General features: G+C 38.6%; 2 protein-coding genes across 2 annotated transcripts; both read left to right on the top strand.

Moving 5' to 3' along the window:
* Window positions 1–27444: 27444 nt before the first annotated feature.
* LOC145773799 (uncharacterized) lies at window positions 27445–27987 on the top strand. Its single transcript, XM_082584928.1, has one exon. The coding sequence runs from the start codon at window positions 27445–27447 to the stop codon at window positions 27985–27987; it is 543 nt and encodes a 180-aa protein (XP_082441054.1).
* A 42079-nt stretch (window positions 27988–70066) lies between these two features.
* On the top strand, window positions 70067–278479 carry LOC145774883 (1-phosphatidylinositol 4,5-bisphosphate phosphodiesterase beta-1-like). The gene is made up of 32 exons (XM_082586214.1): window positions 70067–70177; window positions 77573–77650; window positions 104631–104699; window positions 120370–120510; window positions 120683–120762; window positions 120937–120990; window positions 129469–129547; window positions 135639–135641; window positions 139941–140038; window positions 144025–144194; window positions 154546–154692; window positions 155497–155728; window positions 159009–159093; window positions 183291–183378; window positions 187054–187179; window positions 188317–188442; window positions 190717–190864; window positions 191588–191823; window positions 195471–195622; window positions 203065–203229; window positions 207126–207232; window positions 213262–213359; window positions 219630–219829; window positions 220169–220313; window positions 222313–222425; window positions 222657–222750; window positions 223418–223539; window positions 226095–226171; window positions 230852–231002; window positions 237033–237119; window positions 241761–241896; window positions 277453–278479. Exons 1-32 carry the CDS (start codon window positions 70067–70069, stop codon window positions 277482–277484), a joined length of 3750 nt encoding a protein of 1249 aa, XP_082442340.1. The 3' UTR covers window positions 277485–278479.
* The last annotated feature ends 9879 nt before the right edge of the window (window positions 278480–288358 follow it).

The following is a 288358-nucleotide window of genomic DNA, read 5'->3' as shown; positions in this document are numbered from 1 at the left end:
ATGCCGACACACGCCCTTTCGGCCATACATTACAAAGACAGAAGTGGGTGCGCCTCAACCGTCTTCGCACGGGCGTCGGACTTTTTTGCTCAACCATGCAACAACGAGGAACGGCCTCTTCCTCCTCCTGTGAATGTGGTGCCAAGGAATAGACCACATTATCAACAATTGTAGGCCTACCCATCCTCAAGCCACCTAACGGAGTGGATTGCTTATTCTAATTTTTGTAAATTTTGTTAATAAAAATAAAAAGGATAGTTTAAAAGAATATTGAGAGACTCTAAGTCTCTAATTAAAAAAGGATAATTTAGGCTTCTGGCTGTCTAGTCTAGTCTAGGGGTATGACTTCCTACATAAAAGGCAAAACGAATTAAATAGAATTAATCATTTTTTATTAAATCAAAGTTACAAATTTGGGAAATTGAAAAATATGTCTAACTAATTTAAATTATTGCAACCGGTGTCAGAATAGCGACATTTTCCAGTCGTGAATTTAACATTTTTAGTTCTGCCGTTGTTCAGTCTGTTCGCTTTACAAGTCCATTTTTGAATGCCTGTCTTTTTCAATTCCCCGCTTACTTCATAATATACCGGTAGAGCCTTTTCATCAGTAATAGCTATCGTAAGAATCAAGGGAAAAGCTATACCGGTTTCATAGTTATGTCGCATTAGAAATACAGATGTGTTGAGCTAGATTCTGTGTGAGTGGCGTTTGTTAACAAGAAGCTTGACTTATGTTCTGTGAGAACGTTAGGTTTTGAATTTGCAGCATTGAAATGCATTTTGCAATAATGATAAATTTCGGTCAAGTGTTAAAACATAAATTTGTTAGTTAGAACATGGTACATGTTACATGGATGTCTTGGATGATAAAACCAAAGACTGGCTGCTCTCTAGCAGCCTTCCAGTGTAGTCCGGGATCATCAAGAATGTTGTTGGTATTAGGATAGACCCTCGGCCCAGGAGGCTCACACGACAAAAAAGAAAAATTCAAAGAAAACCAGAACCGATAAATCATAAAGTCTTTAAAAACGCGGTAGAATTTCTTCATTGACAGTAATTACAAAAAAGTGCACGAAAATGTATCACACTTGTTTGTCCTACGAGGCTATAGATTAATTTGATGCTTACTTGTAAGTCGATATCTTTCGCATCCACATCCGTCATTACAAATATAACTGATCCTCTCCTACTGTTTTCAACAGCCAATAGTATCCCTCTTAAGGCCAATTCTGCAGCATCACCCCCTCCGTGAGCATATAAACTAAAACATAATGATTAGTCAGTTTCGCTTGCTTTCGAGTTTCACACAACGCTTCTATCATTGAAAAAGTATTAAAGGTGAATAATGAACTAACTAACCAGGTTGAACAAGCGACATGCACAACTTTCAATATAACAAGTAGGATGCACTGACAGTCAATATGTTTGCAAGAATAAAATAATCCGAATTGAAAATAACATCTTAAAAAGTCTTAGCTTGACTTCGCTTACTGTAATGAGAGTAAACTTTTGGTGCACTCATCTTACTCTGTATTCTCAGTCAAGTAATTCTACCCTATAACTAAACAAAATCATTGTGATTTGAGTGCCATAACTTTTTCATTGGATTTTATTAAGCATTACGACATTAGTGCCAATAATAAAATTACTTGGTCTCCACTCAGACCATGGCTCTCAAATTCTTATTGTTCTATCAGAGTCATATTCAAACTCAAACAAACAAAAAAATTGATTAACTTTGCAATAGCTTGCTTGAAAACTGCTGGATTATTCGTTGCTGTTAGAGGTCCAATTGTTGGATCATTGAAGGGGACAAGAACAAAGCTTCGAGGTTGATCCAAAGACCCTTGACGTTCGTCGATAATTTTCTGGGAATCGATAACAGAGAGAACATCTAACTTTTCAATGCGCAATATTTAAGTTTCAACACTGCTGCAATCATAAATATTTTTAAATGCAACAACAAGAAACAAACAAAAATAAAATATAAACTTAGTTTTAGCATGGTAGACTACAAACTATTTTCAGACTTCACAATAATAACAGAAAATGTTTTTCAATGTCACATAGTGCAAGTTATATTTTTTGTCCGAGTTTTGAACCGAAGTTTATCACCTGCAGTAAGTATGTGGTGAGTAAACAATGGTCGTAGAACACTGATGTTATAGTACATAACTATATAAAATAACTTACGTTTGCTCTTTGCTTGGCAGCTTCAATCTCACTAGCCATGCTCCCTGTGTCGTCTATGACGAATGCTAATGTTGTTCCCGATCCTAATTCCAGAAAGGATCCAAATTTGAATTCACCAATCTCGGTACGAAGCCTGCAAGTAGATGATTAGTTGATTACACTCTGTGTGATAGCCAGTATTGTCGGCTGCATAGCAGAGTAGTGAATTCCATGGTTCAACTTTCGAAAAGCCGCCGGTTCAACACCGCTCAAGAGCATGTGGTTATGTCTTTGGCAAGACAGTTAAAAGGCATGCCCGTCGAGTGCAGAGTGGTGCCCGTTCGACTATAGCTCTTGATTTTTTGGGGCTATGGTCTACTGAATTGAATTGTGTGAGAGCCTATATTCATCTAAAAGTGCTCCGGGCCCCCCATCAGCTAAATCCGGCCCTGTTCGTGCCACGTGTTTTCGATGGGATTCCAACGGAAATTCATTGGAATCTCAAACTGTTCAACACTTTCGTTAAAGTTAAAGCCTTCCCCGCGTGTGAGACTGTGATAGGCTGATAGCCTACTCACTGAAGGTTGATGGCGTTTTGACTACCGGTTGGCCTACATGTAGCCTAAGTTACTTTATATATCTTCAAAACGATAGTTATGAAAAACCAGACCAAAAATAGGCTCAGTGCTTTTTTTTGGTCAGTGCAAAAATAAGGCTCAGTGCAAAAATAGGCTAATTCACTAGAAAACTTTGGTTTTAACTTTCATGAAATATATAAAATATATTTCACAGACTATGTTCGTCAACTACAACTCAAGACCAGCGGCTATAACTAGTCAGCCTTCAAATGCAAACTTTGCACGATATATTAAGGCCTGTAGCTTATTAAACGCCACCGATTCACGTATAGCCACGATTCAAACTTTGAAATGTTTGGAGCGATGATCAATTAAATTATTTGTTTCAACAGCGCCATATAGCCTATTGGCTAATTGGCGCTGTTGTTGCATACAACGAGTCAATAAAACACTCATAACACTACGTTGTTAATCGTAGGTTGCATTGCATCATAGCACAATCAGGATGACAGCAAAAGACTATAGGCTAAGTGGTCATCTAGTCAATCACCTCCCCATGCAAATTTATTTGCCAACACAGGTAAGGCACGGACACAACCGCAAATGATAATACAAACAAATCAGGTTAAAATGATAGCCTACGTAAATTGTTAGGTTACAAATTAAAATTTCATTCCAATACAGCAACAATTTCTGGTACAAAACTCATCTTTTAATTTTCATCTTATTTTCGCTGCATTCTCAATTACGTTTCTGCTGTAAACCATGTTGTTAAGATGCAATGGTGGATAAGTCTTCGAGTTCAACATGTTTCCAATGTTGAAATCATTTATACAAATCTGCTGCAAGCGTCAAATCTGACAATCCTGTTCTAGTAACTTCTGGACTGGCAGTAACTTTCAGACCGCGCATACGCGGTCCAGAAGTTACGGTAACTTTCAGACCGCAGTAACTCCTGGACCGTTACACCGGTGCGCGATTAGTTTGACAATAACTTTTTGAGTATTGTTTTGTGACAATCTTGGCTCATATTTCGTAGTTTCTTATGCTGTTAAAGCATTAATTTTTCAATTCGCAAATCGTAGTCGTATAGACACGTGGCCATAGATGGACAATAGCTCGCTACTTTTGGTACCAATAGGGGCGCTACATTTTTATTAGAGTTTTGGCTGCAGTAGCGACGCTACTTTATCCCCCATGTAGTGGCGTTACTTTTTTTCAGTTGTACTTTTCTACCCGCTACTTTCCGATTTAAAGTGGAAAACAATGAATCGTTTTTAAAGAATTTTGGCTGAATCGCTGCAGCACATGAATAAACTTTCACTTAGAACTTGTTTTCTATAATGACCTTGAAATGGCAGTGCAAACGAATGTGGTGCAGAAAGATTCTATTCGTTTTCAAGGTCATTTGACTTCACAAGGTACTTGAATACAGCTTTTTACTGTCAGTTCAGAACAAAAGTAGCGCGTGGAAGTAGTGGTACGCTACTTTTTGTCTGTGTAGCGGTAGCGCTCGCTACTTTTCATCGACTGGTAGCGAGTAGCGGTAGCGGCGCTTTTTATGCATACTGTAGCAGTAGCGATAGTGTGCTATTTTCCAAGTAGCGGATGTCAACCTTTGCATGTGGCCTACATAAATAAGACTATCATTTAAAGTTTTAAATTATAATCATTTGTTTGGCAATCGAATAAACTGTAAATTCGATTGCCAATCATGTACAAACCACAAACCATCCTTGGAGTCTTTTAGGATCGGATACACCAAACGTAGTTAACTGCTGGTTAAGTTACCCAATGGGTTAACTTTCACTTAACCAAAATGTGATATGCACCAACGCTGACAATGAGTTAACCGTAGGTTAACTTGGCTGACTTAACGGAAAAGTTAACCCAACAGACGATGTGGGTTAACCATAGGTTAACTTGATGAAAGCGTTTGTTTCTTAGCTGTTTTGATAACATAGGGAAGGCAGTACTTGGCAAGCTTATCTTAACCACTTTTCACTTTGTCAAATAGCCTATGTACATTGTACAGTACTGATGGTTAAAGTAAAGTTCACCAAAAATAACAACTTAACAAGTCGGGTGTGCCATCACTTGTCTTTCTTTGAAATTGCAAGCTTTTGTCGTAGCGCAACAATAAGAAATCAGGCAATCCTATGTTATTTTGCTATTCGAAGTGGTGTGTTAGATTAATAACGTAAAACTTTAGTACAGTAGTTAGGATCTACGGTACTGAGTTTGTGAGCAGGAACATTGACAGGATTTTCCAGGCCGTGCCAATTCATTTTCTGGCCCCCTTTATAAACAATGCTATATATTTATAAAACAATTATAAACAATGCTAATATGAAGGTTTTGCATATTATAGACAAGATCTTGGCTTGCCCTACCTCCCTGTTTGTGACTGTTTAAAGACATGTATTTTGCATTGCTGTAGTACTATAATGTTGTTGCATTACAGCTTCATACAAAATTAAGACTACCGGTACGCTCTGAAGTTAATCATGAATGCTCTTCATGTTCTTGATGTTGCTGACATAGCAGAAGTTAATGACGTTACAACCATCATTCGACGTGTTATACGGGATCGGTCAAATCCCATGGAAGAATTTGATGCAACTGAGTTTTTTGAACGATTTAGATTCAGCAAGGAATGTACACTGAGTATTTTTCACCTTATTGAATGCGATTTAAAGTTTACATCCAAACGAAACAAGTTTGTTCCTCCTATTCTGCAATTAATCACTACGTTCCGCTTTTACGCAACTGGTAATTTTCAAAAGACAGATGGCGACTTAGTGGGGGTTGAACAGTCAACTGCATGTCGGATTGTTCACAGAGTGTCTAGAGCAATTGCCAAACGTAAATCAAGCTTCATGATATTTCCGAGTGGTGAACAGCTGATGGGTGTAAAGCAAGATTTTTTTCAAGTTGCAGGCTTTCCCAATGTGGTCGGATGCATTGATGGAACTCATGTTCCAATTTTTTCTCCTGGTGTAGAGCAAGCCGAACTATTCAGAAACAGAAAAGGCTATTTTTCTGTCAACGTACAAGCTGTATGCAATTATCAATTAGACTATTGTGAAGCTGTAGACAAGAGAAGTGAACGTCTCAAGTCTGCTGTGCAAATGAATTAGCCTATTGTTAAAGCAAGCTACTACATCATGTTAAATGTAAGAACATAGCCTACGGTATCAAACGGAACGACTCGCTGCCATGCTTTCTTGTATTTGATAAAAGTGACTGTGTAGCCTAACCTTTAAAATGATATTAACAAAACACGTAATGCCTCTAAGAACGCAATAACAAACTGTTTTCTGTTTGACTGCTGTTGATGACTCAGCAAATTCCGACTGTTCGCGCGGTTACCTAACCAGCGGTTGGTGCATTCGGTGGTAACTTTAACCGGCGGTTAAGTTAACCGGTGGTCAGCTAACCACCGGTTAAAGTTAACCGCCGGTTAATTTAACCACGTTTGGTGCATCCGACCCTTAGGCATTTACATGGAAAGACAGGAAACCAGCCAAATGGATACGACAACAAACACAAATCAAAGATATCATTCAAACAATAAAAAGTTTAAAGTGGAATTGGGCAGGACATATCATGCGAACACCTGACAACAGATGGACAAGAAGAGCTACTGACTGGATACCGCTTGACAATAAACGCAAAAAAGGGAAACAGAAAACAGGATGGCGAGACGAACTCTACCAATTCGACAAACACTGGACACAAACGTGCAAAGACAGACAAAATTATAAAGATATGGGGAAGGCCTTCATCCTGCAGTGGAACAACAATGGCTGACAATGATGATGATGATGATGATATACAAAATAACAGATACTTGGCACTTTGATAAATCACTGACAACAGACTCTACATCCGGGTTACTTTCCGGTGGTCATCAATTGCTGCAGTTTGATCAAAGTGAAGGTTTTGAATAATACGTTGATCTTTAGGCTACAGTCAATTTTCATGTTATATGTCATCTTTAGTAGTTCGGTTTGTTTCTCTCGGTCGAATGTTTTCTTATAATTAACGAAAGCGATTTACAGATCTTTCTTCATTTCAACTGACCTTTATGCAATATTTTTTTTAAAAAGACAGCATTTCTTTTACCGCGGTCTGGCATTAATCCGTACTGTTTTTCGGCATTTCATCGTTGATTTTGTTTTTGATTCGGTTCATGATAATGTGTAGTAAAATTTTTGTAATGTAATGTCAAGCGGATTGTGTTTTCACATTACTTTGTTCCCATTTTTTAGGTAATGCTATCAAAACTGATTTGCTCATATCGGTAGGCATCTCTCTGGAATTATATAGGTTACTAAAAAGTTCATGCAATGCATCCACATCTACACTACGATTTGCAGAAAAAATTAAAAAAAAACGCTAAAAAACAGACATTTCTTCTATTTTGTTTATCTTGCATATCAAACGTTCAAAGTTGGCCGATATTCCGAGATGAAATCGAATTATCAGCCTATGTGCTCCTGAACGAAGAGCTGAAGTGCACATTATTTAACAATTTTTTGTTATCAGTAACTAAATCAATTAAGAAAAGCTAATCTTATAGCCAGAATGTGAATATTTATGGTTAGGTTAGGTTGGGTTAAAATAAAAGAACTTCTTCTTCTATGGAAAAGGTAGCATTTGAATATCTTCTGATTTTTCTTGATTGTAAAGAATGTTTTGTAATTTTGGTTTAGTCTTTAAAATTGTAATGATTTGATACTGATGCATAACCGCTTGACGAGAGCTTGGTTTGACGTTGGAAAGGCATGTGGCTGTGTTCGAGAGAGCATATGGCTGTGTCTTTGGCAGTGCACCTAAAAGCATGCCTCAAAGTGGACACGAATATTAGCTTCCTGTCCACTTAGTCTAAATCTTTCTTCAACTATACCGAGTGTAAGCTTGAATATCATTTTTTTTCTTGTACTGATTTACTGTAGCCTACAAGTAGGCTACGTTTCCTGTCACTTAGCAGGCTTTAAAAGACTACGCAACACAAAAATTATTTCTAGAAATAACGGAAATAGTAACAATCGTTGCCGACCCACCACTTTACTTTGATTAGCTTTTGAAATCAATAACTTATCTTTGCTGTTAAATAATATGAGATGTTCTACGGGTGCAAATTAAGCTAAACTATCACAAGATGCATACAGTGACAATCTGCTTTTATTCCGACGTTTCGTCAATCAGACACGACTGACTTCTTCAGGGGGCTAGACCAGGTAGTGACTACCTGTCCAGCCCCCTGAAGAAGTCAGTCGTGTCTGATTGACGAAACGTCGGAATAAAAGCAGATTGTCACTGTATACATCTTGTTATAGTTTAGCTTAATTTGCACCAGTAGAACATCTCATATTATTTAATTTAATGCCTGGTGAACAGCCTCATTCAATTATCTTTGCTGTTATAAAATAAAGCTTCAAGCAAAACAAAACTTTGCAATAGACGCCGGTTGACGTTTCAAAAGGATACATTTTTATTAAGCTTGGTAATAGAATACATGCAAAGTTGCCGCGTAAGAGTAAAACTAAGCATTGTGGAACACTCGACATGAGAAAAAATGCTAAACATCTCACTGAATGTAGGGGTAGAGACAGGGTGGTACTTCTGTAACCTTATTTTTGATACATCAACAGACGCTCAGACAGCTGCTTGCAAACTCTCTTTCTCCTGGTATTACGACAGTTTATCGAACGACAGTTTATCGAAAGAATATTGATCGAACGACAGTTTATCGAAACGACAATTTATCGAGCGACTGTTTATCGAACGACAGTTTATCGAAACGACAGTTTCTCGAAACGACTGTTCACCGAACGACAATTTATCGAACGACAGTCAATCGAAAACCTAACCCCTAACTCCTAACCCTAATCGTAACCCCTAACCCCTAACCCTAACTCCTAACCCCTAACCCTAACTCCCAGCCCCTAAACCCTAACCTTAACCCCTAACCTTAACCACTAACCCTTAACCCGTAACCCCTAACCCTAGCCCTAACCCTAACCCTAACCCTAACCCCCTAACCTTAACCCTAACCCCTAACCCTAACCCCTACCCCTAAACCCTAACCCCTAACTCTAACCCCTAACCCCTAACCCCTAACCCCTAACCCTAACCACTAACCCTAACCTTAACCCCTAACCCTAAACCTAATTCTAACCCCAAACCCTTAACCCTAACCCCTAACCCCTAACCCTAACCCTTAACCCTAACCCTAACCCTAACCTGTAACCCTAACCCCTTACCCTAACCCCTAACCCTAACCCCTAACCCCTAACCCTAACCCCTAACCCTAACCCCTAACCCTAACCCCTAACCCTACTTCCTAACCCTAACCCCTAACCCTAACCCCTAACCCTAACCCCTAACTCTAACCCCTAACTCTAACCCCTAACCCTAACCCTAACCTTAACCCCTAGCCCTAACCCCTAAATCTAACCTCTAACCCTAGCCCCTAACCCTTAACCCCTAACCCCTAACCCTTAACCCCTAACCCTTGAGTATTCCATTGCATATGTGCTTCGTCGTTCGATAAACTGTCGTTTTGATAAACAGTCGGTCGATGAACTGTCGTTTCGATGAATTGTCGTTAGATAAACTGTCTTTCGATAAACTGTCGCTCGATTAACTGTCGTTCGATAAATTGTCTTTCGATGAATTGTCGCGACGTCACGCTTTCTCCTGTATACAGTATACAGAATGCTTTTTAGACTTTCAGAGTTGCTTGAACATAATTACAGAAAAATATTTCTCACCTTTCCAACTCGGAATTAATAACATCTTGGACATCGAGTCGAAGTTTGTTTCCACGAAGACATCTTCGGTTCAACCAATCTCGAGAGTCTTGAGCAAAATCAGTAGCTCCCAAATACAACAACAAGCCAAACTTCTCTCTGGCGAGCTCATAGCTACCAGCCTTTGCATAAATGTAGATGTTATGCCGAAGTACAATCCTATCCAAGTCTTCGAAAGATGGCCCATCAGGTCCAAGATCTGAATAATACAATTCCAATATAGCTTCTAAGAAATGTTTCGGGGTCGCATTGTTTCCGTAGAACACCCTGAAAAGTTTAGCTGGCGTCAAAGGATCAATTTGATTTGGATCTAGGTGCGTATCATTCAATCTTGGGTTGTCAACAAAGTATGTTGCTCCGAATTGCACAAGAGTCCTCGTCAATAAACTTCTGTAACCCTCACAATCTTCATCAATTTGTTCCGAAGGAATTACTCTCCCTAATGAGCCAATGATCAATACAGATATCCACAAGCAAATTGAATACCACTCAACCTGCATCATTCTGTAAAACACTTAGCATTAAAAATAGTGCATTTAATTTCTCGTAACTGATTTTATTGCAATTTGAAACAAAGTCTTATCAACAACAACTATGCGATTTAAATGTGTAGCGGACGTAGTGAGTAACAACCCGCTCGTGTTGAGAATACTTTCGAACAGCAACTTGCTACACTCTCCTGCCGAGAAATGCAACCCACTCATACGTTGCTATAATCAAGACAACGACATCCTGAGCACAGTAGTGGTAGGGATGACCTAACAACAAGGTCTATATTCTTATGTAGCAGTTTATTGCAATAGAAAGGAACAAATCGTCAGCATCAGAACGTAAAAACAGGCTGACCAGTCTGACATCAAAAACTAAGCTATAAACAGAACGCAGAACAAAAATGCAGAGCAATGGCGTCCACACCAGGAACCAAACTTAAGACTAACAGTAATAAAAAGTTATATCCACATAGGTCTGTAAGTAATAAGCAAAGATTAAACAATTGCTTTAGTGACTTAAGCAATTCAAGCAATAAAAAATCTGAAATTTATCCAAGCATAAACATTGTTACTGCAGAAAAAGTATGCGTGATGACATCAATATCAACGCAATTCTATTTTAATTGAAACAAGCGCTAACAAATAACACAAAAAATGCAGACAGTTACAAATTACAAGGCAATAAAAAAAATAATATATTTTCGAGAGTAGCCGACAATAGCACATGTGAGTGCCAAAACAAATAGTCCCAAGCTATGATCAAGCAGGCCCAACCCACCCAAATACTACAAATAACTGAGCTAAAAAAACAACAACCCAAGCTAGCTCAGGCTAGGCTAGCTCAGAAGAAAAAAAGAGGGAAAAATGGCAACTCCAATCCAGAGGGTCATGTGCCACCAGATTATTTGCAACCCAATGTTCAGCAGTGCAATTGTCGAACAGGTTATTTTTGTAAGTCTGAAGTCTGTAAAGTCTGATCTTTAATCATTAAGGTTAAGTGCTGTAAAATAAAATCATAGTTAGCGCAAATCTTTTATAGAAAGAAGTCACGCCGTGGAGGAGAACTAGCCATGCAGCAAATTAGAGCACACCCTTACACTAGAGTAGCTCGCAAGAAAAGAGATTCAACAATCTGCACGCCAGGAATTGTTATGGTTCAGTGGCGGTAACAGGGAGCAATACAACGTGTTGAAGAAAGGGGAAAATCCCCAAGAGGATTCTACACCCACCCCAATATAACTGTACCAAACAGATTGTATTCAATAAATACGAGTGACACAGCACAATGGCCCACCCCAGCAGTGACATGACATGTGGGACTGAGAATATCTGTCGATGCGCGCCTAAAAAAAAGGTATAAAAACGATAAAAATTAAAATGTGAAGGCTATACTCCCTCAACATGAGTATACACTATTGCATCAATAAAACCTGATGCTGCAAGTGACAAAAAAGTAACGCACAAAAAACATAAACAGAAGGCAAGGAATTTCGAAAGTTCTGATGCTCGACAGAGCATAGAGAGATGTCTCGTTGATTCTGTCGCCTGCCAAATGTTTGAATGATAGAGAGTACACACAATAAACAACTACAAACAAACGTCCTGTGCATTCCTTTGTCATCGAAAGTTCAAATCACTCCGGAAGAAAGAGTACACAAGGCGTAAAGGCCCACTATAACGCAAACGAAAGTCATGTGCATTCCGTTGTTGTCGAAAGGTCAAACCCATAAATGTCCATACGAAAGGCACAACTAAAAATACTGTAAATGTCCTGTTCAATCTGCTGCCTCTAATACGCAACGTTTGCGAATGTCCTTATTGTCTTCTTCTTCTAAAACTGTAGACTTGGCTCTTGAAAAGCCTTCCACATTGAGCTGCAACAAAGTTATTCCTTCCCTTACGACATTCGTTGATGTCCGCCCTAATAAGAGCGCTTGATCGGGGTCGGAATTAATCGGAGACTGCAACTCCATTTGCATGTTGTTTGCTTCAGATAAGCTTTGCTTTCTCTTTGCTACTTGTCGGTTTGTTGTCATCAGTCGAATCCAGGGCTCACCACGTGGAGGTTGACAACTTGAGCTCCTATTGTATGACAATGCCGCGGTCTTTACACGAACTATCCGAACATGGCGTCTGACTAGGAAAACACCTCCTCTACCCTGGCATTAAGCCACATACTCTTTATTACTCATTTGTCTTTTACAAGTACAATGTCCCCGATCTTTAAGTTGCACTCGGGTTGCAATCACCATTGTCGAACTTGAAGAGTAGACAAATAGTCTTTCACCCACCTACTCCAAAACTGGTCGGCTAACCAATTTGCCAGACGCCAGGAACGACGGTAGCCGTCTGCCTTGTGTTCCCAACAAATATTCACCAAATCAAACGTCATATAAAACCGTTATGGTCTACTTAACCTAGCTGGCATCTTACGTCATGGAAATTGCTAGAAAATGTCCAAATATTGCACCATCGGTCGTAAGACTGATAATATATTGCATCAGTCGCTTTGAACACCTGTTTGAATGACTTCATAATTGTCTTTCATTATTGCGTCACAGTACTGCGTACGTGAGTTTGAGATATTGCAAATCATTCTGGTTATTCGTAAAATTGATTGTTGGAAGTCAGTCGCATATTTAACTGTTTGCTTGGTGCTTGCTAGCTGGACAAATTTTCCGTCTTTTATCTAAGTAATCTGTTCTGTAGTGACAAGTTTTAGTGGTGTACGGCGTTGCATCCAATTTCGACAGCCAGGTGGCTAATTTTACAGAAATACAAATTTGAATAGACGTTTCGAAGGAGTGTTTGTTTTTCGGTCATTACATACAGACGAACGGATTCGGGAATCTTATGTTACAATTTTCCCACGAAGAGATTATGGTTTACTGCTGTGACCACCTTGAGAACTACGTCAGTGGGCAAGGATGCCGCCAATCGTCCGGTCAGCAACGAACTTGGAGTCAATGCTTTCAGGTCGTCAGAATCAGAAATAACCGAGGTCAAGGGACGATCGTTCATAATGAGCTCGATCATAAATGTGACAAGGCTCTCGTCATCGAGTGAATGTTTTTCTGTCAGCAAGAGCATAATCTAGCGACGGTTCGTATCATACGCTCCCAGACACCTCCTTGGGGACTAACCACCGGGCAGATTAATACTCCACAGCGTACTGTGTTGACTGAACTTTTTTGTGGGTGACGCTGTTATTCCATCGTTGTATTTCTTTCTTGAGTTCTCTGGCGGCACCGACAAGTTTATACCGTTATCCGACACAAGCTTTTCTGGTGTTCTTTGTCGGTTGATGAATCGTTGATATGCCAACAAGAAAGAAAGGGTAGAAAAGAAACGGAAAATTTCTATATGTATGGCTCGGGTGGCCATGCACGAAAAAATATAGCTATAACGTTTTACCCAGCTACGACTTTATAGATTAACTACAATGGCACCCATGTAATCGACACCGACAAATTCAAATGCCGGCTTTCCTGGAGTAACACCAAGCGCAAGCAATGGAGCCATAATTTGCTCCCCACCAACAATGCTTCGAGGACGGCTCTTTCTACAAGAGCGCAAAACACGTCGAAAAACAGAGTGACCACGAACAATCCAAAACAACTCTCTGTGGTCACAGCGGTAAACCATAATCTCTTCGTGGGAAAATTTTAACATAAAGTTCCCGAATCCGTTCGTCTGTATATAATGACCGAAGAAACACACACTTGAACTTCTTTTCAAACAGTGTATTTCTGTAAAATTAGCCCGCGGCTATCGAAATCGAGGGGGTGCAACGCCGTACACCTCTAAAACTGTCACTACAATACAAATTACTTGGATAAAAGACGGAGAATTTGTCCAGCTAGCAAGCACCAAATAAACCAGTTAAATGTGCGACCGACTTCCAACAAACAACTTCGAGAATGAATCAGAAAAATTTGTGATAACTCAAAGGCACGAGAGCAGTTCGTGACGCAATATTTCATGTCCAAACAGGTCTCAAACTGAAACAGGTTTAAACCGGTCTGACACGAGTCTTACGGACGATGGTGCAATTTTGGCTCATGTTTTAGGAATTTCCATGACGTAATATTCAGTAGACCCTAACGGTTTCTACATGACGTTTGACCAGGCGAACAACCGTCTGTAACATAGCGGCCCCTAGTTATGACAGTCTGACATGGCATAACTAAAAAAGAATTGACGACAATTGTGAGTCAATGAATAAAAACACATGATACACAAATTGTTTGAATCACTCACGTTTAAGTTAATACGCAAATACAAAGGGCATGCAAAGAATGAACAGCAATAAGAATAAACACGACGATACATGAAATTGGTACCATAGGTAGTAGGTACACGCAAAAAATGACGCTATATACCATGGTTGCGATAATAACCGACTGTTCTGGGCTCAGACAAGTGTCGGCCACCGCAGACAAAACCAGGCTCAAACCCTAACACTTAGGTGTTTTGTACGGGGGCGAGGCACGAAATATCCCTCAACACATAGTCTACTTTCACTTTCCCCGTACTCTCAGCATAGTTGCAGACGGCAACTTTAGCTCTACGAACCACAGGCTTCCCTTTCCTAATTTGTGGAACTACCTCATGCACCCTCCCAAGTTGATACTTCCCACGTTTACCAATGTATTGGAGAGAACCTACCACTACAAGTTGACCAGGCTCCAAATTCTCGGCCATTTTTAGCCATTTTTTCCGGCCCTGAAGACCTGGCAAGTAAAAATCGATCCATTTACTCCAAAACTGATGAGAAAGTGACAAATTGAACCGATAATCCCTTCTTAGTTGGTCACGATCATGTGGTTGCCCAACAGCACAGTATGGGTCTAAGTATGGGGTCAAAAGTGAGGCAGGGGTGATGACAGTAAAATCCCTAGGGTCGTCACTCAAAGGTACCTAAGGGCGTTCGTTCACGATCCGAACGGCACTGCCTGTGTACGTAAGCAGTTCAATAAATTTGGGCTTACGAATTGAAGAGTCCAAAATGTGAAAAAATGCAATTTTAAATTGTTTAACCATTGCCTCCCAGGCGCCACCTTGCGCCGGAGCATACGGAGGTATAAATTCCCAGTTTATCTCTCTCTGTCTCAGGGCGTTGTGAAATTCAGCTGATCCTATCAACTCGGGTAACTTCTTAGATGCTGCCTGAAAAGTACTTCCATTGTCGGAATAGATAGCATTAACCTGCCCACGTAAATCTGTAAACCTTGTAAAGGCAAGTAAAAAATCACTCAGCGACAATGACGTAACCAGCTCAACATGAATAGCGCGAGATGCCATACATGTGAACAAGAGTCCCCAAGCTTTTTTGTGACTTCTACCTTCAACGAAAGTTAAAGGTCCAAGATAGTCTAAGCCGCAATCAAAAAAGGGTTTCCTATGCGCAGTTGTGCGAGACAAAGGTAAATCAGACATGAGCTGCCTTATAGGCCGAGCTTTCTCAATCGCACATACACCACAATCATTAAGATACCTCTTCACGAAAGCATTACCATTAGCGATCCAAAACTTCTGTCGCGTAGACAACAAAGTGTGCTGTACTCCACAGTGCGCATTTCCATTATGATGCGACAGTACAACAAGCCTAGTGAAGGGGTGCTTCGAAGGCAAAACAATCGGATGCTTTGCTTCTCAAGAGAGATCTTGGGAGAATTACTTAAGCGCCCTTCAATGCGGATTACACCAGCGTCATCTACACAAGGTCTGTACTTTTTAAGTGAACGTAATTCTTTCAACCGTTCCTTCTCACGTTGCGAAGCGCCAACACTACCTCGCTTTATCACTTCCTCAAGGGCATCCGGCGATCGTTTGGTCATTAAATGTACCACATCGCCATACACGCTCTTCTGAACAAACTTCACAGCCAACTCTGAAGCACTGTTAAGATAAGATGCATCCAGTTTTGGCTTCACAAAGCTACGCTTTCTCGTTTTACAGCACAAAAATTCAACAAAAGCAACCAAATAAGCGATTCTCTTTTTCATAACATACAAAGAAGGTGCGGCCTCGATCAATCTGTGAAGACCACCCTGTCCAACGTCAAGCGACTCCTCTTCGTCACGAAGATATAGGCTATGGACAGGTACTGGAGTGGCATTTTCTACAGATGGAATTTCCTCACACTGGTAAAGAAGACTAGAACCATTTAACCACAACTCTCGAAATTCTTTCTATGTAATAAGATTTGGCCTTGTGCCAACATCAGCTGGGTTCATATCGGTAGGGCAAAAACGCCAATCCTGGGCTCCAGACAACAATAAAATATGCTCAACTCGACGCGTAATAAACTTATTCAAACGTAAATCAGGGTTTTTAACCCACTGCAACACAGTACGAAAATCACACCAAAAATACTTAAGGCAGTCGGGCATCTTCAATGCCTCGTAGGCCTGCTTCACGAGTCTTGCTGTATTCAAAGCGGCAACAAGCTCTTTCTTAGCTATCGGCCAAGAAAAGTGATTTTTTACAACAATGGTAGATTTACCCAGAACGAAAGACACACTCGGAACTCCGTTAACCAGTCTACGTAAGTAAACAACAGAAGAGAAAGCTTGATTCGAAGCATCACTAAACCCATGCAATTGATATGAAACAATATCATCCGGACTGCACACACCAGAGTTTGCAAAATACCATCTCGGTAACGAAAAATCCTTAAGCAGGTCCAAAGAGCGAAGCCACGACTCCCACTCTTTAACAAAGCTATCAGGGACCTCGGTGTCCCAATCAAACTTGTCTATCGGCAATTGCTAAAGTATAAGGCGTGCTTTTAGAAAAAATGGCGCTCCAAAGCCTAGCGGATCAAAATTTTGTCCAAGCTGACTGAGCATACTTCGGCGCGTGTGTTTAGCTAAGGGCTTTAAGGAACATGCGATACGCATCTCGTCAGACTCGGTTTGCCACACACAACCCAATGTCTTCGCTGATGGCAAAGTCATATTTTCAGTCTGAAAGTCAATGTCACGAATCAAAGGTGAAAGCATCTCATTATCCAAATTTGACAAGACAATCATAGCCTCCTTGTTAGCACTCCACTTACCAAGTTTAAACCCACGGCTATCAAACAAAGCAATTGATTCATGAGTGATTTGCTGAGCTTCCTCTAAGCTATCAGCCGAAAATATAAAATCATCCATGTACATATTATTTGCAATATTGCAGAGAGTCAATTCACCAGCACTGCTGGGATTCTGCTCGATCATTTTCTTTATAGCCAAGCAAGCGATATACGGGCTACTCTTTATTCCCCAAGGGTGTACACAAAAACGAAATGGTAACATCCTACCATTTTCAAGGTCATCATCTTCAAACCACAATATACGAAACAAATCCCTTTGCGACTCAGGTAATTTTATTTGAAAGAAGCATTTAGTCACATCAGCCATGAGACCAAATCTACCAAGCCGAAATCTAGCCAAGACATCTACCAGAGGGTTTAACAAGTCAGGACCCGAAAACATTACATCATTAACACAAGTTCCTCGAAATTCAGATTTGCCATCGTAAACAATGCGCTTTTTTAATTGTGACGTAACAAAGTATGGTAAATACCATTCAAATCCCTTGGCATTTCCTGCTTCACCAGTACGCTCAATATAGCCATTTGATTTAAGATCTTTCATGGTGTCAGTAAGGAAATCACGAAGTTCAGGTTGTTTTAAAGCTTTCTTTCTTAAAGCAGCAGCTCTATCTGACGCCAACACAAAATTGTTAGGTAGATCAATATCTTCCTTCAACGGAACAGGTATCTCAAATTGACCATCTTTCAACTCAATATTCGGTTCGACAAGTTCTCTAGCCAAATTATCATTGCGAGACAATTCACAGGTTTCATTTTGCAACGTCAAATCCTGAATGACTTTATTCAGGTCTGCTATTTCCTTATCACGAGACTCAATTTTACGCTGAAAGCCAGAGATGACATCCGACTCTGAAGACGTCTGCACTCTGCACACTTTAGCAACGCTTTCATCTAAGGGTGACTTACCACCACAAGCCAACCAACCGAGAGGAGTGAGCAAAGCATGTGGTTCACTACGATTTTCACCAACACGCTCTTTTTTTGCACACATCAAATAAGCGTTGTCGTTGCCAATCAGTACATCTACAGTACTACAATCATTCAAATGAAACATATTCACGTCATGAAAATGACGGAAACCATTTAAATCTTGTTTATGCGGTAAAGTTTTAACATCATCAGCCCAAGCTGGGTTAACCACCGAGGTTATATCACAAAACAGTTCATCTGTCTCTAACGACTGGATGTTGAGTTTGACAAGGTCAGCACAAGTAGCTTTCTGACCAGCCAGGGTATCCATTTTAAACGACGTTTTATCGTACGGTGTACGGTTTAAGATCAAGTTCACACACCAAATCACTCGAAACAAACGTCAACTGCGAACCAGGATCATGCTGACAATACACCAACTTCGATTTGCCAGTCATTGGATTCAAAACACGAGCAGCAGTAACGCGGTTAAAAGCTGCTTTAACATTTCCAATTTTAACATTACGCACAGGAACTCTGGCACGAGCATCATCTTTCCCAACCGAATCCAGAGAATCACGTGACGTCACATAAAAATCATGCAGAAGAAAATAGTGTTTCCTATCGTTGTTAGGCCCACACTTACGACAGTTATTTGCATGAACGCAATCCCTAACCATATGCTGGCGCAAACAATTCAAGCATTTGCCAGCTTTCACAATGACATCTCTCCGATCTTTAGGTGTCAAGCGCAAAAATTCTTTACAATTAGACAAAAAATGATATTCAACTTGACCACGTGACGAACAACAAATGCATGCCGGTAGGTTTTTACGTCTGGCTTCACCACCGCGCGGTGCGCCAACAACAGTCGAGTACTGCGAACTCCCTGACATCACATCATCATGGGGTTTTACGGACGTCTGCCTAACCGGACATGAAGGCAATTTTCCTTTGCCAAACTTTTTAAAATGCTGAGACTCACCAGAATCGCCCATTAGCATAATGCTAAAATCAGTCGACTTACGCGTTTCCTCCCGTACTACAAATTCAAACAAACTCTGAAAGGTAGGCTCATCAGTGCCACCATACTGATCACCTAAAAAGTCAAGATAACGCTGTTTTGCGTCAAACGGGAGTCGCTTAGCCAAATCCAAAACAAAACGTCCTTCCAATTTGTCACGCTGACCATAAGCTTGCGCGTAAAGCAAACACTGCGATAATTCATCTTTAAACTCTTTCAGATCACTGGAAGAGGTCGAAGTCAATTTGCTACCATAGCGATACTTTCTAATTTCCGGTTCTGCAAAAAGACCTCCACGAACCCCAAAACGCTGGGACAAGCGAGCTAACGACATTTCTATCCTGTCTTCCTCTGACAAGCCAGGGGTGTCAGAAACCAAATTAGCAATCGTTTGCGCAGCTGTCCTAACACAAGCTGCTTGTAACAAAGTCAAACGAGTCCCCTTAAAGGGCGAAGCTGCCATTAAGGCCGTAACACGATTTTTAAAGAAGATAAATGGCATATTATTACCATCGTAACCAATCAAGGCCGCCTTATCGAAAAACGTCCTACTATTTTGGTATTCAAAAAAGCAATCCTGCTGTTGAGAACTCGATTTAGCGGGAGAAGACAAGCTATATCCCTTAAGGGGCTGAGTGGGCTCAGTCACGTGCACAGCCCGATCACGATCCTCACACACGTTAAAATCAGGAGACGCGATACGCCTCTCACAACCACCCAAATTACGTGTAGCTGGGCGATCAAAACCTAGCGGCGCAGAAAACTGTGAAGGGGGCAAAGCATTACTACTAATGGCGGCCCCGTGACCTGTACGCTCTGGGGGAGCAGTTCGGTTGTAATTCGCAGACCTTGGCTCTACAGCATTCGGAAGACCCTTAGCCGCGGCCCCGAGACCCGAGCGGCTCCTGAAACAGCTGGAAAACGTGTGGATTGCCCTGGTCCACTCACAGGTTGAACAGGCGTTTGGAAAAATTATGTAAATTAAACTGCGATTGATGTTCATTTCTGGAATGGCTAGAAGAGCCCTTCTTAGAGCTACGCCGAGAGCCCACCTCTGATCGATATTCAGCTAAAACTACCTCTTTACGTTGTTCAGCCCTCAACTGAGCGTCTTTGAGTGCGAACTCAGCAGCTCTCGCGGCGGCCTCAGCTGCTCTCGCTTCGGCCTCAGCTCTCGCGGCAGCCTCAGCTCGAATGGCCTCAGCTCTCGCGGCAGCCTCAGTTCGTATGGCCTCAGCTCGCGCGGCAGCCTCAGCAGCTCTCGCTTCGGCCTCAGCTCTCGCGGCAGCCTCAGCTCGAATGGCCTCAGCTCTCGCAGCAGCCTCAGCAGCTCTCGCTTCGGCCTCAGCTCTCGCGGCAGCCTCAGCTCGAATGGCCTCAGCTCTCGCGGCAGCCTCAGCAGCTCTCGCTTCGGCCTCAGCTTGTATCTGGAGCTCCTCTCGTCTTAGCTGCAGGTTAATTTGTGCCACTATCCGAGACGAAGTCCTAGACATCCTAGTGCTTACATTTGAGGCGCTATCCTCAGGATGTATGTCAGCATCCAACATATCTGAGAACTCACTTTCTTTTTGTTCAAAGTTATTTTTTAACGAGTTAAATTCGGGATCTACCCTATCACGAAGTTCTGCCAAGATTGCAGAGTTAACAATTTTACTCAAAAGAGCATGGAAATGCCGTAATTCCTCTTCTAAAGTAGATAACTTAGATCTAAAAATTAACAGTTCCTGCTTATCAAAGAACCTAGGGCTACAGAAAGTTCCCCAATTTGAGTCAAAATATCCCGTCTAAGATGCCGGGCCTCTCGAACTGACTTAGCCTCATCGTTATTGGGTCCCTTCCCAGAATGGCCTGCCCGACCGCAAAGAACATCATCAGGCTTAAACTCAGTCGAGTCTACGGCGGTCGAGTCCTTGTCGCCACCGAGTGTAGACATATTAAATGTTGGGGCTAAATTAATAATTAAAAAAAATTAAGTTACACAAACACACAAAATTATTAGGCTACAGTAGTTATAAAAAACTTAACTGCCAAGACCGTAAAAATACAAAAAAGAATTTAAATGCACGATACCGTAGCTGTACGGGTATGAAGTCCTAAAGTCCACAAAACTTGCTTGGATTCTTCCACTTGAATCTACAAGCACAGATGGATTGTCTTTAATCTTCTTTCTTGCCAATGAATGTCAAAGTTATTTTTTTTCTGTACCAAACTGAGAAGAATTGTCTTTACTTTTCTTTGCTTCTGTAAGAGTGTAGACTACCAACCAACAAATCTTCTTTTATTATTTCTTGTACTCTAAGTAGTTCTTCTGCACTAGCTGACAACAAACACGTCGTTTATTTTTATGCCTTCAAGTGCTTCTTGGCCTACCAGCTAACAAAATCGTTTTTTATTTTTCTTGCTTTAATTTCTTCTTGACCTATACCAACTGACAAGAACTCGTCTTTTATTTTTTATGGTCACAGCGGTAAACCATAATCTCTTCGTGGGAAAATTTTAACATAAAGTTCCCGAATCCGTTCGTCTGTATATAATGACCGAAGAAACACACACTTGAACTTCTTTTCAAACAGTGTATTTCTGTAAAATTAGCCCGCGGCTATCGAAATCGAGGGGGTGCAACGCCGTACACCTCTAAAACTGTCACTACAATACAAATTACTTGGATAAAAGACGGAGAATTTGTCCAGCTAGCAAGCACCAAATAAACCAGTTAAATGTGCGACCGACTTCCAACAAACAACTTCGAGAATGAATCAGAAAAATTTGTGATAACTCAAAGGCACGAGAGCAGTTCGTGACGCAATATTTCATGTCCAAACAGGTCTCAAACTGAAACAGGTTTAAACCGGTCTGACACGAGTCTTACGGACGATGGTGCAATTTTGGCTCATTTTTTAGGAATTTCCATGACGTAATATTCAGTAGACCCTAACGGTTTCTACATGACGTTTGACCAGGCGAACAACCGTCTGTAACACTCTGATAGCAGCAAGTGTGTGCAGGGCACTCATGTGACCATCGCGTTGGTGATAAAACTCAACAATTAAATAAGTGACATGGTGCTTATTTGTTAAAATCGTAAGGGTGTTTAACATCCTGAGAAGCAGGAGACTTCTGCAGTGCCAGTCTACCACCAATTCTGACCACACCTTGATTTATGATAGGGGAAAGCCTTTTAACGAAGGAAGCTTTCAACGCTGCTTGGGATCCACCCATTCCAAAATCATTACATCTTTGAAGAAAACTCATCTCCAAAGGAAATGTTTTTTTTTTTGCACTGACTTAACAATTTCCATTGTGGCAGCTTCTACAGTAGTTCAGATACCGACAAGTTGCCTTTGAGCTTAAGAGATTTACCTGATTGAGTAGGGAGCTCACACTTCGACCTAAGGTATTGCTGAAACCGTAGTATCCAAGCAACTGCTCTCTCGCACAAACGAAGAGAAATGGTTCAACAAGGGATTGAGAGCAGACCCTCCATTAGGTTCCTCAGTTTCAGTTGCAGTCACTTGATGCATATTTGTAATCTTGGGGTAATTTTCAGGTAAATGGACAAAAGTTGCAGGAGCTGCAGGCCAAAACTCTTCATTAAGTTGCAAGAAGTCTGGCTTTGCACAGATCAGCTTTGCACAGCTTGCCTGGACCCAGACCACGAGACGCAATATCTGTTGGTCCCAACAAAATGCCACTGCAAAGGTTCGACTCAACATGAATTGGTGCAACCATGTTTGCAACAAAAAGTTTAAACCTACTAGCAGTGTTTCTAACGTACCGTACTGTCTAATATAGATGTAGAGTCAGTTCATAACAAAATATTGTCTACCTTTTTTACGCTCATTTTTTACTGAGCGAAACAAATTTACACTAATCACCGCAGCTAACAGCTCTAACCTAGGAGCAGTCACAGGCTTCACAAGAGTCACTTATGAGTTGTGACTTCCCCACGACAAAGGCACAATGCACATTTCCACTCTTGTCCAGCATCATCAAGTACATAATGCGCCATAACCAATATTACTTGCAACACAGAAACAATGCAATTCTGTCACAATGGGTTTAAACTATGTTGGACAAAAACAACGAATTTCAAGGCTTGCAGTGCTGGTAAGCATCTCACCCAGTCCTGCCATGCTACAGCTTTAACTTTAGGTATTGGATCATCCCTACCCAGACCATTAAAGCATAAATCTTGCATGATACGCTTTGGGGGCAGCAAGAACGTCAGCACAAATCTCAAAGGATTATAAACTTGGCTCACCATAGCCTCGGCGTGTCACTGGCATTTTCTACACTTTGACCACTTCAAAACTGTTATGCAGTGTGTTCCACTGCTCCCCTAAGTTACGCTCAACGGGACACAAGTTTGTAAATTGTAAGTAGCTGGACACAAAATCGAGAGAATTTCACCAAAAAGAATAAATAGCCTAACATTTTTAAAGAGCAAATTTTCTTCTCTCCCTTTCTCTTGTATGTCACGTACATTCCTCTCCTTTTATTGTCGCACTTGATTCCAAGCATTGACTGCCTCTTGCACAGGGTTGCATTCCTGGGGGGGCTCGGGGGGCTCAGCCCCCCGAAAAACGAAAAGGCTTAATGTAGGGGGGGGCTCAGGGGGGGCTCGTTCAAGCTTCCATTTTTCAGCTTTTCTTGCTGAACAACAACTTCTCGACTGAACAAGTAACACTTTAACAGCTTTCTCATAACAGAACTGCAAAAAAACACGAACATAAGTTGATAGCAATCGCCAATTATCACTTTTGTCAGAAACTCTCCAGACTGGGAATATCAACTTCGTAGTAGCTAATCGTCATGTCAAATGGACTGTTAATTCTCTACTTCAAATAAAAAAAAGCTATTCAAAAAGGAAAGTATTCGTTGGATGAAGTTGTTAACTTGAGTCCCGGAAGTACAAAAAACTACTCCTTTAAAGGCACAACATTGGACCAGTTCAAAGCTCGACGTAGAGACTAACTGTTCCCGACAATTTTCACCAAATCAAACGTCATATAAAAACCGTTATGGTCTACTTAACCTAGCTGGCATCTTACGTCATGGAAATTGCTAGAAAATGTCCAAATATTGCACCATCGGTCGTAAGATCTGATGAAATATTGCATCACTACCTTTGAACACCGGTTTGAATTGCGTGACAATGTCTTTCATTATTGCGTCACAGTTACTGTCTACGTGCATTTGAGATATCGCAAATTATTCTGGTCATTCGTAAAATTGTTTGTTGGAAGTCAGTCTCATATTTAACTGTTTGCTTGGTGCTTGCTAGCTGGACAAATTTTCCGTCTTTTATCTAAGTAGTTTGTATTGTAGTGACAGTTTTTAGAGGCGTACGGTGTTGCATCCCATTTTCGATAGCCGCAGCTAATTTTACAGGAATACACTTTTTGAAAAGTCGTTTCAAAAGAGTGTTTGTTTTTCGGTCATTACATACAGACGAACGGATCCGGGAACTTTATGTTACAATTTTCCCACGAAGAGATTATGGTTTACCGCTGTGACCACTAGCTAGGCCACTAGCCTACCCTTCTTTTGATCGTAATCAGTTTATTCAAGCTTTGGTTGACAACATTGGAAGCAGGATGGTGGACACCAACAATGAAAATTCTGTGAAGAGCTTGGAAATTATTGTACCAGAGTTATGGCCTGCTGCAGTCGAAGTTCCATGGCAAGAAGGGGAGCAGAGATTACGAAAAATAGAGATTTCATGTCATCACTCCTATTTTCGATTGTATGTTGATAATCCTTGTCATATACCAGATACGATAAAGTTGCTCAAGAACGTAGTACTAAACATGATTGCTATAAGTTCTGCTGAAGCCGAACGTGGATTTTCACAAATGAACTTGGTCATCACACAGCTACGATCTCGGCTGACCATACCACTTGTTTCAGCATTGTTGTTCATCAGCATCAATGGACCACCTCCTCATTTATGGAATGGCACTGCGGCAACTCAGAAGTGGTTGCAGACTGATCGGTCGGCTGTGGATGTTCAAGTTAAGCATTCTAAGCTGCCCACATTGAATGAACTCAGATCTCCGCAAAAACTGTTTGCTGGCTAAAATCAAGGACTGTCGTGGTGCTTTAAACTTAGCCCATAAAACCAAAGACCTGGCAGACAGGCTGTTTGTTTTGTGTAATCTCGTTTGCACCAACTTGGAATATGCTTTTGCTGTAATTGGAGTTTTTTAAACTGTTCGTTAATAACTAAATGAGATTTTAGTGTAACTGTCACATTGGCAGCTTATTGGTTCTTATATAGCAAATCTGCAACCACAAGCGCTCATTTCAAGAATTGCATTTCCTTACTTTCCTATTGCAGTCAATGTTTTTGCAAGTGTGCTTAGGATTGGCTCATACAAATAAGTTTACAATTGAGTTAAGAGATTGGAATTAGCTCATGCAAATCGAGTTTCAAGTGTAGGCCTACGCAGTAAAAAAAAAGCAAAGGAGATTGCAGTGTAGCAACCAAGCCTAATTTCAAACTTATAATTTTATATCGGATTTAACCACGCTTTCACGTTTTGTTGCTTCTACCTTTTTCTGTACTTCAAGCTATGTTTCAGCATGGGTTGTTTTTCGACATGATGTTCAGAAGTAAAAACATACTGAACAGTGTTTCCTTTTAATAAAGGTAAACATTGTTGGCTAACCTACACCGATTACTTATACATACTTTGTCTATAACAACACAGCTAAGTGTTAGAGCCCCCCCAAAAAAATTTTTAGGAATGCACCCCTGCTCTTGCATGAAAAGTTTCCAAGATTCTCTGTTGTCTGCTGAGTGTATTAGGTGTATGTTGGTGTTGGTTGCGTCGGTTTGTTGGTTTAAGTAGGTTAATCTTTGTCTGACTTGGGCACGCTTCCCTTCAATTTTGCCTGTGATAGGGGGGGGACTTAGAACGCTTTTTGGCGTAAAACGGTTCTCTAATGGGCTAAAAATATGGACAGAGATATAAAAACTCCAACAAGCCCAAATTTATGCCTCTGGAAGATCGTTTATCCTCTTGAACATACCCCTTGAAGATGACCACTTTGAGATTTTGGATATTTTCTTGCAGTGTTGCCATATAAAACAATAGATCAAGTCTTAACACATTTTATCTCGCAAAACTTGTTCCTTTGTAGTTTTAACCAGTTTTTGATAATTTACCAGTATGTAGAAAGATATTTTAGTTGTTTAGTGACATACTTTATTGAATTTAAGTTAAAAAATAGTATTGTTTCGTTGTGAATGGCAACATGTGTTATGCTTTGGAGACTATGTAATAAAAGCGTGTGCCTTTTGATTGTTTGTACACGTTAGTATGAGTGATAGTGCAAAGCAACTAGGCTACTTTATATTGAAATATTGCCTGATCAATGAGTATAAAGCCTTTCCGATTGAGAAGAGAGTACTGATTTAGATACAATTCAAAGTTGTAGTAGGCCATATTAGGCTAATGCCTGACAGTTCTTAGTCTACAATCTTGTAGAAGACTAGGCTATAGCTTGTGGCGAAACCAACCTAGCCATTGGTGACTATCAGTACAATAGTTGCAATGAAATGATTATTTTGGTTCAGTTTTAAATCTACAGAGTTTTACTATGGTGTAGAGAGGGATGGAGCAGGGGCCACTGCCCCTTAACCTTATTTGGATTTTTTGATTTATTTTGAGGATAAGTTTTAATTTGCTCTTTGAAACAACTTTTGTTTGGCCAACACCTTGATGGTGTGTTGTAATATTGCAGTCAAGTATACCATAACCAAAACAGACCCAGAGCAAGCATTGATTTTTATTGTTTTTCAGATGTACTATAAACCTATATCATATTGAAGATACAGAAATCTGAAAGTGTACTATTATAGCCTACCCTTTTGCCAGCTAGCAGTCTATTTACACCTAATAATGTCTGATTTTGAAACTCTGTCCGAAGCAAAAAAAAATTAGGTGATGTTGTTTACACTGAAGCAGCTGGCTTTCCAGCAGGAACCCTTCCTGTAGAAAAGGCAGTCCTTGAAAATATGTTGTACTTGTTACAGCCTAAGAGAGCAGGTACAAATGAGAAAAGTAAATTGGATGCTGCTGGTATGATAGCAATGATGTTGCAAGAACATTGGTTGTTCTGCAAATTGTATACAGTTTCCACTGTTGCAATTAAAAATCGTGTTGTTACGATTTATGATGAATTTATGTATCTTTTGAGAATAAGAAAATCTCGTCAAAACAATCGGCATCAGAAACGAGTGAATGACTTCAATGACAGGTCCAGTGGTGTTTTTGATAAATTTTGTGAAAATAACGTACAAAGAAAAAAACTTGAAGCTCTCCATGGAGTAACGATGACCAGTATGGAATGGGACTTTCTGAAAGATCAACGCTCAGAACGAAAAATGTATTGTGAAGATTACATTGACAAACAGTGGTGTAAAACAATGGAAAGGCAAAAGCAAGATCTTCATGCTCTTGAACGATTGAGGTGCTCCGAAAAAAGAATCACGGAAGAATATAATGAAAGTTTAACTGAATTAAATGAGATGCTTTCAGACTCTGAACAATCTAGTGCTGTTGAGGTCACTTCAGACGACACTCCAACTGATGATGAAGAGCCTAAGCCAAAGAGGAGGAAAGTAGCTATTAATCATGTGGTTGATGACACTATGGCAAAGCAATACCAGCATGTTCGACTTATTTTGCGAAAAATTTGCAGTGAATTTTATGAAACCTTGGACAAACTAAAAAGTGTTTATCATATGTCTCAGCTCCAAGCAGAGGCAGCTATCGTGGAAACAGCAAACCAGATGTTTGGAAGAACTTGGAAGTTTCATGGTAGTGACCCGGATGAACTCGATTTGGACACTTTGCCGGACAGACATATATTATAAGGAAAACCGGCAAAAGCATCGAAACAATGGCTCTTGATTCCATTGTTCAAGAAATTATGTTTTCTGAGAATAATGCAGCCATTACATATGCTAATGACGGATCAAAAAAACAAGGAGCTGGTTCTTTCATTGTACAGGGAATAATAATAAATGGAAAATATAGAGCACTGCCTACCTTGTCCATTGTTTCAGAAAGCAGAGCTAATTTGGCAGACTTGAAAATGAATACACTACGGATCCTCTCTGTGGCTAGTGATGTGGAGGCTAAACATATATATGAAAAGATTGACTTTGTGTTGACTGATCAAACTTCACATAATTTTCAAGTGGACCACACAGTGGCTGAAAAGTTTCAAACAAAAAAACTACCAGATCATGTCTTCTGCAATGTTCATCCAAGCTTGATGTTCAATCGTGAAATAAGTAAGCACTGGGCAAGTTTGGAAAACGCAATTGGAAGAAACAAAATTTATGCAAACTTTCTTGTTAATGCAACCTCATCAGCAAGAAGTGTCACTGAACAAGCTCTTAATTGCATAACAAGGCTAATTAATCATGATTTTGATCACAAACCATGGAATAAAGCCAGAGACTTTGACCTTCACATTGCCCCAAGAAAAAATCTATGAGTAAGCCTCAAAGATGAAAGATTTAATCGTTTAACTTTGTCCTGCGCCATTGTATTGTATCATATGGAAGACGTAGCTGATTTTTTGCGTAAATTTTGTCATGTTTCAAATCAGCTAGCATGCATTGTTAGGTCTTTCCTTGACATCGAATTTTTAGAGGTTATGTTTTGTATTAGAGCTCTTCTGGGTTTACATCTGGTTGTACCTTTTTTCTCACTCACTCTGTCCCAAACTACCACATACTCTAAACTAACACCTGCATTCCATCAACTTTATGAGGATCTGAACAACACAAATCCTGAAAAGCTATTCGATCTTGATAACTCTGCATTCCAATTCGTGGCCTCCGATCGTTTTCTTGCCACAAAATACAGCCTAGAAATATGTGCAAGCATTGCACAAGTGACATCCACATACAAAGCACAACTTAAAAGCATGTTACAAGTTCTTCTTCCAGCTATCGCTGAAGCATTCCAGAGACAAAAAGGAAACATTTTTGGATTCGGAGATCATAACCCAAAGGCAAATATATCCTTAGCCCACATGGATGAGGAAAAACTGGAAAAAGTGCCTATCCACAACATTGACTCTGAGAGAAGTGTTGGCTTCATTAACTATGAACTATCTCGCAGAGGGGCCAGAGAACTACCAGCAGCCTCTTTATCACAAGTAAAAAATAAATCCCAAGATCTAATTGAAAGTAGGCTATGCCTTCTGGATCTTTCAAAAGTTATACCAAAAAAAAACATCCTTATTCCCGAATTGCGGCTAGAGTGGAGAAAACTTCAAGATAACTTGCAGAAAACGATATCAGAAAACAAAATGTCCGCTAATATTGCACTAGACTAGACCAAAGACGCCACAAAGATCTTGCAGCTCTCAAATCCTTAGGTGGACCGTTTACTTCACCAATGGAACTTGACAATTACGCAAATTCAATTCAAGCAGAAAGAACCAAGACAGACAGATTGTACAGGGAAAAAGGTTACGCCAGGGACACATCGTTATCCATTCCCAAAACTAGCGATATTTTTAAGCTGAAAAAAGGACACAAGAAGCTTCCACTTCACACATACATAACAAACTTGAAACTATACCTTGAAAATATTGTATCAAAGACTGATGTGACAATGGAAGACTTCAGTGAAGCAATCACAACAATTGTGACTGAATCAAAAAAGTAGTGTTTACGTACCACAAACAGTAAAATTTTTAAAAAATTCCAAAACTTTCAACCATTATGTTCAAGGGGGTAAACGTTATTTTTAAGCGTTAAAAGTAAAATGGTTGGTGTTTTTACATGTTTCTCCATATTTTCAGGGGGTTAGAGCAGAACTTTTGGTCTAAGTCCCCCCCCTGTGAGAGAGAGGTGTTCTAATTATTTCAAGAGTATTTCAAATACCCTTTTGCTACCTAGATGCAATCTTGTCGTAACTTACATGAAAAATCTCTTCAAACTCTGTATGAGACCGGCCAATTTCCGCTTGCAATATTTGTGGACAGTGAATTGCACTGCCGACTTAACCAACAAATTTACAGTCTTTTAACTAAAAAACGTAGCCCATACAGTAGGTGTAAGTGAACCTCAGCTTAATAGGCCGTCCTGTATAGCTTTCATAATGAGCACAATTAGGCTACATGCCTACGTTTTGTGACCTGTCACAGGCCTTATTTTGTTTCTTCTGTGAAATAAATGCAATTTATCTGGATCTCCTGCATTTTTTTCAAATCTCCAATGAAAATTTCTGCGTAGGCCTATAGACCGGGAGCCCGCGACGTCTACCCTAGGTGAAAAAGTTACCAATTTCTATTCATACAGCGATGTCCGGTGGCATGTGGGTACTCATAATCTGGAAGTCTGCCGGGCCGCCGGTGGTGGGTATGGGAATGGGGGGCATATTTCATGGCCCAAAAAATGCGCTACGTCAGCTGAAAAAGACCGCCTGAAACTTAGTTGGTTGTAAAGTAAATTGTTTCTAGATGATTGTCTGGTATGTGACAGACATTTTTTGTGGTGGGGGGGCTCTGACAGACAAGTTTTATACCCCCCAAAATTTGCGCTAAGTCAGCTGAAAAAGTTACCGGATAAAACCAACTGGTTATTAATCTGTGAGTGTTAAGCTTCACAAAAATATATGTGACAGACAAATTTGGTGGTGGGTGTCCCCTGACAGACGACCTAAAGTAAGTGGCCCCCCTAACTGAGCTAGGTCAGCTGAAATAGTTACCGGATAAAACCAATTTAAAATTAATGTGTGAGTGTTAAGCTTCACAAAAATATATGTGACAGACAAATTTGGTGGTGGGTGTCCCCTGACAGACGACCTAAAGTAGGTGACCCCCCTAACTTGAGCTAAGTCAGCTGAAATAGTTACCGGATAAAATCAATTGAAAATTAATGTGTGAGTGTTAAGCTTCACAAAAATATATGTGACAGACAAATTTGGTGGTGGGTGTCCCCTGACAGACGACCTAAAGTAGGTGACCCCCCTAACTTGAGCTAAGTCAGCTGAAATAGTTACCGGATAAAACCAATTGAAAATTAATGTGTGAGTGTTAAGCTTCACAAAAATGTATGTGACAGACAAATTTGGTGGTGGGTGTCCCCTGACAGACGACTTGAAATAGGTCTAGGTAGCCTAACCCCTTCCCTTTTTGCACTAAATCAATGACAAGAGTTACCGCTAAAAAAAAACTTGAAGAAGTGTTTTGTTTTATGTGTGCATAACAGAAAATAAATATTAGTATTAGGTATAACAGGCCATTTAACTACTAATGGAATACCGGAATAAAAATGATGCAAATTGATCAATCACCCAATTTGGGTTAGGGTTAGTTAGATCTATAATAACAATCACTGTTAAGGATAGCCTGTTAATACTTGAAAAGTTTTTGTCTGAATTTTTCGTCAACACTGAACAGTCTAGCCTATATAAAAAAAATGTTTGGCAATGGTGGTGAGTCATTGACTAAAAAAATAATTCCAAGTCAGAATCATCTTCCGAATAGGAATCCCCGCTCTAGTGTTCATCACGACTTTCAATGTCATCCTCATCACTTCTTTCCTCCGATTTACTAAATAAAGCTCAGATGGTATAGCTGCGCCTTCAAACCAGCCTGGAATGATAACTTCATTTGTTTTCGACCAGCCATAATAGTGACATTAGCTTTTTTTTTAACAATTCTGTGATTGCGTAATTGTTTCGCGGCATGCCGGGATTTTCGGCTTGTTCTAAGCCTGCAAGATATCTTAACTCTGTTACAGAAGCAGGTCTCTGTGTAACTGTAACACAACATCTTTTTATGGCACTTTTTGAGTTCCGAAAGCCAATTATTCCTTTTACCTGCGATGCAGCGTCCCTATTCGCAGTTTGCTCTAAAGACAGATCGACTGCCGTCCTAGAGTAATCCTTTTTGGTACGCCTAACTGATAAAGCAGCATTATCCAGTATAGCCCTCAGTTTCGGATCAGCCTTTTTTAGTTTGTTGTAAAACAACGATCCCCATCTTGCATAATTTAGACAATTCAGAGCGAAATATATTTCTAGAAGTATTGGTACAATAACCATGTTACCACTTACGTCGTTCATCCTGACGCATTTCTGCACTTCTCGATAGAGTCGGTTTATTAAGAACACGTATAGTGTTCAGAACTGATAGGTTTCACGAAACACTCCATGCATGGACTTGAAGGCATTTTTCATACTTTTCCCGATGTTCGGTGACGACTGGATTGGCCAAGCATGCATCTACTTTATCAGGGTCAGTTGGAATAGTGGACATGACTTGCTGGACGTTGTCAATTTCATCTGCATCCAAAGTTGTCAAGAATCGATCGTATAGCTTTCTTTCCATGATCTTGGCTGTAATTTCGTGCACACGAGTACAGTACACCTGTTGTAAAATTTCTTATAATGAACCCTTGTAATGATCCCTCGGCAAGGATCTTTGACTCCGACAATATGGACTCTATCCCGCAATCATTTATGAAGGTTCCTTCTGCTCCGAAAAATGCAAGATCCATGTGGAAATTCCCAAGCATAATGAGGAGATTGTCAAAAAGAGGGGCTTCAATGGCTTGAATGGAGTAGGCTTTTTGTGTAACCAGGGGTGTGCAAGAGCTACGTCATACGTCACCACGGCATATTTTTGGTGAGTTTCAGTTGCAACCTTCATCGTTCTAACCAGTAACCAGTGTTTCTTTAACAACGTTATTGTTGGTTGGTAATCTTGTTATTGGGTCCATGTAACATATTCGCTGTAGCCGTAGACAATCCACTCTATTATTGCTCATGAAACCAGCATAGAGTGGAGTTGCAACATCTCTACTTTTGCTGAACCAATACATATCTAGCAGCTTCATTTTGCATGTCAAGATGGACTCTTTCTCCATTATTTCCTGAATATGATCAGAGGCTTCTCCCACGGAAGGTGATTCTTACTTTCTTCCTGTGCTAAAGCGAAGTATGCAAATTCCGGCTCTAAACTTTTCACATCATTGTAGTTAATTGTGTGGCCTTCCCTGTTAGGTATCTGCAAAGTTAACTTGGAACCTGTCATTGCTCCTAAACCAAGTATTGTGTGCTTCCATGGCTTTACATGACCTCGACTGACGTTATACACAGCATCTGACTACATTGATTCTACTTTTCTTTCCATTGTGTCTGTGTGAGAATCACTGAATTTGGATTTCAACCCACATAATAGTGTGGTATAGAAGAGTTGCAATCATTCAGGAAGTTTTGGGGCCATATCCTTCAAGCTCTCTACGATGTTGGATTTGGAGTTTTGGTTTTGAGTAGCTCGTACAAAAAATCTTGCCAATCTTTTGAGTAACTCCTACAATTAAATATATCAAGCTAACTTAGCCGGTTACTTTCGGTTTATGTCGTCAGCAGTGATGATAATGTTGGAGTTGTCGCCAGCATTTCTGTTCACCCAATAACTCCATTTTAGCTTTGGGCGGCTGGTATACATTGTATACACTATACATATTAGGGTAAATAAAACCTTGGTGTTATAGGCGAAATATTGCTGGCTTGAAAATAATAAAGTAGCCAAGCCACCTGACAACTCTTGTAAAGTTAAGAGTACGTATTGCAGACATTACCAGACATAAATCAAAACTATACAAATAGTTGCAATACTTGTATTGGCTAATAACGTACACTAATTACTCCTAGACAGCAAATCAACCTTTTTTTTATTGATTCAACGTCTGCAGACGTTGAATTGATGTAAAAAACGGTTGATTTGCTGTCAATGTTTTTTCGAAAGGTTGCTTTTTACACTGTTTTTATATCATATTCTTCAACTTAGCCTACTAATATTTATCCATACTCGTTAGGTCGCTGATTTGTTGCGTATTGAATTGCCACTGACTGCCTCTTTGGAAAGTCTTGTTCATTGAATAGCGGTTTGGAGGAATAATAAACGTAGAGTACATGATTATTTATCATTGTGATGTCATATAGTAGCTTATTGTAGGGAGTTTCGAAAAAGTGTTATCACATAGCTAAATGGTTAGGGTATAGAACTATAGTCAGATGATCAAGCGCTTTTAAGGAGTGAATTGTTAGTAATGTGTCGTTGCCCACTGTAACACCAAAGCAAATGATCCCTTTCAAACTAATTTAACAGCTTGCACTAGGGCTGTAAAATTCCAATCACCAAACTTGCTAAAAGTAAGACAACCGGATTTCTCACAAGATTTAAAAGTAAGACAACCGCAAATCAACTCTTTTTTAAATTGATTCAACGTCTGCAGACGTTAAACCAATGTAGAAAACACTTGATTTACTGAATGAGATTGTAGTGGGCCAAGCAGATGCAAAAACGCTTTAAGATATATTTCCTTGCACTGAAACTATTTTTATTTGTGTAGACAAATGAAGTAGATAAATCACGTTCTGTTACTTAGTATACCGTACTTCAAAAGCACAGCTAACAAATCCCTCCTATCAATTGACTTAGTGCAAACCTGGGGGTTACCTAAGCCTATTTCAGGTCGTCTGTCAGGGGACACCCACCACCAAATTTGTCTGTCACATACATTTTCGTGAAGCTTAACACTCACACATTAATCTTCAATTAGTTTTATCCGGTAACTATTTCAGCTGACTTAGCTCAAGTTAGGGGGGTCACCTACTTTAGGTCGTCTGTCAGGGGACACCCACCACCAAATTTGTCTGTCACATATATTTTTGTGAAGCTTAACACTCACACATTAATTTTCAATTGATTTTATCCGGTAACTATTTCAGCTGACCTAGCTCAGTGAGGGGGGTCACTTACTTTAGGTCGTCTGTCAGGGGACACCCACCACCAAATTTGTCTGTCACATATATAAATGTGAAGCTTAACACTCACAGATTAATAACCAGTTGGTTTTATCCGGTAACTTTTTCAGCTGACCTAGCGCAAATTTTGGGGGGTATAAAACTTGTCTGTCAGAGCCCCCCCACCACAAAAAATGTCTGTCACATACCAAACAATCATCTAAAAACAATTTATTTTACAGCCTACTAAGTTTCAGGCGGTAACTATTTCAGCTGACCTAGCGCATTTTTTGGGCCATGAAATATGCCCCCCATTCCCATACCCACCACCGGCGGCCCGGAAGACTTCCAGATTATGAGTACCCACATACCACCGGTCATCGCTGTATGAATAGAAATTGGTAACTTTTTCACCTAGGGTGAACGTCGCGGGCTCCCGGTCTACTACGTCATTAAACTCCACTATAATTTTTGGTGGCTCTGCAGCATGCATGGTGTTCATGTAGATGAGCAGGATGATGCTTGCATTAACAGGATAACAATCTACTTGAAATAAGAACAAAACTACTATAAGTGACAAAAGAAAAATTATTTTGCATCTAGCGACTGAACGAACTGTAATTTTATACGATACTGTGAAATTTATTTTGTTAAACAACATCATAGGCCTATCCTTGACTTTTCTAATTGCTTCTAATATTGTCATGTTGATTGTTGTAGCCTACTGTACAAAAACTTGTGCACAATACAATATTTTTTCAGTCTAAAGTTGTAAACAAAAACGCAAACATTATGGACTTAAAAAATAAGTTTCGTATCAAGCGACATTTTAGCATGCTTACCTCTATTCTGACATAGCTTAACATAGGGGTGTCCAAACTCCGGCCCGCATGTCAAATTCGACCCGCAATTTGTTTTTGTATGGCCCGCGCCAGTTGTTGTAGCCTACAATGTGTTATATTGGGTCGCAGACACAAAGAAATCATACAAATTCCAGTTGCGTTTTTTTTTATTAAATTAGTGAAGACAATATTTTCTTACAGACAAAAGCTAAGCGAGAAAAAATAATAACAATTGCTAAATCAACTATTATTGCCTGGAGAGTATAATAAGGAGTGATACAGTCGAGCATTTATTTATTTCTTTAAAAAAATTGCAATTGAAAAAGATTTATGACTATACACTTCCTTCTGCTTGAACTCTGATGAGGCTCCAGTTGCTCACCTGCAGCTAATTGAGATTCTCCAAGACAGCAATATCTTTCTCTCGTGTCTATTTACCAGCAGCTGGATAAAAAACAATTTTCCATAAACGAGAAAGTTTGCAAAGAAAATGTTGAGCTTGTTCGGTTCAACATATTTGTGTCAGCAGACGTTTTCCGTTATAAACCGCTTAAGATCAAAACTGAGCAAAACCAGCTTATCCTTCACATTAACACAGCTGCATTTTACAAAGTTTCTGGATGCGTTATTTTCTGATAAAAAAGCACATAACTTATCATATCCCGCGATATATCAGCAAAATATCTGCATACCGGTAATGCTTTGTTGTATAAAAACGACATTAAATAATTCAATTTTTCATGTTGATTTACCGTCTGATGAAATTCTCTCTGCCTGATGAATATTCTAGCTAATTTGATTATCTGACTCCATTAAACTCTTTCCACATAATTGTTATTCGAATTATAATTTTAATGTTATCAGAAGGTGTTCGCATAATTTTGTAGGTCTAATGAAAATCAAATTAAACATTACAGAATTAGGAAAAAAATTTATAGTTTCCAAGTTGTTACGTAAAAACTGTATAATTTATAATTTCCAATAACTCTACTGTTTTTTCTCTCGCTCTAGCCTCTTGAGGCCAAATGCAAACTGTTTTTATTGTCTGTTTCTTTTTTTCTATTTAACGCGGAAGTAGCTTAGATATAAAAATACAAAGTCTTTAGAAAATGACCTAATAATGGATTGCTACAGAGGCCTCCCTAAATTTGAGCTAAATGGGGACCTTAAAGGTACCAACTTTTGTTCAAATTTAAGGAAATAAAAACGGTAAGAACAAAAATCGAAGCAACACATGTACTGTAGTATAAAATCGGTTTACTGAGTGTTTGAAATCATAATGTAGTGTTGTGTTTGTGATATCATGGCGAAAATGATGTAATAATGGATTGCTACAATATTACTATAAAATATTAAATAATAATAATAACACTTGTTGTTATATGGCGCTGTGTCCATTGCAGAATGCGTTGCTCTTCAGCGCTTTACAAAGCAGACAGACTATGAATGTATCTTTCTTTACACAAAACAGGATGGTCAGAGGCTGTTGGCCTGCAGTATTTCCGCATTATCAAATATGTCGGTCAGGGAAGAAGTTTGGACGCCCCAGGCTTTAACAAAACAAAAGAAAATTTTCGAATCAAGGTAAAATTAAACTCCAACATAATCCAGTAAAGCAAAACTTAGTAACAACACAACAACAACTCGATGGAAATCTAAGTTATTTCACAGAAAATATATAGCTTTCTGGCTATATAGTTTTCTGGGTTTTTTTATGAGGATAAAAATTTTCCCTTTCACAGATAACATTGCTGCTCGCAAAAACAGAGTGAAACTGTTTACCAGGCATTTAAACGTAAGTTACTTTAATCATTGCTGTTCGCCTTGACAACTTTCTTGTTACATTAACTTACTGCTATTTCAAGGGGAAAGCATTTGTTGAAGTTTGGATAAATTTATTACAATTGTCAAGAACGTAAAGGAAAATTAAATTTAAAATATTATAAAAACTAATTTCAATGTAACCGACTTGAAATATCGCCTACCCTAAGTGGTGATGTCTGTCTTTTGTTTGATCGCATTTCGGTTATAATTGTATCGCTTCTGCATGAAGTAGCGATGATGGAGAAATCACTCAGGGAAGTGCGAAGTGCTGTATACTTCATCTGATTGTACCTGGCGTAGCCTACAAGTTGCTATTGGCCAACTAAAAACTTTGCTTCATTCAGTCATAATAAACATTTTGTTTTGCGTCGGTTGTGATGACGTACAGTGCAATTGCATATCGACGCTATACTAGTCTAGTCTAGGCTGCAAATTGGCAGCGAAGGATGCAGCTCAAAAGATAGTAGAAAGTAAAGTAGGATTATAAAATGAGTCAGTTTCTCTAATTTAGGTGTGTCATTGAGAGTCACACCAAGACGTAAGTACACGTGCTTTTGATATTGAATTAAACACTCAAAGTGTCGGCCAAATGCCTTCATCACTCTGCCACACAACCGGTTTTGAATTATTACCTTAGCTCTTATAGAGATAATAACCAGTTCAACTAAAACGTTTTTCTTAGATCCTAACAGAAGGATAAATATGCTTAGTCAACCAACCCTTTTCATTGTGACAGCTCATTTGCTCAAACAACTCCACTTTACATATTTTACAGTAGGCCTGTCATCATTCTTTTTCTTATGTTACTTTGCGCAGGTCAAACTGTGGCAGGTTACTTGACTACAGTTTGCAGAGAAACTTTGAACAAACATTCATTTGGTAAATCGGCAAGTTTGCCTGAAGCGAGGTTTATAAAATGAAACATCGAACGTATCAAAAAGCTTATGTCTTTAAACACGGCAGTGTGATTCAATCAAAATACAAAAAAGCATTAAACGTAAGAAGATTTGGAGGGGTTGTTTAAAAATATAGAGTCCTCATCAGAAACGTGTATAGATCTCTATGAAATAGAGCGTGTTTTCAGCATGAAATATTTTTGTCAGAAATTAATGCAGATAAAAAAGTGATTTTTATATAAACAATGCTGATTAGTCAAAATTGCGATGACGTAATTGGTTGGCAACGCTGGATTAAGATAATACTATAATTTTTCACCAGTTAGGTGCGAAATAGCCTCAATAAAAAGTCTCCATAATTTGCGATTTTCAGCCAACTGTCACAGTTTTCCGGGCTTTGTCAGAGATCGAACTCTTCGAGTAACTGTTTCTGCTAGTCTTTCTTGATTTCGTTTGCCTTTGATCAGTTTTGTTAATAAGAAAGTTTCATTACAAACTGAGTTTATTGGATGTTGTATTCTATGTTCCAACCAGAGAAGTTGACGTTTGCTAACTTGTTGCAGCAGGGGAGCTTCTCCTATAGCACCATATAACAAGTCATTATGCATATGTTGAATTCGTGAAATTTTGAAAATTCTTCTTAATGATTGTGTGTGGAATTTGGTAATGGTGTTTTGAAGTTTTAATTCAGCTACTCCAATTTAAATACAAATATAGGCCTACTATATAAAAAAAAAGTAGACACCGGTTTATAAACAAGCATTTGAAAAGAATAAAAAGATGTTAACCTCCAACAGACTTCCAATCAAACTAAAATCAAAAATTTTCAACACTTACGTTTTACCAGTCGTGCTATACACTTATAGCCTACATACAGTCTAGAGTCTAGACTCTGGAATGTGTAGATTGGATGTCCGTAACAATGAAAAAACTCACACCTTTCCAAAATCACATCATGAAAAGCATGACCAACAAAAAGCTACTTGACCACATAAAAATAGAAGCTATTGACTATAACGAAGCTACACCCAATTACAACAACAATAAAATCAAAAATTGTAAAACTTTCTGCCATACTAAAAGATCAAAACACTGAGTCAGCAAACGATGCACAATCTGCTGCAAGCGGAGATGGCGATTGAATATGAACAAGCAGAAAATATAATTTAATAGTTTAAGAGTTTGTACACTATTTAGAACAGGGGTCGGCAACCTTTTAACAATTGCGAGCCACAAAAATTTCGACAAGGATTTGAAGGGCCCGAGGCCATAAACTTGCTAAAAATAAATCTATTGTGGGAATTTTTATCCTCGGACTGAGAACTGTCTTTAGAAATTAATATTCTGGTAGTTTTTCATACTTGTACACTAGTAGGATGATGTAAAAACAACATTCATTCAAAACGCTTTCGAAATACCATCTCAAATGATTATTTTTGACATAAAATCATCGTACAAAATTTTTTGATTAAAGAAAATAGTATTTAGCAGTTTGCTCCTTCAAACGGAACCAGACTTGCCCTCTCTCATATTTCCTTTGATTACCAGAAGCACAGTAACGCCATACACTTGGCTTTTCTTAACTATTTCTAAAATTGCAAGGCGGATCTGATAATTTTAAAATTGATAGTAAGAGTTGTACAGTTTTCTTGTAAATTCAAGATTTTGGTGAAGCTTTGCTGTTTCTAGCTAACTTCCAGCAAAGAGTGAAATGGATTGCATTGCGCTTAGCCTACAAGCCATAAGCTCATAATTGCTTCGTGCATCAATATACGCAAGGAGAGAGGCACATCGTCTAGTTTTCCATTGTTTGGTTTGACCTCAATAACACAAAGCGCATTATTTCTTGTGCTACAATATAAAAGCCAGCGAGGCAGTGAACACAAGGTACTTAATTGGAAGTAGCCTAATAATAGCAAAGTTTTTTGGGTTATCAGTAGGGCGATTTTGACGTGTTTGATGTGATTTTTTGTACTAGTTCAAATGCAAGTGATTGGAGATGTTTCCTTGTGACCCTAAAGAATCTTCGCTCAAGTTCAAGCAGATTCAACTAAACTAACTTCAACGTTCAACTAACTCCTTTTCCTTGGCTTTCGAAAATGTTGAATGAAACCTTCCAAGTCCCTTTTTGCTTCCAGTGGCATTAATATTATTTCCTTTAACTCTTCTTCTGAGTGTGGTCTTAAGAACTACATAATCTTTGCTTGTTTTGAGGCAGGCTAACCCATTTTCTTTTCATTTACTGCCTGAATAGCCATAGCCTCTTCGGTCCAAGATTGTTGGGTGGATGTCCTTTGGTCGTCGTCGTCGTCGTGTGAGCGTCTGGGGCCGAGGGTCTATCCTTTTGCCACCCCAGATTCACGATGTTCCCGGACTACACTGGAAGGCTACTAGAGAGCAGCCAGTCTTTGGTTTCATCATCCAAGACACGCAGAAGTGGCTTGAAGATGGAGCAGTCATTGATGATGTGGTCTGCAGTCTGTTCCTCGGCACCACATTTACAGGAGGAGGAAGAGGCCATTTCTCATTTGTGCATGGTTGAGCGAAAAAACCCGACGCCCGTACAGAGATGGTTGAGGTGCACCCATGCCTGTCTTGGTAGTGTTAGACCGATGGGGCGTGTGTCGTCGTCGGGGATGAACGAATAGAGTCTAGAGGCGGTTGACTTCCATTCAGAACTCCATTTATGGTCCGCCCAAGCAGCCGCAGAGATGTCTTGACATCAGCTTTGTTGATAAAAAGTTGAGCGGCTGGCACGAATGGGTGTCTTGATTTCAGTCGACGGGGGTGCTCGTTTGGGAGAGCAGAGACCTTGTGGTGGAGAAGGTGGTTAGGCTCCAGTGCCCGTCGACCGAGGGACACAGTGGCTTCTTCACGACGAAGCTCAGCGGGTTGGATGCCAGCGAGAATGGGGAGATTGTCCAATGGTGTGGGACGCAGGCATCCGGTCACTGTGCGCAGGGCGCTGTTTGTGGCAGTGTCGATATTATGGCAGTGAGCACTGCGGCACCAAACAGGTGCACAGTACTCTGCTGAAGAGTAGATAAGGGCTAAGGCTGCTATGCGCAAAGTGTCAGCCCTCGCCCCCCAGCTAGAGCCTGCCAGAGGTGATGAAGCATTATGAAAAACAAGCATATAACTTAGTTAAAAACCAACTCGTCTACTCGATCATGATTGTTGGGATATCAGAACAACTATCCACTTGAGTGCTAATTAGGCCTACACAGCTGTTGTGTAAAATAAGCTACAAAATTATAAGTAACACAGCACCTAATTCGATCCAGAAATCATAAAAAAAAATTATGACGGAGTAAAGTGGACCACCACTGGTCCACTTTACCCCACATTCACATTACTACTAATTTAACTGTTGGCCAAATTGAGGCTGGTCAATAACAAGAGTGAATCTACGTAATGCGTAGGCTACGTGATATAGTGAGGCTCATTTTTACCATTCAAAAAAACTTCTATCTTGTGTAGCCTTCATAAGATACAATTTAAGTTACCATACATGCCTTTCAATAGATCAGAGGGTGCAAAAAGTAAGTTCCGTGCTTTTTTGTGTCTTCTAAACCAGGGGTCACCAACTGGCGGCCCGCGGGCCACATGCGGCCCACCACGCTGTGATGTGCGGCCCGCGAAAGGCATCAGCGTACAAGTATAACCAAAATACTTTTCTTGAGCAGTTAAAGAGCATGAAGGCAAAATATACTTTCCGGGAAGCATATTTTCGCTTTGCATACGATTCCACCGACCGACCAATCAGATTGTAGTTCTAGGTGAGGGTCGCTTAAAGTTATTCCAATGCGATGTCCAGCCACACTGTCCCAGTGGTTGATTAAAACGTCTGTTTTCGAATTTGTTTGTGAGCACAGGGTTGCTTATTTTAAGTTTGTAAATGTCATAACACTATTGTGCGTTTCACCGTTATTGTGTTTCATTAGCAGTGTTTTCTTTATGCAAGTTTTTGTTGGCAAAATAGTCGGTGTGCCAACTCAATCTATAATAAATTGGCTAAATATTATATATAAATTTAAAGACTTTTTCTGGTTGTAATACGAAAATATTAAGCTTTGTACTGCAAAATGTTGTTAATCAACAATTCTTGCCATGTTGATAAGCACCGCAAGTGACAGTTGTCTAATAATAATCAAAGAAAGATGGTTTTAGAGACTCTCACAAAAAGGATGAAAAACCAATTCATTGCTTTTTTAAAGGTAACACTGTTCATGAGTTAACGATAGAAACGTTTTTTCGGTGATTTCCACAAGCGTTTGTTTCATGGTGCCTGGTTTCTTTCCATATAGTTTAGATATTTTGTAACAAAGCATCATGCCCATGCTTTGTAGAATCAATGCAGCAACTTGCAAATCTAGTGATGCCTTGGTTTGATGTTTCAGACACAAAAATTCAAAACCAGTTTTTGACAAACTTGTTCAGTCTTAATCTAATAATTTATTTGCTATTAATGTCCATTCTGTAAACACTTAAAATCTTTTTTGACCACTAAAAATTCCAGGTGGACCACCAGTGGTCTACCTGGATCACGTTGAGAATCACTGCTATAAAAACTCAAAATCTTTTTTGGACCACTAAAAATTCCAGGTAGACCACCAGTGATCCACCTGGACCACATTGAGAACCACTGCTTCACAATAAAGTCAACTCATGAGATATCTGTGTCGCAGTTCCACACATGGCGGGACCCAGTAGTCTTATTAGTCCGTATAATTGGAAAATAAAAGGATTAGCTAGTAGCAAGCTAAAATATCAGAGTTTCTCTAGCAAACTTTGGGTTTCTTTAGCACCGAACGATCAGCGAGACTCACCACAGCAATAAGGAGATATACGGTAGGTATTGAATTTTTTCTACAGTTTTTAGCATACGAAAATGTCGGACGAAAAATGGAGCATGTTTGTTTCCTTTTGTAGGTTTGTTGTGAATCTTGCGTTGTGGGAATAGACTATATGTTGCGTAGGGTAGGCTACATTTTCGAGATATGCTGGGAGTTCTTTCGTGATGTACAAGTCGAGCTACACATCTCTGGAACAGAAATTGCATACTGAACAAGGTGCATGTAAAGCATTAAGGTAGCCTAATATGTTGCGGAAGGTAGCCTACTTTCATTTGAGATATATCGAAGGAGTGCCAATCAATGAAAATCGTACTTTTTATTTTGTTTAAATATTCTTTCTATTTTTAAAACCAATCTGCAGGGAATTCGTTCGCGATGTGCAAATCGATTTACACACCCCTGGAATAGAAATTGCTTTATCGAAAAGGAATCAACTAATGAAAATCGTTTTTTTTTCTTAAATGTTTTCCTATTTTTAAAGCTTTCTGCTGGGATTTCTTTCGTGATGTAGGCTACATGTCGAGCTACACACATCTCGAAGGGAAATTTCACACTGAACAGGATGCATGCAAAAATTTAAATAAGCTTAGGCCTAAACATGTTTTTAATGATTGTTTTATTTGAGATATATGGAAAGTAGCCTACCGTAGACTATGTCAATTGTGCAAAATCTTCATAATTCAGTGATTTTGCTGTTTTTTTTTAGCTTGTTGCTTTATATCAGGGGTGACAAACCTTTTTGCGGTCGCGGGCCACTTTGTCAATTAGGCTACACATGAGTTATCGAGCCACACAACTTTTTAATCGTAAGGTAGGCTAGGCCTATTATGAAATTATGCAATCCTGATTCGACTCCCGGCTTACGCTGGTAGTTGACAAACACCGCTCACCTCTACCCAGAGTATAATAAATTGGGTGGGCGTGCGGGGGAGGGTCGCTAGTCCTCACACCCGTTGGTCGACGTTGCCTTACATGCGAGAGTGGAAGCTCCCGATGTTGGGTTGCTCAGCGGAGGCAAATCGACTCTTGTGTTCTATCAGAAACAACTTAGGTTTGTGGTAGGCTATAACGAAGTAAAGCAAAATCCTGAAAACGGATTTAGCTGCTTCGTGCCAAAGGCGTTAGTGGCTGAAGTAAAGGCGGCCGAGAAAAACTGGAACTGACCACCTTACTGTCGTAAGTGCCGAAGGCTTAGAATAATGCGAACCTTATCTTCCCATCTCCCAATGCTTGAATTCAAGTATGGGACTCACCTTTACCTTTTACCTACTATGAAATCTTTTAAAAGCGACCATTCAAGATATTATTCATGAAAAGTAGAAAACAGCAGATGAAAGTAATAAAATCCACACATATGAAATTATCTTACGCAGAATCGAAACATACAGCAGTAAAAATAAAAGCAAACCAACTTGAGCAAAAGGGATAGAGCAACAGTAGCCTACTTGCACTGATAATTAAGACAGTTTAATTTTCGAAGCGTTTGCTTTCATATGAGTAGCCTATGATTTCTTCTTTTTTTGGCTCTATCCTTTTTGCTCAAGTTGACTAAATGTTTCGACCATTATGCTCTGAAACAACAAATCAGTTAATGAAATTTCTTTTTCAAACAACAAACAAAAGCCCATGGGAATCATACAGCTGAAGCTATTTAATGCAGCATTGAAGCATAAGATATTAAAAAATAACATTGAAGCATTGAATTTTTTAGTTAGTGGGATTTTTGGAAAGTTTTTTGCTTGACTAAGCGTTTAATATTAGGTCGAACAGACAGTGGCGTAGCTAGGAAATGTGCCGGAATGTGCCGCCCCGGGCGGATTCAGATTTTGCCGCCCCTTCAAGAAAAAGCATGTGAAAATGAAATGAGCTTTGTTATCTGATTACTGTATAATCAAAATCAAAAATTGTAGTCTGAAAGTGCCGCCCCCAGACGTGCCCCCCGGGGCGGTCCGCCCCCTCCGCTCCTAGCTCAGGGGCGGATCCAGGTATTACCGTTAGGAGGGGCGATGTCATTGACATTCAGGCAAGTGATCAGCCCGGCATAAACAACGACGGAGGTCTCCCCTAGAAAATTTAGGTTGAGTTTGTTGCGTTCTGAGAGCATTTCGAACACAAATTATGAGAAATTTTATAACTTAAAAGACCCTCAACAATGCTGTTGTATAACAAAGAGAGGGGTAAAGAGCTGATATGCCCTTGCCATGTCAAGTTGAAGCCTGAACAAACTAGCCGCATTTATAATTGAGACTGAAGGTTTCACTCTTGATTGTTTCACGGCAATTTAAAAATTGACCTCGGAAATATTGATACAAACATTGAGGTTGTTATAGACTTACTGTATAACTTCGAGGTTTTATTCCTCTGACAAGTTTTGAATTGTTACACTGTAAAGAGCAATGAGGAAAGGTTATGCATAGATTCAACATGATGAGCAACAAAAGTGGGGGCCAGATCAAAATACTGGGTCATGCTCCACCCCCAGTAGAATCGCCACCATAGGCTATAGCTTTCGATTGTAAATTTATATTTTGGAGCACCGAAACACTACAATTTGTAAATTAAAACTACAGAATGGCAGTTAAACATAGTTAAATGACAACCAAAGGATATAGTCCTCCTTAAAACGTGTCATGCACGGTCGCTGCACCAGACAAATAAAAAAAACTAACAATAACAGAAACAACTATTTCTGTGGACTTCACAAATAAAACGAAAATAAAAAGCTACTTTGCCGGTACAGGTAGGCCTAATACTAACAGGCGTCGTACCTTTGACTACAACACAAAGTCAAGTTTGCGGTTTCTACTGTTGGCAAATCGATTTATCATGGAGTCTGTGTCAATTAAAATGTCCCGATGCTGATATATGGTCACAGCGGTAAACCATAATCTCTTCGTGGGAAAATTGTAACGTAAGATTCCCAAATCCGTTCGTCTGCATGCAATGACCCAAAAATAAACACACTTTCGAAACGTCTATTCAAACAGTGTATTCCAGTAAAATTAGCCCGAGGCTATCGAAAATAGGTGTAACGCCTACACCTCTAAAAAAAACTGTCACTACAATACAGATTAATTGGATAAAAGACGGAACCTTTGTCCAGCTAGCAAGCACTAAGCCAACAGTTAAATGTGCGGCCAACTTTCAAACAATCATTTTACGAATGACCAGAATAGATATCAATATCTCAAATTCACGTATGCAGTACTGTGACGCAATAAATGAAAGACAATTATGAAGTCATTCCAACAGGTGTTTAAAGCTGATGTAATATTCCTGTTTAAACAGGCCCAAACAAGTCCAAACAAGTTTGACACAAGTCTATGAACGATGGTGCAATTTTGGCACATTTTCTAGCAACTTCCATGACGTAATATTCAGTAGACTTGAACGATTTTATATGACGTTTGATTTGTACAGAGATTGGCCGTAACATAGCGGCCCCTAGTTATGACAGTCTAACATGGCATAACTAAAAAAGAATTGAAGGACAATCGTGAGCCAATGAATAAAAACACATGATACACAAATTGTTTGAATCACTCACGTTTAAGTTAATACGTAAATACAAAGGGCATGCAAAGAATGAACAGCAATAAGAATAAACACGATGATACATGAAATTGGTACCATAGGTATTAGGTACACGCAAAAAATGACGCTATATACCATGGTTGCGATAATAACCGACTGTTCTGGGCTCAGACAAAGGTCGGCCACCGCAGAAAAAACCAGGCTCAAACTATAACACTTAGGTGTTCTTTACGGGGGCGAGGCACGAAATATCCCTCAACACGTAGTCTACTTTCACTTTCCCCGTACTCTCATCATAGTTGCAGACGGCAACTTTGGCCCTACGAACCACAGGCTTCCCTTTCCTAATTTGTGGAACTACCTCATGCACCCTCCCAAGTTGATACTTCCCACGTTTACCAATGTCTTGGAGAGAACCTACCACTACAAGTTGACCAGGCTCCAAATTCTCGGCCATTTTTAGCCATTTTTTCCGGCCCTGAAGACCTGGCAAGTAAAAATCGATCCATTTACTCCAAAACTGCTGAGAAAGTGACAAATTGAACCGATAATCCCTTCTTAATTGGTCACGATCATGTGGTTGCCCAACAGCACAGTATGGGTCTAAGTATGGGGTCAAAAGTGAGGCAGGGGTGATGACAGTAAAATCCCTAGGATCGTCACTCAAAGGTACCAAAGGGCGTTCGTTCACGATCCGAACGGCACTACTGGTGTACGTAAGCAGTTCAATAAATTTGGGCTTACGAATTGAAGAGTCCAAATTGTGAAAGAAGTATTTGGTCATATCGGCCACGAAACCAAATCTTTCAAGCCGAAATCTAGCCAAGACATCTGCCAGAGGGTTTAACAAGTCAAACAAGTCAAGACAAGAAGACATTAAATCATTAACACAAGTTCCTCGAAATTCAGACTTGCCATAGTAAACAATGCGCTTTTTTAATTGTGACGTCACAAAGTATGGTAAATACCATTCAAATCCTTTGACATTTCCTGCTTCACCCGCACGCTCAATATAGCCATTAGATTTAAGATCTTTCATGGTGTCAGTAAGGAAATCACGAAGTTCAGGTTGTTTTAAAGCCTTCTTTCTTAAAGCAGCAGCTCTATCTGACGCCAACACAAAATTGTTAGGTAGATCAATATCTTCCTTCAACGGAACAGGTATCTCAAATCGACCATCTTTCAACTCAATATTCGGTTCGACAAGTTCTCTAGCCAAATTATCATTGCGAGACAATTCACAGGTTTCATTTTGCAAAGTCAAATCCTGAATGACTTTATTCAGGTCTGCTATTTCCATATCACGAGACTCAATTTTACGCTGAAAGCCAGAGATGACATCCGACTCTGAAGACGTCTGCACTCTGCACACTTTAGCAACGCTTTTAACTAAGGGTGACTTACCACCACAAGCCAACCAACCGAGAGGAGTGAGTAAAGCATGCGGTTCACTGCGATTTTCACCAACACGTTCTTCTTTTGCCCACATCAAATAAGCGTTGTCGTTTCCAATCAGTACATCTACAGTACTACAATCATTCAAATGAAACATATTCACGTCATGAAAATGACGGAAACTACTTAAATTCTGCTTATGTGGTAAAGTCTTAACATCGTCAGCCCAAGCTGGGTTAACCACCGAAGTTATATCACAAAACAGTTCATTCGTCTCTAACGACTGAATGTTGAGTTTAACAAGTTCAGCACAAGTAGGTTTCTGACCAGCCAGAGTATCCATTTTAAACGACGCTTTATCATACGGTTTAAGACCAAGTTCGCACACCAAGTCACTCGAAACAAAGGTCAACTGCGAACCAGGATCATGCTGACAATACACCAACTTCGATTTGCCAGTCATTGGATTCAAAACACGAGCAGCAGTAACGCGGTTAAAGGCTGCTTTAACATTTCCAATCTTAACATTACGCACAGGAACTCTGGCACCAGCATCATCTTTCCCAACCGAATCCAGAGAATCACGTGACGTCACATAAAAATCATGCAGAAGAAAATAGTGTTTCCTATCGTTGTTAGGCCCACACTGACGACAGTTGTTTGCATGATTACAGTCCTTAACCATATGCTGGCGCAAACAGTTCAAGCATTTTCCAGCTTTCACAATGACATCTCTCCGACCTTTAGGTGTCAAGCGCAAAAATTCTTTACAATTAGACAAAAAATGATATTCAACTTGACCACGTGACGAACAACAAAAACACGCCGGTATGTCACTATGTCTGGCCACACCGCCGCGCGGTGCGCCAACAGCAGTCGAGTACTGCGAACTCCCTGAAATCACATTATCATGGGGTTTTACCGACGTCTGCCTAACCGGACATGAAGGCAATTTTCCTTTGCCAAACTTTTTAAAATGCTGCGACTCACCAGAATCGCCCATTAGCATAATGCTAAAATCAGTCGACTTGCGCGTTTCCTCCCGTACTACAAAATCAAACAAACTCTGAAAAGTAGGTTCCTCAGTGCTACCATACTGATCACCTAAAAAGTCAAGATAACGCTGCTTAGCGTCAAACGGGAGTCGTTTAGCCAAATCCAAAACAAAACGTCCTTCTAATTTATCACGCTGACCATAAGCTTGCGCGTAAAGCAAACACTGCGATAATTCATCTTTAAACTCTTTCAAATCACTTGAAGAGATAGAAGTCAATTTGCTACCATAGCGATACTTTCTAATTTCTGGTTCTGCGAAAAGACCTCCACGAACTCCAAAACGTTGGGACAAGCGAGCTAACGACATTTCTATCCTGTCTTCCTCTGACAAGCCAGGAGTGTCCGAAACCAAATTAGCAATCGTTTGTGCAGCTGTTCTAACACAAGCTGCTTGCAACAAAGTCAAACGAGTTCCCTTAAAGGGCGAAGCTGCCATCAAGGCCATAACACGATTTTTAAAGAAGACAAATGGCATATTATTACCATCGTAACCAATCAAGGCCGCCTTATCGAAGAACGTCCTACTATTTTGGTATTCAAAAAAGCAATCCTGCTGTTGAGAACTCGATTTAGCGGGAGAAGACAAGCTATATCCCTTAAGGGGCTGAGTGGGCTCAGTCACATGCACAGCCTGATCACGATCCTCAAACACGTTAAAATCAGGAGACACGATACGCCTCTCACAACCACCTAAATTACGTGTAGCTGGGCGATCAGCAACTAGCGGCGCAGAAAACTTTGAAGGGGGCAAAGCATTACTGCTAATGGCGGCCCCGTGACCTGTACGCTCTGGGGGAGGAGTTCGGTTGTAATTTACAGACCTTGGCTCTACAGCCTTCGGAAGACCCTTAGCCGCGGCCCCGAGACCTCCTGAAACAGCTGGAAAACATGTGGATTGTACAGGTCCACTTACAGATTGAACAGGCGTCTGGAAAAGGTTAGGTAAATTAAACTGCGATTGATGTTCACTTCTGGAATGCCTAGAAGAGCCCTTCTTAGAGCTACGCCGGGAGCCCAACTCAGAACGATATTCAGCTAAAGCTACCTCCTTACGTTGTTCAGCCCTCAACTGTGCGTCTTTGAGTGCGAACTCAGCAGCTCTCGCTTCGGCTTTCGCGGCGGCCTCAGCAGCTCTCGCTTCGGCCTCAACTCGTATGGTCTCAGCTCTCGCTATGGCCTCAGCAGCTCTTGCTTCGGCCTCGGCTTGGATCTGGAGCTCCTCTCGTCTTAGCTGTAGGTTAATTTGTGCAACTATCCGTGACGAGCTCTCAGACATCCTAGTGCTTACATTTGAGGCGCTATCCTCAGGATGTATGTCAGCATCTAACCTATCTGAGAACTCACTTTCTTTTTGTTCGAAGTTATTTTTTAACGAGTTAAATTCGGGATCTACCCTATCACGAAGTTCTGCCAAGATTGCAGAGTTAACAATTTTACTCAAAAGAGCATGGAAATGCCTTAATTCCTCTTCTAAAGTAGATAACTTAGATCTAAAAATTAACAGTTCCTGCTTATCAAAGAACCTAGGGCCACAGAAAGTTTCCCAATTTGAGTCAAAATATCCCGTCTAAGATGCCGGGCCTCTCGAACTGACTTAGCCTCATCGTTAATGGGTCCCTCCCCAGAATGGCCTGCCCGACCGCAAAGAACATCATCAGGCTTAAACTCAGTCGAGTCGACGGCGGTCGAGTCCCTGTCACCACCGAGTGTAGACATATTAAATGTTAGGGCTAAATTTAACAATTAAAAAATTAAGTTACACAAACACACAAAATTACAGTAGTTATAAAAAACTTAACTGCAAAGACCGTAAAAATACAAAAAAGAATTTAAATGCACGATACCGTAGCTGTACGAGTATGTGAAGTCCAAACGTCCACAAAACTTGCTTGGATTCTTCCACTTGAATCTTCAAGCACAGATGGATTGCCTTTAATCTTCTTTCTTGCCAATGAATGTCAAAGTTATTTTTCTTCTGTACCAAACTGAGAAGAAATGTCTTTACTTTTTTGCTTAAAGTTCTTCAGTTGCCTACCGAGAAGAAATGTCTTTAATTTTCTTTGCTTCTTTAGACTACCAACCAATAAGATCTTCTTTTATTATTTTTTTGCTTCTAAGTGCTTCTTGGCCTACCAACTAACTAACTTCGTCTTTTATTTTTTTTGCTTCTAAGTGCTTCTGTGCCAAACACTAGACAGAGAATCGTCTTTTATTTTTTTTTTGTGCCTTCAAGTGCTTCTTGGCCTACCAGCTAACAAATTCGTCTTTTATTTTTTATGGTCACAGCGGTAAACCATAATCTCTTCGTGGGAAAATTGTAACGTAAGATTCCCAAATCCGTTCGTCTGCATGCAATGACCCAAAAATAAACACACTTTCGAAACGTCTATTCAAACAGTGTATTCCAGTAAAATTAGCCCGAGGCTATCGAAAATAGGTGTAACGCCTACACCTCTAAAAAAAAACTGTCACTACAATACAGATTAATTGGATAAAAGACGGAACCTTTGTCCAGCTAGCAAGCACTAAGCCAACAGTTAAATGTGCGGCCAACTTTCAAACAATCATTTTACGAATGACCAGAATAGATATCAATATCTCAAATTCACGTATGCAGTACTGTGACGCAATAAATGAAAGACAATTATGAAGTCATTCCAACAGGTGTTTAAAGCTGATGTAATATTCCTGTTTAAACAGGCCCAAACAAGTCCAAACAAGTTTGACACAAGTCTATGAACGATGGTGCAATTTTGGCACATTTTCTAGCAACTTCCATGACGTAATATTCAGTAGACTTGAACGGTTTTATATGACGTTTGATTTGTACAGAGATTGGCCGTAACAATATAGTAAGGCCAATCCATTAAGTTTTTCCTCGCCGATGTTGTTCCTCAGCCAGGTTTTGAACGACCGAAGAGATGAAAAGCTTCTTTCGGCTGATGCTACGCTGACTGGCAAGGTTAATAGTAGTTTTAGAAGAGAGTGTACGATTGTTTACACATCTTCATCACACTGTTGTAAAGTTTCTTCCGCAGATATTTGAACATAGAGCAGATTCCATACTATATATATGACGTAACAAGCCGTTGTAGGCATTGCAAATGACTTTTGTCAATGTTATCGGGTCGATACTTCAGTAATTTCGTGGTAGCAATGATGTTAGGCGACAAGATGCTAAAGTCTCATTGAAAAAATTGAACTTTGCTGTTTCTTGATGCAATTTCAAGATAGAATTCCAATGGTTTTAGTTTCACGTCTGACCGCCAAAGTTGCCAATAACCTACTCTGTCAACCAACTTATCTCGGCTTAGGGATTTATCGCTGTGCTCTAGAGTCCAGGGGTCCGCAAATACTTTTTGGTGCGACCCAAAAAGCAATCGTTCGAAGTCTTCGCGACCCAAACGTTTCGGAAGCATATAATTTTGCGCAAAACACTTTGCAAATTAATATCAATTCCAATACGGTCGTCCCCACTTATTAAGGCCACATCGGGACCGGACGATTTTGGCTGCGGGAGACAATTTTCTACCACTCCTATACCTTCAGTAATTCCGGAATGGACCAAATTGGGCTTAATAAGCGGGTGGACCTATTAACCGTGCGCTTCGTCGTCGTGCAAGCCTCTGGGGCCAAGGGTCTACTCTATCCTTTTACCAGCCCAGACTCAAGATGTTCCCGGACTACACTGGAAGGCTATTAGAGAGCAGCCAGTATTTAGTTTCATCATCCATGACACGCAGACCTTCCACTCCGTTAGGTGGCTTGAAGATAGTACACTTATTGATGATGTGGTCTGCAGTCTGTTCCTCGGCACCACATTCACAGGAGGAGGAAGAGGCCAATTCTCCAATGGCGCATGGTTGACCGGAAAAGCCCGACGTCCGTACGAAGACGGTTGAGGCGCACCCATGCTTGTCTTTGTAGTGTCAGGCCGATGGGGCATGTGTCGGCGTTGGGGATGAACGAATGAAGTCCGGTGGTACTTGACTTCCTTTCAGAATTCCATTTATAGTCCGCCCAAGTAGCCGCAGAGATGAAGTTCATCTGCTGTGTTGATCAGAAGTTGAGCGGCTGGCACGAATGGTTGTCTTGACTTCAGTCGACTGGGGTGTTGGTTTTGGGAAGCAGAGATCTTGTGGTGGAGAAGATGATTAGGCTTTGGTGCCCGTCGGCTAAGAAACAGAATGGCTTCTTCGTGACGAAGCTCAGAAAGTTGGATGCCAGCAAGAATGGCAAAATTATCCAATGATGTGGGACGCATGCATCCGGTAACTGTGCGCAGGGCGCTGTTTATGGCAGTGCCGATGTTATGGCAGTGTGCACTGTAGCACCAAACAGGTGCACAGTACTCTGCTGAAGAGTAGACAAGGACTAAGGCTGCTATACGCAAAGTGTCAGCCCTCGCCCTCCAGCTGTGGCCTGCCAGGCGCTTGAGTAGTGCAGCGTGGGATGTCATTTTCTTGCACAGTGACACCAAATGGTGGCGGTATGTGTACGATCTGTCTAGTGTCACCCCAAGATATTCTGGTTCGGGGCAGAAGGTCAGAGGTTTTCCATTGTTCTGAACATGTAGGGGAGAGTGGGGTTAGTTGGAAGGCGGGGTTAGTTGAAAAATGATAATTTTTTTAACTCTGGATAACTTTTTTAAATATTTACTGCCAACATGTGAAGTAGTTTATAAAAACACATAATCCATGTTAGTTTCGATTTGTTGAGTCAAGGTATACCTGTTTGGCTGACAATTTTCTATTTTCTTATTTTCGAAGTAAAATTTTTGGCGTATTAAAAAACATCCTATGCGTCGATATCGTTAAAGATAGGCAGAAGTTTTTTGATGTGTGTCATCTGTAGGTGTTCAGCAACACTAAGACATAAACAAATTTTAGTCCAATGCACTATGCTTGAATATTTTAGGAAAATAGTTTGTCATATGCTAATGGGGCTAGTTGGAAAATATTGGGTGGGGTTAGTTGGAAAGTGGTTTGATAACGGTATGACTATGTAGTACGATACGAGTATATAGTCGTGGTATGATAATAAGTAGTATAAGCTCCAATGTATTTGTTTTAAGCAGACATACATTGTAAAATTTTAATTTGAATAACTTGGAAAGTGTTATATATACGGCATCACAAGTTTTAACAATACGTTTATTAAAAAATGGTTTTACGATGATTAGATGTAGAAGCAAGGTAGAAGTCATTGCATTTTGATTTTAAAGCAGGTAAACATATTTGCTTACAACCCCATGTAAATGTTTGTTGGTTGAAAAAAGAGTATCCATTCATTAGTAGGCATTAAACTGACGTTTTTCAACTAACCCCAGGCATGGGGTTAGTTGAAAAATCAATTGTATGTTTGTTTATTTTAAATTTTCATTAAAAGCTGAATTGACTCAATACTTATTTTTGGTTGTATGATAGAGGACACCACAGATGATAATTTAAGCCACTTCACGTTGTCAGGTTATGCACCAATTGTTTTAAATTTCAATTTAAAAAAAAATCTTTTCGACTAGCCCCACTCTCCCCTAGCTCACGATCAACTTCCCGACTGTAGGCTATAGGTGGAAAGCTGCCGCCAAAGTTTTGTTTTGGCTAAGTTTCAGTCGCCAGTTCTGGAGATAGCCTAAGCTGAGAGAGTTTTCATGCCCTGGCTCAAGGTGTCTTCCAGGCTATATATATAACCGTGGGCTTAACTACTGCCTACTACAATCGAAAGTATAAATTTTCTTGTAGCCTACCAAATTGTACGAAACTCAGCACATCAAAGACTATGATTGTATTTATTTTTGCCATACAAGTTATATTTATGGTAATTTTAAACCGTTTTGCGACCCACTGTGAATGGTCTCGCGACCCAAATTTGGGTCGCGACCCAGTATTTGCGGACCCCTGTAGTCTAGAGTACTGGCAAAATGTTTAGAAACTTTTAAAATTTTAGTAATTTCTTTCGGTGATTAGACTCTGTGAGGAAATAATAGCCTTATAGGCCTACTATGTTATTATTATATCATAGGCTACCTTAGCCTAATCTAATCTTTGAACAATGAACATGGCGAAAGACTTATGCAGCATTGCTTTCGATATATTGTTTTCCAAATCGTATGCATATAAATAAAGGATAAAGCTACTTTCTTAGCTTTTAGGGGGGGCGATCGCCCCAATCGCCCCCCTCTGGATCCGCCCCTGTCCTAGCTACGCCACTGCGAACAGACGATGTGGCAGCTCTCAACTGCATACAGTACTAAGATTTTCATCTGTCAGCCTCGACCTGCAACGACTTAGAAATAGAGAAAATATTAGAAAAAGAAAATAGCACGGAAAGGTGTAGCCTACCAGTGAAGGCATAAAACAGCTTTGAGATGTCTTTTGTCTTTAATGCATGAGCGATTTGTCAAAATGTTTTACGGGCGCACAAAATTCTTTGACGGGCCGCAGGTTCGTCACCTCTGCTTTATATCAATGGTTTTAAACTTTCAGATGATTATATTGTGTGTTGTTTAGTTTCTTTAATCTCAGTTGATTTTATTTTCAAAATTTAGGCTAAGTTCATTTAAATGTTTCTTAAAAAAGCAAAGCAAAAGCAATGCAATGTGGTAGGCCTACATTACATGGCATTTGATGCCTCGTATTTATTTACTGATCACTTTTTTGTCAGATACGGTAGCGGAAAAATTATTCTGGCAGAATGATAGTGGTTGTGTTTGTGTTGACTTGTCTGTTGACTCCTGTTCGACTCCAGCCACCCGCATTTGCTGTTGTTTCTCTGGGCAAGAAACTTTACGATAATTGCCTCTACCCAGTGATCGATTTCGAGTAATAGGTACCAAATTTAGGTCATAAGTAGAGTAGACAACCGGAAACAGACATTGTCGTTGGCTGCAGCGTGGGTTAGGTGTACGTCGAAAGGCGTACACCGATGCATAGCGCTCAAGTCCGCTTTCCAGCATTGCAGGATAAAAACAAACAAATCCACTTGGTTATTTTTAAAAAATAACCTGGCATCACTGGTAAGTGCGTAGGTTGGTGACTGGAAGTTAGGGTAGGCACTTTAACCATAGATATCTTATATATAGATATGCAACTCAGCAATCGTGGAATTATCGTCACGCTCGACTGACTTTATGGACACAATCAACAATCAAGGTTGCCAGCTTGGCTAGCGTATCTATGGTAGGCTATTATTGTACGGTTTGGGCTTGGCGAGTGGCGGCTTTTGAGCTCCTTTGGAATATTTTGTTTGGCGTATATTTCAAGTTTTCACAGAATAGCCTACTATGAAAAATCAAGACAATAATCTTTCTTCACGTAGGTTATGCAACTTCTGTTTCATGATCGTTGGAACTACCATTTAAGCTTATTTCCAGTGACTCATTAAAGCTTGTTGTAGGCAGTTTACAAACCTGAGATAGAGGGGCGCCGGAACGATTTTAGGGTGAGATATACGGTAGCGATAATGCTGGGCAACTCGTTCGTTTTCCCGCTATTAGCCATGAAAGTCGAAATGTGAGACAGATGAATAATTGCAATAACTTGAACAAGAAACGAAAGGTAAATTTCACATTCATAGCATCACAATCTGCTGCAAAGTATAAAATGTGTCCACGGGTTAATTTGTGTGGGCCAACTGTAGGCTATAGGCCCTATAATTTGGCTAAAAGCGAATAGCAGAAGTTGTTAGCCTATATTGCAAAATGTGCAGTAGCTTACATGACCTTAAAAGGGCACCATTGCCCCCCATCCAGAGAAAATTTGAGGGCAGGGGGCATCCTCTCCCCTGCTGAGACAGCTTCATTAGCATCACGGATCCAACCGCCAAACCAAGACAATTTTAATGTTTGGTACACACCATAACTAGGCTACCAAATGCTATAGCACAACTTTCGGTAGCCAGCAGTAACTTTCATTTTGGTAACACTCAGTAGATTAATTGAATAAAACTTCAGCTTGTCCTGGAACTACAGCTCCAAAAAAAGTCTTTACCTAGGCTACTTATCAATGGTTGACAGGCTTGTTGTTAGGCAATGTCGGAAATTTTCAAGCATTTTCAGGGGTTGTCAGGCATTGTAGAGTAGCTACTTTTAGCCATTGTCTAGGATTTCAAGGCATTGTCGATCATTATCAGTGGTTGACGGGTTTGTTAGGCATTATAGAACATTTTCAGGCATTGCCAAACATTTTCAAGGGTTGTCGAGGATTTTCAGGAGTTGTCAGGCATTGTAGAGTAGCTACTTTCAGGCATTGTCGGGAATTTCCAGGCATTGTCAAGGATTTCCAGGCATTGTTGATCAATATCAGTGGTTGACAGGTTTGGTAGTCATTATGGAACATTTTCAGGCATTGTCGAACATTTTCAGGGATTGTCGAACATTTTCAGGGGTTGTCGAGCATTTTCAGAGGTTGTCAGGCATTGTAGAGTAGCTACTTTCAGGCATTGTCGGTAATTTCAAGGCATTGTCTAGGATTTAGGGGGCGGGGGCAGAGGGTGCAGGTACTCCGGACCCCCGACTTTTAAAGGGCCCCCTACGTGAAAAAATGTGATTTTGTGTTATTTTTTTTCTTTTAGCTTTGGTGGTTTCTGCAAAATGCTGTGCAGTGCTGGATTGATGCTACTGTAGGCGTCGAGGGGGTGTTTCGCGCCATAGGCAAATTTTTTTTCACGGGGGGCCCCTGATCTAAATGTGCCCCGGGCCCCCCATCAGTTAAATCCGGTCCTGTGTGAAAATGAAATGCGTTTTTTATCAGATTATAATCAAAATCAAATATCGTAGTCTGAAAGTGCCGCCCCCAGACGTGCCGCTCGGGGCGGTCCGCTCCTCCTTCCCCCCCTAGCTACGCCACTGATTGTCGGACATCTTCAGGCATTGTCTAGGATTTCCAGGCATTGTCGAACATATTCAGTGGTAGATAGGTTTGTTAGGCATTGTCGAACGTTTTCTTGGGTTGTCGATCATTACCAGGTTTTGACAGGTTTGTCAGGCGTTGTCGATACTTATGATAGCCAGGTCATTTAAACGCTGCTGTGTTTGTGTATACCGTAAATACGTTTACAACCTACGCAAAATAGAAAGGGATCATTCTGCTGCGCATGCAGAGCTGGGAATAAAAATGCATGAAAATGTTCGAAAATGCCTTACAAACGTGTCAAAAACCAATAATGATCGACAATGCCTGGAAATCCTAGACATGCTAGGAAATGCCCAACAATGCCTGAAAGTAGCTTAATCTAGAATGCCTGACTACCCCTGAAAATGCTAGACAACCCCTGAAAATGTTCGACAATGCCTGACAAACCCATCAACCACTAATAATGATCAACAATGCCTGGAAATCCTAGACAATGCCTGGAAATTCCCAACAATGCCTGAAAGAAGCTACTCTACAATGCCTGACAACCCCTGAAAATGCTCGACAATCCCTGAATACGTTCCATAATGACTACCAAACCTGTCAAACACTGATATTGATCGACAATACCTGGAAATCCTAGACAATGCCTGGAAATTCGCAACAAATGTCTGAAAGTAGCTACTCTACAATGCCTGACAACCCCTGAAAATGCTCGACAATCCCTGAAAATGTTCGGCAATGCCTGAAAATGTTCCATAATGACTGCCAAACCTGTCAAACACTGATATTGATCGACAATGCCTGGAAATCCTAGACAATGCTTGGAAATTCCCAACAATGCCTGAAAGTAGCTACTCTACAATGCCTGACAACCCCTGAAAATGCTCGACAACCCCTGAATATGTTCGATAATGCCTGAAAATGTTCGACAATGCCTCACAAGCTTGTCAACCACTGATAATGATCGACAATGTCTGTAAATCCTACACAATGCCTAGAAATTCCCAACAATGCCTGAAAGTAGTTAGCCTACTCTACAATATCTGAAACCCCTGAAAATGTTCGACAACCCCTGAAAATGCTCCACAACCCCCCAAAAAGCCGACAATGCCTGACAATGCCCGACAATGCCTACAATGCCAGACAATGGGTATTTAGAGGTACCCTCTGTGACTGTGATTTGTTTTCAATCGCCAGAATCTCCATAAAGCAGTCCATGCGGAACGAGAATGTGACGTCATCACAAGCAATCCATACGTCAACTTGAAAACGAAGATAGTTTTATTTAAACAAAAACCAAAAAAATATATTAAAAATAAAGTTGTTTTGCTGTGCCAAGTTTGAAGTCAATGCATACAGCCATAGCTACGCTGTTAGCCTTCAAACATCGTTACGCACCACTGAGTTGCATATCTATTTATAAGATATCTATGCTTTAACCATAGATATCTTACATATAGATATGCAACTCAGCAATCGTTGAATTATCGTCACGCTCGACTGACTTTATGGACATAATCAACAATCAAGGTTGCCAGCTTGGCTATCGTATCTATGATGGGCTATTATTGTACGGTTTGGGCTTGGCGAGTGGAGGCTTTTGAGCTCTTTTGGAATATTTTGTTTGGCGTATATTTCAAGTTTTCACAGAATAGCCTACTATGAAACATCAAGACAATAATCTTTCTTCACGTAGGTTATGCAACTTCTGTTTCATGATCGTTGGAACTATCATTTAAGCTTATTTCCAGTGACTCATTAAAGCTTGTTGTAGGCAGTTTACAAAACCTGAGATAGAGGGGCGCCGGAACGATTTTAGGGTGAGATATACGGTAGCGATAATTGCCAAACATTTTCAGGGGTTGTCGAGGATTTCCAGGGGTTGTCAGGCATTGTAGAGTGGCTACTTTCAGGCATTGTTGGGAATTTCCAGGCATTGTCTAGGATTTCCAGGCATTGTCAATCAATATCAGTGGTTGACAGGTTTGGTAGTCATTAATGACTCATTATGGAACATTTTCAGGCATTGTCAAACATTTTCAGGGATTGTCGAACATTTTCAGGGGTTGTCGAGCATTTTCAAGGGTTGTCGAGCATTTTCAAGGGTTGTCAGGCATTGTAGAGTATAGCTACTTTCAGGCATTGTCGGTAATTTCAAGGCATTGTCTAGGATTTCCAGGCATTGTCGATCATTATCAATGGTTGACAGGCTTGTCAACCATTATCAGTCATTGTCGGAAATTTTTAAGCATTGTCGAACATTTTTAGGTGTCAGGGGCTCTCAGGCATTGTAAAGTACTTTAGATTCTTTGGTGCTGGTTTAGCATCGGCCGCCTTGGTCAGTGACGTCATTAAAATGTGTGACGTCATGCAAAAAAACGCAACTACTTTTAAAAAGGGTGCAAAAACGCGGAACAGAAGTAAAAGCGGAAAGGCTATTGATTTTTTAATATTTGTAGTGAATAGTAGAGATGCAGCGAACCCAAAATTTTTATCCGCACACCGCACCGCAACTGACTCATCTATCCGCGCACCGCACCGCACACCGCAATTTATCTGGAACTTTGACACTGCACCGCACCGCACACCGCAAATTACAAAATTAAAAAAAAATATTTTAACGAGTTATTGTTTAGAAAGTCAATTGTAGGAAAAAGCATCCATGGCATATAACTGGTAACCTAGTACCAATACAGTTGTGCACTAATTGGCCAGGCTAACCAGATCATATTCTCTTATCAGCAATGCATCTAAGTTCTAAGACATAATACAAACTAAGACAAATAGAATGTTCCTGGATCCAGTATCAGGACTTTTGAACACTTTTTGTAAGCAATAATGCAATTATAATGCCAGTGGCTATATGAACTACACACACAAGAGTAAAACTTATAGCCTGAACTCACTGGGCTAACTGATATAGTAAATAATGCGGTAGTTGCGCTAGGCCTATAGCCTGGTAACTGAGCTTATCAGCTAGGCTACTAACCAAAAACATTCGTACAGCTTCCCTGACAAGCAAGCCCTAAAACCCTGTCAACTGCAAGCCATTTGCAATTTGCATTTGCATAGCTTTCCATCTTAGGGTTTCCGAAGGGAAAAATAACTGATCCGTGTTTCCAATTTAAATTTGAAGTTTCATAGCTGATTCTTGAAAAGTTGAAAGTTTACGTTTACGAAAGTTTAATTTCTTGAAAGTTTACGTTTACGAAAAATTAATTTCTTGAAAGTTTACGCGGCAAGCGGCGCGGCTTTGTCATTTCAACCTTCCACGCGGCGCGGCGCGGCACGCGGCGAAAAAGTCAAAAGCGGCCACGTACGCGGCGCGGCGCGGCTTGCATCACTAGTGAATAGTGCCTCCTAGCTTTCTCATTTCTGCTCGGACTTTAACAATTTTCCTATCGTTGGAAAGCATAATGCCTCATCTACCCGAATGGATTAATTGTCAGTCTAAAGTAGGCATTACATTTATGTAGCGCTAACTTAAACTTTACTATTTTGTACCAATTCTCCGCAATTCATTTTTTACAATAAAAATACCAAACCAACACAAATTAAAAGATTATGTCTTGGTTTATTCATATGTTAACTTTCACATTTATATCTAATCCACAAAACGAGCAATCGTTGTTCAAACGTAACCGCTCGACGAAGCTTTTTTCCAATGCATTTTTCAAGGCGATTCGATCGTGGTTCAGTAGCCTATAAGCCGCCCACTGTTTGCAGTGATCGATGAATACTGCCTCCACCAAATGTGTTGTAGCTTTCTCATTTCTGCTCGGACTTTAACAGTTTTACTATCGTTGGAAAGCACGATACTGCATCTATCCGATTAAATTGGTTGCAAGTTTAAAGTATCCATTACATTGACCTAGCGCTAACTTAAACTTTACTATTTTGTACCAATTCTTAGCAATTCATTTTTTACAATAAAAGTACCAAACCAACACAAATTAAAAGATTATGTCTTGGTTTATTCATATGTTAACTTTCACATTTATATCTAATCAACAAAACGAGCAATCGTTGTTCAAACGTAACCGCTCGACGAAGCTTTTTTCCAATGCATTTTTCAAATCGATTCGATCGTGGTTCAGTATGAGCCGCCCACAGTTTGCTGTGATCGATGAATACTGCCTCCACCAAATATGCTGTAGCTTTCTCATTTCTGCTCGGATTCTAACAATTTTACTATCGTTGGATGGTATTATGCTTCATCTACCCGAATGGATTAATTGCCAATCCAAAGTAAGCATTATATGTATGTAGCGTTAACTTAAACTTTACTATTTTGTACCAACTCTCCGCAATTCATTTTTTACAATAAAAATACCAATTCAATTTTTTCAATTCAATTTATTTTTCTTTGTCAGAACGCAAAAAGAAACGATATTGTAAAAAAGAAATACAGTAACAAAACCAACAAAAGGAAAAGGTGGCAAAACCTTAATGGTTTAAGACGTGCATAAAAAGATCTAATATTGCGGTATTTGCATCGATAAGTATAGTTAAGCACGGCCACCAAACCTGATACTGTAAAACAAGTAGCCTAGATGAATTAGTTAAGAATCAGTCGCCTCCCCGTTGCTGAAACAATTGAAGCGCCAATTCTTAAAGCAATGAGAACACGACTGAACCTAACAACATCACAAAAACAAACTAACACACACATATTGTAATTAGGTAATGGACTATCAAAACATGGATTATTTACAGATTTTATACAGAAATAAAGTGTTCGCAGCAACGATATTAAGTAGCCTATAGATTGCAGAACAAATACATAATATGGCAGCTCATTATCAAGATAAAATAGTTAAAAAAGCTTTGTTTTTTTAAATTAATTTCTTGCACATTTCTTGCACTTGCACAAACCAACACAAATTAAAAGAGTATGTCTTGGTTTATTCATATGTTAACTTTCACATTTATATCTAATCCACAAAACGAGCAATCGTTGTTCAAACGTAACCGCTCGACGAAGCTTTTTTCCAATGCATTTTTCAAATCGATTCGATCGTGGTTCAGTATGAGCCGCCCACAGTTTGCTGTGATCGATGAATACTGCCTCCACCAAATATGCTGTAGCTTTCTCATTTCTGCTCGGACTTTAACAGTTTTACCATCGTTGGAAAGCACGATACTGCATCTATCCGAATTAATTGGTTGCAAGTTTAAAGTAGGCATTATATTGATCTAGCGCTAACTTAAACTTTACTATTTTGTACCAATTCTAAGCAGTTCGATTTTTTACAATAAAAATACCAAACCAACACAAATTAAAAGAGTATGTCTTGGTTTATTCATATGTTAACTTTCACATTTATATCTAATCAACAAAACGAGCAATCGTTGTTCAAACGTAACCGCTCGACGAAGCTTCTTTCCAATTCATTTTTCAAGGCGATTCGATTGTGGTTCAATATAAGCCGCCCACAGTTTGCTGTGATCGATGAATACTGCCTCCACCAAATATGCTGTAGCTTTCTTATTTCTGCTCGGATTTTAATAATTTTACTATCGTTGGATGGCATTATGCTTCATCTACCCGAATGGATTAATTGCCAGTCTAAAGTAGGCATTACATTTATGTAGCGTTAACTTAAACTTTACTATTTTGTACCAATTCTTAGCAATTCATTTTTTACAATAAAAGTACCAAACCAACACAAATTAAAAGAGTATGTCTTGGTTTATTCATATGTTAACTTTCACATTTATATCTAATCCACAAAACGAGCAATCGTTGTTCAAACGTAACCGCTCGACGAAGCTTTTTTCCAATGCATTTTTCAAGGCGATTCGATCGTGGTTCAGTAGCCTATAAGCCGCCCACTGTTTGCAGTGATCGATGAATACTGCCTCCACCAAATGTGTTGTAGCTTTCTCATTTCTGCTCGGACTTTAACAGTTTTACTATCGTTGGAAAGCACGATACTGCATCTATCCGATTAAATTGGTTGCAAGTTTAAAGTATGCATTCCATTGACCTAGCGCTAACTTAAACTTTACTATTTTGTACCAATTCTTAGCAATTCATTTTTTACAATAAAAGTACCAAACCAACACAAATTAAAAGAGTATGTCTTGGTTTATTCATATGTTAACTTTCACATTTATATCTAATCAACAAAACGAGCAATCGTTGTTCAAACGTAACCGCTCGACGAAGCTTTTTTCCAATGCATTTTTCAAATCGATTCAATCGTGGTTCAGTATGAGCCGCCCACAGTTTGCTGTGATCGATGAATACTGCCTCCACCAAATATGCTGTAGCTTTCTCATTTCTGCTCGGATTCTAACAATTTTACTATCGTTGGATGGTATTATGCTTCATCTACCCGAATGGATTAATTGCCAATCCAAAGTAGGCATTATATGTATGTAGCGTTAACTTAAACTTTACTATTTTGTACCAACTCTCCGCAATTCATTTTTTACAATAAAAATACCAAACCAACACAAATTAAAAGAGTATGTCTTGGTTTATTAACCTAACAACTTTCACGTTTATATTATATCTAAAAAACGAGAAATCGTTGTTCAAACGTAGCCGCTCGACGAAGCTTTTTTGACAATTTTACCATCGTTGAAAAGCACGATACTGCATCTACCCGAATCAATTGATTGCATGTCCAAGGTATATAGTAGCCTACATTTATCTAACGCTAATTTAAACTTTACTATTAAAACACCAATTACTCCAAAAGTGATAGGCCTATGACATTTGGACAACACCATGAACTCCAAACAGACTTAAGCTATGATATCCATAAGCAGACAATAGGCAAAAAGTGTTTACTAATTCCCTTTAATTGAATCTTGCTTGAACATTTTTAATTATTCCAGACATGTTGGATGAATGTGCTTGGCCTACGCAGTTTTTGAAGTCAAGATTCAGTTGGTCAAGCAAAAATAGTAGGCTACACATTTAGCCAAACGCAGCAGCACCACTTTTCAAGATTGAACAATAGAAACCCTTTAATGATGCAGAAATCAGTAGTCTTAACAGCATCAAATTTTACGTCTTGAAGCAGTTTAACATCGCCTATCTTAATACGAGAAGTAGAATGGGGTGACTTTGGTCCAGTTATGAGACACCGCTTACTTTAATTTTACAATGGTTCTGGGAGAAAACTTTAGTTTACCCATATTGAGGGCTATCAAGAGCCCTTACATGTTACCAAGTTTGAAGTCATTTGGTCCATGCGTAGAGTTTAAAAAAAAAAAAAAACTATAAGTGGTTTTCACTCCAGTTTTTTAAAAAAACTATAAGCAGTAATCTTTTTTCAAGACATGCTCATTGCCAACCCCAAAAAGGGGTGTCACTGGCCTCTTTCAGAGTTTTTAAAATACTTTGGTTTGGTATTTTTATTGTAAAAAATGAATTGCGGAGAATTGGTACAAAATAGTAAAGTTTAAGTTAACGCTACATACATATAATGCCTACTTTGGATTGGCAATTAATCCATTCGGGTAGATGAAGCATAATACCATCCAACGATAGTAAAATTGTTAGAATCCGAGCAGAAATGAGAAAGCTACAGCATATTTGGTGGAGGCACTATTCACCGATCGCGTGAAACTGTGGGCGGCTTGTAATGAACACTCGAAACTGATCGCTTTGTGTTTGCATTGTTTTGGTAAAAAGCTTCGTCGAGCGGTTACGTTTGAACAACGATTGCTCGTTTTGTGGATTAGATATAAATGTGAAAGTTAACATATGAATAAACCAAGACATACTCTTTTAATTTGTGTTGGTTTGGTATTTTTATTGTAAAAAATGAATTGCTGAGAATTGGTACAAAATAGTAAAGTTTAAGTTAGCGCTACATAAATGTAATGCCTACTTTAGACTGGCAATTAATCCATTCGAGTAGATGATCCGCTTTTACTTCTGTTCCGCGTTTTTGCACCCTTCCTACAAGTAGTTGCGTTTTTTTGCATGACGTCACAGATTTTTGTGACGTCACTAACCAAGGCGGCCGATCCTAAACCAGCACCGATTCTTTCTGGCAGGCATTGTCGGCAGTGGCGTAGCTAGGGAATGTGCCGCCCGGGGTGGATTTAGATTTTGCTGCCCCTTCAAGAAAAAGCATGTGAAAACAGACCCGGATTTAGGGGGGCAGAGGTTGCAGGTACCCCGGACCCTCCGACTTTTAAAGGGCCCCCCTATGTTGAAAAAAATGTGATTTTTTTTCTTTTAGCTTTTGTGGTTTCTGCAAAATACTGTGCAGTGCTGGATTGATGCTACTGTAGACGTCGAGGGGGTGTTTCGCGCCGTAGGCGAATTTTTTTGCACGGGGGCCCCTGATCTAAAAGTGCCCCGGGCCCCCCATTAGCTAAATTCGGCCCTGTGTGAAAATGAAATGCGTTTTTATCAGATTATAATCAAAATCAAAAATCGTAGTCTGAAAGTGCCGCCCCCAGACGTGCCGCCCCCAGACGTGCCGCCCCCAGACGTGCCGCCCGGGGCGGTCCGCCCGGGGCGGTCCGCCCCTCCCTCCCCCCCTAGCTACGCCACTGATTGTCGGACATCTTCAGGCATTGTCTAGGATTTCCAGGCATTGTCGAACATATTCAGTGGTTGATAGGTTTGTTAGGCATTGTCGAACGTTTTCTTGGGTTGTCGATCATTAAAAGGTTTTGACAGGTTTGTCAGGCATTGTCGATACTTATGATAGCCAGGTCATTTAAACGCTGCTGTGTTTGTGTATACCGTAAATACGTTTACAACCTACGCAAAATAGAAAGGGATCATTCTGCTACGCATGCAAAGCTGGGAATAAAAATGCATGAAAATGTTCGACAATGCCTGACAAACGTGTCAAAAACCAATAATGATCAACAATGCCTGGAAATCCTAGACAATGCTAGAAAATGCCCAACAATGCCTGAAAGTAGCTTAATCTAGAATGCCTGACTACCCCTGAAAATGTTCGACAATGCCTGACAAACCCGTCAACCACTAATAATGATCAACAATGCCTGGAAATCCTAGACAATGCCTGGAAATTCCCAACAATGCCTGAAAGTAGCTATACTCTACAATGCCTGACAACCCCTGAAAATGCTCGACAATCCCTGAAAATGTTCCATAATGACTACCAAACCTGTCGAACACTGATATTGATCGACAATGCCTGGAAATCCTAGACAATGCCTGGAAGTTCTAAACAAATGTCTGAAAGTAGCTACTCTACAATGCCTGACAACCCCTGAAAATGCTCGACAATCCCTGAAAATGTTCGACAATGCCTGAAAATGTTCCATAATGACTATCAAACCTGTCAAACACTGATATTGATCGACAATGCCAGGAAATCCTAGATAATGCCTGGAAATTCCCAACAATGCCTGAAAGTAGCTACTCTACAATGCCTGACAACCCCTGAAAATGCTCGACAACCCCTGAATATGTTCGACAATGCCTGAAAATGTTCCATAATGACTACCAAACCTGTCAAACACTGATATTGATCGACAATGCCTGGAAATCCTAGACAATGCCTGGAAATTCCCAACAATGCCTGAAAGTAGCTACTCTACAATGCCTGACAACCCCTGAAAATGCTCGACAACCCCTGAATATGTTCGATAATGCCTGAAAATGTTCGACAATGCCTCACAAGCCTGTCAACCACTGATAATAATCGACAATGCCTGGAAATCCTATACAATGCCTAGAAATTCCCAACAATGCCTGAAAGTAGTTAGCCTACTCTACAATAGCTGAAACCCCTGAAAGTGTTCGACAACCCCTGAAAGTGTTCCACAACTCCCCAAAAAGCCGACAATGCCCGAGAATGCCTGACAATGGGTATTTAGAGGTACCCTCTGTGACTGTGATTTGTTTTCAATCGCCAGAATCTCCATAAAGCAGTCCATGCGGAACGAGAATGTGACGTCATCACAAGCAATCTATACGTCAACTTGAAAACGAAGAAAGTTTTATTTAAACAAAAACCAAAAAAATATATTAAAAATAAAGTTGTTTTGCTGTGCCAAGTTTGAAGTCAATGCATACAGCCATAGCTACGCTGTTAGCCTTCAAACATCATTACGCACCACTGAGTTGCATATCTATATGTAAGATATCTATGCTTTAACATTACCCACTCGTCGTAGAGTGCCTGCTTTTCAATGTGAAATTGCTTTGTGTTTTAGTCACAATTTTCCTTATAAACTCCATTGATTGCAGTCATTAAGATCCTTCTTGCACTCAGTTCAGTTGCAGAAGAAAAAATAGTATTAGCAGAGGGTGGGAATCGAACCCACGAAATCGAAATTACTACTCCTTTGCCCTAACCATAAGGCAACGCTGGTTGTAGCGAAGCATTCAGTTAAATTTCTTTATATCAAAATTTTTCGATCAGAATATCACGTGTCGAGTCACATGACTGAAATCAGCTGAATCGCGAGTACGCTTTTCGACGAGTGGGTAATGTTAAAGTGCTTACCGGAAGTTACCTACCCTCTAAGGCTCTAACTTGTGGACCGCAGTAACTCCTGGAACGTCACACCTGGCTTGCGTCAGTGGCTCAAAAACTCTACAAGTATTGCCAGGGTTAAACTCCCAACGATGCTTTCCCAGACCGAGGATAAAGTTTCAATCTTCCGCACCAATTGCCCTCACTGGGTAAGAATTGTGGAATAAAACGCCCACTCAGACCGGACCCACAATACTTATGCCCACGCTTTTAGGGCACGGCAAGGTGATCCGCAAGGCTGATCGGAGTTTCCAAAACAGTTGACCACGCTGAGTCTCTTGAAATAATAGTTGATAAACCAAACCTTACTTTCGGGTTAGGGTTAGTCACACTTATTTTATGGTGGCCGATAAAAGTTCATTGATTAATTCAAGAGGAAAATTTTTAATTGTTTGCAGAAACTCCGATTAGCGACATCAACTTTGTTCTATTTTTTGTCGATCTTTTCAGGGGACGAAACCAGTAAGTGTGCAAGGTTGAAGGTACGGTACGTAGCACACTTGACGTGGTTGTCGACTCTTGCTAGCTTGGAGATACCATGTCATCTGGAGGGGGTGTGAACTTCCAACCATAATGTGCAACTTTCTGCTGCAATCAGATGTCAAGTTTACTTTGACAACTGGTATGTGAGGAGTGTCATGCTCTATACCTCCAAAACGTAGCCAACACTAGCTAGCATGCACCGTCAAGCTCTTACAACGTAATGACATGGAGGTTGAGAAGATAAACTTGCTTGGTCAAGGTTGATGGCAACATCCAGTTTGAGACTTTGTTTTATCCAGGCTTAAAATAAAAGACATAGGCTAGCTGACTTCCTCCAATTGGGTAGAATGAGATGGCTTGGGCACGGTGAGTGCAGCACTAGCTGGAAGTCTTCGGTGGAAGTCTTCGGTCACGTGTGTCAGCATTGCAGTACAGCTGGGTCAAGGTGAACCAAAATTTTGTTTGGAAGAAATTGTTAAGCGTAACCTTTTGTTCCCAAACATATCCTCTTCCAACTTAACAGACCCTGTGGTGTGGAGAGGAAGACATTTTCTCTGAACAGACAGGTTGCACCCTCCTCAACATGAAGCTTCATTGTACCGGTAGGCTATTGTATATATACAATTATAATCAAAATTGGTTAATGATGATGATATTTCACGGAGCTGGTATACAAGTCCCCCCTCCATTGCCAACTCATGACAAAGAGAAATTGACCAAAACATGTAGATTGAAGTGTGTGAACAGTAAAGCAAAGGTAAAGTACCGTAGTTTCACCTTATACATTTGGTTAAGTCCTGTCTTTTGTCATGCTTTACCGAGGGGGGGGGTGACTTGTATACCAGCTCCTATTTCACTTATTAAACATATAATTTTTATGCTCAGTTAGGTTTTATCTTTACATGTTGTCTATATGAAGTGTAACTCATACAAGGATTAGCATGGCTGGTGCTGAAGCTGCTGTGCATATACTATCAGTAGAAAAACCTGTAGTGCCAGGGCGCCTTCTTCGAGGAAGCAAATTCTTAAAGTGGCCAAAATCTGATGGAGATGTAAGTGGGATTTAAATGTATTCCAGCTAAAAGTTTTTTTGAAGTTTATTTTGCTTTTGGTAGGCTTAGTGAGTTCTTTCCACTGGCACAAACCGTAGTCCTATATATTTACTTATGATAATCATAACCGATTTGGCTTTTGGGGAGTTAATGGGACAGAGCCTCCACGTGTGTGATTGATTTTAAATCATTGGTGCTCTTGAATAGAGAGGAGATGTTGCTGCTGCTATACGTATGCTTTTAAACCAATACCCTCATCTGGGTAAAATATATACATATAGGCCGTGTGCCCCAGTATTCAGCCTAGTTACCGTAACTATCAAGCAACAACTGGGCCAGGTGAAATCTGAGTGGAAATGCTGAAAGCCCTGGACGAAAAAGAAATGTATATCATATGGAAGCTCTGAGACAGAATATATGAAAGTGGTGTGATTCTTGAGGACATGTTGATTGTTGAAATCAGTTTGTATTCATCGCACTACCAATATATACCCAAAATTTCAGGAACACTTGGTTGTGACAAACATTGCACTAGCCTATTAGTCTGACTTCACATACCGTAAAACTGCAGAGATCATCCTCCAACATTTGAGAAGGCAATTGCTGCCAGAAATAGTCAATCAAATTGGTTTTATGAAAGACAGAGGAACAACGAACACATTCTTTACCATGAGAATGCTTTGTGAAGGAGCAATTAGTCCAGCTAGACATCTACTTAGCATTCACACACTTCAAAAAAACCTTTGATAACGTTTGTCATGAGTAGCTATATGAGATGCTGAACAAGATTAGCGTTGATCACAAGGACCTGATCATAATTAAAAACTTGTATCACCAACAAGCTGCAGTTTGTCTATCGGATGGTCTGTCTAGATATTTCAGAATTCAACGTGGGGTCAGACAAGACTGTGTGATGTCACCAGATCTGCTTAACCTGTATAGTGAGATCATTCCCAGAGAAATAGAAGGCATTGAGAGTTTTAGAGAACTGCGTCTCATTCAACAATATCCGCTATGCTGACGACACTGTACTTATAGCGACATCCCTGGATGGCCTACAAGCACTAGTTAACAAGACTTCAGACATTAATGCAAAATATGGAATTCAAATTAATGACAAAAAACTAAATGTGTGGCTATCTCCAAACACAGTTCTGAACCCCACTTTGCACTTCATCAGGGAGACAGTACAATTGTACAGGTGTCTTCTGATTACTGTCTTGGTTCCTTCATAACAGCAGATGCACGATGTAAGAAAGAGATGCGAAGAAGAATAGTCCTAACGAAAGACGCTTTTAATAGACATTGACCTATTCTGTTGGATTTGTAAGCTTTCCATTTGAACTGTGAAGGTGCGACTTCTTGAAGTGTTAGTGTGCTCTATTCTCCAGTATGGTTATGAAACATTAACCTTTACTGCAGAGTGCAGAAACTAACCTTAATATTGAAGCAGCTGAAGTGTGGTTTTACAGAATAATGCTGTGGATTTCATATATTTATACTGATTATATCACAAATGTAGAAGTTTTAAACAAGGTACATCAAGATAAGGAAGTATTGAACAGCATGACCCAAAGGCAACTCAAATTTCTCGGTCACATCATCAGAAAGCAAGAGTTCAAAAATGTTTGTTTAAACCAGTGTTTCCCAAACTTTTTGTAAAGTGCCCCCCTGGATACCCAACATAGAATCAAAGCCCCTTCGCCAAAAAAAGTAAAACCTAAGTTATTTTCCATCACAACTTAAAGTTCAACTAATGAGATGGATGAGGGGTCAAATCATTATATTTCAACAAGGAAATTGCAATTTGTAACCCAATGTCTCAAAAACTCATGAATTTTTGATATAAGGTGAACTTGATTGAGCTAAATCTGATAAAAGAAATTTCAGTGAAATCCATCGAGAAATGGTGGAGCCACACTGATTTGATTGTACCACTAGAGGCGCTGTGCGCGATAAAGTAAAAATACAAATATTGAGGGTGTAGAATTCAAAAATGAGGTCAAATTAAGCAAAATGACTTGCAAATGGGTCAAAACTGGGATTTTATTTTCAAAAGTGACCCATTTCAAGCACATGCCCTCCGAAAAGGGGACGATGTTTCAAAAATATAAAAACAAGAAAATGACCTTCGGGAATCAAGGAATCATGTCCAATAATCAAAATAGGTGCCCCAATGCGTTTTATAGACAAATTTCAAATTTTAAAACTGCAATAAAAAAAACTCTGAAATAGCACAAAATACTGTAATTTAGTGATCAAATTTAAACATGAAATGTTTTTACAATTTTTCATACAGTTTTTACAAGTTTTTCACAACGCATTGGGGCACCTATTTTGAATATTGAACGTGATTCCTTGATTCTCGAAGGTCATTTTCCTATTTTTATTTTTTCGAAATATTGTCCCCTTTTCGGAGGGCACACGCTTGAAATGGGTCACTTTTGAAAATAAAATCCCAGTTTTGACCCATTTGCAAGTCTTTTTTGCTTAATTTGACCTCATTTTTGAATTCTACACCCCCAAAAATGGTACATTACCAGTTTTCGCCACATTCCTAGCATAAGAACTGCGAATTTTATCAATATTTGTATTTTTACCTTATCGCGCACAGCGCCTCTAGTGGTACAATCAAATCAGTATAGCTCTGCCATTTCTCGATGGATTTCACTGAAAATTCTTTTATCAGATTTAGCTCATTCAAGTGCACCTTATATCAAAAATTTATGAGTTTTTGAGACATTGGGTTACACCCCATGTTGAATTATAATGCTTTGACCCTGAGGCTAGTGCAATGTTATCAGCCTCTTGATATCGGGTTTCAGTTTGGATAGGAACAATCTTAAGTCTCCCCAACTAACTATGTCAAGACGGTTTCTTATTGTTATCCAGAAGTGTGGCCACGGTACTGAAAGCACGCTCTACCAGGTACTAAACTTTGAAAGGCAATGAGAACAATTTTGACCGGATTCCACATGTGAAGGTATTTTTCTTTGATTTAGTTCTGCAGCCAAAATGATTTGTACCAGATATTGAACTTCGATTTGAGTTTAACATTGCTTTGCCATGTTATCAGTTCTTCTCAGTCTTTAAGAATTCCATGTTTGGAAATACAATAGAATGGGTCGGTCATTCAGTCCTTAGTTTCTAACTGAAATACATTCTGGAATCAAGCTCCCAAAGATGTCTTTGTGTAGTTTTTGAAGATGTTTGCTGTATGTCTCTACAGTCTACATCAATATCAGATGTGCCTTGTTGCCTCTGTCACTGGTATCAAGGTATTGCAAGCTTGAGAATTGGAGAAATGTTTATACTAGCTAAAGTTTGCTGATAAAACACGATCTTATTACTGAATCCAGTCCAGAGTGCCCATTTCAACTTGATTAGATTTACTTTGTTACCCCAAAAGGATAAATTACATTTGGAAAATATGTCTTGATAAGTGGGTGATATCATTTCTCACAACCAGGATCATTCGCAAGGCCAAGATCACAACTCTGTAGAAATTCCATGACAGTTTTAAACAGCAAATAAAATCGTGCAAGGCAAGTTTCTTTGGAAGTCAGTAGTACTTCGAAACGAAAGCAAGTAGTAAGCGCTCAAAAGCTTCATCATTCTCATTGCACAGTTGTTTGAATAAGCATGTGTTCACTTCAGAGCATGCACTTTCATTTTATTCACGGAAACGGGCTCCACTAACGTAAATATCTGGTGTCTATTTAAATAATGGTTAACCGCAATATGTTCTTTACAGTTTACAGCTTTAAACAAACAATCTGAAAATCTTAAAATTCTATCTTTCCCGGCTTGCAATCAGTTTACGTTAGTGGAGCCCCAAGGAGCTTATTTATCCATATGACTGTTCGTCATATATATAACTGGGAAACAAGCTAAATGATCAAAGCTTTGATTTTCGTGCATTTATATTACAAAAATCATTTGAAAACAACGTTTTTTACCGATAAACATTCAATTGAAGTTTATTTTCTCTTGTCTTTGTAATAATACTTTAAATATCAGGCCAAGTTGCAGTTTTTTTTCCAAACCTGAAAAAACCTGGGTCCACGTCTTTTAGGCGCAGACAGTTAAGCGCCGGTCAAACAGGCGCACACACTGGGGCGTCTGGATATTTAGGTGCGGAGCACTGTGGCGCCCGTTCATTTAGATGCTATTTCTAATAAAGTCTGCAGATTGTATCAGCTTGGTAGGTAGGGCATTTAGGGCAATGCTTTTCACACAAAATGTTATATTGAACAGAAAAATATGTTGTTTTTTTAATGCGCTTGTTCGGCATTTATTTGTTGTTTGTCCAGGTTTGCGTCGGCGGATAAAGCAGCCCACGCCAAATTACCTGGTTATATAGTTGTAGTATCCGTGTGAATTCGAATTTATTGATAAAGCTTTGGCCGATGCAAACCTGAACTAACAACAAATAAATGCCGAACACGCGCATTAAAAAAATAATATATATATTTTGTGTCAAAAGCATTACAGGTTTAAGCAGCTTCACTCACGGAAGCCATGACATATTTTTCTGTTCAATATAATATTTTGTGTGAAAAACATTGCCCTACTAGCCAAGTTGATACATTCTGCAGACTTTACTAGGAATAGCACCTAAATGAACGGGCGCCACATTGCTCCGCGCCTAAATATCCTGACGCCACAGTGTGCGCGCCTATTAGACCGGCGCCTAATTGTCTGCGCCTAAAAGACTTGCTCCCAAAAACCTTTCCATTTTTCAAAACACTTTAAACCCAGGTTTTAAAATTTTGTTCTAAATTGAAAACACTAGTGTCCGCTTGCACAGTGTATTTGTTGTGCTGCCATGCACAGCCCACATGTGAACAATAACACATTCTTCAAAATTAGCATATTTTTACTTCGGCAAAAACGTTGCTGAGGCCAAATGGCAAAAGTTGAAATTGCGTTGGCAATTGCTGTGAACATTTAGTATGAAAAGATTGTACCAAAACATGTAAAACGAGAAGCAAAAAAGATCAGGGTTGATCGGTTTAAACCGGGGTGGTTTAAACCGCCCGGTTAAAACCTGGTTGAAACCGGACAGTTTTGACCACCTATTACTGGTCAAAACCCCTTTAGTGTATAAATCAAGTTGCTTTTCAATTGAATTAAAAATATTACCCTCCATGTTTAGTAATTATGTTCAACTATATTTTGTTTTGATCAACAATAACCTAAATGCTGGATTTGGAACAAAAAATATTAAATTTCTCTGTTTATTTTTGATATTTCAATCAGTTTGTTATTTTAATTATTGAGAAAATTCAAATTCTAAAAATAAGTTCCTGATGAACCAAAAAATGCTTGGTAGAACGATGAACCATTTGCACAGCAACTGAAGTACAAGGATTTATTCCAACAATTTTTTTTTTATGAAAAGCATTTGCCATAAAATTTGCGCAACATTTGCCCTCCCGTTGCGTAGCACATAAGACATAGCACGACATGTAATTAAGGTAGTAGTCTTAACGCTGTTTGATGTCTTGTTTTTGGCGGCGCTGAAACAAGAGAAAAATCCAAGATAAATATAATCTTTCGTACGAATTTTACAGGCAGCCATCTGTGGTTGCCTGACAGGTCGGTATTGGCGACCATTAATGAAAGTTCGGGCAGCCATGGTCGCCAGCTATTTGGAGGCCTGCATATCAAAATGCTTTTATATTTCCTAAATAGCCCATGGCCCAGGTAGCCGACCATTCACTACATAAAAATATTTTTCTGGGTTTTGACCGGTTTAAACCTAGTTTTCACCGGTTAAAACCAGGTTTAAACCGCTTACTGGTCAAAACTAGTTTTGGCCACTTAGAGATTAACCCTGAAAAATATACCTTACTAGAGTAGTCTATCATGATCGCATTGTTTGATTTGTTGTAATGTAATAATACCAAAAGTACGGTAGTGATAAAGCGAGCAATGCGATATGCACGCTGTTACGGTAATTCACGTTGAATAACTCCTGGGGGGGAAAGTAAGTTAATTTTGGGTTGATTCAACAATCGAGTCAGCACAAATCGATTTAATTTTCCTGGTAGGTTATATTGTGTAACAACAATGCCCAAAAAAAATTTACGTTTGTTTCACATTAATTCGACATCTAGCGACGTTGATTTGTCATAAAATAGTGTTAATGTTTCCACCAGGTACCTCGGTAACAAATTAATAGCTCCCTGCTAGAAGATTGCCTTGATGTACATATAAGCTAACATAATTTCGGCACAATTGGGACACTGCGAGCAACACAAATCTGTTTGATAAAGAACTAGTCAGAATCGGTATCATCAGATGCTGTATCAGCTGGACGAGATAAAGGAAAGCAAGGCCTAATAAGGAGTAGGCCTAGATGCTTACAATAATTTGACTTCTACTGGCATTAAATCGATGCAAATTGGGTGATATTTCTATAAAAGATTCAACTCTCCTAGCTGGACACGTGTCTAAGCGCAGGCGAAGTAGGAAGTAACCCAAATAACACATCCAGCAATAGTAAGATTGAATCAACATCCTAGTCTGGTGAAGTCTAAGAAAATTAGTTTTTTTTGTAATCTTGTGGTGCTTACAAGCACTCGTGTGGCTTCAGCATTTTTATTGGCAATGCTAATACGCCATTCATGCATCGGCAAATGCCAATTGCAGACGCTAATTTCAAAGACTGATAACATATATAAATCTGATGAGAAAAAACATATATATTATAAAAAATGACTTATCAACTGAACCAATTTTTTAAATTTGAATCGATTCAGGTTTGGTGTTTGTCAATTCCTATCCTGGCACAATATAATATAAATCACATTTACCTTACTGTAAAAAATTACTAAACAAACTGTTTCATTACCATGGGTATAGGACTTCAGTTCAGGTTAAACATGTAAACCACCTACCTAAATGATCCCTACAATTTCTCTAAAACTGAAAACAGACTTTCCAGAACGTTTGCATTGAACCAGTTGTCTTAGAAAAAGGCTATCTCCAAATCGGCGAATCGACTCCAATGAGTTGTTTCGGACGGCATCAAATGGTCATATAGGCTACAGTACATAAGGTCAATCTATACTCGAATATATGAGTAGATTATTTCTGTTGTGCTGATTACATTCCTCTTTATTCTGTGTATTACTTTTATGTGATGTACTGTTGTTAACAGTTTATTTGAATAGGAAAATCATCATAATGTAAACAATGAACATGCCAGGATAAAAACTACTTTATAGCACCATTGTCTTTGATCATTTTTGTGGTTACAATGCATGTATTGCAGTTACAATGCATAATAAATGTAACTATTTTTGAAGTTATAACAATTTGATGTGTCTGATACTTTCAAACCTTTGTGCTTAATGTCAATTTACTCAATGCAATTCAATTTAATAGGACTCTAGCAGTGCTGTTCCAATCACTTTGAGAGTTGATCCAAAAGGATACTTGATATACTGGCAAGAACCGAACAAGGTATATTTAACTAAATTCTTAATGTTTACTTTCAATGGAATGTTATATCGAATCAACTATGTGATTTACACTAGTATGACAAGGAAAATGATTTGATCCCATCATGTACAAAGTTCTCATAACTGTGCAATGTGCATGGTATCAAGCTTACAGGGTAAAGCTGTTTTTAAAAAGCCATTTTAAATACAGCAGTTAGCAGCATGTGTGTATCTTAAATATATATGGATAGTGCACTTGGAGATGATTGAGTAATGTATGCAATATGCATTATAACAAGATAAACATAAACTAGGTAATGCAAATAAAAATGTTACACCCCACAACAAAATGTTGTGACCAAGAATGCTTTACAGCAGGCCTGCACATTTCAAAACAAGTACAGAGGCCACAACTAAAGAAAAAAACTATGGTATTATTTATTGTGGGCATATGCACATGCGGCTGTTGTAATGTTCATGTTATGTGTACGACTGTACGTGGAATAAGAGATAGCAGAACTTGAAACCTAGAGCACGTTTTACAAATGCTGACAACTGAATTAAACTAATTCCCTCAGTAGCCTATATCTTTCAGTACCACGTTTCTTCTAAGCAACTTTCAGGTTATATGATACTAAATTAAACAAATTGAATGAGCGAGCGAGTAAATTTAACCATTGGGTCATTATTGTTTGGAGCAGAGCACAACTTTTAGACTAAAATACATTGGCATAAATTGCCAAGTGAGAATTAGAGATGCTTACAGGATGACTAAAAATTTAGCAAGATCAGTTTTGGATCTTAATTTTCACGGAAAAGCAGTATCAGGACAGAATTCAAAATTTTTTGCAGCAGATCAAAGACAAAGGTTAGAAACAGTGTACTGTACATATAAAATTATTCACAAACTGATCAGCTTTTGTTGTTTACATACATGAATATCAATATCATGAAGTGAGCCGCAGTTTCGTTGTGCATGATACACCCTAGTTTTAAATTACAGTGCCATGGGTTGTAAATCACATTGATGTGTCATTTGAAAGTCATGGAGATGTTTTGTCAGGAAGAAGTGTTAAAGTTGTGGATATGCTGTATAGATGTAGAGTGGATGTAGCAAAATTGCAAGAAGTGAGCCTTTTTGTACCATGATTTTATACTGTATTATACCATATATACAAAGCTGTCACTTTTATATATGTGTACCATATTTTACGGACCATAAAGCACACCCAATTATAAGGCGCACTGTCAATAAATTGCTTTGATTAGTTTTTTGTTCATACATAAAGCACACTGGGCTATAGAACGCAACGTACAGTAGAATTTGCCTATAGTGACACCTCAAAGGACCGCGGAAAAAGTGTCACCATAACCGAAGTGTCACTATAGACGAATTCTACTCAACTGTTGTGTATGCAAACGGGACTTTGCAAGTTGCAACAGGTGTCACTATAGCCAAAGTCACTATAGGCGAATTCTACTGTATTTTAAGGAGTATGGGTTACCGTATAAAGCTCATTAAACAAAAATGCTCAATATTTTTTATGGTTATTGTATTTTATTCAAAGAAACGATCAAACGAACAAAACTTAAAAACTCAAAACAAGAACAGTTTATTTTTCCTCCAGAAATCCATCAAATTCTTCATCTTCTGTGTCGGAATTCAGCAAAAATGGGCCTAGTGAATATCACAGTTACTAGTTGCTTTTACCGTAGTTTATTGTGTAAGACAGTGGTTTATTTATATTATAATAGTATCGGTACTGGTTTTGAGTGTAGGCAAGAAAGCACTACTTGATCCATACATTAAGCGCACCGGCTTATAAGGCGCACAATCAATTTATGAGGAAAAAAAGGATTTAAATTGCGCCTTATGGTTCGTAAAATACGGTATGCTCCCCAACAAGGTTGTAGCACTGAAGAAAAGAACTCTTTGTATGATAGTTTATATATGGAAATATTGAAAGCACAAAAAAAATGTGTACTACTTTGTGATTTTGACGGCTATGTAGAGAAAGATAGTGAAGGTTACAAAGATGTTCATGGAGGGTTTGGTGATGGCATCAGGAATGAGTACTTAGTCTGATTATTCATTTGAGGCTGTCGAGTGTCGATTCCTGGATCTGGCAAGGCAATTAATTTAGATTGAAGATTGCCAACACATGGTTCAAGAAAGACATGGAAAAGTTGATCACTTTTGAATCTGGTGTCATGAAACAGGTATCTGGAGTATCAAAGGGTATTGGTTAAATAGAAACTTGATGATGGAACTATAATGCGGTCAAAAAGGTCTGAAAGAAAAGAAAGCAAAGTACTGTCAATGGAGAAAAGAGAGAAGTGACAAAGCAAAAACAGAGTACCGGTAAGGCGGTAAGTAGTAGGGTGGAGTGAAAACTCTTTTTATAAAATTTTTTATTAGCTTGGGGTTGGAAAACTTGCCAATTACTACCAAAAACAGTTGTGCAACACTAGAATGTAATCTGACGACATCTTAATCTGCCACCAGCTACTTGAAAATTTACTATTTCCTTCTACATTAGGGTGGATTAATTTAGGGGGGTGTAAAACTTTTTCCTCATTTTGCTTAGCTTGGGTAGCCAAAACTTGCCATTGGGCATATAGAACACTGTGCTAAAACTATATTTCAATCAAACAAGTTTCATATAAAAAGTGCACAACCAAATAGTGTCCCACCGAACTTTGACTTCACCGACAACGCAGAAACATAGTTAATGGAAAGACAAGCAACTAGAAAATTTTCTAGTTTCGGCTTCAAAACGAAATTAGGTCGGACACTACAACCAAATATAAGGTAGAAATTACTGCTCGAATTGACGCAGACCGAATTTTTTTCCTAAAAAAAATTGCCAAAGATAAAAATAAGCCAAAAAAAGCCAAAATTATGTTGGCTTTTTATTAATTTGACAAAAAAATGATGAAGCATGAAAAAAAAAAGAAAAAGCCTAACTTTTCTGGCTTTTTTTATTTAAAAAAAAAGTAAGCCAAGCGAGTTGAAAAACAGGCAGATTCTCAAAATCTGGCTTCAAAAAGCCAAATTGGCAACTCTGGCGACCTGGCGTGCTCATTACTACCACGTGTCGTGTCTAGCGAAAATGCGAGAAAAAAGTAGTCACGTGCTCAGTTGACCGACTTTGCAGCCTACTTTGTGCAATTTCGCCTCTAGCAAGCAAATTTCTGCAGTATTTCAGAGTGAGGGTGACCTCAGTGGACGTCGCCAATCGCCATTTTGTAAATCAAAACTTTTCACCAGCGAATATTTTCATTAGCCAATCGGACTAGTACTGCAACATTTCTACTAGTCCGCGCAAATTTTCACTAGCCATTGGCTAGCGGACTACCGCTAAGATCAAACCCTGAGCATAGAGATTTATTGCAATGCAGTGGAAATGATAATATGCACCAAACTTCCTCGTTTTAGATGAAACAGTCACGTTTCGATTCGAACTTGTGCATTTCTTGTCGTGATTCAATACGTGAGCGTAGAAATCCATCTTGCGAATTAACCCCTCACACCGCCGCTGAAGCTTCTGTCACCAACTTGACGCACCTTTCCACCACTTGCGTGTGACACGGAAATCGAGAAAATAAAAGCTCTGGAGTGTCCTTAGCTGCAATCATGTCTCGCAGTTCTTTGTTCCCCATGTTTCTTGTTACAGGAGCCTCCGTAAGATTGAGAGCCAGACAGTCAACTATATCGTAGGATTTGTTGGCCTCAAACTTTATGGGCGGAATGCAGAATCATCGCACTGTTCTTTCTTCGCGATGGCTTGATCGAGCATTTTGAATTCGCTTAAGTCCAAGCACATGGATTATCACTACCAATGGCAAATGTAAAGTGGCAAATAAGAAGCACGCCCTTGCAGTGAAGCAGGAATGCAGCTGGCTCTGGAACTCCCCAAGCTCAGATGGCCATTTGTCAGAACCCTTCAGCACCAGAGAACTTGCATCTGTCATTAAACAAGTTAAAAGTGGGAAAGCACAAGGGCCCGATAATATCCCTCCAGAATTCTTAAGCCACTGTGGTCCCAAATGTTTGGCATGGTTGAAAAGCTTCTGTTCTGCTTGCCTAACCCTCCAGGCCATACCTAAAATCTGTCGAAAAGCAACTGCTGTGGCACTACTTAAACCAAACAAGCCATCTGATGATTCAAGAGCTATCGTCCAATATCACTACTCTGCGTCCCATATAAGATCCTGGTACGGCTCCTGCTAACTAGACTCGAGCCAGTTGTCGATCTGCAACTACCAAAAGAACAAGTTGGATTTCGGCACGTACGCTGTACAACTCATCAAGCAGTCAAGCTGACCGAGGATATAGAGAAAAGTTTCGAGAAGGGCAACAAAGCAGGAATAATCTTGGTATACCTCACTGCTGCCTATGATGCTGTGTGTCACCATGAGCTAACCCTGAAACTCTTCCCCATGATCCCAGGCAAAAAGATAGTGCGATTTCTTGCCAACATTCTGGCAAATCAGACCTTTTTGTCAAAGACGAGTGATGGGCAGTGCAGCCGGCCCAGCCGCTTAAGGGGACACTTCTAATGAAATCCCAATATTCGCTGATGGCTGAGAAGCTTGCCTCAGATAATTGTGGGAACCCCCACATACCATATCATATTTCTGAAAAGGGCATGAAAAGACACATCTGAATATGCAAGTCTCATGAAATAAAAGTTTAATTTGATGCAATGAGCTTCCTTTAAACACAGACAATATTTCAATAATTATTTTTTGACATGCTAAATTGCTAATACAAAATACTGTTTCTCACTACCAGCACCATATAGCAACAAGAAATGTTATGAAATGCTAGATCTACCTTATATGCAAATATCTATGAGAGCTTTTTTCTCTAAAATGTCACTTTCCAAAAAAAACAAATTTTTTGAAAGTTACTTGTGTGCGAAAATATTTATACACATTTTTTTTAATAAAATGGTCAAGAAATAAAATTAAAAAAAAGCTCACATAGGTTGATGCAATACCATTGTACCAGCATGCATTCCAATTTTTAGCCAATTCGGACAAGAAATAAACAAGTGAGTTAACATTTACTGCAAAAAAATGTCATTTTGAGTAAAACCCGTTTAAAGTTATAGTTTGCAAATACAAGGCAAATCGTGCATTTTCAGCTAGACTATTGTTACTGTCACTACTGGCTTTGAAATGCTAGGATACAGGAAATTTGTAACTGCTGAAGCATGAACAAAACAACAGCTACAAATACCACAAATATATAAAACCAGAAAGGGCTTTTCTGTTGCTACTATTAGTATATTTTCAGCATATCATATCATCGTTCTGGCATATTTTAGACTTTTGGGTCGCGTGGTAGCTCCACTAGTTCTAAAATTTAACAGGGAATGAATTGAAATTGTGGAGAAACTTCCATATATTCAGAATCCTGATGAAATTCTCTATCTTTTCAGTCCAAAATATAATTTTGTTCAAAAATTTTTTTTTCATTAGAGGTATCCCCTTAAGAAACGGTGTTCCGCAAGGATCATGGTTATCCCCTCTACTATATTTAACATCTACATCAGTGACATGCCAGAGACTACGTCACGCCAGTACAGCTATGCTGATGATCTGGCACTACTCCATTCTGACAAGTACTGGCATGTGGTAAAGGAAGCACTTACAGATGACATGGCCCAAATCGCAGACTACCTGAAGCTTTGGATGCTGAAACTGAGCCTGTCAAAGATCACTGTCACACCTTTTCACCTTTGCAACATGGAATCTACGTGCCCATTGTTAGTCTCAGCGGAAACCCACTCCCATACAACCCGTGCCCCACCTTCCTAGGAGTGAATCTCGATCGACAATTAATATACAAACACCATGCTGAAGCCCTACATGCTATGCTATCAGCACGCAACAACTTGCTGAGATGCTTAGCTGGAACATCCTAGGGTTCTAGTACATGCACTCCGTACAAGTGCTCTTGCACTTGTTTACAGCACCTCCGAATATGTTTCCCCCACTTGGTGCCGCAGCGCACAACATAGCAAAATTGACACTGCCCTCAACACTACCATGAGAATAATCACTGGTTGCCTGCTTCCAACTCCCACCGACTTTTTGCCTGTGCTATCCGGCATAGCCCCAGGTAGGCTGCTTAGGGAAAATCACGTACGCAGTCTAGTTTTAGAAGTTATGTCAAGGGATGACCACCTCCTCAACCAGATTGTCCTAAATTCGCACCCTCAAAAGCCCCAGTGCTTGAAATCTCGATGCCCCTTTTCCGGACATGCTGCAGATATCTGCAAGTCCAACTTCCACATTACCGAAGTTTGGAACAGTGAATGGAGAGAAGTTGCGAGACCAACCCAATTCACAGTTCTTCCCAATACCAACACTCCAGCCGGAGCAAAACTATCTCGGAAGGAATGGGTGAAGCTCAATCGCTTGCTGACTGGGGTGGGCCATTTCAACAGCAACATGTTTCAATGGGGCCTCATCGACTCACCATCTTGTGCATGTGCTTCAGAATGCATAACACATCATCTACCAATGTCCTGCATATCAACCTCAGGACAGATATATCGCCGCTTTAATTCAAGACTGACTTAAGTCCACTTTTCATGATTTTGACTTTTTTGTATTTTTTTGCTAATTGGACATAAGCCCATATTATGAGCAATCTGCTAAGCTGTACCTGCCTTAAAAACGGAGATACTGCAGGCTTATGTCCACATATTTTTCAAAGTTTTACATCTATATAGACTTATGTCCACGCATGGACATAAGATAATTTTTTTTGTAAAACATTTGGACTTAAGACGTTTTTTTGGACTTATGTCCAATGACTATCCATGTAATTTTAGTTGTAAGTCCATTACCGATTACTGGCAACTAGTTAAGTTTGCATTGTATCAACATCATAATAATAAAAATCACTTTGCCTTGCAACAAAACTATAGCAGTTGGCCTGCACTTCAACTGGCAGCATGGCTAGTGCGGTTTAATTGAACAGTTGTATGCACATTGTATCTATGCGTTCGGGGCTTTAAGTAACTTTCAGATTACTGCAATATGTCATGTACAGTTGTACAGTGTACACCAGTCCTGTATGTAACATACGAACAGAAACCACACAGTCTTGCCATGATGATCTCTTAGGTAATATATATTTTATACCAATACAACATCAGAAAGGATTGTTGGCTATTCACAAGAACCTACTCCTTGATTCAGCCCAACAACTCAGGCACAAGTACATCAGTACCAGTATGCTAAAGTTTCTTAATACACTTGATATTTCAGAAAAAATGGTGAGAACAGTTATCCAGAAAACATCAAAGAGTGGAGCTGCTATTGAAGGAGACTTGCGTGGCCAAACATCGGATCACAACAAGATAGAAGAAAGCAGAATATTCAGATGTTCAAAACTGTTGAATCCCACTACATCAGAAAAGAATCAAATTGTGAATACTTGCCAGAACACTTAAATATTGCAGAGATGCATAGAATGTATATTGAATGGTGCAGTGAACGTAAGTTTCAACCAGATAATTATTCCACATATTACCAAGTATTAACCCAACAATTCAATCTGAAATTTCACAAACCGAAGAAGGATCAATGTGATAGCTGTGTTGCTTTTGCTATACTCCAGAACATCTTGTTACCGATCAAATGAAGGCTGATCAACAAAAACACCTTGCTGAAAAGCAACTTGCAAGAGAGCGTAAAGAAAAAATGAAGAAAGAAGCTTCTAACGATGCATTTGTTCTTACTGCAGGATTCGATTTCCAGAAAACATTGGTTTCACCTCATGGAAAAGCATCTTCATTTTATTACAGTTTAAGGTTGAAAAATTACAACTTTACTGTGACTAATTTGAACTCGATGCAAACTACTTGCTTTTTATGGAACGAATGTCATGCAAGAAAAAGTTCTTGTGAAGTAGCATCATGCCTTCTTAGTTTTTTATCAAAAGCAAACACCAATGGTGTAAAGAAAATTCACTTGTTTTGTGATCGATGCTGTGGCCAGAACAGTAACCGTATGGTTTATATCATGCTGGCTATTGCTCTCGATATTTATGGCTTCGATGAAATCACCTTGAACTTTTTGGTGTCTGGGCATAGCCAAAACGAAAATGGCACAACCCATTCAATCATAGAACGTGCTGCAAGCAAAATGACCATTTACACTACTGCACAATGGGAAACTTTGATTATAACTGCCTTCAAAAAGCATCAACCCAATGTTGAATGTCTGCAACATAGTGATGTGATTGATTTTAAAAGCAAGGATTTTACTCAATTTTACCCAGTCACTCCCAACAAAGACAGTACTAGGCTCAGAATTAAATGACAGCGCTTTTTTGCAGACACTTTTGATTTAAAGTTATGCATATTGATGAATAAAGTTATGTCCAGTGAACTTGTTAAAGGGTCATTCTATTATAATACAGTCACACTGTGTAACCCATTCTCTCAGAATTTCTTCATTTTTTAATATGTTAGAGCTACTGGGAAAAGATGAAGATTGGCATTAACGCTGTCAAAATCCATCAAGCGGTTTTCAAGATATCGACAGTTACATTTTTGCCACTAGAGGCGCTGTTTTCGCATCACAAAAACAAAAATGGCTTATAATTCTTATTTTATAAGATACAGAAATAATGAAAATATGTATTCTTATAGTTTTTGGGGCAAGGAATTTAAATATGTTATTACATTTGTGAAAAAAGCAAAGGGAAACACTTTATTTTATTGAACAAAAGTTTTGGGGTGCTTCATTTCAGTGCCCCATATCTCAAATCTGCAAAAAGATTTTTTCCCCCAACCAATGCTAAACTGTTAAGAAAAGCTACCTGCTTCATATGCAAAAGTATGATAAATACGTTTTGTTTCAAACTTCTGCAATTGACAAAAATGTTTCATTGCTATATTCACAATGTTTTCAATCAATAGACTTGAAGTGTAATACATGATCACATTTTATTCTATTTGAATAAGGCACTAATGATGCTCTACAGTAGCAGAGCGAAATGCATATGCCATAAATAGGGCTCTGCTGATTCTCCATGCACTTTTAATAAAAAACACATGATCACACAGCATATGCAATATGCATTATGATGTCAATCATAGTAAATGCTCTGGAGTAACAAGATATCCAGGCTATCTGTTTTATGTGTAAAAGTAAGATAAATGTAGTTTGTTGCAAAATTTTGCAATTGTCATGAAAAAAAAAACAATATTAGACAAACAAGATTTTATGGGTACTTCAAAATACACTTCTACACAGTACACACTAGTTAGTGATGCTATCTATGATTTGATATGTAGATTGAATGTAGAGCATATACAAAACTGCAATATATCAGGATTAAAAAGTGCCAGTAATAAGTCAAGGAGAAACCGAAATAATGATTTTGCAGGGTTGATCGGTTTAAACTGGGGCGGTTTAAACCGCCCGGTTAAAACCTGGTTTAAACCAGGCAGTTTTGACCACCTATTGCTGGTCAAAACCCCTTTAGTGTATGAATCAAGTTGCTTTTCAATTGAATTAAAAATATTACCCTCCAGGCCTCCATGTTTAGTAATGATGTTCAACTATATTTTGTTTTGATCAACAATAACCTAAATGCTGGATTTGGAACAAAAAATATTAAATTTCTCTGTTTATTTTTGATATTTCAATCAGTGGTTACAAGAGTAGGTGCTCACTGCCTACCTACAATCCCTCCTCGGTCTGCCTCAATCATACTTGCAGGCCTCGAAATTTGTACTTTTTTCCGGCGGTCAGGCATGTCCTACCGGACTGGCCCTTTCAGCGGACATTTAATATCTCAACCGGACATATTTTTTGCTTGCAAATAAATCAGTGCGTTAATGACAGTCGTGTAATGACGCAATAAACACAATTGAAAACAACAATCCAAATTTCCTTATTACAAAAGCAACTCCGATCATTTATTCGGTGGTTTTCGCGTTATAGAATCGTTGTGCCAAGCGATTACTGCCGGCGCGGAGTCGTAAATCTCCATGTCAGGACTGTCCAGACAAATGCGCATTAGTGACGCAATAGTGTTAGCCCTCAATAGTGTTAGTGTTAACTAACTAACACAATAGTGTTAGTCTAACACCCTCCCTTATGTGCAGAAATTCTATTTCTATCAGTATCAGCGTGAATAAGGTCGCCACATTCGCCTTAGCACGTGCGGAACCCAGCTGAGACTTGCTTCTCTGTGACGTTTCTTTTTAACAAACGATCAATGTAACGCAATAATCCTCATTGTTAAAATTAGAATACATATCCTGCCGAAAAGTTCAGACAACTGTATTTCAAGGCAACATTGCAAGGCGTTGAAATGATTTAAAAATGGCTACTTTTGCCATCAGCTCGTTAACCACGCCACTCTAATGTGATCTTTATAGCAATTGCCTGTACGATTATTGTTTCAGCTCCGTATTTGTTCGCATTAAACAAAGAATTGTAACAATTCAAATTTAAAATATATATATTTTTGCTGCATTATCTCTATTTTTGTCAAGAATTTTGCGGCGGTCATTTATGACCGACCAATGAGTCGTCTTCGACAGACATTCGAGGTCATTCCGGAGGTCATGTCCGCCATGACCGCCGGAATTTCGAGGCCTGTACTTGCAATTGTTTCTTGTTGTTTTTTGATTTATTGAGTTAGCGAGTTGGGATAAAAACCTGATTTTGTATAAACTTATAATGGTTTTAACAACGATAACTTAAATCCAAAATCCGTGGTACACATTGGCATTTCTCTAGCTTGGTATTTCAAAAATGAAAAGAAACTCAACACAAAAGCAAAATTGTGACCAGAAACAACGGCTCCCGGCACGCAGCAAAAAGCGACAATCAGTTGTGAATTCTCTTTGCAGCCAGGCAAGCCACATCACGCAGAACACAAAAAACAACGCAAATTCAATGTCAACAAATTTTCATCACAATTTCAATTCTAAACAAGTTTTCATCACAATTTCAATTCTAAACAAGAGGGCAATTGACTCGCCGGAACAATCAGTTGGTATTTTACTTATTGATATCTCAATTGCGTGGCTCTTTTAATTATCGAGAAAATTCAAATTCTAAAATTAAGTTTCTGATGAACCAAAAAATGCTTGGTAGAACGTTGAACCATTTGCACAGCCAACTGAAGTACAAGAATTTATTCCAACATTGTTTTTTTTTTATGAAAAACATTTGCCATAAAATTTGCGCAACATTTGCCCTCCCGTTGCGTAGCACATAAGACGTAGCACGACATGTAATTAAGGTAGTAGTCTTAACGCTGTTTGATGTCTTGTTTTTGATGGTGCTGAAACAAGAGAAAAATCCAAGATAAATATAATCTTTCGTACGAATTTTACAGGCAGCCATCTGTGACTGCCTGACAGGTCGGTATTGGCGGCCATTAATGAAAGTTCGGGCGGCCATGGCCGCAGCTATTTCGAGGCCTGCATATCAAAATAGTCACAACTGCTTTTATATTTCCTAAATAGCCCATAGTCCAGGTAGCCGACCATTCACTACATAAAAATATTATTCTGGGTTTTGACCGGTTTAAACCTAGTTTTCACCGGTTAAAACCAGGGTTAAACCGCTTAGTGGTCAAAACCAGTTTTGACCACTTAGAGATCTACACTGATTCGATAGTTTAACAAAGATTTCTCGCTAATTAGTACAGTGGCAGCCAACCCTCAAATAAAGAGAGGGCACTCAATGATGATGAATAGAAAATTACAGCTTCCACTAAGATAAAAACGCAAACTCTGCATCAGTAATTTGATAAACACGTCCAGTTCTGCTGATGCTCGGTGCAGCAACTTTTGATATAACTTTTGTCTTAGGAACATATAAAATATCATCATTGAAACGTTTGACGTGGCCCACTGGGATGCATGAACTTGACTAAAAGTTCTTCATAAGCTGCTGTATCATTCAAGATAATACCAATCCACCATGCCTGGTCGTATTTCACTGCAACATACTCCTCAACATTGAAGTTTTCAGTTTGCTGATGGCTATCAAAAATTTGAAACAACCTGCAAACAAATGATCCTCTGCTGTGAATTTAAACCTGATGCTTGCAATACATTATGAGGAAAACAAATGATAGCTTCTGGTGCCTGGTATTGTGTGGCCTTGAATGTATCTTTTATTTGAAGCCAGTCGAATATCAATGAGCTTTTCTTTGGATAAAAAATAAAAACTGATTGAATGTGCATAGCTGATTTGCAATAACTGTAAGCATCTTTCGCTGTCAGAATTTGATTTTGGCATGGCTGAGCTAAACTTTTGTGGAAAAGTTTTCGCTTAATTGCCCCACCAAGTCCATCACAAGAAGTCTTGTCATGACTTGTAACGAAGAAATTTCAATTTGCAGAAAATCCAAAGACCTGTTGATGATAGGTCAGACTTGAAAAAGTTTTGAAGTTTTTTGTATTGCCCAGCACACCCATCTGAAAAGTACATACTCGATGGGTTGAATGAATGGATAGTTTTGTTTCAAATAGTGAGTCAATTCTTCTTACATTGCAAACACAAAACTTGTATTATGATTCAGGTCATCAGAAAAGAAGGCCATGCTCTGTTGAATATAAGATGAAGTAGATACTGTAGAGCAGCATTTCTTAAACTGGGGTAAATTTACCCCTGGGGGTAAATTTCCTCGTTTTGGGGGGTATATGAGCTATCAATCAAAATATCCACATCAGTTGATGGGACAGAAAAATTGTGCCAGCTGTAGGTATTGGTATTGTAGATATCATTTCACCTCTTGACAAAGATAACTGGAGATGATCTCAAAACTTGAAGGATGACATTATCATTTATCAGCTATCTTCAAAACTTGCAGGAGGAGTTTGAACGATATTTTTCCGAGATAAAAACTGGCAGCATTTTGATGAAACTAGCGAGAAATAATCTTTTTGTATCTAAAGTGAAAGATGTACCTAAAGCAATCCAAGAAAAATTTATAGAATTAACAAACAATTCTTTTGCGAAAGATGAGTTTCACTCTTGCAACTTGGAAAAGTTTTGGGTTAAAATATAAAATTGCTATCCAAGGATAGGTACTCAAGCTCTAAATATTTTCCTTACGTTTTCTTAAGCTTACCTATGCGATTGCGAATGCGGCTTCTCTGCATTGCTTACTATCAAATCTAAAGCACGAAACTAACTTCACGTTGAATCTGATATTCGTTGTGCATTATCTACTAGTACCGTACTTTACCAGACATTGAACAACTCGTTGCCAAAAAGCAAGCGCATCCGTCGCATTGAATATAATATAACTGATGTAATTTGTTACTTTTGTTTTTTAGTAAATGAGCACCAGTTTATATATTAGGGGTAAATCTGATGTTCATCTTTGTTAAAAGGGTAAAACATACAAAAAAGATTAAGAACCACTGCTGTAGAGCATCATTAGTGCCTTAATTCGAATAGAATAAAATGTGATCATGTATTACACTTCAAGTCTATTGATTGAAAACACTGTGAATATAGCAATGAAACATTTTTGTCAATTGCAGAAGTTTGAAACAAAACGTATTTATCATACTTTTGCACATGAAGCAGGTAGCTTTTCTTGACAGTTTAGCATTGGTTGGGGGAAAAAATCTTTTTGCAGATTTGAGATATGGGGCATTGAAATGAAGCACCCCAAAACTTTTGTTCAATAAAATAAAGTGTTTCCCTTTGCTTTTTTCACAAATGTAATAACATATTTGAATTCCTTGCCCCAAAAACTATAAGAATACATATTTTCATTATTTCTGTATCTTATAAAATAAGAATTATAAGCCATTTTTGATTTTGTGATTGCGAAAACAGCACCTCTAGTGGCAAAAATGTAACTGTCGATATCTTGAAAACCGCTTGATGGATTTTGACAGCGTAAATGCCAATCTTCATCTTTTCCCAGTAGCTCTAACATATTAAAAAATGAAGAAATTCTCAGAGGGTGGGTTACAAAATTTCAAAATTTTGACTGTATTATAATAGAATGACCCTAATGCATTATGGTGGTATACAGTATATAAGTTGTGCCAGTTAATAAGTGAAGTGAATGAAAGTGCATTGAATTTAGCAAATATGATTAAAATTGAGAAAATTTAATAAGGGGATTGCGCTGGTGAATTCTAACCGAGTTGGCAATAGTGGTAATTAATGAAGTGCATTGGATTTAATAAACAAATTAAATGCAGTAGTTACTATGTGCTATAGTTGAGTTAACAGTGGTAGTTGTTTAAGTACATTTCATTTAATTGCAGATACTAAAGGTTGAATTGCACTAACTGTATGATACGGCAACATGTCAATTGAACAGAGAAAGATAATTCAGCACAACTACACAGCAGTTTTACTCTCTTTTGGGAAAATGTTGCAAGTTCACAGTTAGTGTGAGAGTTTGTTAAGAAGAAGAAGAGTTTTTTGGAAGAGTTTGTGTCAGTGTCATTGAATAATTAAATTTATGATAAAGCAATTCTGAACATGAAAGTTTGAGTAAAAATTACGTTATTTTGCTGTTTGCTATGATACTTTACCTCTAAAAGTGATTCATCAAATGAAATTGAATGATGCTGCACTGGTATTAAACAATTCATTAATATTTTTCAGCATGTACGTACTTTAACCCTCAGGATAAATTAGACTTATGTCCATTTACATAAAAATAAATCAAAAATATTTCGGAGCAAGAAAGACTTAAGTCCAACAACATACAAAAAAAAATTAATGGCACCACCTAGTGGCAAAGTCTTCAGTGATTTTTGTGGACCAACATATTGCCTATCACTGGTAAATAGTAAGTCTCTGTGTGCACATCCATGTCAAAAAAATTGGTTCAGTTGTACAGGCAAGTGCAGTTATTTGCAATTATATCTCAAAACACTAAAAATGGACTTAAGTCAGTTTTGAATTCAAGCGGCGATATGGAGTGTGGACCTCACAACGCTCGATGAACACACAATCCATTGGCTGCTGTGCCTGGATGTAACAACGTGATCTGCGGCGGTCTCAAACGCAAGAAGAAGAATATTCTCGAACTTTTTGGGAAGATGCTCTATACACAAAGCAAGAGCTTATCCAAGAAGACAGGAAAATTGACGTGGTCCAGCTGTTGGTCCATCGAGAATCTTCCAGATGTGCAAATGCATGTTTAATACAAATACACGATACTGTTCTCCAGAGAAATGGATACTTTGCACACTCAGAAAACATTACGTTGGCCATGATCACAGATGAGAGGCAGATAATCCGTGAGCTTGGACTTAAGTGAATTCAGAAAGCTCGATCAAGACATCGTGAACATAGAACAATGCGACGATTCTGCATTCCGCCCATAAAGTTTGACGCCAACAAATACTACGATATTGTTGACCTTCAGGTTCTCGATCTCACCGAGCCTCCTGTGACAAGAAATATGAGAAACCAAAAACTAGGAGACATGATTGCAGCTGACACTCCAGAACTTTTATTTCCTCGATTTCCGTGTCACACGCAGGTAGTGGAAAAGTGCGTCAAGTTGGTGACGGAAGCTTCAGCGGCGGTGTGAGGGGTTAATTTGCGAGATGGATTTATACGCTCACGCATTGAATCACGACAGAAAATGTCCAAGTTCGAATCGAAACGTGACTATTTCATCTAAAGCAGTGGTTCTCAACCTTTTTTCTTTCGTGGCCCATTTTCGTTGCACAAAAATTCTTATGGCCGATTAATTGTTTATGCAAGAAAAAAAAACTGCAAAATAGATTTAAAAACAAAAAAACAGCAGAAAATGTTCCACAACAGATTATACAGTGCATCAATGAGATGCGTGCTCCTGAACGCTATTGATCAACTTGTAGTTACAGTGGTTCTCAATATTTATGCCGTATTCCTTCTTTGAAAGACACAACTAGCCTATTGTCAATTTCTCCCCACAATAATTCACAAAAAAATATTAAAAACAGATCTGCACAAATTTCAGTAGGCTACCGCTTTCAGTTAGGCTATGACTTGATGGTAATCACATAGTTGTCTATTACATCATAAAGTGTTGTAAAAACTCGATGTTGATCTAAAACTAGGCTATGTGCTCAGTTATAAATAAATTAACCATTTCAATAGATTATTTAGATAAATTTACATTTGATTTACATTTCTTCCAAATTCCTTTCAACACGATTATTCCTCCCTTTAAGTTAAAAATTTCCCCTTACGGAGCCAAGTGGCCCCCTATAAGTACCAAATTGTTGTACCTAGTTGCTTAAAATTAATGTTTGTATTAGAGATGTACCGATATATCGGCATCGGTAATATCGGCCATTTTTTGAGTATCGGTATCGGCATCGGTATCGGCAAAATTTGGCCGATACTGTGACCGATACTAAACATGTAAAAAAGGCGTTTGCTGCGGATTTTCTGCAGAAGCAAAGATATAGATTTTTTAAAGTAGTAACTGACGTCACATTGAAGTAGAAAAATAACAACCTGTTCAAATTTTTGATACCTCACACTCCCATGACTTCATGCGCGCACCTTTTGGCATTGTTTGCTTACAGTGATTCTTTCACTCAAACAAAACGTTTTGTTTCAGCAGTTTTGCGTTGTTCGATTCTTAAGTTGTGAAGGAGACTCAATTTCTCCAATATTGATCATTTGCGTTTCTTTTTTACTCTCAGCAGAGGATTAAACCAGGCCAAGACTACCCAGGTGGCGGGAATGTGTAGTTTTGCATCATTTTTGCGTTACTGGACGTTTGAGAGACCCGTGTGGCTTGGTTGTTTTTGGTGGGCTGGTTCTGTCAGTTTGTGATTTGGTTTCCGCCTTTCGTTGTGGTGGACTCACCAAGCTTGAACAATGTCGTGGAGGAGTGGGTGAGCTTGGGGTGGAGGCGGTAGGACTGCGAATCTTCACTGAACTAATCAATAAGTGGTCTTGTTGCGCCTGGGATGGCGGCGTCATTGTGGGAGGGGGGAGTGTCCTTCCCTACTGTCGACACGGGGCTGGGCGCTCACTGGTGCGGCGAGGTGTTGCGATTCACTGGCCATAACTGTGTAGCTTCCATGCTAGCCATTTAGACAATCTAATCAACTATATGTTTCTCGGCAGCCGTTTTGTAGCAAGAATTGACATCGACAAGAATTGAAATGGCTAGTGTGGAAGCTACACCATTGTGGTTGGCGGGTTGCGGCAGCTCGCTGGGCTGGTGAGTGTTCAACCTTGTGCTGGTGGCCGGGAGGGGAACGCTCCTTTCTTCGCAATGAGGTTGTCATGTTGGGCGCAACAAGACCATTTCGATTGGTTTGGTGAAGATTCGTGATGCCATTGGTTTCTTTTTGAGCCTACTTATTCTGCCGTGACATTATTTGGGCTTGATGAGTTTGTTGCGGCTAAGGGTGGAAGTTGAATTGCCGACTGGTGGAGCCGGTTTGCTGGGGGCAGCCGAGTTGCACGGGGTTTTTAGGCATTTGGCGGGGTAGGAGCGATGCAGAATTGTGCATTTTTGCTACCTGGGTAGTCCTGGCCTGGCAAAAGCTTTTCAACCAAACGACAAGCGTCCTTGGGTTGCACATTACTTGTCGAATAGTTTTGTACGACTATACAAATCACTTGGTTTACATTTTACATCTTATTATCAATTATTTGCGCAAACACTTTTTTTCAGAAACCCAATTATGATGTAATGTTTCTTACCTTATACCCCAATCAGGGCCGGATTTAGACCATGAGAGGCCCTAGGCTATTCCATTTGTGAGGCCCCTTTCTATTTTTGAGTTCAGAATTTTTCTCTAAACAACATCACATGTCATTGCTTAATAATGTTAAATATATGAGGACATAAGAAACAGCTACAGCCATCAAATAGAGTAAGACTAGCCTACCAATTTTTTTTCTAGCTGTCGTCAAAGCAAAATCATGCAAAAGTTCATCAAAATTTATCTGTTTAAATTTGTCACTTTCAATGCACAGAATGCTCAGTGCGGACAAGCTTTCTTGAGACATTGTCGATCTCAGTTTATTTTTGATGCTTTTGAGCATTGAGAAAGATCTCTCTCCTGAGCAGTTAGTGACCATTAATAGCTTAGAAATAGTCTTAATATTGCTTCAACATTAGGAAAGGCAGTGTTAATTTTTTCCTTGCACATAATTTCATAAATGTCTTTATGAGACAAGCAAATAGATTGCTCTTCTGTACCGGCAAGCCCTTGGTTTTGTGTTTGTCTCACGTACAAATGAAAATGCAGAAGTTCATCAGTAAGTTTCGGGTCAACATCTTCCGGATACGCTTCCTTTAAAAGTTCTACGCCTCGTACAATTTCTATCTTATAGTTGCTTTCAGATTAGCAAGAAAGAGGAACATTTCTGCAATGTCACTGTACACATCAGCTCTTCTTAAATTGGCTTCAAGTGCGTCGAGCATAGGGATGAAGGAATTTATTTTAAACCTTTCCTTTGAAGAGACTTCACTTAAAGCGTCAAGTGCATTTCTTTGTCTCCTAGTGACAGCTCTGTAGTTAATATTCGGCCAGGTTGCCTTTGTTTGCTGATCAAACTCATCTCTAATTTCACTTAGAAAGTCTGTCAAATCAGTTGTGTATAGAATTTTCTACTCTGAAAAGCTTGATATACTTTAGGTAGGGTTTGAACTTGTCAAGTTTTCAAAAGAAGTACAAACTTCGAAATCGAATTTCGAGGCCCCTGGACGTTGAGGCCCTAGGCTTCAGCCTGCCTAGCCTATTGGTAAATCCGGCCCTGACTATAGCCTACTCAGTTGATAGCGGAGTATGTTGAAATTTTTCATGGCTTGGGTTGCAAGTTTACATTCCATAAAAATTGACTCGACAATCCCTCCGGTTGTCCATACAAGCAGAAAGGTACCGTTTGCAGTAAGAGATAAACTGAAAGCAGAACTGGGTCGTGTTAAAGGGATACTAAAGCAAAAACGGGACTTGGCAATTTTCCACGTTCTTTGTGTTTAACACGCTACCATAAAACGATTTTCAATAAAATTTTGGCCCATTGGGGTCTGATCAGCTTTCCGCGCGTGCTTTTGTCAGAGCTTTTAAAATGGGAATGGGCTTGAGCAGCGAAGCGTGCGACTGTACACTACAGTCTATGTCACTATAGATTGGCAATTAGCTGATCGCGCAATAGTTGTTACTGCGGGCGATTTAACTGTAGGCTATGTATCTATGTACGGTACATCAAAACATCAGATTTCAACATCAAAACATCACACAGTTTACTCAAAACATCAGATCTGATGTGAAAACATCAGATGTAGTAACGTGGCTTTTGTTAATGCTGTCGATAGTGACGTATTCTCGAGCAGTTTTCCACTTTTTGATCATTTTGAAAAAATGAAAAATAAATGAAACATTGGATTTGGGCCTTGCCAGTGCCATTGAAAACAAGTTTTCTTCGGTAGTTTTTTTGAAATGTAGCCTATTCTTGAATGTTCAGTTTACGCATTTTAATGCTTAATTCCAGTTTAAAAATTTCATTTAGTAGGCCTTTAAAGAACTCAATGTTGCTGAAAAGGTTAATGAACCGACCGATTGTGTAAATTCTTTGGTGATTGTAAATAAAAAGAATGACAGCTTTTGTCTTGACCTTCGAGATTTAAATAAAGCAGTTAGGCTATGTAAAGGTAAAGGTCCCATACTCAGATACTGAGTTTTGGGGAAAGAGAAGATAAGGTTCTCATTATACTAAGCCTTTGGCACTAAGGAGAGTAGGGTGGCCAGTTCCTTTCTCTCGGCCACCTTTACTTCAGCAACTACGCCCACCCAAATTATTACACCCTGGGTAGAGGTGAGCGGTGTGTTTTTTCAAAACCAGCTGAAGCCGGGAGTAGAACCAGGTTTGCATAATTGGAAAGCCAACGCTTTCACAGCTAGGCAACGCAAAATATTTGTTCAAAACTCGATGCCCTCTCTGGTTTTTGGCAGATTATGTTGGATGATCCTTGTGCTAAACTTTGCATATTCAACACTCCGTTTTAGTGCAGGCCCTTAGGGGCAAAAACGAGCATTTTTAGGCTAAACTTATTACACGTTGTTTTTTGCATTTCTTTGTAGTTGATGAATCTAACTTCAATTTTAGTGGGTGCCGCAACTTTTTGGGTCATGTGATCACCCCCAAATCGGGGATTCCCTCCAAATCAATTTTGAGCTCTTTTCTCAGCATTTTTATGCAATTAGATACGTTATTTTTTTACATTTGGACTGACTGCCACTACAAAATACACGAGATAAAAATCACACAAAATTATGTTATTAATGACGTCATTGTGACGTCATATATTAATTTTTTGCTTGTTTTTTTTCTTATTGTAGTTGCTTGTTTGTTGTTGGTGTTACTTTTTTGGTTAGAATAAGTTACCAATGCTAAAATAATTACTTCTTCAAATATGACGTCAGTATTGCATCATGAATGACGTCATAATTTTGTTATGTGATTTTTTTCCAGATGTTTTTCTTACAGGTTAGTATGGTAGGTAGGCAATAACTATAGGTCGGGGCATATATGGTTTGTCTGCAAAAAATTGCAACAAAAAGTTTTTCAACTGATTTGATTAGTATTGGGTGTCAGTACTAACATATTCAAAGTCTTAAGGAATCCAACTTCCGGAAAGTGGTTATTTTCAAGATAGCTTCCAAGATGGCCGCCAAACCATGGAACAAAACAATAAACTGGCCATAACTCAGTCATTATATGACCAAAACATGTAGTTTTGGTGTCTATATATAGGTTTTTATACCCTGTGAAGTCAATGAGACTATTTTCAGAATTGTTGAATCATCTGATAGCCTATAAATTCAATATGACCATCCAAGATAGCTGCCAAACCATTAAAATTACAGTAAATTGACCATAACTCGGTCATCATATGACCAAAACATGTAGTTTTGGTGTCTATATCAAGGTTTTTATACCCTGTAAAGTCAACGAGACCATTCTCGGAATTGTTAAATTATCTGATAGCCTATAAATTCAATATGGCAATCCAAGATGGCTGCCAAACCATTAAAATAACTTAATAAATTGACCATAACTCGGTCATCATATGACCTACCTACTATTATGACAAAACAATATGGTTGAGATTGGATTCTTGAATCTTTAATAAATTGAAAGCTTTTTTTAATTTTAGTTTTATGCAAATAAGGTAAACTTAGCATTTGCTATAATTCCTTGCAAATACCAAACTTGCTTCTTTTTGTAACACCAAAGTATCGGCCAAAATATCGGTATCAGTATCGGTATCGGCCTAAAAAAGTGATATCGGTATCGGCCAAAATATTGGTATCGGTACATCTCTAGTTTGTATGTTATGCAACAGACGGCATTGATTACATCACGCCACCAAAATTATTATTTCAATAATTAGAATGAAAATTACCATTTTGCAGCAAATTACAGCAGCACCATTCATTGTTGCTACAACCAAAACAACTAAACAAAACAAACAAGTGTAAAATTAACTATAGTAACAGGAATGAAACTAAATTTTTTACTAACTCTGACAAATTTTTAGATAGGTCTGTGGCCCACCTCAAACTCTTTCCATGGCCCACTAGTGAGCCATGGCCCACCGGTTGAGAACCGCTGATCTAAAGCGAGGAAGTTTGATGCATATTATCATTTGCATTGCAATAAATCTCTATGCTAACATCAGATTCAAATACATTTGCATGTATTTTTGTATTTTTGCGATTTTAGTCAATGAGTCGTCGTGTGAGCGTCTGGGGCCGAGGGTCTATCCTTTTACCACCCCAGATTCACGATGTTTCCGGACTACACTGGAAGGCTACTAGAGAGCAGCCAGTATTTGGTTTCATCATCCATGACACGCAGACCTTCCACTACGTTAGGTGGCTTGAAGATGGACCAGTCATTGATGATGTGGTCTGCGGTCTGTTCCTCGGCACCACATTCACAGGAGGAGGAAGAGGCCGTTCCCCATTGGTGCATGGTTGAGCAGAAAAGCCTGACGCCCGTACGGAGACGGTTAAGGCGCACCCATGCCTGTCTTGGTAGTGTTAGACCGATGGGGCGTGTGTCGTCGTCGGGGATGAACGAATAGAGTCTGGCGGCGGTTGACTTCCATTCAGAACTCCATTTATGGTCTGCCCAAGCAGCCGCAGAGGTGTCTTGTACATCAGCTTCGTTGATAAGAAGTTGAGCGGCTGGCACGAATGGGTGTCTTGATTTCAGTCGACGGGGGTGCTCGTTTGGGAGAGCAGAGATCTTGTGGTGGAGAAGTTGGTTAGGCTCCAGTGCCCGTCGATCGAGGGACAGAGTGGCTTCTTCGCGACGAAGCTCAGCGGGTTGGATGCCAGCGAGAATGGGGAGATTGTCCAATGGTGTGGGACGCAGGCATCCGGTCACTGTGCGCAGGGCGCTGTTTATGGCAGTGTTGATGTTATGGCAGTGAGCACTGTGGCACCAAACAGGTGCACAGTACTCTGCTGAAGAGAAGACAAGGGCTAAGGCTGCTATGCGCAAAGTGTCAGACCTTTCCCCCCAGCTAGAGCCTGCCAGGCGCTTGAGTAGCGCAGCGCGGGATGTGAGTTTTTTGCGCAGTGACACCAAATGGTGGTGGTATGTAAGCGATCTGTCCAGTGTCACCCCAAGATATCTTGGTTCGGGGCAGAAGGACAGAGATTTTCCGTTGTTCTGGACGTGTAGCTCACGATCAGCTTCCTGATTATGGAGGTGGAAAGTTGCTGCCACAGTTTTGGTTTCGCTGAGTTTCAGTCACCAGTTCTGGAGATAGGCTGAGAGAGTTTTCATGTCCTGGCTCAAGGTGTCTTCTAAATGTTCCCACAACTTTGCGGAGTGGAGAATTGCCAGGTCGTCCGCATAAGCATATTTTGCGGAGACCGTAGTTGGCAGGTCATGGGTGTAGATGTTGAAAAGAAGTGGAGCCAGGACCGATCCCTGTGGGACGCCGTTTTTCAGGCGTCTCAGTCTGCTTCGCCGTGAGCTACCGGTGGTGAGGGTAAAGCTTCGATTCCTGACAAGTTCCATTATCATATGAACCATATGTCGGTCAGGAAGCAGGCGAAGCAGCTTGCAAGTAAGGCCGTGATGCCATACGGTGTCATAGGCAGCTGTAAGATCTAGAAAAACAGCGCCGGCCTTCTTTTTTGCCTCAAAGCAATCCTCGATGTCTTGGGTTAAGAGTGTGACCTGATATACGGTTGATTTTTTGCGCCGAAACCCAGCTTGCTCTTTTGGAAGGAGCGGGTCGATGATTGGGTTGACGCGGGCATAGATCAGCCTTTCGAGGATTTTGAAAGGAACACAGAAGAGGGATATTGGACGATAACTCCTTGGGTCCTCTGGTGGCTTGAGAGGCTTAGGGATCGCAACTACTAAAGCTCTTCTCCAGATTTTTGGGATTGTGAAGTGGTGCAGGCAGGAAGAGAGGAATCTACGTAACCAGGACTTTAGGGCATGGCCAGCATGAAGCACAAGCTCAGGGCAGATCTTATCGGGCCCTGGAGACTTGTGTGGTTTCACTAGGCGGAGGGAGGTGGCGAATTCCTCTGGGGTGAAGTCTCCAGAGATTGCTTCCTCTTGTGGTGTTTCCACTCGCCAAAGGGCAGATACTTCCTTTGCAACAAGACGGGATGCCTTGCGGTCCTTTGTCTTGTAGACCCGTTCTGCACTAGCTGGGAAGCGATGGCATTAGCACAAACGGGGCACTGACGAGGGGAGTTTGCTGAGCGCCCAGTGAGGTTGTTGACGATGCTCCATGCTTTGCGGCTTGAGTGTGAGAAGTCGATGGTTAGGACAGCTTCGTTCCATCGCTCAAGGTTCTTTGTGTCCAGCCTCTCAAGTAGTCTGGTGGCGGCAGTGTTAGAAGCAGCACCACTTGTGGCGCTTAAGTAGGAGCGATAGAGAGCTTCACACTCAGAGTCCCAGCATGGTGTATAGCTGGTTCGATGGCCACGTGGTATTGTGGCCTTTGCCGCAGTTATTATGGCATTGCAGAAGTCCTGGTATGCCTCGTCTGCGTTGCATGTTTCAGGTGATGGTAACTTTGCAGCAGACTCATTGGTCAGGAGGCTGTATTGATTCCAATCGGCTTTTTTGAAGTTCCATTGCTTCACCGGTGAACTTGGGACAGGAGCCACAAGTTTTGGGGCGATGATGAGGGACAGCCGGTGTTGGGACCGCGGGAACTTCTCAAGCACACGTCTGTCTGGATGAGAACTGTCGACACTCGCAAAGACCAAGTCAGGGTTAAGTGGTTTGAAGTGAGAGTTTGTGCTCATCATTGTTCAGTTCTCAGTCCATTGCTATTTGTCATAGTTAATGGGTGCTTTAACAGATGAACTGGTAAAGACAATGAAAAGTTCTTTCCACGCTGACGATTTAGTGCTTATAGGTGACAGAACTTTGGAAAGAGGTGGAAGAAAAGTATGTTAGACAGAAAAATGAATTGGAGCAAAGGTGAATATGAACATAAGGCGTCGAAATAGGGTGACCCGTGAAACGAGGGTGGGCAAAATATGTTTCGTCCACCCTGTTTTCATGACACTTTTGAAGTGTTCGTTACAATTATTTCCGTTTCTGTTAAACGCTGAATTATCCAACCAACTGCAGCGCAACTTCTTGTTTTCCGCCTTGTCTCTCGCATAGGTATCCGGTAGAACAAAGCAATTCCGCAACAACGCTGCGTTGAAAAAAGGCGTTTGGGCACGATTTGATATTAAGCCAATACGCTGTAAAGCCGCCGAACTCATCTCTCTCTTTTGGGACGTCGCATGTTGAAAACCTGTCTAGAGCAGAAAGCCAAGACAATTTGAATCCGCGTGGCCTAGCTTTTTTGAAATTGCGCTGACAAGTGTGTCTGTACTTGAAACGCTAAATCGGATACGCGCATTTACCGTACTCCTCTCTTCTAAAAGGACATGTCGTACGTTTCCCCTATTTACATATTGAATATCGTCGCGGTTGGAAACAAAAATCAGCATCCGCAAATCATTTTCGGTACTCACTGTATTGTTGTTGCTATGGCAACTGCCACACGCTGGCAATTCCTGGTGAGAGAAAGCCTCGTTTAATCTTTTCCCCAAATGGTCTTACTTTGGTTACGTCACAATCAAACGTCATTTCCTGGTCAGCATAAGGGAATATGAATATGACATCATAATGAACATGACTATAAAATAACCGATACAAACTAAAGACGTACTGAAACAATTGCTTTTTACAAATACAAATCTTTCCTCACAAACTTGTTGCTGGGTATAAATTGGGGCACTGCGTGATGTTGTCATTTCATTATTGAAAAGTTAAACATGCAGCAAAGTCAAACATCTATTCGTGCATTCTTAAAACCAGCTTCCAAAAGGCGTCGAGATGATAATGCTGAAGAAGCCACATCCAGCACCAATGAACGTAGAAATGACATTGATGAAGAAAGCAGTGCTTCAAGGATGGACAGTGGTGAAGTCAATGTCTGCAGATTGATTTACCTTCAGTTCCACGGGTCCATCGCACTTCTACTGAAGGAGAAACTGAGAATTTCTACGTGAATCTGTTCAAAAGATTTTTTGAAACCGCAGCAAGCTCTCTTCTTCGTTGTTATCAGTCACGTCTGCTGCAGGTTTGGAATGCATTGCGACGCCTTCTGGAAGATCCAGACGACCCATGCAGAAATGGAAGACGTAAGCTTGTTTTAAGGCGACTGGAATATGGCAGACGTTGTATGAGAGCGCCAGCTTTTGTTTGCTCGATGCAAAAAGCTTGACCGACCAATCTTAGTGCAAGAAGTTTGTGAACAAATGTGCGAAAATTCTGCTTAAGCCAGCGTGTCATCAAATTACATCTCAGCATTAAAAACTTACATTGTTTTACCAAGTTCTGCGTGCGAAGCGGAGCATTCTTTTTCAACTCTCTGCAGATTGAAAACATATCTGCGTTTCACACAAACGCAGCAGCGCTTGAAAGACTTGGAAATTTTGAACACCCATCGTGAACATGCTGAGGCACTTGATCTCGCCGAAGCAGTTAATGAGTTTGTTTCGCGAAGCCGAAGCCAGACGCGTCGCAAAAAGTTTGGATGGACTACATTTGTTTAGTTTAGCAGTGCTCATAAGACCGCAAGGCGCAAGAAAGAAAACATCAACAAACCTATTGAAGCTTAATTGCTGCACCGACGCTAAACGCAGTCTTTGTGAGAAAGACTGCCCATTGCGAATTTGCCCACCCAGAATTCCTCTCTTCTAAGAAAAAATCGACGCCTATGAATATGAATAAAACAAAAGCAATGACAACAAGAATAAAATGCCCAAATGAGATATTACAGTTGATGTATTGTATTACAGAATATATGTAAAAATCCCCTCCATGTCAAAATCCCTCTTGGTAAATGCATCTGTGTTAGGCCTAGCAGCTTAGCTTTTTTCCCAAAATACAAATAGGCTACTTTCAAACCATAAATGTTTTCAGCTAGGCGACGTAAGATTTTCCATGGGAGATTTTAACATGGGAGATTTTAAAAAACAACAGCTTAATTGTCTCATTTTGTGTGTTGTATTATTTAAATACCTTTTATACCATGTAAAAGTGTAATGCCAAGGTCCGTTGTAGGACATGCCCAGGAGTAGGCCTATTGTTTGTAAATTAGTACACCAATAACGTTCACCTACTTGTAATTATAGAAAAAGTCATATTTCGTAATTATGGATAATAGGGTCAAACTGCAGTATAAAAACAAGTAAGCAGTAGTGTATTTTCCTATTTGTTTAGTACACAATAACATTGACAGGATTGTTACACATTCAACACAAGCACACAAATGAGGACCTGAACAGTGAACACTGTTCATCACGATTTGCATACACTTGACAAGCAAAGAATTTCGATCTCTGCCTTTAATAAGAAACTTGTAAGTTTTGGTGACAACAAATGCAAACGGAATTGATTGAAAGAAGCAGCTTAGTGAATTCTGTCAATTTGTTATTTTTTTGTCAAAGGATACAGAATGCTTGGAAATATCAAATATTCGAGACACCCGTCATGGAAAGTATGCAAGAGAACCCAAGGTATAACTTGCAGTGACAGAATGCATCTTGTCTTTGTTAAACCAGGGGTCACCAAACTACGGCCCGCAAACTGATTTCATCCTGTTCGCCACATGCTGCGGAAATAACAGCTGCACTACAACTGTTAAGGAAAAAGTTACCAAACTTTTTGTAAAGGACTGACATTGCTGTTTATGATTAGGCCTCCGCAAATGGGGACAGCCTATTAGGTCAAATTTGGAAAGATGTAATGTTTTTTCAAGAGCACGATGCCCTGTAGTGTATCACGGCAAGGGATAATTTTTCCAGCAACCTTTCGATTTTCATCACAACTTTGCTATTCCACCGCTGATTTTGGTATTTATTGTGCTCAATTCAAGTCAATGGAGTTTCTAAATAATTGTATATTTTTTCGCAATTTGCATTCGGCCCGCAGCTGTTAATCTCGCAGCAATCCGGCCCTCAGAGAAAAAAGTTTTGTGACCCCTGTGTTAAACAATAAACAGACATCCTGCAGGCTGCATTACAGCCCACTGCTTATTTTAATTTTATCATTTGAATGTTGCCTTTGTTTCTCATTGTAGAAGACTTGCTGTTGGTGTCACACTGCAAGGGCTTGGTTGTGTTTATTTCAAAACATCCACACAACCCATGCCACTGTTATGTTTACAGGATCATCAATAATTAACGTTACAACTAAGGATGTGCCGATTAATCGGCATCGAAAAAAATTGCCGATTCTTTATCAAAGTTTCCTAATCAAAAGTAGCGTGAGCGCGTGGAAATACCGATGAAAGAACGGCTTCTTTGAACAACCGCATCAGCGTCAACGAGCATTCGGAGAGCGGTAGTCTAAATTATGACGATTGTTCGCCATTTTGTAAACTTTTGTTTTGTAGGCACCAGATCAAAATACTGGAACAGACTTACTCCAGTAACTGGAGAAAAGTTGATGTTATTGCATTTTAATTTACGTGCCTTTAATTTTGAATAGCCTATTAAAAAGCGGAAATGTTTTTTGTAATTATTGTTTAATCGTTGTAAAATTTGTAATCACTGAAAGTTGCTGAATGTTATACTGAGCAGAGAGAAGTATAGGCCTATTATGCTTAATGCGTTCAACAAACGATCATGTGATTGCGCAAACATAATCAAACCAGCTACCCGGTAATCTTTTTTCACGTGTTTGCTAAGCAGCAAGATTGGCTGCAATTCTGCGTTCGAAAACAATACTAATTTCTTCATAAGATGTTTTTCTTTTTTTGCCTATTGATGCACTTTGAATGCAAGGCTGGTGTGTTACTTTTTTAAAGGTTGTTGTATATTCAATACCGCTGCGTTCATTTTCTTTTACACTCTAGTCTTTTTCTCTTCTTGTTTCTGGCACCTGGTTGAATTCTGTGAGAAAAATACTGAAAACTGCACAAGATAATATTTTGCACACTGCATTAAGTTACGTTGATTTTGCACTCTGTGAGCGATGGCGATTCTTTTGTTCTAACTGATTTCCCTGACAAATAAAACGCGTGTACTTTGTAGTGCGCAAGAAGTGAAGAACTACCGGTACCATAAAAAATCATGCTGTCTAGAGCAGGCGACAAAGTGAACGCTTTTAGACATTTCAAAGGCAGCAACTTGTAACAAAATCGCAACCGCTTGTAGAGCGCCAACTAAAAGCAGCTTTAATCATTTAACCAAAGAATCGGAATCGGCAAATATTTAAGAATCGGCATCGGAATCGGCACATCCCTAGTTACAACTTCAAACAACTGTATTCAACAAATGGTAGACAATTTTTGAGTAATAAACATACAATATTATTGTCAAATAAATAAATATTTAGGAAATAAAGTTTTACTTAATGTGTCCACCATTTGTGTCGATAACAAGTCGGAGGCGCTTCGAAAAGGACCTGCAAGAGTCATAAATAACTCTTTGAATTATTTTGGTCCATTCTTTTATCAGATTAGCTTTCAGCGAGCTTCCAAACTTTGGTGGTGCTTAGTCGAAACCTTGCTCTCCAGGTAAGACCTGATGCTAAAATTTAGGGGGTTCAGGTCTGTGGATGAAGGAGGCCATTCTCCCTTGGAAATGAAGAACGGTGCATTAGCTGAAAGCCAGTTTTGCGTTCTCTTAGCTCCATGTAAAGGGCAAAATCTTGTTGGAATGACCAATTACGTTTTTTGAAGTGTTTTTTTGCCCAAAGCAACAATGAACTCTCAAGAATATCATTTAGGTAGTTTTCTTGGGTCTGCTACTATTCGGCGAGTCCGATTCGGCGAGTCCGATTCGGCTAATCCGATTCGGCGAGTTCCCTATTCGGCGAGAGCCTTTTTCGGCGAGTGCCCTATTCGGCGAGTTTTTGAAATTTTATTTTTGAAAGGGAATTATCGAGTAGCCTACCGTAGCCTAATTATAATTGCCGTTTTTACATGATTAAACGTTGAAATCCTGCAGAAAGGAATAAAAATAAAATGTTTGAACTATTAAATTAAAATTCGTTATGTCAGTTCAGTTGAGTTGTTTTTATTTCTGACCATCATATGAAAAACAATACACGTCAACATAGCAAAGGTAGAAGCGACAAAACGCGAACGTTAAAACGTGCTTGAATTCGTCATGTCAGTTTAGTTGTTTTTATTTTTGATCATGATATCAAAAACAATTCACGTCAACATAGCAAAGGTGTAGAAAAAGGTAGAAGCGACAAAACCCGAACGTTAAAACGTGCTTGTGACCGAAGTAAGTTATTGAGTTGAGAGAAATTTGGCACGGTCGCAACACCTTCAGAAAAATTTAAGAAATGAAGGGAAAATAAAAAAAAGATAATGTTACAAAAAAAAATCATGTTTAAAGTCTATTATATAAGTTAGTACTTTTGAATAGTTAAAATGATTAGTTTGGATCAACAAATGTGTGGCCTACAGCTTGGATTGAAAGTAAATTATCGGGTAACAGCCTAGTTATTCCGACCAGCAGAAATTACCGTATTCATAGGCGCCGACTTTTATTTTTGCATGGGGTGGCGGATAGCACAATATGGCAACCTAAACACTTTCAAACTGCATGTTTTTGTTTGATTTTTACTAAGCGTGTTTCGTAGATGCAATTGTCTTTTCACACCTGATTTGTAGCTCGATAATTTACAAAGCAACTTTAAAACAAAGCACAAGAGGTATGTCGTGAATTTTATTGTTGCGTTGCTGCTCTGACAATTAACATTTGGCAAAAGTATTTTTGCGAACAGCAGCTCTGTCAATCCAACTGTTAATCAACTGGTCAAGTTGTCATGGTAGATCGCAAGTAGGTTTTTATGCGCCTGAGTGCACTAAACGATCGCCTCGCAGGTGGTGGAAGGCAACGATAAGTATATTTTCACAATGCAGACCACGTTTGGAAGCATTAATGAAATTGTTTCATTGCTTTCAAATAGATCAAGCAGTTGCAAATCAGACAGAATGCTCTACCTTTGCATCTATCGTAATGTAGCCACGGGAATTCGCTCCCCACGATTTTTGATAGCTTCTCCCTTCAACAGCGATTACCCTGATCGTGCTAACGCCTTTTGGCAGAGGCACACTTTCGTTTCGTTCAGGCGTTTGATCACTTTCATGCTGGCTGAAATCCTGACTAGACGCAACAAAAAATGACTCAATGGAGGGCTGCAACTTTGAACGCTTTTTCGGTGGCATCTTTAAGCAGAATAAAACTGGAATGTCGGCGAAAACTTTTACTGGACGACTTTTCGTAATTTTTTTTATGATGTAACAAGCAACTCCTATGTCAGACCAATAAATTCCCGCCTCAGACTTTTACAGGACGACTTTTCGTAATTTTTTCTATGATGTAACAAGCAACTCCTATGTCAGACCAATAAATTCCCGCCTCACAGTTTGTCACGCATTGACACGTAATATTACTGCATGAAGTAGATAACAAAGTAGAAATTAAAGCATGAAGTAGATGACAGTACACTCCAATAATAATTGAAATCGGAAAATAATTCAAAATGCAAAATCTTGAGCAATTGAAAAAGGTTGCTTTTATTATTGGGAATTGGCAGGGGGTGTAGCTTTCCTCCAATAGAATCATGTAAACGTGTAAATTTGCAGAACGTTAAAACTGCTACTTTACTAGGTGCACTTTTTAAATAAAACTTAAAAAGTTTCGAAAATTGCACTTTTTTAATGAAATTTGAAATAGATATTCATTTAGGGGGTGAAGCTATCAATCATCGAGATAATTTTATTTCCAAGTATTTTATAGCTGGCATAATTTATAGCGATATTATGAGCAGTTTAAAAATTTTCAAAAAATATTTTTGAAGGACGCAATGGAAAGATCGTATTTTATTGATTAATAAATCCCATTGTAAACCTAACAAATTTAACAATGACTTATGACAAGTAACAAATAAAACGATCGCAACAACAAGGAAAAAACTCGTAGCCACGTGTTGCGTAATCTTCACGTAGCTTGCTTGATGTTACGCGAGTATCATGCTTGTGACAAAAACAATCATTTTCTTCGCAATACTATACTGCAGTAGTTCTCAAACTGTGCGTCGCGACGCCCTGGTGCGTCGTTTCAATTTTCCAAGGGCGTCGCAGAAGAGTTTCGTTTCGCAGCTGAATTCAATTTATCTTATAAAGATGAGGATAATCCTTTGATTAGCAGTTTCAGTTGTCATCAAAGTTGTTAACTTCATTGAAACACGCCCACTGAAGTCAAGAGTTTTCAAAAAACTTTGTGGAGAAATGAATGCAGCGCATCGGAGTTTGCTCTTTTAATTTTCATCCAAGTAGCTTTTGCTTAAAAAATTCTTTGAACGCTTCTACGAATTGGTGGATGAACTTCAGGCATTTTTGCAGCAAGAAAATAATCCACTTGCAGATTGTTTAGCTCAGAACAATTTCTTATTGAAACTGGTTTACTTTACTTGTGTGATATCTTCGCCAAACTGAACATTTCTATGCAGGGCCGAATAAAAATGACATTTCAGATAAAATTGCAGCATTCGTTAAAAAGCTGCTATTGTGGAAGATATAGCAAACCTGTCTGGAAGCTCTCGATACTTCACTTTCTCGTCCAATTTGCTTGAAAAGAAAAGTATGACGCTGCCTTCAAATTTGTGAAGCATAGGCCTATTTGGGCAACATTTGTTCAAGTTCGAGTCGAAATTTGCAAAATACTTCCCGAAAAATTTATTAAACTACGAATGGATTCGTGATTTTTTCGTCCAACCTACTCCACTGTCTTTTACTGCACAAGAAAAAGAAGCCTACATTGACCTTTCTTGTGACAATGCCCTGAGAAGGATGTTTAATTTAGGAAATCCAGCAAATTTCTGGATTTCGATGAATGGCGATTATCCAGCTTTGGTGAAGAAAGCACTACGAATTATTATCCCATATGTCACGTCATATTTATGTGAAGCAAGATTTTCTGCCTTGGCGGTGATAAAAAGCAAATTTCGATCACCAATAAACACTGAAAGAAAAATGCGGGTGGCAATTTCAAAAATTCTCCCAAGATTTAATGAACTTTGTAAAAACAAACAAGCCCACACGTCACATTAAATAATATGCATTGCTTTTTGTTGTTGTATCAACAAACAAAACTTAAATAATAAGTTTCCTCATTAACTTTTATTTGCGGGTGCGTCGCAAGTCCAGAAAACTTTTCCAGAGGCGTCGCAACAAAAAAAAGTTTGAGAACCTCTGCTATACTGTATTGGTTCACCTCTTGCTTTACGTTGACTTGAAGCGAAAACCAATGATCAAAAAAAGATTTAAACGTCCGTTTAAATTACATTTATTTGCAGCAAGTAATGTAACCTAAACGGGGTGGCTGCCACCCCGTAAGTCGGCGCCAGTGACCGTATTTACATTGTTTTAACGTCGCTAAACGTTGAAATCGTGTAGAAAAGAGAACTTTGCTGACTAGGATACGTTGAAACTGGGAAACATTCACAGAAGCCCTTCGATTTGTTCCAAGAACCCATTTAGCCTAACAGTTCATTTGTACATTGATTCAACGTCTGAATACATTATCTTAAAAATGCAACGTATCGAAGGGCTTCTGTGAATGTTTCTCAGTTTCAACGCAGGCCTTAAAACTCGTGTTTTTTTCCGGCAGCCATCGTGGCCTACCGAGAGCTCCTTCTCGGCGGCCAAATCTGCGTGCTTGGAGGCCAAAATACAATAACGATAGCACAAGTAAATAGCATTAAACTTGCAACAATGTTAAAATGATCACCTAGCGTTGTTGAAGTCTGGGCGACGTCCTGCAATAGAATCGTTGTACCACGCATTAGATGCTTTAATATCGGGATTGTAATCCGGTATTGCGGGACCATCTAACGACGCTAAATTGTTTTAACTGCTCGCAACTCAGTAAATTGTTTCAACTGCATACCGCCCTTCATAAAACCTGACCATTTATTCCGTTGTGATGTCACCATTGAGGGTGTGAAGTCACCAACCCACAGCGTTCTCAACTATGAAGACACGTGTTTTACCCACGGAGTCAACTAACCTAGTTCTCCTTTTTTACAACAATTCAATGTCCGACAACATTGAATCGATATAAAAACGACAATATTGCCAGCCGATGTAAATTAGCACTTCGGATTAACACTTCGTTAAAATAAACATCGGGAATTGCAAACAAGACTTACAGCGCTGGTGATCGCAGCTGGATATATTCAATACAACAGTAGTGACTATGACGCGCTGACCTAATTCTGCGTCACTCTTTGATACTACATATTTTCGACATTTAATCCACGATCATTCTATTGCGAAATTAAATAATTGGCTAGAAGAAACCGGCGGCCAAACTTGGCCGACGGAGGAGGTAGCACAGGCGGTCATTCAAGCACTACTTAGCGGCCATGGCCGCGATGGCCGCCGGCTGCTTTAAGGCTTGCAACGTATCCTAGTCATCAAACTTCTCTTTTCTACACGATTTCAACGTTCAGCGACGTTAAAACGATAGGCCACACATTTGGTTAGCCTTTTCATTCTGTTACTACAATGTAAAAATGAACTGTTAGGCTAACTGGGTTCTTGGAACAAATTTTTGCTGGTAGGGATAACTAGGCTACAGTACCCGATAGTTTACTTTCAATCCAAGCTGTAGGCCACACATTTGTTGATCCAAACTAATCATTTTAACTATTCAAAAGTACTAATTTATAGATATAATATATAAACATGATTTTTTTTGTAACATTTTATTTTTTTTATTTTCCCTTCACATCTTAAATTTTTCTGAAGGTGTTGCGACCGTGCCAAATTTCTTTCAACTCAATAACTTACTTCGGTCACAAGCACGTTTTAACGTTCGCGTTTTGTCGCTTCTACCTTAAAAACAACTGAACGGGCATGACGAATTCAAGCACGTTTTAGCGTTCGCGTTTTGTCGCTTCTACCTTTGCTATGTTGACGTGTATTGTTTTTGATATGATGGTCAGAAATAAAAACAACTGAACTGACATGACGAATTTTAATAGTTCAAACATTTTATTTTTATTCCTTTCTGCACGTTCAGCGACGTTAAAACGATGTGAAAACAGTTAGGCTCCGGTACTCGATAATTCCCTTTCAAAAATAAAATTTCAAAAACTCGCCGAATAGGGCACTCGCCGAAAAAGGCTCTCGCCGAATAGGGAACTCGCCGAATCGGACTAGCCGAATCGGATTAGCCGAATCGGACTCGCCGAAACGGGCCATTCCGAGTTTTCTTGGTTCAATTTCACTCCTTGGTCCACAAAAATCAGTGAACTCCTTCCTGATTCGTTGACTGTAGCCCACACCATCACTGATGCCGCCCCTTGTCTCTGAGTGACTAACCGGGACAAGAACTCCCAGAACCAATAAGCATTCCAGAAATCATCTTCCTACCGGAAAGCCTGCGGCACTTCAATAGCCTGCAGCTCCCCGTCATCGACTTCCCTTGGAGATGTCAACTTCGACGCCAGGCCAAAATGTTTCAATCGGCGGTGTTGGATTGTAGAAGATGCAACATTCATGGGCATTGTTTAATTGATTTCTATCTTTTTCTTTTTTTCTACTCATATACCACTAGCATTTGCTTCCTTTGTTATGTGGTGGCTACATAAGGGGCAAACTTGATGTCCATTAGTTTGTAGCCGCCATTGCAAATTTGATATCCTACGGAAAATAGAGCTTGGTAATTTGCCTCCATTTTTTTTAACAGTCATAATAATTAAAGAATGCCACAAGTGCGTTTCTGTAGTCTTTTAGCTGAGGAAAACTTAAACTTGAAATAGCTTAACAAATTAAGCCTAAGCAATGTAGCGACACAGTCAAAACATGAACTAACAAAAAAGGATGTTGTGAACAACCAGGGCTGCGATTTTTTTTTGTCGAACGACCAAAAATTCTGCGTTTGTTTGTCAAATAGTAATATGACGTCACAAGAGTCTGTTAAGCGTTTGGTCGTGAATTACCGCACAAGTTGTGTACATCAGAGTCAATTAGTTAAGTTTTTAATCGCACGCTGCTTGAGTGATTGCAAAGGAGTATCAAAGGCTAAGTTGTGTACCTACCGGACATGCATATTTGTTTTGCTCCAGGAAGAGAACTGTTGTAAACGCGAAACTGAGGATTGCGGAAGAAAAAAGCCCTTAGGCTATAGCGCTAGCGTAACCTACTGCGTGATGGAGATTTTTTTCCTTTGGCACCTCTTTAGTCTCACAGTCTCGCTATGTACGCAAATGGTTCTGCGTGATACGAAGGCTTTTATTACGTCTGACAATAGAAGGGCTTTTGTTAATCGTAAATAATCTGTGTTTATCGTAAAATAACAATTGGCACCGATAATAGTTTAAAAAATCTTGTTATGATAACTTGCATTGATAACTTATCATTTTAGTAAGATAGCAGAATTATTTTTAACCCCTTGATTGATTGAAAGGCTTTGCTTTGCAAGTGTTTAATCATTTTTATTATCATATTGTAGGCTAGCCTGTCTATTGCACATATTTTTAAGTATTTTTAAGTATTTTAAGTAGGTTTTTAAGTAGGTTTTTAATTTTTAAGTATTTTTAAGTAGGTGTGATATGTTGCTTTATACTAAATCATAATGTGCATATCGAGATTGAGGTACGTCTCAGACTGTCATCTCACTACACTAAGATCTTTCCTTACGTTTGAGCACACATTACTTTGCTTTTTTGCTCAACTGATGCATAGCCTACAACCAGACTTTTTGCAAAGAAAGTTTAACTGTGTAATATAATTATGTTACCGACGTACCATACCAAAACAATAAAAGTTCAGATAACACAAAATTGCAGTTTATTTTGCATTGAGAAGTTTGTACATAAATACAACCTTGACAGCTTTTGCAGTGCCCAATCGATTTCGATCTTCTGATTGAACCAGACCAAAAGTGGAAAAAACTCGCTCAAAAACTATGTTTAGTGAACAACACTGTTTGTGAACTGCCAAGTAAACTAAGTTGCCTTTCAGAACATGCATAGCCTATAGCCTTAAGTATTTAAATATAACTTTTGTATTACAGAGAAGCAGAGAAACGTTTGTTGATGTATTTATTTTTATTTTAGCAAATAAAAAATCATTTGATTTTTTTAATTGATTTTTTTGATTTTTATTGCTTGATTTAAATCATGATTTAAATCAATGATTTAAATCATTTGATTTAAATCAACCAACCCTGCCATTAAGCAAGCATAACTCTAACTAAACAGCAAACGAATCAAATTATCAAACAACGGTTATTTCAACTGCATATTATACAACGACTAGTTTGTTGATTGTTCAAAGACAATAAAACATTGTGACGTACAATGGACCAGGTTGCAGGGAAACTCCACAACGTGACCGACGGATATTCACAAAATAGCTTTAAACATCAAACTTTGACTTGGATGTTGACCCCCTCAACTAACTCCGATTGACAAAATATTTCACATCCTGTGTTTTTTCATTATTTGGAACAAAATTACCAAGGGCCGATCAAAAATTCCAACATTGGGGCAACTGATGCACTCTAACCCTGGTAGTGTCATGAGAATAAGGCAATCGCTGTGAGCGTTCATATTTCCTTCTCTAGATATCCCTGACCCTCGCGCAAACACAGTTAGAAGCGAAATATGTAAGACGGAAACTTTTGCCATCCGTTTTGGCGGAGGATTCTTTTGTTTTTTGGTCATAATAAGATACTGACTAACTGAAGACTATCCTATCTGTAGTCGGGCAGGGTTATGCTGTTCTTACAACTTGCCTATTACCTTGCCCTGTTGTCCAGTGTCCACGCCCAGTGACTTCCTACTGTTTTTCTGGAAGCGAACTCATATATATATGCTGTATTTTAATACTGTATTACTGCTTTTCTCATCTGTATTTCTGATTCTGAACATCTGATCTGAAACTCAGCTATTTTCTAGATGTAAAAAAACTTGTGTAATAAGTATCTCACAGAGTCAATTGTTAATTGATAATACAAACTGGCATAGACGATTAGACGTTGACAACTAAAAGTAGCCTACTTCGGTTATTTTATCTATAAAAGAAACCCGTTGTGTCGAAATGTTTGATGCCAGGCGTTGGAACCTCAACCAAAGCATTTTCCGCATTGTTTAAAATGGTGGGGTGGACGTTTTGGGAATTTCTCGCTTGAAGCCTCGCTTTTAGGCCTTGCCTTGATTTGAAGTAGGCTACCTGTCGCAAGGAAATTTAAGCAAATCGGCACTCTTATGATTGCATCACGTGATGCTCTCTCCCCCGATTGTTCGACTTGACATCCTCTCTTATTTTTTTTTTATAAAGCACTACGTTTACGAATAGTGACGGCGCGTGTCGAGCGGCATTGCTGCCAAAAAAGGCAAAAATTGCTGCCCTGTGAACAACATAACCACAACAAAACAGAAAAAAATCCTTTCATGGCTATTAAAGTCAGTAGCAATGGCTTATTCAGTTGGAAATGTGATGCTGTTTGTTGCAAGATAACATCTCAGCATTTGGTGACAATTTTTATGATGCTAGCAGCAGTAGCCTACGTCATTTATTATAAGTGTTCGTTTGTCAGTTTTGTTCTTGTACTTTGTTCTAGTACTAGTTAGCTAACTATTTCGTCTGTATCAGCTTGGAGTCTGCTACTATTCGGCTAGTCCAATTCGGCTATTTCCCTATTCGGCTACAGTCCGATTCGGCTAGTTTCTTATTCGGCTACAGTTTTCAATTGTATTTTGTATTTTATTCCACAATCATAGGCGCCAACTTTTCAAAAAACTTTAGGGGGCGAGAAAGGTGATGACGTCATAACCATAATGCTATTTTACTCAATTAAAGTAGTCTTTGATTAAGCTTGGTGTCTTGTTTATATTGACATCTAGGTCGCAAACCGAATTTATTAGAACCGCTGCTTGAAACGATTAGTTTTACGCATGCAGTACACCTAGTCGTAAAAATTTTGATATTGTTAGCTCATAATTGGAACAGTTGGAAAACAAGATGATTCATTTCTTTTTCGTGTGAGTGAAAAACAACGATTAAGACAGTGAAGTGATTGAAATAAAACGCAAAAAATCATGATTTCAAGCAGCTAGGAAACCCGCTATCGGTTTTATTTACCTCGTATCGCTCGTTTTGCTAATTACTTACCTTCAAAGCGTTAACAACAGCGAAGTGTTTTCTCTTCTGTTTTTTATCGAAAGTCTTTACAGTCTTTTATCGAATACCGAATATACTCGAGTATAAGTCGAGATGTTCGCAAGTGAAATTCACCTAAAAAAGACAGGTTCAACCTGCACACGGGATAAGCTATTGTCTCCAGCTTGGCAGTTTTCAAAATGAATGCATTTTTACTGCCGCAAAATCATTGTTGGCGTAGATTACGGAGTTTGAAACGGCGTCGAAAAGTAAAAGTTTTGAATACGTTTATTTCCAGTGATTCTAACTTAAATTTCAAATTTAATAATTTCTCGTCGATTCTAAACTTTATGCACTTGTTGAGCAATATGCAAAGCTCACGAAACAAAACAGAAAGAGCTGTTTTAATAAATCGATTTTTTATTTTTGCGTGTAGGATATAATCATTCTTACTGCGTAACATTCCATGATCGTTGAAGTCGATGTCAAACCTAAGCGGTCGCATAAAACAATGATGTTAGGTTAGCTAGGTGATAATAGCGGCAAGAGACTTCGTTATTGCAGGCAATATCTGCGACCAAGACCATTAAACACCTTTTCTTTCATTGGTTTTCAATTTAATTCTCACACATTGCGAACAAAACAATGCGTTCTGTTGAATCATAATTGATCTCACAGCGGGAAGACCTTGTTGAAAATAGCGCGTCTTATTTAGCTGGTTTTCTTAATATTGCAGTGAATAGTTATGTGACTATTCCAGCAGCGTAAGTTACTCTATCATCTACTTTGAAATTTCCATGCCGTATTAGAAAGCCATGTGATCAACAGCTGTTTTGCGGGCAAGAGCAGGCTATTTTTCACTTTCGGCACTCTTTAAGTCCGTTTAAAAATGATCTAAATCTCTTTTGCAAAGTGTTTTATCTTTGAAACACACTCTTGTAATAACCATTTTTGTTGCTCCTGGTTAGTGGTTAGGTCTAAACCCCACTCATCTAAAGCTTTGATAATTTCAACGATAAAAGAAACAATATTGTGGAATAAAATACAACATTTTCTAAATAAACAGAAGGCGTCGTTGGATTTGGAGTTTTGTAATAGTTGAGGATTCTAATATATTCTAAGTTTGCATACAGACGGTGACGTAGGATACATGTCGATTTTATGTGAGCAAACATTTCAATTTAATAGTTCAAATATTTTGCGCTGAATTTCATTTCAATTTATTTTTCTTTGTCGGAATGTGAAAGAAACGATATTGTGGATTAAAATACAATTCAAAACTGCAGCCGAATAGGAATTTAGCTGAATCGGACTGTAGCTGAATAGGGAAATACCCGAATTGGACTAGCCGAAACAGACCATTCTGATCAGCTAGGTACATCACGTTTGTACAACAGAGACATCGCTAAGCTATTGTGCAATGTGCATCCTAGGCAAGGTTTAATTTTTTCGTCCCCACTAGCTCAACATGTTGCTGTATGAAGTGAACGTAACAGTTATGAACTTTTTCGGTTTCTGTAACTCAAATTGTTGTTGGTTAATTTATTATTTGATAGTTTACTAAATAGCAGTCCAAAATTAAATGTTAATGTAAATTTACACAATGCTGTACACCAATACAGCTTAGACAACGCCAAAATGTCACTTTTCAAGTTTTTTTGGCCAATTTAACCATGATGACCACAAAAGAATTGCCTGGCTCGATGTATATCGTAGCCTCTAGCGTTGACGTGGATGGTCAAGTGAGTGCTTTTTAGCCAAGGCCGGGATAATTTTAAGTACCCAGAAACTTGTTAAAAAGCCCGAGATATTGTTATTAATGTCCTTGTTTTTGTACTTTAACCTTATAAAAACAAACACCTAACCTTTCATTGGAAAATTTTTAGAGGCCTTAGTTTTTTCAGAAAAAGTCTCCAGGATTATGCTTGGTACCGAGACTGACCTGTTTTCTCAGTGACCCTCATCATAGCTAATTTTTGTCCTGTAAGCTTCTGTGGTCGTGGATTCTCCCTTTTGTCACCCCAGATTTACGATGTTCCTGGACTGCATTGGAAGGATGCTAGCGAGCAACCAGTCTTTCGTTTCATTGTCCAAGACATACAAGCCTTCCACAGTGTCAGGTGGCTGAAATATGGCACAACCATTGATGTTGTTTACAGTCTGTTTCTCAACACCAATGCACCATATTCACAAAAAGATGAAGAGGCCATTCACCATTGTGTTTTTGTGAACTTAAATTCAAAGTAATTAGTACTTTTAAAACTTCAATATTCTTAAACTGGGCAGAAAATCTTATTACATAAAGGCCATTATATAAAAAGTGACATATTACATGCCTATGTTGGGACCAATTAAGATTTTTTCTAGAGTTTTCCTTGGCAAAATTTCCCGATTTTACCGATTTTGGAAACCGAATGAAATCGGATGTTGTCCAGGCTTTGGAAGGTTACTATATATAAAATTGTTCCTATAGGATCCCTCTAAGTATTTTTATAAAAAAATTCCACTCAGTATTTCAGTATAGGTCAACCTTACCAGCCATTGAACTTTAGGAAAAAACTATGGATCTGGTTTACAGTTAAAAAGTACTTGTGTAATGAAATTGTGATTTGGAAATTTGCAAAGCAGCTGTGGGAAAATTTATTTTCTGATATTTATCAACACTGTCTTTTCGATTTATTGTAGAGTGGTTTAAGGACTTTAGAATGACATGTGCAGGAATTTTTAGCTGTTGTTAACATGTTGGCTGCTCCTTTGTTTAAAGAAGTTTTTAATGTTTGAGCAATGTAATCGAGATATTCTTTTGCCACTCAAGATAGTTATTTTTTTCTGTCGTTGAGTTAATTGCTACGTAGGAGAATTCACAATCGCTGATTTCTTCAAAGTCATCCTTGTGCACTCTACTTAAAATGTTTTCTCTTTTTGATGTATTCAATAGAAATCAACATTTTACTCCTTTCACGTGTGTTATAGATATTAAACCACGGTGCAAGACATTTCTTACCACTTTTTGTTTGTCAATATAATTTTAAGTTTCACCAGTGTATGCACAATTGCACAGAAAGGCCTCGAAATTCGTTTTTGTTGATGGCGGACTAACGTGTCCGGTCTGAGCAGCTATTTCGGCGGACAAATTAAGTCTCACGGCGGACACACCAGTTTTAGCTTCGATCGTCAATCGTGATGCTTAATCACTTTGTCTTGATAATTCTTCACCATTTGAGAATCATAGCTACGATTTAGAAGGTTTTTTATTATTTCAGCAAAGTCACTCTGAAAGGCTGTTCACTCTAAAAAGTGAGCTTGAAGAGTCAAAGTGCCATGTAGCAGTTGTAGCTGCTTAATACGCCGCATAACTGATTAACTTTCGTCGAACGAAGTTGTGTGGCTTCTTGCGTCACAATGCTCTGGGCACGAGTCGGAAAACTTCTGCACTAACGCTACTATTTTCTGCTGTGCAAATTTTCACTAGGAGTTTTCTTTCGATTTATTTTTGCGTGTCATGTTCCGAGCGGAAGTGAATTTTTTCTGGGCTTTTTCTTTCTAACTGTATGCCAAAACTTAACAAATTTTGTAACCAACCTTGCCTTATCAATATTACTCGGAGATCAAAGCCAGGCCAGACATTGTGACGTAAGACTTGAACTAAGTTGCGCGTGATTAGTGTAGAAGTACCTGTACTCCCATTAATTCTTAGCGAGCCGAAGAATTCACCTTTGTTACGCTGATTCAATGTCAGCAATCGTTGAAGCAACGTAAAAATCGTAAGTTTTCCTGCTTAAATGGACGCTAAGGGATACAGTATTCACATTTTCAAGATGCGCGCTAGAATCCGCGGGAAGTTATATTCTCGCAACAATTGTTCACGCTATGCAATGACGATTTGTATCGCTAGGTTAAAATGTGTTATCATCGGCGGACAAACATGACCGATGTAGATGGTACTTCTCGTGGACATCACATGCTGTGACGGCAGACATGTCCGCTGTGAATTTCGAGGCCTGCACATATGTGTTTTGCTTCATTATCATGAAATCATGTTGCTTTAGGATCCCAACATAGGTAAGATAGTGAGCTCATCGGTGCCTCTTGTCCAACGCTGCTTCACTATCGTCTCTGGAGTAAACCTGGTGGACCTCACCTTTCTCAATTTTGTTGCAGTTGAAAGCAATCCACAGCGTGTTGTAAAAGTAACTTTTATTATAATAATTGTTTGACTATTTTGTATCAGTTGCTACATGGCGTTTGATCATTTAATCACATTTGTAGTTCCGTGTTATTTGGGCTAGCTGTGTGTTCAAACTAAGTTAATTTTGACTCCTAGTAAGATGTGTCAACTGCAAATGAATTATTTTTTTGCAGGAATGGGCTGATTTTTTATTGAAACTAGCTTATCATCCTACAACAAGACATATATCTGTACAAACATCCATTGAAAAGGCGTAAGTTCGTACTCACCTCACATCACTTGGAAATTTATTTTAGTATTATTTTGTTTGTGCATTTGATAAGGGTAAAGTGTAATTTGTTGAGTTAAGTTGGTTGTGTTGCTTGCAATGCTGTTATTGCTAGGATGGAACAGTAGTAATTTTCAAAAGATGGCGCCATACTTTTAGGTTCACTAAGCTCAGAATTGAAACCAATCAGTTTGGAGAGATCCCGGTGAAGAAGTAAGTTTCGCTTATTAATTTTTTGTGGAACTTTGTATGCCTGCTTTGTAAATCTTAGCCTCAGTCAATTGTACTTGACTTTGATAAAGCTAAATTAAGAAAACCTATAAGAATTTTGATTGCTACTGAAGGCAACCTTTCATTCTACACCATATTGTTGAACTTGGTTTCCTGTTGTGGAGTAATTTAGGTTGTCTTAATCGTTTAACATCTGTGATTGCACGTCTAAACGTTTTATTTGGCTGTTAAAACAACGAAGCTGTATTTAATACACGGAAACTAGCTATGATTTGTAAATCAGGAAACTGCTCAGTGTTAGTCCTAAAGTGGAAATCGCCCTGCGATTTATTTTTTTTATTGAGTAGTGATGTATGTAACTTTGAGAATTACGCTTCTTTCTTCACAAAAACGACAATCTTTTGAGCACTATAGGATATTCTTTAGTTGTTTCATAACACGGAATGGTCCGTTTCGGAGAATCCGATTCGGAGAGTCCTATTCGGAGAAATCCCGATTCGGAGACAGCCTTTTTCGGAGAAAGTCTTTTTTGGAGATATTTTGAAAATCCAACAACACTTTGTGTTTATTTAGAGAATCTTGTATTTTATTCCACAATATCGTTTTTTTTACATTCCGACAAAGAAAAATAAATTGAATTGAAATTTAGCAAAAAATAAAAAGCGAATTAAATTTTTTTTGAGCTATTAAATTAAAATGTTTGCTCACATAAAATTGACATATATCCTGCTTCGCCGTCTGTATGCAAACTTAGAATATATTCGAATCCTCAACTATTAGAAAATTCCAATCCCTAGTTTAACAAGTCAATACAAAAACGCCGGAGATATTCAATTGATGTCAAAGAACAAAACAAACAAAAAATAACAGTTCATGCGTCCATTTGTAAATTATGGCTGATAGCACAATAGCACATAGGAAGTCCCACATGGACTGAGGTGGAACATTGCTATGTCCATCGAAGCGAACAACAAGTTTCTTGATGCGGACGTCAGCATCTCTATAATTTTTCAACTTTCGTGGCGGACTATGGCCGGCTATCACCGTATCGTATGCTATTATCAGGTAGGCTATAAAAACACCTTAATCTTAATGTTAAGCAACAGAAAGCAAGATTGTTAAAACTAACTTTTAAATTGGGTGATCATTCATTTTTCTATTGTAAGCTTAATTTTTTTCTATATGCATATTTCGCTGTGATTTTACAATTCTCCGAAAAAGGCTTTTACCGATAAAGGCTACCTCCGAATAAGGTTGTCTCCGAATGGGGATTTCTCCGAATCGGATTCCCCAATAGTAGCAGACCCTCATAACATGCCATTTTATTTTCGATTGGGGTAAGATATTTTCCTAATGGGATTAGTAAATATCATAATAATAAATGTTTTATTTTGCGCCAATTGCGATAACACGCAGTACACTGCAGTCACAGATACGATATGACAGACAATATGAAGCAGTGAAGGGACATATTAGTCTTTGAGTCAGCTGCTCTCCTTGTTTTGGCATGCCATTAATTGTTTTTGCCGAGACACAGCCGTGTGCTATGGAGCGGTGTTGAACCCACGTCCTTTCGAACGTCGCACAGACGTTCTCACCACTCAGTTACTCGGCTCGGCCGAGTTTCTGTGAATAGAGTGGCATGTTTCTTGGAGAAAACAGATGACTCTTTTCACACTGATTTACAAAACATCGAATACAGCATTTGAAGGCTTGGCGTGGTTTTTCCTTCAAACCTCTTTAAATCTCATGTTGCATTTTGTGAAGTTAAAGGTTACCAGTTTGCATGCGTTATAACTAGGCATGGGCAAAATAGAATACCGAATATAGAATAACCGGTTGTGAGGCCTAACCGGTTTCAAAATGCACATGAATTCGGATAATTGAAACCGCTTTAACGATCGATTGCGTACCGCTCCGTCTGGTCGCAACAAATTTGCTGCAGCAAAAGTAGAAATTTTGTTTATTGATTTAGTGCAATCCGGCATAGGAAAAACGTACGAGTTTCGTTGTTCGCATTAAAGAGATCTTTCTTGTCAAGCGCAATATTTTTGTGTAACTGCCACATCTGCTTCTTCAGAGAGATGTTTTTCAAGTGCAGGTTTCACTGCCACTAGTGTTGGGCGATATTGAAAAAAACAGAACGATACGATATTTGAAAAAATACTTGATATTTCGATACTTTTCGATATTTTTGTTCTAATTAAGAAAAGAGTTACTCAGTCTTTGAAATTAGCCACACGAGCGCTTGTAAGGTTAGGGTTAGACTTTCCTGCCAGTCGTTATGGCACAGCTATAGATTCTTTCCTTAGTCAACACTCTGATGGAGCTCTGTAAAAAAGGCGTGTGGATGGGTATCAAAGCACGAAAGCTGCAAAACGTGGACGCTTCATTACGAACGGCGAAGACAGCCGAGCGATGAGCTTCTTGATGTGTCTGATTCCAGTAATGACGCGACAACCTCATCCTCCGATACAGCATATGATGAATTCCGATTCTGAAAGCTAGTTCTTTATCAAATAGACTTTGTGTTGCTTGCAGTATCCCAATTGTGCCGAAACTATGTTAGTGCATACGTAAATCGAGGCAATCTTCTCGCAGGGACCTTTTAATTTGTTACCGGTACCTGGTAGAGCAATTAACGTTATTTTATGATAATTCAACGTCGCTAGATGTCGAATTAATGTAAAACAAACATAAATTTCTTTTTGGGCATTGTTGTTACGCAATATAATCCGCCGGGAAAATTAAATTGATTTGTGCTGACTCGAACGTTGAATCAACCCAAAATTACTTACTTTTCCCCCGGTGAGTTATTCAACGTGAATTACCGTAACAGCGTGCGTATCGCATTGATCGTTTTATCGCTACTTTTGACATTATTACATCACAACAAATCAAACAGTGTGATCGTGATGGACTACTCTAGTATATTTTTCGTTTTACATGTTTTAGTACAATTTTTTTCGTAATAAACGTTCAAAGCAATCGCCGAGGCAATTTCAACTTTTGCCGTTTGGCCTCGGCAACGTTTTTGTAAGGGTTTGCAGTTACGAGTTAGGGCTGTGATAGTTAAAACATCGAACGAAATTGAAATAAATATAAATATTGAAAAGATATCGTATCGAAAATTTTAATTCGATATATCGCTCAACATTAACTGTCACCAAGATGAGATCCCGTTTGACAGGTGAACATTTAAAAAGCCTAAATTTGTTACACTGCAATAAGCAATTTTGTGATGTTCATTGTTTTTGTAAAATCATTAAAATGTGTTGGTGTTACAAACGGTCAATTATTCTAGAATAGATGTCTGTATTCTATATTCGGTTTCAGTATTCTAGAATAGCTAATTATTCTATTTTTCCCATCCCTAGTTATAACGTTATTATGCTAAGGAATGTAACTCTTATAGCGCAATTGAAGTACTCATGTTTTTATGTTATATACATCCATTGCCACTGGAGATGATCGTCTCCCAATGAACTGCGGTGACATTGGGTTCCGGTAGCAAGACCCGTGTCTGAGCTGGCCTATCTAGTATTTCCCGCAGCCCACCCCACATGGGGAAGCCCCTAGAAAAGGTGGGGTAAACATCGAACACCGCAAATCTCATCTGGCCGGCTTGCCGCGGCTGGCAGATTACCCAAATAGCGGTCGACCTACACATATTATACCTATAAATACTAAGCTACCCTTCTTATTGGGTGCTTGAAACGTCCGTACACTACAAGACAAAAGCAACACTGACCGACCAGAACGTCACACAGCTTTGGTATGTAAAGATTTTGCATGCTTCAACATCGATGTGGCAGCTCTCAGCGAGACCAGATTTGCTGGAGAGTGCAGGATAAGAGAAAATGGATCTGGCTATACCATCTTTTGGAAAGGAAAGAGCACTGACGAGCCGCGCATTCATGGTGTAGGATTTGCTATCCGTTCCCAGCTTGTAAACCAACACAATCGTGTCCCAAGTATAATCAATGAACGAATGATGACGATAAGAATTCCACTCACCAAGAAACGCTACCTCACCCTGATCTCAGTCTATGCTCCAACACTCACATCTGAAGGGGAAGACAAGATCTTCTTTTATAACCAGCTCACACATGCTATCCAAAAAGTTCCTTATCTAGACAAACTTGTTGTGCTAGGTGACTTCAATGCCAGATTTGGCAGGAACCATCACATGTGGAAGGGTGTCATAGGCCATCATGGTATTGGAAAATGCAATGCAAATGGAGAACTTCTGCTGGGTCTTTGTGCTGAACAAAATCTAATCGTAACAAACACTCTTTTCCAATTACCTCACTGTCGTAAGACTACATGGAGACACCCTCGCTCCAAGAAATGGCACACCCTTGACTATGTACTCTCAAGAACAAAAGACCGAGAAGATGTGAAAATCACACGCTCTATGCCAGGAGCAGATGATTGCTGGACAGATCATCGCCTTTTGATGTGCCGCCTGAACATTGAGATCCGTAAACCAACTAGACACATCTCGGCAAGCATTCCCCATCGTCGTTTTGACTGTAGTAAGCTGCATGATCCCAACACCTTGCAATCCTTCTAAGAAGCTATTAATAAAAACCTGCATGATCTAAGTCTTCCAGATAACGCCACAGTTGAAGACCAATGGACTACACTCCGAGGCGCAATGTCCGCTGCAGCTGAAGCAACAATTGGTTACAAACACAAGAAAAAGCAGGACTGGTTTGATGAAAACGACGAAGAAATCACCAACCTTATTGAAAGTAAACGATGTGCACGACTCACTTTTGAAAATAATCCTTCTCCAAGCAACAAACTAAAACATCGACAAGCTGCCACAGCATGCCAAAAAGGAATTCGTAAGGCCCAAAACAAGTGGTGGCAACAAAAAGCTGAAGATCTGCAAAAATATGCCGACCAACGAGATATGCGCAGCTTTTACGCTGCGACGAAAGAAATCTTTGGACCGACTAAGTCATCGGTGGGAGGTCTAAAAGACGCAGCTGGCTCAAACATTATCACTGACACCGAAGGAATCATTGATCGTTGGAAGTCGCATTTTGAAACACTGTTAAATAACCACTCATCCCCTCACGGTGACCTTCTTCGCAATACTCCACAATATCCCACCCGCGATTGGATGTCCACTCCACCTACACTGAATGAACTCAATAAGGCTATCAAATACATGAAGAAAAACAAAGCTCCGGGACCAGACAACATTCCACTAGAGTTTCTTCTTTACGGAGGACCCCAGGTAAAGGACCGCCTTATGCAGCTTATTCTTATGATATGGGAAACAAAAACACTCCCAAGCGACTTTAGAGATGCGAATATAGTTACAGTGTTTAAGAAAGGAGATAGAGAAGATTGTAACAATTACCTTGGTATCTCACTCCTCAGCATCACTAGCAAGATCTTTGCTCGCATTCTCCTTGATCGTCTTATCACGCTAGCTGAGGACGTACTCCCAGAGTCCCAATGTGGCTTTAGACCAGTGTTTCCCAAACTTTTTTTTAATAGCGCCCCCCTGGACAACGAACAGAGTATCAAACGCCCCCTTCGACAAAAAAAGTAAAATCAAAGTTTTTTCCATTCATCACAGTCCAACTCCAATGAGACCGATGAGGTTGGTGCAATGCCATCAGCCTCTTGAGATCGGGTTTCAATTAGGATGGGAACAATCTTAAGTCTCCCCATCTAACTATATCAAGACGGTTTCTTTTGTTATCCAGAAGCGTTGTCACGGCACTGAAAGCACGTTCCACCAAGCATGAGCTGGGAAAGGCAATGATAAAAACTTTGACCCGATTCCACACGTGAGGGTATTTCTCTTTGATTTAGTTCTGTAGCCAGAACGATTGATACGAGATATTGAACTTCGTTTTGAGTGCAAAATCGCTTTACAATGTTATCAGTTCTTTCTCAAAAATTCCATGTTCGGAAATATCACAGAAGAGGTCGATTATCCAGTCATGGATTTCTAACTGGAATACATCCTGGAATCGAACTCCCATGCCTTTGTGTACTTCTTGAAGATGATTGCTGTACGTCTACATCAACAACAGATATGCCTTTGTCACTGGTATCAAGTTGATGCAAGCTTGAGAATTGGAAAAATTCTCGTCTAGCTAAATTTCGCTGATACAACACGAGCTTATTTCGCTACCCTGATAGGATAATTTCAGTTCATTAAATTTGGAAAATATGTCTGACAAGTAGGCAATATCATTTCTCACAACCAGGACGTCATTTGCAAGGCCAGGGTCACAACTATTTAGAAATTCCACGATAGTTTCAAACAGGGAATAAAATCGTGCAAGGCAATTTCTCTTGGAAAGCGATCGTACTTCGGTGTGGAGTAGTAAGCGCTCAAAAGCTTCATCATTCTCATTGCACAATCGTTTGGATGAGCGTGTATTCAGAGCGTGCGCTTTAATTTTATTCACTGCTTTGATGACAGTCTTCATAGACAAATTAAGACGAATGCTAGATCAAAATATTGTCGGATTGTAAAATCGGATTTGCGTAATCGCAGTGCTTCAAATTGTCATGCGTTACGTTACGATCTCAACTAACTTGTGAGGCACTGCGGAACGAAGTTGCCAACATAATTGCCACAATATCTGCGACAGAGCTCTTATAGTCACCGTCTTCTTTTGCACTTCTTTGAAGCGAAACATGACAAAAATGCTTTGCAATCCTCTTCTTGTAACTACCCCGATTTACTCTCAGCGCCCCCCAAACGCCCACTTTGTAACCAGCGCCCCCTTCATGAGCGCAAACGCCCCCAGGGGGGCGCTGGCGCCCACTTTGGGAACCACTGCTTTAGACCTTCTCGCGGCACTATAGATATGATCTTTTGTGCTCGACAACTCCAAGAAAAGTGTCAAGAACAACAACAACCTCTTTCATTTATCTTTTGGGACCTGAAAAAGGCATTTGATAAAGTTCCTTGACCTGCTATGTGGTCTGTTCTTGCTCGATTTGGATGCCCTGACGACTTTATTACTCTGATCCGTGCTCTCCATGATGGCATGCTTGGCAGAGTCTATTACCAAAACACCCTCTCCGACCCATTTTCCGTTACAGGTGGACTCAAACAAGGATGCGTTCTTGCACCTTCATGTCTTTCACTGTATGGGGCTGCAATGCTTAATGAGGTCCCACAAATCTCTCCTGGTATCAACATGCGCTGTCGCATGGACGGAGGGCTCTTCAGTCTTGCTCGCTTCCGTACTAAGTCGAAAACCCCTGCTCATACAATTCATGAGTTACAGTTTGCCGATGACAATGCCATACCTGTTTGGACTCCTGATGATCTCCAAACGATAGCCACCATCTACAACAACTCTTATGAGCATTTTGGAATGGAAGTTAACACTGATAAAACTAGGATACTCAACCAAACGCCACCTGACCACACCTCCCCAGAGATCAATATCAACGAAAGACCTTTAGGTAAAGTAGACTACTTCTCTTACCTTGGTAGCATACTTTCAACAGCACCAACATGTGCAAAGGATATTGAACAACGTATAAAAGCAGCTCACTGTGCCTATGGAAGACTTAACCATCATGTTTTCCACAACCATGCCATATCAATCCATACAAAAACTATGGTCTTCCGGGCAGTCGTTCTATCTACTCTTCTCTATGCTTGTGAAACCTGGACATTATACCGCCGTGACATCAAACCTCTTGAAAATTTCAAGCAGAGGAAACTGAGGCAAATGCTAGGTTGGGAAGATTGTCTTACCAACGATGCAATCCTTGATTGCGCTAGGCTGCCCAGTTTGGAAGCCACCATATTGCAACACTGCCTTTGCTGGACAGGGCATGTCATACGAATGGACCCAACGAGGCTTCCACGAATAATGCTTTATGGTGAACTAGAGACAGGGAAGAGACCCTCCGGAAGACCAAAAATGAGATACAAAGATCAGCTGAAAGTCTCCCTCAATCATGTAAAAATTGATTTGGATTCATGGGAACTACTTGCTAGTGACAGACCACTTTGGAGAAAAAGAATTAGGGAAGGCACGGAACAGGATACAAAAAGCCCAAGAAAAACGAAACACTAGAAAAGAAAAGTTAAAATTACCACGTCCCCCACCCTCCATACAATGTGACTTTTGCCTACGTCTTTTCCATGATAAACTGGGCCTCCAAAGCCACATACGATATCACCATCCAAAACCAAATTCAATTTGAAGACGAAACCAATGCTCGGACACGAGCTGGAGCCGACGATTCTAGAATAGATATGTGTATTCTATATTCGGTTTCAGTATTTTAGAATAGCTAATTATTCTATTTTGCCCATCCCTAGTTAAAACGTTATCAAGAAATTGCTTGTACCTTGAATCCGCCCCTAGACATGACCAATCCACTTGCTGTGTGTGTGTGTCAGATTTCATTAACTTTCACACCTGCACTTGTGCACAAATTTTGTTTATTTTGCAGACTGTTTAAGCTACTGGGTGGAAAGTCAAAACGCATTGAGAACGCTCTATCGTCTGTGGGATTTCCTTCAGGAAGCAAAGTCAGTACAACAGATTACTGTTTAACAGTTTTATTTCGAAAGATATAGGACTACCCTAGCTAAAAGTGTTGGACTTTCTATTGTCACACCTTCAAGACATAAAGTTTTTAATCTGTTCTGCAGTAGTCATTTAACACTGTACCAGGCCTTAAAACTCGTGTTTTTTTCCGGCAGCTATCGTGGCCTACCGAGAGCTCCTTCTCGGCGGCCAAATCTGCGTGCTTGGAGGCCAAATACAATAACGATAGCACAAGTAAATAGCATTAAACTTGCAACAATGTTAAAATGATCACTTAGCGTTGTTGAAGTCTGGGCGACGTCCTGCAAGAGAATCGTTGTACCACGCATTAAATGCTTTATCGGGATTGTAATCCGGTATTGCGGGACCATCTAACGACCCTAAATTGTTTTAACTGCTCGCAGCTCAGTAAATTGTTTCAACTGCATACCGCCTTTCATAAAACCTGACCATTTATTCCGTTATGATGTCACCATTGAGGGTGTGAAGTCACTAACCCACAGCGTTTTCAACTATGAAGACACGTGTTTTACCCACGGATGTCAACTAACCTAGTTCTCCTTTTTAACAACGATTCAATGTCCGACAACATTGAATCGATATAAAAACGACAATATTGCCAGCTGATGTAAATTAGCACTTCGGATTAACACTTCGTTAAAATAAACATCGGGAATTGCAAACAAGACTTACAGCGCTGGTGATCGCAGCTGGATATATTCAATACAACAGTAGTGACTATGATGCGCTGACCTAATTCTGCGTCACTCTTTGATACTACATATTTTCGACATTTAATCCACGATCATTCTATTGTGAAATTAAATAATTGGCTAGAAGAAACCGGCGGCCAAACTTGGCCGACGGAGGAGGTAGCACAGGCGGTCATTCAAGCACTACTTAGCGGCCATGGCCGCGATGGCAGCCGGCTGCTTTAAGGCTTGCTGTACATTTTATTGTTCCTAGCTGTATCTGTGGATTGACTCTTATGCTGCAATTGACTTATAGATTTGTGAGGATGTTCCACTTGTAGAAAAACTTTTTGGGCTCGAAAATCAATGACATCGGACCATATTTATGTGGGCCACCCACCATCCACTCAAAATTTCCAGATATCTACTGTAGGCTTAATTGGAAATTTTTTCGTTTTTTGTTGTGATAATAATAGTTTCTTTTTCATTTGTTTCAGAAACATAAGTTTTCAAGTACATCAAATATAGTTACTATTCACTAAAAACCTCTACAGCCTGTTTCACCCTAAAAGGGGGATCATCAGACGGCCCTTATTCAAATGGAATCAATTTCATTTCAATTCTATTTGAATAAGGACCACCCTTTTAGGGTGAAACAGACTGTAGAGGTTTTTATTTTTTAGTGAGTAGTAACTATATTTGATGTAATTCGCTCTTCTTGGCTTTTTGCTTGGCATTGAGCACTTTTTGTAGTTTATAGTATTAATAGTATTTATTGTTTAAGTCTACAAGTATATACGAATGTACACAATAGGATTATTATAGATAAAAGTCTACTTCCCAAGTCAGCAACGGCCACTATCATTTTGTTTTCGTTCAATTTTAACATTTTGGAAGAGACGTACCGTAACGTCAATCTGTGAAATATGAAGCCAGCCACATGGCTTCCACAACACTGTAGACAAAAATATTCGGCCTGGGTGATGCTGTGACAAAGGAGGATGTAACAATTGCAACAGGCAATCGTCTTCCCACTGCTCGGCAGGTATTTAGAAGCATCATATTTCATATTGAAGATAGATTTAGTGAGAATCGCACTAAATATGATGCAACAAAAATGGTATATGTACAAATTGCCTCGTCTTATCAAAAGGGAGGAACTCCGATGTTAGTGGAACAGACCTGTTGCTGTTGCCAAAAGATAACCAAGGAGAAATTATGGAAAATACAGAAAGCAAGTCGAACAAGTGCATCTGCGCTTGCAAAACTCAATGATTATGAAGCATATTTGTCAAAGAAGTACATATAGGCTTTTATCAAATCCTTAAGACATAACTTTCTTAAAATCAATGATGACATACAGGACAGCCACAATAGCCAGATTTGACTCTATTTCATTTGCACTAGTCAGAATGAAAAAAAAAAAAAGGATTCTGAATGCAGAAAAATGACAATAAATACTTTTAAAAAGAAACACAAAAACTGTTTTCTACTGTAGCTCTTAAGATAAGGAACATGCTCTTCTCTAGTCAGGTTGCTTACATAACATCGGTGAAATCGTTGTGTCATGTATCTTTGAAGATTTGAAGCTAGAAGTTTCAAAATCACCACAAATGATCATCTTTATGAGTCTCCCCAAGAACTGGAATTCTATTCCATATTATACTGGATATTAACACTTAACAGCTTTCCAGTAACAACACACAATCTCATTCAGAACCTCAAAGATGACGTTGTTCAACTTGCACAAAACAAATATGAGTTCATTCGAGGCGATTATACAGATCTTATGAACTTGTGCATTGCTTATGTCAATGTCAGTCCTGGTCTACAAAATGTAAAATTATAATGTCCTGGGGCTACACCGCTACACACAAGGCCAGATGGATGGCCAAATTGATTAATTCCTATAAATTGGTGCTCCTGGAAAATCAAATCTAGCTGAGTTACCTAAGGGAACTATCACATCAGTAACACAAGTGGCTGAACTGAAAGACCTCATGACCTTTATTTCACTCGTCTACTGTACATATTGCATTGGTGGTACCACTTGCACTGTTCAACTCTGAGGTTCAGGAAGAGGAAAAACGTCAAATGGCTGATGAGCTTATACGTGTAAAACCTACAGATTCTGCTTTCATAGCAGCAGATCAGGTTGGTACTGGCTAGCTACGGGAAACCACGTTTTCCGTCAGAGATCAATATGGAATCAAAACTGACAGATTTTATCACAATGAACTCTCGGTTCTTCTTCTCTGTTTTAGAGATGTCACAAATGATATGGCTGAACGTGGAGTTAAGCTGAGCACCGATTACCTACGTAGTGCCAGAAATGAGGAACACTATTAAAACACTTGACAAATAATGGAAGCCAACAGAAAAGACGCACCTAATTTGAGAAAAAACTAATATTCTCTTGCACAGATTAGGCTAGTCGATCACTTTTGGGGTAAATTTTTAATTTCAATTGGGGGGATATCTAAATATCTGTGTATGCCTGAAAAATAAAGGCATGTAAAAAAAAAATTTTTTTCGTCAATGTTTAGACCCTGCTGTCGGCCCCGGAACATTTGCAGGTTACCAGAATTTTGAAATCCTTATAAAGTCTTAATCTTTTGTGCTAGGTAGGGCATGTTTGTATTCATTTCTATTGTTTTTGGATAATTAATCCATTTGTTAAGTTTACAGACAAATTTAGACATGTTTTTAAATTTTAATTTTTGCAACGGTGACAAATTTTCTTGCATTTTATGTAAATTTTTGTGGTTTCTGAAGGTTATGATAGTAGCAAGTTGGATTTACTGCTTCTGGTACATTCTGAAATAGTATAAATAGACTCATTAGTTAAACATTTTAACAAAAACAATGGCTAAGGAAGTCCAGACGAAAAAATAGTATTATAATTCTTATTTATGTAACAAATTACAGCACAGGCATGTAGGTATGTATGCTGTTTCTCCACCCATTAACTTGATTCCGATTTCACTTTCCAGAATACTACGAATATACCTACCTGACTTATTCTATTAAATATATTGTATTAGCTGAGTGTAAGAATGGCATAACGATCTTCAATAAAGGATGATCCTTTAGAAATAGGAAAGTATGAGTCACTGAATACATCCGAACTTCCGCTTCGTTTGAATGTACTCAGACATTTTGTCTATCTCCGTACATTTCAATTTATGAATTCCACAACATCTAGTCAACTGCACAATCAACTCTACGAAGACATCAACAACATAATTCATCAGCATCTATAGCAGCCACAAAGTGCAAGAGACCATCTTAGACCAAATAAAAGAGCTTGAAACCAAAAGAAAGACTGTGAACAAAAACAAGAATAACCAGCAGATTCTTAGGTTCAATAAGTTAGAGTTAACCAACGCGAGTGACACTTGGGCCAATTTTTTTCTTGATCAAACTTTCTGGAAGATTTCCACTATTGGTCGCCTTGCCCAGTTTATGCAGGTGCTTTGCATCATTTGAGAGATTCTGCTCAACTTGAACCGAAATTTCAGGATATTTTGGAATATTATGTACATTATTTAGTGGTTCAAATAGTAGTGGCTCCATTTCCCATACATTTTTGGCAAGCATTTTTCCGATTGGGCCATTAAAACTGTTTGGCCCTGAAGTTGATCCATCAATGTGTTCAAAAAGTTTGCAAAGTGATAGCTTGCAGTGGTGAAGTAAGCAAACTAATCGCTGACAAGGTCTTCCTATACTTCTTTCGATATGGGCCATTGAACTATCCTTCCAGCTAGTATTAGAGTTTGTACCATCTCCTCAAATAACACATACGTTAGATATGTTAATTTTTATTGAGGTTAGATGATCCACGACACATTTTCCTGTAGAATACAAATTTTCAAGTTAAGACTTCCAAAATTTTTTTTTATTGAATCTAAGAATCTGCTGGTTATTCTTGTTTTTGTTCACAGTCTTTCTTTTGGTTTCAAGCTCTTTTATTTGGTCTATGATGGTCTCTTGCACTTTGTGGCTGCTATAGATGCAGATGAATATATGAAGAGCCCAGTTTCCAAAACCGCTTAAGCGCCACTTTTACCAAAATTGAGTTTAGAGTGTCATTAGGTAGAGTATTACCATAGGTACCTACTATCCATTCCTTTTTTTCCAAAACCTTCTCTTTCTGCTTCAAATTCGACACTAAAAATTGCGTTTTCTTCCAAAACCGCTTACGCGCCATCACGCTTTGTTTCCAAAACCACTTGTATCCACAATTAACCAATCATATTAAGCCATTGTATCACGTGACATATCGCTGATTGTTAAACTGTTTTCGTCATCGTTTCGTGATAAGCAGCAGTGTTACCATTTGGCAAATTTCACTACCAAATTCGAGATTTGGCAGAATTTTACGTTGTTGGCAGTAAAATTTTGAGTTGGCAGAATTTTGGCCAACATTTTTGGTGGGTTGTCAGTCAGTCTCTGGTCAGTTTGGCAAAATTTGAAATGTGTTTGGTAGTTTGAAGCATCTACTATCTGGCAACACTGATAAGCACTGTTGTAGGCTTGTAGCCTATTGTTGCAGTTACCAACGGTGCTTAGTAGCCTACTTGAGCTTTATAACTGTGTTTTTTTGCTTTGTTTAAAGTGGATTTGGATTGTGGTGATGAATTAGTGGTGGTCAGCTTGGAAAAATGGTTTCAAAAATTGGTTTCTTTCATTCTGGCAGTTTTTATTCTCCAGTTTATTTCCAAAACCGCTTATATCCACATTTTTAATTTTACAAAAAGGCGATTTTAAGCCCTCTAATATTCCTTAGATCTGGACAAACGTCATGGCTCAATTCAGTAGGTAGTTATACATCGTTAGAAATCAAAAACGCATTACATTTACCAAGTGAAACTGTCATAAACGTTTTTCGTAGTTTTCTCGAAATCACCGAAAGTGGATGTAAGCGGTTTTGGAAACAAGCTCTTCATATGTTGATGACATCTTCGTAGAGTTAATTGTGCAGTTGATTAGATGTTGTGGAATTCATAAATTGAAATGTATGGAGATAGAGAAAATGTCTGAGTACATTCAAACGAAGCGGAAATTCGGATGTATTCAGTGACTCATACTTTCCTATTTCTAAAGGATCATCTTTTATTGAAGATCGTTATGCCATTCTTACACTCAGCTAATACAATACATTTAATAGAATAAGTCAGGTAGGTATATTCGTAGTATCCTGGAAGGTGAAATCGGAATCAAGTTAATGGGTGGAGAAACAGCATATATATATACCTATCTGCCTGTGATGTAATTTGTTACATAAATAAGAATTATAATACTATTTTTTCGTCTGGACTTCCTTAGCCATTGTTTTTGTTAAAATGTTTAACAAATGAGTCTATTTATACTATTTCAGAATGTACCAGAAGCAGTAAATCCAACTTGCTACTATCATAACCTTCAGAAACCACAAAAATTTACATAAAATGCAAGAAAATTTGTCACCGTTGCAAAAATTAAAATTTAAAAACTTGTCTAAATTTGTCTGTAAACTTGACAAATAGATTAATTATCCAAAAACAATAGAAATGAATACCAACATGCCCTACCTAGCACAAAAGATTAAGATTTTATAAGGATTTCAAAATTCTGGTAACCTGCAAATGTTCCGGGGCCGACAGCAGGGTCTAAACATTGACGAAAAAAATTTTTTTTTTACATGCCTTCATTTTTCTGGCATACACAGATATTTAGATATCCTCCCAATTGAAATTAAAAATTTGCCCCAAAAGGGCGCAGCTTACGATCACATTGCTCTCTGTGACAAAATGTGTTAGTAAAAGTTTGCAGTTACTGTAATATATAGGCTACAGATTCAATACCAGGCTTTCATGTAGCAAACTTACTAGCCTATTGTTAACTTCCTATGTGTATTTGATCTATTTCCAGTGCGAAATTAGTAGGTTAGACCATTTATGCTCACTGGAGTTGTATTTTTAGCTATTGCAACGCGTAAAAAATGTGAATTCACGGAGATCTCATATAGACAAGCATATTCTTTTAATTCCCTGTACAATAGATAGTCGCACAAGCATACTTTTTATGAGTTTTATGCACATTATTTCATTGAAACATACAAATTCTGCTAAGAAACATGAAAATAATTCAATATTTCCTAAATGGCAACCCTGAAAATTTTAATGGGATGGTGGCCCACATAAACGTGCCCCAATTCTACTGATTTTTGGGCCAGCAAAGTTTCTTGGCTAGTGGAACATTCTCACAAATCTAAAAGTCAATAGTATTATACAAAAAAAGTAAAAAACACGGAGGTTGTAAGCACCCTAATTCGTATTGTTATAGGATCTGTATGTCTGGCGTCGAGGCCCATTGTTATAGCGAGTGACATTAAATGCTGGCTGATAAAGTAGGCACTCAGCCTTCTGCTGATAACTGGGAACAAAGTCACATAATGCAATGCAGTTCGTTATCACTGTTTCTGTTCGCATGCTGCTGATCTTTGCCTTTTCACTATCAAGTGTGATATTGCCACTAATACGTATTGTAATGTATGTTAGATGTATTTTGTGATGTAGCCTATATATTTGGTTTGACACAAGAGTTTGTGCTCATGTACAAGACGTTGGAGGATTTTGCAGGATAATTATATTGAACGTTTTTGGTCCAGCACTGTGCCCTGTCAACTACATCAATCTTACAATATTATTTAATTCAACTGCTGTGCTGTCATTCACCTGTTTGTGGCTAGTGGCTACTTCTCTTCCCAAGTAACACAGAAAAAAGACTTATTTTGCAGCAACAAACTCGTATCATAATTTTTTTTGTCAAAAACATTGTTTTTTCTAAACATTTCTACCTATCTAAAGGTTTTGTGAGAATAATGTTTCTCTTGAAGGGGTATAGAACGACCTTTTTTATTACAAACTTTAACAATGTGACATTACTAGAAGCTGGAAGAAGATGTTACTTACTTCCGGTGTTAATTGCGACATTAGCACTGGGAAACCAACTTTTTTTCAAAAACTATGCGTGCTTGAAACGTCACACAATTATGGGTCACTTCACCACTCCGATATTTTTCCTTTGACATTGTCACATTCGATCAAAGAAATTTTGTTTTGCTAGAAAATATGGCGGATTTTGCGCAATCAAAAGAAAGTGCTGAGTGAAAGATGTGGGTTTGATACAGGTCTTGTATCATAACAAATTCCTTGTAATGTAATTTGTGCTTAGAATTAAGCTAATGGATTTTATGGGAATTATGACGATTAATCAATTGCGCTGCGCCTTCGGTACAGTTGCGCTAACGGTGAATTTTGTCTTTTGTATTTCGCCTTTTTGTGATCGTTGTTATGCATAAAGTTCTCACTGAAGAAAAGGAACCAGCAAAATGGTACTACATATAATTCTTCATGCAGTCTTAGTTTCAGCTTGTTATACTAGGCAGATTTATAGTAGCGCGGGTCCATAGTATGCGAACTCTACGTACTCATGCAGCGTTGCCAGAGCCAACAAAATTTTTCAGCCAAAAACAGGTTTCAAACCAGCCAAAAATAGCAAAAAAAGCCAAAAATTTTTACAACTAGTCTAAAAAGGACACAAAGCATATTATATTATACATGTGTGTATTTTACGTACACTTAAAATGACCAAAACGCTTGGAAAAACAGGTTTCGTTCATATGTTTAGGTTTTATTTGTCTGCGGCTCTATTTAAAATTAAAAAAACTAGTGAACTCACCCAACCGTGGTCCAAGAGAGTGACTACTGATACCTGACAACCTGATAATCAAACACTATGAATTTCAACATTTAATATTTCACTCAGGTTAGCTGTAAAATCATTGTTTCAAACACATTTAAATCAAAATTAACCATGGCTAACAACACCACCCCTGCCAAACCGAAAAATAAAATGCTTGCCAAAGTGCCAGTCAAAGGGAGCCCATTGTGGCCGGAAAACCGCCAACCTATATCCACGCAATGCATCATGATGTAATTGCCCCGCCTTCTAAGCTTAAGATACATATATAAGTGTAGTTTAATAATTTTAGCTTAAAAATGTAGTCTTGCATTGAACCGAACAGAAGCATAATCATTAAGTTCCTTCAACGTAAAGTAATATAAACTATTGGTAATACAGTAAAATGTTTTTTGACATCCCTAATTGTTTTCGGTTCTACGAAAACACTTGTCTAAACACACCACGTCATTGAAACCCCTATTCAACATGTTGGCTATAATATATTTATGGGCACTATTGGTTTGCTGGAAACACCTTACCGTTGCACTGACTGCACTGTGCAATGTGCATCGCTCACTGCTTGCAGTTGAGCACTTTGGCAAGGTTGGCAAAAGTACCAATTTTGTGGTCTCTTTAGAAACCACAAATTGGAAAATTGCCACGCAGAGTGTATAGCTCCATGGTCAAATCCATTACACAGTGTACATACTGCACCAATGAGACTGTAAAAAAAAAAAAGACTGTAAAAATTGTTTCCAGTTACGTTTTCTAAATATAATATGTTTCAACATTGAACGAGAATGTTCAGTTGTTTACCAGGCAAATAAATGGGATAATTTGAACTTTTATATTTTGCATCATCAGCTATACGAGTTGAGTATTGCAATATTTTGTGGAAATGTTCCCAGCAATCAGTTAAGTTTTAACCTGTCCTAGTGTCCTTGTTTGTAAACTTTGAGGAAAGTCAGCAATGTACTTTTTTTTTAACACAAAATAATGAGCTCCCTTTGTTTCATCACCAGTAGACGATCAATATGTGATATGATGTTAAAGCAACTGCACTATTGTATTTATATCAGTTTGGATGCACCAAATCTAATTTGTTGATTAGAATCGACTTATTACTGATTCTCCGAGAAACTTTGCGTGAACTGATGCTCAGATCAATCAGGTCGTCAAGTCTTGAACTTATTTGGACTTATTCAGCTGCTGAAAAGATATGATATTGGGTATCTTACTGGAATTTAATCACCTTGTTGGCCGATAGAGATAGAAGCCTACGGAGATGCAGAGCATTATGCTACAAACAGTTTTAGGTGTTGAAAAAAACTTCAGTTTGTCTCCTACAAAGCAGTCTTAGAGGTGGAGATTTAAATTGGTCGACCATCTCTTACGGAGAAGCCTGACACAGTGTTTCAATTAACTTGAAATGTACCGTATTGAAAAAGGTCGTTCTCAAAGAGAAAAATATTCACGTCTTCAAGAGAAATATTATGCTTATAAAATGTCTAACAAGATAGTTAGATAATTTTAGTAAAAGTTGTGTTTTCAGCATAAAACCATTCCTACTAGCTATATCTATATATAATTATATATCTACTAGCTATAACTGAAACCTATCCTACTTGATTTTTGCTTCAAAATGTTTTAATAAATTGAGTCATTTATATGTGTCACCAGGGAAGAGAAATACTTTCGATGTGTGCAAAAATGTGCTGCTCAGTTCTAGGTGCTTTTAACCCTCAGCCCTTGTACATTTACTTCAGTTGAAGCACAACAACAATGAAGTAAACCTGAATTGTTATCCGTACGTTATGTAGAAAAGAAGAAAAAGAGTTTCTTTTTCTGTCTAGTGTTGTAAAACCGAACAAAACCTATAAAGAAATACGTATAAAGGTAGCCTACTCAGCCACCAAAATGTTAAAAATAGGAATGCTTGCTTGTTATTTTTCAGAAAACAATTGAACCAGGCGAATTTCAACTGGCGAGATTTAAGAAGCTTCTTCAGCTATGCTGTCAACGGCAAGAGATGGACAACGTCTTTTCTGATTTGTACGTGAGAGCAAGTTTTATATTTTCTGACAGGATTGGCCATAACTCTTCTTCTTGCGTTTGAGGCTGCCACAGATTACGTTGTTACATCCAGGCGCAGCAGCCAATGGATTGTGTATTCATCGAGCGTTGTTAGGTCCACATGTCTATCTTGTGGTCGGTATACAGGACATTGATAGATAATGTGGTGTGCAGTTTGAAAATCTGAGCCACAGGCACAAGATGGTGAATCAGCGAGGCCCCACTGGAACATGTTGCTGCTAAAACGGCCCACTCCAGTTCGCAAGCGATTGAGCTTCACCCATTCCTTCTGGGGTAGTTCTGCTCCAGGTAGGGTGTACTGTTGGTATTGGAAAGGACTGTGAATTGGGTTGGTCTCGCAACTTCTCTCCATTCACGGTTCCAAACTTCGGAAATGTGGAAGTTCGATTTGCAGATAGCTGCAGCATGTCGGGAGAACGGGCGTCGAGATTTCAAGCGCTGGGGCTTTTGGGAGTGCGAGTTTAGAACAATCTGGTTGAGGAGGTGGTCATCCCTTGACATAGCTTGTAGGACCAGACTACGTACATGGTTTTCTTACGAAGTCTACCTGGGGCGATGCCTGATAGTACCAGCAGAAAGTCAGTGGGAGTTGGAAGCAGGCAACCGGTGATTATTCTCATGGTGGTGTTGAGGGCAGTGTCAATTTTGGAAGTGTGTACGCTGTGGCACCAAGTGGGGGAAGCATATTCGGAGGTGCTGTAAACAAGTGCAAGAGCACTTGTACGGAGTGTGGATGTTCTAGCACCCCAGGATGTTCCAGCTAGGCATCTCAGCAAGTTGTTGCATGCTGATAGCTTAGCATGGAGGGCTTCAGCATGGTGTTTGTAGGTTAATTGTCGGTCGAGCTTCACTCCTAGGTAGGTGGGACACGGGTTGTGTGGGAGTGGGTTTCCGTTGAGAGAGACTTACAATTTGCGCGTAGATTCCATGTTGCAAAGGTGAAAAGGTGTGATGGTGGTCTTTTCCAGGCTCAATTTCAGCATCCACAGCTTCAGGTAGTCTGCGATTTGGGCCATGTCATCTGTAAGTGCTTCCTCTACCACATGCCAGGACTTGTCAGAATTAAGTATTGAGTGCCAGATTATCAGCATAGCTGTACTGGCGTGACATAGTCTCTGGCATGTCACTAATGTAGATGTTAAATAGTAGGGGTGATAAGCATGATCCCTGCGGAACACCGTTTTTTAAGCGGCTGTGCCGGCTGCACTGCCCGTCACTTGTCTTAAGTAAAAAGGTTTGATTTGCAAGAATATTTGCGAGAAATTGCACCACCTTTTTGTCTGGGATCATGCGGAGAAGCTTTAGGGTTAGCCCTTGGTGCCACACAGTGTCATAGGCAGCAGTGAGGTCCACCAAGATTATTCCTGCTTTGTTGCCCTTCTCGAAACTTTCCTCAATATCCTCGGTCAGCTTGACTGCTTGATGAGTCGTACAGCGTCCGCGCCAAAATCCAACTTGTTCTTTTGGTAGCTGGAGATCAACAACTGGCTCGAGTCTAGTTAGCAGGAGCCGTTCCAGGACCTTGTATGGGACGCAGAATTGTGATATTGGGCGATAGCTCTTGGGATCATCAGCTGGCTTGTTTGGTTTAGGTACTGCCACTACAGTTGCTTTTCGTCAGATTTTAGGTATGGCCTGGAGGGTCAGGCAAGCAGAATAGTATCTTTTCAACCATGCCAGACATTTGGAGCCACAGTGCCACAAGAATGCTAGAATACCTAAAACATTTTTTTTCTAAATAACTGCTTTTCTACTCTACTCATAGATAGACGCAATCACTGATTAGAAAGCAGATAGGAAATCATGCTTTCTGCATCTTTTGACACAAAAACCGTATCTCCAGCTCAAACAGTTTTTGAGATATGCAGATTTGGTATTTTGGAGGAGGGCGCAAAACTTTAAGGGATGAGGACCACCCCTAAATCAAATTCAATTTTTTTTTGCAGGAATTATTTTTTCTGACAACCTCACCATTTAAAAGCCTGGTGTCCCAAGCAAAATTCAAAAATTTTCACTTTTTGCCAAATAAGAACTACCCTACTAATCAGGATATGTATTTGTGCATCAAACGTTTGAAAAAGTACAACTTGCATAAGCAACACTTTGTGGAAAATTAATGTAGTCGTAACCTATGAAATTTGTTGTGCAACTCCCGGTTTTGAAAGTCCTTTAGTCACATTCTTATGCAATGAAGTGCTGTGTTAATTGTTTTTATTTTTGAAATAATTACACGTTATAAAAATTCAGTACCTGATTACCCGTACTTTCGCTTTAGCTACCTGTGTCAATAAACTTGCATTATAGTTTTCTCATCTGTGAATAAAATCTTTGCACTCATACTTTTTTGAACCAACAATGTGAAATTGTCGTGGTGTGCCAATTCAAGATTCAATTAATTGCTCAACTTTCTGATTGTTTGTAATTTGTGACCAAATTTTATGTTACAGTTTGTGTATACAACTCAAAATGTTTTGTTGTTGTTATATATATTAAGGATAGAAGAAAGTACCATGACAATGCTACTTTCAAGGTTTAATCTTCTCAAATACTTCACTCCTTGTAATTGACTTTGTAAAACGCAATAAGTTTTGTATGTAAGGTGAGGTGAGTGTAACTGGAAAAACATACACAATTCATTATACTTGTTAAACCAAAAATGGTTAATAACAGAAGTTTGTTCATTCAATGACATAATTTAGATGTCAATGCAGAATGTGTTTAATTGTTCCTCTGCCATTCATATCGCTAAATTGTTATATTTGCAAAAAGGAATGGCAGCAACCATAGGCGTCGAAATAGGGTGGGCCGGGTGGGCAAAATATGTTTCGCCCACCCTGTTTTCATGACACTTATGAAGTGTTTGTTACAATTATTTCCGTTTTTATCCAACGCTGAATTATCCAACCAACTGCAGCGCAACTTCATGTTTTACGCTTTGTCTCTCGCTAGGTATCCGACAGAACAAAGCAATTCCGCAATACGCTGCGTTGAAAAAAGGCGGTACTCACTACTCATTGCATTGTTGTTGCTATGGCAACTGCCACACGCTGGCAATTCCTGGTGAGAGAAAGCCACGTTTGATCTTTTCTCCAAATGGTCTCATTTTGGTTACATCACAATCAAACTTCAGTTCCGGGTCAGTGTAAAGGAATATGAATATGACATCATAATGAACATGACAATAAAATAACCAATACAAACTAAAGATAAAGACGTACTGAAACAATCGCTTTTTAAAAATCTTTCCTCACAAACTTGTTGCTGGGTATAAATTTGGGCACCGCGCGATGTTGCCATTTCGTTATTAAAAAGTTAAACATTAAGCAAAGTCAAATATCTATTCGCTCATTCTTAAAACCAGCTTCCAAAAGGCGTCGAGATGATAACGCTGAAGAAGCCACGTCCAGCACGAATAAACGTACAGATGACATTGATGAAGAAAGCAGTGCTTCAAGGGTGGACAGTGGTGAAGTCAATGTCTCAGGCATGCACCGGTACCCGGTAGTTGTAGAGCCATGGAAGCATGAGCCATGGAAATTTACCTGCTCCATTTAACGTTAGCATGCTGCTTGATCAGCTTCCGGTTCGGGAAGGTTCAGTCAGCAGTCACCTGTCCAAACATTTTGCGGCAAATCCGAAGGCGCCACTTTAAACAGGTCACGAGTCACGCGCTTTTTAGGTTGCAAAGGAAAACATAAAAGAAGTTTGTTTAGTTTAGCTGCGCTCATAAGATCGCAAGGCGCAAGAAAGCAAACATCAAACCTCTTAAAGCCTAATTGCTGCAGCGACGCAGTTTTCATGAGAAAGACTAACCATTGCGAATTTGCAAACATACACATTCAATGAAATCTGTTTGAAAACTCTCGCCCACTCAGAATTCCTCTCTTCTAAGAAAAAATTGACGCCTATGGCAGCAACCACTGGTGGTTCTTTTGTGTTAACAGGAGAAGAGGAGCTCGCCGTATGTACATCACCCACACAAAAGCACAGGAATTCATCAACACGACGCAACGCGATCCCAAGCTCAATGAAATACTCTATCCATACGTTTCTGAAGATCATGCTAGAGAGTTAGTTACTTTATCAGAGCCCAACCTCATGTTTGCACAAAAAGGTGAGTTTTTTTAAAGCAATTTATGATTAACTTTCCAAATGTTGCAAGAAAGTTTGGTGTACAGTATGTTTGCATGTGTTGGTTGTTAAATGTTCGTGGTCAAAGCGAGATAATCAAAAATGCACAAGAGTTGTCGATCATGACAGCTGTTTCCTGGGTCCGCTACTATTCGGAGAATCCGATTCGGAGAATTCTCTATTCGGAAACAGCCTTTTTCGGAGAAAGCCTTTTTCGGAGAATTGTAAAATCACAGCGGCATATGTAATATGTATTGTATATTGAAAGGAATTAACTTACAATAGAGAAATGAATGAAATGAATGATTGGATTGTTGATGTTTGTAATGCATTGATGGATTGGATTGTTGTAAAGACGATCTATATGCATAAGCTATGGCAGTAGTTTCCAAACATTTTTAGCCGTGCAGCCATTTCGCAACATACACATTCTGGGCTATAGAATCGATATTGTTTCATCCTTCTTTGCGTCATGTTTATGTCATTCGTCATGTCATTCATTTTTTAAATAAGCTATTTGTTGATTTTATCTGGTATTTCAAATATATCTCATCCAGTGTTTACTTTTGAGTGCCTTCAGCCTTAAGTTAGTATTTTGAACAGACTTTTCAAAATTTTTGTTTTACATCAAAACAACCTTTTTCACGAAAAGATGCTGTAACTCAAAACATTCAAAGAATTTTTGATGGTCAACAACACGTTGAATATAATGTAAAGGCAAACCAAGCGTGGTAGCCTATAGGTTTCATTGAAAAGGAATATGTTTGCAACCGCTTAATTGGTCAAGTTCAATTTCGGTACGGTAGCCCCAGACATTTAAGTCGTGTACAAAAGGAAACTTTTACTGGAAAAACATTTACAAAAGCCATTCAATTTGTTCAAAAAACTCAATTAGCCTAACAGTTCGTATTTACATTGATTCAATGTTTAAATATTTGTTGAATCCCTCAGTTGGCCTATCGTTTTTCTTTATATTGATTTCACGTCTGAATAGGTTGATTCATTTAAAAAAAACTGTTTTGCAGACTGGTGCGGCGCGCTTGTAAATGCAATGGTCATTTTGCCAATCAATTGCAACACCGATTTGCTCCAACAGCGTTTCATGATTTACAATAGAGGTTAATGAGATGAAGTCTCAGCGAAAAAGTGTCAACGAAAAAAAGACAGTTGCCAAATAGCGTTTGACATAATCAACTAAGTTAAAATCTAAGAAGCAGTTTAGAATGTGAATTGTTTAGAAACAGAAGGCGTGGTTGGATTTACAGAATGCGTCAATGGATTTTCAAAAAATCTCCGTAAAAGGCTTTTTCCAAAAAAGCCTGTCTCGGAATCGAGATTTCACCGAATTGAACTCTCCGGATCGGATTCTCCAAAACGGGTCATTCCGCTGTTTCCTTCCTCTTATGTGATGGTATCCTCACACCGGTGTATGAATGATATGAAATCATACCTGATCAGAAATCTATTTTGGATGCAAGATCATCTCAATGGGTTTTGTCATTCTTGAGATATGAGATTGTACGCAAAGAGGATTAATAAAAAGGGTTTGAAATTACAATACTCGTCACCAATTTGATACTATTACAATCAAATGTTTTTTAAAACTAATTTGTTAAAAGTAATTGGGTTTCAACGAACGGCTTTATAATGTGTGGTGATGGTGCTAAATGTAAGATTTAGATATAATTTTGAATTACAACTGCACTCAGTTCAGTTTATTTATTCTTTCTGCTGGCAAATAAACAAATATAAACACCACACAATGAAAAACAAAAATTCAGTCAGCAAGGATGGCAGCGAAAGACCAAAAGGCCACTAGTTACCTGCTACTTGAACGTATAAGCAAAACCCAAAAATTAAAGAACATAATACCGATACAACATAATGCAGTGAAATAATAAAAACAAAGCAACATAAAGACTCTGTGCGAGGAGATAAGTAGATGATATGTTTTAGAAGTGATTACTGTACAAATGTTTTAAGAAACATTTATATTTAAATTTAAAAGTACTGTAAGGTGTTTCTTTAAATTCTTTTGGTATTTAATTCCTTAGTAACACTCCATTGAAACATAGCATCTTCTGACCAAAGTTTTATTTTATTGATTGCAAATTTAAATCTTTTTTTTTTTTGGAAGGATTCCATTATGGTGAATTTCATTTACATCAGCAAATCAGCCAGCAAAGGCCTATGGTAGCATTTTGTGCACATTTTTGTGCATGAACTTTGCAGTCTCTAGTTTAATAATACATTTTCAATTCTGAGCACAGTAAATTTATGTACTTGTAGATCAGGGGTCGGCAACCTACGGGCCGGATCCGGCCCGCCAAGCAAAATTATCCGGCCCGCAGCATTTTTGCAAATTGTAGTTGGCGGGCCAAAACGAACATCCCATTATTTTATGCTGCCATTTGGTTTTACATAACAGAATTAAGATTACTAAATGTTATGTAAAACTTTCGCAATTTTTACTTTTCCATATTTATCCGTAACGCTCACTTGTAATCACGTAGCCTGTGTACTTATGCCGCAACAATGCTTAGTTAGGGCATTGTCGCCATTTTGAATTTCCTTGATATTCTTTCTCTGCGAACTGCATTTTAGAGAGAGCGACGTTGCAGGCCTGACAGATAGTTTGATAGATTTGAAGTTTTAAGAATTAGTTTGTTTGAAGGTTGATAATTTAGAAATATGTGTAGCTTAGGAAGCAGGAATTGGCCTTTTTAGTGACAGCCGGTCCAGACTTTTAAATTACTTTATTTTTTAGAGTTATAATTTACTCCCAGTTCCATTTTTCCGTGTTTTTCAACAAGTGATTCTTGTCTTTGAAGAATTTGCTGCTTGTTAGAATCCACCAAGCATAGGAAATTATCACAAAGCGCCTTTGTACCCGCGACCTATCGATCACGGGTCGCTTTGTTATAGTAAACTAGGTTTGGGGCAAAATTTAGCTTAAGCTTGCAGAAGGTAGCATCAAGGTACTTGGCAGTTTCACCTTGAAGTCCGGTTATATTAGCCTATTTACTGCATGCTAGTTGCAGGCTACATGAGTTGCGTTAGTAATAGTCAATTAACCGTATATTTAACGGCAAGTTGAGAACACAACTTACTGATGACCACTTGCAAGATGTTATGATTCTTGCCTCATCCAACCTATCACCTGACCTTCAGAAACTTTCTAGCAGGAAACAACATCAAATATCACATTAATGTTGTGCTGTCAATAAATAAAGTACTTGGTGTTTTTCGTTACCAATTGTTACTAATTTTCTTTATATTAATCTATATAAGCCTATAGTAGCTAAATATAGAGATACTCTGATAAGAACGCCAATTTTAACAATATTATGAAAAGTAAAGAAAACGGAAGTGCAAATGGAAAACTTGTACGGCCCGTTGACATCTGCGCAGTTTTGTTTTGGCCCGCGACTGAAGAAAGGTTGCCGACCCCTGTTGTAAATATTGGCAAAAAAGACACGATTGGACAATCTTGTTCTGTAACACTTTATGGGAGCACGTAGTGTATAATAGAATTTGTATTAATATTATATTATATGAATATTAATATACACATATATTCTATTTGAATAAAAACCTTCTGATGATTCTCCTTTTAGGGTGAAACAGGCTGTCAAGGGTTTAAAGCAGTGGTTCTCAACCGGGGGTCCGTGAAAGTTTTCAAGTTTGCAACATGATTGATAAATTACAAAATTAAAAAATTGGTAGGTTGTGCTTTATTTGTGTGTTAGGCCTACAGTGATTTTCAAACTGTACTTCCCAACGAACCGGTGCGATGTCCTTTCAAATGTAACCTTTCAAAGGACATTGCACAGAGGTCTAGTTTCCTAACTAAAAAAATATCATAGATCGGTAAATGAATTAATTTTTTAGTAAGGCTATGTTCATATTGTTCAACTTAATTCTTTTGAGACAGCAGTCTATTGATCAATGCTTAACTTTGAAATGCAAACGTTTGTCAGCAGTCTATCACCACTCACAGCTTTGCAATGACAAAGATTATAAACGAATTGATTAGAAATGAAAAAAGGGAGAAATTCTTTGTAACGGTTGTAAAATTCGATTGATTTTTGGTAAAATTTATATAAAAACATCAAATCAACATATAGATTACTGATTTTTGATGCTGTGTGCCAACACATAGCTCAGATAACATAATTTTGTCAATGTCATTATCAACCATCATAAGTGCGTCGCAAGTTTAGCAAATTATTCAAAGTGTGTCGTTTCGAAACTTATGAAACATTTGATTCCATTATAGGAGTAGCGATATCCCAAAAATTCAGATAAAATTTTTTAATGGTCCGTGACCACTTTGAAGGTACCAAAGGGGTCCGCCAAAACAAAAGGTTGAGAACCCCTGGTTTAAAGAGTAATAAGTATATTTGATTTAAGAACTTTTACTATAATTTAATGACAGCTTATTGGATTTTATCCACACATCAATTTTTTCTATCTCTCTAATTGACATTTTTTTGGAGAGATGACAAACATTTATCTGACATATAAAAGTTTTAATCATCAGCAAAGAGTATAGCTGAGAAAGGGGTATATTAGGAAGATCATTCACACATAGAAGAAAAAGTGAAGGTCCAAGGATTGAACTCTGCGGACACCACATTTAACAACATTGAAATTAAAAGTCTTGAGGTTTGAGCCCTATGAACATGGGGCACAAATCGCAAAAGTAAAAATCTCAAATCCAAAATTGCAAAGCAGTCCTGATTGTCTGCACAGTTTTAGTTTATATCTTGCCATCACTTCTTGCATGATTATTTCTCAGGTTTTTCTGCATTATTTTTCTTGGTATTTTGGCTGAAAGTTTTTATCAATGCCCTCAAGAGCATAGTATAATACTATGTTCTTTTATAAACATTTCTTGTAAATATTATGCCTCAAAGATTGCATCATCTGCTGCCCCGTTTTTCCTTCAAGCTGGTTCCCATCTGCATGGCATGGGTTGTCGCCTTACCTCAACTTTTTTTCCAACACTCTTTCCAGAACTCCCACAGGTGTCAGAAACTTAATTCCAAAATATGAACGACATTTCAATGGGTCACTTATTCCTTGCCATGTAGGATTGTAGGTACAAGACTAATGATTGTAATTTCGCAGCAGCTTAGTGGGTAGAGCAGTGGTTTCCAACCATTTTGAGCTTACTGCACCCTACAGGAAAGGAAAATAATTTCTGGCATCCCGTAGCCGATCAACAATTTTTCAACTCATTTGCAGCAGCTTGTTGAAATAAACCTAAAGACATAGTAAATCCCCAAACAAACCTTATCCTTTTCATTCCAAAGAAAAATGATAGTTATAGCTTCTCTGCTTGACTTTCTTTCAGCTCTTGCAGGTGAAGAAAAGTAGGCAAGTTTGCTTCATCGGACGCAGAATTGTACTATGTCAGGAATGCTCTTTAGCAAAGAAATTTTGTGAAAAGTGATGATGATGATTATGTGCCTGATCTGATACAGACGTTGGCGATCATGGTCTTCCAAACTTCTCTGTCATTTGCCATTCGTATAAAATCGTTCGTTTTAACTGTTGTGTTTGTGGCCCATTGATTCAAGCTGTTTAAATAAGTTAATCTTTGTCGACCTCTGCTTCTTTTTCCCTGTATCATCCCCAATAGAGCTAATTTTTCCAAATCTCCATGTCTGTGAATATGACCTACAAATTGCATCTGACGCCTTCTAACTGTTGTTATTAATCTCCTTTCTGCATTTGCCAATTTCATAACTTCGTCATTACTCTTCTTTTCAGTCCAAGATATCCTCAACATCCTTCTGAGAAACCACATCTCAGCAGCCTCTAGTCTTTTCTTCATATCTTTACTTATTGTCCAGCATTCACATCCGTAGGTTAGAATTGATTCTACATATGCTTTTAAAACTTTAATTTTGGTCTTTATTGTCATGTTGCGATTCCTGAAGACTGTGCTCATTTTACTGAAAGTATCCTTTGCTATGGCGATTCTCTTTTTAATTTCAGTGTCACTTTTGCCATCGGAAGTTATAATATATCCAAGATATTTAAATTTATCAACTTGTTTCACTGTAGCACCATTGAGTGTTAAGTTGCAATTTGGATAAGTTTTCTTTTTTGATACCGTCATGCATTCTGTTTTTCTTGAATTTAACTCTAAACCCATTGCTTTACTGTTATTGACAACAGAATTTAATAAGTCCTGTAGATTGTTTGCAGATTCTGCTATCAAGACTGTATCATCAGCGTATCTCAAGTTTGTTATATTTTGTCCTCCAACCTTTACTCCATTCATATTTTCGATGTCTCTCAAAATCATCTCACTGTAAACGTTGAAAAGATCTGGAGATAGGACACATCCTTGTCTGACGCCACGTTGTATCGATTTGAATTCGCTAAGATCGTTATTTATACGTATTGCAGCCGTTTGTTCCCAATAGAGGTTTCGTATGACTCTGAGGTCTTTACCGTCGATATCTAAAGAATGCAGTATATGGAATAATTTGGCATGTTGAACCTTATCAAAAGCTTTAGAAAAGTCTATGAAACATAGATAAAGATCCTTGTTCTTTTCTATACATCTCTCTGTTAACATTTTTAATGTAAAAATTCCATTTCTGGTCCCTTTGTCTGGGACAAATCCAAACTGTGCTGTTGAAATTTCCGGTTTTAGTTTTGGTCTCAATCTCATCATCACGATTCGGAGTAGGATCTTTGTTAGGTGACTCATAAGGCTAATTGTTCTGTGGAGTGAGCATTCTGTTGCTCCGGTTTTCTTTGGTAAAGTTATGAATATGGAACGTACCATATCACTAGGGATGTTTCCGGTGTCATAAATATGATTTAAGATCTCAGTGGTTAGGTCTAAACCCCACTCATCTAAAGCTTCGATAATTTCAACTGAGATATTATCTGGTCCAACTGCTCTTCCATGTTTTGTTTTGTTCATAGCGATTCTTACTTCTTCTTTCATAATAGCAGGACCTTCCATGGGTTTGGAGATGCCTGGCTTGTTTCCGCGTTCGTCGAAAAACAGCTCTTCAATGTATTCACACCAACGCTGCAGAATATCTTTTTGGTCCATCAGAATAGTTCCATCATTTGCCTTGATGCATCCTGCTTGTGAGCAATACCTCTTCTTCCCTGTTACCTCTTTCACCTTCTTGTGTATATATTTACTGTCTTTGATTTTAACATTTTCGATTTCTTCACATTGAGTATTTATCCAGGTTTCTTTAGCATCAACACACATCTTTTTTATTTTCTTGTTCAAAATTTTGTATCTTTGTTTATTATTCTTTGCTTTTCTTCTTTCTTCCATGAGGTCAAGAATTTCAGATGTCATCCATTTCTTTTGTTTCTCAGTTTTGACTAGTGGTATGAACTCTTCCAGTGATTCCGACACGCTATTTTTAAATTGTTCCAGTATTTTATCTGTTGTTGTTAGCCTTTCAAGCGACTCGTATTTGTTTTTGACTGAGACGGAAAATTTTGTACGTATTTCGGGATTTCTACGTAGTAAATCAATTTCATATTTCGGGTTTGGTTTAGTTTTCTTGCATCTCTTTAGCTTGACTCTCAGAGAGCAGACAACTGGAACATGGTCACTATCGCAGTCTGCACCAGGCATTGATTTAGATGATAGAATGGCGTTACGAAACCGCTTTTGAGCAAGGATATAATCGATCTGATTCTTGGATCTATCACCCGGGCTTCTCCAAGTCCATTTTCTTCGTGGGTGGTTTTCCGACCATGTATTAGTGATTAGATATTCATTGTCTCTGCACCATTCAATCAGTCGTTCTCCTCTGTCGTTCATTTTACCAAGACCGTGTGGGCCCACAATGTCTTCAATTCGTTCGTTTCCCACTTTTGCATTAAAATCCCCCATAATAATTTTGATGTCTTGTGATTTTAATTGTCTGATGGCACGCTCAACGTCCTCATAAAATGTTTCTGTATCATCCCAATCATGACTTGATGTTGGGGCGTACGTTTGAACTATTCCAATGTCAAAAGGTTTAGCTTTTAGTTTAACAACCATTACCCGGTCTGATACAGGCCAGAATCCTTTGAAAGTTGCAGATGTAGCAGAATCAAGTATTATACCAACACCTCTTTGATGTTGATCACTTCCGGAATATAAGATTTTGCAACCATCCAATGTGGTTGTACCTGTACCAGTCCAACGAACTTCTGCTAAGCCAAGAATATTTATACTCATTCGTTTCATTTCCTGCATAACATTAGCAAGTTTCCCTTTTTGATACAAAGTACGCACATTCCACGTTCCTATGCGTTTTGGTTTAACTTTGCTGACAGTCGCATTATGACGATCGGGTGCCACCTGTCGCACATGGCAATTCCTTCCGAGCGAGGTGTTTACCTTGTAAACCCCGTTTACGCTGTTCATTTGACTTCTTTTTATTTGTCTGACCATAATTTTCTTTGCAAAGATAGCACACAGTGGTTTGCAGTTGCCTTCTGTGTGGGCAGTGTCCTTACAGGACGAGGGTCCTAGCCATTGTACTTTGTTCAGTATCTTCTGCCTAGCACCGTGAGAAATAAAACCAGTTCTGAAACCATATCAGCTGCCTTTACTCCTCATCCGTCACCTGCTTACCATGACTTCCGTGTCCCTGATCGGGGGGCAAGAGGTTTCTCATACGTGCCCATGGTACGACCCCAGACTGCGGAAGGGAGGAGCGTCTTACACCATCCTCCATGGGTAATCCACAGGACAGTGTAGCCTACCCATGCCGCTACCCGATACTTGATACTTCATTAAATTCACAACACTGTATACCCGTTAAACATAAACATTTGTTTGTGGTGGCAGATCGTGGTGGACTGGTGGCCTTACTGAGCCCACAGAGTACTTCTTTTCTGTGCTTGCCTTCACTGTGCAATATTACACTGCACTTTCAGAATAACAAGCTAATGTTGACAAAATTTTTCAAGAAGAACAATCAAAAAAATATCTTTTCTAACACTGTTGCTCAACTAGTCGTTGTTGAGCTGACCACATGACGTGAAATGCTGGAAAAATCAGTTCAGCTTTCATTTAATCATACAGTGTGTAATTGATTGTTTTGCCAAAATGAATTAAAATGTTTTAACCATTGCTTGATTGATCAAAAAACTTAAAAACCGCTAAAAAATTCCGTGAATTGAGAAAGCTGACTTCTAAGTGTCCTGCAGAACATAAAATTTGCTATTAGTTTTTGGTTTGAAAGGTCATATATGTAATGTCGTCGGTCTGCAACGTCATTATAAAGGGTCATCAATAATAATTATTGTTATAACTTCAAACAACTGTATTTAACAAATGGTAGACAATTTTTGAGTAATAAAGATATAATATTATTGTTTTTATTGGAATAGAACTTCTGATGATCCGTATAGGTGAAACAGGCTGTTAAGGATTCAGATAGTAATAACTATATTTGATTTAATTTGCTCGGCTTTGCTTTTTTTGCTTAGCATTGAGCACTTTTTGTAGTATTAATAGTTTTCATTGTTTTAATATAATTATCAAATAAACAAATATTTAGGAAAAACAAGTTTTACTCAATGTGTCCGCCATTTGCATTGATAACAAGTTGGAGACGCTTCATAAAGGACCTGCAAGAGTCATCTCTTTGAGACTATAAACTATGCATATGTAACGCAATTGCAAGAGAGCGGCCACGCGTTCTGAAATTCCAGTCCTGAGCGCTTGTGAGAGACATAGGAATGAATTGTAAGCCTGCAAGGTTACACAGATTCCAGAATCAATTGAGTGGCGTCAGAGAACATAGAAATGATGTATGCAGAGCTCGCAGCTGCAGTAGGCCTACGTTCGATACCCTGTCATGTCACAGTAAAAACTTTTTAAACTTCATGTTGATTTTTTAAAACTGATACTAAAACATTGAAAAAATATTTGTTTTTGAAAGGTTTTCTGAACCGTGAGCATTTAAAAAGGACCAAACAACATGTTTATGATGAGTGACTCACAGCTAAAACGACCACTGGTCACACTTTTTATCCAGTTACGGTTGTTATAACATAAAGTAATGTCAAATGGGTGGCCAATTTAATAATTTTTTTAGCTGGCTGTTTTAATCCCTAGCCTTTCTCAGTCAGTTACATCTTTCCCATTGGTTGCTGTTTTGTTCAGACTGAGCAAGAGTTCTATCAATTCTGCACCAATGACATCATATTTTACACAAATCCAGGTCAAGTTTTTTTTGCAATTTTAACAAATCTTTGTGTGACAGTTCAGGAAACCCTGACATCATCTATCTTTTATGCCATCTAATTTTGTGTGACACGACTTTTCACATCCACAGGTCAGATGACACAAGAAGGTTTTGACGCCTATCTGCAATCTGATAACAATCTAATTGTTGGGACAGACATGTATGCTGAATATCAGGACCTTAGTCTGCCTTTGTCTCATTATTTCATCAACTCTTCTCACAATACGTATCTTACTGGTAAGTTGTTATTAACTAATAGAAGCGTATTTAACCAAGCAGGTATGTATATGCCAATGGCTGCTTAAAAACTCGAAAAAATGTAATAATCAATAAATTTTCTGGAAATGAATACAGTATATCCAAAGAAACATTTGTCAAAAAAGGCAAGGTTACAAGTTGATAGTAAACCAACACACCTGACAATATGGGTCGCCCTTTCATTAACCATTATACAGCTGCAGTTCCAACTTTCTATTTCGATAAAATACATTTTCGCAGATATATTTGCGGTCACTCTAGTGTTGTTTTATTTTGGTGGTCACTGTAGTCTTGATGATTGTAGTAATTTTAGACTCTCGTTATTTTGTGCAATACCATGAGCACACAACTAACTTGCGAGTAGAAGGTTGCAGATAGCTCGAAGCTGCAGGTTTTCGTCTGACTCTCTTCAGGAACTAGCGTCAGAATGAAATAAACCTGAAAGTGGTGAAGTATTTACATTTCGTTTTTCTTCTACTGTAAATACTTCACCATGTTTAGGTTTATTTTATTCTGACTTTAGCTCCTGAAACGAATCCTGCAGTCTCGATCCATCTGCAACCTTCTAATCGCAATTTTCAAGTTTTGTACCACTTTATCGCTCAGTGTGGGAACCACTGATCTAAAGTACATCTAATACCCAACCACTTTGATGTTTTACAAATAACAGACTTTTAATTGCAAGTTCAAAGTCACATGGAATTGTTTAATCAGTTTGTGGTAATTTTGAATCAAACAACTTTTCTGCCAAGTGCCAACGTAACCATGATCTTGTTATGACAGGAACACAATATCGCAGCAAGTCAATGGCGGAAATGTATCGCCAGGTTCTTCTAACCGGGTGCCGTTGTGTGGAGCTGGATTGTTGGGAGGGCGATGAAGATCCTTACATTAATCATGGATTCACATTTTGTACTCCTGTTTCATTCATTGAAGTTATTGAAGCCATTAATGAGAGTGCCTTTAAGACCTCTCCATATCCTGTTGTCTTGTCCTTTGAAAATCACGTTGATAAGTAGGTTAAATTCATTCTTTGAAATTGTAAATTATTTTGTATCTTTTTTAACCTTGGCAAGTGTTAAATGAAATTGAAACACCTGAAAAATACTCTGACGATACTTTTCACCTGTACTTTAACCAATTTAGTGATTTCATCACCATCTACCAGTCATGCCACTGCTGGCACATGGCTTCCACATGCCTTTCCATACCATTCTTGCTTTCACTGTTCTCATCCAAGTGATACCAATATGTCATCTTCTTTTCGGCTTAGTGATTAGTGTGTCCGTGTCGTGTCCGCCTTTGTTTCAGTGGGCATAGATTTGATGTCTCTGCTTAGCACTAGTAGGCTGCCGCACTGAATTGATAAATTCAAGTGTATTATGAAGTTTTCGCCACACAAGTGTAGCTTTGTTAATCACTACATAATACATATCCATTTTATCAAAGAAGAGGTTTAAATAAAGTTCTACTTTTGTAAGAATAATATGTACATTGTACTTACAAAGCCATGAATATTACAAAAAATTTTTACCATAAGTATTGGAATATACCGTATTCTAAAATCAGGTCTAAAGTTGAAATTAAAATTAATCCCCCTAGCTATAGAGTCAATGTTAGATAAGTTGACGATCTTTAACTCGAAACTCTCCTTACCTTAAAGGCAGTGGACTGGTCCCTGCAAAATGCCTATCAAATAACTATCAAAAAACTATCTTACATGCAAAAAACTATCTCTAACGTTCAAAAAACTATCTTTAACTCAAAACTTTGATTGACTCGAAGCGTTTTTGGTCCCCAGTGTATATGCAGCACCCTCTATCTCGAAATTTCTAATGTCAACAAACTCAACATTGTGGAAACGTTGCACATGCTGGATAAAGCCTGGATATCACCAGATATGGACAATGGACATCCGCTACTTCAAAAGTAGCGCGCTACCGATCAATAAAAGTAGTGTGCTACTAGTTACTGCTACTCGGGCTAAAGTGGCGCACGCTACCGCTACTTTTGTCTTTTCTGACACAGAAAAAACTGACACGTTGTTTGTGAAATTTATTGTTACGCATCTTTCAAAAATGCGAGTTGCTGAGTTCTTTGGCTTTAGCAGGTCTTTTCCAACAGAGAAAAGTCTCTCAACCGCAGCATGGAAAGGAATGTGGAGTTGCATTTAATAAAGAAACATTTTAAGTCGGTACTGGAAAAGCTCAACGGCTTGCTTCTGTCTGGAAAAAGGCCTTCACAATTGACTTGTCTTTCTGTACCAACATTTGATTCGATGTCACCAATACACCAAAAATTGATCCTCGTAGTCGTGACTGGTGTTAGATTTGGGATGAACAATTTAGAATAGTGAATTCGAATCTAAAATGTTTGAATAATTCAAATTCAAAAATAATATATTTGATAAGTGTCTCATTTGTTTTTTCACTGTACATTTACGTTATTTACCACTGATGTACTGCACGCATGCAGCCCAACAAATACGCAACACAAGCACACATATGGCAGTGGGCGCTCCACAATATCCTACCTCTCAAACAAAAAAAGAGTCCTTCCCTTGAATGAACCTCCCTTGAACAAATCATGCATTAACATAAAGCAATTTGTGGAACATCACCTTCATCTAAATTATCTAAGTCACACTCAATCTGTAGAATGTGGAGTTAAACTGACATCAGAAGCAACTGGGCGGATGGCTGGGCTAAAACGACAAATTGGTGAAGCTTTGTGCACCATAGAAGGAAGAAAAAAAGCCATGGATCGAGAAAAAGTATCTGGTCACCAGAAAATCCAAACAAACATAGATTATAGTGTGTGAAATGTGGTGCGCTGTTATTTCTTGGTTAATCAATTAGCAGTGCTTTCATCACTTTATCTTTTGCCTAACTCTCAGAAAGAAATCATATCACTTCATCGGTCAATTTAAAAAGCATTTACAGTGATATTATAAAATGAATTAATAAAAAAGTTGTTCAAATCTTCAATTAAGGTATGCAAGTCTCTTCCTTTCTCAAAAGCAATAAAAATGAATACCAACAATATATATCTAGCTGAAATAATACTGATTTTATCATTAAAAACAAACGTGATTTAGGGGGTTCGATTTAAAAATGCTGTTGGGGCAGAGTCTAAACAGGGTCAGATTTCAAAACACTTTTTGGATTTAATAATATTTTGGGTTAAGGCAAAAATTTATCACCCATGCAAGTTGAAATGAAAAAATTGTCTCAAAAGGGGCCACCCTATTATCACAACACTGCTGTATGCTTCCGAAACTTAGACCACCTACCGATACTATTACAACTCTTAAAAGATTTCAACAACGCTGCCAGCGCAAAAAGTTTGAATATTGGCTGGAAAGAAAAAAGACACATTTGAGCATGAAGCTAGAAGAGGCTGAAACAATCTTGTTAACAATCAAACAATCGAACGATCATCTTTCAAGCTTATTACATTATAAGTAGAAGTCAGGATTTCGGGAACCTAAAATCTTTTCACAACCTCTATCTTTTAGCTGCTGGGGACTAAGCGCCTTTTTGGATGTTCATTTATGGGTTTTAACCTTTACCCACCATGCTGATTGTGCGCTTTGATGAGAGCCTGCAACTTAATTAAGTAACAAGAATATGCCGCTGGTGGTTCAAGATTACATTTTACCTAGCAGGTCTACTAATGACCTGACCTGTTTTATGATATTATATTTTACTCCTTTTCAATGAACTACAATAGATTATACCAACAAATAAATCAGTGCATGTGAGTTGTTCAGTTTGTTCACTAGCAGTTTGAACAGTTTTTGAGAGTAACACTTTGAAAAACACAACCGATTTGCTTAAGCTTTCCAGCATTAGAATGAATAGGCAATTAGGCAGGCTTGTGTTTGACAATTTTGTACACTTTCAGCGAGCTTTATCTATCAGACTTTTAATTAAATAATAAATTTATTTGACAAAAGTTTGCTATGAGTATGAATAAACTTCACAAAAATGTCTAATCTATTTAGGTAAATAAAATCGCTTTTCTAAAAACATCATTTATTCTATTTGAATAAAAACCTTCTGATGGTACTGGTTAAGGGAGAAGCCTGCTAAAAGGGCCGTGTATTAAGTTCCTGTTTCAAAAGTGGAATTTTGTAAAGTTCTTATTCAAACCAAATCAAGTAAGAATTTTATTTACTCTGTTTTATCCAACTTTAGTTAGAGTAAAACTTACTGGTACCATAGACTGGCTGGTTTAGCCACTTTGATGATAGAGATTTCACTAACATATTTTGACATATATTATGCATTCAGCCCACAGCAGCAAGCAAAGATGGCTCAGTGCTGCAGGGATATCTTCAAGGAAAAGCTCCTGATTGAACCACTCGAAGACTATCCCGTAAGTTTACTAATCTACGAAATTAATAGTTAACTTGAATTCTGTTGAATATTCAGATGCCTGTGTTGAATATACCAATGTTGCAGTGACGGCAAGGATGCGTGGGAGTTGGAAAAAATTTAAAGAATTGTCAGGCACATTTTGTGGCAGAATGCTTTCTCGCAGATTGAAAGGAAGATTGAAGGCGTGTGCAAGAAGCACTATGTGTAGTGGAAGTAAATGCTGGGTGATGAAGAGGGCAGATATTAAACGAAAGCAGAAATGAGGATGGTTTGTATGATGTGTGGCAAGACACTTCTCAACAAAATAAAAAATGATATTTTGAGAGTTGACTGATGTTATGAGAAAAGGAAGACCAAAGAAAACGTGGAATGACACTGTGAAAGACTAAATTGAAGATACCAACAATAGAGGAAGATGAAGGAGTCGCTACAGAGTGCAGACAACAGATCGACTATGATATTTCGAGATGACCAGAAGGTGACTGATGTAAAATTGGAGATGATGATGATGATTCATATGTCTTACTTTTTTTTGCTGATACGACTTGAAAATTTAATCATGACTGCCAGTTACTGTACAGCAAACTGACCTATAAATAGTATGCTTTAGCAGAAAAACTAGGGAATAGAAAAGGGAAATTTTAAGGACACATTTTTAGTAGTAGAGAGTTTGGTGCATGATATTCTGACTCAAGTCAATCGACTGCAGCCGATCTCCCGCAAAGACCTATCACCACAGGGTACATCTTACTGCAAGATTATTTAACACACAACTCACCTTTATCCATTGAGCACATTTTGACTTGTACACGTACACTCGTACAGTTACATTTGTTTATTAATGTTTGCTTCCCATCACAATTTTTTCATAAGACTCTTGCTGTGACGCAAACGTTATCCAACATAATTAATTAATTATATTTGAAACACGTAAATACAAACTATGCAGTACACACACAAAAAATGTAACATCACTAAAACATACTTTTTTATGTTAGTTAGTAGCTTGTATTGTCTGATTTTAAAAAAATAACATTTTTGTGTCACAGCAAGTTTCTATTGAAAAAATTATACATTGGTAAACAAAAATAATTCAACATTGGTTCAACATAATTCAACATTGGTAAACAAAAATATCTTCACAATTCAAGATAGAATAGAATTCGTGTCAAATAGTCTTGAATCCACTGTTTGACAGTTTCCAAATGTTATGTCTCAACTGTTGTGTATGCATTTCCACTGCTTTACGATGCCCTGACTGAAAGTCAAGTTTGACATTTGTAACTTCACAACATTAGGTTAAAAGATAAATCAACCAAGAATTTTTTATAGCTTAATAATGTTAAAACGTTTTTTGACACTGGGAAGATGAGTTTTAAGTTGTGACTGTTATGTACACAGTTGTTATACGTCATTCACGTCATACACGTCATTCGAATAATAAAATTTTATTTTTGCGCACTTGCAACATTATTAATTTAACATTAAAAGAACATCACTTGTCACTCTGCAACCGCATCCTTAAACATAATGTGAACAAAACAATTATTATACGCAGTATAAAATTTTCTTAGAGGAACACTGGTTTTAGGCTGTTCTAGGCACACAAAGTGTGTGAATACAGCTCACGTTTTGCATAAAAGCACCTCAGAATAAGTTTTAGAGAAACTGGATAAGGTTTACTTGTAGGGAATGTTTTTAATAAAAGTATGTAAGTTTGTTTATAAAAGCAATAAAGGACATCTACCCGCAATTTTTTTTGAGTACTTTTGTCCTAGTAATGAAACTCATAACTATAATACCAGAGGTGCTAAGAAGGATTTACTTTTTAAACCAAGAATGCATACAAAGCTTGGCTAACGCTCAATTAAATTTCTTGGAACAAATTACCGTAACAGCTAAGAAAAGTTCAAACAATTAGTAGGTTTTCTAAAAAATTAAACCTGCACTCAATGTCTGGGTATAAGTAACTAATATAGTACCATCTCCTAGTCATTGTCTCTACTACTTCATTTGCCTTTCCTCGCATGGTTCCCACATTAAGTGATCCCACACGGAAAGGCTTAGGGCGTTCATAATATTTGCCACAATGGCCAACCCTGCAGTCCCACGCACATGGAGGTCCGCCAAGCCCGAGACATTACCAGTTACCTTGTTGTTACTGGCACTGCCTTGCTTATTTCTTTTGTTTCGGCTTGACATGTTTTGATTTAGGCAGTTTTTACAGCTGGATGTCTTTCCTTGACTAACTTGGTACACTTTTGGCAGACCAAGATCGCCACCTTTCCAGCTAACTAGGGCAGTTGTAGGAAATTCCACTTGCATAATGCACCGTTGTCCCAAAAAATATAACAGTGACCCGCTGCATATGCTACTGTCATCCAGGTTATGACAGGCTATCCAAAGATAGCAGACGCCACATATTCCAGTGGCCGGGATGGGATTGGTGAATGCCGGGCCGTTTCCGCATGCCAGCGGGCACTGCACCTCTAGCACTCCAATCTGCTTCGAGATCCCTAGCCTGGAGTCGCATGGCATCCAGTTTCCATGGTGTACCACGGAGAGGTTTGGCTAGAGTCTTGTCAGTGGAGAGGTTATGTACCAGCAGGGAAGACTAATAGACCAGGAGCCCGCGACGTCCACCCTAGGTGAAAACGTTACCAATTTCTATTCATTGAGCGATGTCTGGTGGTATGTGGTACTCATAATCTGGAAGTCTGCCGGGCCGCCGGTGGTGGGTATGGGAATGGGGGGTATTTTTCATGGCCCAAAAAATGCGCTAGGTCAGCTGAAATAGTTACCGCTTGAAACTTAGTTGGTTGTAAAGTAAATTGTTTCTAGATGATTGTCTGGTATGTGACAGACATTTTCGGTGGTGGGGGGGCTCTGACAGACAAGTTTTATACCCCCAAAATTTGCGCTAGGTCAGCTGAAAAAGTTAACGGATAAAACCAACTGATTATTAATCTGTGAGTGTTAAGCTTTACAAAAATATATGTGACAGACAAATTTGGTGGTGGGTGTCCCCTGACAGACGACCTAAAGTAGGTGACCCCCCTACCCAGTAAACATTGATTGTTGGGGCAACATTGGCAAGAAGTTGGCCGCAACATTGGCAAGATGCAGACGCCAACGTTGGCAAGATGTTTTATGCACCATTTGGATGCATCTGGCCAGCGTTGGCGTCTGCATCTTGCCATCGTTGGCTTCTGCATCTTGCCAACATTGGATTATGCATCTTGCCAACGCTGGCTTTTGCATCTTGCCAACATTGGCTTCTGCATCTTGCCAACGTTGGCAAAATGTTTTATGCACCATTTGGATGCATCTGGCCAGCGTTGGCGTCTGCGTCTTGCCAACGCTGGCTTCTGCATCTTGCCAACATTGGCTTCTGCATCTTGCCAACGTTGGCAAAATGTTTTATGCACCATTTGGATGCATCTGGCCAGCGTTGGCGTCTGCATCTTGCCACCGTTGGCGTCTGCATCTAGCCAACGTCGACTTCTGCATCTAGCCAACGTTGGCAAAATGTTTTATGCACCATTTTGCTTCATGTTGCCAACGTTGGCATCTGTATCTGGCCAACGTTGGCAAGATGGCTTGTGCACCATTTTGCTTCATCTGGCGCCTAAATTCTGGTTGACTTTTATGCACCATGATGCTGCATCATCTGACTTATTGACTATTGTGATGCCCGGGCTTTGACCACGGTTGGCCATGCGAAGCAAGCTGGTGCATAAAACATCTGAACAGCATTGGCATCTACATTTGCTAAACGTCTCTGTACTTAAACCTCGCTCATCACCAAAAGTTTATTGTTGAACAGTCTAGCTAATCCTTGGGCGAAAGAACAGCAGCAACACGGATTTATAAGCAACACTACTCCCTTTGTGACAAAGCAAAGTAACAGCCGAGCTTCGTATATTTTCACATTTATTAGAAACAAGCCACATCAAATCGTATTGATAGATGGAGATTCATTGCACATCAGCAGCTTTTTCTTGTGTATCTTTATCGTTGTGAATTCCTGCGAATGAAACAAAAATATTTAATTCAAGAGGGCTGTTTGGCAACAGTGTAGGATTTTGATCAGTTGTCGTCCAGGATAATACGAAGTTAATTGACAATCTGCAATATCAATGTAATATCACTCTCTCCAACGTGCGTGACAAAAAACTTATCATTCGATTCTGCGCCCCGCAGATCGATAATCAAGTTCCAATACATTCTAATTGCGTGTACAGTAGTTATTCAACAACTAAAGCAACACATTCGCTGTTGTCTTTCAAACATATAACAAGCTCACCAAAAGTTAGTTTTTGCCGTTTCGGCCACCTTGCCTGTCCTTCCAATTTCGAAATCACTCTGAAACTTTTCATCAATTTGCTGCATGGCAGCAGCTTTGTCGTGCGCCATCACCATGTCTAATCATGAAAGTAAAAAAAGAAGTGTTAAATCAGTATATAAATGCCGACATAGCCTACTAACCATCATGTTCGTTGTTCACATCAATGCGAGTACACCACTAAAACATTTTCATACATTACTCAATACTCTTCACAATTACATCATACATTAATCAAAAGAACAAAATGGCATAGTTGTGACATAATCATTTAGTCGTAGTAGAAACATTTATCCGTACTCACCAAGAACAACCTTTTTCAGATTCTTTTTTAAACAATCAAACGAGTGCTTAGACTTCACAAGGTTTTTTTTTCTTTCTTTTTTCTCGACATGACTTGAACTGTGTTGTGTTCGATAATAATAGTTGGAATAAGTCCACTGATACAACCGCTTGCATTTTTGCCAACAACTTGACTTAAATTTGCCACCTGCAAAATGTAAATCGAATGTAATGACAGGGGTTTCATCCATCATATTAAAAAGCTTCAGCACTTGTTACAGAAATTTTCGACTGTTACAAATGACAGCCAACGTTTAAAGTTTATTTTGGGATTCCAGTTGTCTGTTGTGTTGCGTATGTAGGTCGCAGTGTAGGCTACTGTAGGCTATGTTGTCGCAATGGGCGCAAAGTAAAACATGTTATTATTATTCAGTTGACGGCAATGAAAGCTACATTTGCAAATACTCTACAACCATCACAGACCTATCCACATGACATAAAAATACAAACACATTCAAGCAGTCAGGCAAACACTGCCGGAGCAGCAAAATCAAAGATTGAGCAAAACCCTACACATGTTGTGGGATATCACAAGCTCTGCTACTTTGCTGATATCTTCTTAGCACTCTCATCTAGGAGCACTGGCACTAAATTTGTCACGAGAATATTTCATATGAAAGTTTTCCATTGGTCATTGAGTTTTATAACTTTCTCTAAATTGAGTTTTATAACTTTCTTTAAATTGTGTAAACGTAGCCTAGTGACAAAAACGACTTTACACAATTATTTCAGGTTCAATGAATAAAAGACATTCACTTACCAGGTTTTCATAAACATTGTCGTAAGTCATTCCTATAGTTTCATTTTGATCATTTCTAAAACTTCTTTCGGCCGTACAAGCGTATCTCAATTGAACTCAATTTTTTATATTTTCGATGCAAGAAGCGAAAATTCCTCTTAGCGCTGTTCACATAAGCATTGTGCTTTCGGCTCTCCACGTAATTGTGTATTGCGCACAACCGCCATGTTTGAACAGTCGAAGTGAATCGAGTGACGTCATAATCCCTTTAGCAAAGGATTAAGTTATGGCCTTTGTCTTCCTTCATAAAAAAAACAAGTTCTTCTGCTAAATTGCATCTCCTCACGTTGATATAACACATCGCCGCATTCAAAAGCTTTGTTGCCTATTTCACTTCAACGCGTCAGATTGCCCAGTCAAAGTTTAAGTAGTGACGTCATAATGGAGTTTTCACAACAATTATTGTGCCTGCAGTATTGTTCTATGCACCGCGGGAGGAGAAAAAACGATTCGCCGGATCGTTGAAAGTAAAAGTAGCGATCGTTTTGTGAAATCTCGCTTCAAGAAATTGAGGAGAGATTTCGACGCAACGTGACTGCTCCTGAAGCTGGCCTATTGTGCAAGCTTTGCTACATTTAAAGTAAAGACGCCCCTTTGTTGGCGACACGAGAATCTCATCCACGTGGTCAAAATCAGACAGTGAGCGAGATTGCTCTCAGAACAAAATCAATATGTGATAGCGCATCAATCGATTTTTTTTACATTGATTCAGCGTCTGCAGACAGGTCAGCAGACAGGTCAGCAGCGCGGCGGCAGTGCAGCCGCAACTCAATGATCACATGATCCCCACAATCATGCTGCTGTGTCGAGCGCTCCCAAACATCAACAAGTGAATTCGATTAAGCTTACAAGTTGTTTTAAATTTTCTTGAACTGCACGCAAATTTTGAGGTTAGTCCTGAAAAAATGTTTTCAAAAATATTACAACACATTTTAGTATAGTTAAACTTGAAAATTAAAAAAGCTTTTGTTGAACATAAGAAAAAAATGAAGACCTGGCCAACTTGAATTAGCAACCACGTTTTTAAGTTAATCGCTTGTTAGTTACCTTACCAACGTCTGCAGACGTTGAATCAATGTAAAAAGAACGGATTATGCTAGTTGGGTATTGGAGGCGCCAAAGCCTAAACTTTCTGGAAGTGTCCTCTGAATCACAAGACATTTATTGCACTGAATTATCTAAAGCAATTGAATATGAACAAACGATTTTTATCATGGCGTTGTTGGTACAAGAATACGGTATGCTAAAGAAACTATGTTTTTCCACTAAACCACACGAGTCATTTAGTTAAAGAGTCATTTTATTGTTGGCTATTAATATTTTCAAAGAATAAATCAAGTGAAGCTGAAATGAAGTAGCCAACGTTGCAATTGTTTATTTTGTAGAAACGTGTAGGGCGAATGGAAACTTTAAACTGGTTCGGTATCAAGCACGTTATCGCGTTCGCGTTTTGTTGCTCCTACCTTTTTCTAGACCTCTGCTCAGTTTGGCATAAACAAACTGAAATGAAACTACTTTGTTGGCAAACCGTTGGCTACACTTCTGACCAACGCTGGTCTTAAATATTCATAGTATACTTGTACGGTATTATAAAAACAATAACAGCATTGATAGCCTATTATAAAAATGTAAAATTGTAGCAAAATGATGATATACATTTGCATAATTTTAAAGAACACACCGAAATTGTTATGAATTGGCACAATGCGGGCAATGCTTCTGACCGATGTTAGCCAACCACACAACTGTGTTTTGAAGCAATACCACATGAAATGAAGTTTGTGTTAGTAATTTTAAAGATTAAAACAAATAAACCTGAAATAAAATCTTTGAGACCTTTTTGAACGCATAATAAGAAATAAGTTATTGAAATTGATGGCGTACTGTTGGCAACATGTTGGACATAATTGCCAACCTTGTGCCCTCACATCCAGCATATAGCCGACATTACAATTGTTTATTTTGTGGAACTGTGTAGGGCTAATGGAAAGTTTAAACTGTTTGGGTATCAAGCACGTTATCGCGTTCGCATTTTGTTGCTCCTGCCTTTTTCTAGACCTCTGCTCAGTTTGGCATAAACAAACTAAAATGAAACTACTTTGTTGGCAAACTGTTGGCTACCCTTCTGACCAACGCTGGTCTTAAGTATTCATAGTATACTTGTACGGTATCAGAAAATAATAACAGCATTGATAGTCTATTATAAAAATGTAAAATTGTAGCAAAATCATGGTATACATTTGCATAATTTTAAAGAAAACACCGAAATTGTTATGAATTGGCACAACGCGGGCAATGCTTCTGACCGATGTTAGCCAACCACACAACTGTGTTTTGAAGCAATACCACATGAAAAGAGGTTTGTGTTAGTAATTTTAAATATTAAAACAAGTAAACCTGAAATAAAATCTTTGAGACCTTTTTGAATGCATGATAAGGGAATGTTCAAATATTACGTAATGCCTTCGAGGGGGAGGGTGGGGTTTATGCAAAGCGTTACGTTAGCGTCACATCGGGGGGAGGGGGATCAAGCAAAACGTTACGTAACGCTTTCGAGTACGGAATGATAGTTGTTTGTGCTGAATTTGTAGTAAAAAAGCGTTATATGGGGGAAGGGGGGATTGAAAAAAGCGTTACGTTGGCGTTACATGGGGGAGGGGGGGTCAAAAATTCGGAAAAAAAGCGTTTTGTAATATTTGAACGTTCCCTAAGAAATAAGTTATTGAAATTGATGGCGTATTGTTGGCAACATGTTGGACATAATTGCCAATCTTGTGCCCTCACATCCAGCATATAGCCGACATTGCAATTGTTTATTTTGTGGAAACGCGTAGGGTTAATGGAAACTTAAACTGTTTCAGTATCAAGCCCGGAATCACGTTCGCGTTTCTGTTGCTCCTACCTTTTTCTAGACCTCTGCTCCGTTTGGCATAAACAAACTGAAATGAAACTACTTTGTTGGCAAACCGTTGGCTACACTTCTGACCAACGCTGGTCTTAAATATTCATAGTATACTTGTACGGTATTATAAAAACAATAACAGCATTGATAGCCTATTATAAAAATGTAAAATTGTAGCAAAATGATGGTATACATTTGCATAATTTTAAAGAAAACACCGAAATTGTTATGAATTGGCACAATGCGGGCAATGCTTCTGACCGATGTTAGCCAACCACACAACTGTGTTTTGAAGCAATACCACATGAAATGAAGTTTGTGTTAGTAATTTTAAAGATTAAAACAAATAAACCTGAAATAAAATCTTTGAGACCTTTTTGAACGCATAATAAGAAATAAGTTATTGAAACTGATGGCGTATTGTTGGCAACATGTTGAACATAATTGCCAATCTTGTGCCCTCACATCCAGCATATAGCCGACGTTGCAATTGTTTATTTTGTGGAAACGTGTAGGGTTAATGGAAAGTTTAAACTGTTTGGGTATCAAGCACGTTATCGCGTTCGCATTTTGTTGCTCCTGCCTTTTTCTAGACCTCTGCTCAGTTTGGCATAAACAAACTAAAATGAAACTACTTTGTTGGCAAACTGTTGGCTACCCTTCTGACCAACGCTGGTCTTAAGTATTCATAGTATACTTGTACGGTATCAGAAAATAATAACAGCATTGATAGTCTATTATAAAAATGTAAAATTGTAGCAAAATCATGGTATACATTTGCATAATTTTAAAGAAAACACCGAAATTGTTATGAATTGGCACAACGCGGGCAATGCTTCTGACCGATGTTAGCCAACCACACAACTGTGTTTTGAAGCAATACCACATGAAAAGAGGTTTGTGTTAGTAATTTTAAATATTAAAACAAGTAAACCTGAAATAAAATCTTTGAGACCTTTTTGAATGCATGATAAGGGAATGTTCAAATATTACGTAATGCCTTCGAGGGGGAGGGTGGGGTTTATGCAAAGCGTTACGTTAGCGTCACATCGGGGGGAGGGGGATCAAGCAAAACGTTACGTAACGCTTTCGAGTACGGAATGATAGTTGTTTGTGCTGAATTTGTAGTAAAAAAGCGTTATATGGGGGAAGGGGGGATTGAAAAAAGCGTTACGTTGGCGTTACATGGGGGAGGGGGGGTCAAAAATTCGGAAAAAAAGCGTTATGTAATATTTGAACGTTCCCTAAGAAATAAGTTATTGAAATTGATGGCGTATTGTTGGCAACATGTTGGACATAATTGCCAATCTTGTGCCCTCACATCCAGCATATAGCCGACATTGCAATTGTTTATTTTGTGGAAACGCGTAGGGTTAATGGAAACTTAAACTGTTTCAGTATCAAGCCCGGAATCACGTTCGCGTTTCTGTTGCTCCTACCTTTTTCTAGACCTCTGCTCCGTTTGGCATAAACAAACTGAAATGAAACTACTTTGTTGGCAAACCGTTGGCTACACTTCTGACCAACGCTGGTCTTAAATATTCATAGTATACTTGTACGGTATTATAAAAACAATAACAGCATTGATAGCCTATTATAAAAATGTAAAATTGTAGCAAAATGATGGTATACATTTGCATAATTTTAAAGAAAATACCGAAATTGTTATGAATTGGCACAATGCGGGCAATGCTTCTGACCGATGTTAGCCAACCACACAACTGTGTTTTGAAGCAATACCACATGAAATGAAGTTTGTGTTAGTAATTTTAAAGATTAAAACAAATAAACCTGAAATAAAATCTTTGAGACCTTTTTGAACGCATAATAAGAAATAAGTTATTGAAACTGATGGCGTATTGTTGGCAACATGTTGAACATAATTGCCAATCTTGTGCCCTCACATCCAGCATATAGCCGACGTTGCAATTGTTTATTTTGTGGAAACGTGTAGGGTTAATGGAAAGTTTAAACTGTTTGGGTATCAAGCACGTTATCGCGTTCGCATTTTGTTGCTCCTGCCTTTTTCTAGACCTCTGCTCAGTTTGGCATAAACAAACTAAAATGAAACTACTTTGTTGGCAAACTGTTGGCTACCCTTCTGACCAACGCTGGTCTTAAGTATTCATAGTATACTTGTACGGTATCAGAAAATAATAACAGCATTGATAGCCTATTATTAAAATGTAAAATTGTAGCAAAATGATGGTATACATTTGCATAATTTTGAAGAAAACACCAAATTGTTATGAATTGGCACAACGCTGGCAATGCTTCTGACCGATGTTAGCCAATCACACAACTGTATTTTGAAGCAATACCACATGAAAAGAGGTTTTTGTTAGTATTTTTAAAGTTTAAAACAAATAAACCTGAAATAAAATATTTAAGACCTTTTTGAACGCATAATAAGAAGTATTGAAATTGTTGGCGTAATGTTGGCAATGTTAGACAAAATTGCCAGCTTTGTGCCAACATACCCAGCATATAGCCAACGCTGGCCCAGCAATCAATGTTTGCTGGGTAACTGAGCTAGGTCAGCTGAAATAGTTACCGGATAAAACCAACTGATTATTAATCTGTGAGTGTGAAGCTTCACAAAAATGTATGTGACAGACAAATTTGGTGGTGGGTGTCCCCTGACAGACGACCTAAAGTAGGTGATCCCCCTAACTTGAGCTAGGTCAGCTGAAATAGTTACCGGATAAAACCAATTGAGAATTAATGTGTGAGTGTTAAGCTTCACAAAAGTGAATGTGACAGACAAATTTGGTGGTGGGTGTCCCCTGACAGACGACCTGAAATAGGCCTGGGTAACCCCCAGGTTTGCACTAAGTCGATTGATGGGAGGGATTTGTTAGCTGTGCTTTTGAAGTACGGTATACTAAGTAACAGAACGTGATTCATCTACTTCATTTGTCTACACAAATAAAAATAGTTTCAGTGCAAGGAACTTTATCAAACGTTTTTGCATCTGCTTGGTTCACTACAATCTCAGTCAGTAAATCAACCATTCTCTACATTGGTTTAACGTCTGCAGACGTTGAATCAATTTAAAAAAGGGTTGATTTGCTGTCTGAAATAGAGAAATTCGGTTGGCTTACTTTTAGCGAGTTTGGTGATTGGAATTTTACAGCCCTGGTGCAAGCTGTTAAATTAGTTTGAAAGGGATAATTTGCTTAATAGTGTCACAGTGGGCAATGACACATTACTAACAATTCACTCCTTAAAGCGCTTGATCATCTGACTATACCCTAACCAATAACCATTTAGCTATATGATAACACTTTTTTCGAAACTCCCTGCAATAAGCTACTACTGTATATGACATCACAATGATAAATAATCATGTACTCTACGTTTTTTATTCCTCCAAACCGTTATTCCATGTACAAGTCTTTTCAAAGAGGCAGTCAGTGACAATTCAGTTTAAGCTACGCAACAAATCAGCGATCTAACGAGTATGGATAAATATTAGTAGGCTAAGTTGAAGAATATAATACAAAAACAGTGTAAAAAGCATGCTTTCGAAAAAACATTGACAGCAAATCAACCGTTTTTTACATCAATTTAACGTCTGCAGACGTTGAATCAATAAAAAAAAACGGTTGATTTGCTGTCTGGGAGTAATTAGTGTACGTTATTAGCCAATACAAGTATTGCAACTATTTGTATAGTTTTGATTTACTGCATGTCTGGTAATGCCCACTGCCCAGGTAATGTCTGCAATACGTACTCTAACTTTACAAGAATTATCAGGTGGCTTGGCTACTTTATTATTTTCAAGCCAGTAATGTTTCGCCTATCACACCAAGGTTTTATTTACCGTACCCATAATTCTATGAGTTACTCAAAAGATAAGCAAGATTTTTTGTAACAAACATGTTAGAAAAGCAGCAGTAACTTAACTGGACAGACTTCAAAAGAATGTCCGAATTTCGGAGTGATATTTTACAGACAAACAATTACCGAATGGAGGAGTGTGTCATTGATCAGTTGCCTACAATCATCGTAACTCCGCCAACCGATGCGAGTGCGACTAAGGTACCATATAGTAACTATCATGATAAAGGATGGTATTTCGTACGCGATATGGAAGCACTTGACATGAGATTAACTCGTATCATGCTCGTATACAATTATATCGCGATTTGCAACGCAAAACTATAGATTAGTAACCAACATGTTGCTAATTTAACTTCAGGTTGACATACGTCAAACTCTTTAAGCTCACACTTTTTTTTTCAGGTCAACTATGAAAGACCTGGAGATCATCAACTATGTTTTATTTGCTGTAGCACGACTTCAGACGATGCAAAATGTAAAGTTTGGAATGTAACAATCAGGACTTCATGGAAAAACATTGCCAGCATTCGACTACAATAATTATCATCCGATTGCTTTTCTGTCACCACTTAAAATCATTCAGACAAGTTCACACAATTTAAAAGAACATTTCAACCTGAGGCAGTTGCTTTATCTTCTGCTAAAGTCGCTAAAGTTGAAGCAAGATGCAGAAGCTCGCTCCTTAAGTCGGACAAAATAGGTTTATTGAAAGGATCCTATATATTTTGCGGCCGTAAGCGAAAAAAATACAAAAAAAAATAAAATACCGTTGAGGTCTCAACGATGGATGGATGCGAATCACTTAAGTCAAGAGCAGTGTTTTCTAAAAACGAAAGGATTAAATCACTAATTCGTAGTGGTGTGGACTTAATTGCCAAGTAAGCAGAGTATCACAGGTCTTGCTGGGTTCATTTTGATAGAGAGACTAAAAGCAATCCCCAAACCACCACAAACTGGAATGTTTTATCTCGCCAAACTCACTTCCTTCAACAACACCACACAGAACCTTGTGAGGAAAATTTCTCATAAGTTTGGTAAAGCACAAACAATAAGTAGGCAATTTTATTAACAACTTACTTCTCTCCGCCCAAAAAGAAAAATATGCTCTGATAGGCGATTATAGTGCCCATCAAGATGATCAGATTCGAGCAGTGGCACTTCTCTTACGAGGTGAAATATTGAACTTACGCGCTACTCAAAACCAAAGCCCCAAATCCAACAAGCACAGATATATTGAAGGATATGGCCCCAAAACTTCCCGAATGATTGCAACTCTTCCATACCACACTATTATGTGGGTTGAAATCCAAATTCAGTGATTCTCGCACAGACACAATGGAAAGAAAAGTAGAATCAATGTTGTCAGATGCTGTGTATAACGTCAGTCGAGGTCATGTAAAGCCATGGAAGCACACAATACTTGGTTTAGGAGCAATGACAGGTTCCAAGTTAACTTTGCAGATACCTAACAGGGAAGGCCACACAATTAACTACAATAATGTGAAAAGTTTAGAGCCGGAATTTGCATACTCCGCTTTAGCACAGGAAGAAAGTAAGAATCACGTTCCGTGGGAGAGAAGCATCTGATCATATTCAGGAAATAATGGATAAAGAGTCCATCTTGACATGCAAAATGAAGCCGCTAGATATGTATTGGTTCAGCAAAAGTAGAGATTTTGCAACTCCACTCTGTGCTGGTTTCATGAGCAAATATAGAGTGGATGGCCTACCGCTACAGCGAATATGTTACATGGACCCAATAACAAGATCACCAACCAACAATAACATTGTTAAAGAAACACTGGTTAGAACGATGAAGGTCAGCAACTGAAACTCATCAACAATATGCTGTGGTGACGTATGACGTAGCTGTTGCACACCCCTGGTTGCACAAAAAACCTACTCCATTCAAGCCATTGAAGCCCCTCTTTTTGACAATCTCCTCATTATGCTTGGGAATTTCCACATGGATCTTGCATTTTTTGGAGCAAAAGGAACCTTCATAAATGATTGCGGGATAGAGTCCATATTGTCGGAGTCAAAGATCCTTGCCGAGGGATCACTACAAGGGTTCATTATAGGAAATTTTACAACAGGTGTACTGTACTCGTGGGCACGAAATTACAGCCAAGGTCATGAAAAGAAAGCAATACGATCGATTTTTGACAACTTTAGATGCAGATGAAATTGACAACTTCCAGCAAGTCATGTCCACTATTCCAACTGACCCTGATAAAGTAAAAGCATGCTTGGCCTGTTGCCCAATCTAGTCGTTACCGAACATCGGGAAAAGTATGAAGAATGCTTTAACAGGTCCATGAATGGAGTGTTTGGTGAAACCTGTCAGTTCTGGACACTATACGTGTTCTTAATGAACCGACTCTATCAAGAAGTGCAGAGATGCGTCAGGATGAACGACGTAAGTGGTTACATGGTTATTGTACCAATACTTCTAGAAATATATTTCGCTCTGAATCGTCCAAATTATGCAAGATGGGGATCGTTGTTCTACAACAAACTAAAAAAACGCGGATCCGAAACTGAGGGCTATACTGGATAATGATGCTTTCTTAGTTAGGCGTACCAAAAAGGATTACTCTAGGACAGCAGTCGATCTGTCTTTAGAGCAAACTGCAAATAGGGACGCTGCGTCACAGGTAAAAGAAATAATTGGCTTTCGGAACTCAAAAAGTGCCATAAAAAGATGTTGTGTCACAGTTACACAGAGACCTGCTCCTGTAACAGAGTTGCGATATCTTGCAGGCTTAGAACAAGCCGAAGATGCCAGCATGCCGCAAAACAATTACGCAATCACAGAATTGTTAAAGAAAACGAGCAAATGTCACTATTATGGCTGGTCGAAAGCAAATGAAGTTACCATTTTAGGCTGGTTTGAAGGCGCAGCTATATACCATCTGAGCTATTTAGTAGGCTAAATCGGAGGAAAGAAGTGCTGAGGATGACATTGAGAGTTGTGATGAACAGTGGAGCGTAGATTCCGACTCGGAAGATGAATCTGACTTGGAATTATTTTTTTAGTCAATGACTCACCACCATTGCCAAACATTTGTAGCGGACAGCAGGTAATTTAACTTATCCGCTCATACCTAGCTGTAGTACTAGTCTACAGCGACATTTCGGGCACAACAATGTGGCAGAAATGATCCAAGAACGATGTCTGTACTTCTTTACTACATGTATGATTATTATTGTCACCACATAACTTAAAAGATTGCAATCGCCTTGGTTACAAATAGAACATAATTCAAGTCATAATTCCAACCCAGGAAACTGCACACTGAACGTTGACTGACGGAGCCAGAAGTAATATCACTACTGTACCAAAATCATAGTGAGCTGCACCAAAAATATACCATACTCTGACATACGCCCTACACCAAAAGTAAAATTCTCTGTCTATCGAATTGTAGGCCAAAACGCGATATACATAGTCGCTGAGGAATCAAGCATCTGTAGACTAAAACGTTGAAGAGACGAAAAACTACGCATATGTGATTGAAACTGCCGTTTGCAAGAATGCTTTTAGCTGATTAACATGCAAGTTCTTGAGGAACGCAAATCCCTAATCACGCTTCAGAATCCTGAGGCACAACTACAAATTACTTGAATTACTGGGTAACGTTACATATATGCAAAAGAACGACAATTTCATGACGGTAACAACCTAAGGAAAGTTGAAAAGACCTAAGGTGAAAATCCCGAAGCACAATTATAGATTTCACGACGGTAACAAACGTTAAAAAGACCTAAGGTGAAACGCAGGGCGCTACACATTTTTTCTTATATTGGCTAGACTATTCAGTATTGAAGAAAAGTTCAGACAAAAACTTTTCAAGTATTATTAGACTACCCTTAACAGTGATTGTTATTGTAGATCTAACTAACCCTTAACCAAATTGGATGCTTGCTCAATTTGCATCATTTTTATTCTGGTATTCCATTAGTAGTTAAATTGCCTGTTACAGGGTTGGTTGATTTAAATCAAATGATTTAAATCATTGATTTAAATCATGATTTGAATCAAACAATTAAAATCAAAAGAATCAATTAAAAAAATCAAACGATTTTTTATTTGCTAAAATATAAATAAATACATCAACAAACGTTTCCCTGCTTCTGTGTAAAACAAAAGTTATATTTAAATACTTAAGGCTATAGGCTATGCATCTTTTGAAAGGCAACTTAGTTTATGGTAGTTCACAAACAGTGTTGTTGTTGTTCACTAAACATAGTACCGGTATACTAGGCTAGAGCTTTTTAGGTAAAAAAAATGCTGCATAAGTGAAGCCGTAGATGTCTGCAAAAATTTAGAACGAGATCTACGAAATGCTGGCCACTCCAATGTATTTGCTAAGTTAAAAAAATCGCATGAAGCAAGCTTGTACTCCGGCTCACTTTTTGTCCAATATATTGGATCCCCAATATGGAGGTAGCAGACTATCTTTGGAAGAAATTGATGAGGCAATGGAATTTGCTGGTGACATTAGCCCAATCATTTTGTCAGAAGTTCTCAATTATCGTGCTAAAGCTGGGCCTTTCAAACCATAGATGCATGTTTCAAGAAGATGTGATCAAATCAGTAACACCCTTGGTATGGTGGAAGTCTCAGTCTGACACAATCAGCAGTGATATGTTAAAGATAGCTCTAAAAGTTTTGGCAGCAAAAGCTTCTAGTGCTGAAGTTAAGCAAGTTTTTTCCACTTTTGGTCTGGTTCAATCAGAAGTTCGAAATCGATTGGGCACTGCAAAAGCTGGCGAGCTTGTATTTATGTACAAACTTCTCAATGCAAAATAAACTGCAATTTTTGTGTCATCTGAACTTTTATTGTTTTGATATGGTACGTCGGTAACATATATTACACAATTAAACTTTCTTTGCAAAAAGTCTGGCTGTAGGCTATACATCAGTTGAGCAAAAAAGCAAAGTGATGTGCCCTCAAACATAAGGAAAGATCTTAGTGTAGTGAGATGACAGTCTGAGACGTACAGTACCTCAATCTCGATATGCACATTATGATTAAGTATAAAGCAACATATGGCACCTACTTAAAAATATGTGCAATAGACAGGCTAGCCTACAATATGATAATAAAAATGATTAAACACTTGCAAAGCAAAGCCTTTCAATCAATCAATGGGTTAAAAATAATTCTGCTATCTTACTAAAAAGATCTTTTCCCCCAAGTAAACTCGACGCTTTATTATGTAAAAAAAAATCTGATTTAAATCAAAAAAATTCGACTTAAATCAAAAAAATCCGATTTTTTTAAAAAAATCATGATTTTTCCAACTCTGGCCTGTTATACGTAATACGTATTTTCTGTTGTGCACACATAAAACAAAACACTTCTTCAAATTTTTGTTAGCGGTAACTCCTGTCATTGATTTAGCTCAAAAAGGGAAGGGGTTACCTAGACCTACTTCAGGTCGTCTGTCAGGGGACACCCACCACCAAATTTATCTGTCACATACATTTTTGTGAAGCTTTACACTCACAGATTAATAATCAGTTGGTTTTATCCGGTAACTATTTCAGCTGACCTAGCTCAAGGTAGGGGGGTCACCTACTTTAGGTCGTCTGTCAGGGGACACTCACCACCAAATTTGTCTGTCACATATATTTTTGTAAAGCTTAACACTCACAGATTAATAATCAGTTGGTTTTATCCGTTAACTTTTTCAGCTGACCTAGCGCAAATTTTGGGGGGTATAAAACTTGTCTGTCAGAGCCCCCCCCTCACCACCGAAAATGTCTGTCACATACCAGACAATCATCTAGAAACAATTTACTTTACAACCAACTAAGTTTCAGGCGGTAACTTTTTCAGCTGACCAAGCGCATTTTTTGGGCCATGAAATATGCCCCCCATTCCCATACCCACCACCGGCGGCCCGGCAGACTTCCAGATTATGAGTACCCACATACCACCGGACATCGCTGTATGAGTAAAAATTGGTAACGTTTTCACCTAGGGTAGACGTCGCGGGCTCCCGGTCTATAACACACTCGGCTTCTTTTTCATCAAAGACTATCTGGCGAATGAGGCAAAAGCGATAGATGAGAAGCATGTATTATTGTGTAACTACATCTACACCCAGCAGCATTTGGGCTAATGCATTAATTGACACCGGATCAAGTTTAAGCCAGGTAGAATTCTGGATAAAGAGTTTGTTCGAAGGCATAACCTTGCTGTTCACTCTCAATCATGTAAAATTGGAATGGCAATTAAACGAAATGTGTCAAGGTTATGGTCAAGTAAACATTGAATCCGAGCAACGCAAATAATGTGTTGATGTCAATTTGGTGATTTTGGAACACTTACTGACTGGCGTAATTTTGGGCCATGATTTTTTAAAACAACACGAGTCAGTATAAATTGATTTTGGTGGAAAGGAACCATTACTTCAGCTTGGCGCTCTAGGAAAAATTAAGACACCTCTCAAGCCACAACTTTTCGAACATTTGACTGCAGATTGCAAACCATACGCCCCGACCTCCGGGGGCGGCGTCCCCCGTAAATTGATGGTTGAGGGCAACAAAAATGGCTATTACAAGTGGTATTTCAAAGATAAAATACTTCACGAAAAATATTTATATCATTTAAACGGACTTAAGAAATGCCAAAAGTGAAAAGCAGCCTACGTTGCTCTTGCCCATGTGGGAAAGCGGAAGAGACTCTCCCCCACATATTGAATCACTGCCCTGCCGTGATGACTGTCGTCACGAAACGACACAATTCAGTATTGAGGGAGATCGTGGGGCACGTGCCTGCCGAATGGCAACCCGGGCTTGCCATAGATAGTACGGTTCCACAGCACGTGGAAGGCGGCGGTGCCGATCTGCGTCCTGACATCGTCTTGCAACGCCCTGACGGTGTCACGGTCGTATGTGACGTCACATGCCCGTTCGACAACGGCGCGGATTCTCTTTGAAAAGCCGCCAACAGGAAACACGACAAGTAAGGCGAGTTATGTGTCAACATAAAGGAAGACAGGAAGCGCCCTTGCAGGGACGTCCTGTCACTTCCGTTCGTCGTAGGCTCCCTCGGGAGCTATGCCCCGACGAGCTCTCGAGCTCTGACGGCCTTGGGCGTTCCTGCTCGTGGGGTAGCAGAGGTGGCTAAAAAAGTGGCCTCCCTCTCAATCGAAGGATCCTTCCGCGTCTGGAAAGCTTGGAACGCCGGGCTCACTTGTGGAGGGGCTACGTCATAGAAAAGACGACATCAGCGATCAGAAACTTATTCCCTAATAACGTTGCAGTAAGTATCCGAGCGCGCAAGACAGCAAACCGTTTAGACGTTATAAGTAATAACTTTATGGTTATGACATCATCACCTTTCTCGCCCCCCTACGTTTTTTTGAAAAGGGTGCGCCTATGTTGCAAACCTATTGCTACAAAGTTTAGACGCTTACCCAATATGCAAGATCAAGAAAGTAAAATTGCACAATACACGTTCTTCAGCACACTTGATCTCAAAAGTGCTTATCAAATTGAAATTCTTGAAGCTGATGGACTTGTACACTGCTTTTAAAGCAAATGGTCAACTGTACGAGTATAATGTCATTCCATTCGGCTTAACTAGTGCTGTACCATGGGTTCAAAGCATTAGATAACATTATTAATCGACATTCTTATAAAAGTACTTTTGCTTACTTAGACAATGTAACAGTATTTGGCAAAACAAAACAGGAGCACAATGAAATCTGGGTCATTTCCTGGATGTTGCTAAAGACTGCAATCGTAATTTTAATGAAAAGAAGTGGCCGGCTGCATAGCCGAGTGGTGAGGGCCATGGGACGGCAATCGAAAGGACGCCGGTTCGACACCGCTCAAGAGCATGTGGCTTTGTCTCTGGCAGGACACTTAAAGGCATGCCTGAAGGTGGACACGAAGATTGACTTCCTTGCCTTCCTGTCCACTCAATCTAAATCTTCAACCACCTGATGTAAACCTGGATACGACAAACAAAAACAAAAAATGAAAAGAAGTGCAAGTAATCATGTGAAACGATTGATCTTCTAGGGTATAGAGTTCAAAATGGAACTATAACCCGATCCAGAATAAGTAAGGCCCCTTCTTCAAATGCCTGTGCCCCAGAGTGCAAAGACTCTACGCCGAATTGTTGGGTTATTAGCATACTATGCACGTTGGATACCGAAATATTCAGATAAGATTAAGTCTGTAGCGGGAACTGCATCTTTTCCATTGAATCAAGATGCAGAGAACGCATTTAAAAACTTAAAACAAGTGTTGGCAGGCGCTACGTTGCAAGTTATTGCTGAAATTTTGCCTTTTTTTGTTAAAACCGATGCGTCGGACGTAGCACTGTCAGCAATACTTCAACAAAGCGGCAAACCGGCTGCATTTTTCTCTAGCACTGAATCGCAATGAGAAGCATCATGCAAGTGTTGAGAAAGAGGCCATGGCAACAATGGAAGCTGTTCGAAAATGGTTTCATTTTCTCCACGGCCGTCGTTTCAGCCTTGTCGCCGATCAAAATTCGGTGAAGTTTATGTTTAACATTACAAATCGTGGCAAAATTAAAAACGACAAAATTCTCCGATGGAGAGCTGAACTCACAATTTTCTTATGAAGTTATCTATAGCCTGGAACTTGAAGCATAACACCAAATGTAATTTCAAGAATATGTTGTTGTTGTGCCTGCACAACAGACACTACACTATATGAAATTCACGACAAATTATGTCACCAGGGGTGACAAGAATGTTTCGTTTTATTTGTATGAAAAATTTACCGTATTCAGCTGAAGACGTTCGATGTTTGACTGCTAATTGTGAAGCATGCCGTGAAGTAAAGCCACGATTTTATAAGCCACCTAATGTTACTGTAATAAAATCTACCCAACTGTTTGAGAGACTGAACATAGATTTTAAAGGTCTGATACCATCACTTTCCAAAAATCGTTTTGTTTTTATAATTGTGGAAGAGTATTCTCGCTTCTCGTTTGTATTTCCTTTTGCAGATTCCAGTGGCAATACTGTGATTTCATGTTTGCATAATTTGTTTTCAGTGTATTGTACAGTACGCGTAGCATCCATCATTCTGATAGCATCAAAGTGTTCTAAAGTTTTCTAAGAGGTTAAAAGAGGACTTGAGAAATTTGTCTTTTGCGACTAGTTTCACTTCGGTGTGTAACCCCCAAGGTAATGCTCAGTGTGAACGTTGCAATGGTATTGTATGAACTGCCATAAAACTGTGTTTAAGATCGAAAAATTGACGCACTGCCCACTGGGTAACTGTGTTACCCAAGGCTTTGCAATCGATCCGGTCATTGCTTTATACTGCCACAAACGAAACTCCTCAGGATCGCTTGATTAAGTTTTCATAACGTTCATTGTTTGGCACTTCTGTCCCGACTTGGCTGGTAGACGGTCCTATGTGTAGCAGTAAATATGAACCTCTTGTTGACAGTGTAGTGTCTGTGCATTTACACAATCTGCATTGGAAACCCGTAACGAGGGATGTAAAAAGGTTGTCTTGATTTCAACTCGATGGCAGTCAGCTGCAAAGTGAGTTAGCATCTCCACCTTGATGAATCCCTGGCAGGTTGCAATGTTTGGATTTCTTGTTTTACATCTAATTGTGTTTAGTTATTTACACATTGTTTGTTCTACGTATCTGCCTAAGTGTGTTGATATCGCTACATGGCTGAAGAAATTTGTTTCAGTTCAAAAGTTAGATTTTGTGTTTCCATGTTCAACTGGCTGACCATTCATTTGACGTTCGGGTATCATTTGTCACAATACAGCCAATGCCAAACTTGTTTAAAATATCTTATTTACGTTTAAATCTGCGTTGTGGTTTTTAAACAAATTTTTGAGCAGCAACGTCCAGTTCAAAATGTATGTGTGATATCTCGGGCCCGCAAAAGTCAATAAAGTCAAAATTTTTAAAGGACCTTGTTTATCCACGAATCAAACAATAAAGTTGTTTTCAACACGTAGGGAACTGTTTTTGACAAACTTTTTGTGTTTTTTGATAGTAATTTTAATCAAAATCTTTGTGGAAGCATTGTAAATCAAGAATTGCGACACAATTAAACCATGTTAATTGTTAAACCATAAAACATACTCCACGAAAACAGAAGATCTTTTAACTATGACAAAACTACATCCCATTGCACTTGCAGCAATAATAAAATCAAAAGTTTTAAAACTGTTCGGCCACACTAAAAGATCACAATTCGGAATCAGCAAAGTTTGCACAGAAGGCAAAGTAGAAGGAAAAAGAAAACGTGGCAGACAACCAAAACGATGGCAAGACAACATCTAATCATGGACCGGACTCAACGTGGCGACATTGGGCGAGTTGGCTCAAAATCGCCACTCTTGGAAGCAAATAAACCATGTTGATGCGCAATCTGCTGCAGGCGGAGATGACTGATGATGAACCCATAAAAGCAGGAAATATGTCACAATACCCACTTGGATCAGCAGTAACTTTTATCGCAAATTGTCCATTGTTTATTCATTATTATGTATTTAAAAACTTTGATAAAACACTCCCTCTTCTCAAACGTGGTCTTTTCGAAGATCAACAGTTTGGCTTTTAGGAATAACCTCCTGACATGCTGTAATATTAAAATGCATGAGAAGCAAGCTAAATCGTCTTCAGATTTAGACCTTTGTCGAGATCTTGCTGAAGAATTTAATTTACCATGCGGAGAAAATCGAGGCAAAGTTCCCTTTCCACAAGGACAAAATAACACAGGCTACATAATCATTCGCCAAAAAACAAGATGCACTTTTTATAATCCATAAAACACTTTGACTTTTTGACAAAATATTTCATTTGGGTCTGAAATCGACAAAATATTATGTTTGAATAACACGTATCAATTCAAGGATGAACTGTGGCCTCTAGAAACCAGCAATTTTGTTAGGTAAAAATAAAATCAAAACAATTTTTTTAGGTCAAAATAAAAATGGCCCTAGTGATACATGATCATGTGGCCCGTGGTCACGGTCTGTCGCAATCACTCACTACTTTCTTACTACGTCACATAATAATGATTGTTGGTTTGTTTTCTTTGTGGTGTTTGAATCTTTGTTTTCGGTTTTTTGTCATATGTTATGTTCCGTCATAAAGGCCTGGGGCTTTGAATCTTTTTCAGTCTCAAGTGCAAACCGGAAACATAGACCAAGGTGAAATTTGGCTGATTAATGTACTGTAATATTTAAAGGTGGAACGGACACAAAGAATAGGGATTGTTAGTTATTATTTTGTTCGGCCGGCCCTTCAAGGACTTTATTTTTCGATATCAGGCCCCCCAACTTGCAAAGTTGCCCGCCCCTGTTCTAGGCCATCTTTTTTTAGAGTTTCTGAAAATTTTGAATTTGTTAGTGAAAACGAAATCATTTTTTCTTGTGAAAAAAGATTTTAGATTTCGAAACCTTTTACTTATGCTTATGTTTTACTTTTACTTATATTTTAAACTGAAAAAGTGGCAGTGGAAATAGCTGAAAGGGAGGCTAAAAAAGAGCCGGTCTTTTGGTAGTAAATAAAGTGCCAAATTCTATTGTAACTTTTTGAATGTTGTAAGAACATGAAGTTTGTGCAACTTCTTTCACGTTGTTGCAAATTATAGCATTCGTTGCCCAATTACAGAAAACAAAAGGCGGACCCAAATATTCCTTGGATTAACTTTCATTAACAACAATTAATTTTAGCCGTATGGCATATGTTATTACATATTGCATATCTTACTTCATGTGATAATTTGCATTATCACTGAGTGTAACAATATCACTTATCACGGAACCACTGCAATACCTTTATGTGCTTGTTGCTGATTTTAATTTGAAATGCAGCGTTTGCTGACGCTGTTCAGCTTCTCTTGCTTTGTTATTTTGACTCAAGAAAATGTTATTTTGTTTACATCATTTGCTAAGTCTTGCCGTACCGTATTGTTTTTACAGATTGAACAAGGGAAGATGTTGCCTTCCCCTAAAAGCTTGCTTTACAAGATCATTGTCAAAAATAAGAAACAACACGTGAAAAAAGAAGGTAACACTAAAATAAACTAAATTAAATGTGCTGAAATTATGGAAGTCCACGCAAGAATGTAACGGAGGGCGGAGGCTGTTTAAAACGAAACGATTTGTCAATTATTCACGTCTGCAGACGTTCAGCACAAACATATTTTGGAATTTAAAGTAATTTGTTTTGAATTCCACCAAAAAAAATGTTTTAAAACAGCTGTAGTCGCACCACCACGACTCACTTGATAGTGTTTCTTTAACAAAACACTTTGGTATTTGTAGCTGTTAGTGAGGTTTCCGTAGAAAGTGAACAAAATGAGTATATACCTCTTTTGTGATCAGCTTGCTGAGATGTCAGCACTTGTGCAGCATTTTGTTATACTTAGTTTTTCGTTATCAAATGCAGGTTTCATGGTAGCCTAATTGTGTTGGTGAATTTCACTCCAACATCTTGACTGTTGCTGAGTCGATTTTTTGCAGCTTGGAAAAAGTTTCAATTTTTGTTCAGTTTTTCCATCATTATTTTCTATTTTTATACTTAAAAATCATAAGTTTATCCGATGTGTCTTTTGAAAACGTTTTTTGGCATGACGAATTGAGTTGTGTATGTTGAGTTTGATAGTTTTTATGATTGCCAGTATTGATCAAAGCATGGTTGGAATGATGATTACGATTGCTGCACTTTGAAATGATTGGCGAGTTATCATAACCAACCTTTTATTTGATACATTTTTCTTTCAAATTATAATCAAGAACGACAACGCCGATGTTCCACCCAAAGCGAAGTATCCTTGTTGCCATCGCATCATGATGTAGCCAATAGACGTCAACGGAAGGCGTCGTCGGGTTCCATTTGTTCTCTCAGTGCCAAGACACCATGTCCAAATGCAAGAACTCATTTTGCTAGCATAAACGCACGCAAGTCAACCGTGTCCCATGTTGCCGAAAACATTGAAAACTGCAGATCTGGAGAGGGTATTGACACCTCTCATCGAAACGGTATTGCTGCGATGAAGATTGAAAAATCAAAACCTCAAAAAGCCTTGTCCGAAAGTGCCTTATCTATTGGAAACTACTACAAGTCCCTGGTTGGCGAAATGCAATCAAAGATAAGAGAAAACGTGCCAGGTTTAAGCGTTTACTGTGTTTACTATTAGATGATTATAGCATGGCGAAAGCAACCAACAATCTGTTTTATATGATTGATTGCAAATCATCAACACGGTAATAAAAATTAAATTTTTCATGTCGTAAAAAAAAATTGTAGAGACCTCTGGGACTTCGCTTATTGTTGCCACTATGGGAAAAAGTTTAGCGCAAAATTTACAAACTGTTTTTCACTGAGGATCGGATAACTCTGCACAATCTGTGATGCATATAAAACTCACATGAGATTTCATCCATATAAATAAAAAAAATTCTTACACTCAAATTGTTGTTGAGAAGGAGCGATCTTCCTGGCGTCAGCACTTGCTGACTACTCACTATAGAACAGTGAGAGGCTACACCAGTTTGGTTAGCGAAACACAATGCTTACTGTTCGATACTGAATAGTCAGGTAGTGCTGACACCAGGAAGATTGCTACTTCTCAACAGTGCTTATTTTTGGCGACAGTTAGTTCAGTTGTTTTCTTTCCACAAAGGTAAAGATTCAATTGGCTGACAAAAGCAGCAGTTTCTCAACATTAGTGGTGCCATATGCGATACTGATAAGCCAAGCCTCATGTGCGAAACCCATGTCCATTAAGGTGCATCGTCTCCCCTTTTTTTGAAACTGATTTTGTAACAAGTTCCACTTCATTCAAGTTCAGTGGAGAAGTGTGTTCCACTTCATAAAAATTCAGCCAAAATTTTTTTTGTTCAGAGATCCTCCGCCTGGCCCTCCAAATTGCGGACAGAAAAATCGCCATAACTCCAAAATTAAAATACTTAGACCTAAAGTGTTTGGTATTAAATTCATTGTAACTATATGATTTGATTCAAATTTGGTGAATAAAACGTATTTTACAAAGAAACATTTTTTTTTTGCTCTTCAGGAAACACTTTTCACTCGAGTACATCTAAAAAGAAATAGCTATGAAATGATAACACTGGTCTACAAAAAAAGAATTTTTTTCTGCTGTTTGAACTTTGAAAACTGATTTAAAGTAATTTTGGGGTGCTGAATCCGAATCTGAACTCAGATTTTCACTATCACATCAGATTTTTTAGATATGATAACAAAAATGCTTTATTTGCTAAAAGTGAAAGATTTGGCGTTGCGTTTACCACTAGCATATGCAGTGCTATAGCGAAAGGTTAGTCTTAGACAGGCCAAAGCAGCCTAAATAAGGTTACTGGACAAGCATTGCCACAGGCCTGCTTAAATCTTTGTGGTTTCATGCAAAACATTGACGGGGAAGGGGGTCAGTTATACTTTTAGCCTCCCTTTCAGCTTGTTATTACTGTCTTGGTAATAATGTTGCTTAGAAAACAAATTGGTATCAAAGGTATAGTTTGTGGGTGTATTTCAGCTATTTATGCACCACATGGCCTGGATTTCTGGATATAGCACAATGTGTATGTGTGATAAACGCAACGTCAAATTCTCCATTTTTGACAAAAGTAACAATTTGTTGTTATCATATCTCACAAACCTGACGTGGTAGGATAAATCTAAGGTCAGATTCGGATTCAGCACCCCAAAATTATCCCAAATCAGTTCGGTAATTTTAGCCATACTTTAGTTTCCTTTTTTTTTTTTTTTATCTGTTGCGTGAAGAATATGAGAGGAAAAATTTAGCAGAAGGGCCATTATAGCGTTTGCGGCAGCATTTACCACTGCAATTGCCGTGTGCAGCCGCTAATTTCGAGGACTGAACAGTTGATTGATGATACAAAACTTGAATAAAGCTTTAAAAAGAGGCGGATCCATAACTCTTTATCTCATAGAGTAGCCTTGAATAAGGCTTTGAAAGGGGAGTCCAACTTGAACGTTTTCAACAAACGTAGAAAAAAGTTTTGTTTGTAAAGTTTTTTTCACCAAATTTGAATCAAATCATATAGTGACAATGAATTTAATACCAAATACTTCACGTCTATGTATTTTAGTTTTGAGGTTATGGCAACTTTTCTGTCCGCAATTTTGGGGATCAGGCGGGAATGGAAGGGGGAGTCCCTGAACAAAATAAATTTTAGGCCGAATTTTTCCTGAAGTGGAACACACTTCTCCATGTTACGATAAATAGGGGAGACAATGCACCCTAATGTCCATTGCTGTCAATTCTTCCTACACTCGACTGTCGAGAAACACCAAAATTGTTAATTAAAAGGTTTTCACTAAAAATAAATCATCTAATTAGTTTTAATACCTTACGGTTACGCTTGGTCATTTTCACCATTTGTTAGCGGTTGATGTATGTTTCTTCCCTATCTACTGCTGAATATATTTCTCAGTGTTGCGGACAAGGTGATTTTTTACGGCCCATTTGTTAGTGGCCCTTATTATGATCCAAACTCATAGTTTAATTTTTCCATTTCTGTCGTTCACAATACACACGGAAGCCACAATAAGAAAAGTCCTTTGCACTGTATTTGCTATGTGTTTTTTATGGAAGTGATTTCCGTCACATTCAATGTTATTTGCCGCTAATGTCTTTGCATTGTGACAAATTCTATTTGTCTGACATGAAAGTTCTTTCTCTTTGCATGTTCTTCATAGAAGATGAAACAGTGTCGTTGAAGTCTGAAACGATTTTTGAAGAAAAAAGCGAAGAAGTGGCGCTGCTTCCAAGGAAGAGTGTGGAAGAAACTTCAGTGGATGACAAAGAAACTCATGAAGTAAAAGGTGGGTTTGGGTCTATTGAAGATTTGTTCCACACTAGATTGTATCATTGAATCAACATTGTATCCTGTATTTATCTTGTATTTCAGGAACTGATTTGGAATCTCAATGCATGTTGTATATATCAGGTGGTATCCAGTTATCTTTGATAATTTTAGCCATACTTTAGTTTCCTTTTCTTTTGTATTTGTTGCGTGAAAAATATGAGAGAAAAAATTTAGCAGAAGGGCCATTATGGCGTTTGCGGCAGCATTTACCACTGCAATTGTCGTGTGCAGCCGCTAATTTCGAGGACTGAACAGTTGATTGATAATACAAAACTTGAATAAAGCTTTAAAAAGAGGCGGATCCATAACTCTTTATCTCATAGAGTAGCCTTGAATAAGGCTTTAAAAGGGGAGTCCAACTTGAACGTTTTCAACAAACGTAGAAAAAAGTTTTTGTTTGTAAAATATGTTTTTTTCACCAAATTTGAATCAAATCATACAGTGACAATGAATTTAATACCAAATACTTCACGTCTATGTATTTTAGTTTTGGGGTTATGGCAACTTTTCTGTCCCCAATTTTGGGGGTCAGGCGGGAGTGGAAGGGGGAGTCCCTGAACAAAATAAATTTTAGGCTGAATTTTTCCTGAAGTGGAACACACTTCTCCATGTTACGATAAATAGGGGAGACAATGCACCCTAATGTTCATTGCTGTCAATTCTTCCTACACTCGACTGTCGAGAAACTCTAAAATTGTTAAAAATATTTTCACTAAAAATAAGTCATTTAATTAGTTTTAATACTTTTCGCTTGGTCATTTTCACCATTTGTTAACGGTTGATGTATGTTTCTTCCCTATCTACTGCTGAATATACTGTATTTCTTAGTGTTGCGGACAAGGTGATTTTTTACGGCCCGTTTGTTAATGGCCCTTATTATGATCCAAACTCATAGTTTAATTTTTCCATTTCTGTCGTTCACAATACACACGGAAGCCACAATAAGAAAAGTCCTTTGCACTGTATTTGCTATGTGTTTTTTATGGAAGTGATTTCCGTCACATTCAATGTTATTTGCCGCTAATGTCTTTGCATTGTGACAAATTCTATTTGTCTGACATGAAAGTTCTTTCTCTTTGCATGTTCTTCATAGAAGATGAAACAATGTCGTTGAAGTCTGAAACAATTTTTGAAGAAAAAAGCGAAGAAGTGGCGCTGCTTCCAAGGAAAAGTGTGGAAGAAACTTCAGTGGATGACGAAGAAACTCATGAAGAAAAAGGTGGGTTGGGTCCATTGACTATTTGTTTCACATTAGATTGTATCATTGAATCAACATTATAGCCTAGCACTTTCATTTCAATATGCTTCCCCCACTTGGTGCCACAGCGTACACACTTCCGAAATTGACACTGCCCTCAACACCACCATGAGAATAATCACTGGTTGCCTGTTTCCAACTCCCACTGACTTTCTGCCGGTACTATCAGGCATCGCCCCAGGTAGACTTCGTAGGGAAAACCACGTACGTAGTCTGGTCCTAAAGCTATGTCAAAGGATGACCACCTCCTCAACCAGATTGTTCTAAACTCGCACTCCCAAAAGCCCCAGCGCTTGAAATCTCGACGCCCGTTCTCCCGACATGCTGCAGCTATCTGCAAATCGAACTTCCACATTTCCGAAGTTTGGAACCGTGAATGGAGAGAAGTTGCGAAACCAACTCAATTCACAGTCCTTCCCAATACCAACAGTCCAACACCCCATCTGGAGCAAAACTACTCCGGAAGGAATGGGTGAAGCTCAATCGCTTGCGGACTGGAGTGGGCCGTTTTAGCAGCAACATGTTCCAGTGGGGCCTCGCCGATTCACCATCTTGTGCGTGTGGCTCAGATTTTCAAACTGCACACCACATTATCTATCAATGTCCTGTATACCGACCACAAGATAGACATGGGGACCTAACAACGCTCGATGAATACACAGTACATTGGCTTCTGCGCCTGGATGTAACAACTAGAAGCCTAGCACCAGCAAGCTATTAGGTTTCATTATATGACACAGTAGTTATCTATTGTCACGACATAAAACTGCGTTGTTGCACAATCTACACGGTTACTGAATCATAAGAAATATTGTAGCAACCATAGGCGTCAATTTTTTCTTAGAAGAGAGGAATTCTGGGTGGGCGAGAATTTTCAAACAGATTTCATTGAATATGTATGTTCGCAATGGTTAGTCTTTCTCACAAAGAATGCGTTTAGCGTCGCTGCAGCAATTAAGCTTTAATAGGTTTGATGTTTGCTTTCTTGCGCCTTGCGATCTTATGAGCGCTGCTAAACTAAACAAATTTCTGTTATGTTTTCCTTTGCAACCTAAAAAGCGCGTGACTCGTGACCTGTTATCTTTAAAGTGGCGCCTTCGGATTTGCCGCAAAATGTTCGGACAGGTGACTACTGTAACAAGTATTATCAGGGTTAAGACGCATCCACTGGAATTCGGAAAAAAAGCTTCCTTTGCAACACACACACGACCTTGCCCAGCCGGAAGCTGATCCGGCAGCATGCTAACGTTAAATGCTAGCAGGTAGAGATCCATGGCTCATGCTGTTTTCTACAACTACCGGTGCATTGCCTGGGACATTGACTTCACCACTGTCCATCCTTGAAGCACTGCTTTCTTCATCAATGTCACCTCTACGTTCATTCGTGCTGGACGTAGCTTCTTCAGCGTTATCATCTCGAAGCCTTTTGGAAGCTGATTTAAGAATGCACGAATAGATGTTTGACTTTGTTGCATGTTTAACTTTTCAATAATGAAATGACACTTGACAACATAGTGCGGTGCCCCAATTTATACCCAGCACCATGTTTGTGAGGAAAGATTTTTAAAAAGCGATTGTTTCAGTACGTCTTTAGTTTGTATCAGTTATTTTATTGTCACGTTCATTATGATGTCATATTCATATTCCCTTACGCTGACCCGGAACTGAAGTTTGATGGTGACGTTACGAGAGGGAGACCATTCGGAGAAAAGATCAAATGAGGCTTTCTCTCTCCAGGAATTGCCAGCGTGTGGCAGTTGCCGTAGCAACAACAATGCAGTGAGTACTGTACCGCCATTTTTCAACACAGCGTTGTTGTGAAATTGCTTTGTTTATTCGGATACTTAGCGGGAGACATAGCGTAAAACAAGAAGTTGTGCTGCAGTTGGTTTAATAATTCAGCGTTTAACAAAAACGGAAATAATTGTAACCAACACTTCATAGGTGTCATGAAAACAGGGTGGGTGATACATATTTTGCCCACCCTCGTTTCACCGCAGGGTGGGTGCCGCCCACCCTATTTTGACGCCTATGGTAGCAACTGCATATGAAACTTCGCTTTTAAACGTTGGACTATGTATTTAAAGCCCTTGAAACGGACACTGCAACTTCATTAAAAAAAATGTGTGTAAATATCAATTTTGCTTGTTATGTGCACTAATTGTGGGGTTGCATTATCTATTTTAAGTTAACAGCATAGGCATTTGTTTTGAAAAAAGTTTTTCCTATTCACAGTGGATGACGATGACAGCATCGATGAAGAAGAAGGAAGTTTCACTAACTTGGATTACGAGAACAGTGCGTCAGATTGTGGAACTGCGTTAAAGGAATCGAAGGCGTATGAAGCAATGTCATCGCTTGTTAATTATATTGAGCCCTTCAGGTGTGGTATAGATCTTTTTTTGAGTCCATTTAACTGAGAGTCTACTTTTTTACCACCTTTAATTGGACTACGTTTTTGTCTGGATTGCACTGATATAATATCACTAGACAACAGACATTTTGTGGTTTTCATATGCCGTAAATGATTCCAATACAAACTACGGAGATCTACCTTTTATTTCTTTTCAGAAGGGAAATTTACTGCGGAACTGTGTCTATGTTGACACTGTTCATTTACGGAGGTTTTTGTTTATCACTTAGTAGCACAGAGGAGTATGGCCTCTTTCTCTTGAATCGTTTCTCGTCTATAATTCTAAATCTATGGCTTAATTTAACATGAACCAAAAGTCCAGTAACGCTGTTATGTTTTGCGTAAAACAACTAGTTGAAGCCTCAAAAGTGTGGATCGTTTTAATGTTGGTCGGCTGCATAACCGAGCAGTCTTTGCTATTCAGTTATTTTTTATTCAAAAAAAGATGATAAAAAAGTATTTCCATCAAGAGTGTCCCTTTGATGGCAAGTTAAAATAATTAGAATCAGCTAACTCAATTGCTTAATTTTCATAGATGTCTCTTTGCTGCTTCAGTTGTCTTTTGTATTGCATCTACCATCGCATTGTACTGTATTTGCCCCAATGGACGCAAAATAGTACATGATTATTACTAATTTTTTTTTAAATTTGCAGTCTGTTTTTATCCAGTGTACTTATGGGTTTACCACGCAGGTTCAAAAACTTCCAGTTGGCCGAATTCCGGAATCGTTCTTATGAAATCTCATCATTTACTGAGACAGCTGCTTTACGCTTGCTAACTTTTTTCCCCCTGGAGTTTGTTCGCTACAACCGACGTCAGACCAGCAGAGTGTATCCAAAAGGAGCTCGTGTTGATTCCTCTAACTTTATGCCCCAAGTGTTCTGGAACGCTGGCTGTCAGTTTGTTGCTCTCAATTTTCAAATGCTTGGTAGGTAATTCTTGTTATGGGTTTAGTTAATAAGTAAACAAAGTTCTGTCCTAGTAATATATTTTCTATTCTCTAGTTTATGTCAATAACACTACGAACAAACAATATTTTGCAAACCATGCACACATTCATTATCGCTACTTTTACTAGAGTCATTAATAACATCATTAAAGTTGGAATCAATTTCTTCGTTTTCAATGTTAATTACGTAGGCAGAAAATTTGATTTGCCACAATTACTCTTAAATGAAATGCATTATTGTGGGAAAGGGGTAATTAGCTTTTTTACAAACCGAACTTTAGCCTTTTTTTGTTTGTCGTATCCAGGCTTACACCAAGTGGCTGAAGATTTAGATTAAGTGAACGGGAAGGCAAGGAAGCCAATCTTCGTGTCCACCTTCAGGCATGCCTTTAAGTGTCCTGACAAAGACGCAGCCGCATGCTCTTGAGCGGCGTCGAACCGGCGACCTTTCAATTGCCGTTCCAGGGCTCTCACCACTCGGCTATGCAGCCTTGATTTTAGGATACGACTGGTTTTCTTGAAACCTACTGTATTACCACGTTTTTTTCAAAAATCCTGGGATTTGATATGTTGTGGTTTTGGGTAAAAAACACGACACCCAACATTTTAGTTCAGTATGACGTCATTAAGATGTGAGGCACTCCCTTTGAAGTTTCTAATACCCCATTTTTTGCGTATTTAAAAACTACTTATCGTAGAGTGACAAAGCTGGTGCCAAAATGCGCAGAAGATACGTTTGCCTATGACCACTTTTAAGAGTTGAAAGATGTATCGGAAGTAGAAAAATTAGTTAGGCTATTAAAAAAAACTAGTTTTTGAAACAGACGTTTGAATAATCGACATGCTTTAGCTTTAATATTTTTCCATTGCAAAGCAAAGTATTATTGTAGAACTTAACGTAGATGGCCCACAGCATCAGTCATAATAGAAATATGATAAAAAGAGGAAATCTTTTTACCATATTTCTATTGCCCCCAAATGGTCGTCCCATCTCAAAATGAAGATTAAACTTAAACTTCTGTCCTGAAGTCGTGCGTGTCAAAAGATGCAGTGGTGAAGAGAGATCTTCCATCCTGTTATTTTAGTAGGAGCTTGATGCAGTCCTGCTGTTCTCACCTCACAGCCACACCAAGGAATAACAACTTAAATGGTTTATTGGTATTGTCCGACTGAAATCATGAAACAAGCAACATTATATCAGGCTTTGGTGGCCGTGCTTAACTATATTTATTGATGCATATACCGCAATATTAGATCTTTTCTTGCACGTCTTAAACCATTAAGGTTTTGCCACCTTTTCTTTTTATTGGTTTTGTTACTGTATTTCTTTTTCACAATATCATTTCTTTTGCGTTTTGACAAAGAAAAATAAATTAAATTGAATTATGCATACGCTTTTCACATTTTGGACATCGCAATCTTGTGTTTTTCATTCACACTACACTACATTATGCATCAAAACCCCAACTAGGTTTTGCGAAAGCTGAGCTGATACAATCTGCAGACTTTACTAGGAATAGCACCTAAATGAACGGGCGCCACAGTGCTCCGCACCTAAATATCCTGACGCCACAGTGCGCGCGCCTATTTGACCAACGCCTAACTGTCTGCGCCTAATAGACGTGGACCCTTATTTACATGGTTGTAAAAGCAGAAAGCAGCCACAACTGATAAATTGACAATGTAGGCAAAAAGGTTTCACCACCATTTCTTGGATCGAAGTCGTGGTCTGTAGGAGAAGAGTAGCCTGTCGCATATATCTACGCCACCCATTCCGTGGTTAGTAAGAAATGGCTGCTCAACTGATGTCTTTTTTTGTTCTTAACCTTTCGTTGGATGGTTTGCGTTGATGTAACACCGTAGTAATTGCTTGCAACGGTGACGACACAATTATCATTTTATCTGACATAGACTACAGCAGTTGCTTCCCCACCGGTGGGTCGCGGCTCATTGGTGGGTCGCGAAGCTATTTCAGGTGGGTCGCAGTGCAGCAGCAGTGCTTGATAATCAGAATCGATGTCAGTGCACAAAGACGAAAACAAACGCCAATTTAGTGGCCTTGCTTTGATGAAGTTTACTCACTTTACAACATCATTCAACACTTCGTGCAACTTTTGAGAGAGTTTCTTGCAGCAAGGGTCTCTCTGTGGAGAAAACAATAACTCCATACAGCACTTGGGGCCTTGTCTTTGATGCGTTTTACGTCTATGGTTTTACCACACCAGAGTATGTGTGGCCTAACGTGTGGAAAACTTTGTCATGGTTTGTCCTACATGGTGTTCGTGACATACAGTTCTGTTGCAACCTATATCCCGTAATTTTGGCAAGTTAATTTATGTTTGAGACTGAAATTTTTGTTGGGTTTACATTTATTAATAATAATAACAATGAAAACTATTAAAAGTTCTTGCACTACGAACATGCTACAAAGCTTTCCGATGTCTCGACATGAAACGCTTCATGGCTTGTGTTTATACTGTATTTTCCAGTTTTGTGATCAATCTCTTCAAGTTTTAAAAAATTTTATTATTGTTTTTTAGCCCAAGATACAATATGCCTGAAAAACAAGCAACCCAAAAAAATAATCAGGCGACCCAACTTTGGGTTGCGACCCATGCGTTGGAAACCACTGGATTAGATGATGTAGTTCTTCCCTTTTGCCACGGTTATTGATTTTTGGATTTTGTCTACTTATGAAAATAGCCTTTTTGAAGCATGATTGTACTGCGTCGAGTGCGTCGTTTTTTTCTGGCAATGATTGTAAATTCAAAGTCGGCGAGGTACTATTGTTGATGATTGAAGACCGAACTTTTATCTGAGCTAAGGTGTTCTTTCAGGCGGGAGTGGAGTGGGCAGATTGTGTTGCCTATGCAGCTTTCGCTGCATTTCTTGCATATGATCTTGTAAACACAGTTCTTGATGATACACATGTCGTCGTTCCGTAGTGGGCTGTCTTGTAACCGGCAAGGTTCGGATTTTTGTCATTTTTGAAGGGCATTTTGCAGGGTTTGCGAGCGTTAAAAGAAGCGGACTGGCAAATTCAGGTCTTGGAAGACTTTCTTTACGATTCGAGTCGTCGCTCACAATTTAAGGAAATTCAAACTGTATTGGGTTGTATGGTGTCTGGGGGATTTGTCTGTTTTGCTGTGTGTTTCGGTATTACCACAGCAAACTCGCAGCATCAGGCTAAAACAGATCGTTAATATCTACGATGTGAAGGAATTTCAGTCTATTACACAGGCTTCATAAAGTTCACCACAAACTCAGTACGTGATAACTGATACACCATGCTGTGATATTACCTGACCACAGCAGCTGCAAAGCAACTAATCGGTCAAGAAAAAGTCTGTAACCGGAGCGCGTTCTATAAAAGTAGACTGCTTGTGGGAATACTTTCGTGTGGCATTTGTCAAGTCCATCAACTATATCAACTGTTTTTGATAAAAAAATTACCGCTAACTTTTGTCTTTTGCAAAGCCAATAAAGTGAATAATGTTTTTACTCTCTGGGTTGTTGGAGTCACTTTTGTTCTTTCTTACATTGGCTTGCAGAGTCAAGCGTCAAGTTAACTTTATATCTGCATTGTTTCGCTTTTATATTGTGTAACAAAACGACTTGACCTACAGATCTGCCAATGCAGCTCAACCTGGGTTTGTTCGAGTTTAATGGCTCCACAGGCTATCTGCTCAAGCCCGAGCACATGAGGAAGAAGGATCGAATGTTTGATCCCTTTGCTAGGAACATGGATGGGATTGTTGCGAGTGTTCTCACGATTAGGGTAAGTTCTACACACAGCAATCGATATGCACAAACCTTGCTCACGTGCGAACCAGTGGCAATGATCAAAGGCTGGTTGATTGAGAACTAGGCTAAATGTACTTTCTGTCACTTCCAAATTATAGCTTTAAGAATCCAAACTGCCTAAGTTTGATCAATGAATCTCAAATCACTGCAATAGGCTACTCCTGGTTTCGCTTTAAAAATAGAACAAAACCTTTTCCTGTTGCCGGATACTCTTTGTATTTTCAAATCACATTCTAAAATGTGGTTGAATACTTGTATGATAATAGTGCCACAAAAACTACTGGTATGTGACATGAACATTAAGCTGCGCCCTTTTGGAGCAAATTTTTAATTTCAATTGGGGGGATATCTAATTATCTGTGTATGCCTGAAAAATGAAGGCATGCAAAAAAATTTTTTTTTTCTTCAATGTTTAGACCCTGCTGTCGGCCCCGGAACATTTGCAGGTTACCGGAATTTTAAAATCCTCATAAAATCTTAATCTTTTGTGCTAGGTAGGGCATGTTGGTGTTCATTTCTATTGTTTTTGGATTATTAATCCATTTATTAAGTTTACAGACAAATTTAGACATGTTTTAAAATTTTAATTTTTGCATGGATGACATATTTTCTTACATTTTATGTAAATTTTTGTCGTTTCTGAAGGTTATGATAGTAGCAAGCATAGGCGCCAACTTTTCAAAAAACCTTGGGGGCGAGAAAGGTGATGACGCCATAACCATAACGCTATTTTACCTAATTAAAGTAGCCTTGTTTATATTGACACCTAGGTCGCAAACCGAATTTATTAGAACCGCTGCTTGAAACGATTAGTTTTACGCATGCAGTAGGCCTACGCCTAGTCGTAAAAAATTTTGATATCGTTAGCTCATAATTGGAACAGTTAGAAAACAAGCCGATTCATTTCGTTTTCGTGCGAGTGAATAACAACGACCAAGACAGTGAAGTTATCGAAATAAAACGCAAAAAATCATGATCTCAAGCAGAGTGGAAACCCCCCATCAGTTTTATTAACCTCGTTTCGCTCGTTTTGCTAATTACTTGCCTTCAAAGCATTAACAACTGTTTTTATCGAAAGTCTTTAAAGTCTTTTATCGCATACCGTATATACTCGAGTAAAGGTTGAGATGTTCTCAAATGATTTTCACCTCAAAAAGACTAGTTCAACTTATACATGGGACAAGCTGTTGTTTCCAGCTCGGCAGTTTTTAAAATGAACGCATTTTTGCTGCGGCAAAATAATTGCCGTCGTAGATTAGAGAGTGTGAAATAGCGTCGGCCGATGTAAAAGTTTTGAATACCTTTATTTACAGTGATTCAAACTTGACATCGACTTCAACGATCATGGAATGTTACGTAGTAAGAACGATTATATCCTACACATAAAAAAAAATTAATATCTTAAAACAGCTCTTTCTGCTGTTTTGTCTCGTGAGATGTCAGGTTAGCTGGGTGATAATAGCGGTCGTTGATCGTTGATGACGTGAGAGACGTCGTTGATGCAGGCAATGTCTGCGACCCAGACCATTAAACACCTTTCTTTTATCAGTTTTCGATTTAATTCTCACATATTGCGAACAAAATAATTGCGTTCTGTTGAATCATAATTGATCTCATAACTGGAAGACCTGGTTGAAAATAGCGCCTCTAATTTAGCTGGTTTACTTAATATTGCCGTGAATAGTTACGTGACTATTCCAGCAGCGTAAGTTACTCTACGATCTTCTTTGAAATTTCCTCACCATGTGTCAATGCCAATACTTAAATGAACCATCGCACGGTAGTGTCAGGAATAAGCTATTCGACTTATACACGGGAGAAGGAAATATTACCAAATTTCAGCTCAAAAGTAGGGTTCGACTTATGCACGAGATCGACCTACAGTATACTCAAGTATATACGATAGTGCAGGAGTGTATATTGATGAGTGTATAAGATGTATATATTTTCACAATATAAACATCAATACAGTGCTTATTGAAGCAAAACACGGATAACAGTTTTGATAAATGCATTTTTTCTTTGTCATAATCACTTAATTTTTTGTTATGTCGTAGTTTCAACTCGATAAAGTTTGCTAAAACCGATTTCATGTTTGAAGTCACAAAAAATCTAACGGACGTTTGGATAACTCGTGAAATGAGAATAAACATTCAATCTCACATTTGCTACCACGCCTTTTGACTTTGAAGTTGCTCCTCACGCACGGGATGATAAGCAGTGAGTGACTGTGAGCGTGCGTGCCGTGCGCATCTCAGTAGTAATTCAAGTTCCAGAGAAACTCATGCGATCAGCTGCTGTTTTTCGCCTTCGGCATTCTCTAAATCTGTTGAAATGATCTAAATCTCTTTCGCGAAGTATTTTATCTTTGAAATACCACTTTGTAAAAACATTTTTGTTGCCCCTCAACCATAAATTCTTGGGGGGCGCCGGCCCCCCGAAAGTCGGCGCGTATGGTAGCAAGTTGGATTTACTGGCTCTGGTACATTCTGAACCAATATAAATAGACTCATTAGTTAAACAATTTTACAAAAACAATGGCTAAGGAACTCCAGATGAAAAAATAGTATTATAATTCTTATTTATGTAACAAATTACATCACAGGCATGTAAGTATGTATGCTGTTTCTCACCCTATTAACTTGATTCCGATTATACCTTCCAGGATACTACAAAATATACCTGCCTGACTTATTCTATTGAATGTATTGTATGTATTAGCTGAGTATAAAAATGGCATAACGATCTTCAATAAAGGATGATCCTTTAGAAATAGAAAAGTATGAGTCACTGAAAATATCCGAACTTCCGCTTCATTTGAATGTACTCAGACATTTTGTCTATCTCCGTACATTTCAATTCATGAATTCCACAACATCTAGTCAACTGCACAATCAACTCTACGAAGACATCATCAACGTATATTCATCTGCTCTGCATCTATAGCAGCCACACAAAGTGCAAGAAGACCATCATAGACCAAATAAAAGAGCTTGAAACCAAAAGAAAGACTGTGAATAGAGAATAACCTCAACCTCAATACCTTCAGTAATGCTTCGGAGCAAGGTCAAGTTTTTTTCTCAAAATCATTTCTACCACCTACTGTGTTGGTGTAGGAGATACATTTACCAAAAGGAACTATATTGCAAACTGACGAAAGATTAAAAAAAAAAATGTTTTGAGATTTTAATCCAGCCTAATACTTACATGCCTGTGATGTAATTTGTTACATAAATAAGAATTATAATACTATTTTTTCGTCTGGACTTTCTTAGCCATTGTTTCTGTTAAAATGTTTAACTAATGAGTCTATTTATATTGCTTCAGAATGTACCAGAACCAGTAAATCCAACATGCTACTATCATAACCTTCAGAAACGACAAAAATTTACACCGTTGCAAAATTTAAAATTTTAAAACATGTCTAAATTTGTCTGTAAACTTAATAAATGGATTAATTATCCAAAAGCAATAGAACTGAATACCAACATGCCCTACCCAGCACAAAAGATTAAGATTTTATGAGGATTTCAAAATTCCGGTAACCTGCAAATGTTGCGGGGCCGACAGCAGGGTCTAAACATTGAAGAAAAAAAAATTTTTTTGCATGCCTTCATTTTTCAGGCATACACAGATAATTAGATATCCCCCCAATTGAAATTAAAAATTCACCACAAAAGGCGCAGCTTAATGAACATCAACGTCAAAGGGCATAAGCAGAAAACCTCTGTGCATTTGAAGAGCATGTGTATGACCAACTTCAAGCTGATCCTGGACCGAGAGCATGCACCCTTCACGTCTAATTGCTGTTCACAGTGTTCAGGGAGGGCAACTTCGGTTGTCGTATGGGAAGGCATTACCTTGCTGCAGTTGAAAAAAAAGCTGATGATATTAGTAAGAAGTAATACAGTTGCAGTAGTGTTTGAAATTTATGGACTGTTATGGCTGCAATCAAGTTGGAATATTGTTTGTAAAAAAATATCTGTTGCTACACAAAGGCAGGCCTACCAAGAGTAGGGAAACATGGTGGTCGAACGAGAAAGTAGTTGCAGCAGTGAAACAAAAACGCAAATTATGGAAAGAATAACAGAAAGGTAGCAGTAGGGAAACTTATAATGTTGCTAAAAGGTCTGTGAAATCAGTGATACACTTTGCCAAGAAGAAAGCACAAGAAAGATTCAGTGGTCTCATCTGCATCGACAAAAGGAATCAAGTGTTTAAGCTTGTCCTGAAAAGAAGAAGTAGAATGAGGATGTAGTAGGTGAAAAACGTGTTAAATGTGACAATGACATCATTGCTTTTTTTGGCGATGACAAGGTTAGAGCCTGGATGAGCCACTATGATAGATTGCTTAATGCCGAGTTCTCTGGGAACCCTGATATACTTAATGAAATTATTACCCGAAAGTTGGCCCTCCTCTGTTAATTGACAAGTACTTGATGGGAGATGCGCTACAGCACATGAAAGATGGCAAAGCTCCCGGCCTTTCAAAGATCGTTGTCGATATGGTTAAAGCTGGTGGTGATCGTACAGCAGAATTAATAGCTGAACTTGCAAATGCTATTATTCTAGAAAACAAGTGGCTGATGGATGGAACTTGTCTTCCATTATCACTTGTCATAAAGGCAAAGGTGAAGCTTTTGACAGAGAAAATTACAGAGGCCTCAAGTTACAGGACCAAGTTCTTAAACTCATTGAGATGGTGTTCGAGCCTATCATCCATGAGCAAGCAGATATCGATTTAAAATCAATGCAGTTTGGTTTTATGCCGGGCGTGGAACCACTGATGCGATTTTCATTTTGCATCAATTACAAGAGAAGTTTGTAACAAAGCAGAAAGACCTGTTTTTTGCTTTTTTGACCTTGGAAAAGGCTCTTGATCGTATGCCAAGAAGAATGTTATGGTGGGCTATGCGATATCTCGGTACTGAAGAGTGGTTAATCAAAGTTGTACGAGCCATGTACGAGTGCTCAAAATCTAGTGTTCGAGTTAATGGAAAGTATAGTCCAGAGTTTGAAGTAACCGTCGGAGTTCGTCAAGGGTCATTACTTGATTTGTTGTTGTTTGTTATCATGATGGAAGCACTCTCCTGTGATTTCCGTTGTGGTTGCTCTTGGGGGAAGTTGTATGTAGATGACCTTGTCATTGCTGCTAAACGTCTTGCTGAGTTGGATTAGAAATTCTCAGCGTGGAAGGCTTAGCTTGAATCTTATGGGCATCACATCAATGGCAATAAGACTAATATCCTACAGTCCTCAAGCTGCAAAAACTGCCAGTTTAAAGATGGAAATTCCCATATGGTATGTGTCAGCGAGGCATTGGCAGAAACCCCATTTACTGCGCTCATTGTAAGAAATCAATTCACTACAAGTGTTTAGGGCAGTGGTTCCCAACCTTTTTTGTTGCGTTCCTCCCTTTGCCTATTTTGGAACTATTCATTCCTCCCCATATTACTAAAAACAAAAAAGAGAGTCCTAAATTTTAGAAACCCTAGAATTTTAACTAAAATGGTTTCTTTAGAATTCCCCCAGATTGTAATAGACACCATTATGTTAGAGTTCTAAGACTCTTTCCTCATTCCGATCGGAAGTAAAAACGGGATCAGGGACCGCACAGCCGGCGGTCTATAAAAATTACCAGATATGCCAGTTTTTGGTTTGGCTGATCAAAACCATCGTGTCGATCATCCTCATTCTGCGCAAGCGGAACCCAAGGTATGTGAAGGTTTTTTAGTGGCGTGTTGGCCAGTGGCGTAGCCAAAAATGTTTTTTTGGGGGGGCCAAATATTTGAATGATCGAAGAGAAAGACAAAGTGTTTGATTAAAGACATCGCTACCTCATGTGCAGTGGCGTATCTTGGTCGATTGAGCAAGGGAAGCAATAAAACTGGTGGGAGGTTAGAGCGTGCCAAAGGCACGCATATTGTAGTGGGGTCCGGGGGCATGCTCCCCCGGAAAATTTTTTGCAAAATTACACTAAAATAATGGATTATAGCGCTGTCTGGAAACACTTTTAGGGTAATATTTGTATGAAATTTATTAGCAAATAAACAGCTAGTAACTTATTAAATGTAGCTCTTGCACACGAACGGCAAAAACTGAAATTCCTCCCCTGAACTCATGAAATTCCTCCCTAGGGAGGAATTCCTCCCCGGTTGGGAACCACTGGTTTAGGGGTTAATGGCCCTCTAAAGGAAAAGTCTAACTTAAAATGCAAAAACTGCCACAATAAAACAACGCAGTTTCGGAGCCAACTGCCAACAAGCTTATAATTGGTGATGCAGAATTTGACATCGTGCTTGTCTTTCACTATTTTGGTGACATGAAGTGTGGATGAGGATGCAAATGGCCTGGATGCCACCACAATGAGGATGCAATTGGCCTGGAAGAGTTTTCGTGAGATCATCTCTATCCTCACAGACAGGGACATTTCCTTTGGTAGCCGCGGTCATGTGTATATGTGTATGAAGGGTGTCCTATTGTATGCAAGTGAGACTTGGTCCCTCATTGGCAAAGAGCAACATCAGCTATGTCGCAACAATAATGCCGTGATATGATGAATCTAGTAAAAATGATAAAAAAAGTAAAAATTGTGCTAAGTTACAGTTCTCGGGTACTAGAGAGCATATAGTAGACTACGATACGCTGTACATTCTGGTTTACTGTCCGTTAGACAGTATTTTTTTATAGCTTTGCAGCAACATACTGGGTACTTAATAAATATGTACGTTGCAACATACTTAACATGCACTTAACAGCAACTTACTTTACATGTACATTATTGTACAATTGCACATTGCACAAAGTGGTTTGGAAGGCACACGTCTCCTTTAGCACGAAATAGGGCGATCCCCTCAGCTCTGATGTTGTACTGGTACAGGGTAGGCAATCCTAGTCTGCAAACGAATTCATCATAAGTTTATTGCGACTGAGGTACCGGTAGTTGCGACTTATCATAACGGCAATTTACAAGTCTTCTAAACCCACCAGACTGGTAGTGACTTGCAGGTATTTTTTAAATTTTATTTAAAATCAAACTCGTAAATATCTCAACCAGGCTAAACTAGACTGTTGGATGCGTATCCTCTTCCGGTTGTCCACTTGGTGAGCTAGCCTAGACCTTTTCGAAATCAGCTTTGGCCTACATCAAATAGTTTGATGGTCGGTCTAGTCTAAACTGCTAATCTGCTCAGGCATATCGAGCCGGTCAGTAGTAATGTGTGAACTTATTTACATTCTGTGAACCGGCCACCAGCCCTAATTCTTTTATAGAGTTGATCTCAAGAATTCTCAGCTGAGCGGGATTTGTCTTCACACGATTGTTTTGTGAAGTAACTTCATTAATGCATTAACTTCTCTTTTTTATTGATACGTTCATTGCAAAATTCCAGTTTTGATATTTTCTTTGTTGTCTAGATTATTTCTGGTCAGTTCCTGTCCCAACAGAAACTGAGCACCTACGTCGAGGTGGACATGTACGGTCTTCCTCACGATACAGTCAAGAAGCAGTTCAAGACAAAAACCATCCCAGACAATTCCCTCAACCCTTATTACAACTCTCCGGAATTCAAGTTTAAAAAGGTAAATACCACCAGTATCAAGATGGCTGTGATGTAATTGTAGTCACATATTACAAACATTAGTTAACCTTGTCCATTCACTAGCTAGCGCAGTCATGTGGTGTACTTTTGACACCAATGTAGGATGGACGACAAATGGCTCCTCGTGCCCCATCCTGTGAGTACCATCTGCCTTCAACCAGATGAGAAACAAAGTGTGTTGAATGATGTGAAGTGTGTAAACTTCATCAATATAAGTCCACTAAATCGGCATTTGTTTTCCTTTTTGTGGATTCTGATTATCAAGCATTGCAGTTGCACACAGAAGTGCGATAGTTGTCACGAAGTCGTGTCTTGAAACGAGTTTGTAATTTACGGGAAGAGATTTCTATCTTCCTGAGGCAACAGAACTGTGTGAGATTAGCCGAGAAGTTTTTGCAAGAAGATTTCAAGGCAAAAGTTGCTTACCTTGCTGATATATTTGACTCTCTGAATTCTCTAAATTTATATATGCAAGGCAACGGTTTTATGGTGATTGATCGCGCCCCAAAAGTTTCTGCTTAACACAAAAACTCATATTTTGAAAAAGTTATGTCACCAGAGATGAGTACAATATCGTTCCTCAGCTAACGCAATATATTTGTGGCAAGGAAGTTGATTTTAAGCAAACCATAAATGGACACCTGGAACAGTTTGCCAAAAAGTTTTTGCACTACTATGGAGAATCTCTAACACTTAATAACCAAAATGATTGTATAATTGATCCATTTATTGGAAAAGATCTGCCTCAACTTTCCATCCATGTTGCAGAACAGTTTATGGACAGAAGTAGCAAATCGTATTTCTTTATCGATTATAATGAATATATAAGATAATATCTCATTAGACCCGACAATTTCAAGCTTTTTTCATATTTATTTTTTGCGCAAAGTGAACAAATGTGAAAAGTGTCTCAACTTACCAGCCCTTCCCCTAATTATCATCAATTATACAGCTTGTAAAACGAAGATCTTCGTTTGAACCTTTCTTCAACACTTCAACGGTCGAGAGGCTCTGCCTTGTACCACCTTCGAGTAGTGGCGGCGACTCGGCTAGATGTTTGGTCAGGTGTCAAGCAGCCACTGAATTGATTTGTCTTGCAGTTTACACAGACCGTGCATAATGCACATCATTTGGTGCATAATAAATGATGCAGTTGCGGATGGTGTGATCTGTGGTATGTTCCTCCTTGTCACACTCACAAATCGCGGATGGAGCCATCCCCCATTTGTGCATGTTGAAGTGAGATAGTCCTAAAGCAGTGCGCCAGCAGTTGAGTCGCATCCACAGTCCACACCTTCCTTGGCAAAAGCATTCCGGTTTGGGGTCGGTGTCAGAGATAAAATATTGATGTTTTGAGGAGTCCTTGTTTCACTCCAAGCTTCATTGGTTGTCCACCCAGTTAGCCGCACTGATGGATTGGTTTTCAGCTGTTTTTATCAAGCATTGTGCGGCCTGTACAAATAGATTCGATTTCAGTCGCCAGGGCACACACTGTAGGGTGGTCCTTAAAAACACATTTTTGGAATTTTCTTGGTGCCAGGTGTTTAAAGTGTTCCATTTAGTGAAGAAATAACACATGCAAAATAATTTTAAATTTTTTTAATATTTAGAAGTAGCTCAATCCTCCCATTTTTTCTGCAAAGGCCCAAATGTCTCCAACATCCATATTTCATAAACCACAAATGCTAGAAGCTTTATTTAAGTATCAAAAGATACACAATGTATGGTTTCCTGTCCAACTTTAAAGCATCAGATAGGTCTAGCTTATCTAGATTTTACGTCAGATGCAAAAAACTGCATTTTTCCAACAAAATGGAGGGAAATACTGAGGTTTATATCACAAACGTGATCAACATAAAGTCATTGCACTAAAGAAACTGGCTACTGCTTTTATGCAACACACAGATTGAGTTTGTGAAATGATAATCGATAAAAGCAATTTCCCATCTATTTGACAATGCAACAAATCAAAATATTATTTTCCGCATAGCCAATTTGGCGAAAATAACCAGCCATCAATTGTTTAGATCTACATTCTACAATATACATCATAGTACATGTGCATCTACTAATGAGTTACCAACGTTACTGCAACAATAGCTGATTGCAAAACTCATATCATATGTATTATTGCTTAAGTGCAAGAAGTACAGCTGAAAGATGATTACTGGGAGTTTTGGAGTTGGCTATGATTTTTCTTACTGAAGTACCTCCCAGAAGGATCCAATATGTGGCTCCTAGACCAAAGCACTATGCCAAATGGTTGAGTGAAGAGATTTGCAGTAGATCTTGAAAGTTTGACTTTTTCAGCGGAAAATGCAGCTCACACGGCGAGACAAAAAGGAATTATAGAAGTGGGAATATTTGGAATGTATCTCAAAGCTTGGATAGTGGCACCATTAGCAGCCTGCGCTCCTAACAACAATGAGTCAATGACCTACTTCTCATGAAATTATTGGTAAATTATAAGAAAACCAATGAAATCTTTTCTAAGGTTGCTTTGACAAAGCTTACAGCTCAGCTCACATTTGGTATTTGTCTGAAAAGATGCTCTGCTTGGATTTTTTTTGTAGGGTGCCATGCTCTGCAAAATGTCTAATATAATTCAGTCACTAAAAATTGAAGGAGAAGAAGATCCACTAAAGAAAGTACAAAATTAATTTGGAATCAATCAATGACTGTGAGCTAACAGACTTCGTACCATCAAAATTAAAATTGTTTTTTTTTTTCAAAAACTGAGCCTTCCTATGAGGTTTCTGAAGAAAGACCCAGAAACATGGAAAGATGATGATTTCCAAACAGCCTTATCAGTAGTAGAAGAGTTAGAATTGATCAACGATTATGCAGAGCTTAGTGCAGCACTCATTCAAGAGTATTGTACGTTAATAACAAAAGATGAGAATAAGTTCCAGTTTTTCTTTCAAATTGTACAGCACCATAGAAGAATATTTTCTGACAGCATGACAGTTCCAATGATGCTCGTTTTCTTGCATGATGTGTTGTTTGTATTACCAGCCATCATTCTAGAGATTTGAGGAAGCTACAATGCTACATCACCATATGAAGCAATGTGCGCTAAACTCCAATCATCCACTGGGTAGCTCGAGGAAGCAATGACCAATTCAGCCCATTAGAATGTAAGCTCACCAACTTACATTACAACACCAACACGGCAGTAACGATTGTTGGGTTGTGGATAGTGAGTACCCTTCAGCCATTATGACCCACAAGGTGTGCAACACACTATAGCTGCTATCCAAGTGAAGCCTGCCGTATGTTCACATGTCAGGCTTACAGTAGTTGTTTTATTGGTATTTCACAAAACAAATCCGCTTGTTGCTTAAAAGTAGTATCCAGCTACTTTAGTACAATGGATTTATGTCGATATCATTGACATTGTATTGTGAATACGTGTATTTTGCTGAAAAATCAGTTTCTTTCATCTGACGTGAAATCTAGACTAGCTAGACCTATATGATGTATTAAAGTTGGACAAGAAACCATACATTCTGCATTTTTTGATACTTAAATGAAGCTTCTACCACTTTTGGTTCATGAGATATGTACGTTGGAGCCATTTGGCTCCCTACAGAAAAATAAGAGGACTTAGCTACTTCTAAACATGAAAAATTTTATAATTATTTTGCATGTAATATTTTTTCACCAAAAGGAACACTTTAAACTCGTGGCTCCAACAAAATTCCGAAAAAGTGTTTTCAAGGACCACCTTATTACACAGTGCACAACGTTCAAGTACTCATCGGTTAAACTGTTAATCACCTCACAACTTCATTGCAATTGCCTGATCTTAGTAGAAGTTGTTTAAAAGAGTCGATTGTAAAAATAGCATCTGACAGCTGTCACCTTTTTGATCAGATCGTCCTTCCCAGTCTAGCAGTGGTGAGGATTGCAGTGTCGGATACCAGCGGGAATCTCGTTGCTCAGAGGTTCTTGAAAGTTGAAGGCTTAAAACCTGGCTACCGGTTGGTTTTCTGTTCATTTCTTATGTTTGACTTAAATTCGTACATTTATTTTTGAAATATTAAATGACATTTATACCATAGCGACCTATATACTGTACAGTGTACAGTTTGTACACAAGCCTCGCCGACGTCTAAACCTATAATTAAGACTTAAGGCTGATAAAATTTTGAACTTGAGCTAAATCTAGGCTATCTTATATATTTGAAATGATAGTTTTGAGATTTCAAATTGCCGAAATGTGATCACTGAATCTTAAGTCACTGCAAAACTTCTAGTGTTACCGTACTTAAAAAACATGACAAATGTTCTTGGTTACCAGTGTTGCCAGATGCTCTTGGGATTTCCAACACAGGTGCTGAATTTTAGTTCAATATTTGTAGGGTAAAAACATGGCCGCCTAAAGATACGGCCTGATTTGTCACATTTTGCAGAAATTCCCAAGTTTTTCTAACTTTGGGCGAACGTTTAAATAAATTTTTCTAAAAATTGTATTTTTACGCTTTCTTTATTCTTTTCCCCAGATGACACAATAGGTTTTAACATCCTCACATGTTGAAAAACAAAGAAAATTTGATTTTGTAGATTTTAGTCAGACTGTTAATTTTCAATAACAGTCTGATTTCGCGTTTTTCAACTTACTTTTTGTCATTTGCTACTGCTTCCCCAAGGCAACAAAAAAGTTTTTTTGTCATTAGGAAATCGCAAAAAGTAAAAACATCTCAAAAAATGTCCGTCAAGCACTAGCAGTAGCTGTAATCAAAATCTGCAAAATGTGACAAATCAGGCCGCATCTCCAGGTGGCCATGGGTAAAAATAACATAAACGTAATCCAAAATCACCAAAAACGTGCGTAAAGACTATATTCATCAACTACTACTCATTAGCAATTAATACTAGCAACTCTGCTCTTGTTATGCTAAGCAAATCGGACTTCAGTCAAATTTGAAGCTCACAAGTTGGCATAGCCTGTGTATGTAAGCCTACGTCGCATCATCAGACCCACAACAAGTTATATGCCCAAACATCACTTTGTTTGTTGTTGTTTATGAAATTCCGTGCAAAGATTGTAACGTAGTTTATTTTGGCCAAACTGAACCCAGCATAAATTCTTGGGGCAAAGAACATCGCAAAGTTGTCAAAAATATGGAAGATGAAAAGTCAGCTCTTTGTTCACACGTATGCTAAAAGAAGATCACAGAATTAACTGGTCAAAAACAAAACATTTGAAAAAAGAAACAAATTATTATCAACGCACCTCGGCAGAAAGTTGCTTCATCAACATGACATCAAAACATTGCAATGTACTCAACCGCAACGATGAAAATCTATTACTGAAAGCTTATAAATCATTATTGTTTGACACGCAGGCTTCATGCCGATTTGAACATAGTTGGAAACGTTATTGTAATTTAATTTCGTCTCGAATTTCTCTTGGTCGTCACTGCTTCGAAATCGAATTTATGTTTAATCTTGGAACTTTTTACGTAATTTAACGTGGAAAGTAACCGTTCACACATCTTTGGCCAATCTTTAAAATAATATGTTTCATTTTTTATTGCCTTCAACCGCACTGCAGTATGTAACTTTGTAAATTTTATTTTGTATGTCATTCGCTCTGAGGATGCGAATTGTCATGGTGCGCGAAACGTCAGTGAAGCAATAAATCAACCTGTTTATTGTTGCCTTACTTTCACTTTCACCAGATGAACGTTGCAACTAGTGCTAGAAACGATAATTATCCTGATGAACACCCAAGCTTTTCAGTATAAAACTCCTTTTTTAAGAGTGCTTGCTATCCGTTTCACTGCTTGGTGAGAGTAGTATACCAACAATCAGAGTTGCTAGATGGCCTAAAATTCAGACAGTAAACGATAAATTGGCCTATTTTCATACACTGTGTCCGATAGCTAGCAAATCATTCGGACATATTTTTGTACCTAGATTTACTTTTCTCTGATATAAGTAGAGTGCTGGATCATACATATATAAAACATTTATTACTGTTTGTCCTAAAATGTCCAAATTTCAGATTGATACTGTCCGAGTTTCTCCATGATTACCTGGCAACCTTGCCAACAACCGCTCGGTTGCAACATTGACTATATGAAGTAGAAAATAAATCAATAGCCTAGCTTTTTTTCTCAAGTCTGAACCTTAAAATATTTGACCTGGCTAACACTCACAATAGTATTTCATTAAAATTTAATTTATGTTGTGGAATGTGGAACCAGTTTTCTCTCATTAGAACTCTTCAGCACAACTGAATCGAAATAAAAATTAGCCGACAATACAAATAGATGTCAGCACAACTGGACCAAAACAAACGAAAAGTTACTTATTAGTTAGATAAAAATGTTCATGACCTCCATATTATTTTCTTTATTTCTTCCTTTTCTTCATTGTTTTGACAAAAAACGCAACTATTGAATACTATAATTTGAACTAGCTTGAGCAAGTAACGGCAAACAGTTGAAAAGTGAAACCCAAATAAAATTAAATGCTATGTCGGTGAAATCTAGAACAAACGCTTCTATTACATCATCATGCTAAACCTGTAATATGCAAAAGGTTAAGCAATCAATGTGACAGAAATAGTGACAAGGGATGGCAAGACTAGAAAAAAACATATCTATGATCAAAAGTGGGAAAAACTAATTGGAAAAGGTGATCTGGTACTATGGCACTTCCTCAAATGGGCGATCTACCTAACACAGAAAGCAATCACTAAGAAAATAAATCAATAGCCTAGCTTTTTTTCTCAAGTCTGAACCTTAAAACATTTGACCAGGCTAACACTCACAATAGTATTTCATTAAAATTTAATTTATGTTGTGGAACCTGTTTTCGTTCATTAAAACTCTTCAGCACAACTGAATCGAAACAAAAATTGCCTGCTGCACTGAGGAGGCCGGAAGGCCAAAACGGTGTGCACTGTCTGCAGTAACAGTACTGTATGTGTAGTCGCCTACAGCAGGGGTGTGCAACCTTTATTACAGGAGGGCCATATATAAATAACTGGGTGAAACCGCGGGCCGCACGTTTATTTAACATATGGTTTCTAGTAGTTGCAGGAACAAAAATGTATTTTTTTAGTTGTTCATGTTGTTCTTATGGCATTATTAGGGGTTATCTCTTTGCAGATATAATAAGTCAAGACGCATAATTTTCTAAAGAAAACTGCTGTTTAAATTTATTGTCACACCGACTTTATTTTCAGTTCAGTGAGAAATTGGCAGCTGGTTTTTTTTCCGACTGCTTTTTCTCAATTAACTTTAATGGATGTGCTCGCAATTCGAAGTTCATTTTCCAAATGTTTGTCTGTCAGAACCGATCGATAGGGAAATTTTATGACAACCATTTTAGAAAAAAATTGTTAGCACAAATACGTTGAGCCAAAAAGAGCCATTTTGAAGCCATGAGTTTTTTCAAAAGTGGAAAGTCGCTTTGGTTAAGATGTTTTCGGTAAAAATCGCCAAGATTCATTTATGAATACTTTGCTTTCAAATCCGTTTTCCCTTGAAGATCAATCAGTTCAAGTTGGGTATCAGCTGGTGCTTTGTGAATGTCTGTCTGGAATGGCGAAGAGAATATATCAAACAAATGTTCATGAGATTTGAAGTCCTTGAAACGAGCCAAAAATTCATACAACAATTTTTCAAGTTGGTCTGCAAATTCAGTTTTCTTCTCAGGACGCATTCCATAGTCTCTCAAAGTTGTAAAGTGGAAAAATTTTCAGTCTGTATGTGAGCTTTCCAAAGTCGTAATTTGTTCATAAAGCCTTTTATGTGACCATACATTTTTACGTTCCAAATGATTAAATACAATGGATTTGCGGTCACCGGTGGAGAATTTCTAAAATGGCTGGGCTAACAGAAGGTGCTAAATTTGCAATACAATAATCCACTCCACAGTGAATTGTTAACACGTAGGCCTATCAGACTAAACTAAATTATAAACACGTTTCGCGGGCCGCGCACAATTCAAAATTGGCACATCTTCGCGGGCCGCACAGATTTTCTTCGCGGGCCGCATTTGGCCCGCGGGCCGCACGTTGCACACCCCTGGCCTACAGTATAACCTACTGTACGAAAGTCGGCTGCGTAGCCCAGTGGTGAGAACGTCTGCGCGACGTTCGAAAGGACGTGGGTTCGACACTGCTCCAGAGCACGTGGCTGTGTCTTGGCAAAGACACTTAATGGCAAGCCAATATAAGGGTAGCAGCTCTGCCGTGATTTGGCAGAACCTAATATCCGCCATTTTCAAGTTTTCTAGATAAATGACTTTTTGTGTTTATAGCTGTAAAATTACCAAGGTAAAACACTCAAAGTTGACTTTTGCAAGGCTGGAACGGACGACCAAACAAAAATTTTAAGAATGAAATTTGAGCCAGGTTTTTGTTTGTTTATTAAAACATGGCGCATATTTGGTTTTGCCAGATAACTAGTTATAAAAAAAGTATTAGGTTTGTATGATAAAACCTAATATATACCCTCGATGTTGACTTTAACCGCTTTATTGGCTTATTCAATGTTATGTTTTTGAATGATAAAGCCTAATATAAGCTAAATGTTGGCTTTGACCACACTATGTTGCCTTTGTAAGCCTAAATCAAACCTAAAGTACCGGTAAGCCCCTGGATTTCTCCCAGAACTGTGTATCATTTCGTCACTGTAATCTGTAGATAACTTTGCTGATATCACAGAAGCCTGCTAGGTTAAAGGCTACCGCCGATTTAAAATCAGTTGCTGGTAGCCTACTACTTGATAACCATGCTTTCATTTAAGGCTACCGACCTACCGTACTACATTAGCTACACTGCATCTGGTACGGTTGATTAAAAATGACCAAACACACTGAGTAGCGTACTCCCGGGCCTCTACTTTAAAATCTTAATAATCGTATTCAAGCTAAGTCATTTAGCGTACCGTAAAGTCAACTAAGCCATCAGTACACCAGTAGGCTACGAAAAATCAAACTGATCGCCAAGACGTAAATGATACGGCATTTAATGAAAAGAAAAGCTAGTGTGTTCGGACGGACATTTTTAGGCTAGCCTACATAATTAAGCTTACTTAATGCTTAGCAACATTTTAGCCCAATCTACTTTATCAAAGGCTTTTAAATCCGCTTCATGCAACTCAAGAGATGTAAGATGTGGTGAAGTTGCTGCAATTGCTGCTGAAATTATGGCTGTCACGTGACGATATCCTGTTACGTGATTGGAGTAGATGAATATGTTAGGTTTCAGAAAATTATTCTGGCACAGATTAGAATATGTTAGGTTTTATTCACCAATTATCTCGAAAACCATACTACTGTACATTCGGGCACAATTTTTGTCAGGAGATGCATGAAGTCTTGGCGGATATTAGGTTTACCAAAATCACGACAGAGCTGACTCGAAGACTATATGTCACTTCGCTGCTTCCTGTCGTCTGTTGTATCGCATCTGTGATCGCAGTGTACTGTATGTTATCGCAATGGGCGCAAATAAAAGCATTATTATTATATTATTATTATACAGGCCCTACAATACAAATAGATGTCAGCAAATTCACGAAGTTAAATATTGAAAACTGCAAGAGCGAGCATAGTTTTGGGGTCAAGCTTCCGAACCCCTTATCGGATTGTTTTAGTGTTTGAACCCCAAATTTTAAATTGTCCACTTCATCTTTTAAATTTTATTGAAATACTATTTTGAGTGTTAGCCTGGTCAAATGTTTTAAGGTTCAGACTTGAAAAAAAAAGCTAGGCTATTGATTTACTTTCTTAGTGATTGCTTTCTGTGTTAGGTAGGTCGCCCATTTGAGGAAGTGTCATAGTACCAGATCACCTTTTCCAGTTAGTTTTTCCCACTATATGAAGTAGATATGACCAAAGTGGAGTGCGTATAAACGAGATTACAAAATACAGCAATAGAATAGATGCTTGGTGCTTGTAGTGCACTATCATTCTTTCTTGGAGGTAATAGCAAGTTCTGCAAGCACTGATTAATGTTTTAACAAATGAAACGTCTTCTCCATCGCAGATACGTGACATTACGTAACGAAGGCAATCAACCACTGACCATGGCATCTCTGTTTGTCCATCTTCAAGTTAAAGACTTTGTTCCCGAAGAACACAAGAGTAAGTAATTAACTTTCAGTTTTGTTTCCACCAACAGTCCAACACGCACAAATTGTGCTTACGTATAACTCAAATTATTCAAATAACTTAAACTGGCCTTTGGCTTGTTTACAAAAATGTTTGGCTCAAGTCCGCAACTCCAATGCTTCTGACTGACGAAATGGTGACAAAGTAAATAGCCGCTTCCTTTCGTTTCATGACGACTGAAGATTAAAGTGTTTCATATTTTGACCATTTTTGATTTTCAAAAGGCCTGGGTCTGATGTGGGCTTTTGGGTAAAGACTCGACACCTAAAAATTTACCTCATTATGACGTCATGAAGACGTCGGGCACGGCCCTTGAAATTATTTCCAAAACTACTTATTGTGAAGTGACAAAACTGGTGTCAAAATGAACAGAAGAGATGGATTCCTATGACCACTTTTTATAGTAGAAAAACGTATCTGTTTTCCACCGTATAATTTGCTTGTAATCATTCCTGTGTCACTTGTTCAGTTTGTGCTTTTCAGTCTGGAGTATCGTTAGTATACAGTTACAGTTATAGTGCAAAGTCAAATTTACCTTACAAATTTCATTTTATGTATATTGCAGATATATAATTCCTGATGAGGACACACGTACGTGTCGAAAACGTTAGAGTTTATTTTTAATTATGTTATATTTGTGTATGTAATACATCATGTTAAACCCGCTGAAGTTACTTTGTTTTATTTCTCTATGGTTCAACAAAGACATATCAGCTGCAGGAAAAAAAAATATTCAAGAAAACTAGTTTATTGAGTAAATTTCAGTATGTGTTTCTCGCCGGTCGAGTGTAGCAAGAAATATTTAAATGATATTTTAAATGAATTTTTAATTTAACTTGAAATTTAAATTGAATTTTAATATTTAAATGATAACCCTGGTCAACATGATTTTTATTTTTTGAATAAAAATATTACTGTTCGAAAAGGTTTCTAGCAAAGTTGTCATGAGGAGCTACCCGGGTACCTGATTGAAGTGTTAATAAAAACAGGGTTTTTTTAAAAGGACATGGATAAATCTACAAAACTAGTGTTGCCAGATGAGGGATTTTGCTCCAATTTGAGAAAACTTCAAAGTTGTCCAAGAAGAAAACGTGCACGAAAACAAAGCTTTTTCTCAAAAGTTTAGTTTTCAACAAGTAATCAAATAAATAGCCTACTACAAAGGTTGGATGTTCTTCGGGATTCTTATCTTTTCCAGGATTGGTTTTGTTGCATTATTGATAGCAAAGAAAAAAAGTTGGGTGTATGTTTGAATCAATTTCTTGTTTCATTTTGCAGCCTTAGCAACCAGCATCTCACTGCCTAAGAGCCTGATTTTTCATATGAATGCATGCCGCATAAATTATAGTCAAACAAACTAGGCAAAAAAAATTTTTTCGGTTGTCTTTATGTGATAATAATTAATCCATTTTGCTCATTCTGTACAGTTCAATTTGTCTCTACTAGTTTTATTAGCTTATTTGTGTATTCTAAAACTGAATCCCAATTGTAGCATTTTCACCTGTATAATGCTTAGTAGTTTTCCTGTGAAGTTTTATCCTAAAATGGCAAGATACAGTTCTATGATCTGAGCCACTTTCTGCAGATGAATATGCTTGGCAGTTAATTACTGATCTAACCCATTTTGAGTACTACTATATGTTATATTAATAATACATTTTAAATATTTAAATCTATAAATAGTGGATTATAATCGTTTGGGTTGAAAATTGACAACTTTAAACAATTGCCCTTAGAACTAGGCTAGGTGGAAATTCTTGCCCCCCCTGGAATTGGCATCAGAAAAAAGCTACGCCAATGTGTGCTGCATAGTAGGGTGTACCAAAAAAACCTTACTTTCACTGATCTTGCTGTTGGCTGGCAAAAAGTTGTGTTTGGGGTCAAAACTAATGCTAAGATAAAAAATTTTAAATTTCATTGTTGTTTGACGCCTATTTTCTTTACGTTTCCATGGAAACAACCCAAATTTAAAAAAAATGGCATAACTTTAAAACCACTATAGTTAGAAAGCTCTAGTAAACACCAAAAGTTCCAGCACACCAATATTCCTATGAGTGTTTAATACATTTTATGGGTCTAGGTAATGTAGTTTTTTTAGATATTTCCTAAAATAGCATTTTTGTAAAAAATCTAGTTAATTTACTCTAAAAATTATTTTATACAAATTTTTGCTATAGCTGGCTGAAGTGGCAATGCAACAATCACACAATAGTCTGGCAATGTAAACAAAAAATTATCATAAAGTACTTGACTAAAACCTTCAATTACCGGTATACATACAGTATATATAATAAGTTAATATGCAGTAAGCAATACTATTTTACTTCCTTGACAATGCTCAAGACAAAAGGTGTACCAGTGGTCCGGTACCTGTGTAGCCGTAATGCGATATGCAATGTTTTACGCATCATATCAATGGAAATCAATGTTGCTTGATTTGTAGTTTTTACAAATACAGTTTCATTCCTTTTTTAGTAACTCTTTCTGATGATGTAGCAACTGTGGCTTGTTTTTCTCTCAATCCTTTGATAATCTTTAAAATGTTTTGTTTTGCTGTAGAATTTCGGGTGAGTTTGTCATAAAATTCAGTAAGAAAACCCAATGCTCGTTCAGATGCATCATTGACAACTGGGATTGCTTTGATTATATTTTTTACCTTTTTAGTATCAGTAGATTTTTGTGCCAAAACTTGGGATTAGCTGAACATTAACAAACTTGTATCTAATTTGAGCAAATTGAACTAAGTCCATGAGTCTTTTCCTATAAGGTTGTGGAGTTGAGTTTGTTCAGGAGCATCACATCAGGAGCATGAGTATGAGTCTTTTCGGTTGTGGAATTGAGTTTGTTCAGCAGCATCACATCATGCTCGTTGGATGAGTAGAATAATATATTCTTTGAAAATATCTTTATTCAAATCACAATTGCTGAAGTTAAATATGGTATCTGAAGCAACATTGAATGAAATCTCATCTCTGGCAGTTTTTCTAGTATTATATCATATAGAGCCCTGGTTTACTGCATCCAATTTTCTTGATTCTCCAATCAATGACTTAAAACTACATTGCCAGTTGAGGAATGATATGAAAGAGATGCAAAAATATTCTGCAACTATACCTCCACTTTTTATTGAAATAACTTTCAGCGTATTTGACAAAGTTTGATAAACATTTGTGGTACCTTTCTGAGCGCCTAGTTATTTTTGCACTATTCAGCGATCATGCTTCCTTCACTCAAAAACAGAAAATGGGTAGAGAACTTTTAAAGTATGATGGAGCATTTAAATCAAGTAAACTTCCAAAAATCAGAATCAAGCAAATGCCAGTTCTTCAACAACAAACTCAACTCCACAACCTTATTATCGGAAAAGACTCATGGACTTAGTTCAATTTACTCAAATTACTGTAGATACAAGTTTTTTAACAGCTAATCCCAAGTTTTGGCACAAAAATCTACTGATACTTAAAGGTAAAAAATATAATCAAAGCAATCCCAGTTGTCAATGATGCATCTGAACGAGCATTGGGTCTTCTTACTGAATTTTATGACAAACTCACCCGAAATTTTACAGCAAAACAAAACATTTTAAAGATTATCAAAGGATTGAGAGAAAAACAAGCCACAGTTGCTACATCATCAGAAAGAGTTACTAAAAAGGAATGAAACTGTATTTGTGAAAACTACAAATCAAGCAACATTGATTTCCATTGATATGATGCGTAAAACATTGCATATTGCATTACGGCTACACACTACACAGGTACCGGATCACTGGTACACCTTTTGTCTTGAGCATTGTTAAAGGAAGTAAAATAGTATTGCTTACTGCATGTTAACTGATGTACCGTATATATTATATACTGTATGTATACCAGTAATTGAAGGTTTTAGTCAAGTACTTTAATTTTTTGTTTACATTGCCAGACTATTGTGTGATTGTTACATTGCCACTTTAGCCAGCAATAGCAAAAATTTGTATAAAATAATTTTTAGAGTAAATTAACTAGATTTTTCACAAAAACGCTATTTTAGGAAATATCTAAAAAACTACATTACCTAGACCCATGAAATGTATTAAACACTCATAGGAATATTGGTGTTCTGGAACTTTTGGTGTTTACTAGAGCTTTCTAACTATAGTGGTTTTCAAGTTACGCCATTTTTTTTAAATTTGAGTTGTTTCCATGGAAACGTAAAGAAAATAGGCGTCAAACAACAATGAAATTTAAAAATTTTTATATTAGCATTAGTTTTGACCCCAAACACAACTTTTTGCCAGCCAACAGCAAGATCAGTGAAAGTAAGGTTTTTTTGGTACACCCTACTGCATAGGCTTAATTGTTGCGTTTTTGAGTAAAATTTAAAAATTATTTTACAAAAAAATTGTGACTTGATGAATTCTGACTGCAAATTTGGAATCAACGAAGTCAAATTCAGTAAACTCATCAAATTGTTTGAAAAAATAAAGAAAATTTGGTGTGATTTAAAACATGCTTTTGTATTTTCAATTACAAAGTTGTATTGTTCTAGAACGTAACGTAATAGGCCTAATGGCTATTTGATGGCCCACAACGTCAATCACAATTGAGATATGCTAACAGTCAGATACACTACTGTCTGTGAGTCTGTCATTACTCGACGTCGTATGGCTGCATTAACTTCGTCAATTTCTCGCGGCTTGAAGAATTGAAAAATGAGAGTTTTGAAAATGAGCAAAGATTGTTTAGTAGCTGCTCTGCGGTAATGCTATGACGGAAGAGTAATTGATAAAATCGATCAATATGTAATTTTAGGCCGTTTTGTAGACGACAAGTTTGAGAAGTATGATAGTGTGATGGTTGTCAAATCCATTTCGAAAACAGTATTGATCACTGCAGATGTACTTTGTAAACCATCACCGAAAAAATTCACAAGTATTTCAAAAATGTTAACTCAGTCATTGCTGATGCCACAGCATTCAAGAACGGGAAAAATCACGTACATACTCGGTTAGTTCAGTATTTCAACAAAAACATTGGTCACGATATTCATACTCTTGAATGCATGTTTCACACATGAATGAATTATATCAACCAGTACAACCACGTTATCTCGATGGTTTGAAAAAAAATAAGAAGGGTCCTAGTGCAATGGAAAGTGGACCTTTTCCGAATAATGTTTAGTCGAAATGGAAACTAACTAGATCAAATCTAGTCCCGCCTCAGCATCTGCGTATGCTAGTTACAAGCATTGCTTCTGTATATCTAAAAGACAAGCTTGAGTAGTTTTGCAAGAAAAAAGGGGTGGGATAAAAGATCATTGTTTTGTGACAGATCAGTTGTTCATGTTGATTATGCACAGACATACCGAGAAAAATTAAAGCATTTCTTAACCTTCAAGCAAGAAAGGATATCTCGATGAATGACCCAGGCAATGGGTATCTTGGCATCTCCTTTTCAACGTTGGGAATCTATCGACCACTGAAAAGTTGAAGCTCCTTTCTGCGAGATTAAACTTGCGTTGGAAGTAGTTTTTTTATACCAAGTAGAGCAAAGAAAATTGTGTCACGATTTCACAGAGCCAACCTACAGTTTAGAAACTGATTGATAGCAACGATCGGGCCACTGAAAGAAAAATTGGAAAATTTAAAGCTCTTGTGAAATAAAATGAGTGAAAGCCCTACACAGCTGAATCGCTCTGATCTTCGGTAGCGTGAATTTTATGTAATATTGATGCTACGGAAATTGATTTGCTTCAAAGCAATTATTAAAATTCGGTATTTGGTTTGCTGTGTGTTTTACTGTTTATTGCAAAGTACTCTGGATAAAAAATGCATGTAATCCCGCCTTACCATGTAACTGTAAATTAGTCACGTGGTCAAAGGAAACCATCTCTTCTGCGCATTTTGACATCAATTTTGTCACTCATCCATAAGTAGTTTTTGAAATAAGTATAATTTGAGGTATTTAGAACTGAAGGGGCGTGCCCCACATCTTTATGACGCCTAATGAGCTAAACTTTTGGTGTCAAGTTTTTGCCCAAAACCGCACCACATCAGACCCCAGGCTTTTTGAAAATCGAAAATGGTGGAAATATTAAACACCTTACTGAATAGCCTTGCAAACACTTCGTGAACCAACGACTTCTTGAGTGTCTGTGATGGGTTGGATGTGACTTAGTGCTTCACAATATTTTGATAACTTTTTACTGCACCTCTTTCAGCTATCACTACAGATATTTCACTGTTGCATTGCTGTCTTTCATCAGATTTGGCTGGCTGGCTTGTCAACCCCATCCCATATTTGAAAGAGAAAGAAAGAGAAGAAAAGGAACGAAGAGAAAGGAAAAAGGCTATAAAAGTATTGCTTGGACCCGAAGAGCGCAAAAATATATTTGGAGACATAGCTGCTGGAAGCGAGGATGTTGATGGAGCGATCACTGTCAGTTCTCCACCCAACACTTCAATGGTTTGTTCTACTGTTTTTTCATTCACCCTTTTTGTTAAAAATTTAAATACAACATGTTCTAACCTGCAGCTGCAACTATATAAAATATAGGATTGATTTTAGCAAAGCAACTTGTTATATTCAGATGCTTTAAGATGCTCTCTAAAACAAGTTTACATTGTTGTTAAGATTAAGCAGCTTGTGGAAATAGTCATGAATAATGGAGATGGCCAACCATTCGCGAGTACATTAAATTACTTTGAGCGCTTCTAGATTTCATTATCCATAACCTAACCAGTAGCCAGCAACATCGTTCATCTTCATTGTACAATTTCAACATTTGTTCATTTGTTGTTTAAGAAAACCGGCTTGATACCCCACTACGATCCCGTGTCGCCGGATTCTGTCAGCCTTCCTGACATCCACATACCATTTAACGGCGCTGTTAAAGCCAACACTTTGCCCAGGACCGATCCTGGCAAACAGGTTAAAGAAGATACAACAAGTATGTATATAATAGTGCCAGATGAATTTCCCTTAAGCATATGCGCTTAAGGGAAATGAGCCTCCGGAACAATTGTTACTTTTATCCCTGTAAAATTGCAAGAGTGAAAGCAATTGAACTGCGCAAATAAGAAAAAACAATCACCCTGAAAGAAAAACTGTTGCTGTAATATTGATATTGATACTACCCTTTTTCAAATTCTAAATTTCCTGCATAAAACCAAAGCTCAGAAAATAATTTACAGCTGAATATCATCAATTTACACATACAAAACTAATTTGCTCTGCTTGGCATTGAGCACTTTTTGTAATATTGATGGACTTTATTGTTTTCAAAAACAATGGGCATGCAATGCTACACAATATTGCTACTTCTAACTTATCTGCTTTGTAACTTGATGCATAGTAACATGATTGAAGATGAGGACGTTGATTTTTTCGTGAAAGAAAGTAGAGATTTGACTGATAACCGCTTTCAGCTATAGTTTTTCTTTCAGAGTGAGTGTTTTTTCTTATTTGCTCACTTCAATTGTTCTCACTCTTGCAATTTGACAGTGATTGGAAGTACTGTAGCAATAACACAACGTAGCCTCCTAATTTTACTCTCTTGTCTTACAAAGTAGTGAGCTTTTCTCTTGCCCTTAATAGATCATTATGGCGCAAGGTTAAAATTTTGGGATGGCATCATCATGACTTTTTATGATATCATCTTGACGTCATCGTCAGAAATAAATCTTAGGTCTCTCTCTGTCAGACGAGACCTATTGAGTTGCCTGAAATAAGCAAAATTGCTTTTTACTAGTAGTGGCGCGAAATGCTGCTTCCTAATCTTCCAAATCCCTCACACTTCTCAAAATCATGCGAAACATCCCAAAGTTCACTTTTGAGTTCACTTGATTTTCACTTGTGAGCCATCAGTAAGGCATTAGATGAAAGTATTTTTAGTTGGAACAAAGAGTTCCGCCGTCAGGATCATGCCTTCACAGGTTAAAAATAGGTGATTTTGGTAAAAATGAAAATGTTGAGGCAGGGTATTTCATCATCTGAGACCAAAATGGTTGCCATTTTTTGATTTCTCATGGTTAAATGGGAAACACTGCAAGAACAGGTTTAATATGACAAATACGCGTTGTTCTTAAACCTTTACAAAGCAGGCAGTGTCCGCGCATCCATACCTATTATTACCTAGGTGCCCCATGTACAATTTCATTCCATTGCTGAGTGCAAGTTAGGAATAAGATTCAGTACCACTTTTCGAAAAGTATTTGGAGTTGCCTGACAGGGTATTGAACCCTTGCTTACTTATTCAGACGTAGATATAATCTATCTACTGTGCTATCGAGCCGGTTAACAATACTTCAGTAGAATTTTCCAAAGACGAAACAGACTAAGGTATAAAATGGTTGAAACGCCAGGTCAATCTAATAAAAAATTAAAGAGCCTAAAACGTATATACGGTACTAAACTCATGTTCACCACACGTTTCAAAAATCAAACAATTTCATCTTCAGTGCTATTAAATTTATACGTATTTAATAACACTGAAAATGAAAACAGACTAATTCCATAAAAACACATTTATCTAGTGCCTAGATCTTTTCAATGCGTACGCCAGAGGTTCCTTAATGAGTCGTCGCGACGGCTTGATGCGTCGTTTTGAAATTGCAAGGGCTCCACAAGGTTGCATTGACTCATCAATCTATCAAGATCACAGAAAAAATGCTCCAATCCGCTCACCAGCTTTTGGAAGTATTTTCTGTCGAAATTCTATAAATGTGCACCATGAAACAACACATCGGCCCTTCATAGTGTGCAAGGGTGTAATAGTCAAGCTAAAACATGACATTAAACTTCTGAATAAAGAACTCTTGTTTTAGACAGTGCGTCATTTTCAGCTTGTGTACACTGTACATGATCGAATCATTGCAAGTTGTGAGCCATCAGTGTACGCTGTTATTTTAGTTGTATCTCTATCATGTGCTTTTTTGCTTGTTTTTCAGTGGAAACCTTTGAAGCTCAAACGCTGGACGACATCAAACAAAACAAACCATTCATCAAGCTTGAAAAGTCGTACGATCGAAGTCTTAATAAGTTGCGGCTGGAACATTTCAAAGTAAGACACACTGACTTGGCAACGAGCACCACTATGTTTCTAACCAAAACTATTTTTAGTGGAATTGCGTGATTTCTTCGCATTGAAATCTTTTAAACTTATCTGTTTAGTTAAAATAATCTCACCGTTTGGTTACAATGATGTTGCCAGAGCTGGTACCGTTGAGCCGATGAAATAATAGCTTTCATATTCTTATTGTATCAACGTCATAAATTTGTTATTGTGTTGCAGTCATTCTCCAACTGCTATCGCATATTATTTGGCGACATTCGACGCCCATCTGTGCTTAACGCTTTCAAAAACCTCACAAAGAAGAAAAGCCCAGGTAATGGCAATAAATATTCTCTCTCGCAGATGTGGGTTTTCTCTTGCTGAATTTGTTGCATAGACCGAAATAGCGTGCGTGTGGTTTCAACCGGTCGTGTAGCATGAGGTGCAAATCAGGCCAGGTGGAAAATCTACACTGCATTGAGACGAATTGGTTGGAAAAAGTAAACGCTATCCTGTGATTTGTCTCAAACGAGAAACATTTTACTGCTGCCAAAACACAACGAACCTGGATAGTGGATATGAATAGTTGTGTAATAATTCATATTATCTTGCGCAAACTCCGCTTTTAAGATTGTAAAGTTACGGAAATTTATCAACCGCTATCGGCTGCAGTATACCTTGCTACGTAACTTATGCATCATTATTATTTATAGCTACAGTTTGTTTTTAAATTTCTTGTTTCTTACCATCGAAGATATCTTGCAAGCCTTAGTAGCCATGATGTTTTCAAATTTAAGCCTGATGAAAGATAAATCATTAAACTTTCTTCCTAATAGAATGCGTTAACGAAATCACGTCGTCAAACCATAGCAGGGTTACATAAATGATAAAATTAATTAACAGCGTGCATGTTGGGTAAATTTCTTTGTTATGGCTTGGACGCTTCAGCTGGGTAAATCCTATTAATGTTTGCAATATTGATCTTGTTGATATGTGACCAGTGGAGTGCAACATCAACATGAGTCCTGCGCAGAGCAACGAAGAAAAAAGGGAGGAACTAATCAAATTACTCAAGGAGCAGTTCAAAATTGAAAGAGACTTGCAATTCAACGAGATATCTGGTGTAAGATTATTTCGATTTAACGATTGAACAACCTAATTATCATGGCTGTCAGTGACTAGGTCGTTTTGCCAGATCAAAACACATCTTGAATTCCTCAATTGATCTTCAAAATATACTGCTACTGCAAAGCATCAGCAGTTATTTTTATGCTTTAGAAATAGAAGTGAAAGAACTCGTTGTATTTGCAATAACTTTAATGTTTTCTTGAAACGACACGCTCGCTTAAATTATTTGAGCTTTATTTCTAAAAAATCTTGCTATAGTTGGGTAATTACTTAGTAATAATTAAATATATTTTCGTTTACCTAAAACAAATCTCCAAAATGTTGTATTGTGATGGTGAGAATGTAGCTTCGCCTTGTAAAAAGCTGCGCATCCGGGATCTCCAATGCGGTTTAGTGTATACGAAGATATCACTTTCAATTTGGAAAATTGCTTGTTCAAAGGTTTAGTTGTAACCTAATTGCAACGAAGATAGAGCACCCTGTTGCTGCCGTCCTTTACTGTAAATTGCTTTCGAGCAAAATGACCACTTGATAAATCAGGGGTTCCCAACCTTTTTTACACCGTGGCCCCCTTTGAAAATTTTGAAAAATCAATGGCCCCCTATTTTTTTCAGTCTTTTGAAAAAATTAAGAAACGTCATTTTAATGGAAAAACTCAAGTTATGTTTATTAGTCTCACAGCAGCCGCAACTGTTTATAACTTTACATAGAAATCTTATATTATTTTTGAAGCAACCGAAAATTTAAAGACTATTTCAAAAAGATTTGGGCAAAATGTAGCCTACTAGTATTTTTATTAAATTTTAATTTATTTCTTTTGTTATATAGTGTTGGAGTGGACTTAGAGAGAATAAATTAAAAAAATTATTATTTTTCAAATTTTTCCATGGCCCCTTTGAAAAAGGCTCATGGCCCACTAGGGGGCCATTGCCCCCAGGTTGGGAACCCCTGTGATAAATGGAAGGCAGTAGTCACATCACATTATGTGTGTAAACTTGACTTTGAACAGTTGCTTTAGCGTAACCTTGATTGATTGAATCTTTATCCTCGGACTGGGAAAGCTTCTTGCAGAGCTTAATCCCGGCAGTTTCGCATACTTGTAGAGGCTTTGAATCACTGACGCAGGCCCGGTCACCGAGATTGACAGAGTGAAGTTTCCGATAATTGAAGTGTTGTTGCCGGGAAATTATTCCATCCATTTGATGCCGCTGAATGGAGAGCAGTCCTTGACATGCGTTGCTCAAGCGCACACCCCGAGAGTCGAACCAGCGCAGCTTGATCTTGAAGCTTCTTCGTTCCTTTGATGAAATGCATAGAACAGTGGTTCTCATCCTTTTTGTCTTAGCGGACCCCTTTGGTGCTTTTGAAACAGTCACGGAACCCTAAACATAATGACTTGAAATTTTAGTATATCGAGTCTCCTACCGGAAACAAACGTCTTGCTAAACTCACAACGCATGTAGGGTTACGATTGATAACATAGCTAGGCCTTATGTTGGCACACAGCTTCAGAAATCAGTACTCTATCATATGCTAATTTAACCTAATGCTTTTCTTCAACTTATATCGAAAATTAATAGAATGTTTACGACCTTCACAAAAAGTTTCTCAATTTTTTTTCATTTGTAATAATTAATATTTTGTTGTCATCACAGTCATGGTAAAACTGTGAGTGCTAATAAGCTGCTGACTAAACGTTTCCATTTCTAAATTAAGCATTGATCAACAAACTGCTGTCTCAAAAGAATTAAGTTTAACATACATAGCCCATGGCCACCTAAAGATACGACCTGATTTGTCACATTTTGCAGAAATTTTCAGGTTTTTCTAACTTTGGGCGAACATTTAAATAATATTTCCTAAAAATTAGATTTTTACGCTTTCTTTATTCTTTTCCCCAGATAACACAATAGGTTTTAACATCCTCACATGTTGAAAAACAAAGAAAATTTGATTTCGAAGATTTTAGTCAGACTGTTAATTTTCAATAACAGTCTGATTTTGCGTTTTTCAACTTACTTTTTCTCATTTGCTACTGCTTCCCCAAGGCAGCGAAAAAGTTTTTTGTCATTAGGAAACTGCAAAAAGTAAAAACATCTCAAAAAATGTCAGTTAAGCACTAGCAGTAGCTGTAATCAAAATCTGCAAAATGTGACAAGTCAGGCCGCATCTTCAGGTGGCCATGCATAGCCTTACAAAAGATGTAACACTTTTTTTATGAAATTCTTTTAGTTAGGAAACCGAGACTACGAAGCCCTTTAAAATTTCAAACAGCGCACCTGCGTGTCGCCATGCACAGTTTGAAAATCACTGTAATACACAAATAAAGCACAACAAATTTTTGAATTTTGCAATTTGTCAATTATGCTGCAAATTCGGAAACTTTTACAGTCGCCTTAAAAACGCTTTGCAGACCCAAGAAGTCCGCGGATCCTCGGTTGAGAACCACTGGCATAAAGTGTACATTGTACTTGTACGTGGTTGCCTTAAACGTTGTGTACTTTTCCAATTTCTTATAGCGTTGACCTTGCACTGTGTTTTCTTATTTAGTTTATTCACAAATTCGAGCTTATAGTGAAGCAACATCAGAAGTTGGAGCTGGAACGACTAGCCGAGAAATCAAAAATGTAAGTAATCGAAACTTGTGAACTAGAATTATTTGTTTTGATGGTGAAACAAGACGACATGTACAGGATGTTTCAAAAAATTTGACATCATTATGTACAGTCTTGTAAGTTTTCCAATTATCGTTCATACGATCTCAAATTTTAACAGTATGTACAGATACAACATAAAATTTCATTTTTTAATTGTCAGGCGTTTTTCTTTTTAGATGTAGAAATGCCATACAATAGCGTTGAAAAAACATTTTGTGTACTGGAGTATGCTAGAACACAGTCGAATAAGACTGTGCAGCGTGCATTTGCGCAACTGTTTGGAAGAAAAGGGCCAGATAGAAAGCAGATTTGGACAGGGCATAAAAAGTTAGAACAAGAAGGTTGCTTGTGCAGCAGGGTAAAAGGATCTGGCCCTTTTCTTCCAAGTAGTTGCGCAAATGCACGCTGCACAGTCTTATTCGACTATGTTCTAGCATACTCCAGTACACAAAATACTTTTTCTATGCTATTGTATGGCATTTCATCTAAAAAGAAAAACGCCTAAAAATTTGAGATCGTATAAACGATAATTGGCAAAGTTACAAGACTATACAATTGGTTGGCCTCTCTGAGTACTGGGCTTGCTTGTCGCAACTATTTGATTGGCAACACCGTCGTCTACAACTTGTTACACTTTGTTTAAGGATTGTTACACAAAGGAAACTCTATTATGGAATCCGCTATTTACAAAATAAATTATTTTCTTTGATGTATTGTAATTAAACTTAAAAGTAAAACAGTGCTTCACAGAAGTACGGAACACCCAACTACCTGCAAAGCAAAGGTGTGTCAAACAAAAGTGTTAGGTGTTTTCAAACTTTTCGGCAGAATTGTTATTTTGCAGTAGAGGTAATCCAATAGTTGCCTATGCAAAACTATCCCAAAATTAATTTAAAGCGATTTTATTACCCACTCATCAAACCATCATAGTGTTTGTAAATTTGATCATCTATGCAAATTTGATCAAATCTCATATGTCGAACTTAGAGCCTGAAAAGAAATTACAGGATAGCAGCACTTGAAGCTATATATTTCTGAGGTGTACTCGATGTTTTTCTAAGTTTTCTTGTTTTCAAATGCCTAGTAATATATTTTTGTAAACCTGTAATTTATTTTTAATGTGAATTCTAATTACAGGGTCATCAATAATTAACGTTACAACTTCAAACAACTGTATTTAAAAAATGGTAGACAATTTTTGAGTAATTGTCACGCTTTCTTTCTATCTCTTACCAGGAAAAAGACTTGGAAAGGTTCAATGACGTAGTTTAATGGGTTATAACCGAAAAGCAGTCAATTAAATGTCGAATAAGTTCTACTGGTGAAATGATAATGAAAACGCTTGAAGGACCCCAACGAATGGTTCACCACTTCCAGCAATTAATCAAAGTAACAGTAACAGTAAACAGAAATAGATTCCAACGCTTGCGACTTTTGATCGAGTTTAACGTGTCCACTCACAGCTTTTCATACGATTCTACTTTCAATCAGAAATTATATTAGCATCAACTTTGCTTTACTCGTATTCAATACTTCAACTTTCGATCAACAATACTTTCTGCACCTTTTACCAATCCACAACTCATAACACAATTCTCATAATCAACTCAATAATCAACTCTCCTAACACAACTCCCCTAATAATAATCATTACGCAAATTACACCACTATTTATAGAAGGTTTTTCGGTATAGTAACTTCGAGAAGGTTACGTCATAGGACTAATGGTTCTGTCAAGTTGCATTAAATCGTAAACAAGCCGAAGTTTCTAGATTGTCACGTAGGGAAAACGATTCTAGAAAATACATTGCATAATAATGATTTCGCAATCAGAGATGCATTGGTAAACATCCTTGTGACATCATGACAAACGATATTGGCAATTGTGAAAACAACAGAATGTTTGAGGTTCGCATCTTACAGAATGATGTAGAATTACGTTACATAACAACGATTTGCGATCAAAGGTTACTTCAGGTCATAACCGATAATAACACATCGCACCAGAATTTTACAATCAAAACAACACGCTCGTTGAAGACACAAAGCAGTCCATCGCGAGGCCTTGCCCATTGATTGTGACAGTAATAAACATATAATATTATTGTCAAATAAATAAATATTTAGGAAAACAAGTTTTACTCAATGTGTTCTCCATTTGCGTCGATAACAAGTCGGAGGCGCTTCGAAAAGGACCTGCAAGAGTCACGAATAACTCTTTGAGGTATTTAGGTTCATTCTTTTTCCAGATTGGCTTTTATCGCTTCCAAACTTTGGTGGTTTTTAGTTGAAACCTTGCTCTCCAGGTAAGACCAGATGCCAAAGTCTAGGGGGTTCAGGTCTGGATGAAGGAGGTCATTCTGCCTTGGAAATAAAGAACGGCACATTGGCTGAAAGCCAGTTTTGCATTCTCTTAGCTCCATGTGAAGAGGTAGAATTTTGTTGGAATGACCAATTACGTTTTTTGAAGTGTTTCTTTGCCCAAGGCAACAATGAACCCTCAAGAATATCATTTAGGTAGTTTTCTTGGTTCAATTTCACTCCTTAGTCCACAAAAACCAATGGACTCCTTCCTGATTCGTTGACTGCGGCCCACACCATCGCTGATGCCGCCCCTTGTCTCCGAGTGACTACCCGGGTTTCCAATTCCATGTTACCATCTCTTAATCAAACATGATCAATCTGACTGTTAAAATGATGCTGGACAATGGACATCAAATTTCTTCTCTTCGCTGAACACAAGGTTTGGCAACGTGCCTCTTCCTTCAATGCGTGAGAGCAGAATTTTGGCTTTGGAAAGACGTTTCTCAATGGTATTGGCATTTAGCAACTGTTTCTTCGTGTGTTTGAATGGGCTCATCTTCAAATCCTTCTTGAGAACTGTGAACATGATTCCATAGGCCACATTTGCCTCCTTTGCCAGGTTTTGAATTGGATCTTTTGTAACGTTAATCATTGATGACCCTGTACAAATTACTTTAAAACGATTTTGTGCAATTTGAAAAATATAGTCCAGTTTTGAACAGGTAAACTTTGGTTATTGGTCGACGACTACTGTGGGCTAGTTATCATTTTTGCTAAAGAAAATTATAGGCGTCTGAAAGTACTTTTGTTTAATGCATCCTTCGCTTAGCAGGTTACTGTGCATTCCATGGTTCTGTGAATCCTTGGGTAAAAAGTTGACTGTTCTAAATTACTGGAAAACAATAATAAGCAATTGCTAGTATCAAAAATTCCAACTAAAATCACTGAAACAAGGTTATCCTAGTTTTTACCCTCAGACTGAAATCGTATTTAAGCTCAACGCTGACAGCTTCGGATATGTGCTTAGACTAAAAACACTGACATTGGCTCTGATGCGCAATAATTAAGGATGGCAATATGAAGTTATGTTTTCGGTTGCAGTGATTCCCAGTAAACCATTTTATTACTGGATACCGTTAAATCGGAAATTTCCATTGAAGTGCTCATGCGCGCTTTAACCATCGTCGTTTGATGATCTCATTTTTTTGTTTGGGAAATGGATGTTTATTTAAATGTTTGCGCGTTTTGTTGTGCCCAATCAAGGAAAGAGTAGGATAAAACATTGTGATTTTCCGCATCGCCTAACTTCAGATCATAAAATAACTTGGAGCAATTCTAAAAGTTGAAAGTGGTTATAAAAAGCGAATGTTTTCTGAAAGTTAGTTTATCAATCAAAAGCGTCATGTAATGAATCACAATGATGGCATCTCATTTCCTGCTATCTGCAAAAAATTATTGTAAGTGCTTATTTGAAGTTTTTTAAATTGTTCTCGTGCTGATTGTAAACTGTGAAGTAGTGCGTACACAATTTGATTCATCATGACTTATGCCGTTCGGCGCTCACTCTTCTCTGTCGTTATTTAGTTTTTTGTTGATCGTTATCATTTACACCCTTTTTTCTAGTTCAAAGTTTGCGCGCGATAATTTTTGGTCTAGAAGTTGAATTTTCATATCGCATATTTAGTTGATTTCAGAAACATGATCCTGTGTTTTGCCATGCTAGACAGGTAATCACTACCTGGTCTAGCCCCTTGAAGAAGTCAGTCGTGTCTGATTGACGAAACATCCGAATAAAAGCAGATGGTCACTTTATACATCTTGTGATAGTTTAGCTTAATTTTCACCAGTAGAACGCATCATGTTATTTAATCAAGAGATGCTGACACTTGGATGTGCGTTTGAGCACAACACATTTCAAGGACAGCTCTCCATGCGGCGGCATCATCATCAGCCAATTTTGATTATACAGGACCAGAATTAATCCTCAAGTGAATTGAATAGTTCACAGACAACAACAATTCAGCAACAAGCGGAAACTTCACTCTGATAGTTTCCGTGACCGGGCCTGCATCAGTAGTTCAAAGTCTCAAGGTATAGCCTGCACATAACTGCCAGGATTAAGCTTGCAAAGAAGCTTTCTCAGTCGAAAGGTAAAGGTTTCCACAATTGTGTAAATCAGGCTCTGTTGAAAGTCACATCACTAAAGATCAACAGAACATTGCATTGTGCGCACTGTGCATGGCTTGTGTGTAATTTTTAGCATTTATCTGTCACCACGAGCTATCTCTATGATTTATCTCTATTCTTGATATCTCTATTCGTGACGATTTATCTCTATTCTATCAGGGAGCAAGCTTCAATGCAAAAGTCGAAAGATGTTGAGAAGGAGCAGAAAATTAAACTCCTCCCAACTACTTTAAGCCGAGAAGAGTTGGAATCCAAGAAGAAGGCAATCAATGCTGCGCATATTGGAGACTGTATTCGGGACCGCTCGATGGTAGGTGGCCGTGTAGTTACTTAGCTCATGTGACGGCAAACTGTGTGTCGTAACGTTGAACTTGCGTAAACGTTACAAACTTGATACGAGAGCTGTGTTATGTTTGTCATTGAAGAAGAGACTTGGTTGTTTTTTCATCAAATGATGCAACAATTATGACCCACACTTACCTTATTCCTATCTTACACATATGATGGTGCTGTCCTTTTTAATTCCTTTTGTGTTTATTACTCCATCAGACAATACGTAATTTAAGTAATTTCTGTACTGGTGGCTGTTTTGAGATTGTGATGTGTCACAACAATTTCTTGTTTATCAAATTCAGTGTTCCATATGTTTTTGATTTTGAGGTTGCTGATGCCGAATTTGGTGCTAGTTTTGTCCAGTGTCAATGGTTTAGATTTTTAGAAAAACAAATGAAGTGGCCCAGTGACCCAAATTGCATGGTTGACGAGCCAAAGTAGTCACGATCCCTAAGCCTCATAAGTAAGCCACAAGAGGATCGGAAGAGCTATCAACCTATATCTCTTCTTTGCATCCCCTTTAAAATCTTTGAACGTCTTATCTACACTCGAACCAATTATACAGACAGAGTTATCTATAATTAATGTTACAAGAGTTCCAATTCAAAAACTGGCAAAGGAGGCGAACGTGGCCTATGGAACCATGTTCACGGTTTTCAAGAAGGATTTGCCGCAGTGCCCACTGCCATCAAATCGACACTGCCATAAATGACGCCTTGCGTATCGTGACAGGATGCCTGCGACCTACACCATCGGAAAATCTCCCTGTCCTTGCAGGCATCCAACCAGCTGAGCTTCGTCGCGAAGAAGCTATCCTGTCTCTTTCTCGTTGCGCTACGAACCCCAACCACTTGCTCTACTCAAGTCTCTATGAGTCTGTGAACGAGAAACCTCAGCGACTGAAATCGAGACACCCATTTGTACGTGCCGCACAACTCCTGATGAAAACTGCTGAAGACCAATCCATCAGTGCGGCTACCTGGGCGGACCACCAATGGAGCTCGGAGTGGAAGAAGAACTCCTCAAGACTCCAAAGTTTCATCTCCGACACCAGCAACCACCCAACCGGAATGCATTTGCCAAGGAAGGCCTGGGTGCGGCTCAACCGCCTGCGTACTGGCGTCGGACTATTCCGCTCGAACATGCACAAATGGGGGATGGCTCCATCCGCGATTTGTGAGTGTGGCAAGGAGGAACAAACCGTAGACCACACCATTTGTAATTGCGCCATCTACCATGCGCCAAATGGTGTGCGTGGTCTGCGTGAACTGGATGACAAATCAATTGAATGGCTGCTCGACACCTGCCCAAACATCTAGACCGCGTCGCCGCCACTGCCCAAGGGTGGTAAAAGGCAGAGCCCCTCGACCCTTGGAGTGGCGAAGAAGGTTCAAACGAAGAAGAAGAAGGATTTGAAGATGAGCCCATTTAAACACACGAAGAAACAGCTGCTAAATGCCGATACTATTTAGAAACGTTTTTTCAGAGCCAGAATTCTGCTCTCACGCATTGAATGAAGAGGCACGCTGCCAAACCTTGTGTTCAGCGATGAGAAGAAATTTGATGTCCAGCATCATTTTAACAGTAGGAATGATCGTGTTTGGTCAAGAGATGGTAACATGGAATTGGAAACCCGGGTAGTCACTCGGAGACAAGGGGCGGCATCAATGATGGTGTGGGCGCAGTCAACGAATCAGAAAGGATTCCATTGATTTTTGTGGACTAAGGAGTGAAATTGAACCAAGAAAACTACCTAAATGATATTCTTGAGGGTTCATTGTTGCCTTGGGCTAAAAAACACTTCAAAAAACGTAATTGGTCATTCCAACAAGATTCTACCCCTTCACATGGAGCTAAGAGAACGCAAAACTAGCTTTCAGTTAATGTGCTGTTCTTTATTTCCAAGGCCGAATGACCTCCTTCATCCACAGACCTGAACCCCCTAGACTTTGGCATCTGGTCTTACCTGGAGAGCAAGGTTTCAACTAAAAACCACCAAAGTTTGGAAGCGCTGAAAGCCAATCTGGAAAAAGAATGAACCTAAATACCTCAAAGAGTTATTCGTGACTCTTGCAGGTCCTTTTCGAAGCGTCTCCGACTTGTTATCGACGCAAATGGAGGACACATTGAGTAACACTTGTTTTCCTGAAGTTAATTTATTTGACAATAATATTAAAACAATGAAAACTATTAATACTACAAAAAGTGCTCAATGCCAAGCAAAAAGGCAAAGCAGAGCGAATTAAATCAAATGTAGTTATTACTATCTGAAGCCTTTACAAATTGTTTCACCTAACGGATCATCAGAAGGTCTTATTCAAATGAATAAGACCTTCTGATGATCCGTTAGGTGAAACAATTTGTAAAGGCTTCAGATAGTAATAACTACATTTGACAATAATATTATATGTTTATTACTCAAAAATTGTCTACCATTTGTTAAATACAGTTGTTTGAAGTTGTATCGTTAATTACACTGGGTGACACAATTTTTGGTGCTGGCAGTTTTTGAACTGATTTAGACTAACTTTGGGGCGCTGATTCCGAAAATGCAATCAGTTTTAACTTTATCCATCAGATAAACTTTTTAAGTTGCAGTGATTTTGACTTTTTTACAATTGTCCTACAAAGTAGCACAAATACAATACGTTTTAATGCTGTCATTATGGGAGTACAACCTTTATTATTACTCTTGCATTACATTATTAAACAAACAATGAAAGCAGACAATGCCAAGACAATTGTTTTCTGTGTTAAATGCTGGTACATGCAAATCAAGACAGTATAATGCTTTTTTCAGAAATATGTTGGATAGTTGTCATCTTCCATCCATCAGTGTTCTTAACTGTTGTAACAGTAGCCTACTACTGTTGGATGTGAAATGATTACTCTGCAAGTAGACACTTATAAAAGTATGAGAAACTACAATCGAAAAGTTGTTTCATTTGAGAAGGACTTCATTCAAGCTTTTCTTCAGGGCAGGTGTTGGCTAGCCTGGCTCTGAGTCTTTGTCAAAGTTCATACCTAATTGTTTTTTATGAATATAGGCTATTAGGTTTTTGAAGACAAGCTAAAGCAATGAATTGCTTGATTTGAATTTAGTGTTATTAATCAGTACAAACGAAGTTAGCTGTTAAGAAAGTTGTAAAGAAAATGAGAAATTGTCAAATTCATTACTGCGCATTTTCTGAAATTGAGTTTATCAGTTTCAAAGTTTTTTGGGGGGAATCTAGCGCGCTTATGGCTACAACATCTAGACGACGTTGTCTAAATAACACAAATATTTTCTGCTACATCTGTGATGATTACACACTGGAGCCTAACAGAAAACCAATCGATGATTTTGTAAAGCGTGCTTATCTTGCTTACTTTAAAGTGAAGTTGGGGGATCAAGATAAGTCTTGGGCTTCCCCCATATTGTTTTCAAAACTTGCAAAGAACATTTACGTCAATGGACGAACAAAAGATTTAAGGTTTGCTGTTCCAATGGTGTGGCGTGAACCAAAAAATCATAATAGCGACTGCTACTTTTGTGCAGTAAACATAAAAGGCATAACCAGGAAAAATAAGACTTCCTTACAATATCCAAACCTAGCTTCAGCAATTAGGCCAGTGCTACACAGTGAAGAACTTCTTGTTTTTGAAGGGTTGTTACAATTGGATTTACATCCTGACAGCGAAGACGAGCAAGCTTCCACTGACAGCGACTCCACCCTTGCTGAAAGCGAATTTCTTCTTGCTATTTTACCTCGTCAACTTTTTTTCTCAGAGAGAACTCAATGACTTGGCGAGAGATTTAAATTTATCAAAGGAATCTTCTGAGTTACGGTCTTCAAGACTCAAAGAAAAAATTATGTTGGAACCAGGTACGGCAATCACTTTTTATCGGAAACGCCATGTCGAATTTTGCCCTATTTTTCTCAGTAAAATGATGTTGTATATTGTACCTATGTGGAAGGTCTTCTTAAAAAGCTTGGTGTAGCAGAATACAATCCTCAAGATTGGCGACTGTTTATTGACAGCTGTGAACGAAGTCTAAAATGTGTTTTACTGCATAATGGAAATGCTTGTGGAATGTGGATCTGTACCACTTGGACATTCAACAATCAAAGAAAAGTATAACGAAGTCAAGTTTGTTTTGGAAAATTTCATACTATGAACACAATTGAATCATTTGCGTTGATTTGAAAATGGTTCGATTTCTGCTTGGAATGCAAGATGGATACACAAAGTTTCCTTGTTTTTTTTTCTGTTTGTGGGACAGCAGGACAAGACATCAGCAGTGGAAAAGGAAAAATTGGCCTATGAGAAGTGAAGTAATTCCTAGCGAGAAAAATGTTCAAGCTCACTCTTTGGTGGAACGACCAAAAATTGTGTTACTCCTCTTCATATTATTTTTAAATTGGGTATCATGAAGCAATTTTTAAAAGCACTCGATAAAGAGGGAAATTTTTTCAGATATATTTGCACAAAATTTCCAGGATTAACAGTTATTGAAAAGTTAAAAGCCGGCATATTTGATGGGCCTCAAATCAGAAAATTAATTAATGATCCAAACTTCTCATCTTTCGTGAATGAAAAAGGACTGAGTGCCTGGGATGCTTTTGTGAAAGTTGTTAAGAATTTTTTGGCAAATAAAAAGGCATCCAATTACAAAGAGCTCGTGGCTAACTTACTCAGAAGACTCCAGGATATTGGTGTTAACATGAACACCAAGCTTCATTTTCTGCACAATCATCTAGACAACTTTCCTGATAATCTTGGCGATTTGAGTGATGAGCAAGGAGCGATTTGAGTGATGAGCAAGGAGAGCGATCTCATCAAGAAATTAGTGAGATGGAAGTCAGATATCAAGGGAGATGGGATGCCACCATGCTAGCTGACTATTTGTGGTCTATTAAACGCGATGATGCTTTTGCAGTTCACTCTCGTAGATCTCTTAAGCGCAAGTTTATGGCAGACACTTAAGCAAGCTGAAGAATAAGGAGAAGCTACCATACCTATTCATATGTTTGTGTGTACGTTTTTAATTTCTTTGTTGGCTTGCTGAAATTGATTTATGTCTTTCGACAATATATTTGACTCTATTGACAATATTATGCCTAAACATGAGCACAACAATTTATGCCTAAATGTGAGAGACGTGGGCATGTAAGGCAAATGAGCCTCCGGAACAAGGATATTTGTTGAACCCCAAACAAGCAAATATTGGCATCAATAGAACTGGAGGAACCAGTGACTGCTTTGGAAAACAGTTCGAATGACAACATTGGAAAGATTTCTTGGTAACTATAGAAGAGTAGATCGTGTTATGGTGGTGTTAGCTTTGATTAAAATCTACCAAAAAGTTTGAATGTCGCATGTCCTTAAAATTGCACTATTTGCATTCTCATTTAGACTTTTTCCGTAATAACTTGGGTGATTTAAGCAAGGAGCATGGTCAACGATTTCATCAAGACATTTAAGTTATAGAAAAAGCTACCAAGATAGGTGGGATGAATTTATGATGGTAGATTCCATTTGGAGTTTGTTACTGGAAGTTGACACAACATACAAACGAAAGACTCTTTCCAATGTGCATTTTTGATCAGGTGTCCACACTGTTTGTCTCATGTTGTTTTTTTAGATGTGGTACTCGATTTTTGCGCTAGGTAAGAGCTATTTGTGATACATATCAACTTGAAATGATGATTTCATAAAAATTATAATTTGTGACAGAACCATTGACATGACAAAATTTTTAACACCATTTTTCAAATCAGCGACCCAAAAAAACATACAAAACCACTCTAAAATTATGATAAACAATTTTTTTCTAAAAAATTGTTGTCCAGTGATGTGAGGTTGCTGCTAATTGATGCAATTACTCCATTTTAAATGGATGTGTTAACAAGGCGTGTAGAGAAGTCGTAGCAGACAGCGAGTACATTTCCATATTGTACTGCTCATGATATCGACAAATGTACTAATTTTGTTACTTCAGACGCATTTATTGATTTGTTTTTAGTTGAAAGAAAAACAAATAGATCGCGAAAATGAAGTGAAATGTCAGCAAGAAGAAACTTTCAGCGCCATAGAAAAATACAAGAAGGAAGTAAGTTGTGTGGTCTACGTTCGTTTTGAATTGATAGAAAAAATAGTAGCGACTGTGGTCTTCAATTCTTGCAGTTTTAACGTCCAGATTGGTTTCAGTTGCATAGAATACAGGTTTAAAGTTTACCAACTCCATTTGGTTATAAAATTGCATCATGGCGGCCTATGTATATACTTGGCTATGCCAGCGTGCAAGCCCAAAGTTTGACTGTAATTCGATCTGCTAAGCTCGACAGCAGTCAAAATCGCTAGTACAAATAGTAGATAGTTTATATCAGTGATTCCCAAATTGTATGCCGTGGCACTCTAGTATGCCGCACAGATTCTCAAGTGTGCCACGAATCTATTTGAAATTTTGGATAATAACTGTATAAACATTTAAAATAAGCCATGCAGACAAGCATAATATGCAACTTAAAAGCGCTTTATCTGCTTCAATAGATGATTAATAAGCACATGTGATGATGAAACCAATTATGGCATTGCCGATACAGCAGGGTAATTGCCGCGTCGCTATTGGGCTGCTTAGCTGCTATGTTAGCTATTGCTAACATTACTTCCCACCATTTGGAAGCAATGAATCAAGCAATCTTTCTGCAGAAGAACAGCTCATTGATTTACGAAATAACCCATTTTTTTAAACGCTGTTTCCACAAAAAAATTTGAATGAGTTTTGGCTGTCTGCTTCCAAATTCTATTTTATGATCCGTGCAAAAGCAATCAAAATTATATTGCCATTTGCATCTTAATGGCTATGTGAACATGGCTTTTCTGTTTTGACTGAAATTGAAAGCTGTAAACGAGAGAAACTGCTTGGAATTGACGATGAAATGCGGGTATGTTTGTCAACAATGCAACCTCGTTTCATTCTTAGCCTATATATTGTTATAAACAAGCACATCCATAGCATTAACACGATAAAAAAATTCTTTAAAGCAACTTTTCTTCTCTTGTAAGTGTGCCGCGTGCGATTTATAATTTTTATAGTGTTCCACAAACTGAAAAAGTTTGGGAACCACTGGTTTATATAGTAGTTAATGATATAGTCTTTTTGTGTGATTTTGAGCCAGTTTTGTGGTATTGTTATCATATAAATAATTGACTTGATTTTAACGCTTGTGCTTGAAGTCCGAAGAGCGCCTGGTAAGGGAATTTTTTTTATAAGTGAAACTAGGATTTTTTAGTAATTTTAGACGATAAATCATTAGTTGTATGTTAAAATGAGAGTGAATTGCGTTATCGATGGCATATATGTGATATGTAGATCGCTGCAGCAGATAGGTTGTATTGAACGGTAGACACTTTAACATAGGACAATATTCCCTATAAACCAACTGACTGCAGTCTTTGTGGCCCTTCTAGCTCTCAGCCAGCGAGTTGATTCTTGCATTGAACTTTGTTTTGTAATTACGGAATTGCATAATTGTAAAAGATAATGCCACATACCATCAGTTTGTGTTGAGATGTGCGTTCTCCACTTCTAATAACTTTAGCATTCCTTACTAATTTTGGGTTAGACCTTCTCACCAGAATGTAATCAACCTGAGTAGTTATAGACCCAGACTTATAAGTTTTCAGCCGCGAAACAGCTTTCTCAAAGAATGTATTTTGTCACAGAAAGATTGAGAGCAACACATATGCCCAACAGTCTATCACCTTCAATATTTCTTGTACTGAATCCAAAGCCAACAAGGACACTCTCAAACCCATTTGCAGATTTACCAACATGACAATTAAAATTACTACCCTACCAGAAGCAGTTCATTGTCAGGGACAGCAGTAAGCTTACTTAAGAGCATGTCATAAAAACTGTCTTTCTCTTTTTGAGAAAGACCAACTTGAGGAGCATAACCAGTTCCACTGAACATTATTATAACATTGTGTTCATTTAGAATCATAAAAAAAATTACTTGGCTGCAAACGCGAGATACAGGAGACAAAACTTTGTCGACCAGTTCTTCTGGTACAAGGATCCCCACACCATCAAAACCATCTTCTTCACCTATCCAGAAAAGCTTGCATTTATCATTCTTTTCTTTACTAAATCTCGCGGATTCTCCTCTCCATCGAGTTCTTGAACACAACGGTTTTCAATGCCACTGCGTGTCAAAGTCTCCATAATTTCGCTTGCTCTTCCCGCATGATTCCGACATTTAAAGTTCCAATGTGCAGTTTAGCTTCTCTCTTTTCTATCAGTCTTCCACTGTTCGCAAATCGTATCCCAGTCCGAAGCTGCTGGGATAAACCCCTGTTCGCTCCTGTCACATCAGTCCGGGGCTGCCGATGTGCCCTCCTAATCGACCTTCGAAGATCCGGAAGTGGCCCGCTCTGATCTGTACTATTCAAAACTGACATTATTTTATGCATTTGAAGCAGGATTTTACAGCTGAATGCCCTCTCCAATGCCAACTCCAATAATTTTACAGCTGCCAGAGAAAAGGTTCGTTTACAAATTTCCTTCACTGATCTTAGATATTGATCACTCTCAAAGTTGCAAATCTCTAACCCAATGTAAACCAACAGACATGTTTAGATGGCATTTCCTCCATCAGGGCTACTAGCCCGTCCCAAGCGCTCATACGCCAGAAGCCGGTGGCTAGTCTTGGAACATCGGTTATACGGTCTGTACCGCCAAGTGCTTGGTAGATTTGAGTGTCCATGTTTGAATACGCATTTAGTGGCGTAGCAGTCAGTAGAATGGTGGTGTCGGACTTTACATAAGCAATTCAAAATATAATCAGATTAAATACTTTGTTTTGAACTTACAGGAATGTGAAGATCTCTGGGTGGGTATAACCGTATCAAATAATAGGCAATGCACAGTTGGTGTGGTATACGAACATCCCAAAAATAAGTTAAATGAGTTTCAAAATAAATTCTGTGAGTGCATTGACTACTTAAATAATTCCAAAAAGGGTTATTACATTTAATCAAAAAATTAAAATCCTAAAGTGTAGACTGTAGATGCTAAACACATGTTCAGCTAACAAACGATTCGAAGTTTAGAAAACATCATTTCGTCCAACCAAAATTTATCTAAAGATCAAACTCGCTTCTTAATCTTCAAGCTGCCATTTCTCCGAGACACACCATATCAAATCTGAAAAGAACTGCAACATTTAACTTTACCTAAGAAAAAATATCTATTCGTTCGTCCACAAAATCATAGATCTTTCAAAATGTTTTAATTTTAAAGACCGCCAATCCAAGTTATCAAGCTTCGATGTCGTCTGCCAACGATCTTGTTTGTGTGGAGCAAGTTACATTGTAGAAACAAAACGTAATCTATGCACAAGAATTGCAGAACACAAACCTGACAATCAAAAGACTCTGATGCTGCAAACCACTTGCACAGCACACACCAGTGCAGATTACAGGATTTAATTTGACCAATGAGTCTACTGCAAAGTTACCATCACCTGACACGTGCAACGTAGACAAGGCATACCAGGACTTCTGCAGCAAATGCCACAATACCTCGTGGCCGTCGAACTAGCTACACACCATCCTTGGACTCTGAGTGTGAAACTCTTTATCGCTCCTACCTAAACGCCACACCTGGTACTGCTACTAGCACTACCGTCACCAGATTACTTCAGCGACTGAACACAAAACAGGTTGAGTGATGGAACGAAGCCATCCAAACCATCGACTTCTCACACTCAAGCCACAAAGCATGGAGCATCATCAACACCCTCACTGGCGCACAGCAAACTCCCCTCGCCAGTGCCCCATTTCTGAAAATACCATCACTTCCCAGTTGTGCTGAACGGGGTCTACAAGACAAAGGACCGCAAGGCATCCCGCTTTGTTGCCAAGGAGGTGTCTGTCCTGTGGCGAGTGGAAACACCACAAGAAGAAACAATCTCCGAAGGTTTCACCCCAGTGGAGCACCACCACCCTCCGCCTAGTGAAACCACACAAGTCTCCAGGGCTGGATAAGATCTGCCCTGAGCTTGTGCTCCATGCTGGCCCTGCCCTCAAGTCCTAGTTACGTAGATTCCCTTCTTCCTGCTTGCACCACCTCACAATCCCAAAAATTTAGAGGAGCTTTGCTGTTTTAGTTGTTGCGATCCCAAGCCGCCAGAGGACCCAAGGAGCTATCGTTCGATATTTAATACTATGTTCGATATTATATTAGATAATACGTCAATACAATTATGATCATCCACCCACTCCTCCCAAAAGAGCAAGCTAGGTTTCTGGGTGGAAAATCTACTGTAGATCAGATCACACTCTTGACCGAAGGCATCGAGGATTGCTTTAAGGCAAAAAAGAAGGCTCTACGACAGTCACTGAAGTCATGATCACAAGATTTTTCCATGTATGTCTTTGAAGCTGGGCATTGTTCGGATGATTTGGCGATCCGGAATATATAATGACTAAATATACTTTTCTCGTTCTAAACTTGTTGATGTTTTTTTTTTTTTGGAAAATTTACTATGAATTTGCATTTACTTATTTATGTACAATGATCTGCAAAATGTGCATTTGAGCAACATGTTCATGGAAACTGCTCTCTGTTTCAGCGGCACCTAGTGGTCTCTGTTTTAGCGCTCTCTGTTTCAGCGGCACCTCTTTCATCGGCACTACAGAATCCGTGTGTAATGTTAGATACGTAAATGTTTTTTTCTTCGTGCAGAGGCAGGAACACATTGCAGAGGAGTATAAGCAACACGTGAAGAATGTGTCTTCCGTTTATGATTCGAGATGCACGGACTTATCTCGGAGTATCTTCTCTAACAATGCTGCAGGTCCCTGTGATCCACTTTCAGATGGTGAATATGACACATATTTGTAGCTCCTTTTGTTTGCCAAATGATGTTGTTCGATAGTTTCTGTTGACTTTTGTGTAGAACATGGGTATTTACAACAAACGAAATTACAGAAATCTCATAGCAAAGTGTAGTCACAGAAACATGACCCTTTTAAATAAATGTGTGGGTTAACTGTACCTGAAGAAATGTGAAACCATTTTTATTAGACCACTTATTTTTAAACCACTTTCTGTTCATCCAACTGGTGTAAGCGAATACTCAGCTATAAAGCTCATTCTACGTGTCGTACAAGCGCATAGATTTACCTATTTATCATTGTTAATTCATATGGGAAATAAATATATAAAAAAGACTTAAATGATGAAAGCAATATCTGCTGTTTATTATTTGACAACTATGCACTTGATTGTGATTATTTTTCGACAGGGGTAATGAATTGTTTTTGCGATAATGAATCTTCAAATGGTCATTTATACTTTTATGTTTGTGATGTTTTAAAATCAATTTTAGTTTTGAACTCTAAATAATTAATCATATGAATGGTTTGGTATTTGCAAACTTCATTTTACTTGTTTTTAAATCATTTTACTTACCACGTGCATCACAAGTTTATATTATTCGTCTTTTGTTTTTTAAAAATATTCTCCATGGTTTTGTTTAAACCAACAAGGTGTGCTGATGTATCTCGGAATGGCCCGTTTCGGCGAGTCCGATTCGGCGAGTCCGATTCGACTAGTCCGATTCGGCGAGTTCCCTATTCGGCGAGAGCCTTTTTCGGCGAGTGCCCTATTCGGCGAGTTTTTGAAATTTTTAAAAGGAAATTATCGGGTACCGTAGCCTAATTACAATTGCCGTTTTTACATCGTTTTAACGTCGCTAAACGTTGAAATCGTGCAGAAAGGAATAAAAATAAAATGTTTGAACTATTAAATTAAAATTCGTCATGTCAGTTCAGTTATTTTTATTTTTGACCATCCTATCAAAAACAATACACGTCAACATAGCAAAGGTAGAAGCGACAAAAGCGAACGTTAAAACGTGCTTGAATTCGTCATGTCAGTTCAGTTGTTTTTATTTCTGATCATGATATCAAAAACAATTCACGTCAACATAGCAAAGGTGTAGAAAAAGGTAGAAGCGACAAAACGCGAACGTTAAAACGTGCTTGTGACCGAAGTAAGTTATTGAGTTGAAAAAAATTTGGCACGGTCGCAACACCTTCAGAAAAATTTAAGATATGAAAAAAAAATAAAACCAAGAAAATGTTACAAAAAAAAATCATGTTTATGTCTATAAGTTAGTACTTTTGAATAGTTAAAATGATTAGTTTGGATCAACAAATGTGTGACCTACAGCTTAGATTGAAAGGAAATTATCGGGTACCGTAGCCTAGTTATCCCGACCAGCAAAAATTTATTCCAAGAACCCAGTTAGCCTAACAGTTCATTTTTACATTGTAGTAACAGAATGAAAAGGCTAACCAAATGTGTGGCCTATCGTTTTAACGTCGCTAAACGTTGAAATCGTATAGAAAAGAGAACTTTGCTGACTAGGATACGTTGAAACTGAGAAACATTCACAGAAGCCCTACGATACGTTGCATTTTTAAGATAATGTATTCAGACGTTGAATCAATGTACAAATCAAATGTTATGCTAAATGGGTTTTTGGAACAAATCTTAGGGCTTCTGTGAATGTTTCTCAGCTTCAACGTGTAACATCCATTTATTGAGTTTTAAAAAACTAAGAAACGAAGTGTACCTACAAAACACAAACCATAAATATAAAGCGAACAAAGTAGGTCTGTTTCACACAATGAGAAAACTGAGAACTGAGCGCGTACTGAGAAAACAATCAACGTGAAGCGCTCTAGGCAAGGAAACCAGAACGTAGGAACATAATGTAGACTAAACGTAATTTTACAACACAACGTATCCTAGTCAGCAAAGTTCTCTTTTCTACACGATTTCAACATTTAGCGACGTTAAAACGATGTAAAAACGGCAATTTTTGCTGGTCGGGATAACTAGGCTACGGTACCCGATAATTTCCTTTCAATCCAAGCTGTAGGCCACACATTTGGTTAGCCTTTTCATTCTGTTACTACAATGTAAAAATGAACTGTTAGGCTAACTGGGTTCTTGGAACAAATCGAAAGGCTTCTGTGAAAGTTTCAAAGTATCCTAGTCAGCAAAAGCTCCCTTTTCTATACGATTTCAACGTTTAGCGACGTTAACACGATAGGCCACACATTTGTTTAGCCTTATCATTCTGTTACTACAATGTAAAAATGAACTGTGTTTTTGGAACAAATTTTTGCTGGTCGGGATAACTAGGCTACGGTACCCGATAATTTCCTTTCAATCCAAGCTGCAGGCCACACATTTGTTGATCCAAACTAATCATTTTAACTATTCAAAAGTACTAACTTATAGACATAAACATGATTTTTTTTTGTAACATTTTCGTGCCAAATTTCTTTCAACTCAATAACTTACTTCGGTCACAAGCACGTTTTAACGTTCGCGTTTTGTCGCTTCTACCTTTGCTATGTTGACATGTATTGTTTTTCATATGATGGTCAGAAATAAAAACAACTGAATTGACATGACGAATTTTAATTTAATAGTTCAAACATTTTATTTTTATTCCTTTCTGCACGATTTCAACGTTTAGCGACGTTAAAACAATGTAAAAACGGCAATTATAATTAGGCTACGGTACCCAATAATTTCTTTTCAAAAATTTCAAAAACTCGCCGAATAGGGCACTCGCCGAAAAAGGCTCTCGCCGAATAGGGAACTCGCCGAATCGGACTAGTCGAATCGGACTCGCCGAATCGGACTCGCCGAATAGTAGCAGACCCGATGTATCTACCACTGTCACTGTGGACGCTTTTGTCAGAGAGAAAATGAATTGTGCTTATGTCAATTGTCATAGTTCAGTTCAACAGGCCATAGCCTTAAGGGTCGTAGACATTTCTTTCTAGAGCAGCGTACTGTTCATAATCATGAGTGAAATCAATGACCACAGTCGAAGGGGCGCCACTCAGTGTTGTAAAAACGGAATCCTCTTTAATCTAAATGAAAACCTTTATGGCATGCAAGTGGCCGTGTAGTTTCGAAATGGAACAATCCAGCCAGCAAATCAGTATTTTTTGCAATGATTCAACGTATGCATTGTAAAAAAATGATTAATTTACTGTCTGGGAATGCGCATGGCTAGTTGTTGCCATTTCCAATATCACCTCTCGCCAACTTATCTTCAGCTAGACTATGAAAGTTGTTCTTTTTAGACAACATAAATATTAAATCCAAAGCATCGTGAATGTTGCTATAGATTTCTGCTTGTGGAGTAATATTGGAGATTGGTTTGTAGAGTAAAATGTTACAAAAGTCGCTTTGAGGAAAATAAGTTAAAATAAGGAAGTAAGTTAAATAATATGTTACTGAATTAAAAAAACATTAAACCTACAAGTTTTCAATACTCGTTTTCTAAGTCTGCAATTCATATACGTGAAATTCTTTTATATTTACTTCACAGTGTAGATTCAAACGATCTGTTATAGCCTGATGCTGCGGGTTCTTTTTGGCAATATCAAATTACACTAGCTTTCGGAACACAGTTCCCTAGTCATGTGCTATGACGAATGGTGTTGAAGTCAGTGAGTGGTTTTTTAAAGTAGCTCTTTGTTTTAGCTTGAGGCTGCCGGCTGTTGAGTTTCTGTGCTGTGAGGTTTTGTTGGATCAGTTGATTAGTAGATTAGGTGACGTAGTTCTTCCCTTTCGGCGCGGTTGTTGATTTTAGGATTTTGTTTGCTAATGAATATGGCCTCTTTGAAACGTAATTGTACCGCGTCATTTTCTCTTCCAATAATTTTAAATTCAAAGTCTGCTTGGCATTGTTGTTGGTGATCAAATACCGAACTTTTATCCGAGCTGAGATGTTCTTTGAGGCGGGAATGGAGTGGGCGGATCGTGCTGCCTATGTAGCTTTCTTTGCATTTTTTTTTTTTTACATATAATCTTATAGACACAGTTCTTGGTGTTGCACATGTTGTCGTTCCGTAGTTGGCAGTTTTGCATCCGATAGGGTTCGGGTTTTTGTGGTTTTTTAAGTGCGTTTCGGAGGGTTCGGGAGCGCCGAAAGAGGCGGACTGGTAAGTCCAGGTCTTTGAAGATTTTCTTTATTTTACGGTCCGCGTCGTCGCTCATATAAGGAAATTCGAAATGTATTGGGTTGTATGATGTCTGAGGGGAGGGTTGTTTGCTTTGTCGGTGTCGTCGTCGTCTGGGTGGTTGTTTAAGGAAGTCTTTGGGGTATCCGTTTTCCCTGATTGTCTTTTTGAATTCAGTCAGGTGTGGTGCTGCTTTATTGGGTGAAGAACATCTATCCCTTCTTCTCTGTATTTCGTTTAAGAGTATGGTCTTCTTAGTGCTTGTGGGTAGGGCCGAGTCGAAGTGTGGGAGTAGTTTTGCCTTTGCTTTTTTCTGGTAGAACTCGTGGTGGACTGTGCCGTCTTTGTCGATTTTTATGGTGAAGTCCAGAAGTGAGATGGTGTTGTCTGCTGTTGGTAATTCTATTTCAAAGTTGATGGCCGGGTGCGCTTGGTTGAGAGCATTTTGGATAGCTAAGGCTTCCTTATTGTTGACTGTCAGCAAGAATGTGTCGTCAACGTATCGTCTGTAGAGGGTGAGGTTTGTCAGGTTCCGCAATGTTTGCTTTTCAAGGGTGTCCATGAAGAGGATGGCGAGGACTCCAGATACGGCGTTTCCCATTGGTAGGCCGTCAACTTGGCTATAGAACTTCTCCTTGAATGTTAAGACATTGTTCTGAAGGATAATCTCGAGGAGGGAACTGATCTCTTCACGGTGGAACGGACTGCAGATTTGTGTTCTTCCTGTCGATAGTTTTTGGTTTACGTTGTTGATTGCTTCCTTTGGGGGGATGGAGGTGTACATTGCTGTCACATCCAGGCTGAAAGGGAAGTTGAATTTTATCAGGGTATCTCGTGGCATGTCTCTGAGTTGGTTGAGGAGTTCTTGACTGTTTGTAAGGTGTGCGGAACGTCTTTCAATAGGGGGTTGAGCAGGGTGCAGACTAGGTGTGACAGTTTGGCGGCTGGTCCGTTTGTACTTGAGACAATTGGACGGATCTTGATATCAAGTCCTTCTTTGTGAGTCTTGATCAGGTGGTAGAATCGTGGCATACTTGAGTTGTTGGTGATGTAAGATCTGGTCACGTGATGTGGTAGTTGAGCTCTGGTGGCTATGGTCCTCCACGTGCTGTTAAGCTTTCGTTCGATGGTTTGCGCTTTTGTGATCCTTGAGGTTTTGTATAGTTTTGGGTCGCTCAGGTGTTGTTGGGCTGCTGCTTCGTAGTGTTCTGTTTCGATGATGCAAAATTCACCGCCCTTGTCGCTGGGAAGATAGGTCATGTCCTTGGCTTTTAAGCTTTTGATGGTCGAAAAGTCCTTCTTTGAGAGGTTACTACGTGTGTTGGTGGCGGAAGATGTTTTCAGAATGTCTTGGATCTTGATTGACGCAATTCGTAGCTTGTGTTCTAGTTCTTCACTCGCTTGCGGTGGTTTGTGAAGGTCATCGTTGCGAGGGAACCGTGGTATTCTTGTCGATGGATCGTCGTCGCCATTGGTAGATCGGTGCTTATTTTCAGTGTATTCTCTCCATCGGGCTTGGTATGCCAGTTTACAGAAGGACGTTGTGATGCTCAGTATGGTTCGTTCGTCTGGTTGCTTCTTGATGGCAAATTTCGGTCCTTTCATGAGCAGGGTTCGTTCTTGGTCGTTGAGGGAATTTGATAGGTCAGTGACAGGAAGGGATGTCCCTTGATTGTTTGTCGTGGTCATGTTATGCGATTGGTCCTTTGGTAGTCTCCGGTTAAAAAAAAAAAAAAAAAAAATGCAAAGAAAGCTACATAGGCAGCACGATCCGCCCACTCCATTTCCGCCTCAAAGAACATCTCAGCTCGGATAAAAGTTCGGTATTTGATCACCAACAACAATGCCAAGCAGACTTTGAATTTAAAATTATTGGAAGAGAAAATGACGCGGTACAATTACGTTTCAAAGAGGCCATATTCATTAGCAAACAAAATCCTAAAATCAACAACCGCGCCGAAAGGGAAGAACTACGTCACCTAATCTACTAATCAACTGATCCAACAAAACCTCACAGCACAGAAACTCAACAGCCGGCAGCCTCAAGCTAAAACAAAGAGCTACTTTAAAAAACCACTCACTGACTTCAACACCATTCGTCATAGCACATGACTAGGGAACTGTGTTCCGAAAGCTAGTGTAATTTGATATGGCCAAAAAGAACCCGCAGCATCAGGCTATAACAGATCGTTTGAATCTACACTGTGAAGTAAGCAACGATCACGCTGCTAAAAGCGAAACTCATTCAATCTTTTATATTTACTTCATAATGTAGGTTTTAACGACCTGTTTTAGCCTGATGCTGCGAGGTCGCTGTGGTAATAGAGAATTGCACTAGCTTTCGGAACACAGTTCTCTATTCATGTGTTACTGTTATGACGTTACGTTACGAAGCTATGACGTTCCAAAAGCTAGTGTAATTCGCTATTACAACAGCGAACTCGCAGCATCAGGCTAAAACAGGTCGTTAAAATGTACATTGTGAAGTAACCAACGATCATGCTACTAAAAGCAAAACTCAGTCTATTGTTTTATATTTGCTGGTTGTACCTTAACATTTAATTTGATATACCCATGGCGAAATACAAATAGTGCCAGATTTGTCACATTTTGCAGCATTTTATTAACAGGCTGACTGAAATTATCTAAACAATGTAGTTTTTCACAACTAAATTTCTTTCAGAAAACATCGTAAGAGGTAGAGAAACTTTTTTTTTATAAGTAACAAGTATTTTAAGCTTTGTACGATAATTGTGAGCTTTCTTTAACTTAAATGAGAGTTTTTGATCTTCATGAGTGCCAGTTGGAACTTCTATCATAAGTAGTATTTGCCATATCATCAACATTAACGTAAACGGAGGAAATATACATTTTATACTATTCAGTAGATTGTTCCTGATCTTGTTTACTCAGTGCACATTATGAAAAAACAAATACGTCTTGGCAGGGCCGCTGAGAGCATAGTAGGGGCTCTATACCAAACCAAAACTTCGAGTCCTCTCAAAATTTCAATTGACAATGCATTAATAAAAATATGTACGACCTAAATTTTTCTTTCACTAGTAAATTTCAAGTTCTGCACAATTATGTAGCGCTAATTATACACTGTTTAACAATTTTTCAAAAGTTTTTTGCTTCCGATAAGAAAACAGCTGATTCTTATGCATGTTTGGACGCTGAATCCAAAATTGTCGGTTAAAATATTGCTGATTAGCTCTAGTTTAAAAGATAAAAACTTTTTTCATTTTTGTATGTGGATCTACATATGGCAAGCCTTGGTGCACTTTATTGAACCCAATAGTAACAACCTACAAACAGTATAATACAGGGTGACCAAAAAAACGGGCCCCAACTCTAATTAGGCCCCGTTTCTTAGTGTTTTGTCCGAATGAAATGAAACTTTGGTTATGACTAGTTTATTATGTTCAAAACATCACATCAAAACACTAGGGTCTTTGACCTTTTTTTCTCCGTTCTACAGCATGTGTTCTAGATGGCCTCCATTTACCACCGTGCATTTCTTGAAGCTCAGCACGAAGTTGTCCATGACGTTCTTACAGACTGACTTGGGAATGGCTCTCATGTCCTCCCTGATGGCTTCATTGAGTTCCGTGATGGTTCTGGGTTTCCCTGCGTACACTCTGTCCTTAAGATAGCCCCAAAGGAAAAAATCTGGGGGCTTAGGTCCGGGCTATGGGGTGCCCACTCAAAATCAGTCTTGAGACTAATCACTCGGCATCCGAAGTTCTCTTTCAGCCAATCTCGGGACAGGTTTGAGGTGTGAGAACTTGCCCCGTCTTGCTGGAACCAGAACTTGCTCATGAGCGACGGGTAGAGGGTCTGGAGCTCACTCTTGAAGGTTTTGAAGACCTCCACATACCGCTCCTTGGTGACTGTCACTGCTGCGCCAGATTCTTTGATGAAGATTGGTCCGATGATGCCTCTGGCCGAGATTGCAACCCACACCGTGCACTTAGTAGAGGGCACGGGCTTGGTGGCTACTTTAGTGGGTCTGGAAGACCCCCCAGAAGACATTTGTCTTGGAGTTCGCCTTTCCGTCAAGATGGAAGTGGGCTTTATCTGAGGTCCAATAGAGGTTAAGGAAACCTGGTTTCTCCTCGATCTTCTCGAGCATCTTGACTGCCATAGCGCTCCTCTGCTTCTTGTCTGAGGCTGTAAGGGTCTGTATTCTGTATGGGTAAGCCCTGATATCGTTCACCAGCACTCTCCTGCAAGTCTCACGGGACATACCGAGAGACTGACTTCATTTACGCACAGAGCGTTTCGGACTCTGCTGGAGAGACTCCCTCACACTTTCGACCAGCTCGGCTGTCCGCTGCTTGGGACGTCCCGAGTGGCCTGGACGGTTCTCACTGGCAGCGTTGAGGTTCTCCACAGTCCCATACTTCTCGAAGTGGTCCACCCAGTTCTGAATTCTGCTTTTGGATGGAGCCTTTTCACATTCGAACTGATGCATGAAACTGTGCTGGGTTTTCTTAATTGAGCTTGTTTTGTAGTAAAATTTAACACAGTGTATTCTTTGTCCCAGCTCGCACTGGGGTCTTGATATACTCACGGTCGTTGATTCTGGCATGTCCTATAAAATAAGGGCAATCGGTGAATAAATAAAGGAGATAGGGGTGTTCAATTTCGATTATTTGAATATTCGAAATTCAATTTATTTTCGATTTCCGAATTTCGATTTCGAATATCACAACTATTCACCACACTGCAAAATGTGAGTTTATTGAAAGAAACGACATGAAAATTCTCTAGAAAACGCGAAAAAAAGTCATAAAAATTTGCGAAAAAAGAACACAAAATAACGTCTACAGCTCCAGGCCCATGTTGGTGTTTATGAAAAGCTGATCAACATGGTCACCCGTCAGTCGGGATCTCAGCTTCGTGACGGTTAGGCCAGCTTTTGAAAACGATCGCTCCGCTGGAGCCGAGGTCGCTGGGATCCCAAACACTTCAAGTTCATTTTCACTGCCGCGACATTTCACTGCAGAGTGCAGAGGTTTCGACTCGAAAGCGACATCGAGTATGTTTGCAAGCGCATAAAGCTAAATGCACGCTCCGTCTACGCAGCAAATTATGTTGTTTTTGGGTGCATTCAACATCTGATGACATTGAATCGACGCAAAATGGTAGATTTTTCCTATGTCCCAGGCAGCAAAATCAGTCATTTTTACATTGATTCAACGTCTGCAGACATTAAATCAATGTAAAAATGACAGATTTTGTTGTCTGGTGTTGGATTGTAGCATCGCAACTCATTCTAGTGATTATTTATCGCGAAGCTGTTGCAGTTTGCATTCAAAAAGTGTTTTCCTGCTGCCGATCGCTAGTTCATCTATCATTTTATGTATCAATACAGCATAAAAAGTTGTCCCCACACAGAAATATGCGTGGGGGCCTGGCCCCCACGCAGGCCCGTAGCCAGCCGGGAGCCAGGGGGGCCTCCCCCCCCCCCTTGACAAAATCTCAACATTCTCGAGCAACAGCTACAATTATAATGATTTTGCCCATTTGAGTTTTTTCGGCCCCCCTCCCTAAAAAAAGTTTCCCCCCCCCTTACTCTGCGGTCTGGCTATGGCCCTGCAACACGGCTTAGGCACCTATGGATTCGGTAAAAATAGATAAAACTGCGACAAAGCTCAGCCTACACTTTCTGCTATTGCACAACCTAGCTATCTTCATTCTTGAGAGAAATTTGGCATTAAAAATGCCAACCTGGCATCCCTGGTGCGGGACTGGCCGTTAGACCCGCGAGAGCATGTGATAGTAAGGTGTGTCAATTTAAAGAGGAAAAATGATTTTTTTGAATTTCAGATGGGAACTTATTTAAAAATATGTGTATGGCCGTGAATTAACCAAATCCAATTTTTTTTTTTTGATTGAGCAAAGTTTTGCTTGGTAAATCTTTGTTTGTTTTAAATAGTGATAAAAAAAACACAAATATAAAAACATTTTATTTTTTTCCCCGATTATTATTTCTAATGAGACATGTGTTCTTTAATTCCATAATAATACGGTGTTTATTAATTGCTAGGAAGTTTTTCTCCCTTTAAAGATCATTTTTCAGGTTCCACAAGCTATTTTTTTCCCAGATTCACATTTTTGAAAATTTTTACAGTTGTTTCTCAATATTTAACATTATACTCGTTAGTATTATAGTATGAAGATAAGCATGCTATTGCAATTTGTTAATGTAATTTTTTCCATGAAGTAATGTAAAAACATGTAGACCAAAATTAAGTTGCCTACCAAAAACAAATCAACTAACATTAAGGATTACCAACAGCAATAACCAACGATAAAACGACAATATAAAACACAAAATAATGGTATTTTCTTGACCAACAAGATTCATCAAGTCTTGTTTTGATTCATTCTTTGACATCATGCGCCGACTCGCTACTTGGCCCCTGATGCAACCCTTGCGTCTTTCATGCATATACACTTTTCTAGCTGCCTCAGTGACTTGCTTAGAGCACCTTTCTATTGACTGACCATGATAAGGCCACTGTGGAACTTTCATAGGTTTGTTAATCAAGCACTTTACTTGCACTATTGTAAGTTTGCAAGTCAAAGGTGGATCGTACACCCTGTCGGATCAGTCGATTAGCTCAATTATAATCTTTTGTACTCCAGCTTTTCTCTCCTCAATGTCTTCTGAGCACAAAATAGCCTGGATGATGTTTTCGCTGAATGCATACCATGCTGAAGGTTTGATGGTTGGCATGACAGCATCCACTACTGTCTTATTTTGCATCCGGCCTAGCCGGAGTTGGCGCAGAATGTGACATGGCCCTTCGACCCAAGAGCACTTAAGTTTAATATTGAACCAACAGGGATAATATACCCGGACAATAAATTCTACCAACATTCTTAAATTATGAAGAGTATTGCCTTCAAGGCCATGGATTGAGATCCATATGCTGCAAACCCTATTTGCTGTTGTCAGTCACCTGGAATGGCTCACAGGACCAAGCTCAAGGAGAGCCAAATCAGCAGGAAGCTTTCCTGTTTTAATGGCCTCGGTAATTCTATATCCGTAAGTTTGATCAGTAGACAGATCAGATATAACATTTTGAGATAAACCAATAAGGGGTTCTCCAATGGGAAGTTTAACAAATGAAGTATCCACTTCACGCGTTGTGGCAATGTCTAACATCTTCCCAATGTCACCTGTCCCTTTGTTGTTAGGTCTTTCCATCGATTGTTTTCATTAAATGCCTTAAGGGTAACTCGTTGGTGTGGAGGGCACAAATCAACCATATTATCCGCTTGCGTCTCAGCTTCACTTCTACCCAATGGACAACACCACCAGCCCAGCCAGTATTAGCGTTCGTGGAATCGCTTCTAATTGCCTGCAGACTTTTTTCAATCTCTTTATTACCGAAAAAATCCATGAGATTATCTGCAATCACTTCAGCAGGTTTTTTGTTGGAAGATTTTTTCACAAGAGTGAAATGACAAAGATATCTTCTTCCTGGTTCACTGCATACTGAATAGTGCTCTTTTTTGATGATGCTCGGGAATTGTCTGTCTGAATTGTCTGCTTTTATAAGAACCTTTGTCATGTCTTGGCGGCCGTCAAAGAAGATGCATTTAATGTTGCCATGACTTTTAATTGGGCTCTTTTGACTTTACTATGATCAACTACAAGTCTCTTGTCTTCTTGTGTGATTAAGCCCCTATCCATAAAGGCAGCAGTGGTCATAGCAGCCGCTGCATGTAGCCCAAGACCATATCTAATGCTCGTCATAGCCACAATATGTATTTCTAATGTATTCTATTGTAATTTATTACAAGATTTGCTTGGCATTTCTGGGCTTGATGTCACATATTTAACATCATCAATATTTTCATCATCGGAGGACATGGTTTTGTTAGATGATATTGAAACCTCTTCCCTAATTGTTTCAGAATCCTCCACAATCAGTTTTCTTTCATCTTCTTGTCGTTTCTGTCTTTTGACCTGCCTGTTGTGCTTAGGTAGGCTATATCTGGCAAGGCAATCTGATGTGACCCAATTGATCCGATCTTATTTCTCTGGCCGTTGATAAAAGCAAGCTCTTTCCCTGGAATCTTCTTTTCCTTTGGGCACGTCCACGTACATATTATGTGAATTTGTATTTTACCAATATCTGCTGAGCAACCAAACTCGGAACACGGAACAATGTTGCATTTACAATTCAGGATATCAAGAAGCCTGTCAAGCTTTGCAATAAATGCTTCTTTGACTTGAATCTTTCCTCTTCCAAGAGATATATCTTTTGCCTATTCCCAGCTCAAATGAATCTTTTTTAAGATTGCGGGTCGGCACGTAATAATTAGGTATATAAAACAACAATTTGCTCGGCTCCATCTTTTCAATAATTCAGGGGATATGTCCATTGCCAGATTAGATAGAGGGTAGTTTCTCACATCCTCACAGCTTCGTTCTCTCAACAGTAGCCCATATCTCAGAAGACATCGCAGAGTGGAAGCTCAGAAGGCAACATCTCTTGACCTGTTCCAATAAGTTTGCTCATATCCGTCAAAGTCCCTTGACTTGTCCTCTTCTTAGAAGCCATCGTTATTAAATTTATTTTCAACAAGTTAATGCAAATATTTTAATCTTAAAAGTAAACTTGAAATCTGGTTTTAAACCCTGTATGCACTATGCAGTGTCCATGACCAATTGGATATTTGCATGTTTGCAGGCATATACGGTAATTGATTGAAATTGTAAATTAAATAATGAAAACTAAAAAACTATAAAACAACCGTTCAAGGTTTCAGATTGTTTCAACTGACGTAATTTGGTTCAGCGGTGGCTTCAGCTGAGTCAGCTCCAACAAATGTTGCTATTGAAATGTATCTGAAGTTGTATGAAAGAAAATACGGAGTCTGATCGATGGATCATTTCAACCATAATAATAACAAGAAATTATTTCCCCCCGGGATAAGTTAAGTCCGCCGTGGGACTAATATCAGGTGTTTAGAAGCATATCAAACCATTTGATGCGGAAACATACAATTTCAACAATTTCTCACAAAATTTCGGGGGGGCAGACCCCTTGCCCCCCCATAAATCCGCGCCTGGCATCTGATATAAAAAAAAATCTTGAAAGCTGAAAAAGTATCTTTAAATGAAGACTATAACAAATTAGAAACAATTTAAAGTCATATTTATATGGAATTGAAGAACTTATAACTAAAAAATGACCATAATCGAAACAATTTTTTTTTATTTGTTGTATTTTAAATAAACCTAAATTTATCAAGCTAAATCTTATTTAATCGAATAATAATTTTGGATTTCAATTATAGATATCTATACACATGTTTTCATATACGTTCCCTAGCAAAGTTCCAAAATAAATTAAATCAACACGCCCTAATGTGATAGTCACGTGATCGACAATGCGCATGCGTCGAAGTCTTTTTTCGCTTGCAAAATGCGACAAGACAGATTTTGCGCCACTTGCGTTACTTTCAACCGCGTTCAGCCGAAAGGGCGGCTATATTTTCGAATATGTCCGATACGAAAAACGAATTTCGAATATCACCTTAATCGAATCGAAAATCGAAATTGAACACCCCTAAAAGGAGATATGACATAAAGTGTACGCGGGCCCGTTTTTTTTTGGGTCACCCTTGTACTGTAATTGCATCCGTTTATATTGCAACAAAGCATGCAACAAATAATTATCACTTTTCAAATATAAATTTATAATCTATTTTATCTGTTCTTCTCCTTTTGGCCTGTCGCTTGTATACAGTTGGTCGGTTAATGGAGTATCCCTAGATATCATCCAGCAAAAGTCAGCAAGCATTGATTGATTCTGTTTTCCCTGGTACCTTTTTTCCATTGTAGATATGCATTGGTGAAATCGCTCATCATGCGCATCACTAACTTCTCCACAGTTTGGTGGAAAAAAATGCAGGTGCGAGTCCAAAAGATGTACCGGTAGCCTATCTTCAGTGACATATTGGACCCCGTGCATTTCTATGCTTTAATGAGATTGGACACCAATTCCGTGTAGTTGTCAGCTCTTTTGTTCCCCAAGAATTTTGTGGCCAGCAACTTAAACGCTTCCTACGCAATTTTCTCTTTGTCAAATAACACTTGATCAAATTCACCCTCTTGCGAAAAGGTGCCTTATCTAGGGACTTATAAACACACCTTCCTTTATTTTCGAGGTACATGAAACTAGCTCCTGCTTTTTGTCCATTGCCTTGACGAAGTTCTTCACTAAACCCAGTTTCATGAGCAACGGTGGCAAAAAAATCTTATTTGATTCAACAAGTGGTGGATGTAGAACGTTTTTTCTCCCCTGGAGTCAATGATTGACGAAGAGGCCAGTCTATCTCGATTTAGCGGGAATCTTTCGCTCGACTATCCCATTCGCAAAGAAAACTGCAGTACTTGGTATAACCTAGCTGCAGACCCATGACAAGAGCTACTACCTTTAAGTCATCACACAGCTGCCATTGATGTTGGTCATACTTTATGCATATTAGAAGTTGCTTTATGTTGTCATATGTCTCCTTCATATGAACTGCGTAACCCACTGGGATTGAAGGCATGGTGTTTCCATTATGCAGTAAAACGGCCATAAGACTTGTCTTAGATGAATCGATGAACAACCTCCATTCAGGTGGATCATATCTAATATTCAAGGCTGCCATTAATTCACTTATTTTGCTGCATGCTACAAGATCACCTTCTGCAAAAAATGATTCTAGCTCTTGTTGACGGTCACGGTATTTGGATATCCTTACGTCTTCTGCCAGATTTCATTGCTGAAGTGAGCCCAAAAGTTCTGATTTAACTTTGGGTAGTTCCAAATCCCGGATAAGATCGTGCAATTCATTTTGAGTTATAAGGTGTGGTTCTTTGGAAGATAATGTTTCTACGTATGATTCCTGTGACATTGGAAATCCACCACTTACTCTTCATTCTTGAGGTGCCTCAGGAACAGGAAGTAATTCTCCATGCGGTACTGGACGAATTGCTGATGGAATATTTGGGTATTGAATACTCTGCTTCCTTTTTCTCGACAAACCTTTACAAACCGGGAGGGACATGCGAAAGTAGCAGTCGCTAATGTGGTCAGTAGGTTCTCTCCAAACCATAGGAACAGCGAAGGGCACACATTTTCTTTTTCCGTTTAGCCATTGCCGAAGATTTGCACCACAGAATTTACAGCATATGTGAGGGGCCCAACTCTTGCCCTGATCGCCAAATTTGCATCCAAAATACAAGTGGTATGCTTACCTGACCACAGCCGTTATACTTCGCTTTTTAGAAGAAAAAGTTATTTCACCTCAAATGTAGCAGATATTGTATGCTTTATTTATGCATTTATGAGGCATCTGCAGAAAGAGCAGTTAAGGCTAAACACATGAAGTTTTTATAAAAGAAGCAAGCAAACAACCCAACTCAAACATATGTCAGAATAAAAATAATATGAATAGACTTGTTATCTACCTTTCAATAAGTATATTAACTTTAAGTGCCCAACTCTATCTGACCGATGCAAGCTACAATAGAAAAACGCACACTGCTTTCTGCGTCAGCAAGTAAAGCACATTTTGGCATGGTGCCATATCTCAAAAACTGGAGCTAATCACAAAATTTTAAGTTGGTATTCGTTATCAGCGACCTCAAATTAACCGAGATTGACCTCTTTCGTTTCAGAAGCAAATTGGCTGTTGACCACTGATTATTTGTTACATAGGTCCTCAGAACAAGTACGGTATGTAGTAAAAATAATAATCAAATTTTCAAAGCTTAAGTGAAATACTAACAGTTTTAAATATGTTTACTTGTAGAAATAGCAAACTTAAAAAAAGACCCTGAATACTTGATGCAACATGACATACGTCTTCAACATGCATACAACACGACTACGAAAATAATTGCCTGTGCAGGAACCAAAAGAAAGACCATTGAATTCTAATAATAAATAATTACATTCCGTAGCCTACATAAGATTTGAAGATTAATACTCTATCTTGCCTCACACCATCGCTTACACAAAAGGGATGAGAATGATGGCATCCCTACTTTTCAATCATACATTGTTTTGCATAAGAATACAACAATTGTACAAATAGCATTGAATCATTGAACAAGCTTTAAAAACTATGCTTGGTCAAATGTATTTGAACAGTGTAAACATACTGTGCAGTAAACAAGTGTAGACAACGGGTTTAGCAAAATGCAAGATGGTTAACTTATTAAGAAAAATACACTCGTTGAAATCGAAGCCAAACTGACTTTCAGTCGTACATAAAAAGACTTCATTTATGAAAAACAAAATACTTAAAAGATTTTAAATGAAATCTTAGCAAATGTGCTTGGTCTGGGTTATTGGTATCAGTACAACTACTGTTGTTATTGTTGCTTTTTACAACAGGTACAATCACAGAATACATGCAGTAATTAAGATAAATATCCAAGAGATACACATTGAGAAAATGACTAGATAGAGGTAAAATCCAAAGAATCTTAATACGGATGTACTGTATACTCTCAGTTGTGGTACCCAGCTGATACATAAATACCAATTTTCTGACAGTGTTTTGAACATATCTACAATCTACGTTGCAAAGGTATACTCTGTCAACGAAGATATATAATTATCATGTTCCTACCTTGTGAGGGTAGGATGCAGTGTGCCATTGTTCATCGACATAAGCACTTCGTACAACATTTTTATAACAAAAGTATATAAGTATATTCACACCTAATGCATTCTTTTGTTCTTCTTTTTTTGATGAATGTAGCTTTCAAAAAAGAACACAATCAATTAAATGCAAACTACAGTATCAGTTTCAAAAACATTTTTAATAGCCCTGATTAACGATAACAATAAAATTCTGCATTTAAATTGTGATTGCTGTAAATTGTATGGATAAAACTAGATAAAAGTCTTCGCTAAGCAGCTAAGCAGATAAAAGTCTTATGGGCTTTGTAGCAAGAATTAACAGCGATAGACACGTGTTTCGCCCATGAGGCTGGGCTCATCAGTATCGCACCGTAGTGTTGAACTGTTTTATTCGCATCAGTAGCTCACGGTACAAAAGATTGACACGGCGAGAGAGTACAAACAAACATAGCCAGGTCGAAGACTTTAAGAAACCGGCCTGCCACACCCCGCAGTGGCTGGGAGAGACGTGATTTATGGGGTGACGATGCACCCGGAGGGTTAAGTCCACCAGCTTAGGTCGCGAGGGCCAGGCTGGGGAGTCGAGGTACCTGTGGAAGGAGAGTGTGGATCGAAACACCATATGGCCCGTCCGCAAATTTAGAATGGCGGAGCGGGCCAGGGAGACAGGCTCTTTCTGCATAGCCCAGAAAGAAGCCCTGCGACAGATTAGGTGACCCGTCGCGTGTGGACGTTGGAACCGGCAGTAATTGACCGCCGGGCAGCGCCCACGTCTCCTTCACGCGTCCTTGCGCAGGTACATTGACTCTTATACCCAGTCTACCAGTAGGCAGAGTGGATAAAATTGGGGTCTCCCACGAGGAAGAGGCTCGAACCATTTAAGGATAATTTGGCTCTCCTGGCAGACGAATATTCAATAAAAATGTGGATCAGAGGCTCGATTAATCATTATACTGTAATCAAAAAAAAAAATATATATATATATATATAGGTGGGAGTGTAATTAATACTCACTGGAGAAGAGTAAGCTTTCATTCGGCGAGCACGGATGTGCACTGGCCAGACGTTGAGGCAGGTTCACCCAGCTGGGTCGGGGAGGCTAGCGATCGAAACCAGAGGCACTGATAGGCTACAATACCGCTAAAAGAAAATTGGGGTAGAAATTTTGAGGCTGCATCGAGTTGATCAGGGGATTGTGTTGATCAATGCGTTGAAAGTGGAGCGATGTTGATCCGAGCGGGCAAGAACAGCGCAACAAGGCGAAAGCAGCGTATGACAGTTCGAAACAATTGATTGATTAATACATAGAGAATCTAGTGATGATTGAAATTGCTTAATTGCTATTAAACCAGTCTCAAGTCACAATGTACATGAGGTATTTTATTTCCTTCCCTTTTACTTTAGAATGATTGTTTTTGATAAGACTGGAGTATCATATAAAAGAAATGGCGCTGGTTTACAGAAATAAGGTGATGATATAAGGTGATCAATTTTAAGCCAATATTGTTATAAGGTTATATAATGTCTAAATGGTTTGCTGTCTTGCGCGCTCAGATACTTACTGCAACGTTATTAGGGAATAAGATTCTGATCGCTGATGTCGTCTTTTCTATGACGTAGCCCCTCCACAAGTGAGCCCGGCGTTCCAAGCTTTCCAGACGCGGAAGGATCCTTCGATTGAGAGGGAGGCCACTTTTCTAGCCACCTCTTCTACCCCACGAGCAGGAACGCCCAAGGCCGTCAGAGCTCGAGAACTCGTCGGGGCATAGCTCCCGAGGGAGCCTACGACGAACGGAAGTGACAGGACGTCCCTGCAAGGGCGCTTCCTGTCTTCCTTTATGTTGACACATAACTCGCCGTACTTGTCGTGTTTCCTGTCGGCGGCTTTTCGAAGAGAATCCGCGCCGTTGTCGAACGGGCATGTGACGTCACATACGACCGTGACACCGTCAGGGCGTTGCAAGACGATGTCGGGACGCAGATCGGCACCGCCCGCCTCCACGTGCTGTGGAACCGTACTATCTATGGCAATCCCGGTTTGCCATTCGGCAGGCACGTGTTCCACGATCTCCCTCAATACTGAATTGTGTCGTTCCGTGACGACAGTCATCACGGTAGGGCAGTGATTCAATATGTGGGGAAGAGTCTCTTCCGCTTTCCCACACGCACGACACATGGCAGGTAGGTAACGGCGGCCATGGCTTGGTTTTGACTTAAGTGGCATTAGATTCAGTCTAGCTTTGTACGCAAATACTCGGTCCGCGTGATCCAGGAGCTCCTGGCGCCGGAATTTGAAAATCCGGACAGGCAGTGGGCACTGACTGTCTTGCCTTGGTCAGGTTTGGATTCCCACTGTCTCCTCCACCACAAGTCATTGTGTTGATGGAGGGTCGGTACCACTTTTTTCCTTAAGGGAGGGGTGATTGTGGAGCTCCCCGCGGCCAACTCAAGGCCGCCATCCGGGCGGGCGGACCAGCGTACATTCAGACGGCGGGTGGCCGCAGAGACACGGCCCCACAGGCTCTCGCCTGTAGGGCACGGTCTTGAGCGGGCGCCGTCAGGAGGGGGTTCACTATTTAGATAACTGGCCAGGTGACCAGGTAATCGACCGCCGCTTCACCAGTCAGTTTAACTCTTATCTTTGTGGAAAAAAAAGAGCCAACAAAACCAGCAGGTGCCAGGGGTAAGACATGCCCAGAAACTTATCGTTTATTGGAGGTCTGCAAGGCTAGCATGGAAGCTACACCGTTATGGTTAGCGAAGCGCAACTGCTGCTCGCTGTACTAGTGAGTGATCAGCCTTGTGCTGATGGCCGGGAAAAACGTCCCTTCTTCACATGTCCTACCCCTGGCACCTGCTGGTTTTGTTGGACTGGTAAACCGGCGGTCGATTACCTAAGTGGCAAGAATACGGTGCGATACTGATGAGCCCAGCCTCATGGGCGAAACACGTGTCTATCGCTGTCAATTCTTGCTACAAATCGGCTGCCCAGAAACTTATCGTTTATTGGAGGTCTGAAAGGCTAGCGTGGAAGCTACACCGTTATGGTTAGCGAAGCGCAACTGCTGCTCGCTGTACTAGTGAGTGATCAGCCTTGTGCTGATGGCCGGGAAGAACGTCCCTTCTTCACATGTTATGTTTCCTATTGTCACCGAGCAATGTTAAGCATTTGACTCATGAAAAAAACCCGAGTCCCTTTAACGGAAACTACATACATGTTTACAAGTCTCAACACATGAGATAGTATGGCAGTTTAATACTGGAAGTATAGTAAAATTTAGGCTACTGTCTAAATATTCTTGGAACAACACTGAAGTTTTTATTTTTGATTCCGGGCCTTAATTTAATTTTTGCAAGTCTTACAGTTCAGTTTATTTTGTTCTGTTGGCAAATATACAAAACACAATAAAAACAAATAATTCGCACAACAAGGATGGCACCGAAGAACTAAAAGGTCACCAAAGTGAGCATTCACCCAAACATTTAAACAAAACACCAAAAATTAGGAAAATTAATTAATCACTTTCACAAAAGCATGGCTAATAAAACTTACTGAGGAACAAATATTATTTTGAATAAACCATGCCATACTAGCAACAACCAAAATGACTGCAATCATAAACGATAATTTTTTTTCATGATGAAATCAGTACCTGTCAGTTAGGTGTACCTGCTTAGAAAAGCTTACAAGGAATAGTTTTGTATAATACATTCATACTTGTTTGACGTATCATTAAGCTATGTTAGCTAAAGCGGTAGACAAGGCACTCCAACAGCTGCAAGGTGTCATCTGTTAAACATAGCCAAAGATGAAATTAGTCTAGGCTTAAGCTATTCTAACACATGCGTGTTGAACTGCTTAGGTTCTTTTCAGTTTTAACTACCAACTAAGTAGCTACAAAAAGACAACAGACCCGTTACCACTGGTTTGAACTGCTCGACGTGGCTAGGCCACATTGAACAAAAGTCTCACCAAATAGCCGTTTAAGCGGGCAGTGGCAAATAAATCGTGCTTGTAGCATGTTTATTGTTTAGTTAACTCAAAGTTACAATAACAACAACACATGAACTTTTTATCAATCAACTGCTTTTAACCTTTCATTAGTATAATCGCTATCTTTTCAAGGAAACTGCCACATTTCGCCAGCAACTCAGACTGTTTAAGTTTCAAAGGAAAATGTGACAAATCGGTCCAGACACTAGAAGAGGCCATGATTTACCTAATATTAACTTATTATCATATTATCTGAATAAACTAAAAAAACACATCAAAATCGTCAATCGTTTAATGGGGATTCGTTGAATTCAACCCTGGCAGACTGTGAAAACTTGTATATCATTAGCATGTAGCGTACATTAGTCTTTTCAACAAGGGCCCAGAAATATAACTTTTATATAACTTACATTCGCAAAGTGAAGTCTTTTGGATCCCACTCTACATGCCTGCTGGTAGGCCTATATCTGCTTCTACAGCATATTCATTTGCCTATGAATATAACAAGGCTCAGTCGTGTAGTTTGTGAAGTTCAATACATTTACACTCACTTGCGCATGCGATACGGTGGAAAAAATTGGCGTCCAATGTTTTGAAACATCATTCAAACAACACATGATTTACTACTTATTGGTATGTTTCTTACCGATGTTAGAATGGTTTTGTTTCTTTGATTTTATTATATTTTACCACAGTGTACAACTGTGTGCGGGTAATCAGTCTCAGCAAACTTTGCATTTGCATTGCTTTTCGTTTCAATGCCTTTTTGTTCAATGTTATTGTACTTTTCTTTACACTCTATCATTGTTATTTTATTATGTCTGGCTGCTTTGTTTTCTAATCTTTATCAGTCTTATACGACATTTAAATATGATTTTCGCAACATGTTTTTACTGCAATTTATGTTATGTTGGCTTTATTTTTTGACAGGGGTTATCTTGCGCAAATGTTGCTCTTTTATTTTCTTGCCTTCCCATGCATATGTACCATGCTAATACAAACAGTGCACAACAAAACAGAAAGTCAGTTTGTTGAAGAAATAGGAAATCAAATAAATTAAAATGCGGGAGAAGAGTCGGTTGCCTCACCAGCTTGCACCGCATGCGTTTAGTTACTCACGACTTGTTTTGATTGTTTGTGCTCAGTTTTTTTTAATGTTTCACTTTTTATGATCAACAACAAGTTTAACCTCAGGCCGCATAAAGAGACAATAAATCAAAATCAGCAGACACACACGGTAGCCGAAACAGTGACTATTAAGCACTTTACATGGGAAATGTTTTCGCATCGTCTTTACACCCAGATATACCGGTTTTAATTTTAGTTTGAGGCTATTGGAAAAGTTTCATGTGTCAAAAAGGCGAAAAACGACGTATGGGATTAGTTTACGTATCAATCCAAAGCACTCTAGGTGTCAGAAGGTAGCCTATAGCCAACAGGAAGTCATGCTGGAAAATTGTGAAAATATATAATTTTCAGCATGTAAAGATAAGCTCTCGAGTCCGGAGGTAAGCAAAGTCACAGTTCCGCCAGGCCTAATATTCATAACTGTATGGATCCGCTGGCCATAACTGTGTTATTCATTTAGGACGCCATATTGATTATGCCTTAGGCCTTCTGGTAGAATTGTCATCTTTGTCCGCCCAACCACTTCACCAACTGAAAAAACTTCACCACTCGTGGTAGTGAAGCACAGTTTGTGAACGGTTTGGTTGTTGTTTTAATCGAACCATCGCTCATTTTAGTCGTACATTTTGTACCAAAAGTACTTTTTTGACTGAGTATTACAATTAAGTTCTATTTTCGTTGCCTGTATTGTGTATTTACAAAGCTTTCTAGACACCATAGTTAGCCACAATGGCATTTTTGTTGATTTTCACATTGAACAAAGTTCTTTTCATGCTGACGAAAGTAGGCTAACTTCAGCTTAACACGAACATGCAACGCAAGATAAAAATTGATTGTATTTTTGCTAAAAAATTATTTTGGGCCTATTTTTCGTATTGTTTCCCGACCAGTGCTGACTTCTCTCGGAGGCCCTGAAGATAACAAACATTATTTTGAAATGCTAAGGACTGGTTATACTTGGTAGCTGCTGATGTGAAAGCTCTTTATCCCTGATGTGAAAGCTCTTTATCCCAGCTCTTTATCCTCTTAAGACAACTGGTAAAAAATTCTATGACCATCGCCATTGATAACACACAGGCCAACAAAAAAAATTTGTGTCTGCAATGTAAGATGTGATTTGGGGTATATTGAGGCTGCTGGTTTCAAAAATCACACCAGATTTCACCCATCACATCAAATTTTTGAGATTTTTGCATGCATATTTTTTCTCATAATATTGTTTTTTTTGCCAAATTTTCTATTACTGTTACCGTTTTATGAAGACCTGATGAGCCATTAGTGTTTGAAAATTTGTCATAAATATAGAAATGATTTTATCTTCTGAAGTTGTCGTTCTGGTGAACGGACGTGTTTTTTTTTCTTCTCTCTGGCTTCGGGCGTAATGCCAAGTGAAAAATCAAGAAAGTCTGGTACTTCTGTAAGAGAGGGCGACTCGGGCAGCTCTAATCAAAACAGTTTGGATAAAATGGTTGAAAAATGCATGCCTAGAATGGAAGAATTGATAAACAAAGCAATGGAAAGAGTGGTAAAAAAGCACGAGGAAGAGGTTTTACTACTTAAAACTGAAATTGAGCAGCTAAAAGACAGCCAAAACTTTATATGCAACAAATATGAAGAGTTGAAGAAACAATGCGAGACTGTGGTGAAATCAAACAAGGTACAGGAAACCGAAATTGAAAAGCTAAATACTAGTGCAAAGAAATTAGAATCCAAAACAAACGAAGAATGTATCAAATTAGATAATTTAGAACAATACGAAAGACGACAAAATCTTGAGTTTGTCGGAATACCAGTAAAGAAAAATGAAGATATTTGCAACATTGTTATTCAACTGGCCAGCCAGCTCGATGTTGAAGTAAAAGAAGATGAAATTATAGCAGCACATCGACTACAACAGAAGGATGATGCGAAACCACCTGCGGTCATTGTGCGCTTCAGCAATCGCAACGTGCGCAACCGCATCTATAAAAATCGCAAAGCTGCTCGAGACCAAGTATTCCCAATAGAAGGAATGAGAGAACTGTACATCAACGAAAATTTAACACAACAACGAAAGAGACTTTTCTGGCTCTGCAAACAAGAAGCAAAAAGCAAAGAATACCGATATATTTGGACTACAAATGGACGGATATTTGTGAGAAAGAGTGATGGATTCGATTCAATTATGATTAACAAAGAAGACGATCTAAAAAAGCTGTGATGGTGGGTGTATTTTTTCCTCTTTCTCATTACTTATTATTTTTACTCGTTTTTAAATTGCTTTGGAAATGTCACATTTTGCTTTGGAAATGTCATATAATTCTTTAAATAACCCTGATAGCAGTATGACACAATTAAATGATCAATGGCTTGACAGTGTTGAAGATCTTGATGATACATGCAAATTAATTGGTGAAGATGAATTGTGTCACCATTTTGGTAACAATAATCAACTGGATATTATACATTTTAATATTCGTAGCCTTAGAAAAAACAAGGAAGAAATTGAGAGAGTACTCGCTCCATTAAAAAGACCTCCAGAAATAATTGCCATCTCTGAAACCAAACTGAAACCTTTTGATCCAATTGGTAATATAGCACTACCAGGGTACCAATTTGTCCATGAGGACTCCATTACAAATGCTGGGGGAGTCTGCCTTTACATTAGGGATAACATCTTGTACCAAGTCAGACATGACTTAAAACTCAACATTGAAGGCTGTGAAAACTTATGGATTGAGAATATTTGTGGTGATCAAGGCAAACTAATCATTGGTGTCATCTACAAACATCCCAGTACATCCATCAAAATGTTTATTGATTGATTTAGTGATACGCTACACAAGTTACAAAATTTTAAAGGACTTTGTGTGATAGCTGGTGACATGAATATAAATATTTTAAATTCTACAACAGAAAATATTTTATCCTACAAAAATCTTTTGCAAAGTTTTGGTTTAAATAGCCTAATAGACATACCAACACGGATTACATCTCATTCCAGCTCGCTGCTTGACCATATCTATACAAAATCCACTCTCAATATAAAATCTCAGGCCTTTGTTATTCAAAGCGATATCACTGACCACTTTCCTGTAGCTGCTAAATTTACTTTAGACAATCACTCCAAGTCTGCTGAAGACACTCACATCCGGATACGTAGTATGAAGAATTTTAATGAAAACCAGTTTGTAAATGATGTTGCAAAATCTATTGATAACAGCATGACGTTCAATATGACACCACAAGAGAAAGTAATAATCTTGGAACAGATTATTAATAATGAAACCAACAAGCATATGCCCTATACTAAACTTAGCAAAAAAGAGAGCCGGTTATATTTGAGGCCATGGTTGTCAAGGGGTATTCTATCCTCCATCAAAACGAGGAATAAAATGTACAAGCAACTATATAAATCTAACTTTAAGTGTAATGATTTATACACCAAGTACAAAAAATATAGAAATCTGCTTACTCATGTGAAAGAAAAACCGAAGTCTAATTATTATAAAACTTCAATAAACAAAGAAAGAAACAACTCTAGCAAAACATGGCAAATAATAAATGAAATTACTGGCCGTACAAACAAAAAACACAATAAACAATATGCAACCAACTTCTCATTAAGTAATGGTCATAAAGTTACAACCGACCCGGTGCAAATAAGTAATACATTTAACACATATTTTACTCAAGTGGGACCTTCACTTGCAGCCAAAGTTCCAAAAACCACTTCTAATCCATTGTCCCTGATGAGAGGCAGACTTCTCAATTCCCTGCACCTAGAAAATACTGATGAAATGGAAATTTTAAGCATTGTCAACAGCTTAGATAACAAAAAAGCAACTGGTCCAGATGGCATCACTATCAAAACAATAAAAAGATTGAAGTATGTCATAAGCCCAATCTTAGCTTCTATAATAAATGAATCTATGACAATTGGTAAATTCCCTGATAGCTATAAAATTGCAAGAGTGATACCCCTTCATAAAGGAGGACCAATAAGGAGAACCATAAAGGAGGACCATAAAGGAATCTTAACATGTTTCTCTAAAATCTTTGAAAAAATCATTCATAAAAAGTTAGTAAATTTTTTTGAAAAATTCAATGTTTTGTCCCAACAACAGTTTGGTTTCAGAGGTAGACATTCAACCACATTAGCTGCTACAGATATCTATGAACAACTAATACAAAATTGTGATGATGGTTTTGTTACATGTAGTATCTTTATTGATCTTGCTAAAGCATTTGACACTGTTGACCATGAAATCCTTTTAAAGAAACTAGATTATTATGGCATCAGAGGAAATGCTTATAATTTATTAAAGTCTTACTTAAATCACCGTTACCAGTTTGTGCAGTTTGGTACTACAAATTCTAAATATGAAGAAATCAAATGTGGTGTTCCCCAAGGCTCAGTTCTTGGTCCACTGTTGTTCATTATCTACATTAATGACCTTAATCATGCTTCTGAATTTGAGACTCGTTTGTTTGCTGATGATACACTACTATGTATTAAGGATAAAAGCCCTACTAGATTGCAAGAAAAAGTGAATTCTAACCTCCTAATGATTCAAAACTGGATGCATACAAACAAGTTAACAATTAATGTAAGCAAAACCAAATACATGTTGTTTGGGTCAAAGTTTGTCCGAGAAAATTCAAATCTAGAAATAACTTTTCAAAATACCAGATTGCAACGCACAAACACCTACAAATACTTAGGAATAACATTTGATGAGTCGTTATCATGGAAACAGCACATCAATATAATCTCAACAAAACTTTCTCAAAGCTGTGGTGCTCTATATCGATTAAAAAAGTACGTAAATTCCCAGACATTAAGAGCAGTTTACTATGCTCTAGTTCACTCCCATCTAATGTATGGTATTATCTGTTGGGGTCGTGCGTCTAAAACGGAACTGTATCCTTTAAATCTAGTACACAATCGCATCATTCGCTGTTTGAACTTCACCAAGATTAAGGACAGAATTCCCACCAAATCTCTTTTCAATAAAAGCAACTTGCTACAAATCGAAGACATGTTTTTAATAGAAGTATGCAAGTTTGTTTATAAAAGCAATAAAGGACATCTACCGGCAATTTTTTTTGAGTACTTTCGTCCTAGTGAGGAAACTCATAACTATAATACCAGAGGTGCTAAGAAAGATATGCTTTTCAAACCAAGAATGCGTATTGCGTACAAAGCTTGGTCAACGCTCAATTAAATTTCTTGGAACAAACACTTGGAACAAATTACCGGAACAGCTAAGAAAATTTCAAACAATTAGTATGTTTTCTAAAAAATTAAAACTGCACTTAATGTCTGAGTATAAGTAACTGATAGCCTATAGTACCATCAAACTGCTTCTACTTATTCTCACCGTATCTCGCTAATTACTGTATATTTGCTTTTGTCTTACCAGTATGCTGTGTTGTATGTAGCCTATATTGTATATGCCATTTTGTATTTTTGCATCATTTCTAGTAGTTCTGTTTTTTTTTTGTTTTTTTTTTGTATATCGCACTGCTAAATTTCGTATGTGTATTGTTTTTTTTATGTTGTATATAATATATATCTATCAATCAAATCAATCAATATATCAATCAATCAATATTTGCGTTCAACTTCGACACCGTTCCATTTTAAATAAGCCATGACACCACTTGGGTGTGGCAGACTCGATGACCAGTTCGGTCCTTCTGTCACTCCCATCGTCATCAGCAAACAACCTAGCTCACATTGTAATCTTGTATTGTTTTGTTTTTTCGATGTGCTGATGATGCAAAATAAAAGAACTTCTTCTTCTTCTTCTTCTTCTTGTAACATTTGAAAATGTATGATGACACCATGACCAATTGACCATTGGAGTGACCGACCAATGTTCAGAAGGCCCCCCTTAGAAGGTACACTAGTCAGATGGTCCAATGCTCAAGAAGGTCACCTAGACCTTCTTACTATAGTGGACCTTCTGGCTAGTGGACCATCTGTCTATGATACACCATCCAACTAGTGTACTTTCTGAGAACTGTCCATAAATCAGCCCTTACCGGCAGGGTTACATTCACTTTTGCCTGAATGTTTAGTATCCCTCCACTTTTTGATATATAACATCAGTTTTATCTTTTTTTGTTTTGTAAGGAGTCCACTGTAGCTACTGCTGAATGTTTAGAATTATAAGAAATCTCTATAATTCCTTCTTATTTGAATTTTCTGATATTCAGATTTTTTCATATTAGCAGGGTATTAATTCTGTTTGTGGTGTGAATAAGTAGCAGGATGGCATTTTCAAGGAGAAAGTGTGAAAATGACCCTGATGTTTTTTGTTACATTTGTGGCAGTTATACTGTTCCTAATCAAAGACAAACTACATATAACAAATTGTGTGAAACAAGCATTTCTTTCATACTTCAAAATTCGCTTGGGTGATCAGGACAAATCATGGGCTTCACATGGCCTACTACATGTAAAGCTTGTGTGGAAAACCTAAGACGATAGATCAATGGAAATTCAAAAGCCATTCACAACATTTACGAAAATCATGCAAACGAAAGTTTGTCACAAAGTAACGTTTCCCAAATGTGCACGTGAATTTCCTTTTTTCTGTAGAATTGAACGTATTTTTATGTGTATTCAATTTTATTTCTCTTTGCTGGCGCAAACATGTTATAGCGAATGACATTACAGACACATAACTGTAGCACCAACAAAAGGAAAAGATGGCAAAACCAAAAGGTTTAAAATATGCATTAAGGATTTGCATAGCCACCAAACCAAACTTTTTAACACGAAAAAAATAACAATGTACTCTTGTAAAAAAAAGGGGGGGTTGAACGTTTAGTGTTAGCAGATAAAGTTTGAAGAATTGGGTTCAAGTTTCTAGACTTCAATAAAATAAAAAAGGTCATGAAATATCTCAATGTTTTCATTAATATTATGTTTGTATCTCTTGTGTATTTATACTTTATCGCAGACCTTGTTGACAAAAAGGGTCAAATTTCCTGAAACGCCATAGTCTACCAATATAGATCAGGAGTCGATTTTTACCAAAAACAGTATCCAGATATCATAAAATCCTGATGTGATGCAAAAAATCTGATGTGATTTTTGAATTCAGCACCCAAAATATACCCTAGAATGGCATTTAGGCTACTATGCTGACACAAGATGTGTGTTGGTTTGTGTAACATGTCCAATTTCCCAAATCTGCCACAAACACTTGTAGATCTTATTTTGTGTTGTTTAGACAACGTCTAGAGCAGTTCTCCAACAGATGGGCCCGGAGCAGCAGATAAATAATGAGATTTATAGAAATGCGGCAACTGAAGTTCTTGGGTCACATCATAAGGAAAGGCGAACTTGAAGATTTATCTTTAAGTGGAAAAATATTGGAAAAACGGTTAAGAGGAGCTCAAAGATTCACATTTTTGCACAATTTTCAACCACAAATCAAAAACCCTACAAAAATTTGGCAAGACGCACGAGATCGATCAAACTGGAACATCATTGTACAATGTAGGCTACATCGAGGGCTATATCAGCCATGATACCTACAGAGAGAGAGACAATGTCATCGTCCAATATCAAACCAAATTCTATCATCAAAATGAAGGAATTGTCACAGGAGATAACCACTCAGCAGTCTCTTTAGCAAACATCACGTCACAGTATGTCCTTTTGCTCATTCCTGAAACACTTCAGCAAGCTGAAATTTGCAAATGCTTCATTGATGACATCATCTTTTATTCATTCCGCGATCAAAACACAAATTAAATTGAATTGGCGCTGAAATCAAAATTTGAACAGAACAACTTGGAACTACGATTTTGAAATTGTATGGGCTACGTCTTTCCCTGATAAACTGCAAGTTACTGATAAAGAACGTAAATTAAATCACACTATTAGGATTATATACAAAATAACTATCACACTTACTCAGATACTTACAAATTTTCAAAGCCTTTCACTCAACACAAACTATAAGAAGATTGGATCATCTTAACCTTGCAAAAAATGATCTCTTTGCGGCTATCATGGTTGTCACCGTTTCTTTCTATCTCTTACCTACAGTGGTTCCCAAAGTTTTTTTACCGCGACCCAAATCAGAGTTTTATGAACATCTCACGACCCATGTACCCAAGCCTCAAACATCGAAAAAAAAAAATATTTTTAATGTATGACACTGACACTGTCTGCTTTGTAAAGCGCTGAGGAGCAACGCATTCTGCGATGGATACAGCGCTATATAAAAACTAACATTATTATTATTATGCATACTGTTTTTTGGATATGTATGAAGTAGACAAGACACACAAGTTAACTAGTTGTAGTACACAGTTTATGAAACAGTGGTTTATTACTAACTAATCATTGATTCAGTGTGATTGATGAAACTGAAATTTCTTCTTCATAATATCTTCAATGCACGGCTCTAATTTAGTGAGTGCAATGCGCATATCGTCACCAGGATCGAGACGATTGCGAGCCTTGGTTTTAATAACAGTCAGTGCCGAAAACCCTTGCTCGCACAGATACGTGGTTGCAAACGGGAGCAGAAAAGTCATTGCTTTGTTACCAATTACTGGCTTTTCCTTCTTAACCGAAGTGCAGAACTCTCCAAGCGACGCTGTGGATAAAAGCTGTCGATGGAACTGGTCATGATGCAGGTCGAAAAGCTCTTCCTGCAGTCCTGCAACATCCTCTGATAAGTTTTCAACCTTTGCCAGAAACGGATTTCTGACCTACAACTGAGATGCCAGATTTCTATCTGGGATGTAGCGATCAAACTCCGTGATAAGGTTTTCCAAATGCGCCGATAAAATGGGTTTGATGACATCAAATCTGCTAACTGCAATCTGATTCCATTCCTCCAGATACTCGTTCATGGAAGGAAACGCCGCCGTTCGTCCACGCTCCAGCTTTTTCTTCCACAGCTGAAGCTTTTCTTTGAAGGCAGACAATTTCTCCGAAAGAGTGATGATATTTTGATTTCTGCCTTGCATTGACATGTTAAGATCGCTCACTGCAGTGAAGATGTCGTTTAAATAACATACTTTGAGCATCCATTCCTTATCTTGAAACCGAATAGCATGGCAATGTTTTTTTTTTTTCATTGAGAAAGATCTGCAGCTCCGTTCGTAGATCTACTACACGGCGCAAGAGCTTGCCGCGAGAAAGCCATCTCACATTAGAGTAGAATAGGAGATGTTGGAATTGAGACTTGAGGTCAACACACATCTGCTCGAACAGACGAGAGTTAACAGCACTGGATTTGATAAAGTTGAATACACCAAAACCTCCTGCATCACTTCTGAAAAATCCGGAGACAAATGTTGCGCAGCAAGGTTTTCACGGTGCAGAAGACAGTGGACGACTTGGACATTGGGATTGACTTGCTTGACTCTTGCAGTAAAACCCCTGTCGAGCACCAAGCATCGTAGGAGCGCCGTCAGTGCATAAGCTGACACAGTTTTCCCAGTTAATGCCTTCTTTTTGTTGGAAGTTGTCCACAACGTTAAAGATGTCTGCGCCAGTTGTCGTTGTTTTCAGTGCTTTGCAAAACAGATTATTTTTCTTCGAGATTTATGTCACCCTCGTACCTCACGTAAACCAGTAGCTGAGCGTTCTTTCCAGTGTCGGTTGACTCATCGAGTTGATAGCTCCACTTTCCCTCCTTCTTCATTCGGGCAACCACTTGGTCTTTTATATTCAGTGAAAGGTCTGCGATACGACTTTTGATTGTGTTATTCGATAGCGAGACGGACTGCAATTTCGAAGCCACGTCGTTGCCGCACATGAGTCTGGCAATGTCATTGGCTGCTGGTTTAACGAGTTCTTCTCCAATCGTGTGCGGTTTCATCTCTTTAGCTATGCGTAGCGCGACCACGTACGATGCCAACGTGGCTTGCTTGGAGGCTAACAGCGCTGGATTTGTTGTTAAGCAAAATCGGCTTCGTTTCAGTTCCACTTCTCGATGCTGAAAATAAACACCATTCTTTTTTACATGTTGCGGGTGCTTTGTTTCTAAATGTCTTTTCAATTTGTTTTTCTTCAGAGACTGGTTCAATAACACTGCATAACACATCACACATTGTGGCTTAGCAGTACCAGGATCATTGATAGAAGTGAACCCCAAATTTAAGAATTCTAGCTTGTAAGAATACTTGCTCATCCTTAAACGCTAATTTTTAGCAATAAAATCTGCAATGCAATGTGCTACTTTTGCTAGTTTACTTTTCAGTAAACTACTGTAGGACTGTTAAATAAATTTGAAGTTTGCGTACTTCAGAAATGAAGATTTCTAAACTGCTGTACTACTACTTTAGCCTTTAAACTACTACTCCAAATACTACTAGCAAGCCTTAGGCCTACAATTAACTCTGATGCTCTATCGACTATCAATTTGAACTATTCAGCTCCAAAATACTTCCGTAATCAACAAACCTTCACCAAGTCTTAGCAGTTAGTTGGCTAGTTACGGCTTGTACTGTAGCTGCACAGTGCACTGCCATTAAAACTCTCGGAAAACGACGTAATGATGTCATAATCCAGTTTTATTGAGATGAATGCATATGATGCAACAATTGAATTGTGATAGAAGTGAAAGAACTTCAAAAATGAAAAAAAAAAATCTCGTTTTGATCGATTTGAATCACCTTGGCCCGACCCATTTTTCAACCCTGTGCGACCCATGTTTGGGTCGCGACCCCTACTTTGGGAACCACTGTCTCACCAGGAAAGAGAGTTGGAAAGGTTCAATGACGTAGTTTAATAGGATATTATCGAAAGGCAGTCAATTAAATGTCGAATAGTTCTACTAGTGAAATGATAATAAAAACTGTTGAAGGACTTTAACAAACAGCTTCTCAAATAACTCTAATTTCGAACACAATTTATATCAGCACCAATTCTCATCTACTTGTATTCAATTACTTCAAATCTCAATCAACAATAATTTCTGCACCTTTTACCAATCCACAACTCATAACACAACTCTCATAATCAACTCTCATAGTCAACTCATCATTTCACACCACTATTTATAGCAAGTTGTTTGGTCTAGTAACTTCGAGAAGGTTACGTAATATTATATCATAAAGACTCATTGTCCTGTCACGTTGCACCAAACGTAAACAAGCAAGTTTAAGAAGTTTCTAGATTGTCACGTAGGAGTAGAAGGTTCTAGAGAACACGTTACAAAATAAAGATTTCGCAATCACAGATCTACTGGTAAACATCCTTATGACGTCATGACAAACTTCACTCGGCAATTGTGAAAAACAACAGAACATTCCAGATTTGTTCTGAATGAATGTCCCGAATGCTTTGGAAACACATTACATAATAGAGATCTCGCAATCAAAGGTTACTAGAGGACAATAACCAATGATAACCTATAGCATAAGAATTTTACAATCAAAACAGCACGCTCGATCAAGATACAAATCAGCCCGTCGCGAGACCTCGCACATTGATTGTGACAATGGTAAATAACCTACGGTAGTGTGATCTCTACTGCAAACCATCTCATCACCAAATCAGGTAAAACTGTACCACTAAAACAAAATTTAAACTGCAAAAACTTTGGCATATATGTTGCCACATGCAAACTATGTAAAGAACAATATGTTGGCCAAACTATTTATTCTTTCTCAAAAAGATGGACAGGTCACCGAACAATGTGGAAAAACTACTCTAAAAACTTGAATAACACAAAAGCATCTCTACTACAACACGACTCCAAATTCCACAACGACATTTTGCAAACCAGACCTAAACTAGAACATTGCTTCGATGTCACCTTCACAGAACAACCATCCACCGATTTTCTCGACCTACATGAAAACAAATGGCAAACAATTACCAAAGCAAAAATTAATATTCAAAGAATGATCACAACGTTTGTTATTTTTTTATTTGTTTAAAAATAATGTCTAAAAGACGTTTTAACTTTTTTATGTTTGTTTAAAAATAATGTCTAAAAAAACATTATTAAAACTAGTTTGCAACTTTAGTCATGATTTTCAGCGAACTCATTTGAGTCCGCCGACCGGAGGTTGAGAAACACTGAACTAAATCTCTGATTCTCGTATCAATTCTTATACCTTAGAGATTAGACAAAGCCAAAACGATGAGTATACTGTGTCTATAAGCACAGGTTGAAATATTGAACCTACCGTACACAAACATTTTCTGGCCTAGACATTATGGTAGCTTACTGTAACACCACACGTTAACTCATAAGTCACTTGATTACCTCAGAGACCACATGATGAAAGGCTTTCCTAGTTACTTCTATGATTTTTACAGTAGGTTTAATTAAACAAACTCAAAGTTTTTGCTTACATACTGTATATCTCGAGTTATACAATAGCAGTGGAAACTACATAGACCTCACGACTGTGCCACATTTTGACAGATTTTAGCGACCGACGCATGGGCGACGATGTTTGCCTGTATTTTGTCATTTGCGAGTATAGAATGTTGTTCATAGCTTGAAACCGCAGATTTTTGTCTGACTCTCTTCAGGAGCTATCGTCTGAATAACATAAACCTAGACTTGGTGAAGTAGCCTAGTTATATTGAAAGAAAAACGAAATATAAGTTTAGCTAATCAAAAGAATACAAATTAACGAAGGAGCTTTAAGGCACAAAGAAATTCTTTTTGGCGGCATAATTATTATTATTTGTTGTTATTATTATTATTATTATAAGACTGAATCAAGAGTTTTTATAAAGAATACTTCCAATGCTGCAAGGTGGAAGGAAGAACGAACGAACGGCCTTTCGCAAGAGTTGAAAACACTTCGAGTCTAAAGTTCAAAGCACATTCTTCTTCTAGTAGCAATCGGTCTTGTCTAATTGCAGAGTCACAAGATATATTTTGTCATTTACAATTTTGCATGCACGATTTGATTGATTTCTGGTTGTGTTGTTTTCTTCTCTAATTATTTTCTGGACTTGTCGTTTGATTCGTTCCTCCAGGCCAGAAGTTTTTGACCTGAGGGTCGCGAGACACCCAAAAATCCAGTGCAACTATCATTAGAAAAGCGAAACGACATAATTGGAGGAAATGTAATAAATCGTACAACATTGAGAAAAGACGTTTTTGGTTTTAGAAGTTCACATAAGAACATCAAAGCGACGTACCGTAACTAAATTTAATCGTGAATCAAATCTAGTTAAATTTTGCATTAAATATGCTTTTGTTGTATATTTTATGGGGGGCCACGAAGGTACGCTCGGAGGCAGTCGCAGTGAAAGAAAGGTTGAAAACCCTGCTCCAGGCGTTGCGTTTGTTTCTAGAAAAATTGAAAATTACATTTCTAAAACCGTCAACCAGTGTATCTTTGCTGTCAAACCATGTATATATTCTTCACCACCAAACAAGTTTTCCGTTCCAGCAACAAAGACTACTCGCCCACCATAAAATTCAGTAACGTAATTTACGAATTTAAGTGCCACTGCGAGAGTCGGTACGTACGCCTCACGTTTTGTACCACCAATAAACTCTTCAAGTATTTGTCTTTTGAAAATAATTTGTAAATGCTTATGTCTAGTTAAGGTTTCCAATTCACTGCCTTATTATTCTCGATCATTTCTACAGGGTCAGTAAAGAAGCGAAAGCAGACCATATGATTGATCCATATTCAAATAGAGTTTATGATTGAACTGACTGTTTATGATTAACTGACGCCAAAGAAAATAAATTCGTTTGTATTACAAGACATGTAACCGAATCGTTCATATCAGTCATTGTTGTGGGTTTGACACATGTCAGAAGATACTTCATTTTCTTGCTTAACCTGCAGTGACCTGCAGAAATTAAATGTATGTTATCTTGAAGTATTCGAGTTTAAATTTGTTACGATGAGGACATTTATCCACCAGTTCAGAATACCGTAGGCCTACTTGTTCAGAAGTTGGCTACAATCGGCCTTTGGAATGACCAGCTTTTCAGCAAGACAAAGGTCACAATTATTGCGGCCACCTCCACTGTAAGGCCGAGCATAGCTGTGGATGGACTATGATATTTCAGGATCAACACCCTTATCTTCAAAGTTCCAAACCGCCTTACATAGTTTTGTACCATTTCGTTTTAGACCCATCTATGAAGGAATATTTGTAGTAGGAGAAGCGTTTTTTAAAAGTCGTTTTGCAACAACCAATGTAATTCAGAACCTTAACAATTAAGTGCAAATTTTGAGCTTTATCGAACCTGGATTATTGTATACTTTGCGACATTTTGGATTAATTCACCAAATGCAATATAAACCGTAACACCATATATCGTGCGTGTAGAATTTATCTCAGAAACTTGATGTGATGGAAAGAGAAGAATCACGGATTTGGAATCAGCACCCAAAAATTAGCTATATTTGCATGGTGTTGTTAACAAAAATTTTGAAGTTGAAAAATGCAAGCCAGTGATCGAGCGTTTTTCCTTTTTTAAACAGCCAAAAAACATTTAACAGTATAAAATGCGTAGGCCCTTAAACAGCCGTTCCCGTTAAAAAAATTTTTTGTCTAAGTTGAAACTATTGTTTAACCTCTGTGGAACTCCTGTAATTTTTTCCCAGTTTCATTCGTGATTGTTGCATTATTTTTTTACAAAAAGTTGCAGTTTACTCAAGAATCGCAGTCACAAAATAATAATTGCTTTTTGCTGTTTTATGATGAAAGCTCTGTTTGCTTTGGACAGATTTGGTGTTTTTGACCGCAGAGTATTTTAAAAACTGACGATTTTAATAGTTTGGTTGGTTTTTTAATCTTTATTTTCGGACTGACAAAGCTTTGATAGGTTATTCCTGGTAGTTTCGCATACTGAAGAGGCTCTTGACGCAGGGCTGGTTACCGAGATTGGCAGAGTGAAGTTTTCGATTGTTGAAGTGTCGTTGCCGGGGAATCATTCCATCCATTAGATGCCGCTGAATGGAGAGCAGTCCTTAACGTGCGTTGCTCAAGCGCACACCCCGAGAGTCGAGCCACCGCCGCTTAATCTTGAAACTTCCTCGTTCACGAAGTCACACGCTATCTAACTTGAGACTTGGCAATGCTACCAGTGGCGGCTGATGGTGTTTGTGCGCAGTGGGGCTGCAATAAATAGTCCGGGCGGCGAAGCCCGTCGCTGAGCTCGCCAAGGCGAACGATTTCGCTGGAGGAAAAATCACTTTGAATTTGGTGCGTTCTGAGCATATTTTTATCCCAAATTTTGAAAAAATGCATTTGTTAAAAAGTTGATGTAGCCTATTCCTAAGCTGTATTTAAAAAAAATTACTATTGCTTTGGAGACAAACTTTACTAGCATTGAGCTTTGTTTTGTTTTATTATCTTTATCCTGCATGGCGGGAAAGCGGACTAGAGCGCTATGCATCGGTGTACGCCTTCCGACGTACACCTGACCCACGCTGCAGCCTACTGCAATGTCTGTTTCCGGTTGTCTACTCTACTTATGACTTAAATTTGGTAGCCCATTAGGCTACTCGAAATTGATCACTGGGTAGAGGCAATTATCGTAAAGTTTCTTGCCCAGAGAAACAACAGCAAGTGCGGGTGGCTGTAGTCGAACATGCAGGCTCTCGACTGCGAGCCCAACGCGCTAACCAATCGGTGACTGCTGCTTAGTCTTGACTAGCCTAGCCGTTGCATACAATTAAGGTTCAAGTGATTTTGAGATGCCCTAGGCTGGACTAGCACTTCCTATAACTTGTTGAATACCCTAACTCTACAGCTAACACTTCTACATTCATGGCTCATCGCTACTCTGCGAAATAAAAACTAACTTTAAAAAGTCTGTAAGGTTATTCGGGGCTGTTTTCCATGCAGCCCCAACAGATTCAAAAATTTCTGTAAAATACCAAAAGAGGTGGAGCTTCAAGGATAATTTTTAACCAATCACAGCGCTTGAAATCCAGAATCTCGGGCTGCAGAGCTGTTTGCCCAAAATCGGTGTTGCCAAACTAGGGATATCTACAACTACGGGATTGTTAACTAGAAAATAGCTATGACATGAGCAGGCCGACGCCAAAATCACCACATTGTAAAGATACGAAATAATCAGAAGGCACTCAGTCATCTATGTACAAGTACAAAAGTGTACCATGTGACTAACTGTATATTTATGGAATATTCAAGCTTTCGTCGGCATGTAGCCATCAGACTAAAGAAAGCTCTACCATAACCGTTAACTATGAATATGGTGAGCAATAAGAGAAAACAAAATGGGTATGCATCATAACAGGAGTCATAAATTCAAATTAAAACGTATGCAGTAGATATGAAGCAATAAAACAGATAGTTTTATTTTAGTTACACAAAATAAAGCATAAAAAGGCTACCCTAAAACACAATAGAGCAGTAGCGTGGTTGGAATAGCGAATACAGTAAAGACGTATAATAATCAAGCACACACAGACATTAGTGTCAAATGATAACCGAGGAGCCTAAAAGGTGTGATAATATTGCGTGAACTCCAACTTTTATGACCCAACACCTGAAAGCATTCTCGCTAATGTGGATATAATGGATTATAATGCTAGCTAAGCAAGAGCCGAAAACGTACCGGTATCGACTGAAATCAGCTTTGAAAAGCACTTCAGTACTCCATACTTCGCTCAAAATGTATTGTTGGTAGCGGTACCGGAAAAGTACTACCCACCTTTAATCGCAATGAACTATAACATTATGCACAAATAATACTGGATAGAAGTCTGGTGACAATTATACGCATTATACATATAGTGTGAAAAAAATGAAAATACAAGTTCAATACAAATGACATGTGAAGGCATGTAAGCATATTTCCTACAACTTAAAATTAGCTGTTACTAGAAGCTTTTGATGTTAGTTTTCGGATTTTTCGAAGCAGTTTAGGTTGTGGTGTATCAACAGTTGGTTGACTGTTAAAACGTTTAAGCTGATTTTCTGAAAAACAATTAAAAGCACATTGTAGGCTACAATTAATTCAAAATTACAATGCCCAGTAGAACATTTTGTATTTAGTAGGCTACACTAACAAGAATCTTTGATGAGCATAGCATCTTTCTGATTGCCTCAACAAAGGCACGCTGATGACTGTTTAAAGATAAAAACTTTCTCATTATAGCAGGATCATTAATAACTGCCTGATAACACTGAGCAGCCAGTACAGTTGTCCCAAAGCAAAATTCAGATGGAACAAAGTACCCAAATTGTATAGGCTTAGCATATCTGCACTATAGTGATTGTTTCTTTACATACTTGCTTGTGACTGTACAATGTGTACATATATAGCCTACCTTTAAAACAAGGTTTACCAGAAATTACTTTCCAAATGTTGGTGATAAAATTGATGTATCAAGCAGTTTCTGAAAATGCTGAACAAGCTGTGCTGTAATGTTCCAAGCCATGAACAGTTGATTCATTGACAACACCTGCATGCCAAAAATAACTGGTCAATGGTCACACAAAAATACTAGTAAAGCATTGACATGAACACAAACACACACCTTGCACATGAATACATAAAATTTATCACCAACAGTAATACAGTATAGAATGCAGTAATGTAATACAGTACAGAATTAGGCACTTTGCAGTTGATTACATGTTCTTCAAGTTTTTGAAGAAGTTACATTGAATGCATTTTCTACCACTGTAGGCTACATTTGTACAATAATACATTTATAAGAACACTAACTAAACACCTACTGAGAGCATGTACCGTAGTGGAGATGTCCGTGAAATGCTTGCTTGGATTTAATGAAGATTTCTTCAGTTTGTTGGCAACCTTTAATGCTTTGTCTTCTTTCATAGCATAGGCGAGACAAATGATGAAATTTTGCAATTTACATGACTGACCAAGCAGGTGCTCATGGCCAGTACAAGGGAGATGCATCCTTTTCCTTTTTACAAAATTGTTGTAAATACTCTTCAGGTTATGAGTAAAATAAAAACAGCTTTTCCTCTTTTCTCAATGGATGCTCTATGCTGTGCGAAAGCTTTCAACCATAGGCTACAGATCAACAAACAATTTCCTATAAAACAAAAAGTACAGCTTAAAGTGGTGAAAATGGTATATACAGCAATAGATGTCACTTTTTTTAAACAAAAAGTTGCAAAAGCAGCAGGCAAAATTTTGAGTTTTTATTTCATTCAGATAACTTAAGAGACAATCGAGCATAGGAGAATGAAAGCATAATAAAACATTTTATTTAAACAATTATATAAATAGCTTACGTAGTAAGTACCCAAACAAACTACTATGATGATAATTAGAAAGATGTTATCTTACCTGTACAGCAACTACAAAAAAGGTATCATTGAGTGCAAGCATCACACGTTTAAACCAACTCTTTAACAAATTAGTGTCAAGTTTTTCTACTGGAATGAGACAAACAGCAGGCCTTAAAACTCGTGTTTTTTTCCGGCAGCCATCGTGGCCTACCGAGAGCTCCTTCTCGGCGGCCAAATCTGCGTGCTTGGAGGCCAAAATACAAATAACGATAGCACAAGTAAATAGAATTAAACTTGCAACAAGGCCAAAATGATCACTTAGTGTTGAAGTCTGGGCGACGTCCTGCTATAGAATCGTTGTACCACGCAATAACTGCTTTAGCGGTATTGTAATCCGGTATTGCGGGACCATCTAACTATAACGACACTAAATTGTTTCAACTGCTCGCTGCTCAGTAAATTGTTTCAACTGCATACCGCCTTTCATAAAACCTGACCATTTATATTGTTATGATGTCACCATTGAGAGTGTGAAGTCACTAACCCACAGCGGAAACATTTCTCAACTTCGAAAACACGTATTTTCCCCTCGGATGTCAAATAACCTACCCAGACAACAAAATCTGTCATCTTTACATTGATTCTACGTTTGCAGTCGTTAAATCAGGGTAAAAATGACGAATTTTGTTGTCTAGGTAGTTCTTCTTTTTAACAACGATTCAATGTCCGACAACATTGAATCGACATAAAAACGACAATATTGCCAACCGATGTAAATTAGCACTTCGGATTAACACTTTGTTAAAATAAACGTCGGGACTTGGGAATTACAAACAAGACTTATAGCTGGTGATCACAGTTTTATATTTTCCATACAGTAGCAAATGTTTCCGCACAATACAACAGTGGTGATTATGACGTGCTGACCTAATTCTGCGTCAGTCTTTGATGCTAGATATTTTCGACAGTTAATCCACGATCATTCTATTGCGAAATTAAATAATTAGCTAGAAGAAACCGGCGGCCAAGTTGGCCGACCGAGGAGGCAGCACCGGCGGTCATTCAAGAACTACTTAGCGGCCATGGCCGCGATGGCCGCCGGCTGCTTTAAGGCTTGAAACAGCATCTTTGTACTTTCCACTTATTGATTGGACCATAAATGTCAATACAGTTTTTGCAGGCTGACCTTCTTCAGTCGTCGTTCGTATGAAGCAGAAAGTTTGTGATCAGCCGAATGGAAGGACTTGGAGCCAACTTTTCGTCAGATCGTCAATTGTGCGGAGGCCTGTTATTCCATTGGGAGGGGAATAGATGGGACACCCAAAGATGATGTGGTTAGCTGTTTGCTCCGTCGCACCGCACTGACAAGCAGCAGAGTCCCTTATGCCCCAGCGTGTCAAGCAAGCATTGAAGCGGCCAACTCCCGTTCTTATTCGGTTCAGTGTCACCCACTCCCTTCTCTGAAGTTCAGAACCAAGTGGGAGTGAAGAGGCAGGACAGACATCGAATAGAACCTTCTTCAGTCAAACAAATGAAAGAACCACTAGCATATTCAACACGCAGAACACACATATTCTTGAACTTCCAATGCATCAGAAACAACAACAGAGGATAGAAGTTTGGGTGCAAATGTGGAGTCTTCAGAAATGGCAATGTAATGAAACTGGATATTTGATTCTTTCTTTGAAAATAGCGACATAACCACTTGGTAATACTTCATTGTGAATATTTGTCTTAAATGAAGCAAAATTTTTGATCACCTCTTGTTGGAACAGATTTTGATTTTGTTGCCTTTGTCAGATACTGTCAATGTCAGATCAGATACTGGGGTAAAGCCAAAAAACATGAAGAACTGCAACAGATTTTAATCGCTTTCTTTGCAATTTACTGGAACCCCGTGCTTCCATTCGATCAATTCTTGTATCACAAGAATCCGTTACAAAGTCATTCTCATGAAAATGCAGGGAACATACTCTGGATGACTCTGTCACAACCTAATCTTTCCTCGGAATTAATTTTATCTATTTTTGTTTTAGCTTATGTTCTTTAGGAAACTTATATAAAGCAATTTTCTCTTTACTGTCATCCGTCTTATAACCAGTTTTACAACCTGGTACACAACATTTATACACCATCTTTCAGTTTACATTAAATACAGATAGAAACTTTACACTGCAATTTAGCTGAAAGCAATACACATGGATCGATAATGGTACAAGCAGTGTAAATATTTTTAAGATAGGCTGTCATGAAATATTTTTACTGGCTAACGGTATTTCTACTAAAGTGACAGTTTCACTTTACTGGTGACTGTCACACAAAATTCTTGAAGTCTAGTTTAACTAGGCCTAGCCTACTCCAGAAGCTGAACTGGCCTTTCCTGTCTGCTCATTCATAAAAACAAGTGATACCTACTGCCATGAATTAAACTTGTGATCAGGTCAGCACCTTCAGTGAAACTTGCCTAGCCACTTGATTATCAAGGTACCGGTATCGTAGCTGGTGAAAATCAGCAACAATGTTGGTAATGGTAAGCCTAATAACCCCATAGTGTGAGCATGTACTCTAACCCTAACCCTCGCTGATCGCAGTTTCCGCAAACATTTTTCCGCAGTTTCCACTAACTGCAGTTTCCGCTTACCTATACCCTAACTCTAACCATAGAGTAATCTATGCTCTAACCCTAACCCTCGTTGATCGCAGTTTCCACAAACATTTTTCCACAGTTTTGCAGTTTCCGCTGACCGCAGTTTTCGCTTACCCTAACTAACTCTAACCATCGAGTAATCTATGCTCTAACTCTAGCCTTCGCTGATCGCAGTTATCATACATCTGGCAACCCTGGAGCTTGAATCATGCTCACATTTCTTTGTTTATTCTTTATACATTTGAATTTTGGCGGGTGAATTTATGAGTGTTTTTTTGGTTTGTTTCTGCGGTGACGTCACAGCATGGCATATGGGGGTCCGAGATGGGGTACTACTTACTACTCCTATGACTGTTACATAGCCTAGGCCTACACATGTTCATTTAAGAACCAAACGAGTTTGACACAAACCTCTCAACAGGTTGAAGACATTCATACGTTTGAGTCAATCAATCAATCAATCAATGTTTTATTTGTCAGTAACAGGAACATAGGTAGGCCTACATGTTTGAAATATGCAATATACACAGTACAAAAGTTACACAAGTTCCCATACCGACAGGGAGACAACGAGACGACCATACGGTCTACTAGTCAATTGCCACCCTACGGAAATTACGATTTTGCCATTTAAAATAAGCTTACAAGAGAAAAATAATAATTGAAACGTTCCCGCGCTTCAACAACAGCATACGCACAAAAAAAAACATATTGATGATAACGTAGGCCAAAACACAAAATTGAGTCTGAAGAATAAAATTATGCATTAAGTTCGAACCACACAAGCGAAAGTACTGCTCCAACATATAGAAACATTTTTGAAGCATTGATGACCCCATTCAGTGGCGTAGCCAAGGGAGGGGGGGTTGGGGGATACAACCCCTCTTTGGTCGCGATATTGACGTCACGATATTGAGAATGATGCTTTCAGTCTCTTTATGCTTCAGAATGATGCTTTCAGTAAAAAAAAAAATCCTAATTTTAAACAAAATTCCATTAAAGGGGAATTAAAGGAAAAACCTGACTTGGCGATTTTCCACGTTCTTTGTGTTTAACATGCTACCATAAAACGATTTTCAATAAAATTTTGCCCCATTGCGGTCTGACCACCATTGTGCGCGTGCTTTTGTCAGAGCTTTCAAAACGACATTGGCCTGAGCAACGAAGCGTGCGACTGTAAAGAACGTCATAAAGTCTACGTCATAAAGTCTAGCAATCAACCGATCACGCAATAATTGTTACTGCGGGCGATTTGACTGTAGGCTATGTATGTATTTACATCAAAACAGCACATTTTAACATCAAAACAGCAGACAGTTTGCTCAAAACATCAGATTGGTAACGTGGTTTTTGTTATTGCTGGACTTTATGACGTATTCTTGAGCTGTGTTTGCACGTTTTGGTCATTTTGAAAAAAATGAAAATAAATGAAACACTGGACTTTGGGCCTTGCCAGCGCCATTGAAAACAAATTTTTTTGGGTAATTGTTTTTGAAATGTATTCTTGAATGTTCAGTTTACTCATTTTAATGCTTAATTCCGGTTTGAAATTTTCCTTTAGTATGCCTTTAAAAGAGCGAGTTTTGCCAATACCAAACATTCAAACATCTCAGCCAGGAATTAGCAACAAGAAAACATAGAGACTTAGCTTTATTTATGGAAAATGCCGAAGAAAACGTGATCTTATCCTTTTGCTATGCCACCGGACAGCACCATTTTATAGGAATATTCATACCCACATTTTTGTTGAAAATGCTCTCAGAATGCACCAAATTCAAAGTAAATTTTCAAAATTTTTTAGGGGAGGCCCCCCACCGCTGGATTTTTAAACCCCTCCTTCTTTCAAAATTCCGGGCTACGCTACTGACCCCATTCGAAGATGTTTAGCTTTCCTTGCGTTTTTTTTGCTCTTTTGTGATGTTTCTTTCAATACATAACCAAACAATGAAAGGTTTGGATCGAAACATTTTGGACGGTGGGCTACTAAACGTTTTCCGTAGGTACATAACGTTTTAATCCAAAAAAAGAATATAGCTAAAATTTCATGTCTCAAACGTAAGCTTTAAGTGCATACAAACCAAGATATTTTATCAGCACGTGTTTCCACGTCATAATTTTGATACAAACTGGCAAAACGGGCTTTGTAATGGAAAAGCGTCACGTGGGGGAGGGGGGGTCAAAAATTCGGAAAAACAGCATTACGTAATATTTGAACGCTCCCCAATGAGTTCATTCGAGCAACCGACGCGCGTAAAAGGTACTTTGGATTGGTTTGTTATTTGTCCATACTCTATATACAGTAGGGTGTCCCACTTTTAGGCGACTTTTCAGGAAAATTAGGTTCGGGTCAAATTCTGACTGGATTTTCTTCACTGATTTCAAAAATGACATTATTTTTTTATTATGACGTCATCTTGATGTGCCAGCTAGCGGATTTTGCTATTTTGGCCTTATTACGAATATGGCAAGAGCTAGAGAGTTGGAACTTGCGCCAAAATGACCGGAAGGGACGATTTCCTATTTGTTGTCAACACAATATGAAACGCTAACTGCAACAGAAAAGGAGTTATTTTGAAAAAACATGTTTTTGCTCATTTTTGGACAAAAAGATGAGAAAAACGGCAATTTTGCTACAGTGACGCTTTTATTTCGGTAGTTAAGTTGTGCTGCGCTACATTGTTTAACAATTAAGTACAGTAGTAGTAGTCTAGCATATTGTAGCCTATTTACAATTGATTATATACCTCAGCATTAACTTTTACATGCATGTTGCAATTACTAATAGGCTACTAGCTAACTTTAAATCCTTCGTTTAAAGATCTATCAAACCAAACCATCATTCAACAACACAACACAGTTCAATGGGATTATTTATCCCTCCAAACTGTGCAAAGCAGCACAAATGCGCAAGTTTGTTTTGGACAAATCATCTTGGTCATCTCGAATCAAGCCGTTCACAACGCGTTTCAGTCTGCCAATGAAGCGCTCTGTTCTTCGATTATTGTTGTTGATCATACGCCAAAACACTGATGGAGATGAAAAACATGCAATGCATGGAGACTTGGAGAGCCATCTTACTTTCTTCGGAGAAAAAATCACGTAAGTTGCCACGCTTCAAAAGCGTCTGCTCGACATCAACGTTTCTTGGAAAACTTTTCTGTCTTACGGCATCAGCAGCAAAAGGCGGAGCTTCAACGTGAGAACTTGAAGCAACGTTTTTAGGGCTCAACCATTGGGATGCATGCTTAACGAAATTTTCAGAACAGCGTTAAATACTGGTTCATCAACAGATTTATATGCAAGTAATTAATCTCTTGTAAACAGTACAATTGAGGGACCTTCAGCAGCGGAAGGTTTAAGATGGATGACTAAAAATGCTGGCAAATAAACACAATCAATGAAAGAAACCATACGTTGAAGTTTGGGGATATCCTGAGGCCCAACACAATACCCAAAAATTAGCATTTTTAACTAACCACTCGCTGTTGTTATTCAACGCGCATGGGACATTGGGACACGCTTTCTTGACAATAAAAAGTAGATGTTCAAATTTCCTGGAACATCCATCACTAAATGAGCTGCCAGAGCAAGAAGACACATATGGTCGCTACGAAAAGATGAATCATTAGCTTCTTGTGCTCAGAAAACCATA

This window comes from Aplidium turbinatum, chromosome 7, assembly GCF_918807975.1.
Source record: "Aplidium turbinatum chromosome 7, kaAplTurb1.1, whole genome shotgun sequence".
Taxonomy (NCBI): Eukaryota; Metazoa; Chordata; class Ascidiacea; order Aplousobranchia; family Polyclinidae; genus Aplidium; species Aplidium turbinatum.
This window is presented reverse-complemented; position numbering and strand designations above follow the sequence as displayed.

What these genes read in the sequence shown, in the direction of transcription:
- LOC145774883 (XM_082586214.1), top strand. Translation starts at nt 70,067, where the DNA reads ATGGCTGGTGCTGAAGCTGCTGTGCATATACTATCAGTAGAAAAACCT. An exon ending in ATCCACAGCGTGTTGTAAAA is followed by an intron (nt 120,511 to 120,682) that starts GTAACTTTTATT and finishes ATTTTTTTGCAG; the next exon opens with GAATGGGCTGATTTTTTATT. An exon ending in AATTCAACGAGATATCTGGT is followed by an intron (nt 223,540 to 226,094) that starts GTAAGATTATTT and finishes TTTCTTATTTAG; the next exon opens with TTTATTCACAAATTCGAGCT.
- LOC145773799 (XM_082584928.1), top strand. Translation starts at nt 27,445, where the DNA reads ATGACCAGTATGGAATGGGACTTTCTGAAAGATCAACGCTCAGAACGA.